The 243793-nt window shown below is 39.4% G+C and overlaps 1 protein-coding gene and 2 long non-coding RNA genes across 3 annotated transcripts; 1 reads left to right on the top strand and 2 right to left on the bottom strand.

The window, feature by feature from the left end:
* The first annotated feature begins 8388 nt into the window (after window positions 1-8388).
* Window positions 8389-28401, top strand: RAB38 (RAB38, member RAS oncogene family). Its single transcript, XM_033052330.1, has 3 exons — window positions 8389-8768; window positions 16357-16637; window positions 26499-28401. Exons 1-3 carry the CDS (start codon window positions 8564-8566, stop codon window positions 26649-26651), a joined length of 639 nt encoding a protein of 212 aa, XP_032908221.1. The 5' UTR covers window positions 8389-8563; the 3' UTR covers window positions 26652-28401.
* Window positions 28402-31078: 2677 nt separating this feature from the next.
* On the bottom strand, window positions 31079-182526 carry LOC116992544. Its single transcript, XR_004417071.1, has 4 exons — window positions 182411-182526; window positions 53776-53837; window positions 38705-38880; window positions 31079-32248 (listed from the first exon to the last, which is right to left on the bottom strand). It is a non-coding gene; the product is annotated as an uncharacterized LOC116992544 (long non-coding RNA).
* Window positions 182527-196543: 14017 nt separating this feature from the next.
* Window positions 196544-225423, bottom strand: LOC116992054. The gene is made up of 3 exons (XR_004416990.1): window positions 225345-225423; window positions 197302-197344; window positions 196544-196597 (listed from the first exon to the last, which is right to left on the bottom strand). It is a non-coding gene; the product is annotated as an uncharacterized LOC116992054 (long non-coding RNA).
* Between the last annotated feature and the right edge of the window lie 18370 nt (window positions 225424-243793).

Genomic DNA, 243793 nt, shown 5'->3' with positions numbered 1-243793 from the left:
AAGAATTTCTTCCTCATATCTAATCTAAATCTCTTTTTTTTTTTTTTAAATTTAAAACTGTTCTGCCTTGTCCTGTTACTATCTATCCATGAAAAAATCCCTCTCCCTCTTTTTTATAAGGCCACCTAAAGTACTGGAAGGCTGCAGCAAAGTCTCCCCAAAGTCTTCTCTTCTCCAGGCTGAACAACCCCAGCTCTCTCAGCCTGTCTTCGCAGGAGAGGTGCCCCAGGCCCCAATCATCTTTGTGGCCTCCTCTGGGCTCACTTCAAGACATGGTCCTTGTGTTGAGGACTCCAGAAATGGACACAAAGACCCAGATGGAATCTTTCAAGGACAGAGTTGAGAGGCAGAATCCTCTCCCTTGCTCTGCTGGCCACGCAGCCATGGTTGGCTTTCTGTACTGTGAGCACACATTGCCAGGTTATGTCCGGCTTTTCATACATGGGAGCCTCCAAATGCCAATAAGAGGTGATGGTAAGAAGGACAAACCCTTCTTCAGCAGCTTCCATGTAAGAAGGCTAGATGCTTTAATAAGCAAAAATTAATGCTTCATGGAAGTGGAACAAATATGAGACAGTACAAAACTCCTCCAAAAGCAGCACCTGAAGGTAAACGGGATGAGATGGTGGGGGCTGAGTAGCTGGCATCCATTTCCTTCCTGTTGCTCCACAAAAACTTGGCCAAAGCACTGTGATATATGTGGGCATGGGTAAGCAGGATAATCTAACAAAGAGCATGGCACTTGTAAGATGGTGGATATCAAGAATGTTGATGTATGTTTTAAAATAGAGTTACTTTCCACTTCTATAGGTGTTGGATTGAGTTTTGCTGTACTGCTGCTAGAGAGAAGCAATGTTAATTACCACAAAATCTCTGGCTTAAGAGTTCAGCTACAGGTCTCCATCTTCCTTGATGTTCATTTGTGTGCTGTCTTGAACCCATGAGCAATCACATATGGCAAAGATCATGTTTACCCTCTAATTTGTTTACACCCTTCCCTGCAATCCCACTTCCACAAAGAAAAGAAATGCTGGCTCCACTGGGACAGGTGATGGCCTTTTTCTGTTATGTATCAGGTAAAATAATCATAGCTGGGAGTCTGGTTACCAGTTGAGAAGGCAGCCGTCTCACTGCTAAGAAAACTTTCAGAATGGGAAGGGGGGTGGTGTTTCTTAGTTTTGTTTCAAAAGAGTGCTAAAACTGGGATAAAAGCATTAAAAAAATGTGAGAAAACTTAACTTTCCTGGTATTTCTGAATTACTTAGGGATTTTTTTCTAATTTTGAAATGTATTCATAAAAAAGCTACAAAAAGGGGAAGATTTGAGAAAAATGCAAAGTTTCAGCTGCTTCATAACACACCCTGACATTCCTTTTATATATATATGTAGAAGGAATATATTCTGTGTGTGCATATATACACAAATAGAAAGGACTGGGCTTTTTTTTTTTTTATTTTCTTGTAGTTGAGAACACTGACAAAAATCCCAGACTGGAAACCCTTCCCCAGATGAGCTGAGATCCACACAGTGTTGCTTATCCTCCTTATGTCTATTTTTTGTTTGTCTTTCCTGCTGAGATAAGGCTTCCAGGAGCAGGCCTGACCCCACCCAGGGCTGGAGGAGTGTTCAGCACGCAGGAGCCTTTCTCACTGAGTCCCAAAGTACTGCTCCCATAGCAGGCTAAATAACAACTGGTGAAAGGTGGAATGAACCCTAGCCCAGCACTGTCCTTATAAAAACCTTTATTGTGTCTTTATTGTGTCTTGGATGGGTTCTGGAGTGTGTTGGTGACACCTTTCTGTACAGATGAATGGGCTGATGAGGAAGGATGCTCTGCTGGACCACATACTTACAAATGAGGGAGTGCTGTACAAGGACATGAAAACTGGGAGCAGCTTCAGCTGATCAACCCTGAGAGAATGGAGTTCAGGATCCAAAGAAGAGAGAAAAAAGCAAAAGTCAGGGTTCAAACCTTTATTTCAGGAGAATGAACTTCAGCCTATTCCTGCTTGGGAAAATCCTCTGGAAGGCCCTGAAAAGAAGAGGCATCAGGGAGATCCAATTGATTTTCAAGAATAACCTCCCCCGAGTTCAAGAATGGTCCATCTCCACATGCAGGAAATCAAGCAAATGCAGCAGAAGGCCTAAAAGGATGAATAAGGAGATTCTGACTATGCTCAAAAAATAAAAAAGAAATGTATAAAAGAGATAGAAGGGGATAGGTGACTGGGGATGGATATATACACACTGTCTGAGCCTTGGTAAGATCTGATTATTAAAATTATTAGAGAGATGCCTCTGCCCAAATTAAGGTGCAAATGTTACCATATGCTAAAATGAATAGCATGAATTTTATGTAACAGTAAATGTGAGGCAGAGAGAGAAAGGAGTATAAAAAAAGACAAGAAGGGAGAGAAAGTGAGTGACAGAGAGGCAGATGAAGTAGAAAAATGTCACCACTCCATGGATTCTAACAGCATCTTGTTGGTCCTCTTCTTGTCTTCTCAATCATACAGTCCCGCAAAATTCAATGGACTAACTTTGGATGTTCAGCCCAGGTGGGAGCACCCAGATTCCTCCCCTGGTATCTTCAGAAAGAGAAAGAAGAAGAAGCCATGGAACTAACTGCAGGCTGGTAAGCATCACTTTGATCACAGGAAAGGTGATAGAACAAATCCTCCTGGGAGTAATTTCTAAACACAGGAAAGGTAAGAAGGTGATTTGGAGTAGTCAGTGTAGGTTTATGAAGGATTTATCATACCTTACCAAATGGATAGCCACTATGATGAAATCACTGGGTGTGGATAAAGGGAGAACAGTGGATGATGAGTGCCCTGTCCAGTTCTGGGCTCCCCAGTAAAACAAATGAGGACAACTGCATCCAGCAAAGGAATGTAAAGATGATTAAGAGTTTGGAGCATCGAGGAGGGACAAGAGATCTGGAACAGTTCATCTGGAGTAGAGAAGGCTCATGGACATCTTAAAGAATCTGTAAGAAATACAGAAAAAAAAGAAAATTCCATTTAAACATTAAAAAAATGCTTTTTATTGTCAGTGTGGTCACTGAAACACATTTCCCAGAGATTGTGAAGTCTTCATGCCTGCCTTTACCTGCCCTGCTTTGAACAGGTGTTAGGTTCAATGATCTCCAGAAGTACTTTCCTGCCTCAGTGTTTCTGTCATATTTGAAATGACAATGAATAAAACTTACAAATAAACTCCTGATGAATTTTTATCAGCTAAAGGTAGCATGTTGTGTTTTGTTCCATGGTTTCAATTTACATTTACAGGGGAAATTATGTAAGCCAATGCATGTTAATTTAGATCCACTCTTACAGATTTCCCTGCACATGAAGTCAGTGCTTCTGCATGAGCACCAGTAAAGATTGATAGTCTTCAAGAACCAGACTTAAATCTACATGAATTGGACAAAAATTTCACTGATGTGATTCAGTCCTTAAAGGAGATTTTCTCTGTGGGGGACAGGGTAGACTATTCTCCAAATTCTTCCTCTGGTGGTTTCAAATTGACCCTCATGGGAGGAGCATAATGCAGGTTACTGATTATCAGAAGTATTCCAGCATGACTTAGACATGCCCATGTGCAGCACTGTAACTGTTTGACTCTCACTGCACAAATATTCTTCAGAACCTGGAGAGGGTTAAAGCTGCTGCACTGTCAGTTTGGTCCAGTCAGTTGGTAGCTCAATAGTAGCATTCCTGCAAGGAGTGTGATGCTTCCATCTGCAGCCTTGGTGAGTGCTCTTACACTTTGCTTATTGAATCTGAGGGATAACAAATTTCCTTTGGAACTGGCACATTTCAGACTAAATCTGTGCTGTATGATGCTTTCAGTGCTGTCTGGCCTCGGGGACAAGCCGTTTTACTTTTCCCAGTGTATTGCTGACCCCCCTGTTATTAGATTTTACCCTTGGCAGACATTCTGGTCCTTGCCTTATTGCTTTTTGAGTTGCACTGTGTTCATGTATTCCCAGGTGACTGTTCAAATACACTTAGTGTGAAATGCACTGCAGTCCATCTAAGATTTTTGCTGCAGGCTCCAAAGGATAGAGTCTAACTTGGATTTTATTAGGCTGTATAGATGTATATAAAAAAATATATCCTTGAATGAGGGAATTATATCAAATTATTATTAATTTTTGAGCTTGTTGGAGTAGAAAGGTACTTGCATCTGAGCACTGACTGTGTTCACACAGGGCTGATGGATATGGAAGCTCTGTTGGACTATGCAATCAATAGTCAAACTCAGTCCCTTTATCAGAGTAAGGGCTGCAATTGTGAGAGAACCACAAACTCTCACTCTTTTAACACAATGGTTCATGCACCACTGGGCTATTAGCTGTGTGGCTAATGACACTGTATTTATTCCATACCCCAGAATTAATTGGACTACAAAAGTCTGGCAAAAACCTCTGTGCAGAATGTCAATGTTTTGTAGGTTTTTTTTTAAGTAGGATATAAAATTTTCTTATGATCTATGATACTTGATTTGTATGTATAAGTGTATATAGATATGTGTGCATACACACAGAGAGATGTATATTAGCATGTCTCTGGATTATGCTTCATTTATATCTTATTAGGCAAGATCAGTATGATGGTGTAGGTCATTCCCTTCAAGATATTTGAAGCTACCAGATATAACATTAATAGCTGTGGCATGAAAACCCTATGTCATTTTAAATGGCAATCTTTTGAATACATACATTTCTAAGATTCTGAATTTTGGTCACCAAAATATAACAAAATATATAAAGCTATTAGAGAGCATCCAAAGGAGGGCAAGAAAGATGTCGAAGGGCCTTGAGGGGAAGCTGCATGAGGAGTGGCTGAGGGCACTTGGTCTGTTCAGCCTGGAGGAGACTGAGGGGAGACCTCACTGCAGTTACAGCTTCCTTAGGAGGGGAAGAGGAGGGGCAGGCACTGATCTCTGCTCTGTGGTGACCAGGGACAGGAGAGAATGGCCTGAAGTGGTGTCGGGGGAGGTTTAAGGTGGATACCAGGATCCCAGAGGGTGTTGAGCCCTGGAACAGCTCCCCAGGGAAGTGGTCACAGCACCAGCCTGACAGAGTTCAAGGAGCATTTGGAGAATGTTCTCAGGCACATGGTATGGCTCTTGGGGATGTCCTGTGCAGGGCCACGAACTGGACTTGGTGATCCTCATGGGTCCCTTCCAACTCAGCATGTCCCATGATTCTGTGAATGTCTTTGTTTTGACAAAAACTATTGCCTTGTAGTTTCATTATCTCAGACAACATCGTAGTTTTTGAACGGGATAATGATAATCAGTCTGATGCTCAAAGCTGATGTCCTTTGATGTGGTATATGCCACACAAACAGGAGTGGAGGAATCCAGGATGAAGTTATGGTTCCCTTGATTCCTGTCAATGTAATTGCATCTTCAATTTTATCACTTCTCTCAGAGAAGAAGGTCACCACTAATGACAGAGAAATAGTGAGGAATTTCTGGAAATTATCACTGTAAAATGAGTTTGACTTTTATGCAGAGCACAACACAACCTGTAATGCCTTAATTTGATGGAATTTTAAAAAATATTATTATTTACAAATGTATAGATTTATCATCAATTCTACCACCAATTCTGTCATCAATCAATTTACCAATTAAAATAGAATTTGAATAGACTATTAATATTAGTATAGTATTAAAATAGAATAATGGATAGGCAGAAAATACAAAAATAAAACAGAATAGATATACACAATGTCACATGGAATTTCAATGATTTTTTACAATGATTTTATAAACTTTAAAATGTGCATATACCCAAGAAAACTCAGAAAAATGAAATATAAACACAGAAATATCAACCAAATTGCTGGCATGCCTTCAGGTTCTTATTGCCTGGACAGCAACAGAGTAAGGGCTCAGAGGCAACATCTGGTTCACCCTGCAAACATCTGCAAACCACCGACCTGTTGGTGGCAAATGCAAGCTGGTATGGTTCATATTACCTGTCCTTAAGTGTGGGCTCAGCTGGGTGTGCTTCCCTGGGCACCTCTGCCTGCAGGAGATCTCTGAGTTGCAGTAACCTGTTTGTGTGCAGGAGGGATCAGCTGGCGTCATCAAACAAACCTTGCAGTGATCCTCTAAGCCATAACCAGCCCAAATTATCTGCCTTCTCCCATGACAGTGCTGCAGCAGGGCTGCAAATTAATGATAGGTCCACACCTCCCCATGCCAGTGCCTTAGGATGGGAAGGAGGCTAAACCAGCACAGGTACACAGCTCCAAAAAAGGTGGAGCAAGGCAGGACATTTCAGGTGAATTTTAGCAGATGGTGTCTATGAAAGCCAGCTCACTGTGAAGTTAGGAGATCTGGGTACAGCTCTCCCTCTACAAGATGCTTCAGTTCATACTTCACTTTAGCTGAGCGAATCATCCCTTCTAACCACAGTGATCCCTTCTCCATGCTCACCCCACGTCTGAACACCTCACTGAACATCTCACTGGTCAACCTACTGCCAGCCCAGGGTGACCTTGATTAAGCCTGTGAGAAGCTCATTGTACCAGGGTGCTGCTGGGGCCAAGAATTTAGCCACATTCAAAGAATTGGAGATTTAAACAAGTAACATGATTATCCAGAGCTATTATAGCTAATGCTAACAAAAACTTTGGAAGAGAGATAAAGCCTCATGCTTCTGGGTGTAGGCCAGCCTCTAACTACACTTACTAATAGCCTAAGACCTCCAGTTACCAAACACCTGCTTTCAGGGACCTCCCATGCACTGCTCTTGAGCAATGGCCATCATCAAAGAAGGGTGAAACATCAGGTGTAATTTCAACCTTATCCAAAACACCAATTTTGTTATTTCTGAACCTGCTAAATTCTTTCAGCCTGTTCTTTTTTTAAGCTCTAAAAGGGGAAGTCTTCAACTTTAGGGGATAATGGTGAATGCTTAGAAGTACTCAAGTGTATCCTCTCAGGAAACAGTGGTGATATAAAGGCAAGAATAGCACACACTACCAGTAATAACAATTATAAGCTTGAATCATGCAAATATGCAAACTGATCAAACAGGTTTGCCTGTCAAATTGCTGTCCATACCTAACAAGGCTAAGCCCTTTAAGATTTCTCTCCAAACAGGATATAAATGACAGCTTGTTTTTAGAAAGACAAATTATCTTATAGAAAAAAAGGTTCAAGGAAAATAAGAAATTTTTCCTCTCAAATCACCTATTTCTTCTTTGTGTGTTTATGTACATATATATACAAACTTAAAATTTGAGTTTAAAGACCAATTATAAAAGATTACATAATACAAATGTTCTGGATTCTTTGTCTACTAAAATCCAGCTTTTTGGATAGATGACAAAAATTCTAATTCCATTTCAGTCCACACTTGGATAAGAACTTCATCAAATAATATTACAACAAGTAAAAAGTATGGTTTCATTTTATCAAGAACACCAATAAATACAAAAATTATTCACTGATAAACTGCACACAATATTAAAATCTGTGGGTTTGCTATCGAAGCTTTTAAAAGAATCAAACACCATTTAGCTAATGGGTAGAAGTTTCCAACTAAGCACCCTGTGTTCTTCATTCAAAATACAGGGACAGTCATGTCAGTGGAATGATTTACTCAAATGAGTTCTGTTGTTTGCAAGTTTTATATCACTTGTTTTGGAAAACAGACGGCTGTTGAGACACTGGCATTCATGTGCTCTAATGCTGTTACGCTTTCATAACTTCTGATTATCAGAGTCATGAGATAAAACTGGAGTTTTTGCATTTTAGAGTCCAGTTGTATGAAAAAACCAAAGCATGAGCTGAGTGCTGCATTAAGATGGGAGCATGCTTATGGGTATAGAGAGAATAACAATTATGGCAATGAAATTTAAAAATGTATATCTTCTGTAATTAAAATTGTACAGTCCTCCTAACATGGATACAAGTAAATCTGCTGTATGTCGCTATACTGCTACTTCTAGTGATGTAACAGCATTCACACTAACTTACATGGATTAGAACCAAATTACATCCACAGCTAAAATCATACTGGTTTTGCACTTTAGTGGAGACATGAAACCTCTGAAGAGTGTTTTCAAGGGGGTTTTGCAATGACTGGCATCTTAAAGACATCTGGAAACAAGCATAGAGTGATATATTATCACCAAAGCAGTGATTCAAAATTTACCGTGTGTAAAACTAGTGCACAGCAGAAACACTGTCCTTTCAGCAAGGAGCCAAACAGAGTACAGGACTGTTGCATGAATTTTCCTGCAAAGTCTTTAGCAGCCAGACTAATCCCAGACACACCTCGTGCTGACCTTTACACACATACGCACAAAACTTTCTGGGAGACTTCCTTCCCCCAGTCCTTCCTTACTTCATCTCCCAGCAGGGCTGCCTGCTGGACCTGGTGATCCCGCTTCCTTGGGAAGGGAGAAAGCCTCCACCTACCTTGCTCTCCTTCCTTCCCTCCCCAGTCCCTCACCCCCTCTCTTCCCCTCAGGCAGGCAGGATTCCTCGGGCAGAGCATGCAATCAGTTTGCAGGGAGCAGCCACAGGAAAGATGCAGAAGCACAACCAGAAGGAGCACCTCTACAAGCTGCTGGTGATCGGGGACCTGGGAGTGGGCAAAACCAGCATCATCAAGCGCTATGTCCACCAGAACTTCTCCCCCCACTACCGGGCCACCATCGGGGTGGACTTTGCTTTGAAGGTGCTGAACTGGGATGCTGAGACTGTGGTGAGGCTGCAGCTCTGGGATATTGCGGGTGAGTACAGAGCAGAGCCCCTTGCCCCTTAATCCATGGAAAGACCATACAGAATACAGACCCCAATTCATCTGTACTGATCTGAAAGCTGGGAACCACCACTGCCTGTGCAGTGAGGGACAGCAGACTGAAGAGAGAAAACTTTAAGGGCAGGTTGACATTTTGGAGGTTCCCTAAAACCATCAAACTCCCAATCTAGGGAAGTCAGAGAGTAAGAGTGGAACCTCTGCTAGCTGATTTTTGTCTCAAACCCTTGTACATATTCAGGGACCCAGGCACCTCTCTCCGAATGCCCCAGTTGTTTCCCTGCAGCTGGCAATGTACAGTTTTGCCTCCTCCGACTAACAGATCTCTGTGACAGGCAAAAACGTAACAAGAATGTCCTGTTAAATCTTTTTAATTTGGAGGGATAGATAAGGCATTCAGTAAGATGATTAAAATTACTTTTATAATTTAAAAAATAAAGAAAATTTGTATCTGAGTTAGTCTATCGAAATACCTTCCTTCTCCCTCTCTCCCCTACCTTCCCTCCTTCAGTCCAATGAAATCAAATTCTTACATGTTTTGGAAAGAAAAATGTTTCTGTTTGGCAATAATTCTGGTTGTTAAAATATAATTACTCATATTTAAATAAATGTTCTAACATCAAGCAAGGAGAAAAAGAGTAAAGAAGTCCAGATTGCCCCACATGATAATATCATTAAAACCCACAGAATTTGACATTGTTGCTGTCAGTGCTTCAGACATTTGCAATTTGGCTTCAAATTAAACACACAACATTTTTTGCCATCCCTCTTTCTGAAAATCAATCATTTTTGTTTCAGTTCACAAAATACGTTTATCTTGGTATGATATATCCCGTGCTGTAAACAATCATTTTTAATTTAGTGAATGCAGGAATCAAATACAACTGTAACAATACATTACAGCAAAAAAGATGGCATTTAAAAACTCAATTAAATTAAGAAGTCACTTGCATTAAGTGTGGAATAAAGGTGAACATCATATCAGCTGTTAGGTAACTGTGGCCTGAGTTGTGGGCTCATTGATCTAGTCTGGAACAGCATCGGATAAAACGGGTGAAATGAAAAAATTCTTGACATTCTTATCAGTGGAGGGAGTGCTTTTCTTCTGCACTGAGCTGTCTCATGTCTGAGCTCTGAATTTGGCACTGAGGTACTAAAACTTATGCAACAACACTGCTTTATGCAAAATGTATAAACACGGCTTTTTCACGCACTAATACAGTCTTGTGTGTGGTTTTATGGTTTTAAATACACATATTCTCAATTTTCTTTATTAAAAGATGGAATAATGGGGCAAACATTCATTTTACTGTTCACCAGTGGTTGATTGTAACAAAAAATACATACACTGCAAGGAAATCTTTTCTGCATGAGAAAAAAGCATTTAATAGTAAATTCTGACTATCAGGGACTTAAAGAATGTATTTTGCATGCCTTGTTTCAGAGATTTATTACACTAGTAATCATGTGCTGGCAGATCATATGATGTAGCTTTCAGTCAGGCTGCAGAAGCAATTACACCTAGTTGTAGTACTGAATGACTAGCATGCTTTCTGAGTTATCACACATGACAGAGAGAATTGCAGCACAGTACTAAATTTCATATGAATTGCCCAATTCTAAGCATCACTGTGAAGGTCAAGACAGTGGTCTGTAATAAAAAGAGTTGCTGTCTTAGCTTTAATGACTTCTGCTTAAGGAGCTTTAGCTGTTGCTGGCTGTACATAGAGAGCAAGTTCTGTAAGCAGCACACTGAATTCAGATGATCATGGTGCAGACATAAAAGTTATCACACACAAGGCATCTGTCTGGCAAGAGAAAAAGAGGTTCCAAAATGAAAAAGAAGTAAAACTGATTGGAAATGTGGAGAGAATGAAATTGGTTTCTCCTGGCTGTGGCTGGTTATGTATCATCATTTGAAAAAATACAAATGGGCAATGAGAAGAGGAGGGGAAAAAAAATCTCTGGTCTGAGAACATCTTCTCTCTTTTGGTGGACTCTGTTATCAGGTCAGGTTTGTCTTTCAGGGTAAGGAAATAAACTTTCAGTCTCTGACCAAGCTGAGGGTTGTTGGCTCAGCATGCAGGACACCTTGAATTGAAGCAAATTCTGCAAATACATCAATAATGCTTCATTTCAGTAGTTATATATGAATACATATTTATATGTGTATGTATATATAGATATCAGGTATTATTTTAGCTCTTATATCCTCTTCCCCTCTCCATTATACAGGCAGTGATCCAGTACCAAGCATGTGTGTACTCCTCCTTGCTTTTCATGCTGTGGATCAGTGGGTAGTAAATTATTTAACAATCTAGAAATAATTTTCTTAAAAATATTGTGAGTAAAACCAGTGTCAAGTTTATCTACATTATTAGGAGGATTTATATATATGTGGTGACTTCATTGGAGGAGCAACATTCCAGGTATGGTAGGACCAAGCAGTTTAGCCTGGTTTACCCTTACCATGCAAAAGGAAAAAAAGTAAATTTGGTTCATCTGGTGCTATCTAATAAAATGTAGTTAATATCTGCGTAACATATTTTTCTGTGTTTTTTTTTCATTTTGTAAACAAAACTATAATACAATCTAACAGCTAAATGCTTAAAGTGATTTAATTTAGATGAGAGAGTGATGCTGAAAAACAAGGATAACTAAGTATTACAAAAATTAATTCAGGGCTAATGTAGGCTCTGCATCACACATTGTTGCATTAAGACAGTTTTAACACAAATTATAGCCCTGAAACTGTAGGTGTTAGGCAGGAACAGTAAGATTAACCTTTATGCTATATGATGTAACAACATGCTGTCTTTAAAATCTATGAACTTATATCTGATTCAGTGAAGTGCCTAGGCTTGAGATGACTGAATGTTTAGTATTGAATGTGGGAGGAGATATACACAATAAAATTCTCCTTGCCTTTAATTTCTTCACAACAATTCCATTTTGTTTCATCTTATGTCACAAATTATCAGTTTTAGTGTTCCTGTTAAAGTGTGCCATCACCTCTACTGCTGTCATACAACATTAACTCTTTCTCTACAGTCAATTTCTGTCTTCTTTATCTTTTCTGCTGCCTTGGCATGCATATCCTTTAAATTCATTAACTAATTGTTAGAAGGGAAGCTTTAAAGAAACTGAATCATATTTTGCACAAGGTTACTGTGGATGGGGTTGGCCCTGCAGATGCAGGCTGGCACACCACTTCTGAAGAAAACAGCTATTGCAGTCAACAGATCTGGATGTATTTGCTATTCCCTTCTCTGCAAGGCTGCTCTCTGTGCTACTGTCTGTGCTGTGTGCTCAAACAGCCCAGAGATTTCTCTGAAGACCAGCTTAGCCATAGATTTACTACAGGGAAAAGCTTTGAGCATCAGAGAGCAGAGAACAGCACATCAGAGCCTGCTCCCTGCTCCTTTTCCACAACTATCTCAGCATCCTCCTTATCACTCCTTCTGCATTTGAGTGGGCTGGATTATTCATTGCTACCAAAAAGATTTTGATTTGTGCTTAAAAGTCTGGTTCTCATCTCATACAGACTTGGACCGATGCTTTGGGGAAAGAATAGTTCCATTTCCTTTCCCTGTCACTTTGACCTTCAGAAGCAGCAGTCTTCCCACAGACACAGACCAGTGTCTCTGCAGTTGTAAAGTTTTTAGGATTGTTATGCTGCAGAGGGAGTGAGTGGAAACCTGTTCACTAATGCCAGGCACAGCACGTCCTCAGCATTTTAGGCTGTCGGCAGCTGCTGAGCATTGCAGCACATATGCATAAATAAGATAGTCATGGTGATTTCTAGGCTAAGTTACCTTGAAATTACTGTTCTGCAAACATGAATAAGTCTCTTGCTGTGAGGGTTTTATTTCAGTAGAGATTGGTGGAATCTATGGGCCAGATCCTGCTGACAGCCTGCTTTTCCTCATTCTGGGGTGATGAACATCAGCTCAAGAGTTGCTTAAGCTTCAGCCCATAAAGACAATTATTTGAATTCAAGTGTGAATATTCTGAAAGGTGTTTTGAAGTGAAAGGTAAAAAAAAAATGTTTAAATCTTCTCCAGAGTTTCCAGCTTCTCAGTGTTGGCTAAAGGATACCTGTAAAGGAAGGTGATTCCCAAAAGCATTGTCTCTTAGGACAGTGGCAAGAAGTAGAATGCATCATAAAACTCAGCATTGGGCAGTTTTAATCAATTTTTAATTTCTATTTTTGTGACACATTTCAGATGCTGTGATCAAGATGCTGGAAAGTATCTGAGTTTCAGCACTTCGTCATTACTTTTTATACCTTTATTAGAGATGAAGTGATTAGTGAAAATTGTAGATTATTGTACAAATTTATGTGGGGTAAATTTTTATAAACCATGAAAATTCAGATGCTGGTTGCTTTAAACCCATGAACTGATCATTTTTCCTGCTGCAGAGGTGCCAGTGAGGTTAGGATAAACGTGCAGATAGGGTGTCCTCCCCTTTAGCAGAAATCTTGTTGCTTTGTTACCTAGGTGTCAGTGGCTTCACTTCCAAGTAGAGTAGGATTCATCTAAATTAACAATTAGACATTTATTCTCAATCTCCAACTACAAAGAGACCCTAACCTTCAGTATTCCCAGTTCATTTATTAAAATCTAATTCAGGGCTGATAATCCCAACATATAGCACCATCTCAGTGGGCAAAGGCCATTGGAATTGCCTTTGGTTTGATGCCAAATGCCAGCGGCCTTGCAAGGGATGCAGTAAAGTACCATGGGCCAGATCAAATATTTGCCAGGCTTCTGACCCTTCCAGTGAAAAGCAAAACCAGTCGCTGTTGCAGCAAAGCAGATTCTAATGTTCAAGGCTGCCTGTGAGATACCACTAAATTCCTAATGGTTGATCTATTTTCTGGCCTAATTTCTGCCTAAGACATTGTGCTTGTTGCTGAAAACCTAAGGCCAGATTTTAACATCTTTAATACATCAAATAATACCTATTTTTACGAGTATTTCTGCTAAATGTAAAAGTTCTAGGAGTCTCATCTATTAAAATAGGATTTTGTTCACATAAGCAAGAATCTGTGGAAAAATGAGTACTTCTACATCCTTAGCCATGTTATTTAGCTCTCCAAACTCAATGCAAATACTAGAGATCACTTTTTCCACAATTAAGTAAACTAAATAAAAGTCATTATGCAAATGTCATAAAACTAAAACTCTGATTTATAAAGCACCTCTTTTTCCATTCACACTTACCTAATGTCTTTCTGTCAAGTATATTCATACATTAATCATAACTTATGGAGAAAAAGACCACTTCAAAAACAGTTTAGTCAGTTAATCCAGCAGCTCCATTCTTTCTCTCTCTTTCAAGTGCTTGGTGGTGGAAATTGGTTATCCCTGTTTTCCTAAAATAGTGCTTTCACAAACACGTTAACTTTTCTGTGCAGTGAAAATCCTGTATCTGAAAAAGCAGCTGGAAGCCAGAGGAAGAATCAGTGTCATACAATTTGTCAGAAATTTGTGGGCCACTACAAGGCAGAAGATCACAACTTAGGAGCCTTTAGCCTTTTATTCCTCTGGTAGCTTCCTTCATGGTGAATGATTTCATGCTGCAAATGAATAATGTAGCTGACGTTCTGTGACACCGTGTCCCATCTATCTTGGCAATCTGTGTCCCAAAAAATATGTGTGAGGCCTGAGTTGAGCTGCTCTTATATCACCTAGAGTGTAAACTTCTCAAGAACTTTGTATGAGTGAAATAAAATATCCATCAAAAAGTATTTGTATATGTTGCTTACCTCACTGCTGTGTTTCTAATCAAACCTTGGCTTTTGGTGAATGGCACCTTCTCACAGATGAAAAAAGAATTTCTCAACAAGGAGATTATTGAATAGCACATGATTTAGCTATTTATCTGATTAGCCCACTGGTGGGAATCATAAGACATTTGAATAAAATATAGACTAAAGAAATTTTGAATATGACCTCTTCTTTCCCAGAAATAATCTATTTCTATCTTGCTTTATCAATAGGACACAGTGTTTCTTTAAGATAAAAAAAAAAAATTGACATTAATTTGGAGAAGACAGGCTTCTTCTTTGGTTTCTGTATCATGTGAATGACTTTCTCCTTGCTACCACAGTGCTTAAAACCAAAGATAAACATCACAAACTGATGGTGTTGACCCCCTAAGTGGGTTCAGTACTATTTCCATTAAATGGAAGTGCATGGTCTAGAAGCCCAGCAATAGGCACTTTTCCTTTCTCAGCCCTCCCTTACATTTGACAGCACAATTTCCATCAGATAAATTCTCCACATGTAACCTTCCTGGGGTCAGAGGCAGATTGCCAATCTTCTTGTCTTCCTAACCTACTCAAAATTGCTCATGTTGAGAAAATAAGGCTAAAAACAGGTTTGCATTCAATGCTTTTATTTTCATAGCACTTTTTGCCAGCTATGAAGGCAGGTACAAAAGTTGTCTTGCTTAAAAACTGCTGCTGTTGTGAAATGTTTCAGGAGCTTATAATTCTTCTTTGGATCACAGCTCTGCTGTAGACTTCAGTAGAAAACCTATTTTTTATTTTCAAGAAAAGTTCTGTGTAATTTATTTTTTCAGAGTTCCCATGAAAACAACAGCTATATTAACAAATCCACAGCTGATCAACATACCACATCCTGATGTCATGTGTTAATTTGTTCACACTTTTAATAATTTAAAATGATTTACATATATTTACAAAAGTTCATGTTTGAATATACTAATGTACTGTTAACTCACAAAACTTCCTTCCCAGAAAGCACTTTGAATTCAGCAAATAAAACCATGAAGCTTCTGAAGAGATCTAGTATGAAATTCTCCTCACAGATCTTTTCAGTGGAGCAATGCAGCTCTTCATATTGCTACTGCTGTGCTACTTCTTAGAGCACTTTCCATTTCTGTAAGGCTTTAAATTCACCTTCTTCACCTCTGTGTTTTAGTTTGCCAGAAAAAGTAGACTTGTAATTACTCTGATGCGTGGTATGTGTGGCTCCAGAGCTATATTATATTACTGCTGGTCATTATCATTTGCATGATCACATGCAAGGTCCTCTTCATGCATATTCAGTTGCGTTGGATGTTTTAGACAAAATACCATAGCACCAGGGAGTTTCCAATCTGGTACCTAAATTTTTTTGTGACTCTTGTTTAAAGTCCTATAATGTACCCAAAGACTCTTGGTACTGTCCACAGACTGAGAAATCGGCAGCCTAATAAGACCATACACTTATTCACTTATTATACTTATTATTCACTTATTATACTTATTATTCACTTACAGTGAACTTCATTGAATTTCCTTGGGTGTTGAGTTGAAAATTCCTTTTTCATGCAATACTCTCCTGCATTTTCACACAAATTATTCTTGCATGGTACTCATAATTATTTAGGCAAAGTGTAGTTTCCCAGGGACTTATAAAATTATGTCCTGCAACCAGTAATGTTATCCTAGAAAGTCTGCTATGTGAAATACTGACCCAGACTGGAAGCAGTAATTTTTACAATGTTGTGTTTCTCCCCCTCCCCCCTTCCTACTTTCTTCATTACAGGACAGGAAAGATTTGGAAACATGACCAGGGTGTATTACAGAGAGGCTATGGGGGCATTTATTGTCTTTGATGTTACAAGACCTGCGACGTTTGAAGCAGTGACAAAATGGAAAGAGGATTTGGACTCTAAGTTGGTTCTTCCAAATGGCAAGCCTGTGCCAGCAGTCCTACTAGCAAACAAATGTGACCAGGGAATAGATGTTCTTATGAACAACGGCATCAAGATGGATCAGTTCTGCAAAGAGAACGGGTTCGTGGGCTGGTTTGAAACATCAGCCAAGGTAACATTTCCATTTCTTTTCAAATGTTTCTAAGGGCAGAGAAATCAGTTCCTAAAATAGTTCATTTGGTCTAAATGTGCACGTGAAAAACTCCTCTACTGGTGGTATTAAAGGTAGATTTCTAAATATATAGTATGTATTTCTATTCCTTTTAGGTCTTTTACTGCAACATTCTGAAATGCAGCTGCTGGAATATGATAGGTCAGCAGGAAAGTATGTACCCAGTCAACAGGTTACTGCACAATGGCCTGGGGAGGAAGATGACCTTAGGCAAGGCATAAAAGCTACCTCTTGTGAATGATATGTCTTTCATCCTTCTTAGAATTGAATATTATCTCTAAATATTTATATAACCACTTTGCCCTAGAAATGCTGATTTGAGACTATAGCTTCATTGCTTCACATTCCAGAAATAAAGTCAGTCTATTGTAGTGCTTTGACAATGTTCACTGTTATAAGCTCTCATTCTCAAAAGCTTTTTCAAAAAAATCACAGATGTGGGGAGGAAGGAAATATCAGTGGTCAAAGTGCTGAATGAGCTGCTCTGAGGTCCAATTATTTGCTTTGGTACAGATTTCCTGAGTGCATGGAATATTGAGATGAAAATCAGAAAGGGCACTCAGACTTTCAAATTATAAAGGCCAAAAGTACGTTGGTACTGTAGGTCAATTTGAGATGTCTCAGATAATTTCAGTTCATGCAGGATTTGGAGAGCTGGCTGGATGTGAAATATTGAACACAACAATTCAGTGTTGATTGTGTCCTCCTATTATGTAAACTGGCATCATCATTGACATCTCTGGGGAACTTTTGGATGTTTGAAATGTAATCAGTTTGGTTCTGGTTTAACCTAGATTTTTAGTAGTCTGAAAGCCAAAATGCTTCATTTGATTGTTTCATTCCTTTTAAATACTTTATGTAAGGTACTTAAGAACTTTTAGAGTGAATATTTGTGTTTTACTTTTCTAGTCTTGACACCTTCTTTAAGCACTAATATTTAAAGCATGTTTCACTTGTAATCAACAGAAGTACCAGCAGGGGAATAGCAGCATATCCTAGACTGCTTCACGCATTGCATGAGCTCTGGGCTGAGATTGCAGCTTTACAGCACTTAAAGGGGGCTTATAACAAAGATGGGGACAAACCTATTATGAGGGCCTATTTTCATGGAACAAGGGGTTTTACACTAGAAGAAGGTGGATTTACACTAGAGATAAGGATTTAATTTTTTTTTTCTCTGACAAGAGTGGTGAAACACTGGAACAAGTTGCCCAGACATGGTGGATGCTCAATCCCTGGAAACATTCAAGGCTAAATTGGATTTGGCTCTGAGCAACCCAATCTAGCTGAGGATGTCCCTGCCCTGGCAGGCTAGTTAGATAAGATGACTTGAAGAGGTCTCTTCCAACCCAAACCACTCTATGGTTCTATGTCTTTGTAATGAAGGTCTTTGCAATGCATGCCTTTGCTTTCCTACTCAGTGGGTCTCAAATCTAGCCATTTTTTCTTCAAGATGCCATTTATAGAGAGAAATTTTGGTCTAGGAAAGTGTGTAAGCTATCTTGCTCCACAATGGGGTAATTCCTGTTCCTTCATGTGCAGCACCTGGTTTATATTCAGGGCTGTGGTTCATCTGCTGATTTGTGTTGGGTGAGGCCAAGAGAATCCAGTGCTCATCTTTATGATAAACTACATTTTACTATGAGAATGGAATCTGTACCATGAATTCCATACACCAGGCCCCAGCAAGCACGTGTGCCCACTCAGAAAGGACAACCACATTTATTGTGCAAAGGGCCATTGCATGTCATGACAGAAAATTATTTCAAAGATGACAGAGAGCTTTTATCAGAATGATGGAGCCAGTCTGAGGCAGAACTGTGGAAGTATAAAAGATGTGTAAAGGACATAAATTTTTTAAGAGTCACAACAGAGGAAATTTTTCCAAGTTTCTCTAAGCTGCAGAGAATTAAGATTTTCACTTATTTTAGACATAGTAAATATCTAGATTCTTCTTATGTTATTTAACTCCAAAACCAAAGCAGTCCTCAGATTGCCAATGCAAACATATAAGAACCAAAAAAAAAAAAAATCCAGCTATGACAAGACTTGTTTTCAAAAGTCACCATGAAGGGAATGGTGAGAGTTGAGGGCACACAGCTGTTATCACACTATTCTCTGCTCCTATACACCAGAGGCTAGGACCTGTTGTTCTGCAATCCACACATCTGATTTCCACCCTTAATTGGATGCTCATGGCTTTAAACTTATGCAAAGAGACATTCTCTTTGCAAAGGTGTTAGAATCAAAACTTTTAAACTAAGTTAGATAAAAATAATTTCCCCACTTGGTCTAAGTTGTAAAGTAAACCCTACACTTCCTTTTCTAAACAAAATTTATTATTACTACTATTTTAGAATTCTGGATATTATACATACTTGGTATCCTTTCAGCCCAGGGCATTGAACTTGGGTCTGGGAAAAATAAATTACTAACTCTGTTTGCTTCAGAGAGCAGAAACTCTTCTGAAGCCAAATAACACAGACAAAGGAGTCATCATGTTGCAGCTAGAAGTTTTAGCAGTTCAAATAAGTAATAACTCTCTTTTTCTGGTACCCTTGAATAATTAGATCTCCAGAGGTTTTCTGGAGATGTGCTTGGAAATGTTAAAGCCTTGAGAGCAAACGGAATATGATTTATGCATTTTGGAAAAACAAAGGTGATTACTTATAAAAATAGCATCTTTTCATTCTGGTTGCCTTGCAGAAAGTAGCATGCTATATATGTACCTACCATATTTCAAGCTGTCAATGGTTTTAAACTTTTGTCTGTAGCACAGGAAGATTAACTCCTCAAAAATCACTGTATTGTTCCCTGGTGCTACTTTTGTAAGTTAACAGCTCCGATATAAAACATTTGAGCCACCTAATGCAGTCTTATATATTAGTTTTGATTCTTACATTAATCTGAAGGAAACAACCCCCTTTCAGTCTTCTTCTCACTACAAAGACAGAAGATTTTGTTTGGGTAGTTTTCTGTGTGAGAAAGGCCTTGCTGGGCAGCAGCACCTCACAGTGCAGTCACAAGTTACACTTTTGTCACATATCCCGTGGTGAGCCTGCTCTCTTTTATATCTGCATATTAACTTCACTCATATTGATTACTGTCGAAGAGCCACATCCCCAGATAGTTACCAAATAACCCTTAGTAGTAAATTCTTTAATAAACTTCATGACCACAATTGTTGCAAAAGATTCATTCTTTTAAAGGAAGGAAATTTCTTCTTCCTGTCAGACGTTTAATTATCCTGCACATGGCCAGAGCAGCTGAGAGCTCCTCTCACATTTCCAAGCCTTTAAACTGTTTTCACCACCATGCCTAGTTCAAAGAGGTGAGCTTTTGACTTGGATTAGAAAGGGAGCAATTTCAAGCTTATTATCACTTTGTAATGAAAATGGAACTTGTGCAACAAAACAGACAAGTCAGGCAAAACTAAATGTGCTTGAAAGTACCCAATTCAGAAATAACTTGAAATACCTTATGACTGGCGATGGCTGTGCTGTGATTATGCCCGAGTTCCTCTTTTCCCTGCTGTAATTCTACTGTCAGCAACACAGAATTAGATGAAAAGGCATTCATGTTTTGTCCAAATTGCCCAGAAAGGCTGGTAGTTGTGCTTTTCAGATCCTTACAAAACTAGGTTAAGCACACAGCTCCTTGTCTCCTGAGCACCATAGCCTGGAGACTGATGTGCAGTCTGAGTCTCTGGGCTATTTGGATACACCCTACTTGGACCAGGACAGTGTTATAGAAACTTTGTGCCTCTAAGAAATGCAGATAATAAGATGTCCTATATTCAGCTTTTGTTTGACAGGCAGTCCATGGTATGTTGCCATAGTTTCAGAATGAGTTGGTTTGGAAGGGACCTTAAAAATTATCTGCTTCCAACCCCCTGCAGGGCCCAAATTCTGGACTAGCAATCAAAAGTCCTCTTTGCCATTGAACTGCTGTTACCTTCAGAAAGTCATTCTCTCCTCTGTTCCAGCCTTTCTTTCAAAAAGCAAGGACATGAATTCTTCCTATATTACTAGGGAATTCTGTGAATAATCCAAGCTCTACTGGCCCTTGTTTAAATCACAGATTCTTCAGTTCTTTTGATTGGACAATTATTACAAAAGATGCAAAAAGCAAACTATGCAGTGGACTTGCAGAGGAATGGGATAAGCAGTTCTGGTTTCCATAAAGAAAAACAAGTTTTGGACATTAATTTGAATTAGGCTGGCACTATAAACTAGTCTGCTGATCTGGTAACTCAAATCCAAGCAATCCATTTGAGGCTCCCAGACCTAGTTAGGTATGTGTGGCTCCCTAGATTGTCTTTTTAATTCACTCAAAAAAAGTCTAACCAATCTCACTGTACTGTCTTAGAAAATATTTCAGATTCTGCCATAAAGCAAGAAATAAAGCTGATACTTAAGGCAGGAGATTTCATTTCAGATATACAGTCACTCTATGCAGAATGCTCTGGAGAGTTTCCTGTAATTAAAAGGAGTTGATTCAAAATGTCCTATATTACAGCTGTCCTGTAGCTATCTAGGTCATTGTTATGAAATACATTATTTAATGCTGTCCCAAATTTGGAAATTCAGAGAATCACAAAATTTTTCATAACAGAAGGTCATTTAATAAAATAATTTTGTTGCCGGATATTCAACCAGCTGTAAGTAATCAATCACAGAAATGATCTTGTTCTCAGAGTTGCAGTCACAGCAGTTCACATCCATGAATTTAATGTTCATGCATCAGATGTCTTTTAACTTGTATGGCTACATTTTCCTAGAAATACCACTGCTGGAGTACAGCACACCATGTTAATAAGGCTCTGTTCCCAGCAGTTTCCAGGGAGTTCTGCTAAGGGAGCATACGGAGCCATTCCCTCAGAGTGCTAGCTTGAGGGGAGTGCAGGTTAAAGCATCTTTCGTGTAATTTCTTTGCTCCTGGATTTTAGTGCAGTATGGAAATAAAATGTGGAAGCTATGAGCTTCTCTATAGGCTCCCATCTAATACCTGAATATTTCACAATTTGTAAATGTTTACTTATAAGAAGTCAATTTCCTTCAACTGCAGGAGTAGTCTAAGGTCATGTCTCTAGGCAGCGCTGATTGGGAGCTCCCCAAGTGCTCTGTGCCTGTATACACACTGTTTTTCACCATGGTTTTCAAAGTAAGACTCAGAAGCATCAGATTCAGTAAGAGGGAAAAACTGTCAAGGTAAAAAGGGAAGGACATTCTATCAAACAACAACCAGATAGTCAAATCTAAGATATGTGCATCGTGAAGAAACAAAAAGTTCTCATATCTGAAAGTGAGACAAGCCCTTAAAACTTGCCAGGGCCCTTTATTCTTCTACAAAGAGCTAAGAGTCAGTCTAATCTGTGGGAATTTATTTCATATGTTAAAATGGAATGCCCTAAATGTTAATGTTCTGCATCTGTAGTAGAGATGGCAGATAAGGGGGAAGGTAATCCAGAATGCAAGAACGATTGCTGAGCTTGCATACTGCTTTGAGTCACATTCAATAATGTATTTATTTTCCCTTTAGTTGATTGTTGCTTACAAGACATTATTTCCAATAGCAGTGAGTTCAAGGGTTTTAAATAATGCAGCTCTCTTTCCCTGCCCTCAGTTCCTATCTTTTCCATAAAACTGCCCTTTGAAAGGATATATTTTAATGAGATCGATCTACAAAGTAAACACTAATTTCATTTATGTCCTCCAGTGTTCCTTTCTGGATTTCAGAGATTACTCAGAGTTATTTTCTTTGCCTTATTTTGTTTGGTAATAGAATAAAGAGTAGCATGTTCCAATTTTCACTTTTGCATTCCTTCTTGATGAGGCCAGGAGAAAGTGATGAGGCCTGGCACAAGTAGCCAGACATCGTCAACAGAAGCAAGGTTCAGGTCCTTGCTCTGGCAGATTTTGGCAGGTTGATGCAGGATAAATCACTTAGGGATGGATTCACAACTCAGCTCTTGCACTGACTAGAACAGTGTCACAGATACTGGGGCTTACTGAGCCACACAGAAATGGGCTTGGCGCCTCAGGGGACAGGGCAAGGCAAGATGCTCAGGAAAGGCTTTATAGGCTGGCATGCTGAATCAGGAATGCAGGACTGATAAAGACACCTTAATAAGGATAAGATCTTTTTGACCTTGCAGTAAAAGCTCTCTCTTGAGAGAGAGCTTTTCCTGAGAAAGGAAAGTGTTGCATTCTTATCATGAGGAGACTTAATCCTATGCCATCTCCCACTTTCCAGCTAGCCACCACATGCTGGACCAAGTGTCACGTGGCTCCGCATTTTTTCCTTTTGACAAATGGCCATAACAGCTCTTCCCTATCACAGAATTCTGCTGTCCAGTTAAATACATCAAAGTGCTGAGTAATGCCAGCCTTAAAAGCAAGATAAGGAAACAGAGCATCTCCTGTGTTTGGAGAACTGTGAAAGTAAAAGTGGCCTCAAAGGAGGCTGGATAACAATCACTACAGGTGTTAGAAAAAGAGGAGAAGAGAAAATAGAGAAAAGAGAAAAAAGAGGAAAAAAAGAGAAAAAAGAGAAAAGAGAAAAGAGAAAAAAGAAGAGAGAGAAGAGAAGAGAAGAGAAGAGAAGAGAAGAGAAGAGAAGAGAAGAGAAGAGAAGAGAAGAGAAGAGAAGAGAAGAGAAGAGAAGAGAAGAGAAGAGAAGAGAAGAGAAGAGAAGAGAAGAGAAGAGAAGAGAAGAATAAAAATAAGTCTGAACTTCACCAATCATCACCATTCCATGGTGTTCTTTTACAGGACAAAGCCATATAGGAGGTGACAGTTATAGCATTTCAACATAGAGACCCACTGAAAGATATTTTTTCACTCCACCTGTATTTTCTTGCTTTTTTGAAACATAATTAGTTTTATTTTTAGTTATAATTGAGGCAGTTCCCATGTCTCAATACTATTAGCAGGGTGTCTGTGATTATTCCTCTCTGTCCAATCTTATGCTCTAATTGTTGGTTTTTTGTGTTTGAATGGATTTTCACTTTCTCTTTTTTCTCTTTCCTCCCTTTCATTGCCTTTCAACACTTAATGCTCTCTCAAATCACCAGGCCTCTGGATGTCTGTGTTTGGATTGCAGATCACCTTCTACTGTCTGTAGCTCTTTCACTGCCTAGCAGAATATAGATTTTTCTTTTGCAAAACACACTATAGGAGGAGAGGTGGAGAAATCAATATTTCATTAGTCAGACCAGAATACAGCAATGTCTGATCTGCAGGTCTAGGACGCCACAGGATTAAGGTTGTAACAAAAGGCAATAGTAGCATCACAAAGGAAGTGGTCAAGGCAGGGACCTGGGACAACAGGAGTTGCTTTGTTGGCATGACCACAGGCTCCTTGCAGCAGGTGCCTTAACATATTCCTTCTCATCCATACTGTGTGCCACTTGTCATCTGAACCACAGGAGCTGGCTGGAGCTAGACACAAACTTGAAACTGGCTGTGCTGTCTGCCAGGTTCACCCTTCCTCTTCCTCCCCTTGTACCCCAGCTGAAATTGTCATCCACACAGCTTAGATAGTTTATGTAAATGTTAAAGATGAGAAACTGCCTCTCTGTACTCAGGACAGGACTTTTTATACCTTTCCTATTTTTTTTCTTGTTTGGAGTATTTTTTTTCTTCTGCATGTTTAGGCTCATGTCTGGCACATGGACTTCCGTCTATCACCAGCAGGGATGAGGGACGGCCACCTTTACCCATTTTATGCTTTTGTTGGCTTGGTTCCTTCCTCCTCTTCCAGTGCTGTAAAATGGTAGCTTCTGACAAAGAGGGTTGCTTTTAATATGTCTCAACATGAATCAGTTTGGGCAGAATCTTAGATAGTCCCTAAGACCTTATTGAATACACACACGCTGCCTTTTCAACACAGAGGCAGCACATGGGCAAATGAAATGCTCACCAGTCCACCAGTAAAGACAAACACAATGCAAAAGCTTTTTATATTTCTGGTTTTGTGCATTAACAATCCTGTTTTGACTTTAGTTTTCTAAGCAGTACTGAGAGATATTTTTAATTGTCTTGGGTTTTTTTCTAATAAAATTTCACAATGGTCTGAAAAGGGTTTTCAGTGCATGCTTGAGGAATTTTCTAGTCTGGTCTGAAAGAGCCATGTGATACAGGCAGAATTTTAACAACTCAGTACAGAGACAATTCCCAGTTTCATATTACTCTCTAGCAGTTAGTATGTACATTACTTTTCTAAAGTATTGGGGGTTTGCAACTTACTGATATTCTTTACATACAAAATATCTAAGTTCATGTATGTCATTGAAGAAACCTGTGAAATCTTGCACTAATTACCATTTCCAGTTAGATCCACACATTTCAGCCCTTTACTGTGGTGCAAAGGGTTGGACTATGGAATTTGTGGAGTTTTGCCATTGATTTCACGGGGTTTGGACAAAGTCAGTCTCACAGAATCCATTCCTTTGGCTTTTGTTTTTCCTATAAATTTGTCTTCTCTACTGAAACACACACCTTTCTTTATTTTATAGCTAGTTTATGGCCTCAGTACAGCAGGCTCCAAATTGCCATCCAGAGGGACCTGGACATGCTCGAGAATTGGGACTGGATGGCATTTAAATGTCCCTTCCAATCAGTACTATTCTATGACTCTGATTCAGCTTGATAACCTGGGTAATCTTAGGCTGCAAATAAAATGTTATCTTTACTGAGCAAGATTAGTGTGTGCATATACACAAATTAATTCCTATATGTTTCTATGCATTTCCATATGGATGTATGTGGCTGTGTGATACAATTTCCTAGAAGTTTGAAGCTACAGTGGAGTTTCTATCTCCTGCCTTATAAGATAGATAATCTATGCCAGTAGTTACACTAGAAGAGTGTCTTTTATGCCAGAAAGCCTGATTTTTCATTCCAAACATATTGATGGCTGATATTTTAAAAAAATAAAAGTCTTTACCAGTACTACTGCTTATTTTCTATGCTGGGTTGAGCTGTGTCTCACTGATTAGGCTGTTTCAGCTTTACTTATTCTACAAACAGGGTAAGAGTTGCTGCAAGTTAAATGTGCAGTTGATATCAGGCACATGTAGGAAAAGATGTGCTTTAGCTTTCATTTTAAACCCCTAGAGTAAGGATTTCATTTCTGCAAATGAAACCAGTGCTGATATATCTCTTCAGAAGCAGTGCATTGGAGATGCAGTGCATTGGAGTCAGCCTCAACAGGAAATAAGGGAGGACTCCAAATCATACAGAACTTTTTTACTGTTTTGTGAGTAATTTGAGATTGTATCATTTATTCAATGAAATTACTCCATCACAGGTTTCATTGTGAGCATTGCATACAGAAATCTTCTTGAAATTGTGGGAAAGGCTTTAAAAAAATAAATGCTGTGCATGGCTGTAATTGATGGTAGGTGATTAACTATTTGGAAATGTGTAACCGTTATTCGAACAGTGGAATATGCTTTTTGGAACTTTACTTCAGTCATTGGTCTTCAACACCTCTCTGGCATTTGTGTTTTTTAGTTTATTGAAGCAATCAAATCACCAAGAGATTGAGGTGATTTAAAATCAGCTCTGTGTACATTTTAAAAGAGATATGATTCATAATATATATAAAACTTAACCAACTTCAAAACAAAACTCCAGTGAACACTATTTAATTTTTGAATTAAATTTTTGAAAACTGTTTATTAAGGTAAGTAAACTTTTGATGTTGCCAAGAGAAAAGTTTAATTATGCACAGGAAATATGCAACATGGTTTAATTAATATCAACTAATCAACCTCTCTTTCTTTTTTACTTGCAGGAAAACATAAACATCAATGAAGCTTCCAGATGCTTGGTGAAACACATAATTGCTAGTGAGAGTGATCCAGTTCAGTCTGTTGAACCAGATATTATAAAACCACACTTGAATTCCTCCAAGATTGTCAGTTGTTCAGCTTGCTTTAAATCCTAAGAGACTTCCAGACTATTACAAGAGCTGAACAACTATGATTCACAATTTATACTTTATTCAACGAAACCAGCCTGCCCACATTGTCCCTAAGCTGATTGTCATTTTCTCAAAAATATATTTAAATTTTTCCTTTTTTTTTTTTTCCAGCTAAAATTTATTATAAGGTGTTCATTGATAGCAACTATTCAAAACTCTCTTTAGCTATTGGTCAATTAAGATTCATGGTGATGACTGTGTTTTCCTGTTTGGGTGGCACCAGTGATATAAAAATCTATTTGTTTGCCATATGGTTTCTGAAACTTTGCATTTGTGATGTGACTGTGGCAGCACCCTACATGTCCATTGATTTCCAGGATGTTTTCTCAATACCTTGACCAGGCAAATGCTATCAGCGCGCTCTTTGTCACCTCTCAAACTTCAATGATCTTGTTTCATGAGGTAGATGATGATGAAAATCAAAACTGAGCTGTTCAGAAAGAGACACCAAGAATGCTCACAGTTAAATATTCCCATTGCAAGTTCAGTCTCTTGGATATAGTGACAGGTCTGAACATGAAGGAACATTTCACATCATTCAGTTCTCCAGAAGATCTGAGTTTCTGAGTCTGATGAAGAATTGGCTCCCTCTTTCTGAGGAGTTGCAGTCTCTTAGTTGATAGCATCATGTTAGATGAAACAAAATGGAACAAGTCAAGGGTGAAGGGTGACAAAACAGGCAATCAGGGGTACAGTCTCCTGAGTGAAGCAGATCAGGGTTTTCAGAAAGGGTTATCTATTCTATTAAGCTGGCATTTCCTCTGGAAAGCCCACATTGATTTTTTTCCTGCCTCTCCTCCCTCATGCCACAGATATCCCCATGTGTTTAAACTGTGAGTATTCTGTAAGTCCTAACATGCATCCCTTCATTATGTTTATACTCATGGAAAATTCGCCATCCACACTGTTACATAACAGCAGAACTTTTCAGGAATCCATCTGTGTTAATTAGAAGGGTATTTGCTTTCTGAAAACATTCTTCTAAAATGTATATGAATGATCACAGGAAGCAAGCAAAATGAAGCAGTCTTACAAGATATGCTTCTGGAAGATGTGAAGAATTTATTGAGCTGTACTATGGAAATTAAATTGTTGATTTTCAGCATCTCATAAAAAATGCAGCTTGGTGGAGTCATTTAGAGAAGTGTGTCTAGACAAGAAGTCTTGACATGTGGCTGCAAGCCCCCTCAAGACAAACTTTGGCTCTATCCTGCCATTGACAAATCACTCGCATTTTCTCTTCTTACTCAGACTTTTCCTTCCTAAGCTGTGAACTCTCAGTTGCAGGAGCTGTCTTCAGAGATGGGCTCCTCCTCTTAGAGAGGTGTAATGGTATGGAAGGGAGGAGACAAAATCTCATGATGCCTTACGTTTGCAGATTTCACTGCAATACTTCACTGAACACTTACTTGGAGAAGAGAGAGTGAAATTCTCAGACTAGTGAATATCTGCTGCATAGGAAAAATTTAAAAAAAAAAGAAAAAATTCCTCAAGCTGACCTTATACTGTGAGACCTATTTCATGTACCTGTAAAATTCATCCTACTTGGCAATGTAAGGTTTGTGTTTGGACTCAAAGTTCTTTTCCAACCTAAATGACTCTATGACTTTGTGTGTCTTTCACTAAGTGCTCTGTTACTATATAGACGCTGCAGACAAGATCTATGTTTCTCTCCCTGGAGAGCCAGAGATGAAGACATAGTTCTTTATGTGCTTTTTCTAAAGCCTTCAATTTTTCTTACAGAAATTTGGATTAAGAAAGCAAGCTCTTTAGTTTTAAAAATAAAATTTCACATAGATGTATGGACACATATATATAATCAACTGGCTTTTTGAGAGTAATTTTCACGTTGTCTCGGATGCTGCATTATCCTTTACTACCTATGTTAAACATCCTCTAACTCCTGCTGTGATCTATGTCAATGACCTTAAGCTTCCTGCCTCAGTTTCCTCATCTGTAAAACAGGGATCTATGTACACACCTACCTCACAGCACTCCCTGAAAGTTACTGTTGGCACTGGGCTTTGGGGATACATGTTCTACAAATGCCAAGCTCTGATACTACTCAAAATGAAGTATGAGTGCCCTCTAGCATAAATACATGGTGTTGTAAAGCCTTAGTGTTCTAAATCTATCAAAGGCTTGCCTGTACTACAAAAATTAGCTTCAATTATTCCACCTCAGTTGAGCTGGTCAAGGTTATAAAGCAACATGTGACTGCATGGGATGATCAGATTGGCTGCAGATGGTTTGCAAACAGAAACTGTGGCTGCACAGATGTCATGGTGCTAGTTTAATAATCTCAGCAACAAAGCTGCAATTCAGAACTAGTGCCACATCAGTTATTTCAAATTTAAAGCATCATTTAAGTCAAGTCATATGGGTGCCTTGTTAAGGATAACAATTCATATCCTGAGCCAAGGCCGAGGAGAACAAAAGGAACTAGATATTTCAGATAGCTTCTAAAGGGCTAATTTTTCGTGAGTTGAGCCCTGTACTTCACTCATAAATCTGTGGATCTCAACTGGGGCAGAAGAAATTGCCATTTTTTCCAAAAATACTTTTATGCCCAATTCACAACAAACCTAGCAGTTTCTAATGTGTTTTGCCTTTCTTCATATCACCTTTATTTGGTGGCTTCTAGCAATACTCACTAAGCATAATGGGAAATTCTACAAGACTTTGAGAGCTATGGCTAAAGATCTGGTGTAACAGTAATTAAAACAACTCTGCATAAATAAAACACTAAAATGGCATATAGACATGTTTTTGTTCTTCACTCTATTGTATAAACCTGCTTTAAAGTATGGGCTCATTGTCTGTTCTGTAATGGTTCTGTTGTGTCAGGTTCTACTGCAGTCACTTCTTGGGCAGGTTTTCCACTTCTGGTAGATGGAGAACAGAGGGTGACCAATTGCTAGACTAAGGACTAAACAAGATTTAAGTTCTAAAGTCATACACATTTACACCATGAGAATTAGAACAGTATCACAAAGAATCAGGCCTCCTTAAGAGGTTACATAATTACATATGTTCATTTTTATTTATACTAAAGTGATAAAGATCTGTCAAGTCTTTTTCTATAACACAATACATGTGTGAATGCAACCTGAATATCTAGCTAACAGAGCTAGAGGAGGTTGTTGTAGGCAGGCCAGAATAAAAGCTTTAACTTAGAATTAATGAGCTCGGTCTATGCCAATACACTTTCAGGAAATTTAAAGTTTAATTATACAGTGTCAGTCCCTAACAGCTTGGATTTCCTTAGGTTTTTTGATGCACTCTATGCTATGTCCTCTTTGCTGGTCACCAGGGAACAGGTATCTTAATCACATGTCCATTTCAAAATTAAACATTTTCTCTTTCTGTTTGCAATAAGTAATGCATGATGAGTGTCTATTGCCTTGCAAATGGGCAAAGATACTGCAAAGTGGAATTAAAATTAATTTTCATTCTAGTTCTCCAAATATGCCCCTCTAGGTGTCCCAGTACCTCAAACCACGTTAATGAGCAAGGGAGGTGCTGGACATGAGATATTACCCCAAAACAAAGAAAATTGTGATTGAATATCTTCACCCCGAGACATCATTTGCAACACTAGTTATGACAGAATGCCTTTCATTTTCTATATTTGAGGCTCCATAGGAAAAAAAAACCCTCATGATCCTAAATACTTTGGGCAGCATATACATATTACTGATAGGAAAATGGATGGAGTGAAAGATAATTACTCAGTTATTTCAGAAAGATCATAATTTATTTGACCAGGTTCAGCTTTCAATAGAAAACCATTAGGAAATCTGAAAATCATGCTTTGTTATTCTTACACACCATTTATAAAGACAATATATTTTCCATAACTTTTCTATCCAGGAATAGCTGTTCCAACAGTACTTTATGCATTCAGCTGGAATTGTTGTACATCAATGCTTTATCTTCAGATTTTTTTTTTGGTTTAGCCTACATGACTATATAAAATGGGGAAGGAGGGAGAGGGGAGGAGAATGTGCACCTGTAAAGACCTCTACAAGAGTTCTACTTCTTGAAATAGTTTTTCTAGCTGGATGAAGTGAAATTGGTAAAGAGATGTGAGAAATTAATTTAGAGTCAATTACCAGGAAACAGTCAATCAAAATATCTTTTACTGCACCAATATTTATGCATGTGACAGCAGGTTTTATTGTAATAAAAGATGGTACTTCAGACAAAACGTGGAATATGAATAATTTGTAAAATTCATTCACTAACCAAAGTAACCATAATCTAATTCAGCTTTCCTCATATGTAGCCAATTTATTATATATATAAGTCTGTTCTAATAATTTAATTTAAACTGCTTACTTTCTGTACAACTTCTCTTTTAAACCACCCAGGTTAATGTTTGACTTTGGTTAAAGGGTTACATATCTGAGACAGAAGCCTTCCACCTTTTCTCCCTATTTGATATCCAATTCCAGATGCAACTTTTATGGCTCCAGCTCTTCAAAGAACCTCCAATCAAAGTTTCTACAGGCAGAATTTTTGGCTCACAAATAGATGCATCATCAGTTTAGAGGCTCATTAGTATACACAGGCTCAATTCTTGGAAGTCTGGCTGGGTAAAAAAAATGGCCTAAATATGTAAAATGGGCACCTGCATGCCTAGGATTTTTCTTCATCTGTCAGGACAAGCTGGTACCTGTACGCAGCAGTGATGCACATTCAACTTTTCATGATTCCCTAGAAATATTAGATTGTTTTATTAATAAAAGATTTAAAAAAAAAGAGGTGAATGCATGCAATGTTTACAGTTTTCAGCTTTTTTGCTACAAAAGGAAAAATACAGCATTTTACTTTCATTGACCTTTTCAAATGATACAACCTGACACTCTCATACCACATGCCTGAGGGTACTACAAGACCCTCAAAAAATCCCAAGGACTTGGTGGCACAATTGCAGCTACACTGACCACATCTTATAACAAAGAAATATATTTGACTGCACAATTTGGGAATGTTAATTTCCTGAAAATTATCCCATTTACAGTTGCAGTGCATCAGATGACTAATTAAGATTGGAATCTCTGTGTCCTATGTTTCAAATGCAGCAATAATAATTCACAAAGATGAGTTATTAAAACCAGAAAAGCCACAGCATGCTACTCCGAGGGATGGAGGCTGAGCAAATGAAAATTTCCTGGCAGGTTTCTCTGCAAGTCAATAACAGAAAATTCTTCTAGATTGGTATTTGCCTGGTTTCTTACAGGAAATGAGCTGTCTGTTAAGCTGGAGTAGCTCAATTCCACAGCAATTGATAATAGTTGCACCTGGCTTCTACAGAGTTTATGTAGATTTGAAAGTTTTGACTTCAGAAATGGCATCTTTGTTAAAGATTTAAAAGTCAGTGGTGCCTAACTAGTGGTACACAAAGGTTAACTTGCTGTACCATGCAACTTCTATGCAAATCTATTCATGTGTCTTCTGTTTCCATTAATTCATATGCTTGGTCTTCACAACCGTGCAAGGAAAGGGCCACTGCAAGATGTTCCTTTAACAGTCATGCTTCAGCCACGTCCAAAATCCTGCAAAGAAGATGAACATAATGAATGGGGAAGCAAGGAATAGCAAGCAACCAGGGTCAGGGTGAACAGAAATATCTGGGACTGATCCAGCACCAATTCAAGAAGCACTGATGCCTGACAACTTCCTCTGCAAGAAGTTTTATGAAAATTTGACACAGCATGAAGTTTTTATCGCTTAGAGGTCTATGAATTTTCTAGGGCACAAACTGCTGTTTTTACCTTGTGCCTTGAATTTTGCTTCTTTACTGGCTACCTTGCAAAAATGTCTAGTTTATTTCAGGATTTCTTTCTTTTTGGCCTTTTGTGCCATCATGTCTCCTTGACTTGACACTGGGCAAGGAGCTTTTATCATTCATTAAGACTGAGGCTGTTACTTTTTAGTTTCTGTCAGGTTTCTAAGCTTTTAAATTTCTTTGAATGCCAGCTATGCTGAGACAAAAGACACATAACCTCATACTAGCTACTGTGAAGAAAATTAATTCTATCACAGCCAAAACCAGATCAGAGGTTCATCCAGATCACAGAGACCAAGAGCATTGGTGTTGTTTATTCTGGAGAAGAGAAGGCTCTACAGTGACCTTTTTGTGGCCTTTCAGCACCTAAAGGCGGCTACAAGAAAGTTGTAGAGGGATGTTTTACAAATAAGTGTAGTGACAGTGCAAGGCAGAATAACTTCAAAATGAAAAAGAGTAGTTTTAGATTAGCTGTTAGGAAGAAATTCTTTACTGTGAGTGTGGCGAAGCACTGGATCAGGTTGCCCAGAGAAGCTGTGGATGCTCCATCCCTAAAAGGCTGGATGGGGCTCTGTGCAATCTAATCCTTTTGAAGATGTCCCTGCACATGGCAGGGGGATTGGAACAAGATGATCTTGAAGGTCTATTCCAACCCAAAGCATTCTGTGTTTCTATGATCCTATGGTTTTATATTCCATACCATGTGACATCTCACTCAGCACTGAGCTAGAGAGAAGGTTACTGGTGGGGGGGTCATTGCTTGATGCCTTTCTCAGCATTAGTTGGTTGGTGGTAAGCAATTGTTTTCATTTCCATCACTTGATTTTCTTAACTTTTATTTCACCCTGTTATTTTCTTTTTGATTACAAATTATTGTTGTTATTGTTGATCTGGAGGTAGAAATGAATTAGGAAAACAGAGGCAATAAGGGGCAATAAACAAAAAGAAATGCAGCATTTTGGGGTTTTTAACATTTGCTTAATAGTAATGTCAGATTGTTTGCTGCGTATGTGCTCACACATGGAAAAAATTGTTGTGCTACATTTTTTCATGTACACACACTAATAATTAATGTTAGAGTCTGATCAAAAATTTTATTTTGCACCAGTGGTTCTGGGTAACTATCCAAAAGTGATCTGTCATTATGTCTCAGCTTGTGTCTTCAACTTCATTCAATCAGAAAAGATTCACTGCCTGGGAAAGGTGAAAAAATTGAGACACCCTCAACATATAGTCACAGTGGAACAGAAAGAAGAGGAATTCTTCCAGCAGCCTTGCTGATGAAATTGAGAAAGGAGCCGAGCTGATAGGAAAGGGAGCCAGTCTCTAGAAATGGTTAGCCCAAATGGATTATAAAAGCTCCTCATTTCAGGTAGTTCAGACAGTAAAAAATCCAGCCAGCAGAAAGCCTTCAGGGAAATTGATGAGTGGGGCTGCCTGAGATTAATGAAAACTACACAAATAGAGCAAATTGGCAGGAGTAGGGGTAAAAGTCTGCCCTTTCATGAGTCTCATAGTTATTAATATTAAGAATCTGACATTACAGTAGATGACTTTGATGTTCTAAGGTCTTCAAGGCCAAGAATTATGCTTCCTCCTCCTGTCTCCATCCCTATCCAAGTGCAGACATTACACTAATGGAAAAAAGTGAAATGATCTGTCCAAAAGAGACTTATAATCAAAACACTCAAAAATATATAGACAGTGATTGGAAATATTGAAAACTCTATGACCAACATAATAAAACAAGATGAATATTTGTCATGTTCACTAGATCTATTTCTCCATCTACCCATTTTATAAGCCTGTTCCTGCAGTGTTTATTCATCTGGCTGTATGTGTAGATATATATATATAAATGGCAATCATTTTAGGGTTTCCATCTCAATAAGCTCACATGTATTGTTTTCTTGGGTCATTCTCCATCTTCATGCCCTAAGCTGCAGTCTGGTGTGGGAATGCAGAGCAGTATACATGGAAACACAATGTCTTGGGGCAGTTGATGGCTTGCAATGTTGTGGCAAATCCTCCCTGCTGGAGCTCACATTCTCTGCTTGTTCAAGGGAAATACAAGCCCCAGGCAGTGCTTTGGGTTCCTGGCAAGCGGAAACAGGGGCTGCAGCCACACAACCTTGGCCCAAGGATGCAGTTGGGGAGGAGATAACTCCTACCTCCTGATACAGCCAGCACATGGGAATGGGTCCAACCTGCCACGCAAAGCAGCACTTTACAGCTCCTGGGAAGCCTCACCTGAGCTTTGATGGCACAGACCCACATGACTCTAAATGCAGACTTATCCACCACTGATTGAACTCTTTAAAGAAAGCCAGATCTAAAATGGGATGCAATCACTTAGTAATGGGATATAATAATTACAAAGTTTAATATCCACCATTGTAGTCTTCAAACCTCGGAGGCAGCTGCCAGCCCTGAGGTGTCCAGCTCTGCAGTGCTGCAGCTCCTGGCAGCAGCAGTGCTCCAGCTGCCTCAGCTCTGCCTCCTGGCATGCTCATGGATGCCCCTGTGCTGACAAGACTGAGCAGTTTAGTACCCAACTAATTCTCAGTTTTCCTCTCCCACACAGTTCCTTTTCTCACTTTTCCGCTCCCTGCTCTCTTCTCCCTGCCCCTCCTGCTGCAGGGACAGCGGGCAAGTGGCTGTGTGGTGTTTGGTTGCTGGCTGGGGCTGAACCCAGACATCCATGGGGCTTTATAAAAAAAAGCACAGGATCTTATGTCTCCCATTCCTGGCCTGCTGCAATAATCGACACAGCCAAAGGTTTCCCGTTTCTTAATAAATCCTCAACTACTTGATGAAGGGTGAAAGCTTCATCAGAGCTTTTACAAGCCTTATACCTCAGGTCAAGAATCCCATGGCCTGGTGACCTGGGGATTGTTGAGGAAGTACAGCTAAGAATCAAGCTTAAGATTTAAAGGTGCAAGGTCTGTAAAATCTATAAAATAGCCTCTGTGGTTTTATAAGTGCTGTCTCTTTTCATTTTTATGTATTGCCTCTGTGTGTTCATGGATCACAAGTAAACTTTGTGAATAGAAATGAAATAGCTGCAATCTGCATTTCTGTAAAGCTAGGTTTGATTTAAGAGATACAAAAACTATAAGTACCTCTGGATGCACATTGGTCCTCTGCTCTGAAGACAATGAAAGTATTTGTGATGTAACCTACCATCTAATAAAGAAATTAAGGAGGCTAATAAAAATTTTAAAATGCGAACAAGGAGAAATTAATTTCAAAATATCTCTTGAGTATTAATAAAGATATGAGGGATAATCTTGCATAGTGGAGATTCATAAAAGGATACTTTTATTAAGTAAATATTTGGAAATCAAAACATGTACTAATGTCAAATGGATGGAACCATCAGCAAGAACATGATGGAGCGATGTGTTGGAATGATTAAAGATAAAACATGGAATATAGGAAATAACATGATGAAATTTTTCAAAATTACAAAGACAACATTTCACAAGGGAAACTAGAAGATATTGTAGCTCTTCATATGACTTTTTGAGCAAACCTGCATTAGCAATACCAAATGATCCCAGGCAGATGATATTTATAAGAGGGGAAATCATTGTGTCATACATTTGTGCAGATAGCGCCAAAAATCATAGACATTTAAATCATGTCTCAGATTTGTATATGCTCATTGTCCACTGGATAGGTACACACAGTGTATCTGCTTACAAGAGCTCAAGTGAAAATAGAATGAATTCTGGAACTGCAGGAGCCCTGCAGGGCCCCCTGAGCTGTTGGTGGATGTATTACTGTTGTACAAGGGAGACACAGAAAATACAAAATCAACAAATCTTTTCAAGTATTCAAAGGTCATGAGGAATAAACGTCCCCAAATACAAACCTGTTGGTTTCAGAGGAATGAGATTCTTAAAATATATATATATATATAGATCCTTCTTTTCTGATTTCTGAACACAGAAGGCTTCATACAGTTTTTTTTTCTTCCAGTTTTTCTCATCAAACAAAATCTGGAACATTTTTTTTCTAAAAAAAGGTAATGAAAATTCCCACAGACCCATATGAGTCCAGAAACTGGAGGCCCAGCAAAAGCATTGCCACTAACTTGTGCTAATTAGTGGCTTTCAGTGACTGTCCAAATTCAACTGGCATTTCTGAAAATATTGGCTTTAGTACAACATACAGGACTATATATATATATCTATAGAGAGAGAGAGAGAGTATTTCTAGAAATAATACTCTGTATACACATAACATGCAGGTATGGTATTATCTGTATAGCTTGCTTCATACAAATGTAGCCAATATGTATGCTACTGTGGATGCTAAACCTCCCAACAGAAAGAAAGTTCCTGCCAGAAAACCTGCTCTTCTGTGGACTCATCTCCAAGGCCAAGGTTCCTGCCAGGACCCAGCTCTGGCACTAACTTTCCATAGGTGACAGCTTCCTTCCGAGCATATCTGCCTGCTCTGGGATCCTCCAGGGGCTTCATCATGGACCCCTGTGGGCTGCAGGGGCACAGCTGCCCCACCATGGGCTGCACCAGGGGCTGCAGGGGAATCTCAGCTCAGTGCCTGGAGCACCTCCTGCCCTCCTTCTGCACTGACCTTGGGGTCTGCAGGGCTGCTCCTCTCACATATTCTCACTCCTCTCTCCCAGCTGCTGTGCAGTACTTTACCCCTTTCCTCAAATATCTTATTACAGAGACATCACCAACATAACTGATGTTTTGGCCAGTGGTGTGTCCACCTTGGAGCCAACTGGAACTGTGGGTATGTGTGACATGGGGGAGCTTGTGGTGTCTTCTCACAAAAGACAGTCCCCTCAGACAGACCTATAAAGTCAGAAAACTAGGACAGATCCAGAAAATGGAAAGCAGATAGTTTAGTGGAAGGTAGTGTTTTATACCATAATTCAGCAGATTAAAATATCATCACAAAGTGTAGGAAAGGACGGTTCATTGTAGTTTCTTGAGAAGTACCAGTCTTAGCATGCTACAGAAAGAGTGATTCTTTCCTATTTCTTGGTGACTGTTATACAAAAGCCGTAGGGTGAAGATCAATGAAAACCACCCTCTTAGATTAAGTCTCAAGTGTATCTCTCTTTCCTTGGTAAGGAAGATAGAAATACCAAGGGGAAAGATTCGGCAGCTGAGCTGCTGAAATGTACCCATCATTCAGCACATGAACCAGTTCTGCAGGAATTACCCTGTAAGGCATTTAAATACCCATCTCCCACAGGCCACACTTCAAACCAACAGCTGAATTGCTTTTTTGCACCTTTTCTTGTGCCCATTTTTTGCAGTGACATATAGAGCACCAGTGAATGTCTGGTCTCAAGGAAATCTTCACTAAAACCTGAGATGGTCTGACAGCCGCAGAAATCATTGCCATTGATTGACTCATTAGGATGTCTAAGATTTCAGTCATTAATGAGAAATCTTCTCATTTTCATATGAGAATGACAACAAAAATAATTTTAACAAAGCAAGAATCTCAGGGCAGCAAGGTTATATAAGAGCCAGAGAAGACTTTATGTGCATTCAGAGACCAGAAAAACTAGAGGGAGGGGAATGTACTGAAGAGCCACAAGTAGTTTTAGATTTTCTTGAAATAAGAATGCTTGGTAGCTGAGGTAATATCAAGGACTTGTACTATTCTTGCTCTCCCTCTGTTGCTTTTTTGATCAGTAAGAATAGGGCACTGGACCCTTAAATCTGAGTCCTGATGGACCTTTTTATGTTATGCAGTAAGTGAAATGAAGACAGCTGAAATCTTTTGGTATTGGGAAGATAACAAGCCTTCAACCAATAGGAATCCAGGATAATTGGGCAGCTGATTTTTTTGCCTACAGAGATCATACAGTACTGCATGTTAGGAAAATTGTTCTCCAGTAACCCTTTGAAGTCATGCAATTTGACAATCTGAGTATTTATCTTTTAATTCTTAGCATGATGTATAATGCCCTGTGCCTAACATGTGGTGGGTTGACACTGGCTGTCAGGTGCCCACCAAGCCACTCTGTCACTCCCTTCTCAACTGGATGGGGTGGAGGAGAAAAAAGGATAGAAAAGCTCATTGGTCAAGACAAGGACAGGACCATGACCCAGAAGTTACTGTCACAGGCAGAACAGACTTGACTTGGGGAAGTTAATTAAATTTATTGCCATTGAAAAACAAAACAGGATAGCAAGAAGTTAGAACAAATCTTAAATTTCTTTCTACCCACCTCTCTCTTCTTCTCAGGTTCAACTTCACTTTAAATTTTTTTGCTTCCCGTCAAGCAGTGCAGGGGGATGGGGAATGGGATTTGCAGTCAGTTCATAGCACTTCACATCTGCCATTCCCAACTCTTCCAATGATGCCAACATCTACTCTGAGCTTATTTCGTTTTATGCCTCTGGACTGTGAAAAACAAAAAAGACATCCCAAGAGACGGATATGTTGGTTTGGTATCTGTCTTAGTAAGCCAGGAACAGTCTTTGGATATGATTTGACACTGGATGTGGCAGAAACACACATGACTAGCACAAACAGCTGGCTGACGTTTAGGAAGAATTTTGGGTTAGACGCATTATCAAATGTTCTAGGCAAGTCTGCCTACAAAAAACAAAACTGAAACCTAGAAAAGTTTAATTGAAAAAAAATGAGTACACCATAAATATAAAAAATTAGAAAACATATGAAAATTCTCTTTCTTCTAATAATCCTAGGTTAACAGTAACTCCTGTAAGGACATTTTAATTTTATATATGTATTTAATATTTTGAGAAAATATCTTGGTTTTCATCAGGAACGATAGCTTTTCTGAAGCAGAGGAGTTTAGATTTCTCTTTTCTTGTTCGTATATTCCTAGTTTCCTTTAGTTTTTGAAATTATTTGTCTTCCTTGCATCTTCTTTGATGCCCTTTCACAAGGCAAAGTGAGACATAAGTTTATGGTGGTTGTTTTTTATTAGGAGTCAATTGTTTTTTATTTGGCTCTATCTTACCTTCCTCTATTTTATCTTTTGTCAAAGACAGTAACAGATAATGAAGATGATTTTTTCCTTTCCAACTTAGAATTTACCCAATTTAAGCCAATATTCATGCTTCAACAAATGGTCCCCTCCAGGTCATTTGGTAGAAGATGCACTACCATTTCTAAATTACTATAAGCATGTTAATATTTTCATTACTTATTTATGAGGTTTCAACTAGTTAATCTATAATAACACATTCCATCAGCCAACAAATTTATATAAGTTTTGTCTTTTTTGTGTTCTATTTTTTCCCCATTGTTGTCTCAATGGTTGTCCCATTTGTGATCTGTGTAGTTTTGACAGATTGTGGTTGACCCCATTACGCTGATCTAATTGATGATCACTTGAATTTTGATGACAAAGCAGCAGTATTAATCATGTAACAAATCTGACTTCTTTTACCACATTAGCCCTCCGGAAAATCCTTTAGCAAATTATATCCACATGTTAAGCTCATCTGAACAATCAGTCCTGCTAAAGCCTTAGCCACCAAAATCCATTTATTTTCTTTAGAAATCAGTTTCTTAATTTCTAGCAACTTAGCCTTTTTTCCACCAGATTATAACCAAATGACATGAACATCTCATGCATGAAGAACAGTCATTTTAGTACAGACAAGTGGAATTAACAGAGAAGCTGTCCAATTATTTGAATTGTAAGTATATAACAGCAGCTTGCAAGTGCAAAAGATTTCACTGTTCTTCCTTTTTCCTATGTGTGGAAAATGACTTGCAATATTTAATTCCTTCCCTTCTTCATGGCTTCTCCAGTGCTCAGAGTTCTGTCTGGCTGGAAGTCCTAGAAATAAACTCATCAAGGAGAGATTTAGAAAGAACGGGGTTATAACTAGTGAAAACTACCCTTCTCACTCCACCAGTCAGATGTTAAGTGAATTAGAAAGAAATGGCAAAAGTACTGATTTCTTTAGGGCAATTTTAAGAATTCAATTACAACAGAGTTTCAAAGCTCACAAATCTGCTAATCCTCCACAGGCCTAAAGGTTGCTATTGCCCAAACACAAGAGTATTACTCAGTATGTGAACCAACAGCCTGCTTATGTGGGATAAAACCTCTGTTATTATTATTTATCTTTATACAATGAAGGTGGCCCTAACAGATGTTAATCAAAAGTTACAGGTCTTGTCTCAACAGATTTGTGGTATATTTACTGGCTGCACTCAAGTCTGAGGCCACGAAAGTGTGATTGCAGCAAGTTTGCACATCTAGTTTATTGCTGGATTTTATTTTAATTGTAAGTGGTTTTAGTACTTATCACTCTGGAGCTACTCTTACAGGGGCATTTGAACTTACAAGAATAACTCAGTATGTTAAAATATTTTTTGAGACTTTGTAGAGGAATTTTTTTTTTGCAGATACTGTGGATAATTCTCTGAAATTATTTAGTTTTATTATTCCACCTACCAGAATCATAAAAATTGCATTAAAATGTTAGATCAGGGTATTTTCTGATAATGAGATATCTTGTATGCATATGTGTTGTGTGCAGTGAATCAGAAGATTATGAAATTAACCTACTGCTGTAAAATACGGTGGTTTTCTCAATAAGTCATACTGATGGAAAGGCATCTCTATACAAAGCACACAAAAAAGAAATGTTGATTCTGTAAGTGATCTACCACACTACATTACAATGCTGACTTTAACTCCCTCTGTGCCTCAGGAGAAAGAAACATTGTGGGATTTGTCGAAAGACATTCTCATGGCATTCATCACATTGATAACTTCATAAGGTTTTCCTTTCTGCTCTTGTTAAACTGTAAAGGATGCTGCTGCCTCATTGTCTGCCCTTGGGGCTCAATCCACCCACACAGTTCGCAATATCTGGATCCCACCAGACCACAGAATCATAGAATCACAGAACAATTTGGGTTGGAAGGAACATTAAAGATCATCTTTGTCCAAAGACCCTACCATAAGCAGGAAACCAGGCTGTTCAGAGCCCAATCCAACCTGCCTTGAACACTTCCAGGGACGGGGAGTCCACAACCTCTCTGGTCAACAAAGAGCAACCTGAAAGAGACATTTCTTTATATGACAGAATAGCATGCAAAATTCTGTTTAGGGTGAAGTCTCAGAGAAATCTCTTTCCAGTTTCCCTCCTGAGAAGCCATATTTTGGCACCCAAGAGAGATTTTTCTAGGACACACAGCAGCATTGAACTCAGTTACATTCACCACAGGTTTTAACAAATGTCAAAGACTTGTTAAAAATGTTTTAACATTTTTCACAATGCATTGAATACACTTCTGTACTGCATTGCCTCTAAGCTTCAAGGGGAAGAGATGGAAACAGTACAATTGCCTTGAGATCTATCTAGGCTCTGTTGCTGGCCCAAGAATCTTCCTGGGAGCATATTACATTTGAATTTTTGGGGACAATGAACATTCAAGAAAGAAACAAATTTCCCAAAGAGAAGGATAGCCATCTAGATCAGCAGATAAACATTATGATACAGTCATTACTACCAGAAGAGAGAACCAAGGCTTGCCAAGGGGCTTCATCCATAATACATTACATCCAACTTCCTTTTAACAGAGAGAAAAACAAATCTTCCACTGCCTGTCCCATAGGAAGACGTGTGTCTACTCTCTCATTGTGGCTCCATTTGCCTAATCATACATTACTTCAAGGAAAAACAAATGCTCAGTAGTACTGCAGTACCAGACTTCCACCCTGTGTGCTGTCCTCCACCTGGTCATGTTTCCTTGTGTATGTTTTTCCTTATCAGGGTCATTAACGCCAAGATCGGATATTTTGGCTGATGTTAACAGAAGAAGATGTGCTGCTGTTTCCCCTGTAGCACTTTTTTCCCCTTATCTTAGGCAGGAAAACAAAGGAGGCTAGAGAGCAAGAAACCATTCCAGCCTGAAAAGCTTTAGACCATTAGTAATGCTGGAATTAAAAGATTAAAACATTTGTTTCAAGTGCTAAGTAGTCATGTTCTCTTATTAATGTCACACTCTACTAAGCATTATGCCATACTTTGTAATGCATGGATTCATCCCACACATCCTGTGCAGAAAAGTGCTTTTGGTTTACGTTTAAATTTGAGAGCTTTCCTAAATCAAGATTCCAGGAATTATACTCTCATTAATTTCCTCCTCTCGTTCCCCCCAAACCCAATTCTCAGTGCCCTCAAATGTGTTTACTCTGAAAGCCACACTTTAAAACTCAGTGATTTTATGAAGACCCAGAGCAGACACTTAATGTAGAGACATCCCCAGCCATTTTATACCCCAATGCTTCATTGAGTCAGACCTGCTGGGCCTTAAAGGGACTCTGCACTTCCCACTACTGCTGAGGCATTTCTATGTGTTCCTGCAGAGGAATTTTTAACATCCATCTGAGTTGCCTGCACTGCATTGCTGGATCTGTAACAGACTCTCAGAGACAGACATTTATCACTCCTGCATTACCATACTCTGTTCTTGCTGTTCTGTAGGGAAGAGCTTTACTTAGCACATTAAAAATGCAAGGAACAATAAAAGAATCCCACCCTTAATGAGATGGTACTTCTCCCATCAATTTTAAGCAATGAGTATTGCAAACTCCCTTTTCAAGCAGGTTAGACTAGTACTCACAGCTCGCTGCTGTCAAGGATAGAAGCCCCCACTGAAATGTGCTGAGCTCCTGACACCTGCAGGATCTGTGCTGAGCCTGAGTGTTGGGTGGCTGTCACATCTAATTAATGTCAGTCCAGTCCAGGGATCCTACCTCTAAGTCACGGTCCTTGGCCAGACAGTGCTGTTCTAACTAGAATACATGGAATGTAATTCATTGAACATGCTAAATATAGGATGTGCCAATTTATGAAGGGGCAGAGAGAACTAGAAGAATTTCCATTTCAAAATGTCTAAATTTTTCCCATGGAAACCAATGTATGTGAAAAGATTTAAACGTTGGGGATTTTAGGGGAAAAAATTTGTGAAAATAGTATAGACCTTGGGGGAAAGAAACCCTCATCATATGAGGATGTGTTCATCTCTGACAAAATATAAAACTAAAACAGGCACCAGAGAATATATAGCATTAATTGCTGCACTAATCAAGTGACCCAGCAGTGTGTAACAACTCATCATTGTTCACTCTAGAGGTAGCTACTGCAAGTGTTCAAGAGACTGAAATAAAGCACCCTTCAGCTTTGTAAGCAAAAGGAGGATTGTGAAGCCATGATGTTTAGCACTGAATTGATCTGGCTGGATTGCATACCAAAATGCCGAGTCAAAATAATGCATGAACAAGTTTCAGTCCTGAACCTCAGTGTTGAGGGAAAATGTAATTCCTACTACCAAAGCATATTCAATTCCTTTTGCAATCAAGTTGTATATTCAAATTTGCAATTGCAATCTATGTATAGGTTATATATATGTGTAAAACCTTTTACAGTCTTTCAGTTTGGATAATATTGCAGAAAAGGAACAGACTACAGTAAATTCACGAATACAAGCCGCACTGAGTATAAGCCGCATCTCTGGGTGTTGGCAAATATTTCGGTTTTTGTCCATAGATAAGCCGCACACGAATATAAGCCGCTCTGTCATTCGCAGCGAGGACCCGCATGCAATTAGTAACAGAACCGCGGGAGGGCGGGGTTTACTGGCTGAGCTAAGGCTGTGCAGGCTCGGCCCGCTAGGGGCTGCTGACGGGGCCAGGTGGCCCAGCCCGGTGCTGCCGCTCGGGGCCAGCCGCCGCTGCCCCTGGGCTCGGTCACCCCGGGTCGGCGCTGCCCCGCGGTGGCAGGCAGGGACGGAGCTTCCCCCGCTCCTACGGCAGCGGCGGCGGGCGGGGACGGAGCTTTCCCGCGCCCGTGGCACCGGCGGCGGGCGCGGACAAAGCACCCCGCCTCCTCCCCGAGCCGCGGCAATGGCGGCGCGCACTTCCCGCCCCCCCCCCCGGGCCGCGGCAATGGCGGTGCGGGGCTCCCGCTGGCTCCCCAAGCCGCGGCAATGGCTGCGCAGGGCTCCCGTCGGCTCCCGGAGCCGCGGCAATGGCGGCGCGGCCCCCCCGCGTCCTCCCCGAGCCGCGGCAATGGCGGCGCTTCCCCCCCATCGGCTCCCCAGGCCGCGGCAATTGCGGTGCGGCCCCCCCGCGTCCTCCCCGAGACGCGGCAATGGCGGCGCCCCCCCCGTCGGCTCCCCGGGCCGCGACAATGGCGGCGCGGCCCCCCCGGGCCGTGGCAATGGCTGCGCAGGGCTCCCGTCGGCTCCCGGAGCCGCGGCAATGGCGGCGCCCCCCCCCCCGTCGGCTCCCCGGGCCGCGGCAATGGCAGCGCGGCCCCCCCGAGCCGCGGCAATGGCGGCGCGCCCCCCTCGTGTCCTCCCCGAGCCGTGGCAATGGCGGCGCGGCCCCCCCGCGTCCTCCCCGAGCCGTGGCAATGGCGGCGTGCCCCCCCCGTCGGCTCCCCGGGCTGCGGCAACGGCGGCGCGCCCCCCCCCCCCCCGCCCTGGGCTGCGGCAGAGGAGGGAAGAAGAGAGCTCTCCCGCCTCTCTCCCCACCCCCCGTGCTGCCTACAGGGAGCCAGGGCAACACGGTAACACTGTAACAATTGCGAAATGCCGGCTTTTACTGGCCGGTGCTTGGCTCGGCACTCTGGCTGGCACGTCTGGGGTTGTAAATGTCAGAAAATTATTAATATATTAGCCGCACCCGACTATTAGCCGCACTTCCGGGTTTCCACCAAAATTTTTGTCAAATTGCTGCGGCTTGTATTCGTGAAATTACTGTATTCTGAATAAAGTTACTTCTTTTAATGACAACTTTTGAAAAATTAGTAGAGCAGGGTTGTTTGCTGATAATCTCCATGAAAGTTGCATGACATTGCTCAAAGCATGGACAGAGATCTCAGATAGTGCATGTCTATGAAATTCTGAAGGAAATGACAAGAAGAAAGTAATTGGCCCAGCACTGTTCAAAGAAAATGCTTTCATCGTGTCAAGGTCTGAATTCCCACTTGGACTATAGTAATTTCACGCGTATAAGGCGCACCTTTTTGACTAAAATTTTGGTCCGACCCTGGAAGTGCACCTTGTACTCCAGAGAGCCTTATATATGGACAAAGTTTGAAAATTTGCCAACTTGGAAGTGCGAGCTGCAAGCTGAACCACACGGGGCCCAGGGCTCGGTGGGGGGCAGGGGGGGCGCAGCTCACGTGGAGCCAAGAGGCTTGGCGGGGCTCGTCATGTGTCCTGGTTTGGAGGACAGGTGTCTGCTAAGAAAGGCAGGAGCCCCTCTCCATCCAAATTATTGTAATTTTGAAATTAAGGGGCTCTCAGGCAAAGATATGGGAATTAGGAATAACAGTTCCTTACCAGGAAAATTAAGATAGAAATACAGTACTAGAAAGAAACAAACCCCAAACCCTGACAAAGTGTCTTGGGTTACAATAAAGGATGTGATCAAAGTATCTACTCTATCACTATCTGTTGTGACCAGATGGGGCAGTGATCTTTAACTCTGTGGGAGATACTCTGCTAATGGGCCATCCATTGAAACCAGTAGGGCATTGTTATTTATCTTTGCACCCCCATCCTTCCTCCAGGGAGTTATCTTCTGCTAATGGCCCACTGAGTCCCACTGTGTGACTGATAAAATTACTTTATCCCATTGAGAGTTGCTCCAGCCAGGGGGGAGAGCCAAGCCTTTCTTACCTAGATAAAAACTGAAATTCTAGGATACTGAGTAGCCCTTTCTCTGCTGTACTCTAGAAAAAAACAAGATTTCTCCACATTACTACTAGATTTCTGGAAGGAAACTGCACCTTCTACAAGACCACTGTTTCAACTAAATCCCATGTGTCACTGCAAGAAGACTGCAGCCACTATTTAATCAAACTGCTGCCAACATCATGCCTGACGGGGTGTCAGGTTGTACTCTGACTTTGTCAGGGTTTGGAGTTTGTTTCTTTGTAATACTGTATTTCTATTTTAATTTTCCTAGAAAAGAGCTGTTATTCCTAATTCCCATTTCTTTACCTGAGAGCCCCTTGATTTCAAAATTATAATAATTTGGAGGGAGGGGGTTTACATTCTCCATTTCAAAGAGAGGCTCCTGCCTTTCTTAGCAGACACCTGTCCTCCAAACTAAGACACAAAGTCAGAGCACAACCTGGCACCCCGTCAGGGTGACACCCGTCAGGCAGGGTGTTGGTAGCAGTCCCATTAAATGGTGGCTGCATCCTCCTGCAGTGACAGATGTGGTTCAGTTGAAGCAGTGCTCCTGTAGAAGGGTGCAGCCTCCCTCCAAAGGTCCAGCAATGATATGGAAAAAAGTCCGGTTTTCCTCTGGAGTCCAGGAAAAGAGGGCAACTCGGTGTCCCAAAATTTCAGTTTTTTTCAGTTTTAGGTAGGAAAGGCTGGGCTCTCCTCCCTGGCTGGGGCAACTCCCAATGGGATGAAGTAATTTTATCAGGCACACAATGGGACTCAATAGGCCATTAGCAGAAGATACCTCTCTGGAGGAAGGAAGGGAAGTGCAAAAATAAAGAACTGTTTTCAATGGATGACCCATTAGCAGAGTATCTTCCACGGAGATAAGGATCACTGCCCCCACCTGGTCACAACAGATGGTGATAGAGTAGATACTTTGATCACATCCTGTATTGTAACCCAAGACAGCACGGCTGGAGCAATTGGTTACTTTGTTGCATGCAGATGCTTGCTGCAAAAAAAAGGTGCACCTTATATACGGACAAAGTTCAGAAATTTGTCGACACCTGGATGTGCCCTTATACTCCGGTGTGCCTTATAGTAATGAATTTACTGTAATTCAGGTGAGAGGTGACCTTTGTATCCCATTTAGTCCACCTGTCTCCTCCAAGTAGGTCTGATTTCAAACTTAGGGCAGGATTCTCAGGGTATTTGCTGGTCAAATTTTGAAAATATTTAAGGATGACAATTCTATCACTTAACTTAGAAATTTTTCTCATTGGAAATCTGGAACCTGTGTTTCTTGCTGCTTATCTTTGTGTACCTTGGATAAGGGTCTTGTGCCATTTTCACTACCTCCCTTAAGACCATTTAGGATACATTCAGAGTGTCATCTCCAAAATTACTCTGCAGATGTTGACACACCTTCATGACCAGTTCAGGCAGCAAATTTAACTCAACTTCCAGAAGCAAAATGTGAACAGAAACAAAGATGTCATTGCAGAGAAATAGAATTTTAAGCAATGGTTTCTCTAGTCATGCAGGAAATACATATCTCATCTTTATTCAAACATTCAGTTAGGGATGGCTTTCACTGTTAAATGCAATGAAAAATGCCTTCAGTTTAGGCAGCACCACATAAGATGATGACTGTTAAAGTGGTTAAAGTTAAATGTACTTTTATTGCCAAGATTCTCAAGTCCAAATGGGAACGCATCCAAACCCAAACCTATGGACTTCATTTCTACAGGAAAACTCCCTCAAGTGGAAGATGTCTGTAACTAAGATGGTAATTTTCTTCTGCAAATTCATTGTAATAAAGCAATTATTTTGCTCATATATTAAACTTGTTATAATCTGTGGATGGTAAAATCCAACAAGTTCTCACATTCTTTTTATACTGTGGTACCTAGAGCTTGGTGCAACACTCCAGGTGGGGTCTCCCTAGAGCAGAGCAGGGGGAGCACACAACTCCCTTGTTCTGCAGGTCTCCCTTCTTTTGAAGCAGCCCAGAACACAATTGGCTTTACAGGCTGCAAGAGCATATTGCTGAATCTTTTGGTCCCCCAACTCCCTCTAGTCTTTCTACCCTGGACTAATCTTGACCTAACCTCTGCTCAGCCTGTACTTGTGCTTAATTTACTACATATGCATGGAATTTTAATTGGTGATATCCCCTTGCCTTCTACTTATGTGTGTGTATATGAGTGAGTTTGGGTCTTGTGGGGTTTTTTTTTGTTTTTCTCTCTTATTTCTTTATTTGGTATCTCATTTATTTGGCTTTGGGTTTTGTTGTTGGCTTTTATGTGTTTTTCTGGGAGAACACATGCATACCTACTCTCCAACACTACAGTCTTTTGTACTGAAGTCCTTTGCATTTGAATTCAACTTCCTGCAGCACCTTGGGCCAGTGAGCTTTCCAGAATTCTGTGTTGGTGAAGAGGTTCACTGATGATACGGCAAAAAGGGCGAGCAAGGAAATGTAACAGCATAGGAGAAAAATGCATGAGGAGATAAGACCCACAAAACCTGAAGAGCTTTACAGCTCTTGTATGACACCCAGACAATTCTACTTGCAGATTAGCCATTGCTAATCCCTTCAGGCTTAGTGACTTTTAGGGACTTCAGGCAGGTTGAATTGCTATTATTCAGAGTTCAGAGCACACTGCAAATGAAAGAAAAAATAGTGTTGTGAAATCTTCATTCATTTGATTCCAGAGCTGATATTAAGCAGTTGTCAAGTATTATCAGCAAGGTCATAACATTTAGGTAGCAATTAGAATCTGTATACATTAGGTATGTGTACATACCTAAATATGTAGAGCAGTTTTATGCTTTGGGATAATAGTGTATATATAATGTATTCTCTCTAAATTAGCTTTGATATTCCCTCTTGCAGCCTTGGCTATATGATTTTTCCTGTAAGCTTTTACCCCTGCTGATTTTCAGTAGGACTCTATGCCTGAAAAAGACAAACTTGATTTTCACACTAAGTTGCACTGTGACTGTGGTGTTTATTGGACTCTTATTGAGACATATTAATGGTGGTCTATTCTTGTGCAATAATGTCACCATTATTTTTTTGTCATTCTCAACTCTATAGATTTTTATAAAATATGCTCATAAAACTCGAGCAGCAATCTGAAATTTCTACATTTCCCATTCCTTTTAAAGGTTACCTAGAAACATCTGCAGCACAGTAACAGTAAACTATCACACACCTAAGAATACTTGCTGTAAACTGCTCCATTGTGCCAATTAGATGCAGTATGAACTCTACACAGGGGAGCACTTTATTGCTTCATTATTGCTTTTATATAATTTTAAATCCTGTTCACTGCAGCAACAAACATCCAAGCAAATATTTAAAAAGCTAAATGGGGAAATGTAGAACAAGTTAATCTGCTACTGGAAACTTTAATGTGTGCAACTCCGCATATGGCATATCCGTGTTCAGGGGGCAATAAAATATTTTCAAAGGTGCCAAGAAAATGGCATATTTGCTTTTTTAATACATGCAATTAAACATAATGGGAAAGGATCTAACTGGTAGAGTGGACTGACTTAGATAGCAACATGTGCTGGTGCTGCACATATTGCAGTGACAGTTTAGGAAGAGCATAAAGCCAGAAAGGCCCAATTCACTGTAACAAAAAACATGGTTGTGTGGGAGCATGAGGGATTACCTGTTGTAACCCAATACCCTACTGTTTTAAGAATGGTATGTCCCTTTAACCCCGTAACCCAAGCAAGACCAATGGACTGACCCCTGCGATGGGATTGGCCTGAAGCCAAGGCTGACCCCTCCCCTTTCCTGACCCATAGAAAAACCTGTGCCCGGGTTTGGACTTCCTCTTTATCCTCATCTCCCGCTCTGCCCACATGGAAGCCTAAGAATAAAACAGAATATCAACCCTGGGATAAGAGCCTCTAATATCTCGTCTGTTCTACATGAAACAGCACCCCAGGCTAGCTCTGCAGGATATTTGAGGTACAGGGCCAGGCCCACAGAGTGCTGTTTCAATTACCTGTTGAATAAAGAATTTTGCCAGCAACGTAATTCAACACTGCAGCAGATTGAAAATTCCTGCCTTTGGTGCAATTAAGATTCAAGCAAAAGTAGATGTTTTGAAGTTGTTTTCTTTGCAAGTCTCCAGCTCTCTGAGTTTGGAGAGTCAGAGCCCTTGAGCTGCTATTGTAAGGCTGGTGGGGTGGGACAGCTGATGTCTTGCTTGTGTGATTAATGGCAAAAGAAGATGTCGTAAACAGCAGGTGTCTCAAAACTGTTGCGATGGTGGCAATTCAGTTTTATTAAAATTTTGTCTCTGATCTTTCTGGTTTTTTATCATAAGATATTTTTTGGTCAAAGCCTTTCAGTTTTCAGTCTGCATGGTCATCGAATCAAAGAAAGGTTTGGTTTGGAAACTGCCTTAAAGACCATCTAGTTGCAACCTCCCTGCCATGGGCAGTGACATCTTCCACCACACCAGGTTATTCAAGGCCCCATCCAATCTGGCCTTGAACACTTCCAGGATTGGGACAGCCTGTTCCAATGCCCCACAACCTTCACAGTAAATAATTTCTTCCTTATACCTAACCTAAATTTCCCCTCTTCCAGGTTGAACCCATTACTCCTCTTCCCTATCACTACAGCTCCTGATGAAGGGTCCCTCTCTGGCTCCTTTATAGGGCCATTAAACATCCTGTCATGCCTTAGTATGAACAGCAAGCAAGGAAGACATAATTTAATATGAGGCATAAAATGCTGCAAAGAACTATTTCTGTTTCTGGAGTAATTTATGCATAAAGGGTTCTGCACTTTTAAACTAATTTTCTTTTTTTAGGCTTACACTATATTTACATCCAACATGGTGTTCCCTCTGAATTGTCCTGTTCTAGATAAGTTTAGTCCATCTGACAAGCCACAAATTGAAGAAATGACTGCCTGTCCTTGGCAGTAAGACTGTGCCAATACTCCACCAAATTTCCCAAACTAGCAACCCTGTAAAACAGATGAAACCCCGTTCAAGAGGGAAAAGTGAGTAGAAAAATGCAATGAGGATATTAATGATACACAGTGGAACTCAACCAACTTGGCTCTGTCTGTGTAACTCCTGTAGGCTTTCTGCTTTGAAATAAAAGTAATTAATACAGAAATTAATAAACCCACTTCCTGAAAAGAACATCTATTTTAGGATTACACCACTTTGATTTCAGAATGCAGTCGCCACTTGAGGTTAATTCCAAAGTAGATGTGAAATAACACCTAATGAACTTGACTAAGTTTCTGAGGTCATAATAAGAAACTTAGGTAAGTTTCTAAGGTCATAATATCACTTGCCATCATGACATACCGCATAATCTCATCAATTTACATTTTACTATGTTTATGGTACTACTTCTTGCTCACCTAAGCAAGGTCCCTATGTATCTATTCAGTCCTAGTTACTACAGCCACCTTTTAGGGACTTAGTTAAAAATACTTGTAGAAAAGTTATGGTATTAAGATCCCAAAGGGTTTTGAAAGAGAGAGGTGAAGATACAATCAAAGGATATGCCAAGAAACCAAGAGGTCTGAGTTAGAGGTCAAAAAGAGCACTTAATTTTTACTTAGGGTAGGAAGGAAAAGGAAATGAAGCAGCAGTGGACTTGCTCTGTACCACAGGCCAGAGCTTAGAAACACAGATTCAGCTGCATATTTCTGTTTACCAAGCATGTAGAATATGGCTCATATGACTTCTTTTCAAGGTGAACCACTGGAGGGTTACAAGAGAAACATCAAGAGAGAAATGCACTTGATATGGTAACTCAGAATTGAGACAGTAGAGGGTTCTTGCTCCTGATCTAGTGTTTACTCACCTGAGCAGACTCTCAATCCTCCTACTCCCAGGTGTAAACTACTTTTATATTTCCTTTTCTGGATTTACAGATATAAGGAAGAAATTATTTACTTTAATGGTGATGAAGCGCTGGAACTAATTGGCCAGAGAAGTTGTGGGTTCCCTATTCTTGGACATGCTCTAAATCAGGCTGGATGGGGCTCTGAGCAACCTGGTCTAGTGAAAAATGCCCCTTTGCACGAGAAGAGGGTTGGAATGAGATGGTCTTTAAGGTCCTTTCCAACCCAAAGCATTCTATTACAGGATTCTATGATATTTTCAAATAATTTAATCTGTCAGAGTGAATGGCACCACTTCATTTTTTTCATTTATAAAAGACTATTATCTTTGACTATTTGCTGCAGTCCCCCATGATCTCAGAGGAGCAAAAAAAAAAAGAAGAAGTCTCATTAATTTACTGCCAGTATCTGCCCAAGAAAAATTTAAACACTCCTTCTACATGATGTGATTATAATTGAGCTGAATTAGATTTTAACCTCTGAAGAAAACCAGAAAAGTGTAATTGAAGCCAATAGTTACTTTGCATTTTATTGTGTACTAGAGGTCAAACCTACCTCGGGTCACTTCTTTAGTACTGGTTTACCAAATACAAAATCTGCAATCAGAACACATGTTTTTAAAATAATGGTTTTACTATACCTGGTTGGCCAGTTTGTCTACAATGGGGGTTCAGACCTCTCCCCCACAGGTGAATTTCATTTATTTGTGTATTGAAACTATCTCAATACTCTGATAGTAGCTCCAGTTACACAAAACAAAGCACATATCCAAGTAATTTTACATATATAATGTCAGATCTCTGTTTCCTGTTTACTTCATCCATTGGCTAATTACCTCACTGCAGACTGCTGATTACTTTGACTCCCAGCTGTATTCAAGAAGCCAAGTGGGAATGCCTGCATGAGCCTTTGAAGTCCTTCACATTATCTGCTAATCTAAAAAGGTTATCAACACAGCATTGGAGAGGAAGAAATGAGCACTTATGAAAACACATTAATCTTCTTGAAGCTTTAGAAGCTGCTTTGACACAATAGGAGATGCTAAAGTGAGGCTTTGTTCCCAGTCCACTTCTCTCAATTCTGTCAGGATGCTCTGCCAACATTGAAACGATAAAAAAAACCTGCTGTTTTAAACAATTCTCTAGGTAATGATGAAATTCAGTAGGAAGAAACAACATGATGTTTTTGTGAACCTGTGCTGATCACTTGACTGGTTGAAGAGTTACAACTGTACTTGACATTTTGTGCCTCAGAGACAATGTCACCACACCATATTAAAGGCAGGTGAGAAAGTGCCAGGAGGCTGGGAAAATTCTTGAGCTGTTTGACCTTAAGGTGGAACATTTATTTTCTCTCTTTAGTAGCAACAGTAAATGAGCAGAAAGGCAAATATATTCACTGTGGAGCCCTAAATTCTAAACTTACTTCTTCTGATTACTCCCCTACAGTCATGCTTTCATCCAACAATAACAAAACCCCTCACATCTGCTTACGTGTGCTACAGCTGATGGTGAGTGTATAATTAACTAATAATGATATTGCACTCCAATAATATTGGTTATAATATTGGTTAGCTGAAGGCTATTGCAGCATTCTCAGTAAATGCAAGCAGCTGACTGGGGGTTAGGTCCTCCTAACTTTGACGAGGCTTGCAAAAATTACCTTAGGCCCCGTAACAGCTTCCCGCAACTCATAGGCTCAGAATACTGTCTTACCCTTTCTTAGATGTCAGGAAATGAGGAAGGATCTGAGCTTTTGGAGAAACTTCTTCTCTGCCCTGTAAGTAAGGAAAGCCAGGAAAAGGATTTTGTTAGATTGGTAAGGATACAAAACCACATTTCTACTCTTCTTTGCTTCTTGTCACTGCTTCAACATTCTTTCTGGCTTGGTTTGCTTTCAAGCACCATTCAGTTCTGTCAATGCCATGTATATCATTTTCTTACTGTTCTTTTTCTTTCTCAAATCTACTGAGTCAGAAGCAAATCTTTCCATTATCTGCTGGGATGACCTTAGTGTTAGTATTTTAGTTTTCTTTCTAGTGTTTTTTTTTTTCAATCCTTTCTAAGCCTCGGTCAGTCATATGTGAAGGAGGGTTCCTGAGAGAGGTACAAACTTAAACACATAATTGTGATCTCTTGCAGATGTTTCTATTTCTGTTTATTCTCTGTTGTTGTTTTCTTTGAACAAATTATCTAAAGTTGTTTTAACTGGAAGTTTGTAATTATGTTTTGTCAATGGAAAAACAAATTGATTTTGGTCCTGGAGTAAGTGATTCACCTTGCTAACACAAGAGTGTGAGTAGGAGGAAAATATACTACAAAATTTCAAAATGTGCTCTTTCCATTTGTCATGAATTGCTCCTTCCCAGCACCTTTTTACTTAATTTTAAATCTCTGCCTTCTCTTTTCTTCATTTTTCACTCCTGCGTCATATCTCTACTTCACATGTTCATGTCCTTACTTTTACCTTTACTGTTGTTATCTCAAATGCAATAATATTATGTAGGTATGGGAAAGAAACAACTTTCTCTTTCCAAATTGTTTGTTTTGCTTCCATCATGGATAGATGGGTGTGTGGATGGATGGACAGACTAACAGATACATAGGGATATGTGGACCACTGCAGAATACACATTAATATATCACATCAAAAATCTTTTGCATACTAGTATATGTCACATAAATGTTCTGTTATACACAGAGCTGAAATTAAAATAAAAAAGGAGAAAAGTAGATACAGTGAGGCAGAATAAGGCGCTGAGCTAGAAATTAGAAACAAAGTGTGTTTCAAACTCCTTGAAGTATTCTCCTGGTGTAAAGAATCCACTGTTGTTTTTTTTTTTTGCTGAGCAGTCCCACTTGCTGTGAGGGAATGATGTGAAGCTGTGCTTTTTGCAAGTGATAACTCATAATTCTCTGGGCTCAGAAAATGAAACAGGCAGCTCTGCAAAGTCATTGGACCACAGGGCAATACTTTGTGAATGATTAAAAAAACAGAGGACCTGTGGTACTCATATCATCTGTTACTTGAAAGCTGAGAATAAGTAGCAGTTAAAGTGTGATTTCTTCCATCAGTAACTAATTTTTTGAAGGAACTGGCAATTTTTATGACAAATTATCTTATTCACAATTAAAGCATCACTGTAATTTGTCTTTTCCTGGCATGTAATTTATGGTGTTCAAGCAGAGGAAAAAAGAAGAGTGGAGACTACAGAAATTACATTCCCTATGTAGAGGGAAAACCAGTAGCAGGGTTGCAACTTAATCCTGATGTCTCCCAGATTGGGTGGAATAAGAGCACTGTCATTGGTAAGAAGCTTCATACAGAATGATATGAGATACAAAAAGTTCCAAAACCTAAAAATGTTTCACTACATTCTAAAATGATGCTGTTGTCTCTGCAAGTTAGAGAGTTTGTGACACTCAGAAGGCCTTATTTTAAAGGTTGAAATAATGTAGACAGACTTATTCACTTAGCATGTGTATCATTCACAAAAAATGAATACCCATTATAATGCTTATGAAACTTATTTTATAGGCTGGAATAGGAGCTCCTTCTATTGAAGACAGTTATAACCTTTGGATTAAAAAAGTCACATCAAACACATACAAAAATTCATTGGTGACATTGGACCAGCTCAATAATGACTCAGGGAGCTGTTATGATTTCATCTGTTTCAATAGTAGTGAACCATTCAGAAGAAGATGCTTGTGAAGAAATCCTAATTATACAGCCTGGAGGTTTCAGGATGAATGAGAATAGCAACCAGTTTTCATTCTAAGAGGAAAGGAATAAAAAGAAAATAATTAACAGAACGAGAGCATTGCTAGACTCTGAAAAAAACAGCTGCTTTCTTTCCAGGGTTACTCTTCAAAACATGCTGCCTAAAGAATAGTCTTTTCAGAAAAAAAGTTAGCATATTTTGACAGAAATAGCCAGAGATCTTCCAACCAGTTACAGCAGATGGCAGTTCAAAAGACAGAGGACATCTGTTTATGATTCATCTGACGTTGCAAAAGACTATGAGAATTTGAGATAGCGCTCTCAGTAAAGTTTTTATTCCTCATAGGTGAGAATGGAGTCTCCTCCATCTGGCAAAAGGTCTAACAGTGATGCCACTTTGTCAAGGAACCATCATTAATACTCAAGAAGTTACCTCAGGCAATATTCAGGTTTTCAGGGAGAAGTTACAAGATGTGGATGCGTAATGCTTTCAGACAGAATGCTTTGCTCCTACAGACAAAATCTGTTTTCTGAATGTTTTTCCCTTTCCTTTTGTAAATGGACAATGAAGAGCCAGGAAGTCAGCTAGGAAAAGATGCTTTCACAAATGTTTCATTTGTAGTTATAGAAATTATGAAACAAACTATTGTTGGTGGAGTTGCAAAACTGCAGTGATTCGATGATAATGATTGTCTAAACTATTTTGCTTCTCCATTTGAAGCATCACTGACAGCTGAAAAATATAATTTGGTACCATGCCAAAATAACTGTGACTTTGTTATGAAAGGATAGCAAGAAAATTTCCACAATCAACGATGATTTTATCTCTTGCCAGCTGGACTCATGCATTTCAAAAATGGTATACTTGAACTCATTTACTAGAGTTAACTGTCTTCAATGTACATAGACAGGGCTGCATAAGAAAATGAAGTTAAATAACAATGACAGAAATTTCTCCACAGATGTGCTAACTTCAGCAGATTTAAGACAAGACCTCATATAGGCAGAGCAGCTGTCAGATGACCACACCATTTTTAATGTCTTGTAGACTGAATAATTGTGTTTCTAGAGTGTAGACGAACCAAAGACAGAGGTAGAGAGGATGTGACTGTTTTCTGGAGATATATAACAGTGGAGATAAAAAAGGATTATGCTACCTCACGGTTTACATATGCTCATGGATTTTATTGGTTTGTTTACCTGTTTTCACAAATGTACTGTAGCCTAATTGGTGTATAACATTTTGACTGCATTATTTTTAGGTTTTTTAGGTAATTATTAGCTTTTTTATAGATGTGACCAATGTAATGTGAATTTATAGAATGGCCTGTTATTTCTGTCATGACATGTAAGACACACGAATTTGCAGATGCTTGTCACAAATAAAACAAACAGATTTACATTTTTCTAAATATGTAAATGACATGACAGCATGAAAATTGTAATGAACCAAAGGGTTTGAAACAGTGACTGAACTGCATGACTGAAATTGTCTATTCTAATCTCATCAAGTGACATATACAGTAGGTACAGTGGTGCGTGCCATCACCGTATTGTAGAATCATAGAATAGCCTAGGCTGGAACAGACCTTGAAAGATCCTCTGGTACAACTTTTCATGGGAAAGAGAATCTGTATGAGATGGTTTAGGCTCTGTCCAATAGCAGCTCAAAACTTTCAGTGATGGAGACTCTACCACATCCCTGGTGATGGTCATTCCCTTGGTCCAGTTGTGATTGTTCTTACTGCTAAAAATGTCTTTCTTACACCAAGGTGAAACTGCTGGTGCAACTTCTGCCCATTGTCCCTTGTCTTCTGCTTTGGGAAAACAGAGCCTCCATCCTCTTTTCAGCTCTCCTTGGAGTACTGGAAACTGTGATGAAACTCTTCCTGATCCTTTTACAGAGGGGTGAGAACCAACATCTTCAGTCTTTCCTCATAGGGTAGTTCTTCAAACATTTGATCATATTTGTGGGGCCCAGAAATGGGGAGAATACTCCAGGTGTGGCCTGACAAATGCTAAATAGAATCAAATGATCATGTCTCCAGCCACGCTTGCAACCAGATAAACAACATCCACTGCATTCCCCATATAAATACAAGGTGTTATTTTGGAGTAAAAAGGGATCCAGGTTAGTCTGGCTTGATTTGTACTTGGCAAATCCCTCTCATTTTTTCCCAATAATCTTTTTTTTTTTTTGTTAGTAATACTTTTTGGAGGACTCATTCCAGTACTTTCACAGGAATTGTAGTTGGGTTGATGGGTCAATAGTTTCCTGGGTCCTCTTTTGGGCTCTTCTTGTAGATGGGTATGACATATTTAATGCTGCTGACTCACTCCTGCTATGAAAAACTACTCGCTAATATTGACATAGTCTAAAGGTAGGTGTCTTAATCTCATACTTAATCTTGTGAAATTCTGCTGGTGTTAAGCATAACTTAAACCAAAACCCAAGTGATATTCAAGTTAATGTCACAACACTCTTAACTGTAATTTTTTTCAAACAAACAAAAAAAACACCAAAAAAAAATCCCCAGCTGTCTTGTCTTGATGACTTTCCTCAGAGTTCCAGATGACAGAGGGATATGAGGTTGGATGGGGCTTTGAGAAACCTGGTCTAGTGGAAGGGGTCCCTGACAATGGCAGGGGTGGAACTGCATGATCTGGAAGGTCCCTTCCAACATAAACCATTCTCTGAGTGTTGGCTGTTGGTTTTTCAACCCCAGGAAAATAAAAGATGGTCCCATTAATTAGGAATGTCTGAGCTTACATCTGAAACAAGAGTAATATTTTACAAAGAAAGGTTTTATGGCAAGAATTCTATCTGAAATTGAAATTTCACAGTATAGTCATTTCTACTGAACACATATGTAAATAAAATATATATACATAATTTACAGATTCATACATACAAATACATACATTCACAAATACATGCAACTACTTGTGAAACTGACCTGAAGATTTATTTTGTTTTGTTTTGTTTTTGTAGCTCAGTTCATGATTGCATATTGTACAGCAATAAAAACATTCCAACACAGACAGGTAAATCGAGCACTCCCATCATGCAGGTATCACAAGAAAGAAAATAATTACACAGGACTGATATACCTTCTGTGAATTAGTACAAGCTGTTTATGAGTTGGAGCATTATACACCTATGGAAAGATCTTTTCTTTCTGTGTGTATTGACTGACTCCTCACTTTTTAAAAAGGGGAATAAATAATACTTTCTGCTCAGATCGTTTGAAGGAAGATAGAAGGAGTGTGCTGTTGTGAGCTTTGAATAACTTTACTGCTTCTGTTTCTCTGGCAATAAAATGATCTACTGTAATAGACCATTATACAAAAACTTTTTTGACAAGTGCTTTTATGAAAATTGAGCAATGGAAATTTTCTCGGGTTGCAGTTTCCCTTGGGAAGAAAAAATGATAGGAAATTCCTTTCAATCTTGTCGGCACAATAAAATGCAGCATTTCATATATACAAATAATGTGAAGAAATTACTGCAAAATGCAACTTGGATGTGTAGAAAATTGAGAGAATCAATCAGAGATGTTTCTATCTTGATGTTCCAAAATAAATGCAAGCAATAAACATTCCATTTTCAAATTAGTTCATGATAATAATGCATCTTTACTGAACTCACATAAGGAGATGAACGATTTGGTATAAACACAGAGAGCAGCACAGGATGTGCAGTGTATCAGGATAAAGTGTTCATAGGAATTCATACTAACTGGGAGGTATTTCATAGTGAAAATTGATACAAAAAACAATCTACATTAAATTGTGTTAAGAAATGAACAACAGACAAAATTGAGGCTATTGGAACCTATTATCCCATTCTTGTTGAAACAACACATTTTTCTTCCATTCTAAGCCTCCTACTCCATCTTTAACCCATTGCAACATGGATCAGTCCCACTTAACGTTATAACAAATCTTTATATTTGCTTGAGGATATTAAAAAACTGAACATATAATTCTAAAAGAAAACACTTTTCACATATATATATTTACACTTTTCTCTCTTCGTTGGTCTGTAACACCAGGTTGCACCCAAATGCACTATATAAGGTGCATTTTACCCATGTTATTTCTTTGTTCTCTCCATTATCCCTAAGCCCAGTTTTGTCCAACTCCAGATATGATTTTTTTAAAACTGATAATTACAGAGTAGTTTATAGTGTGGGGTCCACAGTGCCAGTTTTTGCTCCATTTCCAGCCTCCACTGCTGAGCCAAATTTCTCTGTACTGATCATTGTGTTAGAGTCATAATTATCTCATTCTACCTAGGGCAACTGCTTGCTACTGCTACCTATACAAAGTTGTAGTTGTACCACACTAAGAAAAAATTTTAAAAAAAGTAATGGAATGACATTCAGAGATTGTGTTTAAAACAGTACTTAATGCACCTGCATTAAAATTGCAGACTTCAGAAACCAAGTCATTTATAAAGTTACAGTCATTATATTGAGGTTAGTCAAGATATAAGATGGATCTGGACTGTAGTTCACTAATTGTAAAAAAACCTCTTTGTGAATATAAGCATGTGCAAACACATAGAGTAAAATACCTGACAAAAGAACTTAAACAGGTATTTAGGGTATTTGAACTAATAGAGAAAGGGAATGTTTTGCAATGTGCAATTTTCCTCATTCCGTAGTCTAAGGGTCTAACAATATCTTATGAAAAGACTTTGTGCCTGAGAGTTCTTCCAGTCACAGCAACATGCAGAGTTGATTTGGAGCAGGAGAAAGAAAGCACCCTTATAGCCATGAGAAGAAGATAAAGCTGGCATCTGCCTGATCATCATCTCTTTACCATTCTGCTTTTCTAGACAAATAACACCAGAAAATACATCTATCCATACTTGAAGGGCCAAAGAGGAGTCAGTTTCTCACTCCAGTCCTGAAATGAGAAGGCATGGTCAGCCTGCATGTCTCATGGGAAGGATTTGGTAAGGGAAATGTGGAAGGAAGGATCAGTGTTGGAGGGAAGGGCAGGTGGGTATAGTGGAGAGGCAGAGGTGTGGCATCTCTGCTGCCTTTATAGAGAAACTGGGAATTAGGTGGAAATTAGCTATAACAAACTTGAATGTGACAAAGGTTGGGAGCAGAAATCAGTGTAAAGCAGAAGAGGGCAAGCACTATTAGATCACAGTGGAAATTTCAAGGCTCTAGGACTAAGATAAGTCTCACTATGGAGGCAAGGACATGACTTAAAAGAGGAGGGAAAAATCATTATTTCCTCCCTGCAGACAGAAGAAAGCAATTGTGAGCACCACAGGGTTACTGCTTTTTTCCTGCCTTCCCAAGACAGTAGAAAAATGCTTTCTCCTATTCAGGATGTTGCAAAGTGGAAATCACATCATGAAAGAGAACAGTATATGCAGGAAAATATGATGCTTACTTACAGGTTATGTTGGAATGCCAAATCTTCATCTCTGTGAAATAGAAAAGAAGCCAGAAGATCCATGAGTGGGTTGGTACTGTCCTGCAGCCTCCACTAAGAGAGAAACAGCTCTGTGTATGAAAACTACAGTCATGTTTTCCTTTGTGCAATCTGGCTTCTTCACAGCACCAGTATTGAGGAAAGTTTTTATTCCTTTGCTGAAGACAATGGTTAAAAAGTTTCACTATCCAAAATGGGGCAAACTGCAGGGAATTAGTGGTTCTTATCTCCCTCCTTCTACAGAGACAAAAAAAAAAAAGTAACAAACAAAATATAACCTAAACATATCTGACAATAATAATCAATCCTGGGAAAAAAAAAACAAACAAACAAACAAAAAAAGATTTTAAGAAATTAGAAGAAGTGCATGCAAGACTGTGAAAGATCTAAAATGCTCTGACTTTCAAGGAGTTAGAGAATCACACAATAGCTGAGGCTGGAAGGGGCCTCTGGAGGTCATCTGCTCAAATCTCACTGCTCTGGCAGGACCACTTGAAGCCTTGCCCAGGATTAAAATGATTTCCAAGTACAACAGATATCGGCAGGGTTCAGGATGAAATGGAACTCTAGTAAGGAAAGCAGAATATAATTCATGCTTTTTGCATTTAGCAGGGTGCATGATAACCTTCTATGATGATATGACTAGCTTGGTTGATAAGAGGGGAGGAGGGATATTTTTTATACAATATCTTGTTTGATGGCTTAAATGAGAATTCCACTGTTTTTCTTTGTAAAGGTTATTTGGAAAGCTGGTGCACCATTTCTTGGTACACAGGTTTTTCTCATTGCAGGGTACAAAAAAGAATTAATAAGGACTGGCATCTTCCCAAAACAAAGTGTATTACCATTTTTCAATGTGAATTAAAGACATTTTATGAGTAAAATAATGATTTCAAGGACTAAAGCTTTTGTCCCTGTGAATAGGCAATCTTAAGAGAGCAGTATGAAATGGATAATGGTGCTGTCTGATTTCTACAGAAGACAAATAAAATACCTAAAGAAAAGCTGGATGAGTCATCATACAGCCTGGAGATTTTTCTAAAGTAGCCTGAAGACAAAAAAGAGAGTTTAGTCACTATAGCCTCCCAGAGAAAGCAGAGATGTGAACATACAGGGTAAAGAAGAAAACACACACAATACCAACTGTACCAAACATGTCAGGGAATTCGGCAATACCAATTGATTGTTTCTTTTTCCACAGAAATTCTTGGCTGAACTTGCTGCCTGAAAAAATATCGTTAACACCTGTTTTTCACTTATAATGATAGTCTAAATTGCAATAAAGATTTTGACAACTCTGATTTTTCTTTCTAGAGAGTATAGGGGCTTTGTGAAATGAGTCCAACTGATGATGAATCTGTGACAAAGTATCTTCAAATCTACGTTCAGCCCTTACAGTGAAGGATTACATTGCCAAACTGTGACTTCACACATTATTCAAAACCTTTTGAATATTTGCACCAGAAATGTCTGATTATTTATTTCATGTTTGTTCAAACAATGCAAAACATGATATATTGTTTGTGGATTAGACAGCATCACAACCTTTCTTGGTAAATAGCTATTGAAAATGAGGGAGAAAATCCAGACCATAGTTTTGTTCCAAGTGGGGTATGAAAACAATATAACGATCATTTTAGCAGTGAGAAACCAGATCTCCAGGGCAGATGGTCATGTTCACCGATGGGCAGGAGTCTGAACTATTTAAGTATAATGGTGGAAAAGTTCTTTCAGCCTATACTGAGTCACTCCCATTATATCAAACACTGAGACAAAACAGAGATCATACCAGACCTCTGGGTTCTAACAAGCCCCTCTGAATCATCAGTGCCAATGTTAACAAGCAGTCTACAGAGGAGACTCATATACCTGAAAAAACACTTGAATGAATTAATGCAAGTTAAATATTGTAATAAAGCTATAGCTTCTTTCTACTCCAGAGAGAAATGAGGGATGAAGTACTAAATGAACCAGACACTTGATGTGAAACAGCCCAAACAACTGCTGAAAGCCCAAGAATCGCAATCAGTCATTTGCCTCCTGATGCCCAACAGAGACATTGGAGTTCCATCAACTTCCTGAAGAAGGAATAAAACCTTTCTAAAGAACGTTTTATTCTGCTAAAAGTTTTATTGCAGAGACACTGTCATAACATCACAAATACTCATTGGAAACACCACCACAGTACCAAAGGAATTTTGTCTTCCAAAACCATATGCTTTTAGTCATCTATCCAGTGATTAGGAGTTTAGTCTTCATGTCTGCTACTTCTACAAATAAAGTAGAATGAAATTCTGCCTTTCAAAATGAAAAAGAATCATAAAATGATTAGTGTTGGAAGAGATATTAAAGATCATTGGGTTCCAGCCTTCCTACCACAGTCAGGGATGCCACTCTCTAGATCAGGTTACTCAGGACACCATAAAATCCCATCCAACCTTGAACACTGTAGAGCTTCCACAACACCTCTGGGCAATTTGCTCCAGAGTTTTACCACCCTCTGGGCAAAAAATTTCTTCTTAACATCTAATATTTATCTTAGGTGATACCACAAGTGTCAAGAAAGATACTGACAATATTTTTGCTCTCTCAGAGGGAGAACAGGATTATCAAAAGCAATTTCACATGCATATAGACATATGCATAAGCTTTTGTCCCATGTAATCCAATTTTAGCAGATAATTGTGGCTCAAAGGAAGGGAAGATCATACAAGTCTGTGACTACTGAGATTTTTCAAAACAAAAAAACAAAAAAAAAAAAAAAGAGGAGAATTTTTTGTTACAGTAATTTCATGACTATAAGGCACACCCTTTTGACTAAAATTTTGGTCCAAACCCAGAAGTGCACCTTATAATTCCGATGCACCTTATATATGGATAAAGTTTGGAAATTTACCAACCTGGAAGTGCGAACTGCAATCCAAGCCGGGACCCGCGGGAACTGCGACCGCGCGGAGGGAGCTGGGAATTGTGGGAGCCGCGACTGCCGGGCAGGGGAAACCAGGACCCAGCGTGGCCGCCAAGTGGGGGGACACCGGGATGTCGTGCGGCCACCGGCCAGGGGGAAGCTGAGACCCACCAGGGTCACCGGCCAGGGGGACGCCAGGACCTGCTGCAGGGGCTGGGTGGGGGAAGCCGGGACACGGCGCAGCCGTGCAGTGGGAGCCTGGAGCCAGGAACCGCGAGCCATGCCAGCCGGCGCCAGGGGTGGGTGGGGAGGGCTCCTGGGGCTGTGTTTAAAGGCTACACTGATCTGTGAAAAATGTTTGCAAATTGAGCACCTGCCAGTAATTCGTTACTTTGTTGCGCGTGGCGCAGCTCCTCACCACAAAAAAAAGTGCACCCTATAGTCCGGTGCACCTTATATAATGTACAAAGTTGCGAAATTTGCCAACTCCAGAAGGTGCGCTTTATTGTTCGGTGCACCTTATAGTCGTGAAATTACTGTAATTTAATGTCTCAAAGAAAACAATGCAGAAGACCTATTTGTACTATAACATAAGAAACTGGTCTTTTCTGTGAAAATTAGTAATTTTCAGTGAAGATTAATTAATTAAAGGCAAGTTTTGGTACATAAGAAATGCAGTATCAGAATTCCTCATATCTGTTAAATAAATAAATGTATCTGCCAGAGAAAAATGAGATACTGTCTGTTCTGATTATAAGCTAGCCTCTCACAGAAAGTAAACAAAATTTAATTAATTTCATTGCCAAGCATCAAAAGTATTTCAACTTTTGACAATAAGACTAAAGAACGAGGTGCACCTGAAAAAAGTTATATTATGCTTTCTAGAAAGCATGAGACCACTGAAAAAGCTAATGTGTGTTTATTCAGAAATAAGAGGGAAATGTGTTAAATATGTTGTGAGCTTGTATCTAACTGTGAAGCATGCAAGCAGATCTCATCCAGCTTCACAGTGCAAATGGGAACCAATTGGCCTTCATTTCCTGGTTATTTACAGAACAGCTGGAGGCATGCTCTCTTATTAAAACTGAAAAGTGTTTAACATTTCAAAATACTCTCATTTAAAACATGAGGTCTGAGATAAACTGCAAAATATAAATGGAATGCTTTTAAATATCTTTTCTTCAAAGGGGGTGGTGGTGGAATTTCCTCACTGATAAAATGTTCCCAGTAACTGTGAACCTTACAAAATGTTCACTGGCATTTCTACATACAAGCAGGAAAGCAGCATCTGATCACTTCATTGGAATATTTGTGGTCGAACCAAGACATTTGGAGTGAATTTGGCAGTCTAGTGATGTCTATAGTGTAAATGTCTGCATTCAGCCATGTCTCCTTTGAATTCCTTTTTAGGCATTAGATATGGTCACTTATGTGAGTCATCTGACCAACTGTGTGATTTAATAAGTCACATCTTAGGTGTATAAATTGTACTGTATCATCTATAAATGGGTTCCAGGGTCCTGATCTTGTATAAAGATATTTACATGGAAATTTCATAGGGTGTGTTCAGAAGGGGCTGCTAGGATCTCTACTGTTGTCATCTCTCCAGACTCTTTTGAGGCCTCAGAAGCCACCAAAAATATAGGGTAGGAATGTGTCAAGAGGTTTTTATATTTTTTAAATTCTAATTTTCATGGGAAATCTCTGCACTACATAAGCTCTGGGATGTGGCTGAATGTGAAAGTGCAGTCTGTCAGACCACACAGGCTGGAAGAAAATTCTCTTCATTCATAAGCAGAGCCAGTTTATTGCAAAGTGTCTGCAAAGCCAAGCACAGTCTTGGCTCACCTTGGTGAGAAGTGGCAGGGCGGAGAGGACACACTTCAACTGCAGGTGAAACTGGTTTGGCTTTCTGTAGAAAATGCAGAGGGTGACAGTCTGCCTCCTCTGAGTTCTGAGATCTAGACAGATCATAAATCAAAGCAGACGTGGAAAGTCTGGGTGCCTCCAGATTCCTGTTTAAGCATATGTTGAATGATTTGGAAACAACTAGAAAAGGGGTGTTGAGTCTTCAATCTAGGATCATTAAATAGTTAAGTTAGAAAAAACCTCTAAGATCATTGAGTCTAACTAAGGTTTTGTTAACCCAACACCACAATATTGAGCACTAAACCATGTCCCCAAATGCCACTATGTGGTTTCAGCATTACAAGGATCAGTATATCCTTGTGGTCTGGTTCATGGTGGCACCTCTTTTGTCATAAGCTCCAAGTGAAATCTTCCAAGAATATTGTCCTGACTTTAAGACAACTGACCTAGTACGGCCAGATGTCTGGAGAAACAAATCTCTCGCACGACTGAAAGAAAAGTTGCAATTTCTGGGAAGTAAGGTGGTGTATTTTCATTGGGACCAATAACAGCATTTAAAACAAATTCCTGAAACAGCTTTGGGATGACAAAGCAAGAGAGCAAAGAAAACTCCACAGTCAGCCATGACAGTGATGGGGTTCAAGGGAAGTACTGGCAATGTTTGACACAAAGTGAATGTTCAGTTTATGCTTTGGGGACAATCCTTGGTACCAGTGAAGTATGCTATAGGCGGCACAAGATCACAGAGCAAGACTTCTAAGTCTTTTGTATCTCTAGATCATCTATTTCTTTGCAGTGCTAGAACTAAAAAAAAATCTCTGGAAAAACTAGATATGTTTCACAATCTGTGTTGACTGCACACAGAGATAGTCACTGGAATGAGAAATATTTAAGAGCATTGTTTTCTCTTCAATTCCATTTTATATGTCAAGGAAGATTTACATAATGGTGCTTTTAAAGGAAACAGAATTTTGAAAAGCACATTGCCAATTTATGCCAAATTGGTGACAAGTTGTAAGTCTAAATGAACTACTCCTGACAGCAGACATCTGAATATGCACAGAGGTACCAGACTATGCTTATTCAAGCTCTTCAAAAGAGACTACAAATAAAGGAACAGACAACCTGTTGATTCAGTACTTTACTGAAATACAGACTTTGGACAAATAGCATCTTCTGCAAACAGAATTCTGGGATAAAATACAATGTTACTCTTCTGGCCTAGTACTGCTGCTCTCAAAAAATTAAGAAATGCTTCAATCCATAGAGAAGAATAACTGTGATGTGTTGCTGCCATTGTGGCTAAAGGAAAGAATTTGGAAAAAAGGAGAAAATATGTCAGCAACACAAGCTCTAGCAAATGGAAAGCACTGAGAGAAACATAATTGGAAAGAAACACTCAGTGACGTGTCAAGACATTCAACTTTATTGTTTGGATGTAAAGATCTCTGCCATACCACCACAGAACCTTTGACTGACATTATTTTCACTGATGCTTTTTGAATGAAAAAATTACAAGAATGTGATAGGCAACAGGAGGCTTGAAGGAGCTTTGATCCCATCTGTCCAAGCATTTGCACCAGTCTTTTAAGAACCAATAATAACCTTTGTTAGCTACATAATGTGTACAAGAAAACTGCATTCCTTTTTCATGATGTACAAAAATTATTATTTTTATTGAAAAATCTTTTTTTGAGAAATTTCATTCCAGTGCATGCTGACTTTGCAGAAAATGAGTTTATTATTCTAAAGACAGATGTTTGACTGTATTGATTGCATTACACACACCAAATGTTCAATTTTTGGTAAAACAAACCAGAAATCTCTTGAGACATGATAATAAACCCTTGTAAATGTTGAACAATAGCCCACAAACAAGTGAGGTAGGTGGAATCTTTGTTACCTCATAGGAATTAGCTCAGATCTGGTTTAATGACACATTAGTCAATAGAGAATGAAAAATGGACACAGACATGCCAGTGATTTAACACAGTCCAGCAATATTAAGAACCTGATAGAAAAATATAGAAAAATAATATGCAGGCAAAAAAACATTCTGTTCTGCTTTCCATTAGTTTTGCAGCTATCTTCTATGAAAGAAGTCAAACAAAATCAAGAAAAAATTTTAAAGTATATGATTTCTTTTTATAAAAATACATTCATCAGGATAGCAGGATAGTCAGCTTAATTATGAAGAGGAAGACTTGAATATCTAGTGAGAGTATGAAATATGTTTGGCTGTACTATTTTCAGACAAACTGAGATCTTTATTTTGACACCTGCTTCCTATCTGCAGAGATTTTATCTATGCCAAGAAAAATGTACACAGCATAATTACAACGTACAAAGAAAAGGGCCCAGAGAAAAGGCTGATACCTCTTACTGAAAATTGTTGCATACTGATCTCCAACCTATTTCCAGTGATAGGCACTCATAAGGACACCATAAACCCTCGATTAGCCACAGCGCTCAAAAGTCAAGTAGAGATTGCATAAACCACACATAAACCAATGACAACCCTAGAGGAAGGTCCTGGAGCACCAGGAGAGATGTCCATAAATTCTTCCAGGGGAGTTCCTTGAGAGTAAGCCAAAGGGGAAGTCGTGAGCTTAATAATGCAGTAGTGGTGCAAAAGAGCCCTTGTACATACCCTGCCTGAAGCCTGGAACTGTGGAAATCCTAACCATGTGTAGGGATGTGGCCAATGCTGGGCACATGACATACATCAGCAAAGCAAAAGCAGGATTCAGACAAATGCTTTTCTTCATAATGGCTAGAATTTGACCTAACAAAACTAACCAAAAAGCCCATGGGTTTAGATTTTTCTACAATTTTAAAATTTCCCCTGTGGAATTAAGAAGACTATAAGAACTTACCATCTATCAGCACAAATCAAGCTAATCTCTTGGAATTCATCCCAGAGCAAACTATTCTACCTGTTCTGGAATGGCAGATACAGAACAGGCTGGAGGTAGAAGTATTTTTATGGAATTCTGCAGCAGAAACAAATCAAAGAGACAGCTTGCTTTGATTTCTCAAAGTATAAGGGAAGGGAAAGATTACTCTGAACATATTGAAAACATAAAAAGAGCACTAACCTGCATGTAAGGCATTTAACTTTATAGCACATGTATAAAGCTGTGATATAGCACAGATCACTGACTAGCCACTTAACTATAAAACCACGTACACTATTTTCTCCATCCCTATTAGAAAATACTTTCTTTGGGGGGCGGAAATTGCACTTCCTTGAAAAAATTAAAATATATTTTAGGGGAAAAAAAAACAGCATCAGGAGAAGATTTGTTGATTATTCTGGCTTTAAGAAATATGGGAATATGCTTGGTTGTGTGTTTGATGCAAGAGATAGTCTCAAATCCTGGAAAATGCCATTCCAAAGACATATAGTATGGTTTTGTGGCTTCCAGATTGTATGTATGGGAGATCACAAACAGAAATGTTTCTAAATGGTTTGACCTAAGAGAAAATGTGTATATTGCCAGGCCAGCAGAAGGAATGCACAGTCAAAAAATACTTCTTTATTAGCAGACACTTTCTATAAATATTCTGTGTCATCAGAATCAAATATTCAGAAATATAAATATTTCTGAAAAAGAAAGCAGATAAATTCTTTACTAATAATATATGTAAGTTTTAGCAAAGAGACAAAAATATGTTTAGACATTTTGGCAATCAGAGATATTATTTGGTATGGTGATTTGCTAATCAGGGATACTAAAATTGTAATACAGCTTTAAATAACACTGATTAAATTAAAATTAATATTTACTTTCAAATGAAACTGTCTGGTTCGTATTTATATCTATTCTGTTATGATGAAGATCAAAGGACAGAACCCAGTGATGAAAAATACATCATTTAAATTTAAACAGAAACCAGTTTTCACCATCCAAATGCTTGTAGGGAAGGAAGATTAGGATGACTACAACAGGTGAGGAAGCAAACATGGCCTGTCTTTGCCCTGGTCCTAGTGGATATATGCAAAGTTCTCTTTGGAAAAGAGGAATACTTACTTCCACAGTTTTAAATTAAAATAATTATTGGATGGACACCTTACCATGGGTGGAAAGAACTCATAATAAATTGGGTTTGTAATCTCATATGTATCCAGAAAATAAATGTAAATGGTGCTAACTTATAGTGCATCAATCCTTTATCTATGCAGTCTTTGTCCAGAAGAAAGAGAAAGGATTTAATATAAACCCTTTGTGTAAAATTTCTGCATTTTACATGACACTCTGATATAGAACTGTTACAGAACAATCATTCAGAGAGCAGAATAATGATGAAAATTCAGGAAGTTTATCAGCAGTGCAGCCCTTCAGCCTTACATGAAACATCAGCAAAAGCCCACTAGTGCCAGTGGCCACATATACCATATATAAAATCTTTATTGTACAAATAGTTAATAAAATATGGGCATTACTATATGATTATTAAAAAATTTCTGGTCTCCATGTATTAAAATGGCTGGAGAAATGGAAATGCCTAGCTGTATAGCTCACTCTTGCCTAAACTGATCAGAAACCTAGTGTCTGCTTAGACTTTTGCAACCTTTTTAAGTGTTTTGATCTAAAACCCTTTCCTCAAAGCACAAGAAGTGCAAATAGCAACAAGAATTTTTGCAGCACTAATGAAAAATGCCAAAGGCATCTACACATATTTTTCAAATATATCACCTGATTCTTTTCACTGTAGTGCAAAAAATTTCTCTAGCAGAACTGTTTGGGAGAAAATTACAGTAACTTTGCAACTATAAGGCACACTCTTTTGACTAAAATTTTGATCGAAACCCAGAAGTGCACCTAATAGCCATGCACCTTTTATAGAAACAAGGTTCGGAAATTTGCCAACCTGGAAGTGCGACCCGTGAGCCTAGCCACGAGACAAACTGCGAGGCGCGGCAGCCACGGGAGCCAAGCCACAAGGCGTGCTGGGGCTGCATTTAAAGGCTGTGCCAATCTGTGAAAAATGTTTGCAAATTGAGCACCAGCCAGTAAACCCCGCAATCGCACGCTTCCATTACTAATTCGTTACTTTGTTGCGCACAGATCCTCGCTGCAAAAAAAAGGTGCACCTTATACGCCGGAGTGCTTTATATATGGACAGAGTTCGGAAATTTGCCGATACCCGGAAGTGCACCTTATAATCTGGTACCTGTTATAGTCATGAAATTACTGTACTTGTATGCAGTTTCAGAACAAGTTCTTTAAGCAGCCTTTCAAACAGAAAGGTGCAGAAATAAATCAATAAAGAACCATGAAAATCATCATCCCATACAAGAGCAGATTAGTGAAGCTTCAAGCAAACGTTTCAAAAGGTTCAGTGTTCCGTGTTTACTGCTTTGACTGCAGAGACAGGATTTTTTTAAATCAGTCTAAAACATCATATATTGTATCTATTTCGAATGATGGAAAATAAGACACTGAGAACTATTTCCCTCTTTATCCCCTAAATAATATAAAAATCCCCCAACAGCCTGTTGGTCCATTTATAAATACGGTAGTCCAGAAGGGTACTTAGCAAAACCAGTCATACCTGACAGAAATTGTTTATTTAATTTATGAAGTATACTTTTAAAATATTTCTCCAATTTTACATTGTTCTTGAGTCACATAAGAAAATCCTGCATAAAAAGTTGTATTTTTAGGAAGCAAACCAGTGGAAGGAAAAATAAAAACAAGAAAATAGATCTGTGAGATTTTATTCAGCAAAATACCTTGACCCTGAAAATGGATGTTCTAACCCTGCAGGTCATGGGTTTACTTTCTGTATAATGACAAAGGTGGTAGCAATTATGTTTGCAAAGGATTAGTTATTACACTCGTTGGCTTTGCTTAATAAATAACAATTAGAATCTGATGCTCAATAGTTTTTCTCTGCTAAACCTTTTTCTACTGTATCCATTCAAAATAATATATATTGTTAGGACTAAAATGTACCACAGAATTGTTCTGTCTCATATTATTAAGCCCTTTCAGTCAAAGTGGAAAACCAAAAAATTCTCAGTTTCCTTGCCCCATTTTATGATCCTTTTTTGTGGACTTTTGCAGTTGCCAGGATTCTTAAAATACTTTTAGTTTAATTCTTTAAATACAATTCCTGTTGTGAGAAGTTTCAACAGACAGAAACAAATGAAATTAAGAAGCTGGTAATGAAAGAAGCTGTTAAAAAACACACTCAGAAGTTCTGAAATGGACAGTGAAAAGCTTATCACATCTGGGTCAAATCCAGGTCCATTGAAATGTGTCTGAGGGCTATTACAATCTGGGTGAAATGAACCAACTCTTATGAACATGGATTCCATTCCCAAAAATGTCCTCGTTTGCTCTAGAAATGTTCTGAAAATGCACTAAGTGCTAACACAGGTCACCAGTTATTGCAAACAGTAGCTGATGCTGCTTGAAACTTCAGCAGCTAAGGACAAGTATGTGAAAATGTCTACAAGTTCACTGACAAGGAAGGGTTGTGTAAAGAAATAGAGTAGCAGAGCTGTTCAGAGCCTGTTTTCTGTGCGAGAAGGTACCTTGCAATGTGCTCCAAAACACCCTGCACAATGGTCTGTAGATAACCCCTTGCTTGGCAGAGCCAGCAATCCCAACATTTCCAAACCACGCTGCAACCAAGGGCAATATCCAGAGAATCTACCAAGCACCTCCTGCTTCAATTACAACTGGAAATTATCCTCTGCTCCAGCTTGCTGCTGAAGCTGTAATAATCCACACACTGAGCAAAGAACACAACTGAGCTAATTCAGTATCATCTCACCCCTACCAAACAGAAACATTGACATTTAAACTAAAATTCCTACAGATGAAAAGTTTGGGAGATTTAAATCAATGTGAGGGTTGAGGGAAATCATCCAGAATTTTAATTCATGAGCCTCAATAGCTTGAGGTCTTTGCAATGTGATTTTTAATAAGATAAAATGTATTATTACTACTGTATTATCTGAATTTATTTGATTTAGATTTATTTTGTACCATACATTATAGTACTAAATATTTGTAAAATTGAAAATTCTACTTTTGAAAAAAAAGAAACAAATTCTGCTAATATTTTTCCCCTATAAAAAGCGTTGCCTAAATTAACACATTCTTAGGACTTATTTTCTGTTTTCATGACACTGGCTTTCCCTTTGAAAAAGGTTTCTCTAAAATGTTTAAAATATTCTTTCATCTATTAACCAGCACTGGAAAAAGAACAGAAGACTGCTTCCTTGTACAAAGGAACAAAGTTAAAATCAAAATTGTCCCAGTAAAATAAACACTCCAGCAGTCATTAATTGAAAACTAGCCTGCATGATACAGATTCTGTGAGTGTCTGATCATATGTGTCTGCTGTGTACTTGCAGCACTCAAAAATACACAGCCTCTTCAACTTTTGCATAATAGTAGACCAACCAAGAAAATTATAATAATACAAAGTGGGTTTCTGTAGCAATTCAGGTAAAGGAGATATGAGAAACAGATGAAAGAACTGAGAGGAATCCACATCAGAGCCATCATAGGGATTTACTAGACAAGATTAGAACACCCTGGCTTATTACTGCATAAACTTCTTTGAGGATGACATGATTAGGATACTTATTTTAGGGATACATTTGTGGTTTTTTATTTACTTCCCACTCTACCTAGCAAAAGGAGAAAAAGGGCTTCTTCAAGCACACATACCTGAAAGTGCCTATGAATTATTGCAGAAGGACATCTGATCACCATGCAGTCAGAAAAAGCCAGTTATCTGTGCTACTGCCAAGGAGCTTAATTGAGAGACCAGAGTAGAAAACTCAATAAAACATCAACTGAAGGGCTCAAACCAGTGTTGATTAGCTATGTTTTTTCTTTTCCTAAGAATTCAAGACAATTATAAATTTACAAAGAAGGATTTTATTAACATTGGGTTTTGCTCACAGCATAAATAAACTTTTTAAAAAATAGTATTTTTTATAAATTATAGTTTGGATTCCCAAGATGCCTAAGCTGTAAAGTCATACCTTAATTTACCTAACATATTGGATATATTCTACAGCAATTTATACTACAACCACTGCTGAACTTCAAATACATGCCAAGATCAGTCAAAAAGGCAGCATGAGAAATATTTCTGTCCTGTCTCTCAAGAAATAATGTGTTACATTATTGCCTCTTAATAAGATGATTTTACTCAATTTTTTATGTGATTTTTTTCCTGTATGGGAGAGGATCTAGGTCATAAACTGACATTTTTCTGTCTAAAAACTTGGCCACAATACAAAATTATGTTTCTAGTACTTTTTCAGGGGTCTTTATTGCAGAATAATCACAATCACAAATCGCAAATGTAGAGTTAAAAAATATATCTCACATTTTAGAGGCAATAGTGCACTGTTTAGTGCACTGTCCTGGATGTGGTATGCATGGACCTAATAGGTGAATTTTATGATTGAGTGACAGTGGTCAGTGGGCAGTCTCTTCCAGATTAATATTCATTGATATCATGAATAGAAAATGTTTTTGCATATTTTTAAGAAAACCTTTCTTTGAGTGAGATATTTTCCAGGACATACAGGCCGAAAAACAATAACATTTTCTCTGCTCCCTGCCCAGTTTAATTACAATAATTTCATGAGTATAAGGCACACTGGATTATAAGGCACACTTCGAGATGTTGGCAAATTTCCAAACTCTGTTCATATATAAGGCGCGCCAGCGTACAAGGCGCACTATTTTTTTTTTTTTTGCAACGAAGATCCGTGTGCAACAAAGTAACAAATTAGTAACAGAATTGCGTGATCGCGGGGTTTACTGGCTCGGCTCGGGGTCGGGCAGGCTCGGCCTCACTTGGGGCTGCCGATGGGGCCAGGTGGCCCAGTTCGGCACTGCCACTCGGCGGGGCTGCTTGGGCCAGCTGCCGCTGCCGTGGGCTGCTGCTCAGTGGGGCCGGCCAGGGCCGCTCGGCACTGCCACTCTGGGTCAGGCAGGCTCAGCTTGGCTTGGGGCTGCTGTGGGTTCCCACTTCTGGGTTGGCAAATTTCCGAACTTTGTCCATATATAAGGTGCTCTGGGGTGTAAGGCGCACTTCCAGGTTCGAACCAAAATTTTAGTCAAAAGGGTGCACCTTATACGTGTGAAATTACTGTAGTCTCCACTAGATTCAGAAGAACGCTACAGTAGATTTACAGATCTTATTGATTTAAGCTGGAAAGTCCCTCATTATATTCGAATTATACAGCCTCTAGACCTCTTAGTAACAGAGTTGTTGTTGGCAAAAAGGCCTGAAGATTCCAACATGGCAGCAACTATAAGAAGATGTAGTAACCTTTATGAGACTGCTGTAGCTAGGAAAAGAAAGGACAAGCATTCTGATGTGCCAATTTTTCCTTAAATCACTTTCTTGACTTTCTTGTGTCTGTTTTTTTCCCAAGCACATTATCCAACTTAATGGAAAGTCCTTCATCTCCTACAAATGTTGCCTAGTTTAGTAGAGTAGTTACTTCTTAAGTTGCAAGCAAACCCCCTGGTTATCTTCAACTAAATAATCCAGATACTGGTATAAGTTTTAATCAGATCCCATACCTGCATATAAATCTCTTCTCTTTAACACATCTTGCCTGTAGCACTGCAATATAAAGAGCAGTTTGGCCATACAGAACTGAGACTCTGTGTAATTGCTGCAAAACGCCTTCAAGACAACTATATAGTTTCATATGATTTTAGTGAATAATTAAACAGCTTTTCCTCATAAAGTGGGTCCAGTGGTAGAAGACTTCTCTCAATTGACCACTTTTCAGGTAGATTTGGGCCTGTTTAGCCTTCTTTTGGGTTCTTACCCTTTCTCCGGTTGTTCAGTCAACATCACAAATATTAACTGGTCTTTTGCAAATGGTAGATAAAATATTACTGGGAAGATGAAAATACAGATGTGGAGCCTGAAAAAAAATATCTATTTTAACTACCCTTCTTTTATTTAGTTTTACTAAGATCTCCAGTCAATCAGTAATTTTCATCTCATATTTTAAGACCTGTAAAATCTGGCAGAAATATTTTTAACATATTGCATATCACCCTTGAGACTGCAATATGTGGGAGCTGGAACTGACTAGTCATGTTTAAAAAAAGCATTTGCAAAAACCTCCAGTACTAAAATATTTATGGTCTTCCCTCATTTAGAATATGAAAAGCATTTCAAACGAACTTCCTTAGTACTTTGCAGCTTTTGATGTGTTACTGAAACATAGAAGATAAAAATAATATAAAATTAAAATCGAGGTGAAATACAAATAGTTGTTCATTCTACAGAACGTATGAAAAGTCTTGAATAGATCATTTTTAAGGAAATTTGCTAGAGATCTGAAAACTCTCAAATATTTTGGGGAACTCTGCTCTTAAAAGAAGGATGAGTTACATGCCTCTGAGTAGGATTCTTCCCCAACTCTCTGGTTTAGATATTGATGAGCATACAGTAACATATTTTGGTAAAACAAAGGATTATTTTCTTAACTCCACTAAACTACCATAAACTAGTCAGTGTCTGTACAGAACCACTAAAGGATTAGGAGGTTTTTTATACTGTGGAAGATAGTCTTCAAACATTCACTCTTTCATCAAAATGGAGAGTATTGTTTTTTTCATCTCTAACTTTTTGAAATAAGTAAAAGTTTATCATCAAGCTGTGTCTTTAATATACAGCCCTCCTCAGAGAGAACTTCTAATCCAGTCCAGACAATAGGTTCTGAAGGTAGCAGCTTGGTCTCAAATGAAATACTAAAGCAGAATGGAGCAAGAACATTATTGTGTGTTTTTTCCATAAAAGTGAAAATGTAACCTCTCCAGAGGCTTTCAAGCTCTCCAGACACTTTTAAAAGTCTTGGAAAGTTAAAACTGACGTATGCTAAAAAACTTTCAGGATGTTCAACTTTGAGTGAAGTTCTGAAAAGCTCAGGTATTTCTGTGTTTCTTCAACAATTCACTACATTAACACTGCCCAGTAAGAGCAATCTACAGAGAATTTAATCTATTTGCATTGTCTCTAGCAAGAGAGGTGGAAGGAGACACAAGCCTTGAGAGACGACAGCTTAGAACCATTCTGGACAACCTCTGTGGTTCCAGATTAATTGGCTATTGCTACCAAAATCTGTTCTTCAATAAGATCTTTATGAGCATTTACAGTAAGTTCTCACTAGCCAGTCTGAAGTCATAAGCAGTTTAAAGTTGGTAGAGTCCTTTCTGTAAACCTCTAGCAAGTGTCCTCTGGTGTGCTTTTTGTCTCCTGAAAATCTTCTGTGAGTACACCTGAGTTACCTTTAGCCATTGTTGGCTTGGTGATTTTTATGTTTGGCCATACTGTTTTGTTTTGTCTTGTTCCTTAGTATTTGTTTATTCACCTTTGACTGCTATATAACATTTAACTGGGTAAATTAAAAACTGCCATCTGGTGTCAGTGAGATAGACAGACAGACAGACAGATAGATAGATAGATAGATAGATAGATAGATAGATAGATAGATAAGGAAAGAGTAGAGGGACCTTTCATGATATTGTTTCAAAACTATAAGTCTGTTTTATATTCACTCAGAAACAGATGAAATGTGCACATTTTCCTTCCTACTAGATATATAACTCTTAATAAAGAAATACTGGGCAGCTTTGTAATTATTACTTTTCCTTCAACTTCTTTTTCAGTCTTTACTAGCATTCAGTCTTGCAATTGCTCACTTTTTTAGTGAAGTTTAGTCACTTCATTTGTTGCTAATGTGAACATGCAAATACATGATCAGAACCTTCATTTAAGCATGTATGTAAGCTACAGGCTTTATATACACAAAATAATAATGTAAATACACTGAGCAATATACTGAAGAAGATATTTACAAACTCAAACAGGTGTGCAATTTTTCCTTGCCTGAACATCTGTTAGGATTGTTAAAATAACATGAAAATTAAGTACAGAGTGTGCATTTGGTTTGCATATGCAAAATCTGTAGCACTTTTAGAGGCAGCTTTAAGAGGTTATAAACCATGAAGGAATGGAAGATATTACAGGTAGACACATGAATAGCTACCTACACATAAATAAATATGTGTGCGTATATTTATTTATTTATGTGGTACAAAAACTGGTTCTGTTTTTCTCTTTTTTAACCTGAATAGAAAATAGAGTTGAAAATACCATGTCTTTCAGGGAGGGGGGGGGTATTTTTAAGGTACAATTTTTCTTGTTGCTTTGACTTAAATTTGCTTCAGTAACTTACATAATTAAGAGGAAATTGTAAAGAAAATTACTTTCTCATTCTGTTAATTAAGTATCAGAGGGGGATCTTCTGTTTTCATGTTGGAGATCCACAGAACAGAGGCACTGTCTGAACAGTCACTGAAGGTGCTTTCATAGACATTGGGTGGAGACAGGGTTCAGCAAAACTGGGTTCAAATTTGACTGCATAATAAGTTTTTGTCTAAAAGAAACATTTAGACAAGTAGCTTTCATATGGATGTCTAATGAAGGACTGTAGCCTTCCACATTTGCCTATTTTTTTTCCTTTTCTTTTTTTTCCTGGAAGATAAAAATCATCTTTTCAAGTTATCTAAATGACAAGTACTAATGGCCTGGTGAAGAGGGTTTACACTGCTCCTGTCATGGAAATATTTTTTGAAAGCCATATGTTGGGTTTTACAAAAACTAGAGACAATGTCGCTGTGCCATCATTAAAATCAATGCTGTTGAGAAATCGAATAGCCCATGGTGATTCAACTTAATATAACTTAGAGGAGATTTTGCTTTTCCAGCACAGCCTTGGACAATTTAAGATGAAGTGCCCAAATTCTTTAAAGTTGCCTTTAGTCTTCACCTAAATCAATAAAAATGTTTCCATCATTTATTTCATATAGATTTTAACAGTGCTTTTACTGATCATGTCCCTGCTCACAATAACATAGAATAGCCTTTGGTCCACACAGCTGCTTTCTCAGCTCTCTGTGGAGAGGTTATTCAGCCATTTACAAAAATACTCAAAGCTTTGTTACAGGCAAAAAATATTTCTGCTCATGCTTTCATAACTATCACGGAATAAAAGGTTGGGAAAAGAGGTTTGTTTTTAAAGCTTTTATATGTCAATATGCTCTTAAAACTGTTTATATGAGATTTACTTTTCTATCAGGAGGACACTAGAATAAAACAGTTTTGGGGAGATCGTTTTACATATACTACAGTGTAATCACGTATATAAATGTAATGCTTGATTTAAAAACAAATTTCTTCAATTTAGCACAGAGACAGCAGCCTTGGGAAAAAAAAACACCAAACAACCCACGTATAATTCTCACTTACGCTTTTCCCAAAAAACTTATTTTCTTACAGAATAAAAGAAAAATTACAAAATAAAGTGATGAGAAAAAAGTCAAATTCAAAAGCTCTTTAATATCCTCTGGCTACATTGCTGCATTCTAGTTCTTCAAGGAGATATAGTGCTCTTTCTTATTAGCTGGAACTGCAAGAATTTAAGTGACCCAGCAGTCAACATTTCCCACTGTGGCAAAAACAATTTTGTAATTGTCCTGTGAATTAGGGAAGTGAACTCCAGGAGGATTCTCACATCGGGTATTTTCTTGGGCGATGATGTGGAAATAATAGATTTAATGAGAACAGTGTAATGATGTGGAATACAATTTCATTCTTGAGTAAATTTCACGTTCTTTTCCAACCAGAAAGTGGATTAACGTAAAGCTTCAAACAGGGAACTAACCTGAGGGTCCTGCAGCTAAACATAAATAACTGAATGGCCAGATTTGCATTTCAGCAGACGTGGATGCAACTCAGGAAAAAGTAAAAAGGAAACTCTGAAGTGGTTAGAGGCAGAAATGACAGAATTTTTCACATGCTGTGGGATTCATTCATGTTACTACCCCTCTACTGACAATGAAAATTGCTTGATCACATCTGAACCCCACACTGAAAAACTGTACCTCAGCATGTGCAGCAATAAACTAGGAATTATGTGTATCTAGATCCTGTACCTCCAATTACTCAGCAGTGTCTGGGGTACCAAAGGTTAAGGTGTACCAAAAGGTTAAGGATAAAGAAACACTGAATGCCCTCTGCTGTTACCTCAGTCACACTGGGACAATATCCCTGCTCTTGCTGTACATGTGCATTAGTCATTGCAGTGATGTGCCAAAGGCGCAGCAAAAAGTATTCACAGGGAAATTTAGGAATGGAGCTATCCATAACAAAGGCATGGCTCTGCACTACGGTTGCTCTGCCCTGCATGAGGAATTTTTGATTGTCCCTCCATGAAATCCATAAAGGGTGGAACAAATGCCCCCACAGCAACAGATGCCAGAGCTGTGACGACCCATCTGGCAACATCCTACTCCAGGGATTAAGAGCAAAGCAGGTTTCCTAAGCAGTTTATGCAATTCATCATATCCCTTATCAGGCCATGCAAATGGAACAGAGACAGGCAAGACTCAGGCTTACTGTCCTGTGTTGTTCCTTGGTTGCACACCCTGGACTAGGAAGTAAAGTTGTGAACCAGGCATTGCATGCAGAAACATTGGTTTCTATAGTACAGACTTCTTCTCTGTGCAACTTTGTGACCTCAACAGCAGATAAATATCCAGGGAGGTGACCAGAAAAGGAACTAGAAAAATGGGGAGGAGGCTTGTGAACTTCCTGATCTCCCAGTGTGGGCACTCACTTCAAATGTGATAGTCAGCATGATCAGAGTCCTCTAACTGGTTTACAGGTTCCCAGATTGTAGTGACAATGGAGATATGTCTACACATTCCCATTAATTAGGTTTACATTTGGGCCATGTGGATTTGAATAAGGTACAAGATATAGCTCTAATTTTGGTGTGTTCTACTGAGAGCAAGGAATTGGCTGGGGAAATATACACAATGAGCCACAGTTGTTTCGAGATTACAGCATAAATCTTGTTTTGAACAGCTCTAGAAATTGGCATGTGTTCGTTTTATCTTAGTTGTTATGCTCCACAAGATAACGTCCATGACAACCTGATCATATTTCTTTGGTAGAATTCTAATAAAAGAGCTCAGGTCTTTTTATTCAGTGTACTTCCTTTAAATTATAATTTTTACAGCTGACTGTCTGTTTACTGCAATGAAATTATACTTAGGTTTAAAACCTTGTCATACTGGGTATAATAGAAAAGTTTCAGTAAGCAACTTTTTGGAGTTGCTGAGGATGCTTAGGCCTCTCAGAACAGTAAGTCTGAAAAAAAGGTCAAACAGTGGCATGAGAAAATTTTCCCTCCTCTGGAAATGATAAAGTTAAATGCTATTAAACAGATTTTCAGGCTGACTGTCCTGCTTGACAGGAACATCTGAAGTTAGTTGAGCAAAAAATAATTCTACCTTTGCTTGCTCAGAATAAATTTATTGACTTTTCAAGTATGAAAGACTAATTTTTACAAGGTCATGTAGGAGTAATATATGGAGTATTGGCTTTAATATGAAAGATGACATGTTCAGATCAGATACAGGGAAGAAATTCTTTACTGTGGGGATGGTGAAGCACTGGTACAGGCTGGCCAGAGAAGTTTTGACTGCCTCATTCTTGGAAGTGCTCAAGGCCTGGTTCTATGCAGTTTTAAGCAAACTGTCTAGTGGAAAGTGTCTCTGCCCATGGCAGAAGGTTGGAGTTCTATGTTCTTTAAGGTCTCTTCCAACCCAAATCAGTCCATGATTGCATGCTTTACACAAAGAGTTTTGAAACTCTAGCTACTTGTCAAGTCCTTCCTGTTATCAGCTTCAATGCGTCATAAAGCTGATGCCAACAATCAAAAAAGTCAGAAGATCAAGAGCAATTGAGGAGTCAGACTGTATTAACAATCTGCCACCAAACCACAAGGATGCTGCTCTTGATTCAAGAGAGGTGGCAATGCACAGACCCTCCCTTGAACCATCATCATAGCAAATGCTGTGAAATTCAGTATAGTTTGAATGCTTTAACTTCATCTATGATCAGTCTGATAAAAAATAACTCTTATTTTCTCCAGATATTTCTTGCTGTTGTTTAGTGCTGTCAGTCAGGGTACCTACTGATGTGACTGCTTAGACAGCAGACACCACAGCCCTCACAGCTGTTCAAGTCTCTTCTGGCAAATCAGTGGTACATGCAGGAGAATCAAAGGTATTTAACTCAAATGAAACTCTTTTTGAGAACTCCTGAGATTTGTGTCAGGAAACTCTTAGATCCCAAAACAGCAGCTCAAGCACTTCTAGCAAACAAGAAAATACCGAAAGGCTGTCAGCAATAAGAACATCTACATTCTCTTTCTCAACTTTCTGGCCATTGGTGGCCCTACTTATCTGTCATCCCTCACCATTAATTTTCATTCCAAGGGCCAAAAAACAGGAAATATTGACACACAAAAAATCAAGCTAATGATTGTGAAATAGATCACAGCAGTGGCATTGGCCTTGGAAACAAATTTCTCCTCATATTTGGTGGAGCAAAGCCAGCACAATCTGAAATGAGAGCTGGAACTGGAACGTGAAATGAGGTAGGAATATCAAAACATATTCTGGTAAGATATCTATCTAATGAACTTATAGCAACTAATGACCTAGGCTTGTATTTTGGGATGCTTCATCTTTCCTAGAAAACCTTTAAGAAAACCTGGGAGGAAACAAACCAAGAGAAAACAAACCTATAAACAATGTCAGTTGAGTTTTAACAGTTTTGAGGGCCACTTACTAGTTCTTATGGAATAAATTTAATGCACTACTTGTATGATTCTGATGAATTGCTTCTAGCAAAGCTAATTCTAGTAATTAATACATCTTTGCACATCACACAGTCAGAGCCCTGTGGTTCTATGGTATAATCAGCATCACTCTGATTCAGTGTACAGTAGTGCAAATCAAGATTCATTCCAGAACATCTAAACGTCCTCAAGACTGCTGTATTATCCTTCTTTCAGTTTTCCTCCTGTCTGGGTTTACAATACAGGGTGTGATAAAAGGTATCTATTCTATCACCATCTGTTGAGGGTGGGGGCAGTGATCCTTATCTCCACGGGAGATATTCTGCTAATGAACCACCCATTGAAACCAGGCAGGGCATTGTTCTTTATCTTTTCACAACCCATCCTTCCTCCAGCGAGTCATTTTCTGCTAATGGCCCATTGAGTCCCACTGTGTGACTGATAAAATTACTGCGTCCCATTGGAAGTTGCTCCAGCCAGGGGGAAGAGCCCAACATTTCTTACCAAGATAAAACAGAGATTTTGGGACACTAAGGTAGCCCCTTTCTCCACTGGACTCCAGAGGGAAACCGGATTTCTCCACATCACCACTGGACCTCTGGAAGGAAACTGCACCTTCTGCAGGAGCACTGCTCCAACTGAATCACATCTGTCACTGCAGGAGGATGCAGCCACCATTTAATGGGACTGCTACCAACACCCTGCCTGACAGTGTGTCAGGTTGTACTCTGACTTTGTCAGGGTTTGGAGTTTGTTTCTTTGTAGTACTGTATTTCTATTTTAATTTCCCTAGTAAATAACTATTATTCCTAATTCCCATATCTTTGCCTGAGAGCTGCTTGATTTCAAAATTATAATAATTTGGAGGGAGGGGGTTTGCATTCTTCATTTCAAAGAGAAGCTCCTGCCTTTCTTAGCAGACACCTGTCCTCCAAACTCGAACACCTCCAAACTGTCCTGTAGTTTGCCACTTATTTAGACAGTGAATGGCTACAGAATTGGACTCCCTTTAGAGAGAATGGAGAGAAAATACTTAAAGGGCAGGATCTCCTTCCTTTTTAAATCAGCTTTTAAAAAGAGGCCAGATTTGTTGCCTGCCAAGGGATATTTTTTTCTCCTGCTGTTCTAAAAAGGAATCAAGGTAACTATGTCATGTGCAGCCCTTCACACAACAAAGCCCCAAAATTTGATGAAATGAGTAATTGCTTTAATAAACCAAGTATATCTGAATCTTTCTGATGTCTGATACTATTTTAAGGCTATTCAACTATTCATATGGAAATTCTTTGGGCCACAGAAAGCTATCTTTGCCTGCAGTGGCTGACACTGGGATCCTGTACATCATTAAGACACAGCACCACAATGACACAAGAGTAGTAGCAAGTTATTTGACAGTGATGTGAAACTGGATGGACATTAAAAACATAATCTGTAGGATTGTAATGAAAAACAAAATAAGAGATAGATCCAACAAATCAGAATTAAATTATTTCCCTTTCTTTTAACACAAAAACATAACCACTTTCCTCCAATTCACGTTCTCCTTCCCAAAAAGAAGATTCTTGATCTAAAGTAATCTAGCAATACAAGCAGCTAGCATTTGCATAGCACTTTTCCACTTCAAGTCATTTTGCAGATGTTACTAAGTTAGTTAATATTCTCCTGAGAAGGAGGTACAGGAGGTAGCATTGTTAGTATTAAGATGCTTAAGTAATAAATTTCAAGTTATATTTAATTTTTGGCTTTCAGCTCTAAGCAGTATATAAATAAAAATATCCCAATTTATGTCACAGGAAGTTTGAATATCTCTGAATCAAAAACTGTCAAAATGAAGACTTTTAAATCATTACATTCTATATAATTTCAAATGTATAAATTTTATATTCCTTAGTCATCATCTTTATCCTCCCAAGATGTCTTAACCCAATCTTAAAAACATTTGAATGAGAAATACTCCTAGCAAATTCAACAGGAATTTTCCAATATATAAAAAACAGGAAAGATTAGGGCAGAATGCCAAGGTCAGTAGAAACCTTCTCAGCTTAGTATCTGATTTGAGAGAAAGATTCCTCTTACACAAAATGCGGATTGGAAGTCTTATTCTGTTTTGTGGAATATTTTGGTATCTAATTTCCTCCAGAGTAAAATAATGCAGATCAACTTCTGATTCCCTACAGTGAACTCTAAAGGTCTGTATTTTAACTTGGCATCATGTTTTGTCTTTCAAATAAAGAGCATTTAAGCGAAATTTTCTTCTCAATACAACAAGCTTATAAAAATTTTATCTGAGAAGTTGACACATAAATGGTGGCACTGTCTCATCTTTAAAAGTGTTGCATCACTTAATGACAACCACAGCATCCATGAAATGTATCAGATTTCTGACTACAGCAAATGGTAAGCATATACATTTTGATGAGAATTAGAGACCTATTTTCTCAAAACATAACCTTTGTCATTTTCTCTTTCACAGCTGAAAGATGCTAAAATGTCACCTAAAAACATTATTTGCCTTATGGTTTTAATAAATTCTTACAAAGAAATTAAGCAACCTACACACTGACTCATGAACAGCTTTTTCCATTTATTTATTAACAGATCTCCAACGGTGTTAAATAGAGAGTGTTCTTCCTGCTCTCAGCATAATTTACCATATGCAAGAATTCTGCGCATTATAGGAGATGCTTCTTACGGAATAACTCTCACCATGATATAAAAAAAAACATATTCAAAGTCTAAACTCTATGCAGTAATAAGATTTTAATGGAGGTTATTGAGCTTGTGTGCACTCATCCGAGAAATTACTAAAGATCGATTTGGATAAATTCTGGCATGAGTTTTAAGACAAAGAAAAAAATCATTTAGTGTTTCCTTGATAGTAACTATAGATTACACCATGCTTGGCCAAATAGGTTTCAGTTCGTTGACACAAATCAGAGGCAGAATAAAGATTGTAACAAAGAATATTTTACTCAAAAAATCCCATTCTAAGTGACAGTTTAGTAAAAAGGCAAGAGATTAAAGAAATAGAGGGCATATCCATGAGGAAGAATCTTTTTTCTCTTTTACAAAGTGTCTTATAGATATCTAGAGTGATGTGGAAGAGAAAGACCAGAAATGTTAAGCTATCTGCATAGTCGTTTTTCCATATCAGTAAGCTTACAGAAGGACTGCCAAACTCTCTCTCATCCAGCCCACAGTCTGCAGAGCCAGCCAAAATATAAAACATCACCTTCATTAAGAATTCATAGGCTTAAGAGATATATTACTCTTACTTCTTTTTTCTGTGAAATATGAATTTTAAGTTATTGTTGAAAACGTTTTAGAAATCATCTTCCACATTTTCTTTTTACCAAATACCTTTTGTGATAAATGTCAACACCATTAAAAAAGTTTTGATATTTTTCTTTTCTTTCTCAGAGGCTTGAGGGAAAGTGAAAATCTTAGATAATGTGGAAAACTCTTCAGAAGAAAAAAAAAAGTAGTTCTTGAAAACCTTTTCTCAGAACAAAGGGTCTAAGAGAAATTGAATTAGGTTTTAATGGTGAGGTTTTGGCAGCAGGGCAGTTGCAGGGACAGCTTCTGTGAGAAGTTGCTGGAAGTTTCCTCCATGTCTGGTAGCAACAATCCCAGGAGGCTCCAAGGTGGACATACCACTGGCCAGGGCTGGACCAATTAGAAAAGATGGCAACCCCTCTATGATAACATATTTAAATAATAAAAAAAGCTATTGTTCAGATGTAATTGTTGCTAGAGAAGAGCAGGGTGAGAATATGTCACAGTAACAGCCCTGCAGACCCAAGGTCAGTGCAGAAGGAGGGCAGGAGGTGCTCCAGACACTGAGCTGAGATTCCCCTGCAGCCTCTGGTGCAGCCCATGGTGGGGCAGCTGTGCCCCTGCAGCCCATGGAGGACCATGGGGATGCAGAGATCCACCTGCAGCCCATGGAGGAGACCCAAAATGGAGCAGGTGGATGTCTGAGAGGAGGCTGTGAACTCATGAAAAGCTCATGGTAGAGCAGGGTCCTGGTAGGGACCTGCATAGCCATGGAGAGAGGAGCCCATGCTGGAACAGGTTTCCTGGTAGGACTTGTGACCGCGTGGGGGACCCACGCTGGAGCAGCCTGTCCTTGAAGGAGTGCACACAGTGTAAGAGTTGTCTGTGGGAGGGAGCCCATGCAGGAGCAGGGGAAGGACTCCTCTCCTTGAACAGGGATATAATGACCATAACCCCTTATCCCCATCTCTGTAGGCTGCTTAGCTGGAAGAGCTAGAGCTGGGAAAGAGGGAGGGGTGGAGGGAAAGCTTTTTTAACCTCTTATAAAGTCATACTTCCCATTATCCTACTCTGATTTTGTTAGTAATAAATTCAATTAATATCTCTGATTCAAGTCCGCTTTGCCCATGACAGTATTTGAGTGATCTCTCTCTGTCCTGAGATCATCAACCTTTCACTAAATTTTTTCTCCCCTGTCCAGCTGTGGAGGGGAGTAATAGAGGGTTTGGTGGGTGTTTGGCATCCAGTCAGGGTCATTAAAATGTAATTGGATAGTTTCTTGTCTATAAAAACAATCTGGCCAATCACAGCATTAGAATCAAAACAATTATTAAAAAACTTCTTTTCTCCTTCTGTACAGCGAAACCCTGTTTGCAGTTCATTATTTTCGTAAATAACTCTGGCCTACTTTTACTAAGACACTTAGTAAAAAATTTCCTCAATTTCTTAAAACAACCCCTGGAAAAGAAGCCACTCACTTGGCATTCAGAAACCAAAATTTTCTTCTAGACAAGAAATTGTTCTTTGTTTTATAATGTTCAAGATCTTTTCAGGGAAAATGTGTATGTGTTTATGTGTCTGTTACTGGTATTAAAATATTTTTTAGCACAAGGCATCAAATCCCTTCCCATATCCCACTCCCTTATTTGAATCCTCATGGCTTGTTCCAGCTCTGTAAACCATGACAGTGTCTTCAGATTATTTGTGAGGAATATCCAGCCACACAGATTTCCAACCATATGCTGAGTATATGGGCCAATTCAATCGTGTTTGCATGGTGCTAAAGTGAATCTATCATATCTCTTAATGCGTGTTGGATCTCTCTTTGTCTTATCCCACACAGATACACAAAGACACACAGATATCAGCATAGGTTGCTTACTCTGCTGATCAGCCAGCACTCCTGACATCTAAATAAATACTTGTGACATGCTGTATTGAGCCTCTGCCCTTGCCAGACAGGGATTTACATGAAGGAAGCAAAAAAGAATGATGTATGTGTCTCACATGCAAACACTGTCTTGTTTCACATGCTGTGAACACAGAGCAGAAGAAAGGAATATCAGATGTAAAACACCATGCATTCACCTAGGGTCCTGCATTGCTGTAGCAATGGCTACAAAAAACTGCAAGACAGAAAGGATTTAGAACCAATCCCAGTTTTATGTGGAGCACAGCTTTACCAGCCTTCAACAATATATATGTAATATAAAATATCTATAAACTGTTCACAAATTGCATTTTCCGTCCCAGAGCCAGTTTCTAGGAATGAGCTGGTGACCCCACTGCAGTACTCCTGTGTCTCTCTAAAGGTGAATGCACTTTAAAGTCTTAAAGCACAAGCTATGACATTCAATTCATAAATGCGTGATAAGTAGGAAACTGAAGTTAGTTTTTTACTTACAATTGTGATGTAATTGGGTATGATTCCTTCACAGCCATGCACTAAAATCATGAATACTCTGTTTTTTCCAGGAGCTGGTCATCTAAAGGGATGAGCCCATGGAGTGGTTTGAGACAAAGGACCAGACTTGCTGATTGCCTGAACAGTCACAACGGAGTGCTGTCACAGGTGACAGTTTCAGACACTTCAGATTCCCTGGGCAGCTCCTGCTCTGTCCAGCCCATGCTGTGTGCTTGAAGGAGGTGTTATTCTGAGTGGACAGCCAGTTCCTTCCCTCCAGCCACATCCTTATGAGGCCCTTGCTTCTGGAGAGATCATGTTCGGCACACATAGGGCATCTCTAAACATCCAGTATTAACTGTCCTTGTACAAATGGTGTGTTGGCTCTGTCTTGGATGGTGTTAACCTTCATGTAGGAGAGTATTCAGTATGTGGTTAAGCTATTAAATATATACAAAATTAAGATACTTAATGCATCAATCATCAGTTCAGCTGGAGATGTCACTGTGAGGATTTGTGCAAGAGAATCCCTTTGCCAGCTGGTCAGCTTCCAACTGTCCTGAAGCTCCAAGAGATTTGATCACCCATGGAAGTGTTACCTAAGCTAAGATCTGAATAAATGAGAATTTTCTTTCTAACAAACACTCTGCCATTGTTTCCTCTGAAACAAAAGGCAATTTGCATCCAAATCCCTCACTCACAGAAGAACCCTCCCTCTCTGTTTAGTTCTCACTGTCCCATCTTTTAAAATTTATTATTAATGGTGTATGTCTTCTTCTGGAGTGATTAAAGCCACATTATCCAAAACTATCAAATAGAAGGAGGAGAGGCTCAGAAGCTGGGACTACAATAAGACACCCAAACCAGTAACAGAAGAATTGTGTGAGATGGGGATGAGGTGACTGTGGTGAGGGAGGTGTTTGATGAAATCAGGTCTGATCAGTCAGTGCAAAGGAGTCACCTGCAAAATGCCTCAGAGACTGACAGGGAAGATTGAGTTTAAAAGTGCTTCTAGAAGAAGTGGGACATTCTCCACTGAGGTTCCTCACTGCTCATCAGCGCAAGGGCTAACAGCCCACTACCAAAGCTGGCCCTAAGCCCACAAAGCCAAACCCCAACAAAGCAGCACACCCTTAGGGCCCTCAAAACAACAGCAAATCCCAAAAAGAAAAAAAAAAAAAAATAAAAATACCTTCTAGCCAAAGTGCTTGGAAACTCCACTTTATATCATTTCCTGATTAAGATAATTAATAAACATTTTATCTTATTTTGTTCCTCGCCAACTTTCAAGCCATTACCAAAGGCAAAATAAATAACGATCTTAATTATTCACTGTTGCATAATCATTTACCTTGCCACCTTTTATATCCAGTCCTTTATTATAAAATATCTCAGCAACCACAATTTTCTATGCTATTCAGATGTTTGGAGGTTTGCTGTAAAGACGGAAAATAATAGATGTCCTGCCATTTGAGACAATTCACTACAGAGAGACAAGCTTATATTACCACTCCCCCATGAAGCAGTAACAAAAATCTGTTTCCGATTTCAATATTGCTAATTCTGTCAAGGATTTTTCCTTTGTTCTGCTTGTGTAACTTCTACAAAAGCTAATAAGAGGGGTTGTTTTATATAATTCAGAGCAGGCTCTTCTTCCCAAATCCTGTAACTTAACCTAATTTATTCCTTAACTGATCACCGCCAGCAGAGGTTGTGAAATATAAATTTAGCTATTGATTTATCTTGACCCAATGCCCAGAGAGATTTTTTCCCACTTTTATCTCAAGATAAATAAATAAAGTTCTGAAGAAAATCCAACAAGTGCTAGGACATACATCATGTTAAAACACTGCAAATACTTAAAGTATTTAATCCATAATAATTTAATATATAATAAATGCATATTACTAACATGACAGGGTCTAAAAATAGAAATATCTTTATATGGTTCTAGATCTGTGACTGTTTAACTGATACTTGAAATACTTGATTTTTTAAAATTAAGGGTTTAGTGTGAATAATTTCTATGTGCCTAGTGTAAAAACATTACTCTAGACAAATTGTGTAAAAAACATTATTCCCGGGTTTATGCACTATTATATATTATAATAAATACATAACAGTGCAGGTTAATTTCTCCTGTGTTTAAGAGACAGGTGATCAGTGCTTTTCATCAAGCAGCCCTGCTTCATCATCCCTTGGGCTTTGGCCACCTTGCTCCCTGTACAGATGCCTGGGGCCACCAGCACACCCAGGGGACATGGAGAGCTATTTGTACCCATCCTCTGGAGGCTCACCAGCTGCTGGATGTCAGGAAAGTAGAGTATTTATTGAGTTATTTTTCACTTCTTTCTTTCTTTGATAAATTGCATTCTTCAGACATCTGTTCCCTACCCTGCCCAGGGCACCAATAAGTGAACAAATTCAGGAATCATTTCCAAAAGCCAGCACTGTTAGAGAGGGTAATATTAAAAAAGCAACATTGAAAAGACTGAAACATTCCCTGTGTATGTCTCTCTCTCTCTTTGAAGTTATGCAATAAATAGCATCCTGTGGCCTAGCATTAAACCTGAAGAAGTTCTGGGGTTAAAATCCACTTAATTACACCAGGTCATTCATGCCCCATTCTGTAACTAGGCTGCTGTATGTTGGGGTGGAACAAATATTAGGAATATCCGTCTAAATGTCTTTGGCTTTTCATCAAAATCTATGTCTAGTGAAGACTTAGGATGCCTCCTGGGTGGGAGCAGCTGAAGAAGATGATGGATCTTCAGAAGTGAGGAAAGTCTATATGGGGGCAGCAACACCGTCCATGTGCACTCCCAAAATTGAAATTTTCTGTCCAGCTGGACTTGCTTACTTCTTATATATGTTCACTGCATCTGTGGAGAATCACCATCTTGTCTGTAAATGTACCACAGACTTTTGAAACATTTTTGATAATTTACTCAGAGCAATGTTGAGAAGTCAATAGGTTCCCCTGATGCATTTCAACTCTGTCAAACATTCAAACTTGCCAGTATGAGGAGCAGAGAATTGAATTTAAATGGTCATTGGGAAGCAAAATAAGGAGAAAAAAATGTAAAGCAGGGAAAAAAAGAGAAAGAAAAAGCAGAAACAAAAATAAAATTGAGAGAACCAGATGGTGTCTAGAGGAGCAAGAGTATTTGCTCTGCTGTTGCTTCTGTTACATTATCTTCTGGTTTAAACTCCATTTTAAATGAAAGCAATTTTAATTCATCGTGGAGGAATACAGAAGAGGACTGTCTCTTTAGTTCTTATAGTCTCAATTGTTATGTAATTTGAATCCTTCCCTGTTATGTAATTTGAATCTTTCCCTGGAAAGAAAGAGACCCGCTTCCTTTTGGCTATATTGGCAAACATTTTTCTTTGCCAGTAAGGGGTGCATACAGATCAGAAAGCATATAATGACATTGCAGAATGCCTCTCAGCTGTCCATAAGAAATACTCTGGCAAAGCAGCTCAGGAATGACACACTGGGTCCCAAAACTGTAAGGTAAAGTAAGACTTCATGAGATATAGACCTGAGAAGTTTTATATTTTTCCGTGGGGTTTGAATTCCTGCAAGGGGAAGGTGATCCTTCTTTTCTACACAGCACAGGTGAGGTACATCTGGAGTTCTGCGTCCAGTGTTTGGCTTCCGAGTACAAGAGAGACTCAGGCACGCTGGAGTGGCAAAGGGCCAGGAACAAGATTTACGTCTTGCAGCATCTGTCATACAAGCAAAGAATGAAAGAGCTGAGCCTGTTCAGCCTGAAGAAAAACTGAGTCACAGGGGATCTTATTAATTGTGTAGAAATACCTGGTGGGGTGTGTAGAGCAAATGGAGCTGAACTCTTCTTAGTGGTACCCTGTGACAGGACCAGAGCAAATGGCAACAGATTAAAATACAGCATATTCTATTTAAGTTTAAAACCCTTCTTTCTTTTTCCTATGAGGATGGTCATGCAATGAAAGACATTGCCCTGAGAGACTATGAAGTTTCTATCCTTGGAGTTATTCATAACCTGAGTAGTTACAGCCCTGAACTGTGTAATCCACAGGACCCTGGCTTTGCATGCAAGGATAGACTTCCTACCCCAATTCTATTCTGTGATTCCTTTAACAAATCAAATGAAAAGAGAAAATCAGAATTATCCAGAAATAACAAGGTTACAGACACAAAAATCTCACAATAAAAATGTGAAATAGGAATGCTGATATTGTTCATCCAACCTGACTAGAGTTGCATTAGCTCTGAGACTCACATGAGCAATTTTTGAGCACAAATTGCCTTTTAATGTATCAGTTGTTATGTAAATAAATATTTCTTACAAAATCTGAGGATAAAATCTAGACAACAAGGAGTTTACTCAAGCATTGGAAAAAATCTGGATGAGACCACTGTGTATCCAATGGGAGTTTTGATTGACAATGTACATATTGAAAGTTTAATAGAAGACATGATATTTTCAGGTCTTTTCTAGTAGGAATTACTCAGAACTAGAGAACCAGAAAGGATCTCTTCTTGCTAGAGACTTTCATGTATACATTTGGAAGGTTAATTTAATCTGAATTGCACAGCCATATTACCGCCTTTTTGCTTTCTACATTCTCTTCAGCCATAATTACTAAATGTGTTTCTTTTGTTTCTGAAGGGAAACTGCTGTTCAGTCACAAGTTAAAGGATCATTTCTGAAGAGTTAGATAAAGGTTGTTTCGTTGTCTTTGTTTCAAATGTGAATGTTCTTTAAAGCAGAAGAAGAAGTATTAAGTTTTCATTTAAAAACAGCTTAAGCAAAGTAGGAGTTACAGGGCTGCAGTATTGTACAAATCATGCATTGTACAAAACAGCACAGGCTATATAAGAAATCCTATATAAGATCCCCCTTCCATCTGCAGTGCAAAACAAATCTTACAGAACCATGGTGAAATGTTGCCATTTTTAAGAGCTAATCACTGAGGTAGCTGGTACATTGTACAGCCAAGAATGCCAAGGTTAACCCAGTGTCTGTACAAGGTAAGCATAAGTCTGATTCTTGATCCACTTACACCAGCTTTACTCAAGCATGAATGACACTTTTGGTGGTTATTCCTCCCTTGGTCTGGTGCAGGTTTCCTATCTGCACTGTCCCACTAAACACAGCATCAGAATGTAAAGGTACGAAAGCAAGGGACAGCTCTTGGTTCAGCTTTGTCTGATTTTGTTCCTCTGTAAACTCAGCCTTCCTTTTCACAATGCTGCTTAGGTAGGGCTAGTTAGGTTATTTCATTGCTAGGTGGAATGTTACATATGGCACGTGCCTTCATGCCAAAACTGCAGATGCTTTCCCAAAGTTTGCAGACTGAAGTGCAGAAACGAGCAGAAAATACCAGACCACACTTGTGAATGTAAATACAGATGTCACCAGGCATCTAAATAATCCCACTGTGCCATCAGCTTTGAAATCTGTTTATCAACACTGTGCCTTAAGTTTTTCTCAAATGCCTTATTAGCATACATACAGGCAGCATGGCAAATCAACGTCAACACAAAAACAGTTGCTCCCCAGAGGACAATAGAAATGAAAATAAGCTACTGATGCCTTTAACCACAGTATTACATTGAGGAAATTATTTTGAAAAAGACCACATCATTTTGATTAAAAAAGTCTTATCAGACGCTTCACTTTCACTTGCTTCTTCAATGACTTTTTAGGACAGGTTTTTCTGATTCATCCTAGCTACTTTGCTGAAATAAGATCTTTCTAGCTGCATTTTTCTTGCAAGTTACATTGTGCAAGTTAATTGAGCATATTGCTGTCTCTTGATAGGTAATGTGATATGAATTTCATTGGAAAAATAGAAAGTTTAGCACAATTTTGAAAACAACGTAAGACATTAGAACCTACAATTTTACCTGGTCTTAAGTATTTTTTTGCAATTATTCAACTGTATAGTTACCTCATGACTTGCATTTGTTCTCTATGATTCCTTTAATAATGCTACTTCTATTTTCAGAATTCATTCAGAAGCATCAGGGAAACAAACTGGAATTTTATAGTTGTTTTTTTAAAGGCACAAGAAAGTTAAATCTGTTCAGATTTAAAAAACCCCAAAAAAACTACAGTCCTGAATTCTTAACCAAAACTGAAAGAGATTTTAGCCAGATCCAGGAAAATTAAAAGATCCTCTGTGCTCCCAGTAGTGAGGATCAGTCTCAATACAAAGATCAGGGACAGAAAGAGCTACATGAAGGACTGTTTGAAATTAGTCCTTTGTGCAGAAGTGAGTAAAAATGTGTGTGGGTAGATGAAATGAGATGAAGAAGGAAATCAGTGGGGTCAGAAACTAGGAAGGAAACAAGGTAGGATAGAGAGACATCAGCCAGCTTCAGCAATTTTGGTGGGCAGACCCTGGCTGGACACCAAGTGCTCACCAAAAGCACTTCTATCACTCCCTTCCTCAACTAGGCAGGTGAGAGAAAATAAAAGATAGGCTCATAGGTCAACATAAGGACGGGGAAAGATTACAGTAATTTCACAATTATAAGCCGCACCATTTTGACCAAAATTTTACTCCCACCCCGTAAATGCGGCTCACACTCAGGAGCGGCTAATATGTGAAAAAAGTTCAGAAATTTCCTAACCCGGAAGTGCCAGCCAGGGTGCCAAGCCGAGCACCTGCCAGTAAAACCCAGGATCGCGCAATTGTTACAAATTGGTTACTCTGTTGCGCTGTGGGTGGAGGCGGGCTCCGTGCCAGCAGCACGGGGGGAGAGGCGAGGGGTTCCCTCCTTCCGGCCCGGTGGCCCAGGCGGGAGGTGGGGGGGCTCTATGCCTGCCTCCCACCGGCGCTGCAGGAGCAGGGGCCTCCGTCCCTGCCTGCCGCTGCCGTGGCACCGAGCTGGGCCACCTGGCCCTGACGGCAGCCCCAAGCGGGTTGAGTCCGCCTGGCCCCAAGCCGAGCCAGTAAACCCCGCGTTCCTGTGATTCTGTTACTAATTGGCAACTTTGTTGCACGCAGGTCCTCGCTGCGAATGACAGTGCGGCTTATAATCAGGTGCGCTTATATGTGGACAAAGACCTAAAGGTTGCCAACACCCAGAGCTAAAGCTTATAATCAGGTGTGGCTTGTAATCATGAAATTACTGTACTTATCAATAATGTCATAGGAAAAACCAAACTGACTCCCCATTTTCCCTACTTTCTATTTTCTCTTCTTCCTCCTCCGTAGTGGTACAGGGGAACAAGTAAGTCTGGCTGCAGTCAGTCCATCACATGTTGTCTCTGCTGCTCCTTTCTTCTCAGGGGAATGGTTCCTCACACTTCTCCCCTGCTGCAGAGCTGGGTCCCTGCCACAGGCGACAGTCCTCCACCAACTTCTCCAACGAGAGTCCTTCCCACGGGCTGAAGTTCATCACAAACTGTTCCAGTGAGGATCCCTTCCACAGGGTGCAATCCTGCTCCAGTGTGAGTTCCCCACAGGTTCAAAAGTCCTACCAGCAAATCTCCAGTTTGGCTCCTCTCTCCATTGGGCCAAGTCTTGACAAGTAGCTGCTCTGGTGTTCGCTTCCCATAGGGTCAGAGCCTCCTTTGGGCATCCACCTGCCCCACCATGGACCCCCATGGGCTGCAGGGGCACAGCTGCCTCCCCATGGGCTGCACCAGGGGCTGCAGGGGAATCTCTGCTCTGGCACCTGAGCAGCTGCACTCCCTCCTTCTGCACTGACTGTGGGCTCTGCAGAGCTGTTCCTCTCACATGTTCGCATAGCTGCCTTTTCCCTTTCTGCACTACTACCACTGCTACAGGCTCAGCCTTGGCCAGCACCAGTTCTGTCTTGGAGCTGGCTGTCACTGACTCCATTGGACATGGAGGAAGCTTCAGCAGTTTTTCACATGCACCACCTCTATAGCTGCCCCTCTACCAAAATCTTGCCATACAAACCCAGTCCAACAATGTGAGTAGATAGGAGTGAGCAGTAAGGCAGTCAGAGATGCACATTGAGGTGTGGTGGAGGGAAAGAGACAACATCTGGATTCAGAAGTGGGAAAGGTAATAAAGTTTGCAAAATATGAATAAAAAAGATAGATTGTCCAAGTGGAGGTAGAAGCAAAGGTCAGATGAGAATTCATCATTCTCTTAAAAGTACAGTACTGTTGCTGATGTCAAAATCCTCAGACTTCTGTTTTCTGATGCAGAACTAGCAGAATATCATTTGACTACTGGGAAGAATATTATATGCTATCCTCCATTCTACTCTTTTACAACATATGCCAGGAGAAATTAAAACTGTTTGGAAATTAAGGATAAGTTCCATAAGGGAGAGAGGCAATCAATGTTTAGTGTGCCTAACTGGTTGTAAAATTATACATGACAACTAACATGGAGCGTAGCAGAGGCGGTAGAAAATATTTCATAAAAAGTCACTTGCAAGTTTGGACAGGTCCAGTGTCTTTGTTTGGAGGACAGGTGTTTGTTAAGAAAGGCAGGAGCTTTTCTTTGAAATAGAGAATGTAAACTTCCTCTTTTCAAATTATTATAATTTTGAAATTAAGGGGCTTTTAGGTAAAGATATGGGAATTATGAATAAAAGTTTCTTATTAGGAAAATTAAAATAGAAATACAGTACTACAAAGAAACAAACTCTAAACACTGATGAAGTCAGAGTACAACCTGACACCCCGTCAGGCAGGGTGTTGGTAGCAGTCCTATTAAATGGTGGCTACAATTTTTTTTGTAGTGACAGATGTGATTTAGTTGAAGCAGAGGTTTTGTAGAAGGGTGCAGGGGTTTTTTGAAGGTTTAGTGATAATATGGAAAAGTCTGGGGTTTTTTTGGAGTTCAGGGAAAAAGGGCTACTTGATGTTTTAGAATTCCAGTTTTTATCTAGGTAGGAAAGGCGGGGCTCTTCTGTCTGGCTGGAGCAACTCCCAGTGGGATGAAGTAATTTTATCAGTCACACAGTGGGACTCAATGGGCCATTAGCAGAAAATGCCTCCCTGGAGGAAGGATGGGGTATGAAAAGATAAAGAATAATGCTCTACTTGGTTTTTATGGATGGCCCATTAGCAGGATATCTCTTACAGAGATAAGGATCCCTGCCTCACCTGGTCTCAACAGATGGTGATAGAATAGATATTTTGATTACATCTTGTATTGTAATTCAAGACATCCAGGCATGGCAAGAACATACTAGATACACAATTTTGCATACTGTTTGAAATGTGCATATCATAGAATGGTTTGGGTAGGAGGGGACCTTACAGGTCATCTAGTTCCAGCTCCAGAGGTATCCATTGCCCTTCCAGACCCTTCTTCCCTTGTAACCATATATTTGCTTTTACTCCCACCATATTTGTTGCCATTTTTTTCCGATAAAGTCACTTACAGTTCAAACATCTCATTCCTCTTCATAGTATCATAGAAGTATTTAGGTTGAAAAACAGCCATAATATCAAGTCCAGCCTAACCTAACATTAAGTCCATCAATGAATAATAGCAGGATTGGAAGTGACCTTTAAAGGCTATCCAGTCCAACCCCCCTGCCATGGACAGGGACATTTTCAACTAGATCAGATTGCTCAGAACTCCATCCAAAGTGATCCTGAATATTTCTAGGAATGGGGCATCTGCCACCTCTATGGAAAACCTATGCCAATGTTTCATTTTATACATTTTTTGTTCCTTATATCTAGTCTAAATCTGTCTTTTTTTTAGGTTGATACCTTTATGTCTTGTCCTACCTCAACAAGCCCCACTTGAAAGTTTGTGCCCTATTTTATACAGGCTCACTTCTGACAGGCTGCTCTAAGGTCTCTCTGGAACCTTTTCTCACACTGAAATATCAATGAAAAGTGTAAGTTTCGAATGTGAACTGGACATTCACTCTTCTACTGAGACACCTGTCTTTATACTGTCTTGACTATGGACCTTACTGAATAGTAATCTGCAGCCTTATCATAATCCTCTGTAATCTTTTATTCAAGACATAGTAACATATAATTTCACTGTATTTTTATTTATATTTTATTAAAATATAATTATATTGTATTTTAAATAATTCATTTGGCAGGTAATGGGCATTTATAAATGAGAAATACAACTGAGTAAAACACCTGAATTAGTGTTTGATTAATGTTATCAGTGTGTCTGATAATTGACAAGACAATCACTGCATGTTCATACTTTCTCTGAGGTCTTTGGGAAGCAACATATAACATTTTATGTCATTGCTCAATCGTATAGGAAGCCAATAATACTGAAATAAATATTATCCTTTAGAATATTAATAAAAAGCTAATATCTTAATTTTATAGAATTAATAATTGCAGTCAGAGTGGGATAATCAACTGCATTCTTTATCCAAATTTGATTAAATGGACAGTGAGGGGTTCTTGGTTATTCTGTTCTCTTTGAAAAAATGAGCAATCAGAGCTCAGTTGTTTGTTCTATAGCACCTCAGTCTGCACTCTCCTCCCACCACCAATATATGTATCTCCTCATATATTTATCCAACACTGACTTTTCATATTTACCTTTCTTTGTTTCTGTTGCTATGGAAATCTTCCCCTATAGTGTCTGCATTGACTCAGAAGTGCTGAAAGCCTTTGAACATACAGCACTCTTCTGTATCTTCAGGACAGTTTGGAATAATGCTAAATACAAGTGAAAATTGTGTTTATGAAGAAATCACTTCCACTTTTCCACTCCTTTCAATGTTTGCATGTTTATTTTAGTAAAAAATAAACAAGCACTGAGTATATAACCCTTCATATACCAAAGCTTACCAAGGAACTTAACAAATGACACACAGTCTTCAAAGATTATTTGTCAAGTGCTGGAGCATGAGTGCCCCTGGAGAGCAACTGACAACCTCCCTATAATGCCAGTTTGTTATTCTTTATCTCTTACAGAAATGAAAAATAACATTTCAAAAGCCAGCACCCAATTACCCTTACTGTATTCAAACAGGACTTGACAAGCTTCCTGAATGTCCTGCAAACGACTATGCATCTCCTGAAGGGTACAAAAGGAGACATGAGAAGTTCCCACATAATGGGAGAGGCAATGTCTCCTTCAATCTCTACTATCCTGACATAGCAGGAGACTCCATTCTATCCAACTGACATGAGCAAAGGAGGTCAGTGGAGTTTTATCCCTCAGAGTAACATAACATCAGGGATAAAAATGGGGGAGGAAAGTGGACAGCTATTTCCAGTAACTAGAGGATGTCTAAATGGGAGAATCAGTAAATATGATCAGAGAACCAGGCTTCTAATAAAATGGATTTTTTTCCACCTGGAACTCAAGCATCAATTCATCAGTTGCCGCTACAAGGAGTTTTCACAAAGTCCTACTCTTGCTTACAATAGCACACTCTACTCATTCAATCACAGCACCTTCTACCAGAATATTTTTAAGTACAGAAATTCTAAATTTATTTCCCTAAAGATTTGATTAATTATGCAATCTACCAAGCTGTTAAGTTAGTTCCCCTTTGGGCTACTTGTGCTTTTCAGCTGTTTGGTGTCCTTTTCTGGATCAAGGGTCTGACATATTATCAATTATCATATTATTGGCTCTCACCTTCATCAAAAATGAAATTTAAAAAAGGCATAAAACCTAAATAAATCAGAAAATAACATTATAAATCATAATATAACATAACTTTACATATAAATAACCCAATCAACCTAAAAACATTCCTCATGAGAACGCTAGGAAATATGCTTCATAAATGCTGTAATGAGTAGACTATGGCTTAGAACTACTACCATTTTCAACTTTTCACTTGAAGTCACTCTCTAGTATGAACCATTTGTTTCTGAATGAAAGTGGAAAGGACTTCCAAGATCATCAAGTCCAACCTTTGACTAAATACTTCTATGCCCACTAAACCATATCTCAAACTACCAACTCCACTTGTTTTTTGAAAGCTTCCAGAGATGGTGGTTCCACCGTTTCCCTGGGAAGTCTGTTTCACTGATTAACACTCTGTCAATGAAGAATTTTTTTTTTCTAATATCCATTCTGAACCTCCTCTGGTGCAACTTCAGCCAGCTCTTTTCCTATGTCTAGTTATAACTCACCACAAACTCCTTTTAGGTATCTACAGAGAGCAATAAGGTCTCCCCTGAGACTTGTCTTTCACCCTTTATTTGAGCCATTTTTGGATCCCTCCCCTTGGTGCCATGCACAGTTACCATTGTAACAGTGAACTGGGGAAGGATTCCTGCATGATCACATGTGGTAACAATGAGGTAAGCACCAGCAGAGAATCCAGTCCATAGCTTTTCCTAAATTCAGTATCACATTATTTCTTTAATAATGAGAAGACAGAATAGCTCAGTGAAAGTGAAACAAACAGTGTTCTCTGCCTATTACACTCATTTTATTATCTCCTGGATCATTTTGAAGTAATCTGTGGATAATTCTAATTCCTTTACCCATTTGAACAGCATATGTGGAGATGCACTACAGAGCAAGGCAGATAATGTCCCTTTGTACATGTACATACATGCCTGGGATGCCACCTGTAGTTCTGGGCATCTCCAGAGAGTTCTGAGGGCCAGAAATGAGATATTGAGGGCAATAGGCAGAACTCATCTTTGGTGGGGCAAATAGGTGACTCGAGGCATGCCCCAATTGATGTTTTATCCAGTTATTTCTCTTCCTTTACAGCATTCCAGGAATGAGCAGATTCAATTACCAGGGCAGTGACAAGAGATGGCCTCAATTACAAATTTTCTTTCCCAGTGACATGATAAAAATGAGGTAGCCATCAGCAGAACATATCAAATTTCCTTAATTTATTAGAAGACCTGTCTTCTAGATACTCAAAATTCAATACTGACATAAAACATAACTTTCTTGATAATTAAGAAATGTTTTCTTTTTTTCATTTCTTCTCATGTTTCAGAAATGATGACTATTTAGTTTTTACAGAAGGATGGTCATTACTGCCAGATTTATAGCCGCATGAAATATGGAAAAGTTTCATTGATCTTGAGAAGGTGGCTTCAAAGAAAGATGAATGAATTCCCTTTGCTCTGATAAGATCTGATCCTGCTTTTCTGAAGTGAAGGGAGTTTTGTGAAAACCCTAATGGAGCAGTGTCTGTGCTTTAGACAACACTGTTAAATTCGATCTAGGTTAGAAAATATCAGAGTTTATTATTGTAAAGTGTAGATATTTTCTTACAATGAAGGAAAACCATTTTTTTTCCTCTTTCATAGAATTTCTTTCCAAACAGAACATTCAATTTAACTTTTCAATCCATAAGCAAGTAAGTACTGTACTGCCAATTCTCAGTGGGATAGTTCAGAATTTGTGATTGACTACATAGCTATAATTTTTAAAAGATTAATTCACTGGTGACCTAAATACCAGCACAGTGGCAAATTGAAAAGTGTTCCTAGGCAACAAGGACCTATCAACACAATGAAAATTCCTCCTTCAGAAATTGCTACCTGAAATGATGCAGCAAAGAATATGTATAAGATTTGAAGGAGGGTAAGAAAAAGATGAACAAGAAACATTCTTATCTTTTAAAAAAATCATTATATATATTCAGATGATTCTGGGTTTGGTTTTTTCCCAGAGACGGGAGACTCTCAGGAAATCTGAAAGGGAAGTGTTGCCACATATGATTATGGAAAAAAGAAATATCATCAGGAGAGCAGAACTGCTTCAAGAGTGATAGGTAAAAGCAATACCAATCAGAGATGTGGTCCTTGTCACAGAAAATCCCTGATCCCCTTGAGTTATTTAAGATCACACAGCAGTTTCTCAAGGCAGCCTTTATAGTTCTTATAGGAAGAAAACTTTTTATTATTGGATTAGTGTTGCACTCTCCAGCGTAGACATGCCAGTAGCTGACTGAACATTTACTGTGCAAAGTCATGGAAACATCACTGGAGAACAGAACTAGCCTATTACAAGTAGCAAAGCACTTTTTATTTCTATAATATCCCAGTACTGAGCCCTCAGGGGAGCCTATAATACGGGTTTCCCATCTCCTTCAGAAATACTTGGAAATTGAAATATGTAATTCACCTGGCTGCTAAAAGTCATGTATAGACACAGCTTTTCTATCTAATCAAAGGATAGATCTGCTCACTCTGCCACCTTTCTGTATCTCAAAGGAACCAGTAACTGCATCACACCCCCACTTACTGACACCATGTTCTGTTTGAAATGTATCACACAGCTGTTTTTCCCATCTCATGCATTGCCATAAGATAGAACTATTGTTTTCAGTCTCTGCTCGAAATGAAATGTCCTGCTTCTTGCTCAAGTCTGAAAAAGAGTTTTCACCTTTAAATCTTGTGTGTTCTTCCACCTCTCTTAGTTCCTTATTTCCCTTGCCTTATGACAGGAGCAATGCACACTTCCCACCATAACTTTTCCACTTCAGAATGCCTTCTCCAAGGCCATTTTCCTTTACAGTCCTAATGCACTGAGCTATGGGTGATGTAGTGGAAGATTTATGCTTTAACAATCTCTACTTACCCCGTCTTTCTTAATGGGAGAGTCCTCCAGTAGAGATTGATGAAGTGAGAACCTCTCTAGATGCAGCAATTGGAATGATAGAACAGGTGGTGTTGGAAAGGACTTTTAAGTTCAACTAGTGCCATGGACAGGGACACCTTCTGCTAGACCAGATTACTCCTAGCCTTGTCCAACTTGACCTTGAGCATGTCTGTGGCGATCCACAGCTTTTCAGGACAGCCAGTTCCAGTGTCTCACCATCCCTCTCATAAAATAATCTTTCTTATGTTCATCTAAATCAACCTTCTAGTTTTAAACCAGCACCCCTTGTCCTGTCACTACAGGCTTTAGTAGAAGGTCTCTATCCTTCTCATAATCTCCCTTAAAATATTGAAATAGCCTATACTAGAAGACACTTAACACTAAAATGATGCCAAGCAGTGTACTTGGGCATTCAAACATGCTTATCTGTATTATTAATTAATTGACAGGTTTTATTGGCAGAAGTCAGGTGTTATAATTTGCACAGAGCACCCTCAGCAGGCATTCAGCACACAGCACCATATTTTGAAGGCTAGAAGCATAACATTGTCCTCTCTTTGCCCAGGGAAATTTTAAAAGGCACTTCATGTGCTTTCAAAGAAGTTGCAAAATAGAAACCCATAAATTGTAAGTGAATGGAAGATCACTGTAAGAAGAAAGTACTTTTTTTCTGTATTTTTTTTTGTTGTTGTTTTGATTTTTTCCCCCCAGAACTGTAGCTGTGTTTCTATGTCTGTGTATTAAAACTGGTAATTTTGAACTTCAAAATTCTGTTGTTTTTCTTTCTCTTTTAAATCAAATTGTTGTTAATGTGGCAGAGTAGAGACATTTTTACCAGATTTTAAAGGGAAGAAGAAAAAGCTCTGACTTGCAATCAAAAGAGATTCACACTGGTTACATTGAACTGAAGATGTGTGAGAAGGAAAAAGATCATACAAGAAATATTTCTCCCGGGGTATCTGGGGTCTTTCCATATTATGGCATTAGCAGTGCTGCTTGACAGTACTAGAGAGACATTCCAGTACAGGTGACTAAAATTCATCCCCGTGTATATAAATTTCCAAAAGCATTTGTCTCCTCTTTCCAGGGATTGTATACTTGCTGAACCTTTTTCTGGAATCAGTGCATTTATCTGAAAGAAAAATACATTTTCAGCAGTAAAAATGAGTGAAATTGTTCTGTCTACTAAGAACACAGGAAACTTGACTCAGATGGAAATCTTGGAATAATTAGCAGAAGATAGAAACTAAGCAATCTATTTTTAGCAAACAACATACTAAATTTGTAAGCTTACAGTGGTTTTACATTGACCACTGAATGAGTGCTAGTTTGTCTGTGGAGGGATGCTCAGTTATCAGCCTACTTCTGTAAAGTGAGCTTTAGCATTGCCTAATACAGAAGAGCAATGTTACATACAGTATGTAAAGGATTGTTTCTAGAAAATTGATTTTATTCAATCCTTAGTCGTTTACGGGGAGTTAAGTCAGCAGTTAACCATATTGGCTTTTCAATAAAATGGTAGAAACAACATATTGCTACACAAGGGCACTACAAAACAGCAGAATGAGACTGTTCATAGGTGCTATGACCTTGTCAATCTTTTCAATTCTGTGAGAAATAGGGCTGCTGATGATTGTTTTGGGGTTTTTTTAATGTGTTTTGGAAAAAATGACTTGGATTTCATTAAATAACTGGTATGCCTACCATATTGCTCCCTCTCAGTCTCTTGGCTTGCAGTATTTACATCTATGCCCATGTTCTTCTGTATGTCAGCTAACATAACAGAGTAAACTAGAAAACAGAAATATTTAAAGACAACCCAGGGAGATAACATACACATATGAACAGCAACCCCTGCTTCTGAGATCATAGAATCATATAATCATTTAAAATCACAGTATCATAGAATCATTAAGGTTGGAAAGTACTTTCAAGGTCATCAAATCCAACCTTTGACCACATACCACTCTGCACACTAAACCGTATAGTGAAGTGCTACACCTACTCATTTATTGAACTCTTACAGGGCTGGTGACTCCACTACTTCCCTGAGGAGACTGTTCTAATGCCTTACCACTCTTTCAGTGAAGATATTTCTCAATAATATCTAACCCAAACCTTCCCTGATGCAACTTGAGGCCATTTCCCAGTGTTGGAAAAGACCTCTAAGATCATCAAGGTCTAATATGTCCGTAAGTGCCCCATATCTTTTAAATACCTCCAGGTTGGTGACTCTGGTAAAATAACATTTATTACAGTACCTACAGTTATGTTTGAAAGAAGATTCAGCCATAAATTGAAATTATCAACAGCAAATATTGCATAAAAAATTAAAATTGACAGGGGAAAAATACCCTAAAAAACACTAAGGACATATTTACACCTAGATGGGAAATGGTTTTCTAGGATTACCCTGAAGAAAAGAGGTGACTGGACTTAAAAATAGGTAGCTCTATCTTCTGCATCTTCTCCAGCTTCTTGAGGTTTATGCTGTGTTGACTCAGTTATTTTGAAGTAGCAAACACAATTGATCTTGTTGAATATAGCTGCTGTAATTACTATATGAGGGCTGGTACATGAAATGGAATCTGAGCCTTTTTTCTTCTTCTCATCAGCATGTCTGCTGCCAAAGCTGTCTGTCTCTGGGAGATCTACAGAGAAGATCATAAGATTCCTCCCTTTTCTGCCACCTTTTTCTTATAACTTGTAGCACAAAAACAAAACATAAAACAGCCTGGAGCAGCCTGTTCCTGAAGGACTGCTTCCACCCTGTGGAAGGGGCCTGCACTGGAACAGTTCATGATGAATTGGTGCCCATGGGAAGGACTCATGCTGAAGAAGTTCATAGAAGACTGTTTCCCATGGGAGGGATCCCATGCTGGAGCAGGGGGAGGGATGTGAGGTGTTCTGCCTCTTATAAAGCCCTGGTCCTCTCTTAGTGAGTTTATTTTAAAAGGACTTAAAGAACTACTTTTCCTTGAGGTGGTGCAACGAAGAACTTGGCAGAAGTTCCCCTGAGGTTGAAAATTAAACTTTACCGGAAAACTTTAAGAGATCAGGACTTAGCAAAGCATTTAACCGAAATCTCAGAAAACATTGCCTCAGCCAACCTTAAATTACCCATATTTCAAGAAGAGGAAATTAGTAGATGAAAAGGAGAGCAAGAGAGAGAGAAAATAAAGATATAGACAATGCCCTTGCATCCAGCATGGTCTCGGGTGCCATAAAATTGAAGGACAATATGGAAATAACTCCATTTGTCTTGGGGAAATGGTTTTTATCTGCTCTGGCCTCCTGTGGACATCCCCCTATCCGCAGGTGGAGCTTTCTGTCTGATGGCTACTCCGGACTCAACTGGGGCTCCATGGGCAGGATGAGGGGCATTGCTTCCTATGTGCCAGGGACTGACAGCATTTCTGGACTAGAGGCTCCAGCAGGGAGTGGTGTGGAGCATTGCACATCTAACTTCATGCCAGCTATGATGGATAGACCCAGACTTTTCATCATGAGTAGATTTTTGTAATTTATGAACTAAAACGAGATGCTCCTTTGACCACTAGCAGAGTTGGGTTGGTGTTGGGGCTCAGCGTGGCTCCTGGTAGGAGGAGGATGGGAGGGATCTCTACTTACATTTTTACACTCTTTTCTACAGGGATTCTTAGTTTCACTTTGTTCCATTGTGTCAGACTTTGCTGTTTCAGTATTTTTGGTTAACAACTAAACTGCTACCTTATATTTTTCTGTGTGGGTAGGGTTTTTCTAATAAAGGAAGTGCAGTGCCATGAGCTCTCAGGTCTCCAAAGGCACTTTGCTGAGACTGGGACTCTGCAATGATTAACAGAAACTGTGCACAGTTTGACCTCCTTTGGTTTATTAACTGTCCATAAACAAAGGGCAATTTCCAAACAGATATTTTTCCCTATTCCAAATTATTTTCTTACTGTGTTTTATGCTAGTGCAGTTCTATTGGCATTGTTTACACCTTATGAGAGAAACACAAGATTTGGAATCTGTAAAAAATATTAAAATGCTTCCATTTGATAAAGAATGGTTCAAAACCTCTCATTGTGGTACTCAAAACCTCCTACTTGTGCTATTTAGGTAAAAAATACTCTTTTTTCCCAATTTCTAAGGACATATACTAAAACGCAAAACAGTTTTTAAAATTTCACTTTCCAGGACAGACTATAACAGTTGTACTACTGAGATGGATATTAGGGTGAAAAATTAGAAGTTTTTACTTCATCTGCAGTGTAAAAATTAAAGCCATGAAGCTCCTGAGTGGGCTAAGACTTTCAGATTCACATTTTTCCCCTCATCATCCAATGCCTCATTATTAGTCCTTGAAACAATGCGTGCTCTGGCGTCTTAAAAGCAGAAAAGGTTGTTTGGTTTGCTCAGAGTATTCTATAATTAAATCCAATGAAGCTTTCAGTATGAGTTATTAACTTGGTAGTAGAAAGAAACATTTCTTAAACAAAAAACAATTATATCTGATGTGATTCATAAATTTTTTAAGCACACAATATTATCTTACTACAGTAGTGTTATATTGCAATGTTGTCAATCCCAAGCATTAAAAAATGCTTCCATTCATGTTACTTTAAATAATACATTTGAGAATCATATGCTTGTTCTTTCATAAGGCATTTCAATATTTTCAGGCATTGCTGTCCTGGTATTTAGAAGCAGGCCACTGGAGGATGGAATCTAATGGGTTATTCCAGCTCCTGTGGATGGACAAGTATCACCCATCTCACCCCTAACTCCATGCTGTGAGTGAAATCACCATCTGTCTGATCTGCTACTGCTCAGCCCATGAGCACACCCTAAGCCCTACCAGCCACTAAGATCAATTATGTAAAGTGCCACAGTTCAGTGGTGAATGTGTATGTGAATATGATGGATTCTCAGCATCACGAAGACTCAGTCCCATGCTACTAGAGTCTCTTTACTGGCATAATAAGTTGCATGATCTATGGTGAATAAAAAATCTTTTGTAAGTTATAGTCTGCCAAGACTAGGACTCAAACCCTGTCATATTCTCTTGGTTTCAGTTATGTAGAATCAAATCCTTTTCAATTGCTGAACAAAAGCCATTGCTATGCTTCATTTTCCTTCCCCAGATGAATTTACTGAGGGTAAAAAAATGAAGACAGACTTGTCAATGATGGCAAGCAGAAAAAAGTTACATTTAAATCACTGAGAACAGCATTTTTCTCAGTAACATGAATCTGATTTAAAGCAACATCTGACCAAAGAAAGTGGCTATGAATTATGTCTACTTAAAGAAGAAAAGGTGACAGATTTCAGTATCAAGAAGGATACTGAGGGATAGATAGAATTTTGAAATATTTCACAGTTGACATGAAACACCATTTAATTACTATTAAAACTGACCTTTATTAGAAGCCATATGGCTAACTTGATTTGAATTATAATTTGAGGACAGTGTAAAGTTCCCAACCTGTAAGAAGAGGTAAAAGTGATCTGTCAGATATCAGGATCTCCATTAACGAGCAGATATGTGACTCACCAGAGGAATTCAGGCTCAGGGATACTGATCTGGGAGCACAATCAACTTGAGACAAGTGATTTGACCATCACAAACAGAAGGTTTGCATATGCCCAAATTCACTTATCTGTTCCTCTCTTACACCAGAGACTCCTTCAGAAGAAGCATTAAGGCCTATGCTTATCTAAAACATATACATATATATATATATATATATATATATATATATACATATATATATATATATATATATATATATATATACATATATATATATATATATATATATATATATACATATATATATATATATATAGTAATTTCATGACTATAAGGCGCACCGGACTATCAGGTGCACTCTTTTTTTGCAGTGAGGCTCCGCCCCCAGCTCCCCCCGCGTGGTTGCTGGCCGAGGCCCCGCCTCAACCTGGCAGCCATGGGTCCCAGACCCGCTTGTACCCGACAGGGCCGGGCTATACCTGCCGCTGCTCAGCCCCGCCTCCACGGGGCCAGGGCATGCCTGCTGGGGCGCCACGGGCCCCCGGGCCACCCTGCACCCGGCAGCCGCAGCCCTGCCGGCTCCCCCCGCAGCTCACAGCTCACACTTCCGGGTTGGCAAATTTCCGAACTTTTGCCCATATATAAGGCGCACCAGACTATAAGGCACACTTCCGGGTTCAGGCAAAAATTTTAGTCAAAAGGGTGCGCCTTATAGTCGTGAAATTACTGTGTGTGTGTATATATATATATGTGTGTGTGTGTGTATATATATATGTGTATGGGTGTGTATATATATGTGTGTGTGTATATATATATACACACATATATACATATATACATATATACACATACACAAGTGCAAAAAATACCTATATTTAAGGAAAAACTTTACAATTATAGGGCTAATTTCAGTTTTACACTGGGAAAAGCGAGGAACAGAAACAAGGTCTTTGTTGTGGTCACATCTTCTGCATTCGCTTTTCCCAATTTCTGTCCGTTTCTTACTTTTCTAAATTGATACCTATTTCTTTTTTTAAAATACTTAACCATAGATATGCTGTTCATATAGACTTTTCTCTTATTCCTCATACCCCTCTTTTTCATTCCAAATTACAATTATACTGTTGGCTCTCTAATATATTATCTAGAACTGAGTCTGAGTTATTCTGGTCAGTCCATAAAATCTCATGTTCTGTGAAGAATTTTCTGGGGAGCTGATTTTTTCATTTACAATACCTCCTGCCTTATGGTAAAACACTAGCAGAAGGTTGGGATAATGTTATCCCTGCTGCAATTTCAGAGAAACAGCAGAGTTGCATCAAGAATTAATATAGACCAAGATGTTCAGACTAGATAAACAATAACTACAGGGACTATATTAAATAGAAAAATATCTAAAGGTAGTGAAATAGTGAAAAAAAACAGGACACAAAAGAAATGTTTTGTGCTTTGCAAAACACAGTACAACATTCTTCCCGTCTTATTTGCTTGCCAAATAATGAAAACGCTCTTCTCTTGAAAATGACTGTATAATTTAAATGTCTTTCTTCTTTTAAATTTTTTCCCCATAAGACAAAAACAATAGCAGAGGATGGGGAGCTCTCATATAAAGACATGGGTTTTTTGTTTTAAAAGGCAAGAAAAAAAGGTATATTTTTGTCACAAAAATATACCTAGAAGGCATAATTTCAGAAATTTGTCAGCAGTGGCAATACAGAACTAGATAACCTTAGAACTTCAGTTCCAAAAAATGCTATTGTCTTTTGGGTCAAGAGTACAAATTCCTGAAAAGCCCGGTCACTTTTAAAGCCAGTAAAAACACATAAGGCAGCCCTAAAATCATTGATTGATTCTTGCACTCTGCTGATGGAAACAATGAGATCAACCATGAAAATAACGCCCTAAAGATTTCATGCTTGAAAAGACAAAGACAGAGATAGAGAAAGAAAGTTTCACTTTGCATTTGATTTTTCCACCCAACTTTGCAGGAGTTCAGGGTTCGGACATATGGTGCAGTATGTGCAATCAGTAAAGTGACAGCTACTCTTTCACCCTTGGGCAGCAAATGGAAATGTGGCTTGTTTATAAGCCAAATTCTAAAAATAACAAATGTTTCTTTTAACATGGTAGAATAGTGTGACTCATGCATCATTCTGACATAGACATGACATCTGTTGCAGTCAAGTCATTATGTCCAAATGCTGAAGTCAGATGCAGTTTGACCATTTTTAAAGCTACTTTTCAATCTATCAAAATTATTTAAGCATCAGTAGGAAAAATAACAGCAATCTGGAGATCATTTCCCAAATATTGCATGCTGGTTTTATTAGGACCTAAAATCTGAGCTATTAATTCAATCAGTGAAGTTATAAATGTGTTAAAAACTATCCTCAATCACTCACATCACACTGTTATATAAACTTAAGTGCCTGGCCATCTTAATAGCTTATTTATTGCTTAATGTACAGAATTTCCTGGGACACCTATTACTGTCATAAACTGACTACAAGACACTGAGTGAGTAACTAGGAGCCTCTTTGCCTAACCTGTCCGTCTCTAAAATGGAGGTGAGGATAATGCTTGCTATGTGGCCACAATGTCTTTCCTTCTAAGCAGCAGCTTTTACCATTAGCTTTCCAAAACTGACATCTCTAAGATGGCTTTAAGCAGTTACAGCTTATTGCCCAAGATTGTTTTGTAGTGGATGGAAAGAGATAGGTACTTTCAGGGACAGCTCTCTGGGCAAATGAGATGAATCACCTTCTTGGAAGGATCTCCAGATGGCTGTTAAATGAGCCCAGGTGAGTAGTTTAGAGCTGTATTTTTCAGCTACACTGAAAAGTTCAGTCAGCTCAGGCAGCCTGGGAGGATGAGGGCTGAAGCAGACCAGGGGCAGGGGGAAGGGACTCCCTCTCACTCCAGGAAGGAGACCCTTTCTGGTGGGGGCAGCAAGCGTGGCAGATGTAGGGTCTGTCCAACATTGTTTGTATGTCCCAGGTATATAAATCACCCTCTCTTTGTGCACTTTCATGCTATTGATATTGCTGCTTTTTCTGTTTGTTTCCTTATCTCATTGCTGTTTCCAGCAAATTTTTATCTCAACTCGACCTCTCCTTTTTGTATCTCCAACTAGAGGGCAGGTAGGGGAGCAGCTTGAGGATTTCTTTGTAATGGGGTTATTAAATTGGGGAATACCCTTCCTGAACCATGACATTTGCCCCAATGAAAAAAGTGTAGATGAACTAAACAGAGTAAGTTTTGTTACTGTACCAACAAGACTGTTATTACTGAGTTGTTTTTAGCAGACTAATAATGAATAAATTAATATACAGAAGTACCAGCCTCTCATGTGTCCTGTTCTACTTCTTATAACATTGTCTGTACTGTGTCATCATGTCAAATTTTTGCTTCATAAAGATTTTTTTCTTTTTTTAAACCTCCTATTTTTGCAGGTGGAATATGATAAGTGGGTGAAAGTCCATAAATTAGATTAGCTTCAAAGTAATTTAAGGAAAAGTGAAGTGGATCTATAGCAGCAGTTGTTTTAATTTGGATTGAACAGCTCAATGCAGCAGTGAAGAGAAGCTCCAACACCCTACTCGAGAACCACAGACATCAGCCAGTACCGTAAAATAAGTACCCAAGCATCCTGGCCTGGATGTTTCCTGTCAGCTCTTTGCCGGGGCATCAGTGCATTCTGCTGAGCTCTGAATAAGACATGCAAAACTAAGGTAAGAAGGAATGGATAGGCCATGACATGCAGGGCTTTTGAGTGCAGCTGGAGCCTGAGAAGTGAGTCCTGTGCCCCCCCTCAACAAAAATTCAGAAGTGTGTATCCTCAGATGCAACTTTTATAGCAAGTAGCCTCAAAAAGTGGATGTGGGGAAGGTCAGTTTGAAACAGAAAGACGGCAATCTACTGTTTTCCTAAGAAGAAGACATTTAGGAGAGCTGTCTCTATTATGCACTGCACAAACCTCTTGTATGGGAGCTACTGTGCGAAATAATGGGATGGAGTTCTTCAAAAGACTCTCCAAGGTTTTCCAGAATTCTTTCAAAGGTCTTCTAAATTCACTTTCAGAATCTGTGAGATGAAAAATAATTGCAAACAGGAAAAAACTCTCAGGTTACAAAGTAGAACAAGAAATGTTTCAGGAAAATAAAAGCAGTCTCCTTAGTAACATCACCTGCATACTGATTCTCATCAAATATTTCCTTCATACTGATTTTAATGTGACAACTAATTTTGTATTTGAGGGAGCAAATCACTCACTATGGGATCATTCTGTGAAATTCTCGAAGAGTCATATGACAAAATGATTTAGCTGGTATCTGTCCTTAACTATCATCTATGCCTACATAAGACACCAGCTGTAGCATTTTGGGTAGCACAGCATTTATTTACTTAAATTTTGGCTACTGAGTTTATGGCAGGTAAAGACCCAAACCTTTTCCTCAACCAACTGTACAGATAACTTTTTGAAACTCAGACATGAAGAAGAGCAGCTCTTAGTCCCATTCCCAGTTTGAGGTGCTAGATGCATTCAGGAACATTTTTCACTGTAGAGGTGACAAAACAATAACCGCAACAACAAAAAGCGCATAACATAGCAAACGAATTCTAGCCCAGAAAGAAAAGGTGCTTGCACTCTTCCACAGGGCTGCATCTTATTAAATTTTTCAGATTATATCGTTCAATGTTCTCTTTTATAGGAAAATTAAGTAGTTTCTTATTAAATCTATGCTAGTTTTTGTGCCAGGCACACAGCTACTTTCATGACATCTAGTTCACCAAGGTAAACATTAACATTACTTCCATCATCTCCTGGAGTTTTCTGTCTGATGGAAATTGTGCAACTGCTCACAAGGGCTAGATTAGGGACATTATAGAGAAAGTATGGTTATAGGAAAATGGACTAATAAAAGTTTCAGGTCAGAAAGATGAGGGAAGTAAGGAACAAAGCGGTGATTACTGGTGGTTTGGAGTGTAAGAGGACTGGGACCCACAGGGCACATCTATGGGGATCTGAGGTACAGATCTAGGGCCAGAGTTGAACAAGGAGGGGGGAAATATAAGCTCATATGGGCAACAAAATTTAAATACTACAGGCAGTATAGACTTGCACTTCTTTCCGTTGTCTGAAGTGTCTCCAAGGACAGTGTTTCATCACTACCATTATTTGTGTTGGGACTTTGTTCACCTTATCTAAAATATTAATAACTAACAAGCGATCTTGAGAATGCTTGAGTCTGAAGTGTTAATTGAGACAGTGAAATGAAATCTCATCCTCTAATAGCACTACACAGGGAAGTCTCCTGCCTCCATATAGGTTCTTCTAACAAAAGGAAAGAAATCATCCTCTATTCTTCTACAAAGATTTACTGGCTTATATTTTCTGACACATAAACCCAGTGGGAATTTGGTGCCAGGAAAAAATTATTTTCATGACATACTTGGAAAATGTCATATTCTTTCCAATCCTTTACATTTTATCAAGCAACAGTATTTTTAAATTTCCTTTATCTAATTTATAAAACAAGTTCCTTAAAATAAAATTACTGGCATTGATTTGCTTGCAACCCACTGTTAACATGATTTGCTTCATTAGAAATGATTAGCAGAAGTCCAATCGTTGCTCAGTAAGCAATAAAATCTAATTTATCACTTCAATAATACTACTTTGCGGGATGCCGAACAGTAGGAAATTTTTAAATCAGGAGAAAAAGAACACATTTTCCTCATATAGATAATGACCGAAACTTTTGATGTCATTTCTGTAGAAAAGAAAAACATTTAAATACACTTGAATTGGAGTGCAATTGCAAAGAGTAAGTATCCCTGATGTCTTTTGTTTTGATGATTATTGGTCTTTTAAGATTGCAGATACTGAAGAAAAGTGCTTGTCTTTTATTTATTGACCAAACTACAAGGAGATATTTCATTCTATGAAAGCAGATCATTCAAATAATCTGAACATCAAAAGAAATATTCAAATTTAAAAATTACCTTGTCTGCATTCATGTCTTGTCTAGAAGCATCTCTTTTCTCCTTTTTCTGACATGAGTGTCTTGAGGCTGCATAGAGTTTATGATTTTTCAGCAATGTAATTTAAAAATAGGAAAAAAAGGAAAGCAAGAAATTTTTCTGAACAGGTACTGGAAATGATTGTCAGGATCTCAGAAAAATAAAAAATTCCAAGCTTCTTTCTTGTTACTGAAAGAGAAGCATCACTCCTACCTGAATCAGAAGAGGTCATAGTAAACAAGGCTTGGGTACTGTGCTAATCAGAATATGATTTTAATTTCATGAAAAACATTCAGAAACGCTGTTCATTATCATTCATCTAGGATTTATTTGAAGTGAAGAGTTTTATCACTATGAGTGTGCTGGTTTATTTAAAGTGGTACCAGTCTCTCAGCATGGAATAAAGCACTTATCCTAGTATACTTTGGTTCAATTTATTGATATTTTCATGCAGCCAAGCACCAGAAGAAGAAAAATTTAACAGTTGCCAACACATTACATTTCTATGTCCTAAACCACATACCACCACTATCTAATAAGTCACTGTAATCACCATCAAGTTTAAGATGGTAGTTTCTATATAAAAGTTACCATTTCTTTGATTTTTTGCGTTCTGTCATTCCCTGATTTTCAAAGGTGTATTGAGCTGCAGTTCATGTGTGAGAAAGGGGCAGGGTAACATGAGAACTTTTAAATCTTCCTTCCCAAATGTGTTAGGATCTGTAATAAAGCAAAGAGCAAACAAGCTCTGCCATTACAGAGGAAATGAAGCTGCAGGGGCTGTCTCTGACAAGGCACTTGGGGAGAGAAGAGTGAGGGATACATAAACAGGGAGAGGGAAGAAAGAAAGGAAAGGAAAGAATTCCTTCTTCTCCATTTTCTTCCATATCCTCTGTTCTGCTCAGATGTCTTTCTGAACTTGGAAATTATTTTAAAAAAATAACATCTGATAAGAGTCAAATTTTGAACAGGTCAAGAAGCACCAGCATAGTTTTATTAGAAACTAGACTTTCAAACAAACTGTTGGAAATTCTTCTGAGACCCAGGTTGGGGAAGAGAAGCAGGAAGAAATAATTGGGGTGAAGGGAACCCCTTTGATGTGAAAACTTCTACTTAAATTAGAGAATCAAAAGCCTGAGGATAATAACATAAAAACTTTCATTCCCACTGACTGCCCTTTGACTGGTTAACAGTTAATCAGTGGTTAACTGGTTAACATTGCTACTTGGGATACTGAAAACCTTAGTTCTTAACTTGAAAGTCTTTGTCCTAAGAGTAAGATTTTAAAATAAGTCTGCCCAGGAAATCCAGCCTTCTGCAGAGCTTGGGGAATGGGTAGTGATTGTTCTTTGATGTTCAGTCTCTTGGAAGGCAACTTAGATCACATTTGTCCTTCCTCCTGCCTGTGGCATTTGCTTCTAAGAGAGTTGGCCTGCTTAAATTCTAGCTTTGAATTAAGAAGTTCAGTAAAGGAGCATTAAAATTTGTTCCCAATCTGACTTTGAAAGTCAGTGTTCAGCTTCAAAAGGAAATCTAGCTGCCCATGAATGCTGCCAAGCCAAACAGCTAGACAGATGCTGGAAGAACAAAAAAGGAACTTCGGCTTCTTTTTGTGTATATGGAAAGAAGAAAGGAGGGATCAAATAAGAAAATGAAGAAGGGAATGAAACTTGTGGAGAAAATATGAAAAGAAAAAAAAAAAAGAAAAAAAAAGTGAGAGAAAAGAGAACTGTTGTAATAAACACAAAATGTGCTGCAAAATAACCATAAGGAAGAAAAGAAGTTAAGAGGTCACCCTCAGGTGTCCCCTTTGAGGCACATTGTATCAAACTGCCCTCTACAGGATAACTTGGTTCATCTTTGAGGAAGGCTGCAGTAAAGAGCCAAGTGAAGAATTTATTACCATTTTCTCTTACTCTTCGGACAGTTCTTGCCCTGCTTTTCTCTTACTACTGAAACATTACATGATACTTTCATAGAGGACTGGCTATTTATTGCCTCCCAAGTGAATTGTTAACATTACTTTTAACCCAAAATACTCTGAATCACCCACTCCTCACCCAGAAAGAAAACCACCTCCTCTTTGCACCTTGACTGTTCTCCAAATGTGCCAGCAACTGGACGTGCTCTCCAAACCACGAGATGGACACCTCACATTGTATAACAGTTTGTCCTTTGTGGGGGTCATCCTGCTGCTGACAGCAGGGAGCACTGCAGAACATTTTCTACAGCTGGAAACATGTTAGTCTGTTCTGTGCTTCTAGGTTATTCCCGATGGATGTAACCAAGCTGATGGATGATTGGAAGAGTGTGAAGACATTTTGTAGTTGTATATTTAATGGGTGTTTATGCAGTTGGAAGAAATCAATACAGTAAGCATGCAATCTCAAAATAGTCAAATTGGTAAATATTTCATCCCAAACACTCTACACCGCAGTTAAAGATTATTCCAGCTGGGACATTACTTCCTGAATATTTGAATACTTATCTATCTCAAGATACTGTAGGGAAATACAGAACTAGTGCAGAATCAGGATCCTTCTTCCAAATGATCTGTGTGTAGTCTCATCCCTTCTCATCAACATAACATAAGACCTTAAATTAAAATGTTGGAAGACTTGATGGTTACTATCAGTACCCAGTGTGGCACTGCCTGAGCCACTTCAACCATGAAAGGAGCATGTGGGTTGGAGATAGCACCCAATGAACACAGTAATATCACTTTTTGACCCAAATAGGTGCTCAGATGCAGCATCCACTTTGTCAGTAATCTGGGTCAGCTGTAACTTGTGCTCCTGTTCTCCTTCCTGTACAATGCAGGCACACTGTGAGGTGTTTAGCATAGTTTTAAATGCATCCTGTCTTGGGGACTATTTAGAAATATTCAGAAAATATAGAGGATTTACAGACAGAAGCAGGTATTGCCCCTGTTTTTGTGTCTATTGTAATTATCCAAGCCTGAGTTTGCAGAAGTTTCCCTGAAGGACAAGGTGTAGCTAAATCACTAGAACATGAAGAAAATGAAAAATGGCGCCTCTAGTGACAGTGAAAATGAAAGAGAGAAGAGTCATTCTCAGGGGAACAGGGAACTGAAGAAGGTTTAGGAGCAAGAAGAATTAGTGACAAATAATGCTCCCATACTCATCCACCACAGACCATGGGCAGCATTGGAAACGACAGAAGCATCAGTAAGCAGCGTGAGCTGACAGGGGATCACCCTGTGAGACAACAGTCAGATCAGTTTCTACTATGATGTGCCAAGGAAAAAGAGATATGCAATATAGCTATGGAAAATCACCTACCATGATGCACAAAATATATAATCATATTTTTTTATTTTAAAAATATTTTGTGAAAAAAATAATATTTTTATTTTAAATATTTCCTTGTCTCAAAAAACTCTTTTTTTTCAAATTAAAACAGATTTCACCCCATTTTATGGTATTTCTTGGCAGTAGGCAAGTAAAAAGATTTCAAGATTAATATTTTGTAACTTCAGCTATGTCATACTTAAACATGAAATCTATATGTAATTAAATATAGGAATATAGGAATTTCTGTATTAAAAATGTGACAATAGTAGCTGTAGAAAAATTAAATTCAGGAGGTTTTTTTTTTTTCGTTAACAAAATAGAATATTAGAACATGATTGTGTTTTGCAATACAAAATGACTGAAATGTAATTATCTTCTCTGAACCTTTCAAGTCTCTCTTTTCATACTTCATCCCGGTACTTTTCCATTTTTTATTTTTATGATACCATATTAATGGAGCTCCAATTATTTTAAATCATCATCATCACCTGAATAATTTACCTAAAATCTTTCAGTCTTATTTTCCTGTTCAGACTATTTATGAAGGGTATGCAAATGCCCTGGGAATTGAAGAAATACACCATGTGCCAAGAGCTAAGCACAAATGTCTTGTAACTGTGTGTACATAAAGAAAGATTTTAGATATTTGAGGAAATATGATCTTCAAGCAATTCATTCACAGGGACCTTCTACTTTCCAAATGATAAAAAAAAAATGAAAATAAAGAGGGCTGTATACCTTTTTGCTCATTTTCACTCTTACACACATTACCCAGAGGACTGAACACCTGGTTTCTGTTTCCTGTTGCATAAAGGCAGGGAGTGCACTTGGCACAAGGAACTCACAGGACATGGAGATGGCATGCCATCCACACCTCCTCCTCTCCCCTGACATGGAAGTCTCTCACTAGTGCAACCCTCCTTTAATATTTCCCATGGGAAGATATTGATAGAGTCAGAAATGGAGCAACAAAATGTTCGTGTTACCAGGAGATGTGCTTTGCACTGTGGCACCATATTTTCTTTCTTCTGGCTGCAAGCACTATTATCATCATGAAATTAATCTTGGTTTTTAAGCGCACAATAAAACACACTGCTTGCCAGCCTGCAAGTCTGGCATCGAGATGTAAAAGTCCTTTTGGCTTCACCTTGCCCAGAAAGAGGAGATGGATCACAAATATGGTGATGTCTGAAACATCACCTTGGCAAGTCTTCACAGGGAAATCAAAATTTCAGCTGGACTGTGTAATTCTGCAGGCAGACCTAATGGGAAAACACAGGCAGCTGTGGGCATAGAAATCTCCTAGGACTGCAGAGAGCTGTGAAATCATTATAGAAAAGGACTGACTCACACTACCAAATACTGGAGATGAAAAATGTTATTTGGCACAATCCACAGAGTCTAATATTTTCACTTCTAACTGGATGGAAACATTTTCTGCACAAGAAAGAGGTGCAAAGTTTGAGACTTGCAATGGATTCAGGGAAGAAAACATCCAAATCCCCCTGGAAATGACAAATAATGGTCACAGCAGCACACAAGGGCATAATTTTACATACCAAGTCAGGAACTTTGTGTCAAAGCAGGCACAAAATGCAAGGGCCTGAGCAAGGCAGGAAAGGCATGACCACATCAAACGCACTTGGAGTCTCTAGTACAGGAGAGCAAACCTCACATCTTTAAATAGTAGTACCAGGCCAGATAATTCTCAAGCTTTATTTTGAAATCCATCAAACTGCTTGAACCAAGAGAGCACAGGGCAAGGAAACAGAAAACATACAGAAGTAAAAATATACAATAATTATCCCCTTTGTGAGTTAAAAAAAAACCCCATTAAACTAAATGAAAAAAAAAATATATAATAGGGCCTGTCAAGTTTCCCCTGACCAAGAGACAATGACACATAAAGTCTCTTTATTATAAATAAGCCCCAGGCCTACTAGAACTACTGTATTTGGAAGCTTCAAACTGCTTTGTCTTTGCCATCAATTTACAATGAGTCATTACTGACAACCCAGGTGAAGAACTCTTCTCTTTTTTTCCTAGCATAGCTTCTACCCCTGCCTTGATTAAAATTCTGAGGGCAAGTACTAGCACAGACAGAAAACTGTAATGATAAATAATCACAAATTTCAGATTGAAGATTTAAAATCCCGATTAATTTAATCTCAGAAGTTATTAGATGAAGATAAAACATAACCCTCCAAAATAGATATTCTGAAATTTGTCTGTTCACAGACATGATGACTGAAATGAGAATGGGCTTAGAAAATTTAAGAGAGTTTCTTTATAACTATGCTGTTGTAAAATGAAAATAATTTTTACATTTTTTATCGTATTGGATTTACATGTTGGAACAACCTGTCAGGATTAATTCTGATTCAGGAATAAATGCATCATGCATGGTGTTTGAAAAAAAAGAACAAAAAAACTTTAAATCTATTTGGCAGAGACAGCCATAAATTTCCAGTGCTCATTCTTCAGTACAAGAGCTCTGCTGTTGTTCTAACATACATTTTATTTAAAAATAACCTACTGGAATTACACATGCGCCACCACTTTACATCTTATTAGAGTCAAACAACTAACAATAGTGAATGCCAGTCCCTGAAAGGGAAAAAGGCAGGAAATTGGAAACGACAGAAGAGATATTTCTGTCTATCTTTCTTTTTGCTCCTCTTTTCAGTAGAGTTCAAGGCATTGTGCCCATTAAATCTCTGTCTTACAGTAAGAAATATATAATATTAATGTTACAAATACTTCACATTATTAATAAATAGAGAATAGAAAGATCTTTTCTGAATGCTCCATTGTGAGGAATTTTTTTTGTTCAGGTTCCTGATCAGGCTTCAAAATATCTTTTTTCCCCTTGACAAGGTCTGTTTGACAATGGCAGAAAGTTGTCCTTCAAGCTAATAAATCACACAACTGCAAGCACAGAGGAGTAGCATGTGTTGTCTGTTAGATATCCCTAATAAGCATGACACTTCAAATAAGTTACTTTATGCAGCACAAAAAATGACCTTGGATTATTACTTTGACTCGTATTTTATGTTGTCAGCCTGCAGAATTTTAATTAGAATTGAGAGTTCAGGAAATCACTATATTCAATCCATCAGCTTCTTCCAACCCTGAAAATTATTGCAATTTAAGCAGTATCAGAACTGGAAGAGGGGATTTGATGTATCCTTTTCAGGAAGTTAGGTCCATGTTATTTATAATAGTAGGGAGATACTTGTAATTAATTTTCTTCTCAAAGTATTCACTTCTGACTGGAGTCTTTACGAATCTGAATAGCCTTCTACAACTGCAAAACAGAACGGCTACAGAATTAATAGGTCATGTTAATATTCTGTCCCTTTTCTGTCCACAGGTCTCTGTGTGTAACTCCCAATCCTTCCTTTTTGTGGGGTCTAATCTGCACTTGGTTTAAGATGTCATTTTGTAGAGCTTGGAAGGCAATGGCTGAATCTTTTCTTCCTTGATATGATTGTTTACAATATTTTACAATGAGCAATCCCAGTAAATTCCTATGCCCTCAGATGCAAGTTGGTGTGAGTTATACACGAGTTCTTTTATGTCCTCCAGTGTGTTCCACAGGAATTCAAGCATTATTATCAGAGCAGTTATGCTACTAGTCCAAAATTCTGTGCTTGACAAAGACTGTGGCCAACTGTGGCAAGAAAGCCTGCAGGTGGCCAGCAGTGAAGAATATGCACCAGGGGCTCTGACTCCTGAAAAATTAAAAATGGAGACATGCCTCATTAGTATCCTGTGCTTATTCCAACTTTGTCTCTTCCCTGCATTAACCCTGCAGGAGTAAGCCTGCCCTTCTCATAGCATCCTTTAAAAAGCACTACCTTCTTGTTGTCCATTATAATAATTTTGAATAACCTTATAATCCTGAAAAGGGTGAGATTTTGTTTTTTAAAAATTGCCTTACTCTTCTCTGACTTTTAGCTTCAGCACTATTATGTAATAATGAGTTCCACAGGTGAGTTGCAAGTTGTGGGAGAAAGTGGAAGTGTTTTTCATTTTTTCATCAATTTTTTTAATAACATCATAATAGGACTGATTTCAACCATCCGTACCAAAGGTGTATTTCGGAGTGTACACAACATAGTTTTTGGTTTCGTCTCCATCTATTGTTAGACACGTAATCTTTTTTATTTCCTTAAGACAGAGATAAACCCAAAACTTCCTACAACAGCAGATGAAGTTTAAAAAAATTGTCCTCCTCAGTTCCTAGGAATTTCTAATTCCAATGCAAAGGTGCTCCTTTTCTGGGAATATGAAGCAATTAGCCAAATAATAGGAAAAGAGGAACAATGAAAGATGATTGTGTGTGTCTTCTGACAGAAAGTCATTCCCCATTCGAAAGAGTTTGCCAGGGCACTCAACTCTAGCCAGACTCATCTCCTTGTTTTATTAACAAAGACAGACAAATGAAAAGGAAAATGTTTTTTTGTTAAAGGTACAGGCTACCACTATAAACCAGGTCAGTATTTCTACACTGTCGGTCACCCAAATGGTGTCTAAAAATATCCTTTTGCATCTCTTTTTCTGTGTAAATATATATATTTTTCTATGGTGTTGTAACTCAGACAAAGGGTTTTGTCTAAGAAAAATTTTGCTAATCTTGACGTTTCAATCTAATTTTTTTATTTTTCAAGAAAAAAAAGGATCTTTGCTTTTATCTCTTAACTGCTTTCTTGTAGCCATTACAAAATTATTAGAAACTGATTTGCTTTTCCATTGCCTCAGGAATTAGATAAGTTCTTTTAAAGTTTCAGTGCTGCCTACACTCAAAAAGTATGTGTATGGCTGGGAAGATATGGGCAGGCAAGATATTACAGTCCACTGATCATTACTCTGAAAGGCTGTAAGAAATGGTGGGAAAATAGAAAGCAGTCATTTTGACATTAATTGACATCAATTGGAGAACACATAGATCAAAAGGAAATACTTGAAAAGCAGTCCTAAGAACAGTCAGAATGGTTTCTTCTTCTGCAAAACAAAGCCAATCTGATTTGTTCCAATTATTCAAAGCTGTACAAGAGGTGGGCAAATCTTCCAGATCTGTGGACTTCTAAGACTACTTTCTAGGTTCATAAAAAATAATTAAACCCCATGAATGGATTTGTTAAAACGTAAATAATCTGAAGTAATTGTTCTTGTACACTAAGGCCAAATGGAAACATGACTAAGAGGTGCAATCTTCAGCCACTGAACCCTTGCAGAAAAGTACACCAATCCTTGGTTGGGTTTCATCTACAGGGCACGTGCTAAAGGTGCCACAGTTCATTAAGTTATCCTTGCATCCCTTCCATTATGGAAAATGAAGAGCCTTATTTTCTGCCCAGTCCAAACTACTCTGTCCCATTCCACAAATTTTGTGAAGTTTGTTTTTCAGAAATTAATGCTTCATGTCACTGCTGATAAATTATGACGACAATTAGTGAGCTAATACCACAATTCCTAGAGCCCAAATCTGATGAGGAGCAACTGAAGGAGCTGGGGCTGTTTAGCCAGGAAACAAAGCTCAGGGGTGACCTTATCAATCTCCACAACTGCCTGAAATGAGATTGTAGGCAGGTGGGGGTCAGTCTCACACGGCTGTCATTATTAGTCCTTCTTTTGGTCTTCAGGAACACAGTGAAAGTGAAAAGAAAGTTAAAGAACAAAATATCACTGTGAACTTCTATGAGATTTACACATAATCTTGAGTGTGACCTGGGTTGAAAACATGCTAGTACATCCATTTATCTAACCAGTCTCAGTTCCTAATTCAGCAAGACATGTAAAAACACTGATTCATTCAGCAGTCTAGCTCAGAAGCGCATGTGAGGGCCCTGTGGCTCAACCCCAGCTCAAAACAGGGCCAGAGTTATCAGGGTCTTTCCTGGCACAGGACCAAAAGAAGGACTATTAATGATAACCATTTCATAGCTTTAACACATCTTTCAAACCACAACTCCTTTCAAAGTGTGTGGTCCTTCTTATATTCCATTTCTAAATTCACTTATTGTCCTTTTTTCTCGTGTTTTGAAAATAATTCAGAATCAGAAATACCTGGCAATGCTATGATTAACATAATTTACAATCATCTTCCTTTCCCCACCAGCACTCAAATAATATATGAGGAAAAATGAGAGCACTTCAGGATACTGTAAGCATTATTATAATGAAAAATTCACCTAGAGCTGGATCTATTAAGGAGCCAAATGCCCATGTCCTAACTAAGAGTCTTGGTGCGTAACAATGAAATAGGAATAAAGCTTCCTGCAGATCTGCTCCAGCCCAGGATTTCCAGAGTCTGAGGGTGTCGCAGAGACAACCCTGCAGAGCCACAACCAGGGCAGAGATCACATTCCCCACTTCTCCACCACAGTGGATACTGCAGACCATTTCAGGGACTAACAGCCAACCAAACCCAGAGCAGACAAGGAGGTGTTTGTCTTTTCCAAAATAACCCATGATTGAGAGTCTCCTCAGAAGTTAAAGTTCTGTCTCTTTTCTCACCTGAGGGGGAAACTTTTGCTATCATATAAAAACTGTTCTGCTTTTATGATGAAATTAAATATTACTGAGACACAAGACAAGTAAGAAAATGAGCACATCTCTTTAGGAAAGTGGTTAGAGTGATTCTTCGACCAAGACAATACAAATACTCTATTCCCTCTTCAACGAAAACATAAATCCCGCTTCTCCCTTTTTATTGAGTTTATTTGGGCTGCATGTCATTTTAGGTTTTTCTCTCATAATTATTCCAGTCCCTACCTTGTTTCATCCCAATTGTAGAGGGACTAATGCATTTTTTTGGTCATACCTGAAGATGTAAAATGCTAATTAACAGGCATGGACTGCCATCATTTCCATCAGTTTCTTCTATTGCCTTCCTATCTGCACATCATTGACCAGGTGCCCTGGCTGCATGAAACCACCCAGCACACATTAATGATGTGAAACAAACTCTGGCCTGGCACTTTACTGATAAAAGTAAATTTACTAGGCATTTTAAATATGCAGCATTTGCCAATTATTTTGGCGTTTTGTTGTGAATTTCAGCTACAATTCCTGCTAAATCTAACTAAGATTTGAAATGAGCCAAATGAAATATATGTGATTTAGCTAAAACAATGAAAACCTTCTTGAGCAATAACCTTGGAACTAAGAAACAATCTGTTATGCAGAATGTTTTTATGCTAAATTTCTGTAAATGGACATATTTTCCAAATGCATTTTCCCATTTTCTCTGAACCAGACATAACACTAAGTTTGTGCTACCTAATTTAAGTGTCTAAATGAGCAGCAATTTTTCATATTTTGTTCAGGAAGATTATTCATGACTTAGAACTAGTTTCTAGACTAACTGACCCTCAGTCCTAATGAGGGAATGGATGGGTATGATTGCAATTTGGGTATTAGGCAGACTGCCCATTTAAAGTCCCTAACTCATCTGTCAAAACTGCTGCTCCCAGGTTATCATGCAGTGGAATCAAGGTTTTTCTTCCCTTTTTTTGCTGGAACTTTATTAAATGAACTCCTCCTAGTCATCTAACTTTGTCATGCATGCCTCATCATATGAGTTAGTAAGCAGTTTTACTGACACTCTGAAAATTGAAGGTACAGGTTATGTCTTCATCCTGACAGGTCTATATATGTTTACTGGCTTTGGCTGAGGTAGAGTTAGCTTTCTTCATAGACTGTGTAGGGAAACATTTTGGATTTGTGGTGAAAACAGTGTGGATAACACAGGGATGCTTTAGTTATCACTGAACACTTGCTCCTCACCCTGCCATTGAGGGGGTTGAGGTTGCACAGGGAGTTGGGAAGGGACACAGCCAGGACAGCTGACCCCAGCTGGTTCAAGAGGGGTTCCAAACCATATGACATCAGGAATAAAAGCCATGGGGAAGAAGGAAGGCCGTTCAGAGTTATGTAGTCATGTCTTTCCAATTTACCATTATGTGTGATGTAGCTCTGTTTTCCTGGAAGTTGCTAAATTTCTGCCTGATGATGGGAAGTAGTGAAACTTTTTGTTAACCCATGAGTTTCCATGCTTTCACCCTTCCAGTTCTCTCCCTCACCTCTCCTGGGTTGTGGTTGTGTGAACAAGAAGTGTGGTGTTCCAGCACCTACTGGGATTAACCACAGCAATATGCTATTTGTGGTAGTTACACAAGAATTGTGTTTTATATATGTTTCTTCACAGGCTTTTGGTGTGAAACAGTAATCTCCTGTTTTAGTATGAGCTCCAGCTTCTGCTAATTGTGTTGAAAATGACACAATGCCCACAAAAGCCAATAAATTTAATATCTTCTGAAGTTTTGAGATTCTTATGGGTAAGGAATTCTTTCTTTGAATTAGTTCTGTGCCCTAGTCAAGTGCAAGTGCTTCACTACAAGAGCTTCTAGCTGCTCTTACAGAACAGCTTGGGAAGTCATATTAAGAGCAAAACTTCTCTCTCTCACCAACCATGAAAAGGAGGACAATTGCACTCTTAAATCAGGACACACTATTTGCTGGAGGAATCTGAGGAAACAATCTAAGTCTCTTCTTCCATCTGTACTGCACCTCATACTTTTGAGCATCCAGCTGTCTTCATAGGGATGAAAATTTAAGAAGCTCCCACATAAAAACTATGTGTTAGCATGAGTAAAACAGAAAGGGGATAAAGTTTATAGATGTCTATTTCATTTTCTAATGGAATTTAAATTATCCTAGGAACTTAGCAGAACTGTACCAACAGTCACTTCATTACCTGCCTGCGTGACATTATCCCCTAAACTCTCAGTGTGTCACTCCTCATATTTCAAAGGTGAAGCCATTGTGTCAGGCTTCCCTAGGTGCTAGAGAGGAAAATCACTCCCTACACACTATAACTGAGGAAAAAATTCTGAGCATTTCTCTTTGTTTCAAGGTAAATGTACAGTAAAGTACATTGATATCCTGTGTATCACATAACATTTCCTTGCAGCTTGTTTCCCTTGTATTTAATCTATTTGGCTAAGGTGTGTTTTCCAAACAGCATCCATCTCAACATGAAGACTTCAAGTGATAAAGAATACAAGGTTCCCTGGACAGTTTGTTTTGAGGCTTAATTGCTGTCATTGTTAAAAATGTGACAATTAATTTGAACATAAATATGCTTCCTTTCCTCTGGCATAGAACTGATTTTCATTTATCATTTGTGTCCTAGACAGAAAAGTCTTTTTATACAAGACATTTCCCCCATTCATTTACAGTAATTTCACGATTACAAGCCACACTGACTATAAGCCACATCTCCAGGTGTCAGTAACACTTTGTTCTTTGTCCATACACAAGCCGCACCCAGTTATAAGCCACTCCGTCATTCGCAGCGAGGACCCACGTGCAACAAAGTTGCCAATTAGTAACGGAATCGCGGGATCGCGGGGTTTACTGGCTCGGCTCGGCCCGCTCGGGGTTACCAACGGGGCCAGGCAGCCCAGCTTGGCAGGGCTGCTCGACAGGGCCACTCGGGGCCGGCCGCTGCTGCCTCTGGGCTCGCTCGCCCTGGCCTGGCACTGCCCTGTGGTGGCAGGTGGGGATGGAGCCCACTGGCACCCATGGAGGCAGTGGCAGGCGGCAGGCGGGGGTGGGAGCCCCCTGCCTCCCCACCAGGCCACGGGGATGGCAGCACGGAGCCCCCGCCTCTCCCCCGGGCTGCGCTGCCTGAAGGAGGGAGTCCCCGCCTCTCCCCCACCTGCGCTGCCAGCATGAAGCCCGCCTGCACCCATCGCACAACAGAGTAACCAATTTGTAACAATCGCGTAATCCCAGGTTTTACTGGTAGGTGCTTGGCTCAGCACCTCGGCTGCACTTCCAGGGTTGGAAATTTCAGGAAATTGTTCACATATTAGCTGCTCCTGAGTCTTAGTCGCATTTCCAGGGTGGGAGCAAAATTTTAGTCAAAATGGTACCGCTTGTAATCATGAAATTACTGTATTTATACAGTGAAGTGACTCTTCCATCTTCTTTTTGATGCATGAACTCGGCTGAGATCTTTTATTGTCTCACCACAAGGCATCTCCTGTATTTTTGCATCATTTTAAGGACTCTGTAAATATTCATTCCTATGACCAACAGGAAGGGTCGTGAATTCTTACTCCTGGTTGACCGCTTTCCCATTTTGGCTGAATGGCATGGGCAAACAGTGGCTCTGTAATTACTGAAATATCTACCCTACAGAATGCATTTCTCTTATTTCCCCCTTGTTTCTAGTTCAAGCCAGGCTTGAGACTCAAACTCCAAAGGAAGCTATTTTTCTTAACACAGAGGCAAAGGCAGAGGTTGCCAAGCAACAAGAGCCATAGGAATTTATTCTTTTTCCTGAAAATTTCTTCCTCTCACTCCGACTTTTCCCAATTTGGAAGCTTATAGGTACAGAGGATTTGCATGGAAAAGCAGTACCTAATGTCCTTTGAATCAAAGCAACGATCAAAGGCTTAAAGGCTGTATCACTAGAGAGTTCAGAAGCATCTGAAATTTAATGCAGTCAGATTTGGTTTGGTGGCAGTCAGAACACTCTAAATTTTTTATGCTGTTTTGCCTATCTCAACATTAACCAGAAAATAAGACAGAATTCTTGAGACCTTGTAGGTACTACCTAATACTGAATTTTGATTATTTTGACTTTTTGATTCCTACAAAGAAACCACAGGGTTTAAGTAGTGGTTAAAGTGGACTTAAAGGCTCTAAAGAGATGCCAAACTGTCCCTAAATAGTCCAGCCTTGGCCAATCTGCTCTACAGGCCAAAATCTTGAAAAAGGTAGACATAAGTCACTCAGTGCCTTCACACAGCAGCCAGAGATTGCTTGCTTTTGACAGACTACTTCATTAGATAACCAAAATGTCAGTAAAAGTAAAAAAATCTGGTTTTTTACTTGGGATCATCAGTGCTAAATGATTTGTTGAATTCTACCCTAAACTTCTCACAGAGGCATGACAGAATAGTGACTTGAGTTCAGGTGCTCAGAGCCCCAGTGTAATGAAACAGCAACTCCATGCTGGCCTGGGTGGTCAGGGAATTTTACAGGCACTGCTCCTTCGTAATCCCATTAAAACTCTGACCGTGATTCTAACACTCCTCTGTAAAGTCCAGCAGAGGAGACATCCAGATATTAGCTTCAGAATAACCCAGGTGCATTTCACTCTGCAGTCTGCTCTCTCTCCAGGGACAATCAGCTCTTGTAGGACCTGATTTCCATTCTGCAGCTATAGATAAATTTCATTAATTCTCACGAAACAAGCTCTCTCCTGAAGGTCATATTCCCTGAAGTCACTTTGCAGACACAGCTGGAACTACACTGAGATTTCTGCCTTCAGCACTGGCTACACTGAATACTGGTTTAAGAGAAAGAAACTCTCTTTATTTAAACAGTAAGTAGGGTACATTATCATGAGGTGAAAAATTATTTTGCAGAAACAAGGTTTTTAGGAGAAGCTTCATCTTTTTTGAACCCCAGGTGAGTTAGCTGGGAAAGTGGATGGCCTTCATCCAGAATGATAAGAAGCAATAAAATCCAAGACAGACAGCATATAAGTGCTGTTAGTCCAGCCTCATTAAGTTAATCAGTTACACAAAGAAGGATGGTTAGTAGCTTTGGGGGATTGGCAGAGGAAGAGAGAACAGCAACAGTGAGAAGAAAACATGATTAGTGATTGTACAATAGAATGAGAGCAGGAAAAAAAAGACTGTAATGAACTCCATAGCTGCTGTTGCTGCTGAGACCATAATTCTAATAATCCCATGGTTATGAATTCCTTTTCTAGGCTTTCTTTAGAAATTGTTCTTTAGAATTCTGTTGCATTAGGAAGTGCAATGCTTTTCCACTGATAAGTGCAGGTTTCTTTCCTCTGCCGGTTCCCTGTGTGAGCTCTTTCTGATGTATAGCTGTTGTTAAATGTCACCCACACAGTTTTCAGGAGGACATTTTGTGCAGTACATGAAATATAACAAATTCTGGGGTAAAAGTGTATGAACCATGTATTTTGCTGGTTGTGTTGCAAGAGCTAATTGTTGGCACTAATTGTCACAACTGTGAAGATGCCTTGGCCACTTGTTTTGGTATGTGCAGGACTACAGCAGGGTTGGTGCTGCTCGAGAGTCTGGCAGATTGGAATATTGCATAGAAGTTGGTGGTAGGGTGAAAATGCTTGAATCTTTTAAAACAGACTGCAGGTTTTTTTGTTTAGTTTTGGTTTTTTGATTGTTTGGGGCAGGAGCTTGTGTGGATTTTTTTGCTTTGGTTTGTGGTTTTTTGGTGTATGTTCCAGTAGCCAAAAAATAAAGGAGAATATTCGGGGATGACAGCACAATTCCTACCCCTCTTTCACAAGCCAAGGATCATCTACATTTTCACTGAACACTCATACAGTCATAAAAACAAGATGCAGTCACACAGTTATTGACCATATAAAAATATGTAGGGGCAACTGCCTCTGCTTGTGCCTTCCAGTCTGCACATCTGAACCACGAGTCTGGAAATTCCAGATCCTATGTCCAGTCCTGTGAGAAAAAAACTCAGATAGTAATGTCTTTCAATTCTATTTTTCTATTTTGTTCTATTTCTCATTATTAATCTGGGTAGAGTTAGCTATTTTCATTCAAATATATCTGAACACACATAATTTTACTCATTTACAGTTAAAAATACTGTACAGGGTATTTATTATTGGTACACTTTTTAAAGCATCTAATAAATGTGCAGTTATTCTGGAGAACAAAATCAAATCAGTATAATAATTATCTGCTTTCTTTTGTCCATTGATGATGGAAACTTCTAGAAGGGAACACAATGAAAGAACACCATTAGCCTAAACAAATAAAAATGCAAGGTGCATTCTCTGAGTATCTGAGTGTGACACTGCCTATCATAAAGCTGTTTCACATTTAAAGTTCTATCCTAAGCCCGACTTTATCAACAGGGAACATAGTCACAAATTGCTGCTCTCTGAGACTCGTAAGAATAACTTCCATATTGCACAGATAAAATACATGTAATCTTTTATAAAGAGATACAAGGAAATAAAATTGAAAACCATCTTACAGTTGCATCTTATTTACATCAGTATATATGCTTAGATATGTGCACTTCCCACTCTCTGCACTGCTGGTGATCAAGTAACTGGGCACGACCTTCATCCTTGTCTCTGTCTTCTGAGATGATGATGTGATTAGAGAGCTCATACAACTTTGTGTATTCTGACAGGTCTCATAGTTCCATTCAGACTTATAGCCCTCAGGTGCTCCTGCTCAGAAAGGATATCTTCACAGATATATAAATAATTGCTTTAATCCTTCTGCCACTAAGTTAATTGCTGTTCATGTTTTGAAAATGCCTTCCCATTTCAAAATATTTTTTCAATCTGTGCTGGGATTCTGATCAAATGTGGTAAGTTATAAATGGAATTGTGTGTGGTCAAATTAGATTCCCTTTAGAGACAATGGGGGGAAACTGGTATTTAAGAGTATTTCACAAAATTTTATGTGGAAAAAAAAATCAGACAGACACCCCAAACTGCCTTTATTTTCCTTTGACTATGTATTAACTTATGTTTGCAAGGCCAAGTGTATCTAGCTGAGATGTAGAAGCTTAGGAGATTAAGGCCCTAGGCTAAGATTCTGTAGAAAATACACATTTAGAGGCACATATGTTCTGAGATAGAGACTCCATGTTCTGAGACAGGTGTCTAGGCTCCCACTACAGGAACTGAACATCTAGAGCTCACAAACGTTGTTGGTCAACATGCTGCAACCAATCTGACATCTCCTGCTTCTGAAGGGCACAGGTGTGCATCAAGTCCTATGTCTTCTCATGTGGGCAGTCATCTCACATCTCAAAGTATCTCAAATGATACTAGTTGTTAATATTTGGGCAATAGATTTCACCTCTGAATTAGCTTTCTTCTTTGACTCTAAGGGAATCCTAAGCATGCATGCAGACACCTACATTTAGGTTGCCTGATGTGGAATCCAATCCCTGTCCTACTGATAGACATTAGGAAGGGCTAAACCCTCCCTCCCTCCTATCCTGATGATGAATAGATTCTGTGAAGAATTGTGCCAGTTCTTAACTATATTGTAATCAGGTCATTAAGTGCTTTTTCGTTTGGCACACCATCACTCAGATGTCAGCACGAAGCACTTTGTCACATTCAGAAATATATGTATTATAAAAACGCATCATTACATGTACAAATTTATATAATCATGTACAGTGCACAGGGGGATAATGCACAATGCTTAGTACTGGTTCTTGATTGCAATTTAACACAATGACAATCAACTTCCCCGGCATGATAATGACTTTAGGGTTACTGAGCACATTTTCAACTGCAACTAACACTCAGCATGCAAGTCATTTACCATATCTGAGGACTTAGTCCCAAATTCATCTGCCCTTAGTTTAGTTTCACAGCTGGAAAGCATAAGCAAAGAGCTCAGCAAGCCTCAGCTTCTTCAGAGCATAGTTACACCCAGGTACTGTGTTTAGCTGTCCACTGACTACAGGAGCTTTTTGTACTGCCATTCGGTTACTGTGGGTATAGCTGCTCAGCATAGGTGAGCTAAGTCTTACCCAAAAACTAGGGGTTCTCTGCAGCTGATATTTATTTTTGGACTGTCTAGAAATGCAGGGCTAAGGGGACACAGCTGTGGCTGTTCAGCATCACTGCAGTAAAATAATTAGGAATAATAAAGTGGCAATTCTGAGACAGAAAGAACTCCCATTAAAAATAACTAGGAGCTTGGTTTTGGGTGCTGAGAGAGCAGATTAATTCTCACTATTGACTTGGCCCATCATTAAAAAAACCTAGAGTACTGAAAATGGATGTCCTGATTTTCAGGACACAGGAAAAAAAAGGAAAAGGGTGATCCTGGTAGTCAATATAACATTAAGAGACAGAAATATGAATGTTTCCTAGAAGATAAAGTACTGGCTACTTACATCTGAGATGTGTGCCTTCATTTAATTTCCCTGGACCTTTCCAAGACCTCTTAGCTCCCTAGGTTAGGACAAGACATCTGCTGTCTGCCATTTGGTACTCCATAAACCAGCCAATTGACGTAAATGCACAGGATGTCCTTAAAAAAATAAAACAAACAAACAAAAAAAAACCAAACAAACAAACAAACAAAAAATACCCCCAAACCTGCAGATAGTCATACTTCATTTAATCTGATAGTTATAAGCATTAAAATTATTGTAAGCAATGCTCATTTCTGATTGTTGACTAAAAAAAGAAAGTTTTATGTTTACCAACAGAGACTCACAGAACCTTGGCAGTATTCTTAGCTCTGATACTGACTTACTTGGTGACTTAATTAAGACCATTATGACTCAATTTTCAGAAGTGTTGAGAGCTGATGTTTCTATTGACTATGTCTTTAAAGAGTGTCTGCTTAATACTGTGGAAACTTAAACTACCAATCTCTCCTCATCTCTCTTTCCCTTTTGAAACTGAAGATGTTTAACATTTACCTAACCTTCAAGAGTATTTGGAAGCTAAATCCGTTAGTGATTGAGAGGCAATCAGATAGATTGATTTATTCAATGGATCAAACTGTAAATAAAATAGAGATAGAATGTCAGATTTCTGACATACAGCATTTCCCAATATCAGATTTTCAGAAAACTCCTTCAGTCCTACTATTTCAAGAAAAAAAAAAAGAGAGCACAAAATTCCCAGTGAAGTTCTGAGTGACCATAAAATCTAAAAAATCCTTGATCTATAAATGTTGAGTGTCTACAAAGTGGACTTCGAGCAGCCAATGTCGAGAATGCAAATGCTGATGTTGTTGCTGATAGCTTCGGGGTTTTTTTTTTTTTAAAAAAAGTGATTCCTTGTCCAGTTATTAATACATATTTACTAAGCATTGGCAAATATCTTCTCCCCATTTTAAAAGAACAGATTAAATCTTTATCTATTTTCAAAATTTTAACCGATTACCTTTTTCCTGTCTTCTTTCTTTATTTCGTGTGAAAATATATAGTTCTCTGAACATTCGCCTTTTGCACAGATGCCTTTAGATTTCTCATTACAGTGGACAGTATCTGTTATTTTCTGTTACACAACGTATCAGAATGAAGTAAAGAGATACAGTGGAGACTCAGGATATGATGGCTGTTGCTGAGTGTGACAGACTGGTTTGGTTGACTTTTAGGAATTTCTATTAAAAGCTCACAGGAATCTGCACCAGGGAGATGGTGCAGAAAAAAAAGAGTAAAGTGAACCTGTGAGACAACATAGCATTTATTCCCCAAATTCCTCGAGCTCAAAGGTGTACCTAATGTGCTTTGAGTGATATGAATGAATAGGTCCAGCTGACTAAGAACAGATAGGATTTTTTTTTTAATTTGAAAATCACTTTATCTGACTGCAGATCTGGGACTGCTAAAGCAATAACATCAGCAAAAAGTAAAACAGGAAACTTGAGAATTACAGCTTTAGGTGTCTTTCTTTCATCATTTCTGCACTGGTGGATGATTCCAATGTCAATGACAAGCAGGAGAAAAATGTTTTCTAATCTATTGCACAACTTTTGAACCTTATGTTGGTGTACTAGACAGTGGGAGGAGAGGGGAAATAGTCTGAAAGTTGTCTGGCTTTGGTAGGAAAAGAATTAACCCAAATATAAACTTCTTGACTAATTTTTTAATGGTAGAGTTTTCTTCTAAGTGTTTGGATGGAAGGGATACAGTCATGTTTCACTCCATTAAAATTTATAGTTTACAGATAAAAAGGCAAATATGCCAAGAAATTGTTATGGATATCTCAAAGCCAGAGAGAATGTGATTGCACCTGTATCACATCAGCTCCCTGAGACAAGGCCATCATGCACTCTGTCCTACATTCTCAGCAGAGCAAGCAACATGCGTTAGTTAGCAGGAACAGATCTGTGTTAAGAATTCTAGAAGTGAAAACTGTGATTTATTTAGGGAGGAAAGCCCAATAGCACTGAGATCCCAAGCTTCTACCTAACAAAACTACCATTGTAACAAAACTTGGGTGGTTTGGGATATAGTCACAAAATGGTCAAAGAGCCAGCAAATGGATTTCTGCAAAGTGCTGTCTGACTCCTGGGACAAGCTGTTGAAACAGATCAGAGAATGTAAGTGTCAAGCAGCTTGCCACATCAGATCTTTTTTGATGACATGATTAAGTAGATTACTTATAGAGAAAAATTCTCTTTGTGTTGTTGCTCAGATATTGGGGTGGAGTCCATAATTCAAAAGCAGTGACCTGCCTTCCCTGGTTGTCAAGAGCAAAGCAAACTGTATAGAAAATTATATTCAGCTCCTTTCAGTGAGTGAACATCAGATATCCATCCATCCATCCATCCATCCATCCATCCATCCATCCATCCATCCATCCATCCATCCACCCTTCCATCCATCCATCCACCCATCCATCCATCCATCCACCCATCCATCCTCCATAGGCAGCTAATCTCACAGCCTCACAAATGACCATGCTGAAGTCAGCCTCCTTATCTGTAAAGTTACATCCACTTGCTCCCAAAAAATTAACTTGAATAAATTCCTTATTCCATAAAAATTAGCCCAGCCTTTACTTAGCCCATGTGGTTATCTTAGGTCAGGCAATTAGCCACCCTTTATAATTGACTGATATTTTTATAGGCAAAAATGTCATAGAATATATTCCCCATTTTTCTGAAGGTCAGCTGACAGCTGGTTACAGCAAATGTAGGCCATTAGAAAAAAAGTATAAAGTCTATGACATTTTCTAGGACTTCATGTATTTATTATTCTAAAATATTTGACAGAAAAAGCATCTATTAATTTACAAATGAAGTATTTCACACCCTGCCCATCTTTGCAGCAATGGGATATGTCATTAAGAAAAACTATACCTGGAAATATAAATAGCATTGAGAGGGAAGAATCTCACTCTTGATATAAAATGAGTACTATGAAATAGCATAAAGGAAGTTAAAGAAGGAAGGAAAAAATAAATGGAATTTGAGTCCAGTTATGCACATTTAATATGATATATGTAAAGATATCCTGGGCTTAAATAATTCCTATGCCTGTCACTTGCCTCCAAATCACCTCATGCATTACTGAGCAATAAAGAGATCCACTCAAATGAATGCGTTGACAGAACAAAAATTTGAAAGCTGGATAGTCTAAGACTGAAAAGCCAAAAAAAAAGGGGGGTTAGCCATTCTTTATGAAATGAAGACCTGTCTTCAGAGAACTCTATTCTTTTCAAAACCAAGTATTGGGCAAGATCAATACTGTGCCCCACCAACTAGAGTTGAGGGAGACTAGAAGGCTATACAGCTAAATACAGCAGAGTAAAATCATCAGAACTCTCCTATGCCTCACAGACCACAGCAATGGTGTGCTTTCTGTGACTCAGATAGGAGTTGTTTAGCAGAATACCACAAAATCTTCCTCTGTAGTTACCATATACCTCCAACAAAAAGTTGCATCTAGATAATTCCATCCCAAAAATTACCCTTGTGACTTGTTAGGGTTCACAAAACCTCCACATCTCAGCAGTGGGAGGAGCATTATGACTAAGTCTATTTCATAGCTGACCAACTTTCCATCACGAGCATCTACCTCCTTCTTTTTAATGAATAGACACTTTTTTGTGATTAAGTAATGATTCAGGCATCACTCTGGCAAAGAGTTCACCTTTGGAGAGTTTTTGCTTTTCCAGTAAAGAAATAGTGCACTATCTGAAAAAATTTGTCAGATGAAGAGGTTTGCATCATAAAACATATTCCTGTTTATAAGATTGGTTGGTGTTTTCACCTGTCTTATACAGACAAAGCATCCATCTATCAGTAAACTGGAATTTTGGCAAAAGAAAATTGAAATAATATTTTTCTTTGAAATTAAGTTGCTTAATTATATTTTTATGTAGGATCCACTTGGAATATGTGACTGTGTAGCCCTGTTTTACTGGAAATCTAAAGCCCAGATATTGGGTCCACAGGACCTCAGGACTGAGGTTCCCAAGCTTGCTTCATCCATGCCTTTCTTGACCTGTCTACAGTTTGAATTACTTCATTTAACTGTAATGGCAATTTCTCTAAATGATTAGGTCTCTGTGGCTAAGTTCTTTTTCTTTTTTTATCTTCATGCAGTATAATTGCAGTTTTATATAGATAGAGGTAGAAAAAAAGTCATTCTCTGGGGAATTAGATATTTCTAACACAGTGATGTAGTACACGGAAATACAGACCTGGTAAAATAGAAGAGGCCTCGAGATGTAAAAGTGCAGGATGGAGCAGAAAGGAGAACAGGAATAGGATGATAAGAGATGGGGTTGAGCCTGGCTCTGCAGACCCCACACTGGAAACAACCCAGAAATGGGCACTTTAAAAAAATGGACCTGGACAAAGAGGCTTTACTGATGATAAAGAGAACAAAAACCTAGTACCTAACATGAATTTAAAAAGTGTATCTTACATGCTGAAAGTGATAGATTAGTTTGTCTTATTCACCAAAAGTAAATTGAATAGGATCCTTGAAAATGGTACTCTTGAAAGTATTAATGGAGCTCATATTTGCAATCAGCTAACAACAGTTAAGAATTCAAATACTCCTGGGGACAGAAAAGATCTGCAAGCTGCAGAGACAGGGAGGAACTGTGTACTCAGTATCAGCAGGGCTTCACTTGCTCAATATCAATGTGTCATCATTACCGACTATTCTAGAAAGCTTTTTAAAACCATAATTTTTCTGATTTCCTCATAAATTTCTTCCTGGTCACTGTATATCTTTGGGTAGTATCCTTGTATCCTTTACAAAACATCTACACTTTTGTTCTAACTTGTGTCCATTCCTTACTTTCACTGTCCATTTACCCATTTGAGCTTCAAGCCCTTGTCTTCTCCAGCTGCTTATTACTCCTTTGATTCTTTGCCTCTATTTTTAGCCAGAGCACCTTTAGTCACAGAATAGCATTTCTACAGCTATACGACAAAATTACCAACAGTAGCCCATACTAGCTCTTCCTCTCATCTCACCAGTTGATCGTCTTTCTTTTCAGCATTTCTATGATTGGAGATAACATTTTTACTAAGTTTTATGGGAGAAGACACCTCGACCTGATCCCATACTCACAGATGTTCAATCTCATGCAGCAGGCAGGGTGACACCATAACTCCACCAGGTCTCTTCATACCCTTTTTCCAGAGCCATTGGCATCTGAGTTTCCCAGTTAGCAGAAGAATGGGAAAGATGTAGGAAATTGGATCAATGAAAGTACTTTTTCCAGGGATTGAAAGTGCAGGTTTAATTTTCCAAAATCTACTAGGATTTAAAACAAACCTGGAACTGAGAGAATTCAAACAGGAAACGTCCATAAGGAAGGTATTTGGAAGATTTTGTTTTAATAGCATGATGAGTTGGACTTAAATGCTTAGGACTCTTTCTTTAAATGATCGTTTCAACTATTATTAGAGATGCTACTGGCATTTCAAATTGCAAATAAACATTTACCAAAAAGAGTCAACTGCAAAACCCCTTAATATATAAGTTCTCCTCTGTATATAATATTTCTAAAATTTTCATCAGCTTTAAAAATCAGAGGGGGAAAATGGTAGTACCAGTGACATCTACAATGTGTGAAAAGCTTGGAATCACTCAAGAAAAATAGCACAGAATTTTTTTGCCATGGAGTGTAACAACAATGGTATAATCTAGCCAGCTAGCTCTATTATCAGTTTACACCCACTCAGCACAATAGCACTCTTCAGAAAAAGACAGATGTGGGAGTATGGAATATAATGTTGCAGCAATGATCAGCAGTATATCTGTCAGACACTCAGGGCACAAGGCTGCATGGACCCTCTGCGAAGTGACAATGAGGCAGAAATCAAAACTGGCAGCTGGATAAAAGACCTAAGTGCAGCCAACTGTTTTGCTGATGAAAACCAGTAGCAATTTCACAGGTGCTTTAATTTATCTAAAATTGTAGAATCTATTCCTCTCCCTGCTTCATTATTCTTCTGGGCACATTTGTATCCTGAACTATTAGCTTGTCGTAGGTGTGAATAGGTTTTGAAATTTGGAATTTAGTTCAGTTATGCTGCCATTTGTCAGAATCTGATGCTGTCTGTCAAAATAATTCATTTGGATTCAAATTACTTCCAAACTGGTAGCAACATGATGGTCTTGCAGAAGTCATGGCCTTCAATCGTTTATCATTTGTATGAATTCAGATGTCATAGTTTTTTTTACCTCACTGTAATTGTATTGACTCCACCTGTTTCCTAATCTACTGCTCTATACAATAAAGTTACCACAAACTATTACAGACATGACAATCAAAATTTTAAAAATTAATGGCTGGGTTTTTGACGTTTTATCTCAGGAGCTGTTTTCAATCCTTAATTGGTACTATTTTCATATTTGAAATCTGTGAACAATTAATTTCCATTATGTGTTTGAACAAGTGAGCTCCTACCTCCTGCCAAGTCAGAATTCATCACACCTTGTATCCACCTTTTTAAGATTTGATCATCCCTTCAATTTCAGTGGTTTAAGTCCCTTCCAGAGTCAGTCAGTTCTAGAGAGTTCAATATTAAATTGGAAGGATAAATTGTCATGTAGCGGTGCCTGTCTCTCTCTATTAACAGCTAAACCATGCTCCTTCTCCAAAGACATGAAATAAAATAGTGTTAGATATTTTTTCTTCCATTTTGAGGATTATCTAAATTAACCTACTCAGAGAAAAGTAATGTAATATCATAAGGCTTTTTAATATAGCAGAGCACAATACGATCCAATAGCTAGGACATCAGCAAAATTCAAACTAAATGACATAGATGTTAAACAGTAAAATCAAATTGAAAAGAAAATGAAATGTGATGTTTCAAACACAGACTCAGGAATTTTCTAACCAGTAGATCAAAAATAACTCATTAAAACCTCACAACTTATTGCACCCTAAAAAAGCATTGTCTTTTGGAATCTGAAGAAATAGAATAGTCATAAAATCAAAGTAGAAATAGAAGTGAAATAAGTGGCAAGACAGAAGTACAAAAGAAATCCAAACCAGGATATCCTGATTCTGGTTTTATATCCTTTTCCATAGATAAGTCATCTTCAACACTGATACTGCTGGTTTGCCTTATTACTGTTTTGTAGCCTGTGCCCTGATCTTCTTGGATTTTGTCATTACATGTGTTAATGTCTGTTCTTGTCTTCTTTCTTCTTGAAGGGCTCTTTCGTGCAATAACTATTTTATTGCATAAATGGTCTTGCTAACCTTTTCTCCCATTTCATTTTAGGAAACATTTAAAGTCATTATTCTTCTAACCCATTTTTTAAAGCTCTTTGTTAACTCTCTTGTTGCTTTACACATTCATATTGCGTTTAACATATAAAATTATAATGTAAGGAATCACCTCCCATATGGGATTTATTTGAAAATTAAACCATACATAAAACACTCAGAAATCCCTCATTACAAAATCACTGCAACTATGAAAAGTTAGTCGAAATTATGTATATTTATTTGTGAAATGGAAAGATGCAGAAAGTGAGGATGATTGCCTTATACTAGACAGCAAAGATGTGAAACAAGATTATAAGGCTGTTGAAACATAAATACTTGCATGAAGAAATAAGCAAAATTTACATTTCTTAGTGTGAACAAACTCAGAGGAGACAGAATTATTTAATGCAATCTTAAAGGAAGGCAGAATTACATGTAAGATATAGAAAATGCTCTGGTTATGGTTTTAAAGGGTGGAGGAGGAACAGAAAGAAACAAATGTACTGGAAAGCTAAGCTGAGTATGGGAAGTTAAGGTCTTGCCCCGGGGAGTTAGACCACCTGCAGCCACAGGAGAGCCCCAGGGTTGCATAGCAGTGATGATCCTGTCAAGGCAGGTGACCAGCCTGACAGTGTGACACAGCAGAGCGTGTCCTACAGTGCCTCTGCTCCTCACCCAGGTCCCACAGGCCAGGAAAGAGGCACCACCTTCCCTGCTTAGGCCATGGGAAGTATGTTACCCTCCTTTGGCTCTCTGGGTCATTCTTCAGAGGCAATAGTTTTCTTCTGCTCTGCTGGGAGTGCTGACATCCTGCTTCCTCCCTCTGCTTGGGAAACCAATCTTAAAGCAATGCACACATGCCACTCCCAAGGTTGGCCTGCATTTTGGGCAGTTTACATATGGACCCCTCTGCTCATCCTCATCCTGCACTGAACCACGTCACTTTGGTGTGGTTCTGCAAGCACAGCCCATACTGAGGTACTAGACAGAAATTCTGTTCCTGCAGAGCTGAAGTAGAAAAACAAGCCAAGATTTTACACTGGTGCAGTGCTTTCTACAAAACTTAACTGGACCAAAGCTTCATGTCTCCAGCTTTTATAGTGACCTCTGGATAAAGATGAGTGTTCTTTTAATCCTGTTATTCAAATATAAATTAGTGAGCCAAGCTGTTCTGAATTTGGCTCTGTTCATGAGCCATGTATTAAAAGATGGGCTCTCAGTATCCTGGTGTCTAATAGCAGCCTTTTGGCACCATATTCACAGGTTTGGATCCTACACAACTGACCCCTGAACTGTTTAGCTGAATTTTTCCAGGTCTCTCAAACCAGTGTGATTAGCAGTTTCTCAAGAATTGAACAAAGTTCGTGTTGATACCAGTGCCTGGGAAGGTGGTAGAGGCATTTAAAGTCATGGCTCTTCATAGAGGTATAGATCAGATAAGAAGAATTTCACCAAAAAACTTTAATTTATTTTTGCTTGCTACAAAGAATATTTGGGGCAAGCTCACATGCAGCTGACTGAAATTTGGTGAAATGGATATTTCTGTAGTCTTGTAAAGTAAACGAGTTTTAAGTGTAATCAAATTATTAGCAGAAATGGACTGGTGTGGGAAGGGGAAGTTATCTACATGAGGCACATTTGCATTTTGTTTGATTATGCACTCTGAAAACTGAGGCGATTCATTTATTGAAAAAGTTGCAGTGAGATTCACAAATAAATGTTTTTATGTTTTCATACTTCATTTTCTTCAGACAAAGATGTGTCATTCTTCTTTGGTTTTAAGAAGAAATTTTAAATATTTGAACCCATTTGCTGCAACTAACAGTAATTAATAGAATAATTAGTTAACATGATCATTCAAAGCTAAACAGCAATATTAATCACCTAGTAATGACTTAGTGTTAGAGGGGTAGGAGATTATTTAGGAGTGGTTTTAGATCAGGTGATTTGCTGCCTCTAGTGTTCTCAGTGTTTTGGAGTATGAAAGAGGCTTTCAATTGTCTATGGGAAATTACAGATTTCTTTTTCAAACAAGGGAATTCTTCCAGCAAAGGAAGGAAACCTTTAATTACCTCATGTAAAAATGGGTAATTTATATTTCTGAGTGACCACATTTCCATACTCAGCTCAACGCTGGTCCATACTACCATGGAAGATGATTTGGCTGGATGGTAGCACAGCCTGATGAGCTGACATGTGCTAAAACAAGATAATTGTTTTCCTGTCTCTGCTGTTAATTTGTTGTGTTGTCTGTAGGTCAGGTATCTCTTTCTAGACTCAATATATATGCTCCCTGTGGCTGATCCTCAGATCACAAAGAGCAGCAAGAGTCCCTGTGCCTCCTGTCCAAAAGCCCATCAAGGTCCATACACCATTTCCATACCTGGGAATATGGATGTGATATTGATAGACGCATTGAGGCTGTTGCATGGGTTGAGCACTGTGAGCAATCAAAGGTTTATCTTAGACCAGGGAAACTGTCATGGATGACACTTCTCTGTTTATATTCATCAAAACACATACTTTAAGGCTGTCTTCTGTAATTATATTGCTGATAATTTTCATGCTGATTGCAAGCACTTTACAGTGACTCTTTTGCAGTCATTGATATGTGATTTTTTAAATCCGTTGGCAATTTCTTGTGAAAAGCAGTCTGAAGTGCTGATTACAACATCCCCACTCAGCTCTGTAGGGGGAAGAAGTAGGATTGCAGCAGGATTGAAGCCTAATGGACTGCAGAGCCAGAAACAGGAAAAAAAAAACCAACAAAAAAAAAAAAAAAACAGGGAAGAAAAGAAGAAAAGGATGGAAATCTATATTCCAAATGTCATTGTGTCATTGGGAAGATTTCACAAGCATCATCCCAGGATGATTTCATGATCCTTTATCATACTTTGGCTGCTGTCCACACTTCCCCTCTTGTGACCTGTGCTGTAAATCTGCTGCCTTCTTTCTCATTCAGTTGGTTTCAAGAATAAAGGTTCCCCTGGTTATCTGGGTGCAAGAGGAATGGACTTGGAGTCCAAATTACCTTGTGCCATAGGCTGATTTCTTGTGGAGTATTCACACTTTTACTGTGTAATTAGCTGCTTATGGGAATGTCCTTCGTGTGCACTTAGTGGGAAGAGTATTTTAATCAAATGCCTCTTAACATCTAAAGATACCTCAGCCCTGGACTAACTGGAGGGAGTAAGATACTCTACTCTGCTTAGCACTACATCTAAAAGGGACACAAATATGTACTACATCATGCTCTTGTGCTTCCTGTGACAGCTCAGTTTCTGAGGGCAGAGGCACAGAAAACATACCTTTGTCTGGATAGCAATGTGAGTACCTCTGTTTAAGGAAATTTATGGATTTTTTTTTTCAAGTCTACTTTGGCTCCCATTGTAATGAGTTTCAGTGTTTGAATTTGAATGTTTCATTTCTTATCAAACCCTTCCTAATCCTCATGCAGTGCTGTCACAATAAGTGATGGCATCAGGTGCCCCTGGACAGAGACAACACAATAATTACAATGTGCTGATTAATATGAACAAAAACAGTGGATGGGATTAATGTTAAGTAGACCAACATATAGACTAACTCTTCTCCCTACCATTCTACTTACTTCCTACTGCATTATCTGATTCTAAAACCCAAATTATGAACTGCATTTAATTTTTTCCCTGAAGTACCATAATTTATCTACTACTTCTTTCCTACTCTTTTGTTAGTATTTCATTTTGATGCCAGAACTTCATATAGAAAAAAATGTTGCAATAATGAGGGAAATTCAGTGTGTATGTGCTCCAGTGAAATTTTGCTGCTGCATGTGCTGTTTTGCTGTTTTACTGTTTAAAGTTCTCTGCAAGAACAAGACCAATTCAGATGTTTTTCCTGATCTTTGGTAATACACAGAGAAACACCCGAACTGTACAGATCTAAAATATAATGGACATAAAGTTCACACCAGGAATGTGAACCTTCCAGCAATTAGTCCAGCTATTGAAATTTCTGCTTTGAATTATTTTCTATGCTGCAGCCTTGTTCACTTCAGTTCAGTAGAATAACTCCAACTCCTACAGCACCCTGAATGGATTTTGAAAGCTTTGAAAATGGCAATTTTATGCTCTCAAATGGTAATGAATTTCCTTTGGCTACTTTCCCTAATTAAAGGGAAGACACAGAGCCAACAGCTAGAAATGAGGGGGCTATGGCTGCAGCAGGGATTGCAGTGAGTTGCCTGGGCACAAGGAATATGCGCACAGCATGGGGAGATGGGGCACTGCTGAGTCCAAAATAGAATTCTTGTTCCACAGTTACAGGTCTGGAAAAGAGTTATTTCTATATGTAAATTTTAACTTATTCTGTCAAGCTTTTACCCAGATTGCTAACCATGCCTCTGGCTTTCTTTTGCTGCACTCGTGAGGTCACAGACTGAGGATGTCAGTGAGAGAGGCCATCTGAGAAAACATGGTGCAGTGGGTCCCAAGCAGGTTCAGGATCAGATGGAGCACAGGAAAGGGGTTAAAAACAGGCCAAAAGCACGAGTGGTGTTAGAGAGAAGTGTTGGAGAGGAAAGGAGCTGGTGTATGAGCTCCAGAGTAGGTACTTGAACATGAGTTACTCACTCACTCACCAGGTTTTGGAAACTTTGTGTGCTGCTACTGCAAAGGTCTTTTCTGGCTGGCATTTCTCATGTTCCCCATGAGCTCGTTACCAGGGTAAAGCAAGGCCTAATTACACTCTTCTGAATATGCATCTTCACACTGTGCTCTACTGTGCCAGAGAAGCATACCCTTGAATGACCCCTTCCCCTTCTACAGATATTTGACAGCTACTAATGCAGCAAACCCAACAAAGTGGGGAGGAGATTTATTAGCCCTGTTGTGCAGAGAGGGGGAGATGAAATGCAGAAATCAAATTGCTTTTCTCAAGTTGCAGAGAGAAAATGTGTCAGTGTTACTGCTGCATCCATGAGCTCTGGCTGTGAATTAGGAGGGATTTGGGCATGAAGACACAAGTGAAATTCCTTCTGCATCCTTGTCCTGTACTGAAGGCAGTTCTAGGCTTGTACCAGAGGGTTAGTTTGAAAGAAAAATCTTTGGACTTTCACTTCTCTCTGGCTGCTTCTTGGGAGAAAGAGGGTGGTGGAGACTCTTTTGATGCTGTACCCTGGTCCTCCTCACCCACAGAATTGACATGGTCTGCTCAGAATTCTTCTAGATAGAAATAATCAGGTAACAATCTGTTTTTCAAGAGAACCATTTTGAAAAGTACCCTAAAAATTCAGAGAAAGGGCTGATAATGTTTCAGCAGATTAATTTTCTTACTCTCCTGGCAGGAGACTTTTGGCTAAATGTCATCCAGGTGATGAGTAAACCTTTGCAGAGGATGAGCATTTCTGTGCTTCATACATTTCTAAATAAGACCTCTGAAATTCCAGTGATGGCCTGGAATTTATCTCCTAAAGAAAACAATGAATAAAGAGGACTTCAGCCACAGAGCACCAATGGGCTGAACCGTGGGCTTTACTTCCACCTTTATTTGAAGTGAAGCCGTCACTGGGGCTGGAGTTATGGACTGCCTGTGAGGAACACTGGTGCCTGCAACTACCATATGAATTAGGAAAAGGTTAAGGAAAAGTAGGGTAGAGTATGGGTCTGGCACCTTGCATCAGTTGTGTGTTCTCCAGTAATCACACACATATGATATTTGATATCTTCAAAGTTGAGAAAAGAGCTGGATCTGGGATTTCCATTTCACAGGTGGTAGGCACAGGTGTCTCTGTGCTCTGCAATGGAGGTAAATCACCATTGCATGGTGATCCTTCCTAAGAAGCACTGGTAAGATCCCAGTGTAGCACTTCCCCTCAAATTTCTAGCATTTAAAAGGAAAAACAGCATTTTTGTTATAGCATGTGTAGAGTGCTGAAAGAAGGAGTCAGTCTTTCTGTGTAAGGCTGCAAGTTTTTGCCTGAAGCAAAGTTACAGGATTTATATCCATCTTAATGCAGTTACTGGGAAGTTGAATTACCCTTTTTGGTGAGAACAGAATTGAACTGCAGGCTCGTTTTTAGCCCCATAGAGAAGCCAGTGCCTCTGGCATATGCACTAATATCAGAAGGCAAATTCATTTTAGTTGGAGTGCAAAGGAATAAATTGGTTTCTTTAGTACTGTGAGAGGGCAACATGGGAAGTGCAAGAGAATAGAAATATTTAGTACATTGAATATAAAAAGAAATTTTGTGCTTTAATATCAGCTATTTACTGCTTTGGCTCAGTGATTATTTTATGCAAAAGGCAGTAATTTAGCCTACTAATGCTTCACATTGTGGCTCCTATTTCTAGCATCTATTGTTGTGATGAATGATATCTATTTTAGCAAAGAAATGTTATCTTTGAATGAAACTTGCTGTAGGTATTTTTATCTTACCTTTACTGACAGATTCAGATATAATGATATCTTAAAAGAAATCTATATACAATTCTTAGAGCCTACTCCTAAAATAAATAAAAATGCTTCTTCTGAATATGATTAGATGTGGTGTCTTAGGGAAGCTGCTATGGGTGCTTCAGCAGCTGAACACTGTAAAGATCACCATCTGCATCCAACTGTAAAGCTAAATAAGTACAAGATTAATTGATTAATCTTTTTTCCCTTTACAGTTATCAGAAGAAGGAAGCATCTAAGCCTGCTGGATGGCTGCAAGCTCTTTCTTCTGCAGTCTGGTCTGCATTTGAATGTTTTGTAGGAACCAAGAGCTGCCCGTAGCCTAGGAAGTCTATGGATGTCTTCTAGTCTCTTCTGTAGAGGCAGCAGCAGGCTCTGTTACAGAGGGAAGGGCAAGTCCAGATGAAGGCAGCCAAGGCCTATCTTTCCTGCAAAAATCTCCATTGCTGAGAGAGAGAGGAAATTGCTGAAGTTCTATTTCACATTCTTTCATCTTGACACAACAGCTACTGAAGAGAGAAGCCAGAGATGTGACACTGACAAACAATGGGACACCAGAGACTGCAGATGACTGGAAAGCAGGGAGCCTTTGTTACCTGTGTTGAAAGGCAGAATCACTTCTGCAACTATCAAGGTCAGATCTGGACAATGCCTTGTGTAGGTAGATGGGAACCAAGATTTTCCGCACCTGTATGTACTGTGTGACTAAAATATGATGGGTGCAAACATTCACAAAGGGCAACTCTAAGGAATCAAAAGCAAAGCTTACAAGAGAGAGGAAAGAAGATGACAGAAACAGGATCTCCAATCTGTGTCTGCTGCTTTCTGCAGTAACATTTTAGAGAGAGTTCATGATACTCTCATGAGGTGAATCTTCACCCTTTCTTGATGGACAGGAGGTGTCCATATAAAGCTGCCCCAGAGCTATCCTGTGTCCAAGCCAGTCACAGTCCAGTGCTCACTGCTCTCATCAAACCCATCACAGCAAGCTCTGCCCCCATTCCTTTGGGTTCTCTGACGTTATTTGCTACCTTATGATGATTGATGAGATTTGCTGCCTTATGACATGATTCTTAACTTGGTATGAACAGTCATAAGCAGGATGATGTTAAGGGTGATGGTTTCTTCTTTCAATACTTCTTTGTTTTGAGGGTTTTGAGGTCATTTTTACATGGCTATTATTCCACAATATAATATCATGCTTACTCAAGGTAATTTTTCTTTACTCATGGCAGTTGGTTGAGGTTTTCTGTATATGGTAAGGCCAAATTTTACCTTATGTACCACGATCATACAATTCGGTTATACTATATGGAAACAATTCCTGACTGAGACTGAGGGTTCAGGGTGGTGAATAAGGTATCTGTTTAAACTGTAGACACCTGAACTTTCCCAATTTTGGACTTTAAATGGCCAACTGCTTAACAAAGTTGCATGCAGAATGGGTTTATGCCAGGATAGATTCTTCCAGTCTGTGGTCTCTTGCTAGCAATGACAATCCCATGTGTCCTTGGCCACCATGCCTTACCCCAGTGTCAGTGTCTTCAGTACATTGGGACAGAAATTGAACCTTATATATGTCAGTCCAAACACTAAATACCTATTTGTAGTAGAACTTCCAGACTTGGAAGACCAACTGGAAGTTGCTTTGTCTTTGTTACAGCTTTCAGAGGGTTGATAATAGCTTTCCAATAACCCATGGTGCTTTGTTTTTATTTTCACATGCACATACACACAGAGAAACTTTCCTCTGATGTCTGAGACTACTGGGATTCATTAGCAAGAGTATTCATCTTGTTAAGCATGCATTAATAGCATCCACTGTAAGTATTAATCTGCTGTTGCCAAGTGATAATTGCAGAACACGGTGATTGCATCAACCTTCATCAAGTCCAGCAGATGGAAAAGTCCTTGCACCCTTGTTTTAGGCACTTGCAGCTACAAAGATTATTTCTGCATTTTCAGTCAGATTAAAAACCTGTGACACATTTCTGATTACAAAGAACCATAAAATTTTCTTGCTTCCTAACTTCAGATAAAAGTAATTATTTAGAAATTGACCCCATCCAACATAGGTCTGGTGAGCTAAAATATTGCTAAACCCAAAGTAATAGAGGAGAAAAGTCTGAGTTTTCTGCATCCCAACTAACCTTCTACTTTGCAGTCCACAGTGAGAAAGGTACTCTCCGACCAAGTCCATCTCATCCTGAAGAAAATCACACACCTATGCTTTGGCTGCTGCTGAGCAGTGATCCCACAGCATCGTGACAATCCAACCCACCACTGACTCCCAAGCCCAGTAACCTGGAAAGCAAGAGACTGGGAGGGAACACAGTCAGGACAGCTGATCCAAACTGGCCAAAGGAATATTCCATGCCATATTTCTGCTCAGCAATAAAAGCTATAAGAAAGGAGGGAGGCAATGGGGGAATCATTCATTATTAAGGCATTTGTCTTCCAAAGCAACCACTGCATGTACCAAGACCATAGTTCCCAGGAGGTGGATGGAAGTTACCTGTTGATGAGAAGTAGAGAAAAAGTTGATTTAGCTTTCTTCTGCTTTTGGTCTTTGATTTTATTTAATAAATGCCCTTTATCTTGAGCCATGAGCTTTTCACCTCATCTTCTCTCCTGTCCTGCTTAGGAGAGGAAGGGCATGGCTTAGTGGGCATTTGCTGGCCAGCCAAGGTTGACCCACCATGAAAATTCACATTAATTGTGCCCTAGAAGTGCCCATTTCTTCTAGGAGAGGAGGAGCACCGGATGAGTAGTTCAGATATGGGCACTCACAGTCAGGAAAGGTGAACACCACAATCTACATCCATTCTAACTTCCTGACTGAGGTCTAAGTATCTTCATCTCTGTTATCAGCTCCTGTTAAATCGTGATATGAACAACCCTTCTGTAGGCATGGTAGCAAACCCACTTAAGTCAGAAGGACTGTTCACTTGCTCAAAACCACATGAGCTTAGTAGCAATGTTGGATCCACATAATGGTTCCACTGTTGAGGATAATTTGCACTCTATGCCTTAGTTTCCCTGTGTGGAATAAATGTTGATTCATACTTGCCAAGCACTGAAGAGACATGGATGAAAAATTACTCCTAAAAGTCACTCCAGTTCTTCCCAGAAAATATTATCTGTGTTTGTCCAAGGCAGAGAATCTCATTTCTTCCAGATATGTTGCAGTAATTCTCACACATTTTTTGTTTTCTAAAAGCCAATTAGCCTTTTCAGTTAAAGCTTAGGAGGGAGAATACTTATTTTGATAATTCTAACCTGACTGTTACTCCAATTTCTACCTGACATTACTTCTCAACAGATGAATCCAATCTGTCTCAAGGATCTTACAAAGAAATAAGTAATTACTAATTTCTGGTGCTCAAATAGAAGCTTTTTTTTAACTAAACTCCAGAAAAAAAAAAAATACAAAGAAGTAGAGCCTTATATGTCAGCAAACAGAAATCCTATTTATTGACAACTTCCAGGGGCTCTTTGAGCAAAAGAGCAGTACAAGGTCTGGTCTCTGGAGAATGTTTCTGGTGATGCTCAAGCCTGAATAGCATTAAAGGATAGAATTTTGCAATTTCTCTTATGCGGCGAACGGTGAAGTTTTCATTTCTAGGTTAGTTTTTCTCATCAATTCCTTAATTAAAATTACAGTAATTTCACAATTATAAGCCGCACCATTTTTGACTAAAGTTTTGCTCCGTACCCGGAAGTGCGGCTTGTATTCCGGAGCGGCTAATATATGAAAAAAAAGTTCAGAAATCTGCCAACCAGAAACGCGAGCACACAGCAGCCCCAAGCCAAGCCAAGCCTGCACGGCCCCGAGCTGGGCCAGGGCCACCCCTGGCGGCCACAGGGGAGCAGGGCCAGCGGGGGAGGGGGAGCCGAGCTGGGCCGGGGCAGCTCTGCGACGGCGGCAGTGAGGCCAGGCCAAGCCAGTAAACCCCGCGTTTCCGCGATTCTGTTACTGATTGGCAACTTTTTTAAAGTTGCACACGGATCCTAGCTGTGAATGAAAGTGCGGCTTACAATCCGGTGCAGCTTGTATATGGAGGAAAAACGAAATGTTGACAACACCCCGGATGTGCGGCTTATAATCGGTGCAGCTTGTAATCATGAAATTACTGTAATAAGCAGACTGCTAAATATTTTTTGTCACATAACAGAAACTCACATGCAGATTAAGCATAGAATAGCAATTTCATTCCTTCATTAGGCAATAGCTGACTTGCAATTTCAGGCTGGGAAGCTCTGTCATTGTAGATTTTACAGGGATACAAAGTAACCTCCTTGTCAGAATTTAGTACCTTGGACACAACAGGAAAAATTCTGATATAACTTGCTTACATAACTGAATCTTTATGACAATGAAAATTATCTGAAGCTACAAAAGTTGTCACCCTACAGAGTTAGCTAAAGCTTAAAGTTGGATCTAACTTCTCATCCCACTTTCCCATGCCAAGCAATCTCACTCAAGTCTGTTGAAATTTTAAGTCAGGTTTAATGCCAGAAAACTTAGAAAGGATGTAGGATAAAGGTCCCACAGTTTATTTCAGCTACCATATGCCTGTTTTAAAGTGTAGATAAAGTCCCTGACATCTGATACTTCTCCTTCCGCAGAGAACACACAAGAAAATATTCATACACATACTCAAGTTTCAGCACTCAAGAGATCTTTTGGGCATGTCCTGAGAAGTTCTACCAACATGTGGGAGTCAACCTAGTAAGATGAAGATTTGCAAAATCATGCAGAGATAGTGGTTGTGTTTAACAGTGTTTCACTCTGCTAACTCTGCTGCTAAGACATAGTTTTAAAAAGCACCATATAAGTAGTCCCTAGGTTCAGGGATGTATAATTGGGTGGTACCCATATATAAACTCAGGAATTTGAAGAGTTGTTCATAGCAAAACCCTCTTGCAGAAATGCAGGATGACTACCCACATAAGGTTTGGTACTGGAAAAACAGGGGTGTAGGGTTGCCTACTGTGTCTCAGTAAGAACCCTGTCCCGATAACCAATGGACAATTATCTGTTCATCCTTGTCCAGTGCCAAAGCCCATGAATGTATTGAACCAAAAACCTTCTGAACCTCTAAGGTGTTCTTGTTTGCACATTCCAGCTTGTGTTGGAACTTGAACAAAGAACCTTTGGGCGAAGTGGTTTTACACACAGCAGATCTGCTATTAAAGCTGGCACAGGTAGCAGACATACTTTGTGCTTAAAAGTCTAGCTTCATATCAGAGCAAAGACTGATCAGAACAACAACAAAAAATCTAAAATAATTAATTTAAAGCTTCTATTTTCATCGGGGACATGAAGCCAATACAGGTGTGAAAAGAGGCTATTTCAAGCTAGGGAAAAGAGTAATCTCTAGTGAAAAAGATAAAGCAAATTTTCCAAACTAGTTTCCACACTTCTGTCACAAGCTGTATCTCCCGCTGGCTCCACAGGGAATGAGAGGTTGGCAAGTTTATCCTGGCTGAAAATCTCACGTACTGTTCTGAGCAACTCTTGTGCAAATAACTCTCCTCTGACTGAAAAGCTCTTCTCTCACTTCACAGCTTAGATGGCTGGAGAACTCACTTCTATCTTAAATAACTCTTCAGTACATGGTCGCCCACCCACTCTGGCCTTTTACCTTATCAACCTTCCTCAAGCACTGATGTTTCCAAATTGAAATATTTGGACTTCCCGACACCTGACTTGCCTCAAACACTCCTCAAATTGCTAATGGTTGAAATGTGACCATCCTGGGTGACAATGTGTGTCTCTAGCATCCCACCACTGTGACCAAAGGATAAAGGCAGTAGGGAGACAAATTTATGCTTGGCCTGTCTGAAACTCCTGATACTCTGTCAGCCTCAATACTATTAGCATTCTGCCTGTACCAGCTTGCAGGAGATAATCAGCATGATCTCACACAAGCATACAGAATGTGTTTATCCACTTAAACAGCTTGCTTCCTTCAAGAAATATTTAACCTATGGAATTGCAGACATATTGCAGAATATTTTCAAAACTAGATTGTTTCTTGCATTCGTGAATCATCAGTGGTCTGCTTCTGTGGTACTACATATTCCATGAAGGAGCAACACATTATGTGAGTATATACTCCTTTATTGTGCCATAATTGATATTCAAGATTAAGTGAGATGCAAACTAAATAAATTAGAACAAATTATGTTAATATTTGTAATTCAGAAAAACATATGCTAATGAGTTTAAGAGGAATTTTTCTTCTCAAATATATACAAAATTCTTTTTTTATGTAAAATGATCTTTCAGAGGCTGTGACAGAAAAAGACATCTGTTACTCAGGCAAATGAGCACATATTTAAGTTAAGCCATCAGTACAGACTGAATTTAGTGTCTCCACTAATACGTATGGAATGTAAGAGAGTGCTTGTCTGCTCCATGGTTGAGGACCTGTATTTCCATATAAGTATTTTAAAGGAGTTTTATACAGGAAAAATGAATGCCAGTCACAGATGCTACCAAGAATATTCACTCTGTGAGAAAAGCAGCTCAAACAGCTACAGCTCTAAAACCAAAGTAGAAAAATTATAATTTTAAGTTGTCTAAATGATGACATTTTTATAGTCTGAACTACAGAACTGAAATGTGTACCCAAAAATCCAAATCTACATGTATCAAGCTCTCTAGTACCTTCTGGCATGGAAATTATCTACCTGTCATTTCTAGGACCATTTCTTGGAATAGCATGATGGATTTGACCACAGGGATAAAATTTCCGGCTTTTAAATAGTGCTGCACAAACAATTTTGGCTGCTTCTGAAAAGAGAAAGACACCAAGAAAATATCCTAAAAAATCATAAACAATTGAGAAAGAGTCAATAAAAGCTATTCAGAGGAGTTGTGGAATTAATCAAAATCATCATAGATATGGCCCTGAGCAGTTTGTTCCAGAGGACGCTTGTTTAGGCAGAGTTGGTGGATGGCAGTCTCCAGGTCTTTTTCAACTTCAGCTACTCTATGACTATATTCTCTTATTAAATTCAGGCCTGTTTTTTATTCTGCCCTTAACTGATTTTCCAAGTGATGAAGCAAACAGATCAGAAACTGTTTCTTTAAATTCAGAATTAAGCACAGCTGAAGGAAACTCAAAACCTCAGTTATGAGTGATTATGAAATGACAGTTACAGATAATTTCAAAATCTAGACTACAGATCATTTAAACCTTTCTAGCAGATTTTTAAGCCTGTGTGTTTCTTTCTATTTTTTTTTCCCTCTTTGTAATTGCAAGAGGAGAAACTTCAATTATTTGTATTTCCAAAACTGGTGAATTATTTTCTTTGCTTCTAAATCATGTCTGAACTTGACTGTCCTATGGTAGGATTTGTTTAAAGTGAGGTTTTATCTATTAAATCCAAAAATATTTCAAATTACTTTAGGATGAAATCTTCATATACATTTTTTTTACATAACAGAGATTAGCAAGTGCTAAGGAAAAAAACAATAGCACAATAAATTGTTTATGCAGGTTTTTTGAGATTTGCTACTATTTAAGAAAAGTCTTTTTATAACCAGCAGTTAGACAACCTGCTGTTATTGATCCCACAAACATGCTGTTTACCATTGGTGGATTGCACACAAATGTACCAGAGTTGAAGAACTGTAGGAACAGTGACCTGCAGTCATCAAAAAATGTGACATATTGCTTCTCTTTCCTATGGGCAATACTTGAAAATTATCTGAGAAGGTTATTGGAAATTAAAATTCAAGGTGATTAGGGAGATACTTTCACTCCAAACATTCTTGTGGACACGTTAACTGAGCTTCTGGAAGATTTCCATGGCGCTCCTTCAAGGAAATACAGTCACTGGCACAGTCTTCTACAAACAATGGAGCACAAATTCACTGATTCACCATGGGAGATTTAATGTGGATTACAGGTGGTTATTGTCTACCTCAACTTCAGCAAGGCTTTCAACACTGTCTCTCACAACATCCTCGTAGGCAAACTGAGGAACCATGGATGAGTAGACAGTGAGGAGGATTGAGAACTGGCTGAACAGCAGATACTAGAGAATGGCACAGGGTCAGGTTGGAGGCCTGCCACTAGTGGTGTGACCCAAGGTTCAGTTTAATTACTCATCAATTACTTGGGTGAAGCGGTAGATGCCTCCTCAGCAAGTCCTCTGATAAAGCTGGCAGGAGCGGCCAATTCCTGATGCAGACAAAGTTCCTCCTGCTTATGAGGAAGAACTTATTTACTGTGTGGTTGGCCACACACTGGAACAGATTGTCCAGAGATGTTGTGGAGTCTCCCTCACTGAAAAAATTCAAGAACCATTTGGATGCAGTTCTGTCCCATGTACTCTAGGAAGATGCTGCTTGAGCAGGGAGGTTGGACCAGATAACCCACTGTGGTCCTCCCAGCCTTATCCATTCTGTGATTCACTAGAGTCTACCTGCACCTCAGTAGTAAGAGGTTGAAAGTGAAAATCCATCTTAAGCTGCATACTAATTTGTTCCAGATATATAGACATTTAGCAGCATTTCTGTTGTTAATACAGACCTCATACATTAAGTAAAGTGGAGGACATAGTAGAGTATAAAATTTCCAGGGAAAACATTAAAAAGACATGGCTTGACCAATTTATTTCCCTAAATGAAAGACTAAAATAAGTTAAAGAATGATAGAATCTTTAAGGTTGGAAAAGACCTCTAGGTTCAAGCCCAACCACTAAACAAGCATTTCTGTGTCCACTACCAAAACATGACCCTGAATGTCATACCTACACGATTTTTTTAACACTTCAAGGGACAGTGATCCTTCCCTGGACAGCCTGTTCCAGTACTCAACCTCCCTTTTGGTTGAGGAATGTTTTCCTAACATCCAGCTTGAACGTCCCCTGACACAACCTAAGGACATTTCCTCATGTTCTCTCACTGGTTGCCTGGGAGAAGAGGCTGTCCCCTAGCCAGCTACAATTGTCTTTCATTCTAGACAGCAGCAAGGTCCCTCCTGAGCCTCCTTTTCTTCAGGGTAAGCAATCCCAGTACCTGGTCCTCATCAACTTTTGCTCAGACCTTTCCCCAGCTCCATTGGCCTTCTCTGGACACGCTACAGCCCCTCAATGTCTTTCTTGCAGTAAGGGCCCCAGAATTGAGCACAGGATTGGAGCTGCAGCCTCAGCAGTGCCCAGCACAGGGGGACAATCCCTGCCCTGGTCCTGCTGGCCACACCACTGCTGATACTGGCCAGGATGCCACTGGCCTTCTTGGCCACTTGGGCACACCTGGATCATGTTCACCTGCTGTCAGCCAGCACCCCCGGGTCCTTTTCCATCAGAAAGTTCCCCAGTCACTCTGTCCCAGACCAATAGAATTGCATGGGTTTGTTGTGACCCAAGTCCAGGACTGGGCACTTTATTTTACTGAACCTCATACAACTGGCCTCAGATCATCAGTCCAGCTTGTCCAGATTCCTCTGCAGAGCCTTCCCGTCCTCCAGCAGATCAACACTCCAGCCCCACTAGGTCTTGTCTGTGAACTGACTGAAGGTGCACTTGACCCCGTCATCCAGAAAACTTTAGCTCAACACTATTTCCAGCTGCAGGAGGTCCAAAGCAATTATGTAGTTCACTTACAGAACAGATCTCCTGAAATGTTTATTTCTCCTGGCTACAATTACATGTTCTACTGTTTTTACTGAAAGCAAACTTGGAGAAAAAAATATTATTTTTTAAATGTTTTGAAACCCACAAAATTTAAAACAGGGTTGAATTTGACTTACTGTTTTATCTTGCTCTGCAAGGAAAATTAACAGCTGCCAGATGGATTTCACCTGGATATCTGTTTGTCTATATCTCTTCAATACCAAGATGAATCAGGGTTTTATTCAAAAAAGGTTAACACAACAAATACCATTGTATAAGGTAGTGTAGAAGGAAAATCAGTTCATAGTGTTCATAGGTTTTAGAATACTGAAGGAATGTCCAGACTGCAGTCTGAGGAGATTTAACACTAGAAAACATACTACAATGGCAACAAAAATGGTCTTACAATGAAATCATCTTATAATGGAAGAAGAAATACCCTTTTTGTCCTGGAGTGAGAAAATATCACCCCCTAAGTGTCAGGTAACAGACTTAAGTATGTGAAAAATGCAAGTGTCTCATAAAGAAAAAGTACATCAGCTGACTCTAGCCTGGAATAGAGTAGCCTGTAGACAGAGCAGCAGCAATAAGGCTTGCCATGCTCTCTTCTACAACATTCCCAAGGATGAGCTAAGGCAAAATGACCTGGATGAAATTCTTGTCACACAGAAAACTCACTGTGAACCACAGTGAGAGTGTAACTACCAGTACAACAGTACTTACACTTGACAGATTTATCAAGTGCAGTCCCTTCAGGAGTCTGTCCATGAGCCAGTACTAACCATATTTCTGCCCTACCATCCTTGTCGTTATTACGTGTAGAGATTGGATTTTCAGCGGATAAAAATGGAAGGAACTGGGACTTGAATTCCATGTGACCCTGATAAAGTGAAAAAGTAGCCCAACAACATAGAGCAAAATTCACAAAAATATTTCACTCTTATAGGTATGATTAACTTTACAAGTACTCAGTGGGGGAAAACTACTTAGGAAACAGTCCTTCAGTGCTGCAGAAATCTGAAAGAAGTCACACAAAAGTCAACAATATAATCTGCAGGGCACATGAAGTAATCTTTCCGCTCTCTGTAACTTGTTGAAGTTCTCAACAGGAGTTGTGTGTACAGTTTTAGACACCACAATGAGCCACTCCAAGTCCATGAGAAAGCAGCAGAAGTTATAGCTAGAGGACAATAGAATGTGTCTCAAGAGGAAAAGGCGAATCGACTGAGATTTTTGATGCAAAGCAGAAAAAGCAGAAGAATCCCACAGGAGTAGTTTTAAAATATATGAATGGTATTTGCAAAGAAGAAAGAAACAATTTTTTCAAGTGTACTGAGACAGGGAAAATTATTAAGATCTAAAATCCACAAAAAGGAAAATTTTAATCCGACAATAAGAAGAGTTTGTTAATAAGTAAGACAGTAAAACATTAGTGACAAACTGGTAACACTGAGGCAAGTTTGCCTAAATAGATTCTTTTCCCCTGAACCCTTCTTCTCTCTCTGCCTTCTTTCAATACTTTTTTTTTTTTTCTTCTGGATTTCAGCTGGGTTATGCACATACAAAAATTACTTATTGAAGTACAAAATAGGTGAACATAGTGACACATTTTCTCTTGGCATAGACACAATTGAGCCAGAACAAAATAATAATAATAATAAAAGATTAAACTAAAAATAACAGCAACAAAACTGGAAGAATACATTTGTCAAAGATGTTCACTTGGTATTGGGTATGTTTCACACAAATAAAAATTCTATATATTACAAAGGATTAAAAATATTTTTAAACTTTTCAGTATCGAAAGACAAGCATTATTTACAATAAGTAAAAGATATGTAGTCCATCAGCATGCACCTTCTGTTGTCTATAGAAACATACAAAATCTCTTGACTCAGACCATGACTGCTTAAAATCCACCCTGCCAATTTTTTAGCTGTGGTCAATTAAACAATGCTCAGCCACGGGAGGGATACCATTTCTCACAGATGCTCAGCTGACTGCAGAACAAAAGCAGACTGTTACAGACTTGTGGGTGTTTGAAAACCTGCTCTGCACAGCTGCGCGCCAAGAATGCAGGACTGAGCACAGTTCAGTCCAGATCCTGTGATGCATAATTACCTTTATTCTGTTATAATAAAGATGTCATCCTCTCTGTAATTAAACCTGTGAATCATTAAATAGTCACTGCTTTACTATTTACAGAAGCAGTGAGTCTAATTTTTCATGATATTATTCTCTGGAAGTATTTTTATGATTTGACATATTTTAATTAACTCCAAAATATTGTTTTTCTTTTATCAACTCTATCAGAGAGCAGTTCTTACATGTAGTAGAGAAGTAACTGCCTGGGACTGCCAGGGATCAGTGTTCATCTGTCCTGTGTATTCTCATCATATCAAACATATCCGTTTTATTTTTTACAGGCTATCAAAAATGTCCTTTACTCAGGAACAGTACACTTACTTTATCCTTCAATTGCGGGTAGTTCTTCCCACCAGATTCACCAAAGATTCAAAGCCCTGTTTCTTTCATTTCTGAAAGACATCTGGAAAGTAACTGAAGCCTTTAAGCTAAGTCCATTCAACTATGGCAAAAGCAAATCAAAGCTGAAGCTTCAAAACCATCTGATTGCAACATCAGCTCTCTGTTGTCACCCCAAATCAACACCTGAAAGCACAGATGTGACCATCATGCACATCTGAGCAGAGCTCAGGTAATATGTAAACACAAGTTAAACAGAATGTTTAGGTCAGATGGAGATACAGGAACCATCCTCTACTGTCTCCATCTGTCCCTCTTAAAAGAGGCTTTGTGGTTAATCACTGTCTGTAGATTCTCTTGGTCACTGAATCTGAGGTTGATTTGGAGTGGCAACAAACCCAAGGAGATGAAAGAATTATCCCAGGAACATTACATCTCTATTTGTCCCTATGTTTATCTGTATGCAAACATGTTGCTCTCTCTGGCTTTACAGTCTATCAGCTTGTAGGAATGCTTTTAGCTTTCTTACAGTAGGAAACCATCATGGAGTTCCCAGCCTGGGCACTGCTGCAAGATACAGGAAATGCTCTGGAGTGCTACAGACACTGCTCTTGGGCAGCTGAGTGCCCTCTCCTACGTTTTTGTGGGCAAATGAAACAGGGGGACTGCTTTGCCCACTGCCTCAGGGCATTGTGGTCCCTACAATACAAAATCAGGGTGCTTGAATGCGGGTTACTCTAATCAGAAAAGAGTGGCTTTCATTCAAACATCAGACACTTCATTAAATACTAGGCCACTTCTACTGGTAAGTGTCCCCATTTTTGTTGCTATTAATAGAAAGGGATATTAAAAGCAGAGTTCTAAAGTAGAACTCGTAAGGCAGTAACTGCACATCTGAGCATTGTTATCTCTCTATCATGTAGCAGTACACAAGGCAAGGGATGCCTGTGCTGTCCAGCCTGATACAGCAACACAAGTCAGGATGCAATGAGCAGATCTGCCAAAAAATGCCAATGTAGTGCTGCATCCCACAGCCAAGAGATGCCCACACCATCCATTCCCAAGGGTTCCCTTCACTAAGGACCACTGAGAAGACACTGGCTACTGGCAGAGTAGCCCAGCCTGTGGCCATCTCAGTCTTGTTATTTCAAGAACATTTGACATGAATGCCATGGAGACCACTAACATTCCTAAGTAATAAGGACAGAAACAAAGGAAATTTCCAAAAAGTGCCTTGACCTTCTCTCTGCCCCTGTCCTCACCAATAAAGCCCTAAAAATAAAATTTTTAAAAAATTCAAACATCCTAAATCCTTCCTTCTGCTGACCTAGTTTGTGCAGACAAATTATGACCATTGAAGACTACAGTAATTTCAAGACTATAAGGTGCACTCTTTTGACTAAAATTTTGGCCCGAACCTGGAAGTGCGTCTTATAGTCCAGTGCACCTTATATAGTGGACAAAGTTCAGAAATTAGCCAACCCAGAAGTGCGAGCTACGAGCCAAGCCAGGACCTGTGGGAGCTGTGGCTGCGCGGGGGGAGCCGGGAACCGTGGGAGTCATGGCCACCAGGCGGGGGGCTGCCGGGATGGGACGTGGCGCAGGCGCTGGCCAGGGAGAAGCCGGAGGGATGGGATGGGGCACAGCCGCTGGCCAGGGGGACACTGCACAGCCACCAGACAGGGAGAAGCCTGGACCCGCCGCAGTCCTCGGGCAGGGGTCGCCAGGATGCGGTGCGGCCGTGCAGTCGGAGTTGGGAGCCACAAGCCGTACCAGCCAGAGCCGAGGGCGGGAGGGAGTGCCGGGGCCTGCCCATGCATGGGGAGGGCCCCTGGGGCTGCATTTAAAGGCTACACCAATTTGTTAAAATGTTTCCAATTTGAGTACATGCCAGTAAACCCGCAATGGCGTGATTCTGTTATTAATTCGTTACTTTGTTGCGTGCGGCGTGGATCTTACTGCAAAAAAAAGTACGCCTTATAGTCCGGTGCGCCTTATGGTCGTGAAATTACTGTACATTCCAGAGCACTCAGACATGGAGTTTTTGCATTGTTTTAAATGCAAGGAGGAGCAGCAGCTGTGGTGCAGTTTAAAACACACATCAATATTGATGATCTTAGATATGAGACCAGAACCTCCCTTCTTGCTCCATCAGCTGTTCTAAATAATACACATGGGCTGCTCTGCTCCTAGTTGCAAACCATGAAAACCATTAGTTTAATTTAATCAAACACTTATTTGCAGTTTCTACTTCTTTATCACCAAGGAATATATCAATAAAATTAAACCAAGGTTTTTCACCCTTTTAGACTTCAGAAATTACATTTAGGCACTTATTTAAGTGCTTTGGTGCACCTACAAATTTCACTCTAGTCAAGACACAGATGTTTAAAACATATGAACCCCTGAATACTTCCATTTGGATGTTTCCACCCTTCTCACTGCAGCCATTTGTGCACATGCTAAACAGGATTCAAGTCAGAAGAGCTGAATTAAGCACCTAAGTAAATACAAGCCAGACTCTGTTAGAATTAGGAGAGAAGAGGTTTTGACAACAATATAAAAATTTACTAATCTAATTTAAATTGATAATGCCCCTTCCCACTCTTCTCCTCCCCACTGCAGTGTGATCCAGTTCTCACCTACCCTCTCATTTAAAATATTTGGAGTTACTTTTTGCCCAAGATCCCTTCTATTGTTGCAGAAAATACTATTCATTAATGCAAAAGGGTTTTGCAAATAAGGTCAGAAGAAAAAAAATTCATTTTGCTAACTATCAGTCATAGGGATCCAGATTAGAGTTAGTGAAATTTGAACATTTTGATCTGTATCCAAGAGGAATAAATGCTGGACATCTTTCCTTGCTGCTCCTGACAGCCAGACAATGCCAGAGCAAGGACACAAAAGCTAACAGAAACAAAAGGCACACCAGTGTATTTCATAGATCTAGGGAAGAAACCACGTGCTTCTAGGAAAATGGGATTATAATTAATGTTTCCAGCTTCTCAAAAATCCCACACCTTGAGATTAATCTGGTTTATAAAATTTTCCAAATTCTTGATTTCCCTAGAATAATTTTAACTTTCATTATCTCCTACAACTTCTGTTTGGGTTTGGTTTTTTTAAGGAGAAAACATTTATATTTATAATTAAAAATGGTACATAGATCTCTTAACCATTGTTGACGACTGGAATGAGACATTTTGTTCAGTCACATTAACTAAACTTGGAGATTATGACACCCATTTCTGACAGAAATGGTATCTGGAATATACACTGGGTTTTTTTGAGATTACCATGAAGAAGAAAGATTGTCCAAAACCTGGAGTATTACCCTGTATTTCGGATACACAGATTCAGATCCTCAAAGAACACAGGATGCAGACAGGTTGACACAAAGGTATTCCAAGAGGGGACTTAGGGTATTTTCACAACTACAAGCCGCACCAATTATAAGCCACACTTCCGGGGTGTCAGCAACGTTTCGTTTTTCCTCCATATACAAGCCACACCAGATTGTAAGCCGCACTTTCGTTCACAGAGAGGATCCATGTGCAACTTTCACAAAGTGGCCAATTAGTAACAGAATCGCGGGATCATGGGGCTTACTGGCTCGGGGCGGTGCAGGCTCAGCCCGGTCCCCCCTCCCCCGCCGGGGCACGGCCCCGGCCTGGCTCGGCTCCCACTCCCCCACCGGGGAACGGCCCTGGCTCGGCACGGCTCCCCCCTCCCCCGCCGGCCCCGGCCCCAGTCCCCTGCGGCCGCCAGGGGCAGCCCTGGCCCTGCTCGGGGCCGTGCAGGCTCGGTTCAGCTCGGGCCTGCTGCGTGTTCGCATTTCTGGGTGGCAAATTTCAGAATTTTTTTTCACATATTAGCCGCTCCGGAATACAAGCCTCACTTCTGGGTACAGAGCAAAACTTTAGTCAAAATGGTGCAGCTTATAATTGTGAAATTACTGTACTTTGAAAATTAAGACCAAAAATAGACTTCACCTGGCAAAACTGACCTTCTTAATTGACTCTGACAGGCCATTCTGCAGTTTTTCAGACAGGTTACTAGAAGACTTCTTCAAATGAGCATTTGCACAGATCAGGAGTACTCATCAGTCTTCCAGTGAACACTATTCCAGCACTTTCATAGGGTTGGATCTTATTTAACTGCCTCATTTATTTGTTTTGTAAGCATCTTGTTATGCTATGTGCTGGTTTTAAGAATAAAAATAAAAACAAGTATTTTTGGTTTTTTACATAATTTACCTTACCATTATTTAACAATTATTTTGCGTGAGATCAGGAGAGTACTTCCTCTCAACTCATAGAATCACAGAATCATAGAATGATTTGGGTTGGAAGGGACCTTAAAGTCATCTAGTTCCAACCGCCTGACATGAGCATTGGCATCTAGAGCAGGTTGCTCAAAGCCCCATCCAACCTGGCCTTGAACACTGCCAGGGATGAAGTATCCACAGTGTCTCTGGGAGTTGTGCACCAATGCCTCACCACCCTCATGGTGAAGAATTTCTTCCTTAGATCTAATCTGAACATACCTCTTTTAGTTTAAAGGTCATTCCCCCATATGCTATCACTTTTGCCATTGTCAGAAGTCCCTCCAGTTCTCTTGCATTCCCTCGAGGTACTGGAAGATGCTAGTTCTCTTCTCTAGGCTGAGCAGCCCCAACTCTCTCAACCTGTCTTAATAGAAGTGGTCCACCCCTCTGACCATCTTCCTGGTCTTCTCATGTCCTTCTTACAGTGGCCCCACTGTCTGGGGCCCCCAGACCTGGATGCAGCATTCCAGATGGGGTCTCACCTCACAGAGTAGGGGGCAGAATCCTCTACCCACCCTGTTGGCCATGCTGCTTTGGATGCAGCCCAGGACATGGCTGACTTTCTGAGCTGCAATTGCACATTGCCAGGACATGCTAAGCTTCTCACAAGCCAACAGCCCCAAGTCCTTCTCCCAGGGTTGCTCCCAGTACCTTCTCCACCCAGCCAGCATGTTTGCTTGGCATTGTCCCAACCCACGTGCAGGACCTTGCACTTGGCCTTCTATTGAAGGATAGAACTTCATGAGGTTCACACAGGCCCACCTCAAGCCTGTCCAGGTCCCTCTGGATGGCATCCCTTCCCTCCAGTGTGTCGACTGCACCACACAGCCTGGTGCTCAGGGTGCCCTCAAAGCACTGTTCACATCAGCGACAAAGATGTTAAAGAGCACCAGTCCCAGTAATAATTCCCAAGGAATTTCACTTGTCACTAATGTCCACTTGGACATCAAGACATTAATCACAACTCTCAGAGCGCAATTTCTCCTCAGAGAAAGCTGTGTGTTTCTTGCTGTTCCAGTTCAGGAAACGGTTTTTTAATTCAAAACAAAATGATGCATTGTATCAGTCTTCCAGATCCGAATTCTCAACCATAATGGGCAAGTGACACTACCATCCATGCATTTGCACTCTTAGAAAGGCACCAAATAAGCCAGCCCATGCTGACTGAACAAGCACAAGGTAGACAGGGAGGTGTATTGATGTATAAGAGAGGATTAAGAGCAAAGAATGGGAAAAAACCCTAAGATTACAATTTGTAGCAAAGGGAAATGGGATATATACTCTGTAAGACAAACTGTATCAATATTGGTCAGTAAAAGACCCTCAAGTCACTTTGAGAGTCGTGTCTCTTTTATCCTTAACTTAGAAATAATTCCTCTTAGTGCCTCTTCTATTTTCAACATGTTCAAGAGTCCTTTTGAAACCTGCCTTGGAAGGCAGCCAGCAAGTCTCTGCCACTGTGCAGAGCATCTGCAGCTGAATACCAATTGATTTCACTGTGTAATACACTGAAGTTTGATCTATGCACCCAATGCAGAAGAGGAGACTGAACTCTGAGTAACTTGCTTTGATAAAGTGAACATCATGAAGTAGAAGACTGGGACTAGTTGATATGAATTGCCTTTGCCATCCAAACGGCACAACACAGACATCCTGACTGAGCTCTGGTAGCTCTCTGTTCTCCTGATAGTTATAGTGTAGCTCAAACCAGCAAAAAAAAATTTATCTTTCACAATCAGAGGGCTGCAACACATAGCAGATTGTAGGAAAGATCCTATAAAACGTAGGAAACAGTGGACTATAGATAAGAGACAGAGTATAAAGTCTTTTAGCTACATTTGCTTCTTCAGTTTATCATGGAAACTTTCTTGCATCAATAGCAAATTCACATTCTAATAACACTGTCATTTAAGATATTAATGTGCCATGCTGAGACCAGTGGGCATCTTCTCCTTGATCAATACTTTCTGAAAGACTTCTGCCAATTCACACAGAACCAGGTATCACTCAGCCATTTTCAACCACAGAGCAAGGGGAATCACAAAAGAGCATTCTGTTTCCTCTGTATGTTCAATCTACATATGAACTACAATATGTCTTGCAGTCAGGGTTTGTCTGTGGATAAAAATCCAAATGAAGAAGAGAACATAGGGAAGCAGAAGGTCACTTTTGAGTCAACAGGCCCAGTCTAGGCTCATAGACCTTTTTGCACCTCCGTTTGGATATCTAAGCATAATATTTCTCCAGCTCAGAAGGGTACTGGAGTGAGGAGCACAGAGAAGGGTGCAACTGGAGCAAGGTACACATAGACAAGCCCTATTATCTTGAGAAAGTCTTAAACAGGAGTTTGACCACTCATTAATCATCATTAGTCTTTGCCAGGGACTTTATAGTCTCTCAGATTTTGTCGAATGTTCTGCTAGTATTTCCTCCATAATCACTAACATACAACTTTCAGTTATAGAATTGGTTGAGCCACATTCTCTTATTTGCAATTATTTATGAGTCGACAATATCTGTTCATCCTGGAATGTGCTCAGAAAATAATTATCATTCTTGAGTAGTTTAAAATCTGACATGCAACTGTAAATGAAAACCATCATCCATTTTGTCTGTAATAAATGTGAGACGCTGTAAAGAAAAGAAGATTGCAGAAATGCACACAGGAAATTTAGAACTTCAACCCCAAATATCTTGCATTCTGGCAGGAGAAAAAGACAAAAGAGAAAAAAAATTGTGGAGAGCATATTCATACAGAGCCTTCTCCAAGCTCAAGATTGGTACAACCCAACATGCAAAAACCTAGTAAAAAAGGTAATAGGAGGACTGCATGCATGAACAAGGAGCTTCTGACTACTTAAACATCAAAAGGAAGCATACAAGCAGTGTCAGATCAACTAGGAGGAATATACAGATACTGCCCAAACCCACAGGTAATGATTGAGAAAAGCTCCTACCTGGAACTGAATCTGGCAAGGGACAAGAACAGTAACAAAAGTTTCTACAGCTCTATCAACAGCAGAAGAAAGATTATTACACACACTTCAGTATTTACTGGTAGAAGTGGACTTTAGGAATCTCAGACCCTGAGACAAGATAAAAAGTCCAGATAAGGCAAGACCCTCAAGGGAGGGGAAACAGGTCAGGTGACACTTAAACTGGACATTCATAAGTCTCTGGGAACTAATGATAGCTGAGAAGCTCTTTGATTACATTGTGAGGCTACTCTTGTCATGGTAGTCTGGGCAATTGGGGGAATTTCCTTAGGACTGACAGAAAGCAAATATCACTCCTATCTTCAAGAACAGCAAGAAGGAGGATCCAGAGAAGTACAGACAGTCTCAACTTGATCCTTAGGAAGGTGATGGAGCACTTCCAAATTTGTTAGGCACAAGTAGGTGACTGTGAGTTGTCAGCATAAATTTATGAAGGGAAAATCATGCCTGACCTAAAAGAGAGATGTGTGAGAGAAGAAGATGAGTATCTTAGTGGATAAGGGGAGAGCAGTGTATATTCTTCATTTTGATTCTAGAAAAAAGAAGTCTCTCATAACTTAGTCACAAACACATGAAGCACAGACTAGACAAATGGAAAGTAAGGTGGGCAGAAAACTGTTATCAAGTGCCAGGCTGAAAATGTTATGGTCATCAGGACAGAGTCTGCTGGAGGCCACACATTATTGATACACTGCAGGGATTGGAGCTAAAACTGCTCACCTTCTTCACAAGTGACCCTTAAAATGGGACAGACTGCATCCTCAGCAGGTTTTTAGGGGATTCAAAAATGGAAGGAGCATTTGATGCACTGGAATGTTGTGCTTCCATACAGAGACACCTCAACAAGTTGGAGAAATGAGCCAACCTATAACAGATTGAAATGCAGCTTTGCATAGGTGAGACATTGAATATGAACCACAGTTGGGCAGTTGTGGTAAAGAAGATCAATAGCATAACATGATGCTTCAGTAGAGCATTGCCAGAAGGTGAAGGGAGGAGATCCTCCCCTGCTACTGGAGGAACATCTGGAGTGTTGGATCCAGTGCTAGGGTCCTCAACACAAGAAAGACTTACTGGAGTGATTCTAATAAAAGTCATTCAGGAATTGGAGCACCTGCCATGCAAGGAGAGGTCAAGAGAGCTGGGACTGCTCAGCCTGTGAAACAGAAGGTTCTGGGGCATCTTTACAATGTCTGTAAATACCCAATGAATAGACTAATGAAGATGCAATCAACCTTTACTCAGTGATGACCAGAACAAGAGGCAATGGGTGCAAATTAAAAATAAAGAAAATTCAATCTAAGCATTAAAAAAAGCTTTTTTTTTTTTCCTTTGAGGAAAGTAAAGCACTAGTGCATGTTGCCCAGACATGTGTTTGCATACTTTGGAGACACTCAGATTCTTACTGTACATGACTCTGTCCAATCTTTTCTGGTTGACCTTTCTTTGAGCAGAGGGTAGGACTAGACTATCTGCAGAAGTCCCTTCCTACATTAGCAATTTTGTAACCCTGTAAATCTATATGAAGTCATATTCACACCACCAGTTTTTTGAGGCATTACATGCCTGTCCCTAACAGCTCAAGGCCAGGAAGTTTTCACAAGTACCTGTACAATGCAAAACCTGCTGTGTTTTTGGAAGGAATCAGACTCACATTTCCCCAGTTAGAGGAGGGAACTGAACCCAGCTTTTCCACATCCTATGTGGTTTCCTAACAGATGGTCCAGAAGGTTATTGCCAGTGCAGGAAATGGAACATAACAGAGTTTATTCCCAAGCCCATTTCTTTGTGTCCTTCTAAGTGGAAAGAGCTGGACTCTGGAGGGTGATGGAGAACAATGGAAAACAAGTTGTTGCTGTGCATTGCCCTCTGAACAAAAGTGTATTTTAAGAATAGTTCTGCTCTGTCCCCAGCAGTACATGAGGTAATCTAATGAGGTTTTCCAAGAGCTATTGTTTCTGCCAAGCTTCATGTCCTACATTTGCATATCCTGGCATTTACAATGCCTTGAAAATTAAGAAATAAAAAGTACTGCTCTTTGCAAATCTTAAATCTGGCTATACACTAACAGCTTTCAGCCTGCAGGCTCACAGCACCTTCATGGACAGAAATAGCCAAAGTAGCACCCTGACCATTTAGAGAAGAGGCAAATCTGATGGGCTGCAAGGAAGAATCAGCTTGATGGGTTTTTGGGTGCTGTTGAGCTGATAGATGACAAACTGACTCTACAGCAGAGGCACTAAGGTAGGTGGAGTAAGGAAAAGAGGAAGGAAAGTATGCAGCATAGGACAGTAACCATATTGGTGACTATGAAAAAAAAATGTTAGTAGAGATTTCTATAATCTTTTTCTCTTCTCTGGCCATAGAATGCAGAGGAAGGGCAAAAGGAAATGAATTCTTCAGTTATAAATAAAAACAGAAAGGTAGCATGAAGATTACATTACCCCAATGTAAAATTAAATTATCTACCCTGCTCTTACTGAATAGGGTGTTCTAATACAGAGCCCTGACTCAGATTTTAAAAGCAGCATGTACCAAAAAAGGAAAATAGTAGTCAAGGATTTTACAAGGTCATTAAAGAAAGACTTGGAAATACAATTAAGCTCCAAATGAAAACAAAGAACTAATTTAGAAGATTGCTTTGTTTCTTGTTATTCGTTTAAATGTGTGCCATTGAGCTACCTCGTCATGCACTGGCAGTGTTATAAAGGTGATAAGCAGGCCAGATGGATTCAGGTTACCCTGAGGCATCTGCTGGATTTCACAGATGCCTGTGAGAAATACCTTCACTTTCCACAGACCTGCACTTTTGAGCACTGCTTTTCCAAAAGAATTTGGATGAGCTGAAGAGATTATAAAGAAGCTCAGTGAGAATGATCAGCTGGATTGGTCAGTTATTGGCCAAATATATGTGAATGAACTACAAACCAGACAAATTGTTGAATTATTTAATGAATCGTGGATTGGTTTGAGTCAGAAGGGACCTTAAAGGTCATCTAGTTATACCCTCTACGGCATGGGCAGGGAGACATTCCATTAGACCAGATTACAGTAATTTCATGATTATAAGCCACCCCTTTTGACTAAAATTTTGGTCCCAACCTGGAAGTGTGATTTATTCTTTGGAGCATCCAATATATGGATAAAGTTCTGAAATTTGCCAACCCAGAAGTGTGAGTCATGGGCTGAGCCAAGCTCGTGAATTGAGTACCTGCCAGTAAAACCCACGATCGCGTGATTGTTACAAATTGGTTACTCTGTTGTGTGGCAGGGAGAGGTGGGCTCCTGCCAGCAGTGCGAGGGAAGGCGAAGGGCTCCCTCCCACCAGCAGCGTGGGGGGAGTTGAGCTCGCGAATTGAGTACCTGCCAGTAAAACCCGCGATTGCGTGATTGTTACAAATTGGTTACTTTGTTGTGCGAGCATCCTCGCTGCAAATGAAAGTGTGGCTTATACTCCGGTGCGCCTTATACTTGTGAAATTACTGTACTTAAAACCCCATCCGACCCACCCTTGAACACTACCAGGGATGAGGGAGTCTCAATTTCTCAAAGTAATCTGTTCCACTATTCTCATGGCAAAGAATTTTTTCCTAAAATCTATTCTAAATCTCCACTCTTTCAGTTTAAGCCTTTGTTAGATAATCTAAGTCTTCTTCATGTTCCCTATGGATATAAAAAACCAATTATTTTTTCCCCTCCCCCTGCAGGCATTTTCACATGCTACAAAATTTAAAAGGAGCATTTAGTTCACAGTCCAGAGAGAAAGCTTCAAAATGCAATTCTATAAACCAGACCTTAATTTCCTTGTAAGATCTTATTCAACATGTTATCTCTATATGAACCCTGAAAGTAGTCTGATGTTCACCCTTATTAAACCAACCAGTTGATACCAACAGAGTCAGCTCATTGCCACCAAATCCAGTAAACTCAGATAATATACACAGGAAATATTTTTCCATTTTAAATTATGATACAAAAGTTATTCAGATTTTTTTATCCAGTTCTCTGGCAACATATTTTGATCTTCTCCACCTCATCTTAACACACCAAGATTTATATGACTACAAGGAGATTTAAGCTGTTAACAGATCCACAAGACAAATGCTTATTAAGCTGTGGAAGCTCTAAGGCATGGCTATCTTCCATGGACAAAAATGTAACAGGATGATGAATTATCCTGCTCAGGGGTTTGTGTTTGTTTTTGCAATGAATGCACTTTAAATCACTGGTAGAAGAAGCTTTTCCTGAAACAGATGGGTGACATTAACACAACAGAGTACAACTGTCACTGGTGGAAATTTTTGTCTTTATCTTTGTACTCTATTCCTGCATATGCTTATAGGGGTTTTTATTTTCCTCTTTAAGTAGCTGGCAGTTTTAACACAAATAACTGTCGTATTAAATAAGTATTTCAAAAGGTTGCAGAGAAGTAACCTTAAGAAACTGTTACAGTAGTTTTGGTTTTACCTTCATTGGATTAAAAATTTGCCATGGCGTTTTTTTACCTACATATGACTTAAATTAACTTTATACCACAAAGTGTAAGGCTCTGCATTTCCAGGAATAAAACAGGGTTTTTTGCTAACTTTTTCCTGATAGATAATTAGATGTGGTTTTTTTATTAATTCCCCTTCGCCTTCTTACAACACTTTTGTTGCCTATGTTGGGCACTGTTCATTCTCTTTTTTCAGCCACACCCTGGCCTGATTCTTTAGGTGCAGTCCCTTGGGCAGGTCACTGGCACCCTCAAAAAACCTCCCAACATTCCACACAGGTTCACACTGTAAGACAATGTGAAGCAACTCCTGTCTCATTAAAAAGGCTGCTGTAAATAATAATGATGCAATTATTGTAACACAAAATCCCATAATTACAGATTTGCATGGTGTGTCTACTGAAAAGTACCTGAAACCTCAAAAAATTGTCTTCTCACCAGAAATGCTCTTTATGACCTGTCACCAGCTGGGTGTCTTTAGCAAATTGTATTAAGTCCCTGCACATTTCTCTTGTCTGGGTTATTTGAACTATCTCTCTGTCTCTCCTCACAGGAAAGGTTGTCTCCTACCGTGCTATTGTTCACTGCCTAGCAAAACAGCTGCCTCTGCATGCCACTAGGTTGAACTCAGCATTCAGCTGCTCCTTGTCAAGGCACAGCCTACATGTTGAACTGCTGCAGCACTGAAACAGGCTCTTTGGTACCACAGGCACTCATGAAAAGAACCAGAGGCTGAACTGTCTCCCACAGGGTTTGTGTTTCATGGCTCTGCGCATCATTTTGGCTAAACTGTTGACTGGAAAATATCTCTGAGCCTTCAAGATTCCCTTGACAAGCTTTTTAAAAAATAAACTAACTAGAAGTCATGATCTTTCCTTACAATGTAAAGCTCTTCACTTTAAAATACAGCCTGCAAACATTATTAGAAGCTACTTTTTTCAGGTGGGATGTGCAACCAGCTGGGAGGTGTCCACTTATTATCAGAAGAGTTTGCATCCCCCACTTGGTATATTCAGGTGCAAGCCTCAGCCTGAGTAGGTCATCTTTAGGATCATGTTTTAAAAATCCTTGAATTTGACTCAGAATTTTGGACATCTGTAGTTTTGGTAGAATCCTTGCCCAGGAAAACATCCTGTAGTTTGCTGAGTAAGAGCCTGTGCTCGTATTAACCCTTATTCTCCATCCCCCCCATTTCTTATTCCTTTAAATTGAGGACACTCAGCTTCAATTGCCCAGCAGAGCAAGACCTGATAAGGATATTACTTCAAGAAGAAAGTGACCCCAAAAGGGTTTCTCCATTCTTTAATGGGGGAAGAAAGGGACACCATAGCTCAAAGATACTCCTTACAGAATTTTACTCCTACGGTAGAACAGGTGTGCTGATAGACAATATTTCAAAAGGCAGTTGGGCTAACAGCATGCAAAGGTTCCTTTCACTAAACTTAGTAGAATTTATCTAAGGATTTTATTAAAAGGAAGGATAAATAGGCCTTCTTCCCCTCATTATATCAATATGAGAGTCACAACAGTCTCCATTCTTGTTTGTGGGTAGAGCTTGGCCTTATGTTTGGTCATAATTTTAACTATTTGCAGTTCATTCTTAAATGAGAGAAAAAAGAAGAAGATAAGTAGTGCCATGTATTTGGACACAAAGTGGATTTTTATAGTTCCTGGGTAGCTTGAGTCTTACCCAGAGCAGAAGGCAATTGCTTATGGTTTTATAGTCCAGACAGACCTTTAAATAAGACCAAAACTGGAAGACAGTTTTATTGTACATCCTCTGTTGTTTCCTAACAGTAGCATTTCCAAAAGGACTTATATTTGCTCAGAAGCTCCAAGAACACAGGAGACTCATTCGTATTTGTTCTGATCTTCAGTCATAGTATAACATCTCCAATATTACAGAATGGCTTCTATTAAGGCATTTCTTGCCTTTTAGATCCCTATTACAAAAGAGTACAGTAATTTCATGACTATAAGGCGCACCCTTTTGACTAAAATTTTCCCCAGAACCCGGAAGTGCGCCTTATAGTCCGGTGCACCTTATCTGATGGACAAAGTTCAAAAAAATTGCCTACCCGGAAGTGCGAGCTGCGAGCCACAGGGGGAGCCAGCAGGGCCATGGCTGCCAGGTGGAGGCGGGGCAGAGCAGCGGCGGGCACGTCCCGGCCCCTTGGAGGCGGAGCCGCCCATCCAGAGGCACCCCCCGGCCCCGTGCAAGTGGGATGGCCCCTCTAGAGGCACCCCCGGTCTCCGTGCAGGCAGAGTTGCCCCTCCACAGGCACCCCTCGGCCCCGTGGAGGCAGCACGGAGGCGCGACAGCCATAGCCCGGCCCCGGAGAGGCAGCACGGAGGGGTGACGGCCATGCCCCGGCCCCGCCGGATGCAGGTGGGCCTGGGACCCCGCGGCACCGCCCCTGCCGGGTACAGGCGGGCTCGGGGGCCCATGGCTGCCGGCTTGAGGCAGGGCCTCGGCCAGCAACCGCGCGGAGGGAGCTGGGGGCGGAGCCTCGCTGCAAAAAAAAAGTGCACCCTATAGTCCAGTGCGCCTTATCTGATCTACAAAGTTGCGAATTTTGCCGACTCCCGGCGGGTGCGCCTTATAGTCCGGTGCGCCTTATGGTTGTGAAATTACTGTAATGTCAGGGTCAATTTTTCCAGACCAAAACCTGTTGCTGTGTCCTTACAGCCACAAAAAGAAGGCCTGGATATCATACACCATGGTTAGAGTGTCAAGGAATCTTATAGCAAAGTAAAAAGGGGTGCTTTTAATCCCTGAAATGTCATGCTGTGGGTGAGAAGCATTCTCCAAATGACTTGGGTGGCTCTCAGTTCCTCCCTGTTCCTGGGGGATAGAAAATATGGGCTAGAAAAGAAAAAGCTAGTCTATTCCAGCAAGGACAAGAGAAAATACAAAGCTGAAAAGTACAGACAAAGAAAGAAACAAAGGTAAAATGAGAAACCTTAGGAGATACTGCCCATTGTTGAGGTGCTCTTCAGACAGCTGAATGAAGAAAGTTCTGCTCACCACCAACCCCTCTGTATGTAGCTCCCTGGAAGGGGCCAGGGAGGGTGGCCAGTGACCACAAACATGGTTACTCACCTGATTCACAGATTCGTTTCTCCGTCCTCTTCATATTTGTTCTCTTTTAATCAGCTGTGTCCCTGAGATATTGGAAGCTATACTAAGCACACTGATGAAACTTAATGGAGACTTGCCTTCCTTACCTTTCCCAGTTTGATCCAGCAGTAAATGTGTCCAGGTTGCTAATCCAATCCTTTACCTGGACTGAACAGCTGTGTAACAGTGACTTGGGGAGACAAATGCCATAACTCTGAATGTGTCCCCCTTCCTTTTATTCCTTCCCCAGTTCTCTATCCTGAGCATGGTGCCACATGGTCAGGAGTATGCCTGTGGTCAGTTTGGATCAGCTGTCTCAGCTGTGTTCCCTCCTAGCTCCTTGTGCCCCCCCCAGCCTCCTCACTGGTGGGGTGGGGAGCAGAAAAAGCTTTGTCTCCATGTAAGAACTGCTCAGCAGTAATTAAATATCCATGTGTTACCAACACTGTTTCCAACATGAATCCAAATCATAGCTGCATAGCAGCTACTATGGGAAAAAAATAGCACTATCCCAGACAAACAAGCACACTAAATAATACTTTTTACTTTAGTTTGCCCTATGTACATCTTCTCTAGTGCTCAGATAGGCACAGGAACAGGGTGAAATGCACATATATTTCTTAACAGCTAAGTAAACTTAGAGACAAGCCAGAAGAACATAAAACCTTAAGAACCATAGGACAGAAGTCAGACAATGTTTCTACATCTCTAAGACAAATAGAGTTTTGGAGATCATCTCCTAAAATCAACCTTATCCTTTAAATCTTCTTACAAAAGCAAAGAGAATAAGATTTCTCATGCAAAGACATGGTGAAATTGCACAGTGCCCAGCAGTTTAAAACAGAAAAAACAGTTGTGTCTGAATTCTAGTCTCTTTACAAGACTAAGCCCTGAAAATTCCATAAGAAAATGCTACCAACTATCTGTGGGGTTTTTAGCCTTACCCTGGTCACTGTAGTCTGTTTCAAAGTAGCATGTGTTAAAAACTGCAAGTAGGGACTGGAAGATTAGATCCTTCCTCAGCTCAAACCCACTGAGATGTCCTGGACAGGCAAGTAGAAAGAAATGAGCAGTTTCAGAAAGGTACAGCTTCAAATCCACCGAAGATGTTACAGCAGTAGCAGTACATGGCACTGGTTCAGTCTTTCAAGTTTCTTCACCATCTCCCTTCAAAACGAAAGCAAAATCCTTCCCATGACTCACTAGGCTACTACCTTGGGATGTGGGGGTTTCTTTTTATATATCAAGCCTGACCTGCAGGGTAGTGCAAGTAGAAAGGTTACTTGGCTTTCTTTGGGATTTTGGTTTTTCTCTTGTAGTTCACTTTTTCCAGCCACAGAACTTGGCCTCAGGCTGATGACAGAACAGGTTTCCTAGACACCGTCTATATGTCTTGGATGTATATATATAAAATATCGTGTATTTTTTTTCCTTACAGAAGCATGAAGTGCCTGTTTTCATTCCTAAAGGGGTCTGGTAGGCCAGAATACATTAAAATGAACCTTGGACTTCATACTAGAACATTCCAACTGTGTCCCACAGGTCCATGGCGCATTACACAGTATTACTGGCAGAGCCAGAACTTTGACAATGGTTATTGGAGCAGTCACATTTCTGCCAGTCCATTTTGCTGGTCCTTCTGCCACTTGCCTCTTCCAGGCACAGAGTGCCAAGAAAACCACTTTTTCTCTCAAGTCAAAATTCATTTCCCGAAGTAGAAAATATAAAGACTCTCTCCTAGTCTGAGAGTCTGGAAAATTTAGAATTTCAGTTTATCACTAAGTATCTTTGTGGAAACTTTGATCAAGAGTTGTTAGCAGTCACTTTTTAGAATCACAGAGTCATAGAATATTTGGGGTTGGAAGGGATCTCACAGGTCATCTAGCTCCAAACCTCCTGCCATGGACAGGGATGCCACTCAGGCATCTCAGGGGCCCATCCAATCTGGTCTTGAACACTTCCAGGGATGGGGTACCCAAAACCTTTCTTTTAGACATGGACACAAGTCTTTGTGCCCTAAAATCCCACCACAATCAGATCAACAGTGTGCAGATTTTACCTCTGTACTTTGAAGGAAATGCTAATATGCACACAGAGTGCCCTGCAGAAAGACAGTTGCATCCATGGGATCAATTTTCCATGGCTCCAACCATGTGTTGAGAAAATTCATTCAATGCACTGTAAAACTACCCTGTGAAATTAGGATTGGAAGTTCATGGCGACTCCCTACACATTCCCAGACATCTGGGAAATCATAGGTGCTAATGAACTCTGGGTCATTGGAACAATTGTGTTGTTAACACAACGTTTGATAGGCTGCGTTCACTGAGCTACACCACAATTTCCAGCACAACTGCACCAGCCAGGCTCCTGCTGGTCTCTGCTGTGACTACCCACTCTCCTCAGCTGTTAGCCCTGACTTGTAGTTTGCGCCCATGCCAACCAACACTCTTGCAGACATATGCAGGACATAGGACAGGGACTGTACCCAGTGGGAGCAGAGGGGTTTTTATCCTGCTCTGGATAAAAGAGGAAAGAGGACTTAGATATGCTGCACATCTAGATTTCAGGACCTGAGACAGGATCCTGGTCCATTTTATTTTAAGCACGAGACCATGTGTACATGGACCAAGCAGGAAGCTTGGTATAATTTTTTCCAAGTTTACTCAGTAAGAAAACAGCTATGCAGTCCAACCTCAGTCCTTCTCCTGTGGCCATAGAAGGGCATATCATAAGGTACCTAGAAAAGGAGATTTTTTTCTCAAGGGTAGAACAGCAGGAAAAACACACCTGACAACCATTTCACCCAGTCACACATCTCTGTTCATATCAGCTGAGGCTCTGCCCTTTTTTTACAAATTACAGTAATTTCACGATTATAAGCCGCACTATTTTGACTAAAATTTTGGTCCGAACCCAAAGTGCGGTTTATAATCAGGTGCGGCTTATATATGGACAAAGAACAAAAAGTTGCTGTTTTAGTTTGGAGGACAGGTGTCTGCTGAGAAAGGCAGGAACTTCTCTTTTAAATGGAGAATGTAAACCCCCTCTCTCCAAATTATTATAATTTGGAAATCAAGGGGCTTTCAGGAAAAAATATGGAAATTAGGAATAACAGTTCTTTTCTAGGCAAATCAAAATAGAAATACAGTACTACAAAGAAACAAATCCCAAACCCTGACACAGTCAGAGTACAACCTGACACCCCATCAGGCAAGGTGTTGGTAGCAGTTCCATTAAATGGTGGCTGCATCCTCCTGCAGTGACAGATGTGATTCAGTTGGAGCAGTGCTCCTGCAGAAGGTGCAGTTTCCCTCCGGAGCTCCAGTGGTGATGTGCAGAAATCCAGTTTTCCTCTGGAGTCCAGTGGAGAAAGGGGCTCCCTTAGTATCCCAAAACCTCTGTTTTTATCTTGGTAAGAAATGTTGGGCTCTTCCCCCTGGCTGGAGCAACTTCCAATGGGATGCAGTAATTTTATCAGTCCCACAGTGAGACTCAATGGGCCATTAGCAGAAAATGACTCGCTGGAGGAAGGATGGGTTGTGAAAAGATAAAGAACAATGCCCAACCTGGTTTCAATGGATGGCCCATTAGCAGATTATCTGTCATTGAGATAAGGATCACTGTCCCCACCCTCAACATATGGTGATAGAATAGATAGCTTTTATCACACTCTGTACTGTAACCTGCGGCTTATAATCAGGTGCGGCTTATGTATGGACAAAAAACCAAAAAGTTGCTGAAACCCAGAAGTGCGGCTTATACTCAGTGCGGCTTATAATCGTGAAATTACTGTACATTTAAAAAATAAGAACTTCAAGCATTTTGTCACTGGTGACTGGCCATGTTTTATGGCCACTTCACCTTTTTTTCCCAGAAGTGTTGTCTACAGTGTTTGGTATGCTCCACTTTCTCACTCTCAGTAGGCAAAAACTATCCAAGACTGGACTCGCTCTGGTTGTTGACACATCTACATTGACAGAGAAGCCTTTTTTCCTGGACAGTTTCTTTTGGAATCAAAACTGAAGTTTTATCAGCCCTTTTATTCCAAAACTTCATTAACATATCTTTCTGAAAGTGTCCTTCCATGTCCCTACATAGAATCATAGAATAGGCCACACTGGAAGGGACCTTGAAAGATAATTTCATCCAATCCTTTGTGGGACAGGAAGCCTAGCTGAGATTATCTGCTGCCTTGTCCAATCATGTCTTGAAAACATCCAGTGAAATACATGGGATAAAAAGACCATGCTAAAGGATCAAAATCTTTCCCCCCACCCTTAAGAATAATCTAAATCCCATAAAGCAGCCCACGGAAAAGCTCTAGAAATCTGTTGGAACACACTGCAGGAGCTCCCAAAGAACTGCACTGAAATTCAAGGCTGCACCAAGCCAGGCCCCCAAACCTTGACCCTGGAAATGTTTTTTCTACCACAGCAGCCCAGAGCCATGGAAACACAAAATTACCACCTTCCCTTTGTTGTCTTTTAGCAGTAGCATAGATTCTGCCTAAATGTCTGCTTACACACAAACCTCCGAGAAAAGAATAGCAGCAAATATTTATGACTCTCTGGCACAAAGTTAATTAGCCATTTGTCTGCCATTCCATAACTCCTTGTTTTAACACAATTTCTTTGGGTGATGATTTGGGACAATATTAGCTGCAGAGCTCATAAGCCTTTTGTGAATTATTTGGAACTGCAGGCACTTAGCTAATATGCTTTACCTCTAACTCAGTTATGTCTCCATAGTAATTGCTGTTTACACAGTATGTTTGCTAACCCAGGATAATATTATTTTCATCTGATTCTTCAAAATTAAGATAATATGACACCAAGATTATTAATTTTCATTGAAATGTTATGAAAAGCCTATTAAAGTGCTGGTCATCAGCCTAATAGGAATAATATATATTCCTTTGCTCTCTCAGGATCTGAAGTGGACAAAAAGGCTATTGATAATAAATGTTCTATTCAGATGAATAACTGAATGGGGCAGACTTTTAAATACAAGAGAAACATGAAGTGATACAAGTGTTTTATTCATTACCATAAGGACTGGATTTCTGTCCAAGTGGCACTACTAAAGGGAAAAAAGAAATCACTACAGACTACCTCTAGCAATGTGCTATCCATCTGAAGCTGACCTCTGTGGACAAGGAGCTGCAGCATCTGACTGCTGCTGAAGTCTGAGGTTCTGAGCCCTCAGTTAAAATCTACTACACAGAGATTCAGCTCTGGCCTGACCCTACTGCTCAAGACCCTCTACCAGCAAGGAGCTGAAATAACTCTTGTCCAGGAGCAACATACTCCCTGCAAAGGTATAAATAGCTTGGAACTCCTTCTCCCATTAACTGGTTCAAATTCAATGAAGTTAATGGTAAATGGATTTATGTCCAGGGATGACCTGGCCCTGAACATCTTAGAAAGTCACATACCTTCTATCCAAACACAGTGAATTATCTGTTTTTCTGAGACATTTTGTTTTATATGGATTGCCACTGTTGTGTTCACTCTGCCTTTAGATTAAAAGTTGTTTGGGCAAGGACACAAGGACTTTACCATCAGTTCAGGCCCATTAAGACGAAATAAACAGCTTTTATTGTTAAAGAACAAAATAAAACTGCAGGGGAAAGGCCCAAGTGATTGCATTGTGAGTCTGGACAATGCCTCAAGGGAGAATTCCAGGGATGGGACAAAGGAAATCACAGGGAGGGGACTGGCAGTCACTTTCCTTAATTTTCTGGTGCCTCAGCCACTCCTGAAACAGGAATGAGAGAAGGCTCCAGAAGCTGCTGTTTTCAACAACCCACATATTTGAATGGAACCTCCTGAAACAATTTTCTAGTTTAAGAAGATTGCTTATTTTGATCTTTGAAACAAGAGATTAATCAACAGGATTTACTGCTGGGCAAGTTCACTTCGAAAAATATTGCTACCTTCATTTCCAGCCTTCACAAACAAGCAAACAATAGCTTAATTTATTCATATTGAAAGATGTTTTTACCCTTTAAATCTTACCTAGAATTTCTGAAAGGATTGTCTACAGTCACGAAAGCTTGAAAAACAGCCCTTTTTGCATAGGTATGTAGTATAAGGATAAAAACTAAGTGCCTCAGTAAGAAACATGGATCATTTTTATAGATTTTCAAAATGCAAGAACCTCAAAAACCATCTGCATAGGGCTTTTTATGTGTAAAGATACACAATAAAAACACTTGATTAGTTACTATTATTTATTATTACATACTTATTGCTTATATTCATAACAAATATTTTTCCTAGTCATATTTTCTTTAATGTGCTTCTCCAAAACAGTTCTGTATACACTTAGCCACCTATTCCCTTTTTTAAAAAATAATTTATTTTTAAATGTGTTTATTTATTTTTAAATAAAGGATTAGAGTTATAGCAGACTCTGAAAGATGTGGTTTCACTAGGGCTGTGGGACAACTAAAGCAATAGATGCAATAAGAGTAGAGTGGTGAGATACCTACAAGAGTTCCCTCAGGGATCTCTAGTGCATGTTGAAGAAAAAGATCAGCTCATTTCACTTTATGGTCTCTTTCCAGCTTCATTCTGTTTCCATAGGTATGTAGTTAAATAGAAAAGGAATGTTGCATGACTTAATTTAAGGAAGTTATCCTGTATTTGTCTCTAACATCAGCAAGAATGGAATAAGTATAGAGCCCCTGGTGTGCACCTTTCCTGCAAACACCCAAACTCTCTACAGATTTTCCTTCTCAAGGTCTTTTCACATAAGTAGATTTTCAGATTGTTTCTTTCCTCTTGTGACTTGCCTTAGGCAAAGAGTATTTTCTGGTACTCAGAGGCTTCAACAACAGCACAGAGATTTCCTATTTGTTTATTACCCTCATAAGCACAGATACATAACCTCAACTCCTCTATCTTAACATCTTGCTTAATCCCTTTTTCTTATTTTAGGGGCTCTGATCCACAGTCTAAGAAATAATTAGTCCACCCAGGAACCACTTTTTAAGACGCTGCACTATGGAGTTCTATTGCATCCTGCAGCCTCCTTCTGGCACTGCCCTGTAGAGTCCTAACATCAGCTCTGTGTGCTTTGGACACACATACATTATTACATTATTGGATTTTCTTTTTCAAGAGAGTCACAAAAAAAGCAACCCGTTTTCAGATAAGGATTTCTCAAAATTTAAGGTAAACTATAAAAATTGACTTCTTTATTTCTAGGAATCCAAAGCAGAGGTAAGAATAAAGCCTAGTTCTTCAAATTTACATTTTAAAAAGGAGAAAAAAAATCACAACAAATAATTCCCTTGTCACATTAGATGCTAGTTAAAATGCAGAGCGTGCAGTTCCAAAGTGTTGGCATTATTTGTATTTTTTCCTGCATAAATTCCCCTTGGGCAATTCATTACGAGGTTTGGTACTCACTTTTTAAAATGCTGTGGAGGCTTATGCTGCCATTATACTAAATGCTGCTATGCAGCTTAAAAAGCATACCTTGAAAGCATGAGTTCTGTCCTAGCAGAAGTAAGCTAGCAGAAAATGCTACATCATCTCCCTAAATATCAACTATGCACTAGGCTGCCCTTGGAGACTGCAGCTGAGATGGGCAACACGATCTCCAAGCCTTCCACCTCATGGGAAATTTTTTCAGCTAGCAAACCATTTGTGAAATGTTTGGGGGGAAGAGTCTGTCCTTACCTCCTGTGGCAGCTGCAGGTTTTTAATCTGAATTTCAGTTCTGGAGGGTCTTGTGCTTGCCAGCATGTGCCTGGCACTTGCTGAGGAAAATGGATCCAGCTGCACGGGAGTGCCTCTCCACTTTTCAAAGGTGCTTAGGTAAATCCCTAACCATTCCAGAGTGAGAAACTCTGTTTAAGCTCAGGGGAAGACCACAAGCACATCGAAAATTTTCTGATCAGGCTGGGAAGTGTGCAGTGATTTTAGAGTACTCACAAAATTAAGCAGGAGTTGAGAAGTCTTTCTGTTTCTTTATCATCAGTTTGGTCACAGACACCTACCCTGTTTTCAGAAACCAGTCCAGCCCTCAGCAGTGTGGTCTCAAAGCATCCCTTTGCTTTGAAGTCAGACCCTGAGGGGAAGGGGGGGTAAAAACTTGCATAAAGAGGAGGTAATCTCTCTTCTTCTTTAGTAGCTCAGCAGTAATGGAACTTGCCTAGATAAGGATTGTGGTTATTATCCCAGTCTGTCTTCAGGGATTTGAAATTTTCACCTTCTGGGCAACTGTTCTTATCACTGGGATAAACCTCACCTGCAGAATTTGCCAAAACCCTCTAGCAGATTGTTTCACTTTGATGCTACTATAAACACACATTAAAGAGAGAAACTGTGTGATATAAATTACATATTTGCTGCATCTGTAAATAAAACATCTCTCTTTTCTTATCCCCTCCACCCCCATCTCTCCACAGGTGATGGTCATGCTTCTCTAGCTCATTAAATATCAAACTACTCTATTAAAGTGAAGCAGTTTTTATAGACAAGATAGAAAAATTCCCCCTTTGGTGCACAAGGCTGTGATTCAGGTTGCTGGTGATACTGCTTCCTACTCCCTGAGGCAGGAAAATATCAAAATCACATATTCTCATTACTAAGCGCTGGGAGAAAATTCCACAACCACCTCCTCTTGCAGCTGCAAGCCTGACCCAGTCTCCCAGTATGCATCCAAATCTTGATGACAGAAATGGATTTCACAGGTGCACTCCCCCAGCGTTTGGAGGCTCAGAGATCTCCCTCTTTACGGGGCTGAGTCTGGTGAGATGCCATTCCCTCTCATGCAGCTTCCAGTAGATTAAAAGGCTGATGAAAGCAGCAGTGTAGCACTTACCAGGTTGCAGCATAATTCCCCTTGCAGATGTAAGTTCTGTCAGGATTCCTTCTACATTTTGGTCTTACCAATGACGTCTGCAGTCTGTTCCAAAAACACCTCGGGTTTTACCATTTCTGATCAGTGGTCTGTTCCTGGTATCTAATGCACCTGGTTCATTCCCTTTCCTCTTATCAGGATGCTGCTCTGAATGCTTTCAAGTCCATAAATTTCTTGGAGGATACAGATGATTGCATAAAATCATCTGGACTTGCCAGATGGTATAATATATATTATCCTTAATCTCTACTATAGAGAGTAGTTTCTTTATGACCCTTGCCATTTATCAACAAACTTTAGATTCATCATATTTTCTCAAATAAAATTTCTTTGATTCTTCTCCTTCATCCTAATGCTTAGTTTGAAAGGTCTACAGGCATATTCACAAAAAGCAACATCAGGATTAAAATTGACTGTGAAATTGAAATTCACCTCCTTATGACTTTGTTGAGTCTCTAACACAAAACTTACACTACTTTTTTTCGCCTACATCTTATTTGCTGTCTATCATGTACAGCACTCCTTGATCAGATATTTAATGGTTTATTTTTTCTTCCCTCTGAAAGGTAAGCAGTCCCATGAATGCTTTGCTTTCAGATCACAGAGCACTTTAAACTAAAGAACTGGACTTCTGAGCTTCACTTGAGCATCTGGCAGACAGAAGAAATGGAGATAGCAGCAGTTTTCCTGGAGGACAGTGTCAATAAAATACAGAGCAGGATATTGTATCCCAATAAACAAGTCCACAAAAAAAGATGAGGTAAGTTCCCACTTCAGCCTTCCTCATACCTTCTTCTGCTTCAACTACTGCTTTGACAAAAAGTCAAGAGCATGGGCACTACTGGTAGATAAATTTATTGGGAATGATGCAAATCCAAAACAGGACATTCATTATGAAATCACGGAGCTGCAAAGCTACATGTATGCAGGAGTGCTGCTACCACTCAGGCAAAAAGGTAGAACCTCTTGATTAGATAGATCTCTTGATTGCTGCTCTTGATTAGATAGTTGGGGAAAGAGGGGGGAGGAAACAGCAAACTTTTTCCCTAAACTGAGGATTATCTGAGCTCTCCTTATACCAGTGTTTATGAACAGTCTGTTACCTATATCCCAGCCATCCACAAAACCTTCCTTACCTACACAAGGCAGTAAATTTCTTAAATTGGAGGATATTCTCCTACAGACCATAATGTCTTTCTACCATTTCTCTAAAAGAGCAAAATCTCAGAGCCAAAAAGGCAAGGCACCACCTTCTCAGCTCTCAGTACAGACTGATCAAGGATTGCACACATCCAGCTTCTGCCTGTTCTGTTGCTGTCAGTATTCTGGGGTACATGCACCAAAAACAGACACACAAGCCTGCAGAAAAAGTTAGGTATGCCAGGATAGTATAGCTAGGAGCCTGTAAGCTGATATTCCTTGGTGGCCAGCTTCACATAGTCTTCAATTACTACTGAAAATCTGCATGCTCTGTTTGCTCCAGCAGGGATCTGCTTACAAATTAATGGTGTTCAGGTTGCCTTAGGAGGCAACCTAGAGTAAGGATGTGGCACACTGAGTACCCAGACCCCAATTTATTCTGCATAAGATCATTCTTGAATGATGTGCATTCTTGAAGGTATGTGCTATCACTTATAAATCACTTAGAAACTTCCCAGTGTTTCCTTGCCCTGAAATTGTGTTTTCTCCCAGAAAGGAATATGGAAGAATCATTCCTTTGAAAACTGGTTCTGTTTGAAGAAATCTACAATTTCTGGTAATTTGAGCTGTATGTAACAGGCTGGAAATGTGAGAAATGGGCACTTAAGATGACTTTGGTCTTGGCTTCCAAGGCAATGTGCTACTGAGAATAAATTTCTGCCTTGGGTGTTGCATGTACCTATTCTCTTGTGTGTGTGATGGGTTTATTGTGTGCTTTGATAGCCTAAAAGAAGACTGAACTGCTTTCATCTAATTTCACATCTAACTGAAACACCATCAGTCCAGAGGCACAGCAAGAACTGAAATGTTTCTGAACTCCTCTGCTGCTGAGAATAGCAAAGGCTTGATGAAGGTCTTCCCAAATTCCAAAAAGCAAGACAGTCTGCTTGAAAAGCAGCATTTGCTTGAGATATTGGTTTTGTTTTGAGTTTGTTGGTTCTTTGGGTCTTTGTGCTACAGCAGACTAGAAAGAGACAAACTTTTCCAGAGACAAACTTTTCCAGAAGGGAAGCTTTGTCAATAGAAACAATACCTTTTATTAAGCCAAATGCTATAGCTACAGAAAAAAAACAAAAAGAAAAAAAAAACACATTTCAGGAGTGAGAACTGAAGAACTGAAGAAAGTTTATGTACCTTAAAGCCTGCCATCTGTTCCAATACAAGGTATTTCATCTCCTTACAATCTTTCTCTTGTTTATAACCTTGGAGCATCATAAGCGTGAAAAAATTTATATTTATTTGATATGACAAATCTCTATGCAATAGAATAGCCAGTAGGCCTCCAGGAAAAAAGCTGATTTGATTTATAGAGGGAAAGGTTCATGCTTTTTTTCATTATTATTATTTACCGAACTAACCTGGGCTTTGGTTCTAGCTATTTGCTTGGCTGGTTGATATTTTGCAGTGCAGTACTTGCTTGATATGAAAGTCAGATCTGCTCAAGGTTGGAGTTATTGCTCATTAAAAGCCTTGCCACAAAAGTTGCTTTCTCACAAATAGATTATTTTATAAAATCAACATTTTTCTGACCAAAAAGAATCTCTCCAAAAAAATTTCATCAAACTCTTTGTCTGTCTGTGGAGGTAGTCAAGAATAACCAATAATAAAAAAATAACAGAAAGCTGGAGAAAAAATAATGCTAGAAACAAAACAGTATGATGCACATAATAGTTTCTGTCAGCCTGGACTTGGGAGCAGAGAAAAGATTTAATAAAAAGCAGAAAATCAGTTCTCATTAGTGAGTAGGCAATTTCCAGAATGAAGGGCTCTTGAAAAGAGCTGTGAAGTGTTGACCCTGGTTGGACACCATGTGCTCACAAACGTTGTTCTGTCCCTCATAGCACAGCAGGGAAAAAAGAATATAACTAAATTCTCGAGGATGGAGCTAAGGACAGGGAGAGGTTACTCACCAATTACCATCATGGGCAAAACAGACTTGACTTTAACTCAACTTATTGCCAATAAAATCACTGTAGGGAAATGAGAAATAAGAGCTAAATCTTAAAAACATCTTTCCTAAAAACTCCTTGCCTCCAGCAGCTCAGGAGCACAGGGAGTGGTCAGTCCATCACACATTGTCTCCATCACACAATCCTCTAGGAGGATTTCTCCTCCCCTGCTCCAGCCTCAGCTCCCTCCCACAGGAGACAGATCACAACAAACTGCTCCAGTGTGGGTCCCATGAACTTCCCATGGGGTCACAGCCTCCTTCAGACATCCCCCTGCTCTGGCTGGGATCCTCCAGGAGCTGCAGGTGGATCTCTGCTCAATCTTGGACCCCTATGGGCTGCAGGGGCACAGCTGCCCCACCATGGACTGCACCAGGGGCTGCAGGGGAATCTCAGCTCAGTGCCTGGAGCACCTCCTGCCCCTCCCTTCTGCACTGACCTTGGGTCTGTTGCTGTCACATATTCTTGGTCCTCTCCTTGCTGCTGTTGCTCAGAAGTTTTTCCCCCATCTTACATCTGTTACCTCAGAGGTGCTTCCACCATTGATGCTGGGCTCACCCTTGGCCAGTGGTGGGTCTGTCCTGGATCTGGCTGGCATCAGACATGAGGGAGGCTTCCAGCAGCTCCTCACAGAAGACACTACTGCAGTCCCACACTACCAAAACTCAATACAATACCTGGTTTGAATTAAAAAGGGGAAAGGGAGATTTAAATCAGATCATGACTATAGAGTTTACTCATAAAGGATATAATTGCATAAGACTGTTATAAGGTGATGATAAGTGTAAGAAAATATTGTTTTTATTTTAAGAATAGAGGGGAAAAACACACCAAACAGAAAAAGTTGAAGGGTTTAACCCTTCAACAGATATCTTCAAGAGACTACAGATTAACTCTTAGAATCTCCTTTTTTCCATGGCTCCGAAGTACAATTACATTTTCTTTTCAAGAATATAAAAACTGCACTGTCACACTTTGTTCAGATACCTGTAAGGACTCTTTATATCTGCTGCCAGGTTTTCCCTGATGAGCTGCTTTCATAAACCAGCCTCATTTTTCATTTACCTTTTCATCTGTCTGACCATGACAATAAGCTCCATCTCTTTTTATAGCCGCTGCCAGATGCCACAGAGGTGCCACAACTGTACCTCTTACTGGGTGGGTAGTACTTTAGGGGTCAGTTGATGTGGCTAAGCTTTCTAGTCCAGGCAATTTGCTTTGAAATTCCTGTAATTAAAATGAGAATAAGGAACGGAAAAATAAATAATGGTCAACAAGTGTAGAAATGCTGAAGAGTAAATTATTTCTTTACAGACCACAATATTTTAAATAACAAACTGTACAAACCAGATCTCACTCTCCAAATGACATTTTTAGCAATGATATTTCAGAAGGAATTTAGAAGGTGATGTGCAAACCTGACCTGCTAATATCAAACCACAGCACAGCAGCCTCCTTTTTCAGCAGTCCAGGAATACCCCCTGTATACATTTTGGTTCCATCAATAACAGTAAAAAGAGTAGTTGGTCATAATGTGGTCCAGCTTTCTGTACCCTCTGTTGGGGAGCAGGGATGAATTCTTTCTCCATAAGGGTTTTCCACATCTTGTCCCAATATTTCCTGCTAACCATCTCTGCTAATCTGATTACATTTTCAGTGGGAGAGGAGAGGAGAGGAGAGGAGAGGAGAGGAGAGGAGAGGAGAGGAGAGGAGAGGAGAGGAGAGGAGAGGAGAGGAGAGGAGAGGAGAGGAGAGGAGAGGAGAGGAGAGGAGAGGAGAGGAGAGGAGAGGAGAGGAGAGGAGAGGAGAGGAGAGGAGAGGAGAGGAGAGGAGAGGAGAGGAGAGGAGAGGAGAGGAGAGGAGAGGAGAGGAGAGGAGAGGAGAGGAGAGGAGAGGCTTCAGAAGTTGAAGGGATGTGACAATGATACAATGAGAAAGGGAGGGATTAGAAGTGTCAACCTCAGCTAAGGGGAAAGGAGCTGCTCAGGCACCCCAAAGACTGCACTCTTAGCATGCAGCTATACTGAAAATATGAATTTTACCAGGTATCACTTCTTTTCCTTAGCTTTGAGTACTGAGATGTTTTAAGCAGCATCATTCCCTATGGTCAGAGAGATAGAAAAAATATAAACTTGTTGCCTTTGACTTTGATCTTGGACAATTTTCCTGAATTATCAAATGCACTATGAAGCTTCTCCATTTTTTCTGTCTCTCTCTGTAACTGACTCTAGACCCTAAGTCTCTTGGGTGAGGTTCACACAGCTAAAATTCTTTTATTTAGTTTTATTTAGCAGTAGTGAAAACCTGGTTTTATCCCAATATTTGCCCTTAGCAGACATCAAGCCCAGTAAACTTAGCCTTGATTCTAGGGCCAATTTCAGGAAGTGAAGCTGCAGCTGGCTGCTTCCACATTCCCCATGCTGCTGCTGCTGCTGTGTAGAGTGCAAGGTGGCAGCTATGGAGAAATGTGTGAGTGAGGTAGTGTCACTTCTCCATGTCACTTCTCTGTCCACTTGACCCCTTTTTCCCTTACAGTGACAATTTCCTCTCCAGCAGGTCAGTCATGGGGAGTTTTGAATGTCAGCAGGAGCTCTATGGAATACTGCACAATTTGATGAGTACATGCAGTGCATGGAGCCTCTTCCCATCTGAGGTCAGGCTGATTCCCTTACACATTTCACAAGAAATTCTCCTAATTGCTGAAATAATTTTGGTCTGGTTTTTTTTTTCCCTCAAGTCAGACATCTGTGTTTTGAGTATTGATTGGAAAACATTCCAGTAGTATTTTTTATGTGCTGGGGCACATATTTGCCCCCCCCACCCTGCCCTTTCATTGCTGCCTGAAATGTAAATGGGAAGAAACATCAGCCTGTCATGTAGAGCTCTCTGAGGAAGAAGACATCCCAGCTTATCTCTGCTCTCAACTCCTTATTATCTGGCATCCCACAGGCTGGAAGCCTTTTCTGTTATTCCAGCCTATTGTATGGGATGCACCATCATTATTATTTTAACTTTTTATCTGAATTAGCCCCCTACAAGCTCAGACTAGCAAGTTCTTTCTGAGTATAAAAATATGGTATATGCATATGCGTATTTCAACACACACATTTTTTAAGCTATTTTTCTCTTTTCTATTTTTTTTAATAGGATTCATCCTACCTAACATTAGCTGGGAAGATACTTCTATAAATTGTCTTTACAGTTAGGAGAACAAGATGACATTTTTTTCCATCCAAGCACAGACTCCTGTTCAGTCCTGACTTATTCTTATTACAGGGAGAGCTGAGGCAGCCAGCTCAGTCTACATGTCTAAATCTCAGACTGGTAATGTCAAATGCTTCTCACTCTCTTCCTGGTAAAACTAATCTCAAAAACTGAAAAATCAACACATATTATTTGGGTTTTTAAGCTAAATTTTATGTCCACTGGGCTTTTTTTATTTTCTTTAGTGCAAGTCTAGGGATGCATATGGATAAGGATTCAATTTGGATGAGCTCTTTGCTTAAGCAGGATCTTAGGTACTCTTCCAACAGAGCCACAAACACTTGCATAGCTACAATAGAATGAATATTGTCTCTTTAGCTACTGCTGATGGAGATCAAGAACACCACTGTCTGATTGATTGTTTTCAAAAACAGGCTGCAACCAAAAAAGTAAAGCAGAATAGGTTTTACTCAGTGTTCCTAGTAATAACACCTAATTCTAACCATCTTCAAAGTAATCATCAAGGTTGAAGCAGCAGTTTAACTTCTACACTTAACACAGAGATACAGGTATCTCCATAGAACATTTTTCCAGCACTAGTCTTAGGAAGAGATGGTATGGCCTTCTAACACATTTGTTTCTCTCCCTTAACTGCAGAAGGAGGCACAACAGCTTCTTCAGACAAACTGCCAATTTTTAAGTAGCTAAAGTTAGATAAGACAAATTTAGTTTATTTAACTAGTAGGCATAGTCCATCAGTTATACTTTCATTACAAAAGTATTTACTTAATTCCCTTAGTGCAGCATCTCATTAACTGGAATCCATTTTACCATTTTGGACAGACATCTGAGCAGCAACAAAAAGAGAGCTCAGACATCAAACGTGACTGAACGTATTCTGTGGCAATAAAACTCACAAAATGCCTCTGTACAACAACAAACCTGAGACAGTGACACAGTCCTAGGGTGTTCAGTATCAGAGCAACTTCTCCCCTATGTTTCAGCAAGTAAAATTGGGATATTTTCTTATCAATGTATTCAACTTAAAAGTGAGACCACATTAAAAAGTTGATGGTTGGAGCATGTTGCTCAACAATAACTTACCTCACACAGAATTATTGCTGGGTAGGTACTGCACAAAAATACCTAAGAAGTTGCTGCAGTTTCAAAAGCCTGGAGAGAAATCTGCTCTTTTTGGGGAAATTGCGACATCTGCTGGTTTTTAACCACAAACCTAGAAATGCTTCATCATTACCGATTCCAGAAGAGGCACATTGTGTGAGGGCACAGATGCGACTTTGGAAAGCCAAACGGTGGTGACAGCCCTGCAAGGCAGCAAGGCAGGAGTTGAGTTTTTGTAAACCCAGTAAAGACATCAAGGGTTAAAAAAAAAATTTAAGATCAGCTTCACAAAAAGCCTTCACAAAACACCACAGATCACTGGAGTCTGACAGAATTACTCTCAAGACATCAGAAGTCAATATTCAGAAAGAAAGTTTAATTTTCTGTGTTTCCTTTGGCTCTCCTATAATTGCACACATAAATATAGTTTAAAACTGCATTCAAAACATAAACTCTTCAGCTCTGCAATGAGAGCAAAGAAAAACCTTGCAGGGAGAAGTAATAGAAACCAACCACTTGCTAGCAATTTTTGCTAGCAGATATTTACTAATTAGAAAAACAGCATCACAATGGACTAGGAGTGGTGGTCTGTTCTCTGGTGCCTGTTTTTAAATAATTGGAAAACCAGAACAATCATGAATGTGATCTTTAAGGATATGTTACTTTTCACAAGTAAGGGAGTATTTCACATGCTCTGAGTTGCTCTGCAGAACTCTATTCACAGCTAAACACTTGCACATCTCCCAGCAACTGCTGCTTTATTTTAAACGTGTGTGAAGAGATCTATTCATGGTTGTGCACAATCATATTCATACACCACTTTTGAACATTTACAATGAAAGATGCCTCATAAAGACAAGAGGAAGTTGTATTTTTAAGTATGGAAATTAACAATGAAAATAAAAGTTTTCCCTTCCCCTTGAAGGCCAAAAGTCTGGACGCATTCTTCTCAGCTTAGAATTAAACTGAAATAGCATTCAGTGCTTTTATGACCTCCAGATTGCTTTATTATTGAAGTATAATATATCAGACATAGCAAAGAGGAGTCAGGTACAGTCATGGTTGGAGGAAAATTGATTGTTTTCTCTCCATTTAGGGTATAATGAACAAAAAAAGTACGTTTGTCATTGTCAGCAATGTGCCTAGAGCTGGGGTTCTTAAGGAGCAGAGGGCTTTCGCAAAATCTGCTACTGTTTAACAGACCTCAGCAGCACCGATTTCTAAACCAGGAAATTAACAGGAGGCTGCAAAGAATTAAATGTCTCCAACTGTATCCTTCAAGCATCCCAATAAACTCATCAGCATATTCTTGACATAGACCAGATAAAACATGAAGTTGACAGTGACAGAGTGCCATCACCTGAGACACCAAAACAGGGCTTTTTTCCTGCATTCTTGTCAGCAGCTTGTTTTTAAAAATCTTAACAACAGGAGAAAATAAGACTAGAGAAAAAAGACTTTTCAGAATGTCAGTACCCAGATTTATGCCCAGATGTTCAATAGGAAAACTGGTCACTGAAAACTGGGAATTGGCATCATCATATTTTGATGCAGAGCAGAAAAAAGGCAGAGCTGGCAAAGGACCAGCATGTGCTACCTGCTAATTAACACTTTAAACACGGCATTGCAGGTGGCTGAGACAGAACAATGCAGCCCCAGAGCGCACTGGCACGCTGAGCTCCGCTCCGCTGGGAGGGATCCTGCTCCCTCCCTCCTCGCTGCAGAATCCTTTCCAGAACCGCCTGCAGTCTTCTGCATTTGTCTGCTCCTTCACTGCCTTGACAGCCAGTATTATAGTTATTTAGATGTTGTGTAACTGTATTACTTAATGTTTGCACAGTGCTTTGAATATGTGAATTGCTATCCAGCTATTCAGTGTTATTATTTCCATTAGGATGAGCCATAAAAGCACATTGAAAAAGACGGTGCTTAAGTTGAATAACCTCCTTTGAAAGGGAATAGCAAATCCATCAAGATGTTCCACTACCTAAATATTTGAAATTATGTCTGCATTTGCAGTACACACACATACATTGACATGCATATTATTTTATTTCAAGGATCAGTATACTGGTTCAACTAGTCCTTCAGTTTATTACTATCAAAGAGAAAATATAAAACCCTACACCATGAATATAATAAAGGTTTGGTTAGGTTAAAATTTAATAGCATGTCTTAATGACAGTATTAAGAAAACCAGCCTTGGAAATCAAAATTAATTACATTCTTTGATGTCACTCTAATGTCTCAACTTTGTATCTTGTACAGGTCAGACTAGTTTTATCAATTCAGGAAAATAAGGCAGAAAGGTTGTACAAATGTAATTATACTATTAACATTTTAAATACACAAATTGTAATGTGTATACTGGAACCAAAGTAAAATTACTTTTCTAAGGATAACTGCTAAGAAGAGTCATGCCTCTCAGTTTAAAACTAAGCATATGATGAATTGTGTCAGTATGACTACAATAGTATAGACTAATACTTTATGGCAGCTTGACTTGCTATATCAAGAATTCTGTGGGTTTGAAAAGCTGCACAGTCAATCAATTTTTATAAAAACAAAACACCACAAACAACTGTTTTCTGACCATATGTGCATAGATAATTCCAATCCTCCCAGAGATTCATCTCCGAGAGAAACACTAGCTAGAATAAAGTTTCCTAACTTAAAAGTAATTAGGAAGGAATTAATTAAAAAGACACTCCACAGAAGACTGATAATAGTTGTGGTGGATATAGAAGCATCTATGTTTGCACAGAGAGGTTTTTTTATAATACATAGGAAAAAAGAACAAAACTACCTGTTAGAAGCCAGTCCATTTCTTCCAACTGTAGCTTTTCATTTAATGACTTATGCCTCTGTTTACCATGTATGCCTTATTTAAAAAGATTGATAGATTAATATTACCGAAGTGATAGCTTCAAAGAACATGTCACATCTGATGACAGGGTATGTTTTCTTTATAGATGAAATCCAATGAAACATTTACTTTTTAACACACAATCTAAGGGTCTCGGTTCACCTTTGTTGGTTCGGAGGAAGTCTGGAAGTACCCATGGGTTGAGCACTCTAACAAATCATCAGGAAAGCTGGAGGTTGTGAAAAAAAGTTGGATTGCATTAGTATTTAGTCCATGTTTTTTTACTATAGGTTTAAAGAATTAATCAATGTTTGAGAAAAAGGATTCTGAGACTCATGTTGATATCTCCATCCTTCTGAATCAGTCACTAGAGTGTCTGTTACAGCCGATGAAGGAAAATGGGCATTTTTAGAGATAATTTATCCCAATGTAGATTGCAAAATGAAACAGACAGACTTCCATATGGGGAGACTGGAATGAATAGTAAAATTATGAGACAAATAGATTCCACATTGGCTCCAATGCTGTGATCAGTAATTAGTTGTCATGATTGTTTGTCTAAAAGAGAAGACAAAATGTCTAGAACATTTCTGTGTTGTCTTCCTCTCACCACCTCAGCTAATAGAAAGAACAGTCTTAGGAGAGGAAAGGCAGGCACCTTAAATCCCTGCATGAGGCTGGCTTGATGGCTGCAGATTTATTCAGGAAATAGAAGCTGCAGTTTAACATCCCATCTCTGGTTTTCCCAGCTGTCCTCACTTAGCTGCTTGGCACTTCCCTAGGCCAAGAACCCTTGGGAGACTGCCCTGGATAAGGGAAGACATCCAGGAGAACAGAACAGCTTCTCCTCTTTTTTCATTTTGGCAGAAAATAGGGAAAATTTTCCCCTAAAGGTCAAAGTAAAAACAGTTTACAAAAAAAACCCAAACAAACAAAAAAAGCTCTGTAATGAGCAGAATTTTCAGATTTTCTCCTCCCATCTCTGAGGCTTCCCTTCATCAGACCAGTGAGATGGTAGATACATAAACACCATTGCTGTCTCTGTCCTAGCATCCTTTCAGCTTCAATTTGGACCTTCTCTGCAGATTCCACTGGTGTTATCTCTCTCTTTGTTAGAGTTGTTCATTAAACACTTCCAAAAGGAAAGACAGAGTGACTCAAGTCTGTGCCATTATGAGGCTGTTTCCTCTTCACTCATCTTCCTGGACCTCACCATGTGTTTCTTCCCTAATCACTGTTGGCCTTTGGGCATGGACTGGCTCTCACAAGGGATATCCACATTGCTAGAAAAATGAGTAGAATGGGGAAAATTCAAACCCTGAACCTGTAAATATCCACATTACTTGCTACTTATTCCTGATTCTTCCTTTCTGATATTTCTGATATCTTCCTTTCAGCAGCAGTGTAGATGTCAGCACAGTGTCCATGAAATCCCTGGTATGACAGCATCGATTGCTTCATAAGCTCTGCCTGAACAACTATTCAATGATAGTTCTCTGTTCAGGGAGCTCTGAAGAGCTCATCCTTCCTTGCAGAGCCTTACACTTTCACTTCTAAACAAAACCCTTGGCAGCCTTGCACATGTACCAGAAGAGCTCTGCACAACACAAAGTACATTGTGGCTTTCCTCATGGCTGAAGGTCACATCTCAATCAGTTAAGGAAGAGCCTGTATTTTCTTCCAGATGCTTTTCATACACAATTACAATATGGGCTGAGGTAACCTCTGTCTTTTTCTTAGACTAAGTACTCTGAAACAGCAATAAGCTGTTGAAATTCAAGTCATATCTTCCATCAAAGATATGACTTCACTCTGCTCAGAAACACTGTCTGGGGACAGCCAAAAAGGAAAAGTATTTTGCTGATCTTCTGGCACCTCCAGGAAGACTAATGAATCCATCATGGCAAGGTCAGAAAAGGCAGCACCACATCACTTCCAAGCCACTGCCACAGGAGCACAGGAATTATTTTAATCTCGAAATTTCTCTTTCAGCTTTTCAATTTAGCAGGCAGCTGCCTTTTGCAAAAAGGTTTGCATGCAAGAGAGGTTTGGGCTGAAATAATTTAGTGATGTGGAAGGATGGAGCAAAGGAAGTGAAGGAAGAGATGGAGGGAGAAACTGTAGTGGATATAAAGTCACAGACTTTATTTCCTCCACACCCATGATGGGAGGAAGTTAGAAGGCACATCCTTGTTGCAGAGAGAGTTCCTCTGAGAACAGATAATCAGAGAAAGCTGTCATTTATCAAGTCACTCTGGCTGTCACTGTGCTGCTATTATCTCTGACTCAGTTCCAGCATTTCTGCATCAAATAGTATTAACACCAGCCTTGTGGAAATTATTGTTTCTTTGTTATATAAAAAGTTATCAGATACATGCTATTCCTTTTATCTAAATAGTTTCTGCTATTTGGTTTAAAAGCAAGCAGGAAATAAAGGAAGCAGGAGGGAGACAGTTCTGAGAGCACAGAAGTGAAAACACAAATATTTATTGTAGAGAGATGTTTATGTAGAGTGGGCAGGTATAAAGAAAAAGTGTAATTTATAAAAGAGCACGGGTAGTCAAGGGGAAGATGCCATTGCAGAGGAGTTGGACTAGGTGACCTTTAAGGGTTCCTTCCAACCCAAGCCATGCAAGTGTTCTGTGATCAGCTGGGTGGTTCTGAGGCAGCCCTGAGATGGCACATTCTGCAATGCCCATTTTACTTTTAAGGCAAAATGAAGGAATGGTGTCCAATTACCCCTTTCTACAAACTGTCACTAAGAAGAGTTGTACATCTGTTTTCAGAGCAGACAAATATTCTCAACAGCAATATCCAGCATTCTGGGGGGCTCTGCAAAATTAAATACATTTTGCACTAAGTCAACATTAGGATTGGAATAAATATACCCATTTCTTCTCAGCATGCCGGTGTGAGTTGAAGAATAAAACAGATTCTACCTAGATTCCTAATCTGGAATGTTTAGATGTCATCAGTAACTAATATTAATTCTAAGTCATCGATTGGCTGAGAGACCTTTTAAATCTTAACTCATAAGACAGATTATTGCATCAATTGGCTTACAGACAAATTTTGTAGTGAAGAATCAGCCAGGTATTCTTCCAACTACTGATAAATTTAAGGTCTAAAGAACATGATGAAGGGATTTCTAGTGAGGTAAAGTTCAGCTTGTTGAATGACAGCTGTGCAAGCTGTTTTTTACAGTAGCTCTGCAGAGGAAAGTACTAGACAAGTACAATGACAAAATGTGAAAGATAAGTACCAGCCAAACTCCTACCTTTGTATATTGCTGCTCAAAAAACATCTCACTGGGTTACTGTTCTTCACTTATTTCCTGTTCTTATTCCCCCACCCTAGTACCTCTACTTCAACCCTACCTATGAACTACAAGAACCAGAGATTTTCAAATTCCAAAGTGCATCAGAAAGCTGCAACTGTGCAGCAATGCCTAGGACTTCTGCCAGTGCAAAAGAAATCAGATTCTCTTTGAATAGCAGCTGAAGGAGAAATACAGACCTTATCACACAGAAAAGCACTAAGCTCTCTCCTGGCAGCCCACTGGTTTACACTGTATGTTGCATTGTTAGTCTTGTCTTCTGAAAACACTCAGAAACACCCAGCAAGAGTGAATTGCACAGTATCCAAAGGAATTTTACAGACAAATAATTGACCTGTTATTAGTGTAGATGGCATGGAGCTTCATATCCCACCAGACGTGGTTGTCAGCAGCAGGAGAGCAGCTGCAGTCTCTCTTTTTGGAGCTGGCACACAATGTCCTCTCTGGGAGCCCAGAGTACTCCTATGCCCCTGAAAGAAATAATTTCATTTCTGTCAGATAGTTATGATGAGAAAATAATTAGGAATATTGTGGGTGTTTCACCACATATTTGGTTTTTGTGAGATAGTTCCGTATAGAAGGAAAAAACATGGCTTAACATAAAATTTGTAAAGGAAAGTTATATAACCTTCCCACTGATATAACAGTTCATTTTATCTATTTTCAAGCTCAAGAGAAATACTTTTGTTCCTTACCATTCATGTCTCTCTATAAATTTGTCAGTGGGAATGTGACAGTGTCACTCACTCAAAGGCAGCACCATCCCAAGGAATATTTTGCAAGTGTTACATCACAGGAAAAATAAGCACCTGACAAACCCCATCCTTGGAGAGGTCACTCGCTGTGTAGCAGCAGAAACGGCTTCCAATGCAATCAGTTGTCTAAGGACTTTTCCAGAAATAAGTCTCACAGAGCCCTGACAGTGTTTAGTGCTGTAGAACTGAGGCTAAGATGTGGTCTCTGCCTAAAAACATCAAGGAAGTTGGAGATAAAAATTGTGTTCAACACTTAATGCTTCATAGTTCCAGACAATCTTGAGCTCTGTGGTCTATTTCCCTATTTCATTTTGAACTTATTTCATTTATTTTATGGCTGCTAGTTAGTAGATATAGATATATAGATATATGCATATATATAGGTATATAAATAGTGTGTGCTGGTACTGACTACTTACTTGCTGAGAATCCTTCCTCAGTGTGTTATGATTTTAACAAAGCCTGTGAAAGAAAGACAAAAAGATGGAGTGACAAAATCTCATGTCAAAGAATTTTCCTTTGTAGAATGAAAGGACGGGGAGTAGATTATTATGAAGAATGGAAACAGAATTAAAAATAAAATAGAAAGAAAGGGATGAAAAATTAGATTTTGGGGCTAAATATGCTGTCTTCTTTACTTTAAAGGCTACCAGAGAGGTTCACAAGATGGATGGTTTATATTTCTGACAGTAATACTTTTACAGTTTATCTGAAACACACTTCTACCCCAAAGCGTACCTTTTCTCCCTCTATTATCCTAATATGAAACAAAATTTATTCTGACTGCATGAGTAGAAGATGACTGTAGTGAAAAACTCCAGTGACAGTAAAATAGGAACCTTTAAGTGCCTCAACAAATTAGTGAACCCAACACTTTCATTTTCTCACAGGTTTGAATTGGTCTCTTTGCTATTACATGTGTTAAAAGAGCTTCATGGTCATTTTGTCAAGGCAAAAAATGAGTCCATGAGCACTGTTGGTCCATAACCCAAACATAGAAACATTAGAAGAGATTTCTGAAACAGCCAAGTGCCTGCTCAAGGAACTAGGAGATTAAGAACATAATCCAAGGTGGAGATGGTTCTTAATTCTGATAAAGCTGTAATTTCCATGTTCCTTTCTACTCTGGTGATTTTAGAGCATTTTTGAGGGGGGAGTGCCATCCTCCTCTTCACCTTTTATACCTCAGTTTCACAGAAAGCCCATCTGCCTGTTTCTAAGTAAAAACATATTTCCACATTCTTTTATAATAATTTAAGGGGGGTGAGCAACACTGCCTATCCTTCCAGTTACAACACAAGTATCCAGAAAGAGAAAACTGTTGGTGAAGGTAAACTGCATACAGCAGTAGACTGGAACTAGCTCTACTAGAAAGATACTCGAGTGAAATTCCTTGCTCCTGCCCCAAATTGTTCCTTTGTCTAGAACTAATTTATGTAGAATTGGAAAATAATCTGGGGAGAGACTTCATAAGCATTATGGTTAAAAACCTTTATCTTCACTGATGGCCTATTCAAAACTTTCAGTAATGTTTGGCTTATACATTTGATAAGAACTTTAATGGAAATACTTTCACATAATGTATTTCAGTAACAAAGAGAGAAATGAGGCCTTTACAGGGCAAACAATAATACATATTTTTCACTGTACTTACTGTATTTTTAACATTTCCTGCCTTTGTTTGTAAAACTCACAGTACCAGGGCTGCTTCAACAGTTGAAGTTTTCTCAATGACTTTGTCAACTTCATTGTCTTTCAGCATTATTCAAATATTCTCAATTAATTTTAGAGTAATGGGAATTTTGGAAAGCAGAGATTGAAGTGAATATTTGATGAAGTAATGGTAAGTCAACAGTATAAGCATGGCTTGATTATGGAAATGAAATTTGGGCAGGGAATTAAACTATTAAAGCAGAAAATGTCTAATTAAATGGAAACCATGCATTAAACGTCACTTATTCTTTACACGAGAATTATTTTTCAAGTTCTATTTAAGTAGTATTATGCAGCAACATAGAATTAAAAATCTAACACAACCTTCAAATTATAAAAGGCATCCTACTTCTAATAGGAAATAGCAGCCCACTTCTAAAAGGAAAAAACAGCCTATGTGAGTGACTTCCATTAAGTAAAACAAATATTTTCATTTTTAAAATATATTTGATGTTTTATGTTCAGCATACAGAACACAGAACTGATTTCAAGGAAAAAGTAAGACCAATAAGAAAATGCATTCACAAGTGTATGAAGTATTTACATATCTTCTAGATAGTAGAGGAAATGCTCTCAGCTCCTGAATGCTTCATAAACACTAGCATGCATATTCTATTAAGTTTATATCCAAAAGCTCATCATCTGCTTATTATTTACTGAATGTCACTCTCCCAGTTAACACATTTCAGTAATTCAGTCCCAAATCAGAAACAATTGCATGTGATTTGCATTTACAAAAGATCACGAATAGAAGAAAGTCAGTCCGCCGATATTGCAGGGACTGATGGCAATGCTTGCCAGCCCCTAATGCCAGAGACAGGGATGACAGATTGATCACCTCATTTTCTAGCAGAAGGTCATAGAATCACAGAATTGTAGGATCATAGGAGCCTAGAATGGGTTGGGTTGGAAGGGACCTTAAAGACCATCTCATTCCAACACCCCTGCCAAGGGGATACCCTTCACCAGGCCAGGCTGCTCAGAGCCCCATCCAGCCTGACCAGCCAGGGATGGGGCATCCAAACTTCTCTGGGCAACCTGTGCCAGTGCCTCACCACCCTCTGATGGATTCCTCATGATAGACATTGCACCCTCCTATATTTAGGGCCCTTTATCCTGATGCTCAGCTTTGTCCTCAAGTGAGACAAACAATTCAAATGTTGCATCAGCAGTCTTTGTGTCACTGCAATGTCTCAGAGGCTAAATGATAGTGTAGGATGGTGGTGTGGCTGATTAAACTAAGAACAGAGACAGGTTTCCTGTCTCATCCTCATGACTGAGTGTAAGATCACCGAAAGAAAAACACAGGGACAGATTATTTGGTTAGGAATAATTTTTCCAAAGAGAATGAACCTTTGTTCACATTCGATAAGTGGTTTCAGGTGTAAAAAAATAACTGAAAAAAAAAAAAAAGAAAATTATTTGTTTTTTCATTTTTAGATGAAGAAATGTGATTTTTTTTTTTAATTTAAAACCCTTTTTAAAAATTATAGTTTTGTTTTTATATATATAATTTTATTCCCGAGGGGAAAATTTGATTGCTTGAATATCAAAGTGAAAAATCTGTTAGAATTACATGTTTTTAGTCTACTTACAGTCTAACCACCACACAAACCACAGCAACTAGCTGAAGATGGGAGACATAGGTAGTCAGCAATTGCAACTTCCTAGGAGTTTAAATTTTGCCAAACTATTTCCAAGTATGTTCACGAATGCTTGAAAAGATCTCAAGAGACCTCTAATAGGGTATGAAGGTGTCCTACCCAAATTTGACATGTCTGAAGAGAGCTCAGAAGAATTTGCTTTAAAATTTAATGCTTGCTGCAAAAAGCTCTTATGTTTTTAAGTTCAATTAATTTCTCAATGGTTGTTTGGTAATTTTATGCATCATCCTAAATAGCCTGACAATACTATATTCTTGTAAAAACTACCTGGAACTCATCCCACAGCACAAACAGGAACAAAAACTGATGGCAGATTCTTCTCAGAACACCTGTAAGATCAGGAACATGAATAACTAAACATCAGCATAGCACAATTATTTTAAAAGTTGTTCTAGCTGGCTAGCATAATTACCCATGTCACCCCAAACCAATTTTTCCAGCGGAGTTTGCATCTCCAGATCAGCACTAAAGTGCTGAGTATAGCTAACACATTTGGGGCATCAGGGAATTTAAAGACTGAGAAAAGCTGTTGAGGAGAGGAAGTAATGGTGGTTAATACCAAATGAGATCAAAAGAAACCCATCAGTATGAAATGGGCTGTGTAGAATATCTCCCAGTATGGCAATTGCACTAATGAGCATCCAGTTTCATGAGGCCAAGTTGTTACAGACACTGGACTGTGTTACTAATTACACCCTATGAAATATAAACAACTTATAAATGTAGAAAATCTGCTCTAAATCCTGCAGTCAGCTAGCACGTAGATGTAGACTCACTAGGAGGATAATGGTGTGAATTTCCTTGCTCCCCAGGTTCTGACATGGGAGAGTCAACATGCATGGATCAACAAGAAAAGGGGGCAGTGAAATACCTGTGTTAATGTAGGGAAGAGTTCTTCAGCTCTGGAGCAGAAAGCCAGGTCAATTATGCATGATTCAGGACATATTATGATGGCAAAAGGATCTGAGCACAGGAAATTCCGACCAGTGAGATACAGGTAGGAACCGTGATTCACTCTCCACGAGCTATAAGGGACATTCTGACTAACACCTCTGTACATGGCCCAATCAGCATCTGTAAAACAAACCAAATCTATCCAAAACTTCTTTTGTGACAGTAACACACTGCCAGAAGCACATGGGTGGAAGCTGTTACAGTTGCATGGCCCCAGCATAGCCAGACCCAGAGCTCTTCTGAGAGCACTGAGGAAAGATTGTTGTTCCCTTAGACCCTTCTTAAGTGATGCTTTGAAGTCCCAACAGACCTTTGTTCTTGTCCCTTAAGAGACTTTCACGTGGCTTTTGAGACTTGTAGGATAAGCAATTGTTTTAAAATAAAAGAGAGTCAATTTGGATTAGACATGAGAAAGAGGTCTTTCATAATGAAGCCAGCATACATTGCCCAGAGAATGCTGGATGTCCCATCCCTGAAAACATTCGAGGTCAAGTTGGACTGGGTCTTGAGTAACCTCTTCTAGTTGAAGATGTCTCTGCTTCTGGCAGGGGACTTGAACTGCATGGTCTTCAAAGGTCCCTTCCAACACAAACTATTGTATGATTCTACAGTTCTACATCGCTGCAGATGTTTTCAGCTGTTTGAGCTCAACAAGTACACCAGCAACACCAACAGAACCAGCAACAACACCAGCAGAACTAAAGAATATTCAGGACAAGGAGTCAAGACAGAGGAGATCAGGCAGAAAGAAACACAAGGATTTCTCTAGAATTACTCTCTCACAGTTCATTTTGACCTAAGGCCACAATTTTCTCCCTTTCTTGACATTATATTAGTTTTGCTAATATATAATGAGTAAATTTCTTCCTTGCCCATTGAAATAATTGACAAAGTATATATAGTCTATAAGTAGACTCCATCTCCTTTCACTTCTCCTTTTTGGAAAGGAACACATCACCTGCTTTCTCCTTGTATTGTAACAAAAAATGTTATAGGAAAATACAAAGGGAAAAGAAGAATCTTCTCTGGATAAATGTCCAGATTTCTTCCTTTATATGGCATATTAGATGCCACGCATGTAGCTGGTGATTCTAAAAGCTATACCTGCTTTTCAGTATTATCTTACTGTTGTCAAAGGAAGCTTTTTGTAAATAATTGCTTTTGGAAAAATATTTTGGAAAAAAAAAAACATTTTACAGGCTTCCATGACTGCTACAGTGTTTTGATTCATTCTTTGTTTACATCTGCTTTCAGTCTTTGTGTCCCCTCCTTTGAGAATCCACCTAGTCCATGCTGATTTTCAAAAAATTGATTGGGAATTTCATGTTACAGCCTTCCTCTTAAGAAAAAAAAAAAGGGGGGGGCGGAGCAGGACATTTGATTTTGTTGTTCTTTCCCTGGAAAGATTTATGAAGTACAGGATATAACTATAGCAGATGTGAATAAAAAACAGAGCTCCCAAGTCATATGTGCTACACAGTTATTTCACTGAATAAGAGGAGTTTTTCCTTTCATTGCTTCATCATAGTTTGTTCCAGCTCTTGGCTAGTATTTCCAGTAAACCTCATAGACCCATATGAACCGTAGAAAAAAAGACACATAGATCTAATCTCCATTCAGCAAAACGCAGAGTACCTTTACAGCTAACAAAATTAAAACACATGGTTCAATACCCTTGAACAATTTTCTCAAAGTTATATTATCATTTCATATTTTCTGTTTCATATTTGACATTTTATATCTTTTTAGTTGCAGATCCAATTCCAACTACGTGCCTAAAACCCTGGGTGTGTCCTTTTAATCATCCTTAGTTATGAACCAACTGAAAAGATTCTTGCTATGGGTGAACCACACAAAGATTACACCTACAAAAATACATGTTTATTGGAGATTTCCTCATGAACTGGTCATGAGTACAAATCCATGTTAGCAGATGTTGCCCCTGACAGTTTGAAAGCTGCTTGAGATTTCCTAAGAGCATTTTCTTCGGGGGAAAAATAAACTGTAGAAGCAAAGAGAAGTCTGTTGTCTTTCTCTCCAGCCTGTTTTCAAAGGCAATGATACTTGACTGTTCCAGCACTGAAGCATCATAATGAGGAGGCTTCTCCCATCTGGCCTTAGCTGATTCAGACATATCTTTCAGTCTTCTGGCTTTTCACCCCAGTTTATGATATGAGGAGAAGCTGTTCATGTTACTGACTTTCCAGTCTGATTTTTGTGTGAATTGTGACAATGGGCAAGGATCTGCATAGGCTTTAGAATTGGTTGGATAAGTCCATTCTCCTGTGAAGAGAACTAGCCTTTGCCCTTTCTATGCATTTTTACAGTGACTTTTGGGGACATGTAATTCAGAGGGAATCAATTCACTGATTTTTACAAAATTTACCACGCATTCCAAAATTTTTGCTGTTTCAAATAAAAGATCATTTGAAAGGAAAAATATGCACAATTGCAGTGATTTCTGGTTTTCCTCTTTACTACTTCTGGGTTTCTTCCTTTACTGCCATGTCTCCTCCATTTCCTATGTCCCTCTGTTTAAATATGAAGTTAAATAGTTTCCAGATGCAATTTTACTGCTCCCTTACCCACATAATGAAAACTAAAAGACACTGTAGAATCCCCGTTGAGGCACCACTATCAATAAGTTTGGCAAATAACTGCCATAAAGCTTTTTTATTGCTCTGCTGATTTAAAAAGTAAGTCATGGAGAACCAAATGACGTGCAATAATGGTTTAATAGTAACAGATTCACTTTGGGGGTATCATGATATGTCTTGAGAACTTTTGTTTAAAATATGTGTAAAAACACACAGGATACAGTTTGGCAAGTGAAACCTTTCATAGGCATAAAGTGCAATTTGTCTGGGGCTTAATCTAGTTACATTTGTGTGATAAACAAGGCTGATGAAAAAAATCACACCATGCTACTCCTAAAGGAAATTATACTAATTTACTTTGGTTTTCTTTAACTTTTCAATATGGCCTTATCCTTTTTTGTGTATAATAAAAAGAGGGGAAAAAACACAAACAAACAAACAAACAAACAAACAAAACAAAAACAAAAAACTTCCAGATTTTGCTTATGATGTTGAAACCAATTTTATGCTTCTGTCAGAGATTTACACCCAGAACTCAGAGTAAAACGACAGACTCTAGAAGGCTAAATGAGTTTACCTTTCTAATCTTAAATTTTAAATGTAGGAAAAGTTTAAGAATCAAAGTCATCTATGTGATTTTGTCTAACAAGTAGTTAGTCTCTCTCGTAGTTTTTTTTCCATGAGGACTTTATATCTCCCTGTAAACAAAATAGAAAACAATTTGTGGGTTTTTTTGTCCAGACACACTATATTTTTACTGGATATCAAATATTCTTGAAGCTTACCTTGGACCCAGTAATGCTTTTGGAAGCAGAGTATGAACCATAATACCAAAACGGATGGAAAACATTAATTTCTGAATGCAAATTTTTTCAGTAAGGCCTAATTTCTGAATGTATTCTTAGAATGGTAACAAGTACACCTGATCAGTGTAAATGAGGTCAGAACTCAGGCCAGGGAGTAAACCAGTTCCTTTCAAATCACTTCAATATGTCAGGATGTACATAAATTAAGAAAATTCTATTGGGCAAGAAATTATCAAAACCAGGGGAGAGTAAGAATGACCTAAACAAGAGATTTTAAAAAGAAAAAAAAATAGCAGAAATTAGTAAATTGGTAAAAAAACATTTAGTAACAACTTCAGCCCTCCTAAAAGCGCCTCTGTGTGCACAAGGAAGAGATGAAGCCGGTAACCTGCCCACAGCTCCTCCTCAGGAAAGTTGCTCCCTACACCTGCACTCCAGGCCTCTCACCTTGCAGTTTCACCCCAACGAGAACATGGCAGTCCCTTGGCCTCCAGCTTCTCATACAAGAGCAAAGTCCAGATTTCTTCCTTTCCCTTCTCTTGGTTCTTCGATTTACTTTCTTCCACACAGTCCAGTCTCAGGTCATTGCAGCTTTTGAGCTATTCTTTATTCTCCAGATGAATACCAGCTCTTGCTGTATGACACCAGCTGGATTCTCTCATGAACAAGACCATGTGACAGCATCCACTTATTTTGTGGTGGAAGTTCAGTCAGCACTGGCTTGACCCAATGTGAAACTTGTTGCAAAGACCTGTAGCTGCTGTCAGAGAAGTATTTCTGTTATATCAATGAAGCTTTTGCTACTTGTTTTCATGAAGGATCAAAAAAAAACCCCTTCTCTTCAGTCTGAAGGTTTTCCCTTCCCTTTTGCTATTACCCTCAAAACCACTCATTTTTTAAAGAAAGGACTCCTTTTCCTTGGAAACACATTCCTAGCTTCCCCAAACTTTCCTGATTTTCTCATTTGCAGTCCTTTGAATGATTTTAGCCACTTGTACAGGAATCTTTCAACATCTGGGCTTTAAGGAAAATAGCTTAGTAGGAGACAGAAAACACTTCTGAAATTTTTTTTAGAGCAGAAAACTCTGGTCTTTGAAAGACATGCTTACACTGTTGAAGATCATATGAAGTCTTCCAGTAAAAGCTTATATCCTTTTCACTGGGATTATAGAGACCTGTCTTAAAATCTGAATGCTGCCATGGAAACTGTCTACAGTCTTTTACTCAGTGGGAAAAGTATTCTGCAAAAATTTCTGCTCCAAGCATATTTTTTTCCTATCTCAACCCACTGAGGTTGTAAAACGGAATGGGCACAACTGCTTAAGATGGCCATGAGGAGTTGCAGTAGCAGGACGCAATCTGCTTAGGCCATGTCCCATACTGAAATGTGGAGATACATGCATTTTATGGCATCATTTTGCATATAGATGACTATATAAATGAGTCACTAACAAATGATGAAATGAGAGAAGTAGGATCACAAAACACTCACACGGTCTGTAATAAATTACAAAATTCAAATGTAGGGCCATACTGGTAGAGATTTCCCAATTAGACCATGAAACATGTTTATCCTGATAGCCCCAGGACTGACCACAGTAGAACATATGTGAACCGGTTAGAGAACACATTCCTATTTCTCACCCATCAAGGTCCATGAAATTAGAAGAAATAGCATAATGCAATAGATAAAGGAGTTATTAATAGTCCTCAAGAGAGGAACTCACATTGCTGAGTGGAAAGTTTGGCATACATATTCTTTTCCATCTCTAATTCCTGGGAGCCTATGGAAAAATCTATTGACTAGATAGAGATGAAGTATGAGTAATTGCATTATGTCACAATTTTATGCTTAGCATCTGGAGATGATTCTGTCTGCAAAGTCAGAAACTCATACATGACAACAATGAACAATGAATGTGATTCTCATCTTCATTAAATTGTGTCTTCATTGCTGTAATTTCAGTCTATTTTTTCTCCTAATATTCAGTTATACTAATATCAGCTGATTCAGGATGTGAATAGCTAATTAGATTTGCATGATTTCATGCATCTCAAAGAGGAAGTTGAAATTTGCCTGAATTCTTCTGAAAAAAAAAAAAGTACTGCTAAAAAGTTAAGATGCACTGCTCTGTAAATAAAACTTGCTTTCATATTCTAATCAAGTGGAATAGACAGTTTTGTGCTTCCTGAGTAACTGCATGGTTCAGGTTACTGACTGGTTTCATTAAAGTTCAAGACACCTTTCTTTTAGTGGCTCTGAAATACTCAAGAAGTTAATTTCTGAATTACACAGTCTCTGGTGTGATGGCCTCCATCAGCAGACGTGTAAGCAGCTAGAGGTGTTACCTTTTAAAGCTGTTGGTCCAGATATTCCCCCACCCCATTGTATAAAATCTCTTGGCTACCCTGCTGATCAGGGTCTATTAAAAATACTGAGTAACTGCAATTTGAATCAGGATTAAGCAATTGGAGTGACAAGGCAAAGTTGGTTTGGACCTCAAGGCATTTTCTGAGTGTTGACTATCACTGCCAGGTCAGATAAAACACAGGATATGTCAATGAACAGGTTAGCTCATACACTGAACAGTTTCACAAGTACAGTAATTTCACGACTATAAGGCGCACCCTTTTGACTAAAATTTTCCCCCGAACCTGGAAGTGTGCCTTGTAGTCCAGTGCACCTTATATATGGACAAAGTTGTGAAATTTGCCAACCCGGAAGTGTGAGCCACAATGCGGGGGGACGGTGCTGCGGGAGAGCCGAGTCGTGAAGCGGGGGCAGGAGCTGCGCGGGGAGGGAGGGAGCCGCCACCGCCCCCGGCACAGGGGGAAGAAGAAACCAGCAGCTGCAGCCCGGGCACAGGGGGAAGGAGCCACTGACGGCCGCAGATGGGCACGGCGGGATGTAGCCGCCGGTGGCCATGGCAGCCGAGCCGCAAGCCGAGCTGCACCAGCCAGCGCCTGGTGGGAGTGCCTGGGCCCACGGCAACTGCGGCCGCCAGGCAGGGGAAGCCAGGACCCACAGCCGCGCGGTGATAGCCAGGAGCCGCGAGCCACACCAGCCGGTGCTGGGGGTGGGCGGGAGTGCCAGGGCCTGAGGCATGGGGAGGGCACCTGGGGTTGCGTTTAAAGGTTATGCCAATCTGCGAAAAATGTTTGCAAATTGAGCACCTGCCAGTAATTTGTTATTTTGCTGCACGCGACACAGCTCCTCGCTGCAAAAAAATGTGCGAGCCATGAGCCGAGTCGTGAGGGGGACCGGGAGCAGCCGGCCCCCAGCCAGTAGCAGCCGCACAGAGAGAGAAGGAGTGGGCAGAACCGCGTCACCCCAAGCCACAGACAGTCCCTAGCCACGGGTGGCCCTGAGCCACCCTGAACCGCAGCAACCCCAAGGTGTGAGCCGTGGCTGCCCCAAACCGCAGCCACCCCTAGCCCCACCTCACCAGCCGGGGGCGGGCGGGAGTGGCTCCTACAAGGGGAGGGTGCTTGGGGCTGCGTTTAAAGGCTACACCAATCTGTGAAAAATGTTTGCAAATTAAACACCTGCCAGTAAACTCCACAATTGCGGGATTCCGTTACCAATTCTTTACTTTGTTACGCGAGGCACGGATCTTCGCGGCAAAAAAAAAGTGCGCCTTATAGTCCGGTGCACCTTATATAATGTACAAAGTTGCGAAATTTGCCGGCTCCCAGAGGTGTGTCTTATAGTCCGGTGTGCCTTATGGCCGTGAAATTACTGTACTTGTTTCCTTTTCCAGCCAACTCACTTCAAAGTTTGTAGTCAAACCAAGCACAGAGCTCCCAGAGGTTTGCACTAATTTGCCTTGAAGGGTTGCATAAGTTTATTTGAAAACTAAGACTTTTTGGAAACATATTTCATAGAATCATAGATCTTTTACATTTGGGAAAGATCTCCAAGACCATAGAGTCCAACTTCTGTTTTCTGAAAACACTGTCTTTCCTTGAGTTGGGATAAGGATATGCCATTAGCTCTTTCAGCCACAGACCTTATGATATGTATCATTGTTAATTGTGTAGACATAAGTCCTTCTGCAATCATATCAGCATCATATTTTTAGCTACTTTGCTGTCACACAGACAAGAATCCAATTTTCAAACAGGTATTCCAATTGTAGTATAATTTACGTGATGACAATTCAATATTATTTTGGATTATAGCAATTAAATTGCAATCCTGGTCCTTCCAGTTGTCACAGTGGTACTACCACTGACATCAACAAAAGTCAGATAAGATCCAAAGGAATGGTAGAGCCATTGTTCACCTGGGCATCGCTTCTGCAAAGAGAGATTTTCATACTCATGCCTCATTCACTTCCTGCAGACAGTTAAACACTAAGTACATATGCAAAATGGAAAAATTCCTGATTCCATTTACTGGCGTGGTTCAAAGATGAATAGACTGCATTTAAGCTAGTGTAAGATCCATCCAAAGACCATTTTTTCTATACCTGGTCTGTTTCCTCTCCACAAGCCTAGCACCTTCCACTCTACACAGTTCCCTTTTTTGAGATGTAGTGACAAGGGACAGGTTGTGACAATGTTCCTTGGACACAGGGGCTCAGCCATCCTGCTGCCCAGGGCCATAGGCTGAGCTGTGGCTGTCTCAGTCTTCCCAGTTCTGATTTACAGTGCATCCCCTAGGTCTGCAACCTGATAGCCATATAGATTTCAGTTTCTAATCACATATATCTTTCCCTCAGCCATCTTCTTCCTCACATTTTCCCTACCACTGATTTTTCCTGAATCGAGACTACACATAGCTGTAATGCTAATGTCACTTCAGACTAGTCTCAGTCCATTCCCTAGAGATCTTGCTTGTTCATTCCCTGTCAAGGTTGACATTACATAAAAATGGTAGGTCTGAATTAGGCTGAAGGTTTATTTCTCTGACACTCTGACAGGTACACAGCCTCCAACAATTTCTCAGATTTTTTGAGACTCACTGGGTTGGTATTCAGGTTCCTAAATATAAGTGCCTACTGCTATTTCAGATCCCTGTGTGTATCTTTCTTAGCAACCAGCTGTTTCTTCAGGAGGTCACTGGTCTTCCACAGATCCTGTGGCATGTCTTTCAGCTCCAGACAGATGTTTCATGTATTTTAAAATATCTATTTCTGCCAATAAATCCCAGAAGTCATATCTCTATGTTCAATGCTCTATGATAAATTTCTGGTCTATGTATTAGCCTACTCTTTTTAATTACAGAGTTTTAGCTCTAATCTCATGACAAGAAGGTTCACAAGTTTTAGGAAAAATTGCATGCTTTTGTTGGTTATGAATTTGCTCTTGCAGTTAACCTGAAGCTGAAGCAGAGGCCTCTTGCAGCTGTAGAACAGATGCACACAGGTATAGTTAATGCTTCCTTGCCTTAAAGCCGTACCTGAGCACATTAAAATGCCATCACCATCCTCAACAAAGCATATTGTCACATAGCAGTGTATTACAAGGCAAGTTAAAATTAAAATAATAGTTATAACTGCAAAATACAAATGGTGACTTGAGATATGGCCTCAGCAATGGGATGCACAAAAAAACACGTGCAAGTACTTTAATCTTCAAGAGGGGAACGAAGGATGTGCAGGAAAGGTATCTGATAGGACTGGAATTCCTGTACAACAAACAAAACCCCTACAAGACCTGATCTCAAAACCAAAATATCAAGAAGAGAATATCACCCTTTTTGGTTTTGGTGTGGGACAGAAAAACCTAAAGCTTCAAGGATAGATGAGAAAAAAAAGAAAACACAGCCCACTTCAGTTCTGGCTTCCCACATCAGTGAGCTTTGAGGACCATCAGGAGCTACAGCCATCAATCCAAGCTGAAACAGCATCAGTTATACATGTAAACTCACAGCTATAGTTCAGGGTAAGCTCATTAAAGACAATTTTGTTCTAGGTGTAGTGATAATTAAATTCTTTTCTATGTCATTCATGATTATACAGACCTCCATCAATTCCCACTCTTACCTATGTGTTTAAAGAGCTCTTCCCTATTTATCTGTTCAAAATATGGAAGAAAATTTTTAACTTTAAATGTCAGTAACCTTTTTCTAAATATTTCTTATAAATAGTTCTTCTGCTACAGGGTTTTATGATGGAGGAAATAGAATTGCTAAAATTTCAATTCTCCATGGCCTAAGTAGAGACATAACATACATAGCTATCCATTCTGTTTTTCCTTACTGATTCCTAATAGCTGACTTGCCACTTTGGCTGCCTACAGTATTTCTTGTGGCTATGACAGAACAGGCCTTTGTGAGGCATCATTAGATGTTGGTTAATTGCTGCTGTTTCACAGGATTTGTATATTATATTGCATGGACTTCTCCAATTTACAGGTGAAGCTAAGATCACATTTACACAGTGTAGGATTAACACTTTCAGTTGCAAGTAACATAGAACAGGAATTTTGCCTAACTAAATCACTAGTTCAGTTATTCGCCCAGAACTTGAGTATAATGGAGGGAGAAAGAAAAGAGATCTCCAGAAAGGAGCATAGGTTTTACAGAGTGTTCATATAACACTGCAGAGAAAAGGGGGCTTGAGCTTCTTTAACATCATTCTGGCTGCACATTGGGATACAAACAGTGCCATATCCCCTTACAATGAAAAAGTAATTCATGTAAGTGAGACCGAGAGGTGTATTTATGTTCCTTTTTACTGCTGGTTTTAATATACGGTTCCTTTTGGGGTTTGCTTGGTTACTTTGAGTCTCAGTACTCCACAGACTTCCCAGGGCTCAGCCCTCTGTTCTTGCTTATTTTATTCTTCCCACTATTCTGCTGGCTGTAGGAGTTCAATACTGTTAGGTTCCAAATTATTGTTCATTATGGAAAATGTGTGAAGAAAAAAAAAAGGTGAACTGATCACAACAGAGTTTGTAGAATATGGTGTGCACAATCCATTAATTCCATGACTGTTCAAGAGATCATAGTATTCTCTTGTCCTGGATAGTCACCATGATATCAAGCTACTCTGGGTTTCCTTCTGCTCCTGTGTCTTTGCAGTATCACAGATTTAGAGTTCCAGATATCCAGAATTAGGATTTTTTTTCCTATCTCTATGCTTCTGCAGGAAGCATAGAGAAGTGCTAAGAAGTATTGGTACCTTGTGCTTAACTTAATTTTAGATATTCTGAAGGTTTATTTAGCAACAGTAATAAGAAGGTATTTATAGATATGTCATTACTGTAATCAAACACTAGGAATACTCATGAGTATAGAGATTTTATGGATAAACTGATATAAATATATATAATGAGAGGATACTGTGGAAATTAAGTTTAAACAGCCTGTTTCACCTAGAGCATAAACTGCTGCTATTCAAGCTGAGTAAAAAAGAAGATATTATGAAAAAATTAAATGAAAAATTCATCAGTTACTCAGGATCTTAGCACAATTTAGGTTTCAATTCTATGAGACACTTCAGGAAGATTTAGATAAAATATCACATAGTAAGTTCCTTGAAAATTAAATATTTCTGTAGTATTTGTTTTGCTTCTCTTTACCAGAGATGAAAATTAGTTTATCTGCAAAGTTTGAGTGGACTAGTTTATCACCTTGTTCCCTGAGCCAGACAGCCACCGAAATTCTCATTTTCATTTTCCCATAGCTGATAATAATTTACCACCTTTGTCACCCTCATTGATTTTATTAGCCGTGGATCCAATATTTTCACCTTGATACAAGCAAAACTCCAGGTTGCCCAAGTAATGGCTGATAAACAGAGTCCTACCTAACTTCAGGCACAAAGAGTTTTCTCTTCTATAAATAGTCATATATAAATATACAAAATATTTATAAATATAAATATAAATATAAATATAAATATAAATATAAATATAAATATAAATATAAATATAAATATAAATATAAATTAAATATAGATATAAATATAAATATAGATATAGATATAAATATAAATATAAATATAAATATAAATATAAATATCTAAGAATATATATATATATATATATATAAATATATACATAATTCCCCTTATTTTATTGGAAATAGGCATTTTTCTGCTATGTATGTATTTTGCTACCAATCAGCCTCCTAGCTACAACAAACCAACTCCCTTTGTCTTCTAGCATTTGTTTTTAGGGGCACAGAGCAACTCTGTGCTGCCGAGAGCACACTGATGTGTTGGCAATGTGCATATTTACCTCAGTTCAGCACGGTCAGTGTAGCCCAGCTGGGTGTCCTGTGCCTTGAGCTTCCCTGAGCACACAGCAAGAACTTCAGCCACAATCTCAGAGTTTGATTATTTTTTTGACTTTTTTTGGTGCCTGGAAGAAGGCTCTTTGATGTGGGAAATTGGGGGAATGCATGGATTTCTGCCGAGGGATGGGCCATGAGCCAGTTTTTATTCTGTCAGAATGGGCGAGCCCTGGTAAATGCTGCCCAGAGAGATTGTGGAGCCTCCATCCTTGGAGATACTCAGAATCATCAAGACACACTCTATATGATCCTACTTTGAGTGAAGGATTTGGACTAGAAAGTCCTACAACAGCCATTCCCAAAAGGGCTACTGCACCATGGAGTACACTCTGGAGTAGGGGTTTATTTTCCTCTCCTTACTCCCAGGAAGGAAAAACATCTAATGGAGATGGATAGAAGAAGCATCACAAAGCTACACCAGGTGCTGTTGAAGACTGTTCACTCTCATAACTCAGACTACAGTGGTTTTCTGCAGGGAAATGAGATTTTTCAAACAATTCAGGATCTGACTGACTGAAAGCAACAGGAAGAAGTTCTTTCTTCCTCTTTGGTAATCAATTCTCACCATATAATAAAGTGAGTGGAAACACTTCAGATCAGGTTGTAAACACCTAACACGCCTTAGTCTTGCCTCTGTGTTTATCTTGTGTCTTTATCCTTACATTTATGCAACAGTTCTAAGACACAAGGGGCTCTGAAGAATGTAGTCTTTGCCAGATGACAGAAGAACAGTGGGTTTTTCTGCTCTCAAGAGTTGCACTCCCATTCTGCAGCCTCATACAATATTCATCTCCTGTCTGAACAACACCTCACCCAATCCAATATTATATCAGGTTAAAAACCCTGATTTTTGAACCATCAGCATCTACCCAATGCCTGTTCACCACCTCTTCTCCTCTCCAAACTAGACTTTTTCATATTAACTCAGGAGTAGGACACAGACACTAACTGTTGTTACCCTAGTGATGGTGTCTCATGATAGCAACATAAATGTGTCTTGACACTGATGAGACTGCTGCCCTTCAGTCATATCTTTATAGATATGCAGCAGCCACTGACCCAATTTCCATAACTTTGGCTTAGTCTCAGGCACACTGTCTATGCACAAGAAAGTTATTTCAGTAATGACAAAGAAAAGTCTTCACACTTCAGTAAGCTGGGAAGATTTGGAGAACTCTGTGCTCTCTCTTGCTTCTGCTTTTGTGGTTGGCTGGTGCAGGTAAAGTGAGAGGAGCTCCTTCACCACGCCTTTCATGGGTAAGCTTTTTCCCCTTCCTGCTACTGGGAGCTGAGGTACTGAGTGAAGGAAAACTTGTCTCTCTTATTCACAGATGAGCAACACACACACATCCTGTGTTTGAGTATTTTCAAGCTCTTTTTATAAAAATAAGTGAAAAAAACCAAACAAAACAACTTGCTTCCTTACCTTAAGATTAAACACAGGCACAGTCAGAAATTTGCCAAAAATTATTCATACCATCAGTTTTAAACTGAGATTAATCGACCTTTCAGTACTGTGAACTAATAAGACTTTCAAGGAATGGTACAGTATTAATTAGAAAGGAGTGCTCTGAATGGTTGCTAAGAAACAACTATATATTTGCAATCACTTTTTTACCCTTGGCAGCAATGCCTTGTCATAGATTCAAGAATATTTCTCTCACAACAAATCCCTGTCGTTTTCAATTAGCAGGCTAAGAATTTAAAATCTAGTTGCTGATTAGTATAACAAGACAGGAGGTATTTCTGCTGAACTGAAGATAGAGAATCACAAGTAATGTATATATTAAAGGCCTAAACACGACATGCAGGTGCATAGCATGGTTTTCATCTAAGTCAACTAACAATCTCACAGGGAAAAGCCAGGTATGGTTATGGGGGTACCATGACCAGGCAACTCTTCCAGCTTGCAGCTCAGATGCAATCACCCTCCTTTAAGACATACAAGACAGTTTTGTCATTCTTACTGGCTTCGGGGCTAGCAGTCGTCACCAGCCTGCTTTACTTCCAGCTACAGGATAGCCATAGAAACCCATAGAAACCTGAGAAAAATCAAAGAACAGATAATAATCAAAAACAGATAGAGTATTGAAAGATGGGACACTTTAACATCTTAGCAATTTTCCCTAAAAATGACTCTTAATTTTTTTCAAATGACATCTCAGATATTATCAGCTTTGTGACGCACAATTGCACTTCCTTGTTTTAAATATTCCCTAGTCCTTGCAATGTGTGCCTTGGAAAACAACCCACTAAAATCCTGCACAGCATTCTGTTTATGTGAATTGTTGCCTTTACTGCCATGTGGCCACTTCCCATGGGTGAAGTTAGGAATGTGCTGAAGCATTTACAGAACTTAATGGACTACATAGGAATATGGGAAATCAACTGCATCCAGAGCACTTCCAAAGCATGAAGAACAATAAAATCAGAAAACCCTAGAGATTTTAAAAAATTTTCTTTGGAAGGGCTTACTAGAAACAACAGAGCAAGTTCTTTAAACAAAAACATGACATTCACAGTAACATTCCTTTTAAAACAGTGTCTGCATGTAAAGAATGACCTTCAGCTTTTATGAAAGATATTTTTACAGGGTCCTGCAAAGATTGTTTTTTGATATCAAGACAAAAAATCCAAAGTTTGAAACTGAATTGAAAATAAGCAAGTTATAGATCACAGAGGAAGGTGGTGAGAGGGAAGTACCTGGATCATTTGGGAAGCTGAACCACAGGAGTCTGAGAACAATCTTAAAGACGGTAATTGAGGACTTCACCCTGGTTAACTTCGTGATAAAAATACAGGAGAGATGAATTCCTTAATCAGAGGCTGGGAAAGTTTGTATTTTAAAATTAGTGGAATTTCCAAAGGTGATTGAAAAAGTTTTGTTATTGTCTACTGATTGCATCTGGGTTTACCATATTTACATAATGGATTTATTTTTGTCTCAATGCAAAGATTATTTTCAGGAATGGAAGAGAGGTGTTGCCTTCCTCTGAAGCAACAGAAGAAGCAGCATAATTAGTTATGCTGAGATGGATCACAGCTAAGAGTAAGGGATTGTGTCTCAGCAGAAAGTCTTGTCCCAAGGTTAAACACTCTATCAGATCTGTCAGGATTTAAATTTTACTTGAATAAGTCTGTCAGGTTGTTTTTCTAGGATTTCTTCTAAAGCACAGATCTAGCTCATCTTGAAGACTATATTTGTTTTCCATAAATGCCATTGAGGAAGGATCACTGGTCTTGGTCTTCCTTGCTTGCTTTCCTCTTTGATTTACAGTAAACAGGATGCTTTATGTGCTCTGGGGGATCTCCATCTATGATACAGCTCCCAAAGATCATGGAGATCTGAATTTGCTAGTCCAGGAATAATTTCCCACCTCAAACTTTCTTCTTCTGAAGTATGTAGGAGTAAGACATTGTCTCTTCAATATAACAGAAAAATTATGATTTAGGGGGTAAAATGGAAAGTAAACTATTTCAGATTAGAATTAAGATAACTTTTTTCCAAATATAAGAATACTTTACATACTGGAACAGCTTTCCCTGGGCTGTTATAGATACTCTTTTACAGTCATCTTTTTGCATATAATCTTTTAATACTTCAAAAGGAGAGAACTTAGGGGGGCTGGACTGGCTGTGCATGGCAAGCAAAACTGACAACAGCCAGCTATTCTCACTGCATAACATCTTACATTTTTACCTTGTGAAATCACAGATATAACAAATCTAGCCCAGGTCTAGGGGAAGGTGTAAAATACACACTTTCTTGCATTCTCTTACTTATTTTGATATATTCTTATGAAATCAGGCGATTAGTAAACTACCGTTTTTCTGGGGTATTCAGACTTTCAAAGATAGAAAATTACCCTCACTACCTACATGGAGATTACCATGGTTTGGAAGAGAAGTCTGGCACTTGATCTGCAGAGCAGAGTCTTCCTGCAGAGCAGCAGTCACTTCCCAAATCCATTACAACCCCAATGTCTTACACTTGGTATTTCTGCATAAAAGCTTAGCTATTTTTTCCTTTTATTCTATGCAATATGTTTCTTTGAATATAAATATTAGCAATTATTTCTATAACAAAATTTCTGAAGATGTTTTGTGGTCAAGTATTGGCCGAGACAAATATTAAACACCATCTATTGTTATCTCAGACTATGACTCCTCTTTCATCATTAAGAACTTGGAAACAGGTCTGAAGTCCTTAATTAGCCCTCCTTTATTATCCTACCAGCATACAGACATGGTATTAATCTGACCTGTGGCAACAACTATTATCTACTACCTCAATTGATTAATCTTTGCTTGTAAAAGAGAAACTTAAAGGGAACTTGCTGCTAATTTTGGAGAAAAAGTGACTGGGTAACATTTTTGTCCTTTGAAAGGGAAGCTTCTATTAAACACAGTCATTCCTCATCTATCTCATTATTTCACACTCCTTGTGAGGAACATCTTGACCAGATAAAAGAAAATGTGAGCCTATTAAATTCAGTATGTTTACTGATGGGATACCTAACTCACCTGTGTAGTTAAAGACCAGACTTTTATTTTTTAGCTTCTAATGTAATCCAGAAAAGCATCCTCAAAATTTCTGCCACCAGGCAGAATGAGCAAACAGCAACTTTGTCTTTTCATTTCCCATTTAAGCCTTTCATTTTCCATTAAAGCTCTGAACCTTCTCCAAGCATTTCCTCTGGCTCCTTCCCATTCGTATCTCAGTGAAAATCCTCAAAAGAATAATCTCTAACTACTGGGGTACTAGACAGTCTCCTTGTTAATTAAGTTCTCTTTCCTAGTGGCCATTGCTCCTCACTACTCTCCTCAGGCACCTTCTTGAGTCACAGGGTAGCTGTCACTCAAGGATGCAGAGGCCAGGGATATCCAGGGAGTGCAGTGTCTGCTCAGACACTCCAGCAAATCACTCCTAAGCATGGACACAGAGGGAGACCTGAAAGGAGCAGTGAAAAGGCAGCATCAAGGTTGTACTCAAGTTAAAGAGAATGGTGATAATTGCTAGTCTCTCAACATCCAAAGCAGAAGTTGATCAAATGCAGCCTTGGTCTGGACAGTGTGGATGTCCCATTCCCAGGCTGCAGGATGCCGGTGGCACACTGGGTAGTCCCTGAAGCAGACCCTGCACCTACTCCTGCCTGTCTGGAGCAGGAGCTGTGAGCCTATCCTTTATTCCTGCTCTGAGTACATGCTTGTCCAAGGTATGAGTACATCCTTTTTCCCACTGCTGAGTGTTCATGAGTCTCACAACCTCATGCAGGAAAGCAAATAGTGTGTGGACAGCTCTTTCTTGCCACAGTTTCTGCTGCACTCCAGAACAGTTGTCTGACACCTGGAGCTGCTAAAGAGATGCTGTTTCTGGTCACCTTTTTTTTTTATTTTTTTGCCAAGGAAGTCCTACCAGCCTAAATCAGACCCTCACGACTACATACTGAAAGCCAGGGGGGTCTGTGCTGTTCAAAGAAACTTTCTGGCCCTATACATGGGGACCACAATCCTCTCCTAGAAAGTCCCTAGATGCATGCAAGACACGCACAATTATGCACGAGTTTTTTTCTCTAGGATGCCCCTGATCTGATGGCACTCAATGTACAGTTATCGGCAAGAAAAGCCTGAAGTGAGAGGTGTGCCATGCATGCCATGACAGCCACATCACATTCACACCACTGCTTTATGGGAGCAGCCATCATCATCCTGTAGAGTATACAAGATTGTATTGTTATGTCATTGTCCTTATGATATCACAAGTGAGGTGGGCCACAAAATTCCATCTTGGCTTTTCTACACTCTATTCTAGAGGGTCTGTTCAAAAGCAGTTCTTGAAATACTTACTTTTGCAAGAATCAAAGGACAGCCTTTCCCAAAGACAAAGTATGTAGTTCTTATATGAATGTCAGAGTGGCTCAGGTCACCATAAAAAAGGTTACAGAAAATCATGCTCTGATGTTGGTGTTCAACCTACTAAATACCACAGATGTCATATTAAAAATTTAGAAACTCTGCTAGATTAATATTGCAGTTATCTTAAAGCAGAAGCATACTGAAGGTAATATTAAAACATGGAGAAATTTTTTTTAAAAGCATCCCATTTCTTATTGCATTTTATTACACCCTTTTCAGCTTTGTGGTATTTACTGTCAAAACTAATGCAGAGTTTTGTCTTTTTTCTAAAGCTCTGTCATGACTCAGAAATGGCATTCCCCAATTCAGTGCCCCTGCCAAGACTCTCACTGACCAGATGTCACCTGCTCACTCCCTCCTCCTTTTCTTCCCTTCCCAGCTCCAGGGAAGGGGTTGAGATTTGGAGGCAGGAGAGTGAAAATTAAGGCTGAGTTCAGAACAATTTTCTGGAAACAGCAATAAGATAAGAAAAGGAGCAGTAACAGCAGCAATACTAATAACAAAAGCTACACGACAAAAAATCTATTTACATGGAAATAAAATCCTTCACCTCCCAGCCTCCCATGATTTCTCCAGAGAAGAGACCTTTACTCACAACCCTGGCAAGTGATTAGATGGTATCAAATAACAGCAGGGTCTGGCCATGTCCTCTTCCCAGCTACTGTAAGAATCAAACCCTATCCTGGCCAAAATCAGGACACACTCACTAAATATGCTGACAAAAAAGTTATTAACCAGCACAACAGGAGGAAAAAAGGTACAAGAAGCAATACTTTAAAAAATGGCTGTCATCTTCTCTCTTCTAATCAATCTTTTCCATGCTCTTACCAACCCAGCAGAAGAGAGGATGAAGTAGATAGGCATAGGCAGGTATTAAGATCTGTGTAAACCATCTACAAAACTTCTGTAAAAAACTGAGACTACAGCCACTGCTTTGTTGTTTTAGCAGTAACTGAGAGGGAAAGTGATTTCCTAGCAATCAATGAACATAACTTTACCAGAACAATCAATCACTGTCCCAGAATCCATTATTTAGAAGGGGAAGTGTTTACAAGAAAAATTCTGTAAATGGTTTGGAAGCTAAACTGAGAAAAGGAGTTGCCAAGGGCCATCTTTTCAACGGACATGTATGATCCACTCAGGAAGCCTGTGGCTCAGCATCACCTCATAGCTGAGATTAGAGATGCATAGGCTGAAAAACTGGGGAAAAAGCCTCTCCCTGCCACAGGGACAATGGCATTTAACCTAACAACCCATAACTTCTCCATAAAATGTGGATATCATTTGGAGTTATTCACCAAGTTTCTAACACTTTACATTACCTCACATATAAATCGGCATTCCTTTCAAAGTGAATTGTACTTCAAAGGTCAGAATTAGATTTCTTGTTACTGAAACATGAACCTTCCTATCCAGGTAGGCTTCTTATTCACACAGGGCAGTTTTTTGATCCCAAAAAAAGCACGGTGAATGGACTTCTACAAAAAGAGTCAATGGGAAATAAAGACCCATGATTGATGGGAGATTTCACAATGCCATATTTAGAAGTCAAGTATTGAACTCAGTAGTCAGATATCCAGTTTAAGAGTTAGAGGTTGTACAGCCAAGTTAGGCCCTGTGTATGAGAAGGAAAGGCTCTGATGTCCCATCCATCAGCACTGGGATGCCCTCACACCTGAGAGAAAACATCACAGAAACACAAATCATCAGCTGGACACACAACTTCAAAAGTGGGCCTAGGCACCTCTGCAAAATAGGGATTTAGAACCTCAAATTATGTTCACCTTCTCATCAGTACCTTGGTGGTACAATACTTTGCCAAGTAGAGAGAGCTTAAAGTAGGATTGAGAGTACCAAACTGTTCCATTAAAATATTCCACTGTCTCCAGCAGAGAGGGGCAGGAGAGTGGAGTCTCTTGAATAGTGTGCACATTACAGATTTATAAATGTTCAGTGAAATATTAAAGTGGTTTTCCTGGATCATCTATCCCTGGCATATCTCAGGCAGCCACAAGGTATAATCTTTCACATATAGTCATAGAACTTGCATGAATTAAACAAGTCTGTCCTTAACAGAGTATCTTATTCACTTTACTACAAGAAAGCTGTAAAACCTTAAACCTTGTTCTAACTAAACCAAAAACCAAATTCATTAGGTTATACCCATTCATTCTTGCGTCAAGATTGGCCTTTAACTGAAACATCTAAACTCACTAGGAGATGTTTTTACTCCTGCAGTACTTGTTGAAAGAAATATATTTTCTCTTAATCCTAGCCATGCTCAAGTGATTAAGTCAAAATCTGTTGTGTGAGGAGACATGAATGCCTCCTTCCTTTCTGTGGAAGTTATAGTTACAGTAATTACACGATTATAAGACGCACCTGATTATAAGCCGCACCTCCGGGTGTCGGTAACGTTTCGTTCTTTGTCCATATATTAGCTGTACCGGATTATTAGCCGCACTTTCGTTCGCAGCGAGGATCCGCATGCAACTTTTACAAAGTTGCCAATTAGTAACAGAATTGCAGGATCGCGGGGTTTACTGGCTCGGCTTGGGGCCATGCGGGCTTGGCTCAGCTCAGGGCTGCTGCGGGCTCGCACTTCCGGGTTGACAAATTTCTGAACTTCATCCATATATTGGCCGCACCTGATTATAAGCTACACTTTCGGGTTCGGACCAAAATTTTAGTCGAAATGGTGCGGCTTATATTCGTGAAATTGTAAGACTTTCCGCTTCAAAGTTCTTTTCTCTTGTTAGTAACTAATTTAACTGTATTCCTCATGCAAGCTGCTCAGGACCTTACACACTTTCCTCCCAAAGTCCCTCTGCTCACATGCTCCAAACTCACATTTATCTTTTTCACAATTTATTTTCATTCATGCCATAGTAATTCTGTTCCAGGGTGATTTATATTTTTTCTTCCTTTCCACTAGTTCTTTCAGCTGCTAAGTCCCCATTTTTGGTTTGTAATGATTTCATTACCTCATCCCAGGTCTCCTATTCTAACCCTGCTCACCATACACCTTTTCTTGTGTGACAGTCCAGATTCCATGCACTTCCAACAGCTCTGTGACAGATTTGCTACTGAATTCTGGCATGATTTGAGGCATTGCATTTCCACTGACTTCATGTTCCAGCTGTACCTGGGTAGAAGGGTACAAAATCCTGACCTATTTGATGATGATAAAGGGGGTACATAGTGATTATTAGTAGTGTTAAGCTTGGATTTTTTCCTTTCTTTGTTTTCTGTAGTTCCTGTAGGAATTTGTTAGCTTTATAATATTTCAATTTCTGTCTCTTTGCCTATCTGTGGGATTATTGATCGTACTTCAGCCATTCACAGTTGTGGGGCAAACTGGGGTCACTCATAGAACAGCTACACAGAGGAGAAAAATCACACAAGAAAATACAGAGAAGTCAATAAAAGGAAAATATGAGTAAAACCTTGATAAGTGGGGCATCGTGACATGGAAAATAGAAAAATATTATCTATATTATAATATAAAAATATATATTTTATTAATTTCTTGCTGCACATGCTTGTCTCAGTCAAGAATTTCAAATAAGGTGTATTACCATCTGAATTAAATGGAAAGAAAACAGCTTAGTATTCAAAGGCTTTTCATAATTTAGGAACAGGAGCAAAGGGTTCACTTTTTCTATGACACATATAGAAAAACTCTCATACTTCAAAACATGCTGTCTATGTCCATGCTTCTTTCTGGAGGACACTCACGGGCCCAGATTGTCCCTTACTTTCTCATGGGTTGAAACCACACCAAAAACCATGCTAATGTCTGAAACACTCCCTGCCAGTCTTTTATTTGCATTTTTTACTGGCACAGTCTAAGGAATCAGCTCTGTTCCTGGCTCTGTTTCATATTCCTGAAAGTTCAGAGGTAAATTGCTCCAGAGCTGACTCTGCTCCCTTAAAATGCCTATGATTTTAGTGGAGGTGAGTTCTCCACATCTCAGTTCTCCAGCTGTAAAATGATAAGTGTTGGGAGGAATGGAAGACTGGCAAGGAGGACTGTAAATCACTTGAGTGACAGTGCAGCTGGGAGTAACTCTTGATAAGCCTGTGTGAACAGCAGGCCAGTCACGGACCACATTTAATGGTGCCTGAGTCCCCACTTGAGTACTCCTGCCCATGTGCTGCTTTGGGGGTCCCCTGCTTCACAAGGTCATGGAAATAAATTTACTCCATGTTCTAGACACAAGCTTGTGGTTGTCCCAGGTGTCTGCCTGTGTTGACTCACACAGCAACTACTACTCTAGTGTTTGAGATTAAAGAAGATAATAGAAAACCTTTAAAATATAAGATGTCCCTTTATCTAGGGGATGGGGAAGGTGAATTTCTTTCTTCTGCATTTCAAATTCCTTTTCTAAATGAGTCATGAACACACCAGAATTAAAGATTCCCTTCTGGTACACCTATGAGCATTAGAATAATTTTGGTTTAAACCAGTGAATAAACCTGTATCACATTTATTTCTCTTTGCTTTTTGTCCTATTTCTTTCAATTCCTATTTATGAGGATCTTATTTTTCACCTGAGACTCTAAAAAGCCATTTTCATTGCTATGAAATGCTGATAGGAGGTGACATTCATCCTTGTGTTAGCTCCAGTTTTCATTTGCAGGTACTGACCATCTGTCCAAACAGGCTGGAGTTAGAATAGAGAATGAAAACTTGCAAATTAAAATCATCCCAATGTCAAAATGTAATCAAATTTTGAAGAGTCAGGAGTATTGTAAAGCACTAACAATATTTTTTGAGATATTTTACTGAGCAGACTAGTCTTTTACAAAACAGTGTGGTGCCTGGATGAACACACCTCTGATATTCACTCCCTCCCCCAGTCAGTTTGCACACTCAGGAAGCAATAAGCCATGTCAGATGGAACTTTGAGTAACCAAGACTTTTTCTCATAGCATGTAATTCCAGAATGCCTAAAGGTTTTAACTTTAAAAAAAAAAAAAAAAGGAAGGAAAAAAAAAGCAAGAAAATTGCAGTAGCTGAAGAAAAAAAGTCAAACATTTATACCATTCTTTCCCCCACTGCCTGACTGGCTCTACCCTCACAGGTGGTGGTCTCCTACACTAGGTTGCAGCCAGTTAAATGCATCTGGCAGCAAATTCTAATCAGCTCCCATTGGTACTAAGAAATTCTCTGTGAGCACATTCATATCCTGGTTTCTTACTGTCCATTTTTGGCTGAGTTTTGGATATGTCTACATCTTCCCCACTCATTTCACATCCTCCGAAACCTGTTCAGCCTTAGAGCTCCCTCAGGCATGACACAATCACCCCTCCAAAAGTTCTCCTCTTGGCCCAGACACCTAAAGGAAGATGTACATTTTTGGGAGGAATAAAGCAAGATCAATCTGTTATGGACATGTGGCTGTGTTTTACCTTCCCTGAACAGTGAGCAGCTGTGCCTGTGCTGTTTCATCTGCACCCACACTGGTGCTACAAAGAAATATCACAGAATGTCAAAGAATGCTCTGAGCTGGAAGGGACCCACAGGGATCTTCGAGTCCAACTCTTAAGTGAATGGCCCATATGGGGATTGGACCCACAACCTTGGTGATATTACAACCAAGCTCTAACCGAGTTAAAACATTTCAACAACCAGCTCAGAAACTGGTTTGCACAGGAATTTCTGCAGAGAATTTATTTTCTCAAAGTCCAGAATATTTCTTTGGTGTGCTGAAATTCTGCCATCCTTATCTGCCTAATTCCCTGAGAAAAGAAAGGGAGCTTTTCAACCCTGACACATCCCCAAAGCTGTCCTTTGATACTATCCCAGCCCTTGCCAAAGGTTTGTTTCCAGCCTGCCTCCAAGCTGCCCCAAAGTTATCTGCTGTGGTGACTGGCAGCCACAGGACCCACTAAACAGCAGAAGGGAAGAAATTCCTCCAGAGGACAATTTGCAGAAGGAACCTGACTTGCATGCACAAATTGTCTGTTGGAGGATATTTTCTCTCTCTCTATATGAGGAGCCTGGGGAGATCAGCCTTCTGACTCAAATACTGCATTTAGACGCTTAAAGTTCAGTAATATAATTCATAGGATTGCTAAGCATATATAACTTTCTAGGTTTGCAACAGATAAGAGATGTAACTACATTTTGATGCCTGTGATAAAATGCTGGAGGGTAGAGGGAGGCCCTAATCAGTCATCAAGTACATCCATCACCAAAACTGGATTTTCATTTAGTCGGCAAATTTTATTACATGTTCCAGTTTGGCTTTAGCAACCCATGTAAGTCCTTCTTCTGATAAAGGAACTAGAGCAGACAGTGGTTTTGTGTCTGCTGCAGACCAGCAGGACAGTTTCTGGAACTGTGCACAGAATCACAACAAATTATTTGCATATGTCTGCACAAGAAGCCCAATTGTCCCAAGGACCTTGGGGAGAGCCTTTACAGAGACTGAAGGGACACAGAACTTCCAAATGTTCCCAATCCAGTGCTTGACTAGTGCAGTCATAGAGCACTGAACAAAAATCTCCTCAGGAAAACATGCAAATTGAGTCCTCCTATACCCAAAAGAAAATTCTCACCTATCAGTCACACCAAACACCCTTCTCCTTCTCAGCTCCAGAAAGGTTTCAGCTGTCTGGGAAAACCTGCTGCTCCTTTGCTTTATCCAGTTGGTGCCCAGTGCAGCAGTGCCCAAAGCGCTGTGTCCCAGACCCGTGGCACCCTGGAGCAAAAGAGCCAGCTCAGCTCTTCAAACGTATTCCCACTTGACAAGAGTGGAAGGTAGGAAGAAAAGGCGCTGACAGCTCCCAGTCAAGTACAAACCATAGAAGAATTTCCCTGCACACTCAGTTTGTCATAGGTTAGCTAATAAAGATGGTGAGCACTATGTTGTCAGTAAAAGCGATGATTTTCAGCTACCCGAAGCAGAAAAAATACATGTGTTTCTGCTCAGCCACAGAAGTTTTTAACATGATGATGGCTTGTTTTCACCTTTTTTTTTTCACACCTCAATGCTTTAATTCCTCAAGGACCTTATGAACAATCGAGGTGTGTTTTGCAGCAAGTAGAGTTGTTGCATAATTGTGAACAAAATGACACATATTTCTTTTATCTCATTATCTTAATCTGAGTAGACCAAGTGAGTCACAGAGACAAGAATACATGTTAACATCTGAGAAAAAAAAGAAAAAAAAAGATAATTTTAGATATGATAAAAAAGAAGTGGATGACTCTAAGTGTTATATAACATGGACCTTTATCTCCTGTGTCCCAGATACAGGTACAGACCTGAAATATCACAAATTTCCCAACAACAGACCAGGTTAAAGAACCTGCCACCCTCTGTCCCAGACATGTGGCCCCACAAAAAAAAAAAAAAAGTATGAAGATATCTGGGAAGCTTAGTATACATGCTGGCTCTCAGTGAAATAAACAACTGGCAGGAGGGAGCAAACAGCAAACACACTGAATACTTCATTACCCATTTCAATTCTTTTGTTCCCTAAGGGAGTTAGTAGAGCAAAAAAGCACTCTTACACTCTCTAATTCAGTCCTCAAACTTATAATCACTTTGAGATAGAAAAGGCAATTTGCAGGGAGCTCATGGTAACTGACTCACATTTCCCAGTGATTTTATGCACTTGGCCACTTCACTTCTGGTGAAGGCAGGAAACCTACATGGATTTATATGGAGGCAAGGATCTGCGTCCATTATCAACCTGTCTCCAAGGATGGTATCAGTCACTGGGAGCCACACACTTCAGAAGGCATCATTAGACAGTTGAAACCAAATAACTAGTGCTAAACAGAACGAAAAAAAGGCCAGCTTCTTCTCCTTGCAGAAGTGGAGGAGTGAAGGGCAACTTCCATAAGAACTGTATCTCAGCCCCAAGCAAACTGCTTTGGTTCCCTTCAATCTATTCTCTGTGGTTCCCTTCAGTCCCTCTGTGCCAGCCCATGGCTTCTCTTGCTCTGGAAAGCTGCTCTAAGCATTTTGACACCTCAACTAATGAGCACAACCTGCCAGCAGAATAACTGATGCTCTGCTGCTATATTCAAAATTAAAATAATCCATTCCCCAGTCATCAGCCACCCAGGGGATAGGAGAGTGCAGAGGATGGTCCTGTCTGTCCCCCCTCTTCTCATCCCTGAGGGAACAACTGGAGAGATTAAAACCACAGGTGCATCCTGGCCCAGAGGAAAACAAGTGTTCACCACTCTTCTCCAACCAGTCCTTCTTCAGCCTGGGGGATATTCAGCTGGCAGGAGAGGGTATTCATGATTCTCTGCAATAAACAGGAATCCCCAGATGCACCTGTGTCTGCTTCTACAGGAGGGAATCCAATTCTCAAAAGGCTGTGCCAGAAGTAGGGATGCTGGCTGCGTAGGAGTAGGTGTCATGGGCAGAAGACAAGCAGGGAACAAAGACATGTGGGAATGGACTCATGGGTTTCTCCCAGGAAGATCTTGTGAGAAAAGGAAAAATAATAATATTGATAAGGAAGACAAACAAATAAAACTAACTAAAAGGAATGTGGTAAATGTGAGAAAGATGCTGTACAAACATTCAGGCTGTGGGTGGGGTGTCATGAGTCCAGAGAAAAATACACAAGAGGTTCGGTGGGAGGGTAGGGACTCAGTCTCTGAGGACATCTGCAAGCCAAGCTTGGCAGCTGGGAATGCCCACTAGGACTGAGAGAGAAACAGCAATGCTGTGTCTCTCCTGATCATGCAGTAAGAGGGGAAAGGATCCCAACTACAACATTTTGAAGATCAAAATGAAGATGTGTGGGCTGACTGTACCGCAAAAAGTAAATATCTGCGATACAGCAAATGACTGAGGACAGGACTATTCCCTTTAAAACAGAGTTCTGTTTCCTGACTTTGGGTTTCATCAAGCCAAGCCCTCTGATGAGGTATAGATGCTCCTCTTGCCTGGTTTTATTGCCAACTTTTTTGTCTTACTTTAAATAAAAAGGGAATGTAACCATCGAAATTTTATGGACCCTCCAGGGGATGCCCTTGTCAGAACAGAATTTACTGCAAGCATCCTTAGCTTTCACAAGATAGAAATACTTATTAGATCAGCATGGATGAGAGAATTTTCAAATCTAACACCAGGGTATGAAAATGCTGTGCATTAAAAAGGCAAATTGGGTTTTTGCTCTGGAGAGAAACATTCATAAATCAATCAGTGGATGGTGTAATGCAGGATGCAATGTGAAGCAAGAGGCTCAAGAAAAAAGAGAAATTAAGAGAATACTTTCAGAAAATTGAAATAGAAGTAGCAATTTTGATTATCAAGTTCAAAATCCAATAACTCATTTAGCATAAAAAGTGGCAGTGGTGTGGGGAGGCAAGAGTTTGCAAGACTCAGAGAGGCCTCTGGTTTCCAGGAGAAGTTACAGCTGTTTTGAATACCCAGCAGAAACCAAGTGAGAGAATAGAAAGTTCAGCTTCACTCCTGGAAATCTGCTTGTTTGATGTTAATATGAAATATAAAGAAATGTCATAGAGGCTGGTTTTCTGCAAAATTCTATTATTCCATATAATTTAAAAACAAACTAAATGGTCCTTAAGATGTTTGTTTAGAGTTGACATTTAAAAGTAGGATTTATTATTTATGTGGTTCTTCAGACAGCTTGTCCTTTGCCTATACTTGAGGGATATGGCTTCAAAGCATAAGTCAGGGTTAAATAAGATTGCTGTGGAAAAGAAAGAGATAAGACAGGAGAAATTTCAGGCATGTCTCTTCAAGAGCAATTCTTGGTCATGATATGAGCTTGAAAACAATGTGACTTTAAAACATCAACAAGCAGGGGCTCTATGCCTTCTGGTACTAGCCATCTTTTACATCCATACCACTGCCTTTAACTGGCATTGAGGATATTTATCAATTTTCATGATAAGTCCTGTAAATTACTAGCCACTTTTAATGTCATATGAAAATATCAAGCCATAATTTAATATTTAATGTAAGCCAGGAAAATCCTGTGAATTTCTTTCAAGGTGGATTTCATTTTTCTATTCAAATTTTGTAAAATAATTACCATGTTTCCTCAGACAAACAAGCATGATGGATTTTCCCCAGCTTGGTTTTAAATGGCCAAGGTGCTGGATTTAATTTCCAGTCAGTCTCTCCTAAGACTTTGCATTGAAGGCAGGGTTATATCGAAATCAGTGGAAATGCTGTTTGAACAAGGATTAGGGGAGTAGGCTGTACATTGGGTTAATTTAAGGGATTCTTCCAAGGAGAAAAATTGATAGACTTGATGGATAGCAGTGTTAGTTTTTCAAACCATTCTTAAAATTAGTGAATTAGTTCAGGCCAATTAAACGATGTGCACAGCTGGCATATGTGATTGTAAGCAATATTGTATTCACCCTGCCAGATCATGGGACCATAAAAGAAAGGAGTTGGAAATTTAGGTCACTTAGGTCTTAAAAAGAAAAGTCTCCCTGTCTCCTCATAGTACAAATCATTATTCTGGTTAATTAGCCAACAAGTTTTTCCCAGTCTATTGAAATTCCATTGCTCCAGACCATGTTTTCCATTCTTGAGAACAGCCCATTGCTGATAGATCACTGAGGTGTCCTGCTTGAACACAGGAAGGAAAGGATTTGCAGAAAGGAGACATGAGCACACATTCATGGATATGATGAAGGCCAGGAAAAGTGGCATCACATACACCTTTTACACACAGGCTACATATTTGTTCCACAGATTCATTGCTTCCCATAATTATGTCCTTTTAAAGGCTGCTGATGTGATTTGCATTAGGACAAGGCTCACATATGGTCATTTACTCACATATGGCCATTTACTGCATTTCACTTGTGGATCATTAATAACAAAGTGTGGCATCTCTGCTGCTTGGAATTGAGTACAGCATAAGGAAAAAAAGGAATAATTCCACAACATTTGTCTTTTGATAACTTGTTCACAAAGTATTAATCATTCATTTGGAGCAGTGGGATCAATGTTCAAAGGATCATGTGCTCTAAGAATGAATTCATTCCAAGACTTCATAATCTGCTCTAGTATATTCCCAAAGGGCAAAAAAAATGCCTGAAACAGATTATTCTTTCTGTTTTTTTCTAGGATTTAGAACAAATTCTTTACAAGTACCAAACCATTCAGCACTGTCATACCACTCTTGTCCTACAAGGTGTTTGTGCTGGTCTGATTCCACCATGAAGGTCACACATTGCTTTGTTCTGAGACCCACAGGGATCACTTCAAATGATGGAATAAATGAACATACATTCATAATGAACTTCAGACAGATTCCAGCCCCTAAGGGATGGCTAAGTGCCCTGCTCTCAAAGCACTTGAAAATGCAAATGAAGAGTCTGGTTTTCAGGCATCAGTGGTCATGTAGTTTTTTATGAATAATCTTTGAAAATTTGGTGAGAGTTTCTTTGTGTTGCAATTCTGCAGTGCCACTATCAGGTCCTGGGAAACTGAGTTCTGCAACAGGAACCAGGAACTCACTCCAACTCTGAGGCCAGCCAGGAGAGCTGTGTAAGCTGTGCTATGTGAGCTGTGTGCTCTCTGCTGCTCAACATGGTATTTGGCATGTGTGGCCATCTTCTATCCATACAGCCATGACTGCTTACTCTGAATACTGATGTTGAGGTCCTGAGTCCTCATTTCAGAGAGACCACTCAATATCCAAGGTTTACACTTCAAGACTGAACACCTTACTTTGGCCTGGACCCACTGTTCCCTCCTGTTTTCCGTGGTGCTCTGACTAGACTTTCATCACTCATCTTTCCCACAGCCACCAATTTAAAAACAGCATTGATTTTTCTGACATCAAGCCCTGGCTTGTATTTCTTACAGTACCTGACTGCCATGCTCATCCTGGAGTCCAGCCGGGCTGGACTAGTCACTGTTGTGTGGGATTTCCTGTCTGTGGTGTGTCCCTAGTGGCTGCAGCTACAGAGTGTCCTAAATTGCCCTGACTGTTAAGGATTTTGTTTACTTAAAGCATGACAAGGTACAGTGCTAGCAAACTCTCAGGTATTTAATTATTAAGAATAAGAACCCAGGCATGAGTATTCTGACAGCTTTTCTGACTAATGATAGCATTATTCCATTGCTCAGTGATTCCACTCTTTCTACCACTAGTACTTTTGATTGGCTTTAAAGAACATTCAATCTGAGAAAAAGCAGATTCCAATGCTCCCTGAGTGCTCCCTAGTGTATCCTTGTGGGCTAACATTATCGACACTCTAACCAAACCGCGAAAGCAGTGTTACCCTTATTCCTCCTCCTTTTCATGACTTACTAACAGGCAAGACTTTCTTTCAGACTAGTCTTTATTATTAAAGTGTTTTGTTATTCTGAGAACACCTAGAAGTGAAGAAGTTGAGTCTCTCTTGACTTGGTTGTGTCTGCAAAGTAGCAGTGTGTACCCGAGACTGTCTGCATTCTGGTAAACAGGTTCTTCCAAACCTGGGTATTACATAAGGATTAAAACTCTGAAATTTAAACTGAACTCATGTCTACAGCATCTAACACTAAAAGAGATGAAGACTGCCTGAAGCCTTGTCTGAAAAAAATTAACAAAGTACTGATAGATTCTTCACAAGCCATATACTTCACTTTTTGAAAATACATAAACTCACCTCCACCAACACAACAGTTTGAGGTAATGGTCACTGACTAAAGACCTTCATGCTCCTTGTTGCCAGAAGCATCTGGGGATATTAATATGGTTCACATAGATTGTGCATTTAACTAATGGCAATACAGGTTATGGTTAATTGAGACCACAGGTACGAGGGATTTTCCTGTAAACTCCATGGCAAAGGTGCAGAGGGCAACATCAGGACATGGTCTGAGCTGAGAATACCAGACAGGCTTATGGAACAAGACTTCTTGTCCAAGACGGAAAGAGAAGCAACTGCCAGCTGTGGTCATTTGTTCTAGAGAACTGTCTGACACCTGAAGATTTGCCAACAGAATTCTGTGAACAACTCTTCCATGACAGCAGGGAATCTGCCTCCTTCTTGTGCTAAAGTGAGTGAATGCACTTCTTTTGGAGAATATTTGCAGCATAATCAAAGATGCTGGAAAAACTGAGGGATGAAAGGAAATAGAGGTGTTTTACATTGCTTTGGGTTTGCCATCCTAATGTCTGTGAAATGTGCTGTCTCTGGAGAACGAGTGTGGAAGACAACAGACACAGGTTTTGAACGAAGTATGAGGGCATATCCATCAGAAAGGGGGAAGAAAGATAAGATGGGGAGAAAATATCTTTCACAAAGTCTGTTTACATGCTTAAATCTCCTGCTGAAAGCCATTCCAAAGTGTCATACATCACTTGCTTCCTCTGGACTGAAAAGAATATGCATTCAGTACAGATGTCCTACTTCACCAATTAAAAGTATTTCTTATCTTTTACTTTAGAAGGTTGATTCTATTAATCAGAACAGAGGGGAGTGTGACAGCTAGAAGGGGAATTAGTGGAAAGCTGGGAATATTTATTGCAGCCTTTTGGAGCTCAGGGTGTCTGAGTATTATTTAATATTTTGACACATTAAACACTAAGCACTTTTTTATCATCATCACTCAGCTCTGATACATAAATAGAGGCACCTATTAATTATACTGGCAGATAATATGAAGGTGCCTACTTAGCTTCCACTTATGAGAAAATGCATTATACTCATCAGGGCTGCCCCAAGGGCATGAGTGACTTGTCCTTGTGAAGACATGCTTGGCCCTCCAATTAAAATCCTGAACAGAAAGCATCCACTTTTCTCATGAGACAGCTACTTCTGACAGGCATCAAAAAGTACCTGTATCCCTTCCTTAGCCTGAGGGTACAGGAGCCAGAACAAGTCAAGAATTAAAACATTGTAATGAGAGTGGATTTTCACTACTTATGAAGGTATTTCCTGCATAGTAAATATAGATGTTACTTGATATGCAGCAGCCAGAGCTCAGATTGTGTCATAAGACAGATTTAAAATGGTAGCATAGTAAGAAACACCCTCCTTTCCAAGCTCAGGGGCCCAGTATATCAGGAGAAAACAGGGACATACTTGAATCACTACTTGATGCCTAGCTACAAAACAGTGTTTTGGAACTCTCAGAGCCGGGATCTAGTAGAATTCCCTACGATGTACTGGGGGACCAAAACCAACTTCACATGTATGAAGTTGTCTTTGTTTACTTTTTTTCTGACCATCTGCTAGCTTTCCAAAGTAAGAAATCTGCCCCCAAGTAAGACTCATCTCATGGCCCAGAACTGGAGACCCTGACTGATTGTTGCTACCACAGTTAAGAAACTGGGCTAATGCAACCAGCTGACCCACAATAGTTCAGTGTGTCCTGGCAACTACCATGTCCTCTTCTCTGCCCAAAATGAACTGCAGGGAGATACCTGCCATTTTCCATTTCTCATTTTTTCTAACAGCAGAGGCCTGAGCCTATTTCCAAGCCAAGAGTAGCAAATCAGATCCCTCAGTGGTTTAAACCAGTGCATGCTGACTGGTTTCACCCAAACTTAGACACATCCTGGTTGTACCTTTTCTTTCTATGAAGACTCTTCTAAAACATCCTATAGTCAATTCCAGCTTTAAGTGGATAAAGATTTCATTTTGGAAAAAACCTTTGAAGTCCCAACCCCACCACGTCCCCCCCAAAAAAAGAAAACAGCAGTGAAATGAAACTCATCCACATGCCTAACTGTTCTCATGGTTAATATAGTCCCATTATTACTTTTTAATGTAATTTTTCAACAATAAAAATCGAAATTCAGGTTCTGGATCTCAGAGTAACATATTTTGCTAGTCTAGTAGTCATCTGTTACCAATTTTTTTTCCTTGAGCAACTGCTTTCCAGAGTATTGTATTCAAAATTTGTTCATATTCTGTTCTTAATGTGATTTGCAAAGGGATATAACAGGAAATGTGTAAGGACAAAGTGTTCACAAATGAATTTTGAGAGTGAATTCTTTCTGCAAGAGTCTACAATACTCTGGATGTCAGATTACAAAAAAAATCTATCAGTAGGTGAGACCAGTTCATCTATTCTGTTGCATACTAAGTTAAATTTTTATGGGAAATAGAACTTTTGAATTGGTGGTACAACTTGGAATAGACTTTTCAAAGTCAAATACTACCTGGCTTTACAGTCTTAATATCAGAAGAGATGATAAGCAGCAATGATATTAATAATAAATATTCTCAAAATTGAGATGCTGAACTTGAATGCAGAACGAGATACAGCTTGCCTCAATACACATATCTGTAGAAATCTAATCAAGACTGATCTTGCATTCAGAGCCTGAGTGTCTCAGGTGGACTGGAGGCAGGAAAATGGCAACAAGCTGTCACTTCTTGTAATCCTGGGCAAGGATAAGAGAATGAATGATTAAAGTCCCCTTGCTCAACGGGAACCAAAAAAATGTCAAAAAAGCAATGCAAAAGACCTGGTTGAAAAGAAAACAAATTCTATCTGTCCCTGAAGTCACCATTGTTTTGTGTACAGCATGAAATATTTAGATGCTGAAGAATTGAAAACTGAATTCTGATGGAGTTCATTGTTGACTCACTTGCCCTAAGAAATTCATCCTCATATTTTCCACCAGTACCTGCCTACTACCAGGACAAGGCTTGCTGTAGAATCGTCTTTTTCTGTCCCTGCAGCCACGAAACAGGAGCCGCATCTGTGCCTCCCTGACTCTACATCACAGCATACAGAACACCATGAGAATCCCTGCACAGGACTTTTGGAAGTTGACTGAAGTTTTAAGGAAAGAGAAATAAAGAGATAGAGAGAGAGACAGAGATTATCTTTTCACAGTACTGAATATTCCCAGAAGTTAGAACAGTAAGTTTTACTCTATACGCCTCTGATTATATTTCCCCTCTTTGATCATCATTAGAGAATAACAACTGAATATAGGAGGAGATTTTGTAACCCATAGTGATTTAATGACTTTTCTTCAGATTTTGCCTTCTCCAGAAATGATCATTGCTCTGTTTTGCTATGAACTCAGTCTGGCACCCAAATGATCGTTCACATTTCCTTGGTTCAGGCAGACTGGCCACAAGCAAAGCAGCACAACCCCATCCAGCAACAGCCAGTGGGGCACGCAGCCAAATTTACCACCTCTCCTTTCTTTCTGCATGCTTCGTGTTCTAATACATCATGTTATATATATTTGTTACATGTCACAATTTCTGCATGGATGGGTGGATCTACATGTGTGCATACACACACACACTTTTCCCCACTTCTCCCTTCTCATCCTGTACGACAATTGCCATCCAGATAAGAGGCCTGACAATTACATTCTTGGTGTTGGGGATTAATTATTGTATTTGTCATTATGACCAAATACAGTTCAGTTTGGAGAAATTAGAGGTTTCTGTCAACTGCTACCAGCCTTCAGTATTTGATGTGGCCAGAAGTATTTATCAGTCCCCACCTCAGCACAGGTTTCCTGTAGTAGCTGACAGCTTCTTTCACTAGTTGTCACTCACAGATTTGCTGAACCTGCCCCAGGCCTGCCTCATTACCTATATTTTCAAAGAACAACATCTCACACAAAAAGCAAGCAAAGCCATCTCACTCTGCAGAAGATATCAGCTTTCATCAGCCATTTGTTATGTACACAGGCAAATGCCTTTCCATGGTCTCCCACATCACCTTTCACTGACAGAAGCTTCTTACAGCCCCCCAAAGATGCTAAGGCTGAATTCCTCCAAAATCCGCTGTGGTTAGACATTGTGGGACTCTGTTGTGTGAGTGACAAGTGTCATCATTTCACTGCTGCTTTGCTCTCCTCCCAGCTTCCTGCCTCTGGGCTTGCACTGAGCTTTCTGTAGTGGTCTCAGTACCAGCTGCAGTCTCACATTTGAAAATGCAAGAAGGGGCACTCTCAAGGTCTATTTGGGATTTTCTTTCTATTGAATTTGACATCTTTGACCAATAATAGTAAATATCTCCAAGTGGATTGTAAGTAAAGAAATGATACACACCAACAACAATTTTGTTAAAACATGTGGAACTTTGCCAGACCCAGGAAAATCTGCAGCACTTGGCAGCAGACTAAAATATATAACTGCAACCAGGGAAATATTGTGAGTTTACTATCCTCAAAAAGTTTACTGTCCTGGAAAATTGTTATTGTACAGAACACATGCCAAGTTAATATTGTAATGGATTTTATGGCTTGGAACAGCAGTTAGCTAGTGCTTATAGCCAGAGGGCTATATCCTCAGATGGTGTAAAATAAGTGAACGTGGAGGAAATCACAGATTTATCAGGAACAGACTTTTAAATGTGGTACAGCTGGCCTGAGAATAAACCTGTGGTTGCAAACCTTCTCTTACAAAAATTGATTCTGTGATTTTGTGTGATTGTGAACATAAGAAATGTATAACTTCTAATAAATTTAGAGGAAGAGATGTGTAAAGTCTTGAAGACAGATGTATTAAATTGAATAAAACACACTAAGAATTTTCTTCTAATAATAGAAGACAATTATTCCTTCCTGATGCATGTGGAACTCTTGTGTTTATGGTTATGATCACCTGAACCACAGCAAAACCTTTTTTGCTCCACCTGCTTCTTGCAAGGTGTTGGAGGAGCTAAGAGCAGAACTGAAGTGGAGAGAGAAGAGCAGACACTAAGCTGTTGCAGAATGGCTTCACCTTGCATTGCTCAGGTCCTTTTCTTTGCAGTTATGTATTCTCTCTTCCACTTGCAAGTCTGTTACCTTTCACCAAAGCTGCTCCATTAATTTAACCTTTCTCCTGCTGTTGTTTTTGTGCTGTTATTTGCATGGTGTTGCTCCTGCAAACCCTGACATTACTCTTACCGCTGATTTCTCATGGGAAGAAATTGTCACCAGAGTGAGAATGACTCCTTCCTTCCCCTTGCTCTTCCCCACCCCTTCTTTTATAGCTTGAAGTTTACATTAAAAGAAAAGCATAAATTAGTCAATAACATAGTGACTAACAGAGACTTGAACCTCCAGTTGGACTTATAACACATACCCAAGCTCACTGTGAAACACTTGGGCTCATTGAGAGCAAACTGATTTAAGCAGAAGTATCCAGAGGGGAGTTTGAACAGGTCACAATGAAAGGTCACTGTGGAAAAACATGGTGGAAAATTATCATTAGCATGATAATTTATTGTTATATGATCAATTAGAGGATCACCAGAAGATACCTGCATTGGAGATTCTGCTGCACCTCTTTTTGGCCATCCAGAGGTGAAAGCTTTTGCTTTCCCTGTTCTATTTCTTTCTCTCCTTTGTATTTTTCCCAACAGTAATTTTAGAGTGGGTGTGTGCCATCATCTACAGACTCCATGAATAAAACATTAAACATTTAAGTCTGTCTCAGCATCCTTTGTGTGATCCTTTGTATCTCATCATATGACCAACCTTACCTCTTGCCTAGGGCTGAAAAAACTTCCTTTTGTGCCAGGCATGACAATGACTTAGCATGTAACTTTTTACAAGTTATTCCAGCCTAGGTGCTGTCTCCCAGAGCAGTGATGTGACTGTAGCAACTAAGCAAGGAGTTCTGTCCCATCTCATCAGTGGAGAAACTCAGAGTGCAACCCAGCCATGGCCTGAGTGAACTTCAGCCTCCCTCTGCAAACATCTCCATCTCAGTATTTATAAACTCTGCCCTGGATTCTTCTATAGTTTTATGTAATACAGAGGCAATCTGAAAATTGTTTTCTCAGTTAAAGATTAAGGTAGCTGTGTGTAGGAGTCTATGCATTATTCCTCCCATATCTCAGTTCCTCAGCTGTAAAACACCCCGTGGTGTGGACTCCATATCCCACAACACAAAAGCCGTTTTCAGAGGCTTACACACAAATTGTATCAATGAAGTCAGTGATGGCACGTCTGGACACTACAGCTATGTCTATATTTGTAAGTTAAAGAGTTGCAAGGAAGGCTCAGAGGTGGAAATTAATTGTCTGCATTGTAAATTTGCACTATGAAATTATTCCATTGCAGCTAGGGCCATGTCAGAAGGTTTTGGCCCTCTCCAAAAGACTCTCTGGAAGATTTTGAGAGCTAGAATGGGCCCAGGGATAGTCAGAACAGGCAGTTCAAATGCAGCCTCTATTTTGGAGGGTCAGAGAGTATAATTATGCATTTTGGGACAGTTCTGTAACAGCCAGTCCCACTGCAACTGGGTGAAAACAGCCCTGGAGAACTAAATGACAGTATGAAGTCCAATTAATTGTGCTTGTACAACACATTTAATCCCCAAAGATGCCATTCCCCATTCCAAAAGGTAAACCCACTTTCAGAAAGATCACTAATGCATTAAAAAATCTTCCCAGTATTATTACTGTGAAATGTCAATGTTTCCCTGCTTACAGTTTCAAAATCAATATTTAGCCTCTTTAGCAGGTGTGATTTAAGCTCTCATTGTTGACCACCTGTAGCCCCTGCACACTGGACTCTGAAAGAGCTCAACACCTCTGAAAAAGAGGACATTTTAGTCAGCTCCTGAATAATGGAGCTGAAGCAGACGAGACTCATTCCCCTCAATTTTCTAAGCATGGTAATGAAGGAAACTCTTCTAAGCAATGACCTAATTTGAAGGCAAGCTTAACCGCTGTGCATTCAGAACAGATGTTCATCCACTAAGGTTGCTTCAATTTTTGCATGGAAATACAAAAATGAAACATTGCATTCTCACTATTGAAGGAACAATGAAGTCATGAAAGGAAGTAAGAATGTTATAAAATCAATTCTTCCTGACAGCTTTGGAAAAAACTTGAAATAGATAGAAGTGATATGCTTGTATGACTTCGTAGTGGCACGCAAGGCTGATTAAATGAGTTCATCAAATAGAAAGGTAGCATCATAAAATGGTTTAGGTTGGAAAAGATCTCCAAGATCATCAAGTCCAACCATTAATCCAGCACTGTCGGGTCCAGTACTAAACCATGTCTATAAGCACCTACCTGCACATCCTTTAAACACCTTCAGGGATGGTAACTCCACCAATTTCCTTGGACAACCTATTCCAGGGCTTGAGAGTCCTTGCAAGAAAGAAATTTTTCTGAATGTCCAATCTAAACCTCCTGTGGCACAACGTGAAAACCTTTTCTCTTGTCTATTTTTTATTTGGTATAAGAGACTTCCCCCATCTCAATGTCTCTTTCTTTCAAGTAGTTGTAGAGAGCAAGAGCAAATCATCACAGACCCAGGAGAAATTTTCCTATACAAGCTTGAAAACTTCAAAATTAACATGACTGCAAATAAATTAAAAGGATCAAACAGGAAGGCTAGCCTTCAGAGGGCTTTCATGATGCCAGAAATGGTTCACACAACAAACACTAAATGGAAAATCAGTGCAGAAAAGGCTCAAAGAGTGCTCAGCAGTGTGCATTCTGGGGCAGCTGAAAACATCCAAAACCACAAGTAACCATGTTGAGCTTCCTATTTTTTCTATATTTATTTGCTCAGACTTTGCATAGCATCATAACCATTTATAGCTTCCAACAACAATTATCTTTATCTGTGTTTGGAATAATGGAGAATATGCATGTCATATTCAGCTTTCAATTCTGTAAGCACCAGAATTCATGTAATCTGTGAATGGACCAGCAAAGGAAATACACAAATATATACATATATAATATAAAACAGCAGCATTTTTCTACTGTCTCTGCTTTAATCCAAGAGATTTTTGCATTCATATTCACACAGTATCTTTCTCTTCAACAGCCTCACTGATTTTAAGGTGCTGTGAGGGAGAGTCAAACTTTATTCAGCATATATGAGAGACCCTTGTGGGCACAGTGAAAGAACAGGGTTTTCATAAGATATGTGAAGGAGGAAGATGTTTCATGCAAAACACTTGGTCAGTTCTCATCTGAAACATGAAGAGCATTTTAATAAATGTTTAGCAATAGCCTTTGTCCTGTTCTTGTATCTCTTAAAATAAGAACCCAGGCTCTACAAATATATTCCAAGGAATATTAGAAGATAAAGAACACTGATTTTTTAGGTTTAAGGTTTTTATGGGAGGAAGGGGGGTCTTTTGGGTACACTTGTAGGGGTTTTCAAAGTTAATCTCAGTAATGATTTTTAACAGAGTATACAAAATTATTTTTAATATTTAGTCTTTGTGGACTAAAGATTTAATTCTGTGCAAGTTTCTATTGCAGCTGACATTAAAAAAACTCAGGATTAGAAAAATTTTAAACTACATTTCTTGCCTTTTTACATTAGAACAAAATTTGATACTAAACTGAATTTCATCTGTGATAATATTAGAATAATAACTTGCTATCAGGGACATTAAACTGTAGCAGATTTGTAAGTGAGTCATATTTTGCTAGTTAATGTTCAACCCAAATCTTAATGACACCCTAAAATTTATATTAGTTCTCTGTTTTATTGGGCATCCCTGGTTTATGGGCTTGATCTTGATCTTGCAGCCTGCAAGGCTGACTCCATGTGGCTAAATGTTATTGCACTATTTTATGAGCCCTGTGTGTATCCATGCCTTTCTGAAACACCTTGCAGTGACAATTGGCTTCCTTTGCTGTTCACAGATACATTAGAGTTATGAAGCTCCACAGTGGCACAGTTAACCATTGGGTTTTCATCCATTTTCCCTGACAGAGCTGAGCATTATCAGAGAAGGATTGAGGGCAAAGAAATGAATGCACTGTACCAATCCACTGACAGGAAAAAGTCATCCATCAGTACAGGGTCTTTTTCCTCTATTTAATTTGGTGAAACGTGCACTGCAGACAATTCTGCAGCTTTTCTGTGAGCAGGACTCCCTTCATCAACAGATGTGGATATTGAATGATTGGAGGATTATACCAGCCAAATGAAAAATGCACTTGGTCCCTGAACTGTGTGTTTATTTTACAATGGAAAGGTATTTCTTCTCTGCAGCTAACAGCCATTCACAGGCTCGGATTCCCTTTAATTATGCATTTCTACAGTTTTCCAGGATCTTGGAGATTTTGGGTTGTTTGTTTTCTCTTTTAAAAGCTCTTTACTATTCCTCCCAGTGCTCATAACTTGATAATAGTCATCTGAGCTAGAACAAAAGTTTACTAAGCATCTCTTTGAAGCATAGCTGGGCAAGGCACATCACATCACAGGGCACATCATTGAATGGGAGTGGCAGGAGGGAGTTGCTCCACCCTTTGTAAAAACAGTCAGAGCCTCTGCCTGGTGTGCTGAACTTGCACTCTGAGGTCTGCTTGTAGAAGCCTGAGCCTTAGTTCAAGTCATCTCTACTTACTCCCATGAAGATACACAAAAATTCTGCAGAAAGGAAACCCTAAGGATTCAAATATGTTATTTTACCAAAAGCATGTCTGTTAGTTGGTTTAACCCCAGAGAAAATTTCAACTAAAGAGAAGTTTAGAGCTGGATAAGGTAGGTGCCATTATTTTTCAGCCTATCAAATTTCACTCTAAAAACTTCAGTTATACTGAAAAGGCACAGAATTAATTGCCTTCTCTAATACAGTACCTGAATTTAATGAAATTAAGAAGTCAAGGCATTTTTGTGTTCAGCCCAGTTTTCATTTTCTAGATTGTCACTTCCCCAGTTATGAAATAGCCTTAAAGATATATAGAGACAAAGATAGAGGAACCAGAGGCAGTTTCTCCATACTTACCTTCCAAAAGGCTGAATTGGTAGAGATGGGAAAAGTGTGAAGAGAAAGGGAATGGCTCCTGCTGTTTTAGAACTAGCTGAGCAAACAGGGACTCTCGGCTAATACAGCTGGCTATAAGGAGCAATTACTGAGCCAGGTGATAATTTCTAGGGAAGAGCACTGGCTTCATTCAGTCACCCTCTGAAACAGCTAACATCTGGCAGACACTTGTACTCTAGCAGCAGGGGAGCTTCCTCCCTCTTTTCATTGCTCTCACAGAAAAGGGTTGGCTGAAGTGTGCTCTGGAGCATGTCTGCACCCCTGGGGTGCAGCAGGATGGGTTGAAGGAATTCAGGAACTGGCTCATTTGTGTATGGGAGGGAAAGTTTCACCACCACCCTTGGGTCTGGGAAACAACCAGGACTTCTGGAGTGGTGGTGATGCTTTCACTCTGCTCTGTGGGGTGCAAAGAAGATGGCTTCAACACTTCTTTGTCATGAGCATCCTCCTACCTCAGAGAGAAAACAGTGTGGTAGGAATCTTCCTATTTGCCTTTCCTGTGTCAGTGTTCAAATGAAAGGTCAAGGGGCACTACTTATAAACAAATCATGCTTACCTTGTACTCTTATTGTGCCAGGAAAGGGGTCACAGTCTGTCTCTAAGAGAATCTGATTTATTCTGTCCCCAAACCTGCTTACAGAAGGAATCAAAGTTGTTCAGTCCCATTGACACTGATTGGTTCCACTGTGGTCTCAGTAGATATCAAGATTTCCGATAACAGCTTCAGTGCCTCACCAATAAGCAGTGTTTATGTGAAGCCAAGCAACACTACATTAATATTTATGTTGACAGATAGCTTTATGGATTGACTTTTTCTTTTTTTTAAATGTATTATACCCACTTGGGAATGGTGTACAGCCTCCTGGGAATTTTTTCCATGTATCTGATTATACAAGGAAAGACCCCATCAGTTGCAAAACACTGGTGTTATTCCCAGCACAGGGAATACTGTCCTTTGCATCACAGGGTTATGCTCCAGTACCCACCCATAAGCAGATGCTGGAACACTCTTATTTTCATTACTTCGAATATACCTCAGTTTGCTTGTAAATCAGACCTCAATGAAAAGAGGTATTATGTCAACAGGCAGTTTGGCAACCATTAAGAAGACCCAGGAGGAACAAAATTTGTTGTTGAAGCTTTAATAGACCCCACAAGTCTGCAATATCCTGAACTAAACCTTTTTCCTGTATTTCATTTTATTCTCTTCAGCTGTCAAACATAGATCCTTCAATAATTACTGTTACATCATCCAAGCAAGCCCCTCCTGAAAATCCTGCTCTATTAAGTTTTATTTACTGGTTTTATCTGCTCTTGGAATGAATACCTTGAATTTAACAAACAAGTTGTTCATGTTTCATGCTAAACCAGGCTTCCTGGGAGGACAATGTAAGATATATCAAATGCTGGTTAATCTGTCATCACTGAAGGGCTGATTTTTCGTTTTGTCACTTGAATTATCTTGCTTTCATTCGTGATGTTTATATTCTTCTTTTCCTCCTGAAGAGCTCTTCTAGTGCCTGTTGTCTCTTTCCCACAGAGGCCCTTGGCCACTGTAACAAAGCCACCCTTCAGCCTTTCTTTTCAAACAGGTTGAACTGTACAATCCACTCAACCTGGAGTATTTTCCTCAGCTTTCATGCAATTTCACAGATTCACAGGCTAGCTGAGGTGAGAAGGCATCTCTGGGGACCATCTGCTCAAAACAGGGTCACCCAGAGAAGGCTGCTCAGGACTGTGTCTCAACAGGTTCGAAATAAATGTCAAATAATAATATAAAGAAATAATTATTCAAGTTGCATGGATCTATGTTCAGCATTCCAGTCAGAGGGTGGAATGCTAAAACAGAGTTGGTTGAAAGGGATCTGCAGTGATCTGCTCCATTCCCCCACAGTCAATGCAAATGCAGCACACAAGTCGGATCATATTGCTCCAGTCGGGTTTTGAAAATTTCCAAAAACACCCCCATAAGTTCACTGGGGTGCTGTTGCAAAGACTGAATCTTTCCAACACAATATGCAGGCCATGTGGAATAAAACTTCAGATCCACAATTCATTTTGATACAGAACTAGAATTTTGAAAGAATCATCTAAGAACAACTAGAATATAGAATTTGAGATCAAAATTGATTAAGCACTTTGGTTTCCCCCTATTTTGCTATTCCTGACTCCAGTATGGGTTTTGGGCACTGCAGTAAGAGCCTGACCTGACAGGGTTGTTGCCTACAGCTGCGGAGTGGTGGTGAAGGGCCTGTGTGTCCATGCTACATCTTTTCTTCTTTTAGCCCCTCCCCTCCACCTGAACATCTCTACCTAGGTCCTGTCCATCTCCTCA

Source organism: Catharus ustulatus, chromosome 2 (assembly GCF_009819885.2).
Source record: "Catharus ustulatus isolate bCatUst1 chromosome 2, bCatUst1.pri.v2, whole genome shotgun sequence".
Taxonomy (NCBI): domain Eukaryota; kingdom Metazoa; phylum Chordata; class Aves; order Passeriformes; family Turdidae; genus Catharus; species Catharus ustulatus.
This window is presented reverse-complemented; position numbering and strand designations above follow the sequence as displayed.

What these genes read in the sequence shown, in the direction of transcription:
- RAB38 (XM_033052330.1), top strand. Translation starts at nt 8,564, where the DNA reads ATGCAGAAGCACAACCAGAAGGAGCACCTCTACAAGCTGCTGGTGATC. An exon ending in GCAGCTCTGGGATATTGCGG is followed by an intron (nt 8,769 to 16,356) that starts GTGAGTACAGAG and finishes TCTTCATTACAG; the next exon opens with GACAGGAAAGATTTGGAAAC. An exon ending in GGTTTGAAACATCAGCCAAG is followed by an intron (nt 16,638 to 26,498) that starts GTAACATTTCCA and finishes TTTTACTTGCAG; the next exon opens with GAAAACATAAACATCAATGA.